This window comes from Cheilinus undulatus, linkage group 7 (assembly GCF_018320785.1).
Source record: "Cheilinus undulatus linkage group 7, ASM1832078v1, whole genome shotgun sequence".
Taxonomy (NCBI): Eukaryota; Metazoa; Chordata; class Actinopteri; order Labriformes; family Labridae; genus Cheilinus; species Cheilinus undulatus.
The window spans coordinates 52,431,008-52,651,383 of NC_054871.1; the positions used below are offsets into that span (position 1 = coordinate 52,431,008).

A 220,376-nucleotide genomic window follows, 5' to 3' on the forward strand; every position below is an offset into this window, starting at 1 on the left:
ATGTTGGAATAAGGTTGTAAACATGAAAACACTGAGAGCTACATGTGACTGAATTCTGGATTTAGACTGTTAGAAAGCTTTTCACCTCTTCCTGGCTGGGTTTAATGTGGGCGGGGCCAATATGAAGGTTCATGATGTCACCAGCCCACAGTGGGGAATGACTCCGCCCTTCTAATGCTACAATCTAAAATCACAGAGCAGTTCATCTTAGTCCAGTCTGTTGTTAGCTGATGTCACTGCCTTTATTGAAAGTTAACAGTCAGTTAAATGCTGTTTTTTTGCTCATTGTGAGATAAATTTACCAAGTCTATCAGCCACAGTGGTCTATGGATCATTGAAAGCATCAGAACAGAGATCTGCGACAGAAAACGGATTTTGTCTCTTCTTCTAAGGTGCTGAAGGTCAAGAGGTTGGATCATGAGTCCTTTCCTCAATATAGATTGTATCATTTTTTAAATCTGAGAGGATCGTATTTCTCCTGAGTGGGCGTGGCTTCAGCTCATTCAACAGACACGCCAACGCCATCCTGGAGCAGGTTTTACCGACTCATTTTTCATGATTCTGAAGCTTAATTTTAAAAACTTAGGCATGTTTTATTTGACTGATTTTTGACCTGTCATACAACAAACCTAAATACAGATTTATTTTTACTTGTGTGAGTTTTTCCTCAGTTTTTTCCTCTTTTTTGCAGTGTCTCTGTCTTTCTGCCAACCACCAACCACTACTCACCATGGTTTGCACTATAACTGCTGTCTAATAAACTTCTTCAACCCCACTACCTCATTCTCTGCTCCTGGGTCCTTGTCATACGTTCATCACAATTGTCTCTTTAATATTAGAACATTAAAGGGGACATATGTTACTCTTTTAAGACAAGTTTATTTTGGTCTCAGATATATCAGCCACATGGAAACGGCGTTCTGGGTGACTGAAAACAATACTTTTTGAAAATGGGTCCCAGAGTGCATAAATCCATAAACGACTACCGTTTCGTCTCCGTGTGGACGGCTACCCGCATCTTTCTTTAAACGATTATGTTACACACAGTGTAGCTCCCTTAAGGCGCCTGCGCAGGTCCGGCCAAAACAATAATAGCGGACTACACGGTTGTGTTCGTGCTGCAGAAGCTACTGAGCTTGTTATAGCTTTTACAGAAAAATCTGATGCTCTTTTACCAACTCTGCGAAACACACACACCATATGTTCTTAAATCCAACGTGGAGAACAATCAGAAAGGCAACTAGAAGAAAGTTTGTGTCAGTTTTCTGTGATGTTCGTCTTCTCTTTTGGTGCATTTCCGTGGCAGCAACACAGCGCCACGTACAGGCTTGGCATATGCACTACAGCGTTTTCAGTTGTTTGCAGTGGTTTCATGCTTACGCAGATATTTCCTGAAATGAGCCCGTCTTTACGGAAAGCTTTAAAACTATGTCGTTTTCATCTCCATGTGGACAGGGCCTTACTCTGTGTGGAGTACAGCTGCTGTAGAGGTGTTTTTTATTTTGTTCATTGTGGAGTACATCATCATCATTTAGAGTTAAACCACCCTGAAAACATTATTCTGCAAGCAGATGAAACTTGACTCCAAATAGACCAAATGTTATATATATATATTTTTTTTTAATTTCATAGCTTTATTGTTGAGGTTTTCAGTTTGTACAACATATATAAACATTAACACACATACATATTAACATACCAAACGCACTGAACTTGTACATACAGTAATCAACATCAAACCTGCCCATTATCCCTCAGTTCCCCCCATTAGACCAAGAGCATACCTTAACACAAAAGTAATAAAAATGATTTGAAAAGAAGAGTAGACTGACAAAAATAAATAAATAAATAATAGTAATAAACATGAAGTAAGATACAGAGATTTGGACATGTAAATTTACAAGTAAAACATAGAAGACATTTAAACTAAAGTGAGACAGTAAGGGATCCATTTCACAGTAATTATCCACTGCAGCAACAGGCCAACCCAATGAACATTAGTTGGCTGACATCAGAGAGTAATTTCTTTTATAAATTTGAGAAAAGGAGACCATACTTTGGTGAACTTATCAGGGCATCCTCTCAGTGTGTACCTTATTTTCTCTAGTTGTAGCAGAGACAGCAACTTATTCACCCATCTTCTAAAGGAAGGAGGTTTATTAGATTTCCAATTCATTAGGATGAGTCTGCGTGCTATAAGGCTACTGAATGCTATTGCTGTTTTTTTGAGCATTTGTGGCATGGATTTCCATAGATACTACTCCAAAAATGGCAGTGAGTAGGTTGGGCCTAAGAGATGTGTCACACAGAGCAGAAAGGCAATCAAATACTGAGGACCAGAAGTTAACTGTGGAGGGGCAAGTCCAGAACATGTGACCAAATGAAACTGGGTTGCTGCATCGAGGGCAGTTAGGGTTAACAGTGGGGTATATTTCAGCTAGTCTATTGTTGGAGTAGTGAGTTCTATGTAACACCTTGAACTGGATTTGTCCATGTCTTATAGAGTAATATATATATAGAGGAAGTATGAATACTTGAGATGCAATTTGCCCAAACTTCTTCAGGGATTAGGATTTCTAAATCCCATTCCCAGGTCTCGTGTAGTTTAGTCATCCCTGGAGGATCAATATTTTGGATGATATTATAAGTTCTTGAAATTAATCCCTTGTTAAAAGGGTTCAGATTTAAGAGTTCATACGTATGGTCTTTGATTGGAGGTTTGGGATAGGTAGGAAAATGTTTAGCAGCAAAGTTGCACGCTTGGAGGTATCTAAAAAAATGTGATTTGGGGATATTGTGTTCTCTACATAGAGATTCGAAGGGCATAAATGATTCTTCATCAAACAGGTCTTGAAAGAAAACCAGCCCATGCCGGTGCCAGCCTGCAAAGCTTAAATTAATCTGTGAAGGTTTAGGATTAGAGGACAGTGGAGAGAAGCTATTTATTTGGTCAAAATTGAAGTGACGATGAAATTGTGTCCAGATTTTAATGGTGTTAGACACTACAGGGTTAGAGAAACACTTAGTTCCGGTGCATGACGATAGTGGAGCAGTGAGTAAAGAAACTGGGGATATTGCTGTATGTGAGTTAAGTTCCATTTTTGCCCAGGTAGGACCATCCTTATCAAAGGAAGTGGTCACCCAGTAGGTCAGCTTGGACATATTTGCTGCCCAATAATATTCAAGAAAAGGAGTTGATTTATTCCATATGAAGGTTGAAGCCAAACAGGGAGTGCTTAAAACAAATATAGAAATCTCAGTAAAATTGTCATTTTGAGGGCGTGAACTCGACCAGCTAATGAGATTGGGAGACTCACCCATCTTTCTAAAACTATTTTTGTCTGCTTCAACAGTGCATTAAAATTTACATCTATGAGGGTTTTAAATAACCTGGTTATGTTTACACCTAAGCACTCGAAGGACTGATTTTCGACTTTAAAAGGAAACTGATCATATGATAGGGTTATACTGGCATTATTTACCGGAAAAAGAAGGCTTTTATCCAAGTTTAATTTATAGCCCAAGAAGCTCCCAAACTTCTGTAATAGATTTAGAAGATGGGGTATGGACTGTACTGGGTCTGCAATATAGGGGAGCAGGTCATCTGCATATAATGAGACTTTATGGATTATGTCTCCCCTCTTAATGCCCTTTATTTTCTCGTCATTTGTAATTGCAATAGCGAGGGGTTCCAAGGCCAGGTCAAAAAGAAATGGCGACAAGCAGCAACCCTGGCGGGTGCCCTTGTATATATTAAAGTAATCTGATATTAAGCCATTTGTTTTGACTGCAGATTTAGGGCTGTCATAGAGAATTTTTATCCATTTACGAAATATTTCCCCAAACCCAATTTTTTTAAGACTTCATGTAAGTACTTCCACTCTATTCTGTCGAATTCCTTTTCGGGGTCTAGAGACAGGATCACCTCAGGCAGTTGTACTGTATCAGTTGAGTGTAGTATATTAAGGAGTCTCCTCACATTCGAAAACGAATGTCGTCCTGGTATGAAACCTGATTGGTGTTGATGTATTATTTTCGGTATGACCTCGTTTAATCTATTTGCAAGGGATTTTGTCAGTATTTTATAATCACAGCATAAAAGACTTAGGGGTCTGTAGGAGGAGCAGTCTTGTGGGTTTTTATCCTTTTTTAGCAATACTGATAAAGTTGCTTGTGAAAGGGCTGTTGGTAGCCTGCCAGTCTCTAGTATCTCATCATACATAGCTTTGAGGATGGGTATTAATTTGAAAGAAAAAACCTTGTAAAACTCCACCGGAAAACCATCCAGTCCAGGTGCACGCCCACTCTGCATGGAGTTAATTGCAATTTGCATCTCACTGGTTGTAAGTAGTTCATCCAGAGAAAACTGGGCTTCTGAACTGAGCGTTGGGGTGTCTGCTGTGTCCAGTAAGGACGGCATTGCACATGCATCAGTTTCCATGTTGGAGAGATATAAGTCTGAATAGTATTTCTTAAATTGACTGTTAATGTGTTTAGGGTCACAAGTAGTAGTATCTGGACCAATGTTTATCTGTTATTTGGTTTATTTGATGTTATTTGATGGGAAAGCATTCTGCCAGCTTTGTCTCCATGTTCATAGAGATCCTGTTTTGTTCTAAGTAAATTCTTCTGTCCTCTAATCTGCTTGATGAGTGGAAAGATTTTTATATTCCATTTGTAGAAGGTGGTGCTCTTTGTAGAGTTCTGGAGTGGGAGATGTGGAGTACGTTTTGTCCAAATCCATTACTAATTTTTCTATTTCTGAAAGATGCCCATTGCGTTGTTTATTCGTGTGAGCTGTATATGATATTATCTGACCTCTGATGTAAGCCTTTAATGTTTCCCAGAATGTGCATTGAGATATGTCTGGACAGTCGTTTATATCAAGAAACAAGTCTATTTGCTGATTGACAAATTAAATGTTGTATTTTAACAGTAAAATTTTATTCAATTTGAGTCAAATTTACTCCAGTAAAGTGATTCACTGTTAACCCAAAAGTTGTTTGTGATCAAATAATTTACGTAAATATTACTTAAAAAAAAAAACTATGTTTATTTGCATTACTTGAATAAATTAGGGGTGTTCTACCTATTATAATGTGATTATAGAGTGTACTTGAGGGCGGCATGGCAGCACAGTGGTTAGAGTTGTTACCTCACAGCAAGAAGGTTGCTGGTTCGCTTCCCAATCAGAGCCTTTCTGTGCAGAGTTTGCATGTCCTCCCCATGCACATGTGCGTTTTCTCCAGGTACTCTGTCTTCCCCCCGCCACCAAAAACATGCCCATTAGGTTAATTGATCACTCTAAATTGCCCTTAGGAGTGAATGTGAACTCTATGTGTTGTATATCTCTGTATGTCTCCTCCTACAAACCCTCTTAAACTTTGGGTTTACTTTTAATTTTGAGTTAGATTTAACTTAAAATATCTTAAAATAACGAGTGCTGCAAGGCATTGAATTCTGATTGGCTGGCTGAATTCAAACTTGTCTTGGCTTGTTTGAGACAAAATTGCACCTTTTCCTTTTTCAAGCATCTAAGACAGCAGCTAAGTAGACTGGTTTCTCTCTCAGTCAGTTCTTAACTTCTTTGAACTTGGTAAGTTATTTTTTAATCCTCATTGATCATCGCTGAAGCATAAATTACATTCAAAGAATTACTGAGTTCATTTTGCTGTTTATTTCATTTGAGAACAGTTATTAGCATCTGTGGTTATCTTAAAGTTTCTTTGTTACTCTTAGCTAGCGCTAATAATAGTAAAATGTTATATCAACACTGATGATTTAAAATATAATCTTTAAGTCTTAAAAATATGAAAATGTAAAGGATAAGATACAAAGCTCAGATATGTGGTGAAAGAAATTCATTTATATTTTAATTTAACATTATCAATTTGGTATCTCCCAAATATAACTTAAACTCACGACTGACTTTTTAGCCCATATTTCAACCTTTAAGACACACAACTTTATATTTTACCTCATATTTTAACCTTAAAAACTCATGATTTTGACTTTCTATCTCATATCTTTACCTTTTATTAACATGAATTTGACTTTAGATTTCATGTTTTGACCTTATGGACTCATAAGTTTGACTTTTGCCTCAGATTTTGAGCCTTTAAATTGATCATTTTGACTTCTTTAATCTCAAAATGATTTATAATCAGTGCTAAGACACACGCTGAACCTTTGAGTGGGCGTCCTCTGCTCTCAGGAAAGTGGAGCCCTTTACACACCTACTTCCACTGCTGCTCCTCCTTCTTCTCCACAACATATGGAAATCCCCACATGTCCTACACATGTCTCCACTGCTGCAGCCACTTCCCTTCTAGCGCCTGTACCCTTCTCTGTCACAGAGACAGGGGTGAGGTTGGCGCTTTGCTCTGGGAAGGCAGCTGGCCCAGATGGTGTGTGTCCAAGGCTGCTTAAAGACTGTGCTTCGCAACTGTGTCAACCTCTCCACAGGATCTTCAACCTGAGTCTACAGCTGGGGCGGGTGCCTGCTCTATGGAAAACATCCTGTATTGTACCGGTACCAAAAATAAAATGTCTGGCTGAACTAAATGACTACAGACCAATTGCCCTTACTTCACACATCATGAAAACTCTGGAGCGGCTGATTCTATGCCTACTGAGGCTTGAGGTCAAAGACAAACTCGATTCCCTGCAGTTTGCATACAAAGAACACATTGGAGTGGATGATGCCATTCTCTTCATGCTTCACTGTGCCCTGTCTCATCTGGAGGAACCTGGCGTTTATGTGAGAATCATGTTCTTTGATTTTTCAAACGCATTCAACTCCATCCAACCTACCATACTCAAAGAGAAGCTCACAGAGATGGGAGTGGATCCTTCCTGTGTTTCTTGGATCACAGATTACCTGACAGGAAGGCCACAGTTTGTCAGGCTGGGAACTGTGTTTCTGGGACATTAATGAGCAGTACAGGAGCTCCACAAGGGACAGTCCTGGCTCCATTCCTGTTCACACTGTATACATCAGACTTCAAATACAGCACTGAGTCCTGCCACATCCAGAAATACTCGGATGACACTGCTATCATGGCATGTATGAGAAATGGACAAGAAGGCGAATACAGAGATCTGATAAGTGCCTTCAGTGACAAAAACTGCCTCCTACTCAACACCTCAGAGACAAAGGAAATGATCATAGATTTCCGCAGATCCAACCAGGGAACACTTGTGGCGTGGACATCAAGGTGGTGACAATGTACAAATATTTAGGTGTGCACCTGGATAATAAGTTGGACTGGTCTAAAAACGTAGACGTCATCTACAAAAAGGGGCAGAGCCACCTCTTTTGCCTGAGAAGACTCCGATCAATAGACATCTGCAGTAAGATGCTGCAGATGTTTTATCAGTCTGTGGTGGCAAGTGTTTTGTTTTATGCTGCAGTCTGCTGGGGAGGCAGTGTAAAACACAAGGATGCAGATTAACTAATTACAGAAAAAAATAACATGATAAAGAAAATAACGCATTTAATCTCAATTTATTTTTGCACTCCAAACAGCACGGAACGTTTTTCATTGCACGAGTTCCCGGTATACCCGTAATACTGATGCACAAGACACAACAGGACAAACACCATGGAAACCGATGAGAAGTTGTTGCTGGGTTTGGTGGGCAGAAAATTTAGTTTTAAAAAACTACCGGATGGACACCTGGATAAAAGCACAGTTGTATGCAAGCTGTGCAAGAAAAAATTTGCCTTCTAGCCTCCGCTGCCACCTCAATGCCACACATGCTGCAGCTAGCACAGACAACGTTCCTAGTCCGAGCAGGCAGCGTCGCCAATCCACACTCAACAAGATGACAGGGTTCAGAGCCAAAATGAGTAAGTCCACGACTGACAAATGAACAAACTCACTGGCAAAATGGATTTAAGTGGACTGTTGACCACTCTCAGTGATAAAAGATAAGGGGCTAGAAGCAGTGCTACAGATAGCGTTGTCCGACCCAAATTAAGAACTGCCATGCAGGAAGAAAATTTCAAACAATGCAATCATAATATTCCTTATTCATATAGCACTTTATGTTAACACTCAGTGATGAAAATCAACATGATTTTGTTATTTAAGCTCATTTATGTCTATTCATTGACTCAGTCATATACCAAAATCCATTTCAATTGAAAAATGTTGCTTCTTGTGTCAAATATTGATATGCAATTAATCTCAATTACAAAACCTCTTATTAACTAGATTAATTTTTTTAATCGAGTCCCATCACTAGAATAAATATATTCACCTTACAGCAAAAAGAATCACTCAACTTGTTCAAAGTTAAATATTTAATTTTGAACAACATTCCATGAACCGTACATTAAAGAATAATTTCTGAATCATGCTTCATCATTGACACACAAATAAAGACCAAAGCTGCCAGAGCTGACAGCTCAGAGGTCCAAAGAAAACTAAAAACATCAGAAACGACAAACTGACAGAGACCGAGAGTCACACAGGCCCAATCCCAATGTCCACACTCACACACTCACTGACTTTGAAGGGCACTCCCATTAAGTCCATGAGGGCTTGGGGCTATCCCACTGTCAAATCATAAAGTGTGTGAGGGATCTCTCGCTGACTTTTTAAGCCCTGCATCCCTCATCCACCCTTTTCGTGAATAGGCATCTCTGCAGACTTACCGGGCATTCACATCAAGAGCGAGAAAATTTGCGCAAATGAATCACATGTAAAGTCAATGTAAAGGCACGAGCTGATGTCAGTTCGCCTCGGGCGGCGCGAATTGCGTGAATACACAGCATGTGACGTGCGCGAGCGAGTTCAAACCTCTGAACTCTGGTGAATTTTCGTGCCGGTTGGAGGAAGCGGAAGGAGAGAGACGAGCGTGGGAGATTTCGAAAATAGTTTGGACGGACTGATAAACTGTATGTGAACTGTATTTTGTTTTTGACACTGAGATTGGATTGTGGATAACTGGACTGGTTGACTTTAGGACGGAGTGTTGTGGGGATACTTGTAAGAGTATTGACCGACGGCCTGTATAGGTCCAGAACAATATTCTTGCGAGTTCCCTGCAATCTCTGACAGGATGACAGGGAAAGAGACGGATTTTGACAGCATGGAGTTCAGTGGAGAGGAAGAAAGGAGAGAAGGCACATGGGAGAGTGTAGAAAGGAGGAAGAAGGGAATTAAGAGAAAGAAAAATGACAAACCTAGCGGTAGAGTGAAACGGAGAGTGAGGGGAGTGAAGAGTGGTTCTGAAAGATAAAAGGTATAATGTTGTCGTGTGTTTTGAGGGAGCGGGGGAGTAAAGGGAGTTGACCCGCTGAAGCTAACGAAGATCATTAGAGCACAGGTTGGGGAGGTGAAGTTTGCAAGGGTTCTGGGTGACGGAAACCTACTGATAGGTTGCAACACAAAACAGCAAGTGGAAAAAACTAAGAAATTGACCAGTTTTGGGAAAATAAATGTAGCCAGAGTGGTTAGAGTTGGGGAACAAAGAACAAAAGTACAGAAGGAGGTGATCAGTGGAGTACCCGTCACAGTCAGCATGACAGAGCTGCTGGAGAACCTGAAAGTGAGACATAGAGAGGTTAAGAATGTTACAAGAATGACGAGAGGTGTGGAGAAAAAAGACACTGAGACAGTAATGATAGAGTTTGAAGCAAAGGAGCTACAACAGGAGATTTACTTTGGATTCATTAAATACAGAGTCAAGGAATTCAAGGAAGCCAAAATGCTGTAACTGTGGAGGAAACCACAGTGTAGCATACTGGGGATGTGAGGCTCTTAGAAGAGAAGTGGAAGTGCAGCAGATAAAGATGAAAGAGAAGGTATCATATGCCCAAGCAGTTAAACTGGCAAGACAAGACAAACAGAAAAAGGAGGGAGAGTGCAGCAAAGAGCAACAGGAGGCAAAAGAGAAGCCAGAAGAAAAGAAGGTATGGGCAGAGAAGAAAAAATTGGTGACTTTTATAGCTGGAGTGATTAATGCAACTCATGAGACCAAGTCTAAGACTGAAAGGATTCAGATTATTGTGAAAGCTGCAGAGCACCATCTGGATATGATAGGGCTGAAATGGGAAGAAGTGAGCGATGAACTCAGGGTACAGTCAAGCCAAGAAGCAACATGTGAGGGTTAATACTACTAATAATGCCTATCCTCCAGTGGAACACAAGAAGTTTGATATCAAATGGACAGGAGTTTAAGCAGTTTATAGCTGACAGAGCAGAGAACCAGATGTTATATGCATCCAAGAGTCCTGGCTAAAACCATCGCTTAATTTTGTGCTATATGGTTATGTGACAGTGAGGAGGGATAGGCCACAAGCAACAGGGGGTGGGTGTTTTACTTTTGTAAAGGAGTGCATCCCGTATAGGATTCTTGACACAGGGAGGGAAGAGGAGTATGTGGTGGTGAAAGTGTGGGCTGAAAGGAGAGAACTGGTAGTTGTAAATTATTACAACCCTTGCAAGAGGTTGGAGCTGAATAAACTGGAAGAGATAAATGGGCAGGGTGAGGGTGCGGTCCTCTGGTGTGGTGATTTTAATGGGCATAGTGCACTATGGGGAGGTGACAGGACAGATCATAATGGCCAGATAACTGAAGAACTGCTTGATGAGAAACATTTGGTGTGTTTAAATGATGGCAGCCACACAAGAATTGATGTAAATTCTGGAAAGGAATCAGCACTAGACTTGACTCTAGTATCAAACAGTATTGCAACAATATGTGATTGGTCAGTGTATCAAAGAGGAACTATAGGGAGTGATCATTATCCAGTGTAGTGCAAAATTAATATTGCTTCCCCACAGGGTGTAGAGAGTGTTAGAGGAAAGTGGATATTTGCAAAAGCAAACTGGGAGGTATTTATGGAAGAAGGAGACAAACTACTAAACCAGGTCACTGAGGAACTGAGTGTGGAAATGCTTGATTGCAAAATAAAACAAAGCATTATAGTAGCTGCAACAAAAGCTATTCCAAAAAGTAACGGAAAGAAAAAGAAGAAGGTAGTGCCATGGTGGGACAGTAAATGTAAGGAGGCAGTGAGAAGCAAAGACAAAGCATTCAGACTAGTGAAAAGAACACATAATTTTCAACATTTGATTCAGTACAAGCAAACTCAGGCAGCAGTGAGAAGGACGATAAGACAGGCCAAGAGAAATCACTGGAGACAGTATTGTGACTCAATAGGAAGCTCAACAAAAGTAGGGGAAGTGTGGGGGATGATTAAGAAAATGGGAGGGGATAGAAGAGAGTGGAGTTATCCTGTTTTGATAGATGGAAGCACCACAGCAGTCAAAAATAAAGAAAAAGCAGAGCTGATGGCAAACACGTTCACTAAGGTGCATAGCACAAATAATTTATCAGAAGAAGGTCAAAGAGGCAGAGAAGGAACAAGAGCAGAAAACAAAGGGGCACTCAGTAGAAAAATGAATTTTGATGGAGTGGAAAATGTTCCTTTTACCATGGATGAGCTGAAGAGGGCGCTTAATAAAACAGGGCAGACTGCACCAGGGAAAGATGAATTATGTTACTGTATGTTCAAGCATCTAAGCGAAAGAAGCTTAGGGAAGTTATTGACACTATATAACAAGGTATGGGAAGAAGGGAGAATGCCAAAGAGCTGGAAGGAAGCAATCATCATTCCAATACGGAAACCTGGGAAAGATGCAAGCAAGCCAGAGAATTACAGACCCATAGCTCTTATGTCACATGTATGCAAATTAATGGAAAGGATGATAAATGAGCAGTTAATCTTCTTATTAGAGAGCAAAAGTATGCTGGCATCCTATCAAAGTGGATTTAGGAAAGGGAGACAAACAGTGGACCCAATGGTGTGCTTGGAGGAGGAAATACGGAAAGCCCAAGTGAATAAAGAGACGGTAGGAGCAGTGTTTTTTGATGTTGAGAAAGCATATGACATGTTATGGAAAGAGGGCCTCCTGATAAAGCTCCACTTAATGGGGGATTGGAGGAAGAATATTTAACTGGGTAATGGACTTCTTAAATGGATGAACTATTCAGGTGAGAATAGGAGCAGAATTATCCAGCCAGTATGAAGTTGAAAATGGTACGCCACAAGGGAGCGTAGTAAGTCCAACATTATTCTCAGTAATGACTAATGATATTTTTGAAAGTGTTCCATGTGGAATGGAGAGATCTTTATTTGCAGATGAAGGTGGCTTGTGGAAAAGGGGGAGGAATTTTGAGCATGTTTTCAAGAAAATACAGGAGGGAATCAACCAAGTCGAGAGGTGGGGAACTAAATGGGGATTCAAGTTCTCAGTGGAAAAATCAAAAGTTGTTTTCTTTACAAGAAAGAAACTAACTCATTGCAGATTAAAAATGTATGGAGAGGACATTGAAAGAGTTGAAAGTTTTCACTTCTCAGGGGTACATTTTGACCAGACATTAACCTGGAGAGATCATATCAGTAAGTTGATCAACAAATGTAAACAAGTGTTAAATGTCATGAGATGCCTTGTAGGACTGCGGTGGGGTGCAGACTTTATGTCATTGAAGCACGTTTATGTGGCCCTAATCAGATCCCGGTTGGACTATGGGAGTATACTTTATGGTTCAGCAGCAAAGTCAGTATTGGCAGGCTTAGATGTTATCCAAGCACAAGCGCTAAGGCTGTGCTTAGGAGCAGTCAGATCTTCTCCTGGTTGAGGCAGAGGAAATGCCATTGTACTTGAGGAGGAAGCAACTGACGGCCCACTACTGGTTTAAATTAAAGGGCAGGGTGCTGAGCACCCTGCAAACAGTGTGCTGCAGGACTGTTGGGAGAAGGAAAGAGCTCAAAAAGAAATTTTTGGATGAATGAAGTAGCTAAAGATATGGGTGTGTTTGAAAAAGAGTTTGCAGAGACTGCACTATGGCCTGAAAGGCCTCTCTGGCTGTATGAGAAGCGAACAATAGACTGAACTTCTGCAAATTAAGCAAGCTAATAAAAACACAGATTTAGTCAATGGATTTTATCATCTTGTAGAAAACAGATATGAGGACTGGGTCCAAGTTTTTACTGACGGGTCAAAGGAGCCTCTCACAGGTGCAACAGGTGCTGCAGTGGCAGTACCTGGTGTTAATTTTGGGTGCAGTAGGAGGACATCCGATCACATTAGCGTTTTTGCTGCTGAGTTGTTTGCTGTGGTTATGGCAAAAGAATGGGCTGAAAAGAGTGGCTGCAAAATAGTTGCCATATGCAGTGATTCTGTGGCAGCCTTGACCAGTATTGGAACAGATGTAGCAAGATCTCATCAAGATTTAATATTTGAAATTTTGATCTCTTTTGAAAGACTGAAAAATATGTGATGTTGTGTTTCTGTGGGTCCCTGCACACATGGGCATTGTTGGGAACGAAAGAGCAGACAAGCTGGCAAAGGAGGCAGTTAGAAGAACAGCTATCGAAGTAAATATTAAATTGTCAAAGTCAGAGGGTAAAAGTATTGTGTGGAGCAAAGTGACTCAGATGTGGCAAAAAAAATGGAACACTGAGACCAAAGGAAGACATTTATATTCAATACAAAACAGCATCAAGAAACAGAGGTCATAAAAGGAAAGAACGAGTAGTAATAACAAGACTAAGGATTGGGCATAATAACTTGAATAGCACACTGCTCATAAGAGGGAAACACCCAACAGGACTGTGTGAGCATTGTCAAGAGCCAGAAACAACAGCACATATACTTGTGTCATGTGATAGATACAGACAAGAAAGACAAATAATGTTGAATAAGTTGGAGAGAATAGGAAGAGCCGAGAATAGTGTGAAAGGTATTCTTGAATGTGCAGAATATGCGCAAGGGAGAGAGGAAGTGTTGACTTTTTTGACTGTGACTGGACTGTTAAACAGAATATAAAATGATCGAGTAACTAGAGTACGAGAAATTGAAGTGGCAGTAATGCAACTTCATGGATGCCAGCTGCCGTTAAAAACCAGCGAAGAAGAAGAAGAATTTTTGCGCCGCGATGGCCAATCAGCACGGAGATCCTCCGGCGATGTCACCGGATGTTTCCGAGGGAGGGCCGGCCCAGGACGCTGATTCAACCCGAAAATGGAGCAGAGACTGGGGCTATTTTCGAATTGGCCTACTGCATACTCCTGCCAAACGCAGTATGCAGTATGTATTATGCACTGCGTACTGCATTCAACCGTAGTATGCAGTATGAATGCCAGTCGGACGTTATTGTGTAGTATGCTTGGGCCGGTTTAGCTGGTTTCCGGTATACAGCAGTACGTCATACCCTGGTCAATATTAAACGACGCACACATTGTTTTCCATCCATTTACGTACAGAAAAATCTGGGAAGCACTTTTATTTGATTTTTTAGGATTTTTATAGCTGTTGTTTTTAGCTTAGCATGTATAGTGCAGTGAAAGGACATACTTCACAGCACCTTTCCAGCCGTTACGAGCCTTAACGGCAAAACAAAAACAATAGTGACCTTATTACAACTTATTTCGCTATAGTACACGTTAAAAAAGTAAAGGTAAAAGGTAATGGCACTTTTTGTAACCGTCAGTCGGTCCAATGAAAGTTCTGCCGCTCTCTGCTATTATGAACTCTGACCCAGCGCTTTGCATTGTGGGTAACAGTAGGCAAAGCAGACTGGTCCGATGCATACTGTAAAAGTTTCCCGTATCAGTATGTCATCTGGGTATTTTTGGCATACTGCAAGTTTCGCATTTGTTCGCATACTGCATTACTACATTTTGGGCAAATCAGTATGCTGTGCTAGTAAAGTAGGCGAATTCGAAAATAGCCTGGGGTTGTCTGTTTCTGTGTGTGCCCCGAGCTCTACCACACAACATGCCTGTTCCACCGGCACGGGAGCTCGCTCGGAGGAAAGTGAGTAAGGAGGTCGGGTTGCTTGGTAAGTTGTACAAACATCTGTCTATCACTCATTTTCTGCCATTACCAAGTTAGCACCATAGTTAGCGCTGCCCAAGTAGGAAATTACCTATAATTCACTGCACTGTGATGCATGACAGGGATTCATGTGGGATGCCCACCGGTAAACCCTGTAAAAGTGAAGTGAAAAGAGCAAAATTGTAAACAAAAAACATGGAAGGTGCAAAAAAAGGGGTGGATGTTGCAAAAAATAAGTAGTTTTCCTGTAAATATATGAAACAGCCTTCATCCATTGAGAAAATAGGTCTGTAGGTGAGGCACGCTTGTTTTTATCTTTGTTTTAAGCTCTGCAAGATGCCAACTGTCAACAAAAAAACAAAGTGCTGTCCCATTCCTGTTTCTACCACTTCGAGCCCTTGCAGCCTCACTCACTCAATCATTTTCCAGGTGCAGTCAGGTAAGTCAGTGAGGGCTCAGGGGTGACCGTGCGTTCACACCAAGCGCGAAAAATTGCTTAATTCGCAAAAATTATTCGCGTGAATAGATGGAGTTTACTCGCTTGATTTATTCGCGCGAATGACGCGGGAATAAACTCGCCCTGTTCACGCGAACTCTCTGCCGAAAAACGCGAGGAGGGAGGGACTTTCTTCTCCACATCCGGCGTCAGTCAGTTGTCAATGGCGGAGCTGGACCACATGCAAGATACAGCTGCTTTCTCTGCAATAGAAAGTCCATAACTGACGGACACTCGTTGTGTCTGGGTGCATCAGATCCCCGGGATACCCACACAGCTTGGTGAAGTCCACCACCACCTTCTTCAGAAGCTTCGTCTGGATGACGGCAGCCGGTGCTATTGTCAGCTAGCCCAGTTAGCCCCTGTTAGCTTGAATTGGTGCCGTGATATTACTCCAGGATACCAACTACAGACAATATCCCAGCTGCAGATACCTGTCCACCTGTCTCCGGTGAGTAATTATGCATGTTTTGTGGATTAGTTCACGTTTTAATGGAAAGTATTTTCCAAAGTGTGACACATGAGAGGGGAGTCATAGCTGTAGAGTAGCCTGTCTGTATGTGTCTGTGGTCATTACAGGACTCCACTGAAAGGTCACTGATTATGTCTATTGTATGAGGACATATTGAAGTTACAGAACTTGTCTTTGATCCATATCTCATCACAGCTCACCACACTATATATATATATATGTATACAGACATGTGTGTGTTGTTGTATGTATGTTTAAAGCACATAAATGCCTTAATGCAGTGATTTATAGATTAAAATCACATGTCAAGGGGTTGACAAGCTACCTTCATACACCTTTCTTTGTTTCATTCACTTTGTAAAGTTAATTTGTATGACATAAAACTCTGAAAACCTCTTGAGCTGCTTTCTGCTATTGTCCAGTCATTCAGGTGGATATGACCATATGTAGTTTCATTAACCACATTAAAGTAAACAGAGGCAGGAAATTATCTCACCCAGATGAATGGAAAAATAAAAGTGACTTGTTGATTTCACACACCACCATTACCAATTTACAGCAGAAGACATGAGGACACTCATGTGCATTCATGTACACAAACTGGAAACCAGCTAAACCGGGCCAAGCATACTACACAATAACGTCCGACTGGCAGTCATACTGCATACTACTGTCGAACGCAGTACGCAATACATACTGCATACTGTGTTTGGCAGGAGTATGAGGTAGGCCAATTCGAAAACAACCTCAGATTCAGCCACAGAGACTAAACAGATTGGTTCTGATTCACACTCCATACCAGTAGGTGGCAGAAATGCACCATTTTGTTGTTTGCCAACCACCAATAAACCTCACTGAAGAAGAAAGCAGAGCATTGATTAGATACAGGTGTGACACCGGTGTACAGGTGAAACTAGGGCGATCAACATTGAGAGAGAAAAACACAAAGACAGACAGACACAAAGACACATTTAGAAACACTTGAACACACAAAGGCAAGGTTTACCTTGAAGACATAAATACGTGCACACTGCAGATGTAATGTCAGCACTTCTGCCACAAATCACAGTTTTCAAATTTAATTTTTGCCACTTCACTACACAGGATTTTACTATTTTACTGATGGAAGATCCTGAGGATGAATGGCCTGCCAGCAGTCCTGACCTTAACCCCAGTGAACTCTTGTGGGATCAGCTTGGGCGTGCTGTTGGTGCCAGAGTGACCAACACAACCACGTTGGCTGACTTGCGATGAATGCTGGTTGAAGAATGGGATGCCATCCCACAGCAGTGTGTGACCAGGCTGGTGACCAGCATGAGGAGGAGGAGCCAGGCTGGTGACCAGCTTGAGGAGGAGGAGCCAGGCTGTTGTGGCTGTGTATGGTTCTTCCACACGCTGCTGAGGCTCCTGTTTGTTAAATGAATAAATTGTGAAATTGTCAGTATGTCTTGTTTCTTCAAACTTCAATCATCCAATCCACCAAACACCAAACAAGAGTCTATAGCAGAATCAGCTGTTTGGCACTGGCAGAGAAGATCTGGCAAATTTTTAATGGGAGCAACCCACATACTCAGCTCTGCTGCTCATCCCACAAATGCATGTTCCTTACAAATGTGGCATCATTTCAAAGGGTAATAAGCAGGCTTTCCAACTGTATAAGATTTATTGCCTAGAAGCATTGTTATAACAAAGAAATAATATGCCAAACACAAATTTCCCTACTTTGTGCTAAGTTTATAAATGTTCAGACTTCTTTATATAACATTTACTAACATTAGAAGTTGTGTCCAGTTTTTGGAGCTTTGTCGCCCTCTATCTGTGAGCAGCTAGAACTGCAAAAACACTGATACCAAAACTTATTTCCCCCTAGTTTTCTGACGCTGCAGGAACTGACATTTGCAATGAGACTGGGTTTCAGTGGAAATTCCAACACAGATAAATCTAACAGATTCTAACCAGTCCAGCTGTTTCTGTAAAAATGCTTTGTTAAAGCTGTTTGTCTGTAAGTGGAGGAAAACATGGACTCCCTTTTACTGGCAGGCTGTAGCACTTGACTCATGTTTGTGCAGCCGGGCAAACATGAGTGTGTAGAGACGTCAGAGCAGTCAGCTGAGAATTTTTGTTCTCCAGGGGAGGAGGAGTTTTGGCAGGCCGAGGAAGGATTTTATCTGTGCATTTTTCTGATTGTTTGTGCTTGCAGCCCTGTGTGTGTGCATGCGTGTGTGTGAGTCTGTGTGTGAAACATTTCCTCACATCAGAACTTTGATCTATAGCCTCCCACCATGATATCCTCGTACACAATAAGCTGCGCTGTTGCTCCACAAACAGTCACATGCAGACAAAAGCTTCAAAAGCTTCAATGTGGCGCTTCAAACATGGACACAACAAATACCACCATAAATATTATACAGATATACATTTATAGATAGAGTTCTCCAGACTGTACAGCAGAATATTATTACAGATCTATGTTTTTGTGTGAGGGGAAATCTGAATGCATGGAGCAGATATCATTTTGGTTATGGATTTAACACCCATAACCAAAATGTTGAACTAAGAATTTGAAAAAAAAAGTGGTCTAATTAAGCCTTCAAAGCCTGTTGTATCATATTTGATAGATCATTTTATGATACCTCTATCTAATCAATATGATCATAAATTACTAAAAAAAAAACCTGAATACAATCTGATAAATGATAAAAATGCCGTCAAGTGGATTATCAGCTACTAAAAACACCTAATGTATAATATGAGACACAAAAAACATAGATGTTAGATTTTATGGAAACAGATTTTTTTTTTATATTAGTAGAAAGTGAAATAAACATTTCAGTTTTTTTTTTCCAAAAAAATAAATAAATAAATAAAATAAAAATAGAATTTTCTGGCTATCATTTGTGTTTTCAGGCTCTAATGGGGTAATTGTTCTCATGAGGCTACCATTTTAATATTCTGAAGACCTTAAACACCAGTTTCACTCATCATGATACCACATTTTTAACTTTTTACATGATTTTTTATAGAGAATCCAACACCAAGGACACCAAGGCATAAAGTCCACGCACTCCATACAAACATCGCAACCAAAATCTTCCCAAAGGGGCAGCTTGCTCTCAGCAGGGGCATAGCTAGGGATTTTATCATCTGTACAAATATTTCTGCACTTAAATTTATTTTTGAACCATAATTTTATGGATTTATGAGCAATATTTTGGTTACATTTACGTGCATTATTTTACAGTGCTGGACTAAACCATTTGGGCATTTTTTAGGGAGGAGCAGGGGCCCCCCAGCATTTTATTTCTCTGTATTTGATACAAGTTTCTGTCTGTTAACCAATTTATTTTGTTGCTTTTAAGTCAATAAAGATACTAATTAATATGTATACATATAAAAAAACCTACTTTTCATTGCAGGCTTCCCAAGGGCCCCTCCCCCCTAGGTAATCAGTACCCTTTTTCCCCCCTGTGCTACACCCCTGGTTCTCAGTGCTCTCCTTCTTCCTGTGGCAGCTTTTGGTTGAAATGGGCTGAAATATCAGGAGCTTTCTCTAAAGTTTTAGAGCTTTTCTTTACTGTCAATCATTTAAATATTCAAGACTGCATCATTTCAAAGTTTGTGGTATCAAAAAGTATGAAAAAATGGACAACCTTAGCGCAGACTAGTAATTAACACTAAATATTGAGTTATATTTCTGGAAGTTTGTGATAATTTTATCTTTTGAAGGGAATTAAATCATTTGAAGATGGGCAGGATGTATCAAAGTGTTCCTAAATTAGTGTATTTCTCGCCTAAAAATGCAGAAAAGCCCTCCTGTCTGCCCAAAGTTTCCTCCCTCGTGGCCTGCTGATGGCTGAGTCTGGCTGTCTTTGCCCCTGCTGCCCACTGGCACAGCAGCTGGAGCAGGAGGACCTGAAGGGGGAGGGCCGATCGAGCCCCCTCTCCTCCCTGCACTCCTCTGAGAGGCGAGCTGTTTGTGAGTGAGCTGCAGAGCCTGAGAGCTGAAACTCTGATGATCGGGTGTCTGAAGCTGAAGACGAGGAAGCAGGACTCTTGTGGCTCTGTGAAGCGTGGAGGTCAGAGAGAGAGAGGGGGGAAGATGGACACGTGCGCCTGCGCTTTGGAGCTGCTGGGGATGCTGGTGTATGTCGGAGCATGGCTGTGCGCGTTAGCCACCACCATCCTTCCACAGTGGCTCACCATGTCGACTGCTCTGCTGCCCGTGGAGAGCTACGAGCTGGGCCTGTGGGAGACCTGTGTGGTGCAGGACGTCGGTGGGATAGAGTGCAGGGCGTATGACAGCCTGCTGGGACTCTCCAGTGACCTTAAACTGGCCCGCATCCTCATGTGTGCCTCCCTGGCAGTTGGCATACTGGGAATGCTGATGGCTGTACCTGGACTCTACCTGGTGAACAGCTGCAGGGAACATGGAGGCGACAGAACCAAGAGGACTTTGACTGCCATTGGAGGAGTGTTAGGGATGGTTTCAGGAGTCCTGTGTCTGATCCCTGTGTCCTACATGGCTCATTTAGCCGTGGTGCATTTCTTTGATGATAAAGTACCGGATGTGGTGCCTCGCTGGGAGTTTGGCGATGCCTTATTCTGTGGCTGGGCTGGAGGGTTTCTGCTCATAGTGGCCGGGCTGCTGCTGGTCTCCTCCTGCTTGTACTCACAAGCAGAAGATCATCTGGTGCTGCAGAGGAGACACCACCTCATTGGGGCAGATGCTCCCTTTAGGAAGAGGCCGGAGTATGTTTAAAGGACGAATCCTGAACCAGTGTGGAAAGACTGACAGCACAACATAATCAACCTGTAGAGCTGCACTTTAGTCTGCTTCAGATGATGATGTCATCAAAAAGGACTTCCTGTTAGAGAGGCGTGCTAAAACAGATCAGATGTTCATCATATGCAGCTATACAATACAATATTACACTTCCTAAGAAGCTGCCGTGACCAGGACCAGCAAAATGTTCACGATGAGAGTGTGAGGGTCATTCATGTAAGAAGAAAAGGAGTTATGCTCTACAGAAAACCATGAAAATGTTTAGAAAAAAGGACAAAAAGTTACACCATTATAAAGTTAAAATGCCATTAGAACTGTGAAGAAAAGAGTAGCAGAGGATAAAAAGTCAAAATGTGGAGAAAATGCTGAGGAAAAACCTGAAATGTGGAAATGTAGAGAAAGACGGTTCAAAGAACTGAAAAGTTAAAATGTTTGGGAAAAATCAAAATGACGAGTGAAAATTTCAATGTTTAGAAAAAAGGTCAAAATGTTAAAAAGGGTTGATATTTAGAAAAAAAAATAGTAGAAAATGAAAATCTCTTAAAGAATTAGAAATGGTGTTTTCTAAAAAAAAAAAAAAAAAGAAAAAGTCAAAATTTGAGTAGAAATATTGGAATGTCCAGAAATATTTTAATTGTTGATTTGAAAAGTGAGGATGTTGAGAATGATGCAAAAAATCTGATATTTAAAGAAGAACTGCCGAATTGTCGAGTTAAAGTTTAAATGTTGACTTTAAACAGAAAATGGAAATGTGGAGAAAAAAATGAACAAATAAAAAGTCAAAAATCATTTAAAAAAATCATAAATGTCATCATGAAGAAAGAAATAAATATTTGGAGTAAAAAAGTCACAGTGTTAACCCTTAGAGGTCCACTGACTATATTTTTTCTTCATTTTGTTAATTTTCATTTGACAGACTAAACCAATCAGAAAATGTGAACCATGCTGATGTTTGGTAGAATCTTTGTCGGCACTACCTCAACTGAAAACATGAAAACTATATTTTTGTTATGTTTAATTTACTGTATTAGATATAAGGCCTCCAAAAATCAACACCCCACAGAAATGGATTTTTTTTAAATTGTTATTTAAAACAATAAACTGTCTTTTTAAAAATGAAATTTCAACATGCTGAAATTATGAAAAAATACCAGTGCAAGTATAGCATGGTCCCCTATGTGTTACATTAATTTTTATATCAAACTAAAATGATAATATTTCCTGTTTTACTCGCCCTTTTGACATCAAACAAAAACTGAAAGAAGGTGTAAAGATCATTCTTTCCAAATGAAATGACTGCAAAGCAAAATGTGGCTTTGTTTTAATGCTGTCATGTGACAAAAGTAAAGGAATCATGCCAGCGTGATCATGAACTCCTAAGAGTTATAGTAGAAATCTGAGCGAAAAAAATGTAGATGTTTTTAGAAATATAAGAAAATGTCAATAAAAAGTTCAAATGTCCAGGAAGAAGTTTAAATGTCTGGAAACAAGTTTACCTGTTAAAAAAAGAGAAATGTTGAGAAAAAGTTAAAAAACAAAACAAAACAAAAAACCCATTATCTCATATTGATACTGTAAGGCTATAATATAATATAAAATAATATAATATATGAAACAATTAATATTAGATAATTAATATTATATAATATCATTTAATAAATAAATGTGCTTAAGTAGTGCCAAGACTCCACAGACTCATTCACATATGTAGCTGATTTTTTACTGATATACTATAAATATCAACAGAGATGTTCATAACTGCTGCTACGGAGATCATGACCATGATATTGTGAATTCTGAATAATAATAATGTTGAGAAAAAAAAAGTTGAAAAATGGAGGATAAAAGGTAAGATGAGATAAGAAGGTCAGTTAGGTCAAATGTTGACATTTTCAGAGTAAAGTCAAACACAATAAATTCGACTCTGAAACAGAAACATTGTCCTCAACATTTCTGATTCTGGTCATTTGGACATTTTCTCAGAGGTCATGATTAAATGAATCTTATTCTTTTTTTCTTTCTGACCCTCAGACTCTCACAGATCTTCATTTTCAGGACCAGAATATTCCTTCATTCCTTTAAATGAGCTTTTTAAAAATGCTGTGATTGTAAGTTATTTTTAACGCTTAAACATAGAGAAAGCACAAAATATTCTGTGGGTCTGTGCTGCAGCACATTCAGATGATTTATATAAACCATTTTATTGAAAGACTGAACATTTTGTGTTTTTCTTCTACAGCTGTTGATGAACATGGTTTATTTATTTATTTTAAATTTTAGCAGACAAACTGAGAGTTTGTGGCAGATATGTTTGTGAAATCTGACTTTGGTTATGTCCTGGCTGCTCTTTTTACCTGAAACACAGACTGTTTTGGTCTGAGTTTGTCCCTGGTGGCTCTGTAAGCAGACCACAAGCTGAGCCGGAGGAGGAGGAGGGTCAGGCAGAGCAGAAAACAGCCGTCTCCGTCCGTCAGGTGTGTGCGGCGGTGGAAACTCAGCTTGAGACTAATTCCATCAGATTTCCTGGTGGCTTGCTGAGCTAAGCTGTGTTTAATGAATGCTCTAATGGGCAGTGTGTACTGTGAGGAATGCTGAGCAGATTGACCTGGGCGGCTCCCGCTTTGACATAATTACACAAATTTGCCAAGGTCAGAGGGCGCCGGTGCTCTCTGGCCTCCGTAACTGTCTATATCATTTACACACAGGCGAGCACGGCGACATGAAGATGTTCTTCTGGAGTCAGCACTTAGAGAATGAGAAAAAATGATGCTGCATGTGTGTCCTGCAGGGGCTCAGGACATGGCAGTGTTGGTTATGAGGGTAAAAAAAAGCATTTATTTCAGAGCCAGAGAGGATAGCGTCGAACACCATGCAGGCTGCAGAAAGGGAGGGCCACCATCTCCCGGTGTAAGAGCAGACATCAGCAGAAGAGGAAGAGAGAGCAGCTGCAGAGATGTTCTTCATGTTCCTACAGTCAGAGTCCTTGTACTCTTTAAAGAACCCACCAACAAAGAATCCATCCTGACGAGAATGTCAGTCAGATCACAAACCTGTAAACATGGCTGCTGCTGCTTACACAGACATTAAGATGAAGATCATCCTATCTTTAGTCTGATATGAAAGAAGGAGCACTGACCCTTTCTCATAACTGATAAACCATCAAGATAATGTTGGTAAGCCCTCTCTTCAGCCATATCCTTTTATCTGTGTCTTATCTGTCAAGGCGAGGGTGGGGAGAGAGGAAGAGACAGTGTAACAGTGTCAAAGAACTCAAGAAGGCTGGTTCATTCCTAAATACTTATCATCAGCAAAATGTTGTGAAAGTTTCAAAGGGAAAATGTTCCTACATCAGAAAACACAGTAACGTTTTTATAAAGATACTGTGAATACTTCAGGAGTGTTTTAGAGGCACAGCTGAATAAGTTTTTACATCAAAGCCAGGTCAGGACTACCCAAACCACAACCTCAGAGAAACTGCATCCTATAATCAACACTGCTGCTGTTGTCAAATCTCCATAGAGCATAAAAAAAGTATTTGAGGTGTGTTGTATTAAAAAAGGCTGAAATTCAGCCCTGAAAAACATCTCTACTTATGTAAAACCAGCCCTAAAGTCATGAAAAACATCTCTACGTATACAAAACCAGCTCTAAAGTCATGAAAAACATCTCTATGTATACAAAACCAGCTCTAAAGTCATGAAAAACATCTCTATACAAAACCAGCTCTAAAGTCATGAAAAACATCTCTATACAAAACCAGCTCTAAAGTCATGAAAAACATCTCTATACAAAACCAGCTCTAAAGTCATGAAAAACATCTCTACGTATACAAAACCAGCTCTAAAGTCATGAAAAACATCTCTATACAAAACCAGCTCTAAAGTCATGAAAAACATCTCTACGTATACAAAACCAGCTCTAAAGTCATGAAAAACATCTCTATGTATACAAAACCAGCTCTAAAGTCATGAAAAACATCTCTACGTATACAAAACAAGCTCTAAAGTCATGAAAAACATCTCTACGTTTACAAAACCAGCTCTAAAGTCATGAAAAACATCTCTACGTATACAAAACCAGCTCTAAAGTCATGAAAAACATCTCTACGTATACAAAACACTACACTGCTGCTGTTGTCAAATCTCCATAGAGCATAAAAAAAGTATTTGAGGTGTGTTGTATTAAAAAAGGCTGAAATTCAGCCCTGAAAAACATCTCTACTTATGTAAAACCAGCCCTAAAGTCATGAAAAACATCTCTACGTATACAAAACCAGCTCTAAAGTCATGAAAAACATCTCTACGTATACAAAACCAGCTCTAAAGTCATGAAAAACATCTCTATACAAAACTAGCTCTAAAGTCATGAAAAACATCTCTACGTATACAAAACCAGCTCTAAAGTCATGAAAAACATCTCTATGTATACAAAACCAGCTCTAAAGTCATGAAAAACATCTCTACGTATACAAAACAAGCTCTAAAGTCATGAAAAACATCTCTACGTTTACAAAACCAGCTCTAAAGTCATGAAAAACATCTCTACGTATACAAAACAAGCTCTAAAGTCATGAAAAACATCTCTACGTTTACAAAACCAGCTCTAAAGTCATGAAAAACATCTCTATGTATACAAAACCAGCTCTAAAGTCATGAAAAACATCTCTACGTATACAAAACCAGCTCTAAAGTCATGAAAAACATCTCTATGTATACAAAACCAGCTCTAAAGTCATGAAAAACATCTCTACGTATACAAAACCAGCTCTAAAGTCATGAAAAACATCTCTACGTTTACAAAACCAGCTCTAAAGTCATGAAAAACATCTCTATGTATACAAAACCAGCTCTTAAGTCATGAAAAACATCTCTATACAAAACCAGCTCTAAAGTCATGAAAAACATCTCTATGTATACAAAACCAGCTCTTAAGTCATGAAAAACATCTCTATACAAAACCAGCTCTTAAGTCATGAAAAACATCTCTATACAAAACCAGCTCTAAAGTCATGAAAAACATCTCTATGTATACAAAACCAGCTCTAAAGTCATGAAAAACATCTCTACGTATACAAAACAAGCTCTAAAGTCATGAAAAACATCTCTACGTATACAAAACAAGCTCTAAAGTCATGAAAAACATCTCTACGTTTACAAAACCAGCTCTAAAGTCATGAAAAACATCTCTATGTATACAAAACAAGCTCTAAAGTCATGAAAAACATCTCTATGTATACAAAACAAGCTCTAAAGTCATGAAAAACATCTCTACGTTTACAAAACCAGCTCTAAAGTCATGAAAAACATCTCTACGTATACAAAACCAGCTCTTAAGTCATGAAAAACATCTCTATACAAAACCAGCTCTAAAGTCATGAAAAACATCTCTACGTATACAAAACAAGCTCTAAAGTCATGAAAAACATCTCTATGTTTACAAAACCAGCTCTAAAGTCATGAAAAACATCTCTACGTTTACAAAACCAGCTCTAAAGTCATGAAAAACATCTCTACGTTTACAAAACCAGCTCTAAAGTCATGAAAAACATCTCTACGTATACAAAACCAGCTCTAAAGTCATGAAAAACATCTCTATGTATACAAAACCAGCTCTAAAGTCATGAAAAACATCTCTATGTATACAAAACCAGCTCTTAAGTCATGAAAAACATCTCTATGTATACAAAACCAGCTCTAAAGTCATGAAAAACATCTCTACGTATACAAAACCAGCTCTAAAGTCATGAAAAACATCTCTTTAGAAACATCTCTACGTATATAAAAGCAGCTCTAAAGTCATGAAAAACACCTTTATGTATACAAAACCAGCTCTAAAGTCATGAAAAACATCTCTACGTATGTAAAACCAGCTCTAAAGTCATGAAAAACATCTCTACATATGTAAAACGAGAGTTACGTATGTAACTACTGTTCTTTGAACTCTGGATGACTGCCAGAGGCAGTTCTGAACACTGAATGACATCTGTCTTGCGCACACGCAGGTCGAGTATACAGTATCAACGAAGTCACAAGGGACCTGAGATGACGCATGACGTAGTCTATATAGCCTGCGGCACATGAGAGTTGTCCCTACAGAATCTTCTCGCCAAGATTCCGAGTGACACAGAACTCTAGCAGTCATCCATAATTCATAGAACTATAGTTACATACGTAACTCTCATTCTATTTCATTCTTCCTGACCGCCAGAGGCAGCTCTTAACACTGGATGACTACTACCAACTAGGGATGTAGCGATAACCAGTATCACTATAAACCGTGGTAAAATTCGAGACGGTTAGTATTACCGTTCCAAATTTTGATTACCGTGTTTGATTACCGCACTTTGAAACCTCATGGGTGATACTGCTCAATTCCATGGATGCCAGCTGCCGTTGAACACCATAGAAGAAGAAGGAGCAGCGCTCCCTGATGCCCTTTCAGACTGGGAGCGTGACGCATGCGTCTCAACTGCGACGCGTGGATTTTCAGTTTGATTGCATGTTAACAAGTCAGGGCTTTCAGACTGCCTGCATGTGCACCGCGTCTCGCTCGGCTGGTACGCCCGGCTCAGGCACGGAGGGTTGAGAGATTCGGAGTCTCGCCTATTTTTTTCCGTGCACCGCATGTGGCCCTGGACCATATTAGACAGGAAAATGATAACTGGAGAGCCATATTTGCATCGTTGTGGCAAATATGCACATAGAATATGTTTACAGTGTGTTTCTTGATAACCCTGAGGAAGACCACAAGCTTAAATATGCCTGTTTCATAAAGTTGTTCTCTGAAGAGCAACTATTAGTGAAACTTTATGTCCCCACACTGGTTGAATATGTCACAGGAAAGATAAACACCTATGAATGCTTTTCTGGTTTGTGCTTTTCAAATTAAAAGCCTGGTTAATATTTCTGTAGAGAAACTCCATTCACTTGTACAGAATGCTTTTATTTTTAATAGTTCCCGACAAACTTCCTCAATACGCTGAATCAATAAGCTTGTGTGGGGGGGGGTCATTCAGGTAAAACTCGTGAAGAAGGACAGGGCTTTGAGAGCAGGAAAATGCGGCTGACACGCAGCAAACTCCCCCTGTATGAAAGCCGCACCGGCAGGAGCCGGAGCTGACAAGCAGTAAAACACACGCCATCTTTAATACACATTTGTATGTTTGATGTTAATATTTTAATGTTCTGCCAACAAAGTACATTGTGTGTGTTATTTTCTTTTATTTAAAAAAAAAACTTGGTTAAATGATTTCAGTGTGTGTATAAGTACTTTTTGAACATTTTGAGCACATTTCAACAGTACCATGATAATAATGATAACCGTGATAATTTTGGTCACAATAACCATTATATGACATTTTCATATCGTTACCAACATAGTCACGAGGAATAACCCACTTACTGTGAACAGCCTGGGGGTTACTGAAAGACAGCTGCTGCCAGTGCTGTGGGAGCAGCCACATTGACCCTGTAGAAACGGGCAAAGGTGCATGGCGTAGCCCAGGTGGCGGCAGAGCAAATCTCACTGAGAGGTACACCCCGCAGTGCTGCCCAGGATGTGGAGACACTCCTGGTGGAGTGCCCCTTGACATAGTGAGGCAACGACAGCCCTTTAGCCTTGTATGCCTCCTCAGTAACCATTACTATCCACCTGGAAAGCCTTTGCTTAGACAGGGCTTGCCCTTTCCTGTGGCCCTGATAGCAGACAAACAGGCAACCAGAGTGGCAAAACCCCTGGAAATAGTGTCTCAAGGCCCTCACCGGGCAGAGGAGCTCTGCTGAATCAGCCTTGCCCTCCGGCAGCAAAGCTGGGTTATAAGCTGGTGGAAACGGAGAGCCTTTTGTCAGCAAAGACTGCAGAAAATGCAGCACCATTGGCAAAGAGGCTCTTTCAGGAGACTCTTAGTGGGCACAGCACCAATCTGAAAAAAATCTTCCACCTATTAGCATAGAGTGCCCATGTGGAGGGTGTTCTTGAGTCAGTGATGGTTTGAACAACTGCTTGGTCACAAGCCCCTTGGAGCGGTTCAGGCCCCTCAGGGGCCACACCCAGAGCTGCAGGCGATCCGGGTTCGGATGCCAAATACTGCCCCCTAGCTGCGAGAGCAGGTCCTTCCTCCTCGGCAGGCACCATGGAACCCCGTCCAAGCAGCCTGTACATCAAAGGAAACCATGGTCTCCCCAGGCCAGCTGGGGGCAACCAGCAGAAGTCTGTGGCTTCCCTGCTGTACTCTGTGCAGTGTTGCAGCTATTAGAGGAAATGTAGGAAAGGCACAAAGTAGCCGCTCTGGCCATGGATGTGCCGACACATCTTGTCTCCCTCAGGGAGAACCAAAGAGGGCACTGGGTCGAGGATCTAGTGGCAAACAGGTCCACATCTGCGTTGCCATATTTGCACCATATCTCCTCTGCTACCTCTGGATGCAGTCTCCATTCGCCTGAGGGAGGTTTCTGGTGAGAGAGAAAGTCTGCCACCACATTCTGTGGCTCTTTAACAAAAATAAAGGCACGCTACAACGAGCGAGAACACTGGTCAGCGAGTGCTCAGTTAGCCACAGTTAGCTTTCACCATAATGCCAGCAAATCTAGACGCCAGAAGCGAACACACTTTCTACAGTGTCGATAACAATCAGAAAGACCCGAAACCTAGGCTCTTCTTAAAAAAACTTATTCTACACATGCAACAATAATCTTACCTTAGCCATCCAGTTACCATTCCAGCCAGAAACAGCTAGTCCACGAAGGTACACGCCGAGCATGGGCGAAACCACCGGTGCTACAGGCAGTAATGCACTGCAGCCAGGAGTGACTTGACGCAGCCCTTGGAGGACGAAACCGTAGCTCCAACCATGTGGTTACAGGGCTCCAGGCGAAAAGTTTCTGGCTCTTCTCAACTCAACCTGCATTCACTAATACCTGTGAGAAGATTGAAGGGATGTCTCTCATGATGACGCAGGCTATATAGACTATGTCATGCGTCATCTCAGGTCACATGTGACTTTGTTGATATTGTATACTCAACCTGCGCGTGCGTGAGACAGATGTCATTCAGTGTTAATGTTAGTGTTAACAACTGCCTCTGGCGGTCAGAAAGAATGAAATAGAACCAGCTCTAAAGTCATGAAAAACATCTCTACATCTTACATCACTCCATTTTTGGATTTTTGTTTTTTTTTTTTTTTTAACTTTGATGATAATAAGGAGCGGAGACTTTCATCATCATGCCACACTCCGGGGCTGAAGTGCATTCTGGGACCACTTCCTGTCTTTTAAAGATCCTCCCTCATTTTGACAAAGAAGAATGAAGCCAAACCTTGTTTTTCAGTTCAGTAAATACTCCTTATGAGGCGTTGTTTTTATTGAACACAGTGCTCAATTTCAAAAGCAGAAGTGGGCGGAGCTAATCTGGACTCATCATATCCTGTATTGGTGGGGGAATTTACCAGACTGTGCATTCCCTATGGCAACAAAAACAAAGCAGGGCCTAAAAAGTATTCACCCCCTCTGATGTTTTACCCTTCCAGTGGTCCATGTGGTTTCACTTTTTTGATCCAAAAATTTACTGAAGATGACTGGAGTAATATTCCAGAGTCCAGATGTTTGAGCTTGATTGAGACCTATCCACATGTATCCAGGAATTGGCCTCACCATATATATATATATATATATATATATATATATATATATATATATATATATATATATATATATATGTATATATATATATACATACATACATACAGTGCTTAACAAATTTATTAGACCACCACCCAAAGTAAGGTTTATGCCACAGCTGCCCTAAATTAACAGCATTGGTAATTACCAAAATCATTTTTGATGTTTCTGCAATGATTAATACACCAATATGTAGAAGCTCTTTAACCCAAATGATATTTTAAATGCTAAAATAGAATTAATATTGTTATTCATGAATTTTCAAATTGACTTATTTACAAAAAAAACTGAAAAAATAGTAAATCACATAATTTTTTCTAGATTAATATGTCAAATTATAATTATTCACTTGCATTCCTGAACAGAAAAATGAGTTTTAGTGGTTGAATGTTATGCTTGATTCATTTCTGACTTCTCAGAGAAGCCCAGTGAGCCAGCTCAAATTCAGGTATAAAATGGTGAATTCATTTTGAAATTCCTCATTCCTGTTCAAAATGGTAAAACATGGAGAGCTGACTGAAAATGAAAGAGTCCGTATTAAAGCACTTGATGATGCTGGATGGTCTTTGAGACAAACAGGTAAAGACATAAAGTGTTCTCACAGTGTGGTCAAGTGCTTTGGAGTCAATTGCCCAGACTGGTACTTACAAAATGTGCCAAAGAAGAAACAGAAAACCAAAGTTAACTGAAGCAGATGTCAGACACCTCAAGATTTTAGTTCTAGAGACAGAAGGAAGAGCACTGCTGATCTTCAGACAGAGATGAATGCTTCTAGATCAGAGTCTGAGAAAGTCTCCAGAATGACCATAAGCAGACGACTGAAGGAACAAGGCTTAAAGGAAGCAATAGCTGCTAAGAAGCCATTATTGAGGCCTGCAAACATCTAGAAACACCTCAGATTTGCCAGGGAGCACAAACACTGGACTGTTGCTGACTGGAAGAAAGTACTGTGGACGGACGGGTCCAAGTTTGAACTCTTGGGTCAGCATGGTCGTGTTTATGCCTGCAGAAAAGCTGGAGGTTTTGATGCCAGATGCGTTGCACCCACAGTGAAACACGGTGGAGATTCCATTATGGTATGGGGGTCCATTTGTGGATACTGCGTGGGCAAATGAGTGAAAATAGACAGTATCATGAACAAGAACGTCTACCACAACATCTTAGTGCATCATGGAATCCCTTCTGGACTGAATCTGATTGGTTGCGGGTTCATATACCAATGAGACAATGACCCAAAGCAGACTTCAAAGCTGTGCAGAGACTATTTGACCAAGAAAAAGGAATCTGGAGTACTGGAACTGATGGACTGGCCAAGTCAAAGTCCAGATTTGAATCCTATTGAACAAATTTGGGATTCAGTAGATTCAAAGATTGATGGAACAAAAGTTCCATCTAAAGCAAGTCTGTGGGAACAGCTAGAAACTATTTAGAACTCGATAACAAAAGAGACTGTGGAAAAGTCCATAAAAACAATGGCAGCAAGAATGCAAGCTGTTATCAAGGCCAAAGGAGGCCATACAAAATAGGAAGTTTTTGATTATTGTGTGTGCAAAAGGACTATTTAGTGGTTTCAGTTTGTTATTTACCAAATAAATAACAATAACAATTTTAGTTTTAAACAACTTTTTTGAAAGATTTCTAAAATATTTATGTTTTCTCATTTTTATGACAGGTGGTCTAATAAATTTGTTAAGCACTGTGTATGTACACTATATTGCCAAAAGTATTCACTCACCCATCCAAATAATGTAAATCAGGTGTTCCAGTCACTTCCATGGCCACAGGTGTATAAAATCACACACCTAGGCATGCAGACTGTTTCTACAAACATTATAGTGAAAGAATGGCTCGCTCTCAGGAGCTCAGTGAATTCCAGCGTGGTACTGTGAGAGGATGCCACCTGTGTAACAAGTCCAGTGTTGAAATTTCCTGGCTCCTAAATATTCCACAGTCAACTGTCAGTGGTATTATAACTAAGTGGAAGCCATTGGGAACGACAGCAACTCAGTCACCAAGTGGTAGGACACGTAAAATGACGGAGCGGGGTCAGCGGATGCTGAGGCGCATGGTGCGCAGAGGTCACCACCTTTCTACAGAGTCAATCTCTACGGACCTCCAAACTTCATGTGGCCTTCAGATTAGCTCAAGAACAGTGGTAGAGAGCTTCATGGAATGGGTTTCCATGGCCGAGCAGCTGCATCCAAGCCAAGTGCAATGCAAAGTGTGGGGTGCAGTGGTGTGAAGCACGCCGCCACTGGACTCTAGAGCAGTGGAGACGCGCTCTCTGGAGTGAGCAATCACGCTTCTCCATCTGGCAATCTGATAGTCAAGTCTGGGTTTGGCGGTTGCCAGGAGAATGGTACTTGTCTGACTGCACTGTGCCAAGTGTAAAGTTTGGTGGAGGGGGGTTATGGTGTGGGCTTGTTTTTCAGGACCTGGGCTCGGCCCCTTAGTTCCAGTGAAAGGAACTCTGAATGCTTCAGCATACCAAGAGGTTTTGGACAATTCCATGCTCCCAACTTTGCGGGAACAGTTTGGGGAAGACCCCTTCCTGTTCCAACATGACTGTGCACCAGTGCACAAAGCAAGGTCCATAAAGACATGGATGAGAGAGTTTGGTGTGGATCAACTTGACTGGCCTGCACAGAATCCTGACTTCAACTCCATAGAACACCTTTGGGATGAATTAGAACGGAGACTGAGAGCCAGGCCTTCTCGTCCAACATCAGTGTGTGACCTCACAAATGTGCTTCTAGAAGAATGGTCAAAAATTCCCATAAACACACTCCTAAACCTTGTGGAAAGTCTTCCCAGAAGAGCTGAAGCTGCTTAAACCCTACCACTCTGTTCAGCTGCTTCAGGACAGTTTTCTTCTTCAGCTGCTCAGATAAATGCTGAAAAGTTCTCCAAAACTCTGAGACAGTCCTGTTTGTTAACAATATTAATCCAGTGTAGAAATCTGCTGTGGAATTGGCAAAATTGACGTTAATTAGCGAACTTACGAGCTGAAGACAAAAAATATGATGTGTCAGTAAATTAGACGACTGTAGTCTATGCTATGATGTGTTCAAATGTCAAATAAAAATGGGAAAATCTAGTTTTTCATGAGAAACTTCAATAAATACAGTGTGAATCTGTGTTTATATTTGAGGGATTACAATAGATGTGACGGACTGAATCATAACTTTGAACTGAGCACTACTCAGCTAAGAACACCTGTAGTTTCAATATTTGCCCTTATTGGTAGTAGTATAGTGGTATGGATAAGGACTCAGATCCAGACTTTCAATGTGCATAGAATTAAAAGAATAAAAATAAAACACTATCAACCTTTAAAAATCTAAACACATAAAAATATACTCAAACTATTAAAAAAATGCTGTGATGAATCATGATTCATCACAGCGTAGTGATGTAATTAACTTGATTAATTTTTTTAATCGACTAACAGCACTTATTTTAAAAGGGCGGGTTACTGGTGTGGCAAATTAGCATTGGCTACAAACACTATGATACTTGCACAAGACGGCTGCTCTCTATCTCTATATTGAAGGTTTGAAATAACGCTGATCTCCCTCCCCGCTTTCCTGTAGCTTTTGTTATCGCTGTTTTGCAGAGCCGATGAAAGAATAGATGACTTTGCATGTCAGATAAGATAAGAGTTAAGCAGCTCAGGGTTTCATGTCAGATTGATCTGTTGGGAGAACAAGACAGGTGGGAGGTAAAGGAATGGACAGAGTTTTAGATACTTTTCCCAAACTTCTTATCTGTATGAATGTTTTTGAATAATATTGGTCATACTTTTTAAATTTTAGGGGTGGTTGTGGAGTTAAAGATTACTGGCAGACATTGGTTAATGATCTTACAGGAGTACTCAGAGCTCCTCTACCTTTCATCCACTTCTGGGACTTGTGTTTTTGACAGCAAGTTGTGTTGGCTGAAGAGGGTCTTTTGTTTCCAGCAGCCAGCCTCCCCCAAGGCAGTGCAGCGGGTCACTGGGCTACAAACTGTGTGTGTCTGTGTGTGAGTGTGTGTGTCTTCCCCAGCAACAATTGCTCTCTACATCCTCACATGCTTGCTCTCGTCAGCCTCCTACCAGAGTCACATGAGCAGGGCCCCAGGTCAACCTGACCCGCCGAGATCCCTGCTTACATGGGGCCCGTTTGAAGCCCACACCTCGACATGCCCTCCCCCAGCAATCATTACACTTCACCTGCACTGTTGGATAACACTGGAGAGATAACGTTTATCACAACAGCAGCTGATAGACCCGTCCCTGGACCTTGACACAATCTCATTTAATAACGTTATATGAGCCACATGGACTTAGACGACTATCTAACATCAAAGTGGACCCATCTTTTTTAATTTAAGTAAAGCTAGACTTGTCACGATATGAATTTTGTGTTAAAATTTGATGTTATACTTAATAACAAAACAATGTTGTAAGCAACAGAAAAAGGAAATCCTGGACACCTTGTATCTGGAAAATTAATGTTTTATTATCCAAAACTGAAGTCAAACTCATACACACTTCTAAACTGCTCAACATTTTGTTGCCAAAAACACATCCTACATAAATGCTACTGTTGCTTCATGGTGGAAAAATGCCCATATCTATTATCCCAGAGAGAATTTAGCAACCAGCTGGTAGCTACAGAAAACATTAAGCAGTGATGCCATATTTTTGAAAGTGAAATGAGTTAAAACAGTTCATGTTTATTAGACAAAAATGTTTTATAAGTACTAATAAAAATGCCCATAGCTAACATCTAAGCATAAGGAAACAGAGAAAGTTAGCAACCAGCTGCTAAATACAACACATTTAGCAGCTAAACACTGTGTTATATTTGTGATATTTGTGAAAGCAAAATGAGCTAGCTTTAAGCAAATCATTCCTTTAAAAAAATCAATAAATGCCAATACGTCCTGATTTGAACAACCCTATCCCAATTTTAGGCAGAGTAGCTGGAAGGTAAAACTTTCTTCAGGTAATGAAGTGATAATTTCCAATACGACCCAACATTCAATGTCATATTAACTAGCAAACACAAACGATTCAGGTATACGGAACAAGCTGGAAATAAAACCAAAGTGAAAACATGTAACATATAAAACATAAAACATGTGACTAAACCACGATTCATGCCAGTACACATTTCATCTCCACAAGAACCCAGCAAACAAGAGCAGTGTGTCCAAACTTCCAACACTGCGGCTCTGCAGGGGTTTGGTAAGAAGGTCTGACTGGATGACTGATGTGACCTAAGAACATTTTACCTGGTAACGATTGGGTGTCATGGAGATCATGCTTGTCATGGTGGCCCTCCCTCCTGGACTTTGGGCTTAACTTTTGGCGTCTGACCTCCAGCCTTCACAGTTTCAACCAGCTGGGAGTTTTCTCCAGAATCTGCAGGAACTTGTGTGTGAGCTCATCCAGCAGCTTGAGGGTGACTTTTGGAAAACAGCAGTGTGTAACTATAAGTCACCCTTGTGTTTGTGATCATGCAGAAGAGTTGTGTCATTTGAGAGTAAACTCTATAAAGGCAATTTTTGTAGGTTTTCTTAGCTGACATGTTTTTAAATGCTATGTGTAGCTGCTCACAGGAAACTGCATGTAACACAGAATTTGTACTTTCTTTTTGACTTGTGCAGGTACATGTATCATAAATAATACAGTGGTTGTTACACTGTAAAATGTATTTAGCATTTGAACAATTCCATTTCTTTTATTTTCTTCATTTCATATTAAAAACATTTTGCTGTAAAAACCTAAGTTGAGCTTCTTAAAAATGCAGTGTTTACCAAGCTCACTGGGAGAAGGGGACTGTAGACCTGCATGTCACAGAGTCTTTGTATTTTCTGTCTGACTTGTTCAGATGCAGTCTGTGGTCCGAGTCCTCCGTCACCCAGCACAACACAACACAAAACAGTGACACTAGATAAAGATCGGTGAGGTTTAGAACCACAGCAGGGCACACGTTCCCCGTTACACTAGTCAACTTTAAGCAGCAAAATGTTAGGCTATATCTGTGAAAGCTAAAATGAGCTATCTTTAAAAAAAACTCATAACCATTAAACAATAACTTTTTTTAGGGGGAAGTGCAAGTCATGTGTCGGCTAGCTGTTGATGTGTTAACGTAGAAATAAAAGTTTATCAATCATCAGTTAAAGAGGAAAGTCAAGCTAATCTAGCTGATCTATCATTAAATGCTAATGCTGTTTTGTATCTCCTGAAGAGGAAACACAATGACCACGCAAGCTAGCAATTAAATCTGCTTTATGAAATATTAGAAGCAACATATTATAGCACAATAAAGAGAACAAGATGCAGTAGGCTGGTAAACTCTATGGTTGACTGTTGCAACACTTAAGCAGCTAAAGAGCTAACATTAGCTCAAAACCCTTTCATTAGAAAAGCTGAAGGCTGAGTGGAGGACACACAACAATAAGCTGACTACAAAGTTAGCCACCAGTTTAGCAGATTTAGCAGCTAAGTGCTAACTGTTAGGACATAAAGTACATTTATGAAAACTTAAAAGGAGTAAGCCCAAAAATACTTAATTGTTAATTTTGATTTCAAGCTGGGGCTTCTGTTTACCAGCATAATCACAAGATTAACCTCTTTAGCCGTCACATTAGCTTAGCTATGAAGCTAAGGTAAAAGAAAACAGCCTAAAGTGGATTGTCAGTAACTTATGATTAGTTAATGCTAATGTTGCTTCAGGAGAAAGACACAAAGCATGCTAGCCAGTACAGCTATGTGGCCTTAAAAGTCATCAACAATGCTGCGTGTTATTGAACTCGGAACTTGGAAAACTCCGGGTCGGAAATCCCGGCTACCGAGGTAAATGCGTTTCATTGCATGAGCTCGGGAAACATGGCCGGCTGCAGTAAGCTGATGTTTGTTTGGATGTTTTTCGAGGATCAAAAATTACTGTTGGGGAAATACATTAGCTACTTGAGGGAAAGAGAGAAAGAGTAACATCATATGCTGTCAGTATGACTTGAACACACCAGCGAGGGGAATCCTGCATGCATCATTGAACTTTTACGGGCATCAAAGCGAGCTGTGCAGAGGCCCAGTAGTAACACAAATGCTAAATTAGACGACACATAAAAGTAAAAGTTGAGGAGAAAGTGACTCTCACGGTGTGCGACACCATTTTGCTACATCATTCCCACTGACTCGGGCTGCTTGGATCCTACCCGAATTCCTGAGCTGGAGTCCCAAGCTCAAGGGGGGGTTCTCTTGCACTTTTCCGATTCGGAGGTCGGATTTGTCAGAGTTCCGAGTACAATCGAACGCAGCATAACCTCTTTAGCCGTCACATTAGCAATGTATGAAATGTATGAAGCTAAGTTTAAGCATAAACAGAACTTCTTCAGTGTTTGAATGAAACAGACACAAAGATAGCTAGCCAGTACAGCTATGTGGCATTAAAAGTTAGCAACAAGCTAAACATGGTCAGCCGTCACATTAGCAATGTATCAAGCTAAGCTAAAAGACAACTGCCTGAAGTGGATTATGATAAGTTAATGCTAATGTTGCTTCAGCTGAAAGACACAAAGCATGCTAGCCAGTGTGGCATTGAATGGTGGCAGCAAGCTAGTGAAAGAGTATGAGTCAGTGGCTAAAGAGACAACTTAGAGCAGTTAGCCTCACACCAGATCATAAATCAAACATTTTTATTGAGAGGACAGAAACACAACAAGTCATTTCCTGGCATCAGAGCCATGTTGGCACGTATAAACATAATCGGCCATGTTGTAATCACTTTTTCTAAAAATTAGCCACATTGCTAATCACTACAAAGCTGACTTGGTATGGTTTCCTGTGCTTCCTGTGTGCTTATGTTTGTCAGTAATGAATGAGACGAGTCTTGTCAAAGGAAATATCACTGCCAGAGCTTCTTCAGTGTTAGAAAAAAACGTCTGTTTGATATAAAAGTTCATGTTGTTCAAGTAATAGACTAGCAGTTCTTATTTCCAGTGCAGTCCCAGGGAAGTCTTAACAGTTATTCTGGAAAATTATAATTATTTATTTCTAATGGATAATTGTTATATTTACATATTTAATGTTAACTATTCAAGTACTGTAGGCCCATATCCTTCCATGAAATTGCCCAAGTCACTTTCCCAAGGATCAGAGAGATGACTGTGAAATAGTAAGTTCCCTGATTTTAGGTTTTCCTTTATGATAATTCCTCGCTGTGAAATGTGGGATTATCTCTGCCCAGGTTGTCTGCATTTGGCAACTCAGACTGCTGTGCCAGGGTGGTTCCTGTCCAGGGGCCATGTAGGGGGTCCACATTTTTCCTGGGGACCTCGGAGCTCAAAGTCTGACAGGCATAGCGATAGAAGAGGAAAAGCAGCCCACTTATGAGCATCATTATGGAGGCCAACATGCCCACTATGATAGCCGAGCCGACCTGCTGTTTCACAGGAGCTACAGGGAGGTAAAACTCAGGAGGAAAGTTTATGGTGCTGTTGTTCAACACAGAGGTCATGTTCCATGTCAGCGGCACCAAACACAGAGTCCCTGTCAGCACATACAGGCTCCCTCCCAACAAAAAGAACAGCCTTATGTTCTTACGGTCCTCCAAAGAGAAATAGGCCATCCTCATCGCCATAGCAGCGATGATGTTTCCCGCCAGGCCACAGATCATCCCCAGCACCATCAGAACCTGAGCCACAGGGATCTCTGTGGGCAGGAATGGGTCCGAGATGCTGATGCTCTGACAGGTTTCCATTCTGGAGAAAGCATGACTAAAGAAACATGCCTTCCAGATTCCCACCCACGCCATGCCAGAGGTGATGACAGACACGTCCTCCACATGCCACAGACGCCACTCATTGATGCCGTTGGTGGTCATGATCAGGATCCAGGCCAGGAAACCACATGTCAGGCCCAGAAACTGCCAGTGTGCTGTGTTAGACAAATAAATCATCCTGGTGGTGCGATGCTAACACTCAGAGAGACTGGACACTGTGACACCCATCACACCTGCTGAAACACAAACAAACACACCTGTGGTTTACATCTCACACACATCTCATTATGGGAACTGTACCTTCAAGTATTACTATCATTACTATTACTATCAACAGATGGAATTTAGCAAATGTCAATTAGCAGACATGTATGAGAGGCTGAAGGCTGAAGGGCTCTCTGCAGACCCTTCTGCCAAAGGTAATACAATATTCACATCTTTGATTACTAGTAATAAACAACATTGATATGATATTTTAATTGTCAAAAACTAAAAGCAAACGCCTGCACAGTGGAGAAATTGCACCAGTGTACTGGCAGCACTGGAGTTTGGTAATTTGGTCATTTTACCATGAATATGGTGATGATGGTTACAGCAATGGTCTTTAAACGCGTTATCGAAAGTACCGGACAGATCAAGAATCAAACATTGTCAAATCTTTACTTTAAACCTAAAACTTCACAAAGTTATAAAGACAAACAGGCATATCTAAAAACCTTAGGATAACAGTAAAAAGTTCATCTGTGATTCTCTGCAAAAAAGTTAAACTTAGAAATTCATTCAAAGTAAGATGCTTCATTGAAGATTGCAGCCTACAGCTCACAAAAACAAAAATCTGTTCCCTCAAAACACCAGAATATTGTGGAAAAGTCCAGTTTGCAGAGATTCCCTGAGCCTTCAGTTCACACACCCACAGTCATGGAGAAGACTGCTGACCTGACAGATGTCCAGAGGACAATCATCGACACCCTCCACGTGGAGGTTTATCCACACAAGGTCACTGCTGGAAGGTCAGGCTGTTTTAGAGCTGGTAAAGAAAGGAGCACAAGCAACAAGGATGAGCTCAGCCTTCAGAGGATTGTCAAAGTAGATTCAAGAACTCAGGGGAGCTTCACAAGGACTGGACTGAAACTGGAGTCAGAGGATCTAGATCCACCACACAGATGGGACCAGGAGATGGACTACACATGTGGTATTCTTAATCCTGAACCACAGATGTTATCAGTGTCTCACCTGGGCTAAGGAGAAAAAGAACTGGACTGACTTTTCTCAATGGTCCAAAGTCCTGTTTTCTGAATGAAAATACATTTTAGGTTTATTTGGAAATCACGGTCTGGAGGAAGATCAGAGAGGCACAGAATCCACGGTGCTGAAGGTCCAGTGTTTCCAGTCTCCTCAGTCAGTAAGGGTTTGGGGTTCATGTCTGCTGCTGTTGGTCCACTGGACTTTATCAAGTCCAGAGTCTACGCTGTCAGCTGTCTAACAGGAGATTTTAGGGACATATGCTTCCATCTGCTAAGAAGCTTTATGGAGATACTGATGTCCTTTTCACCCTGTCCACAGAGAAGCCAGAACTACCAGAAACTGGTATTACTGTGTTTGATTACTGGGCTTCATAACTCCCCAGCAGTGCCACAGACTGATTGGCTCCATGCCATGTCACATAGATGCAGGAATTTGTGCAAAAGGAGCCACGACCAATCACAGTGCAGAATTCAGCAGGTTTATTCAGGTCAGCATTTCTTTATCCTTTTTTTTAGGCTGATGCTTTGTGATACTTTAATATTTAGAGATGCTGTATTTTTGATTTTCATGAGCTGTTATCATCAAGATTAAAACAAAAAAAGCCTGTCCAAAAAGAAAAAAGTCACCATCTAGATCTCACTACAGAAAGGTAAGAGCCATTGGATGAGAATGTTTCAGCTGGCAACAAGTTCTTAACCCTCACTGATGCAGTGAGGAGCTTGGAGGACACTTCCTGTGGCTGTGGAAAAAGATGTTCATCTGTTTCAGAAGGGTCAGATTATCAGCATGAGTCAAAGAAACATCTCAGAAATTGCTGAAGCTACTGAAACTGGGTTAGAGCTGTCCATAGTGTTATTAAAAACTGGAAGCACAGTGGAGAACCGTCATCTTTGAGGAATAAATGTGGTCTGAAAAAAAATCCTAAATGATCGTGATCTGCGATCACTTCAAACGTTTGCTGAAATCAAATGGTAGAAAAACAAGAGAAGAACTCACGGCTATGTTTAATAGGGAACATTTCCAAACGCACAATGCAAAGGTGACCTTCAGAGGGCACCAAAACCACATTTTACTCACTGCTTTAAATAAAGTTCATGCCTCTAAGTTTTATTTTGCTGAGAGGGAAAATAGAGACGTAAATGCCAGCTGTTTTCTGTGATTGTGGGCTATAAAAACTCAGGGTGAAGTCAACCATAATCTCAGTTTATGTGTCAGTTAGGCTGAGGAACTAACGGCATCATATACCAAAGGTTTTAAAACTACAACCATTGGCTGCAGTAACACTGACCTTTGCTCATACAGATGAAACTAAATTTCATAATTAAATAGTCAAATCTTGAACATAAAGCACTTTTAGTCTAAGTGTTACTGAAGTTTACTGACAGATATGACCTCCTGCTGTACCCATAATCAATAATAATCATCTTTTTTCCACATTTGAAGCTTTAGATAAATCTTAAGGAAAAAGGAAGAGTCACTGCTGTGGTCTGATTGGCTGATGTCGTGGTTTTATCCGACACTGTAAAAGTTTATTATATTTATCCTCATGGAGGCTCTCTGACTGTCATACAGGAAAACTTCGAGTCCTCCTGTAAAGGGGAGCTGCATGAGTTAAAAATACCTTCTTAACCTTTCACAGCTGCAGTCTGTGGAACAAACACTCTTTGAACAGGGTTGCTGACATTTCAGCAAGGACAGTGAGGTCAGATGTTCTTCATCATGTCTGTAAACATGAATCAAACATCTGCTGCTGACCTCCAGTCACCGTCTCAACTTATAACTGCAATAAACAAACACCTAGCAGAAGTCGCATTTCTGCTCAAGCGTGTCTCATGAGGGTGTCAGAGGTTCTCAACCGGTGGGTTGGGACCCAAAAGTAGGTCCTAAAGCCGTGTCTACATTTCCCTGGTATCACATGTTTATAATGTCCCGTTTCTTTATTCCATCTAAAGTTTTCACTCCAACATCGTTCATGAAGTAAAGTTTAGAAATATGGAGAAACTTTGGTCACGTAAAGAGGTGGTGGTTAGTTCTGAGGAAGACCTGATGGTGGTCTGTCCCCATAGACTGTAGTCCTCAAACTGAGACCAGGGTTCAGGTCCAGCCTGTGGCCCCTCAACTGCACGCCTTTCCAAACTCTGTCCACCGTCCTGCTGTCTACTGAAGGCATCAAAGGCCCATCTAAAGTCGTATCACTCCTAATACAGACTGCAGCCATCTGACAAGTCCACATGAACATTTAAGACACCAGAATAAAAATAAAGTCTGTGATGCATGTAAACAGTAAAAACTCAAACATCTAATATCAGGACAGTGAGAAAGTCAAAACTGGCTAGTCTCACTGATGGTTTTCGATATCTAAGGCATTACTATATTTTAGCTTCATGTTTATTTGCACTTTTCAGTCTTCTTTGGCTTTCATTAAAGTGCATCAGGAACATTCTGAAACTTAAATGGGAGAGGTACATGGCTAAAACGAGAATATTTTTAATGTGCTTATCATCCAGGAGAAACTAAAATTACAGGACACACTGTACTCTCAGAATACGGAGAATAACTGAAATCATGACGTTGTCTTTTTATTGCATGATTGAGTAATGTGATCCAGACCTCTGTTTCAAACTAATCCGTTTTAGTTGTCCTCTTTTAATTTTGCCATATTTCATCCTCTTCATTCTATAGATGATGTTTGTTAATACAAAGAGAAGAAATCAGCCGTTCCAGGCATGAAAAGAGGAAGAAAATATTTGAAATGCTTTTATTATAATGGCTGATTTATTTAATCAGACAGGCCTGATGAAGACCCTTTTTCTACACATATTACGTTTATTATTGAATAATTTCTCAGGTTTATAATTAAGGCTTAATGAGAGCTACCAATAAGAATTATTAATGGAGAAGGTGTAGGATTACATAATTTATTACTTCTCTCACTACTTTTCAAATACGTCATCCCAAAGAGTCTTTTAATTTTTTTTGAATATATATTTTTTCACATCTCTGTGGTTTTACATTCATTTTGCGTTTTCTTTTGTAAATCTTTAAAATGAAATAAAGTGCTCACTAATGTTTCAAACTGTATTTTTAAATGTGCTATCTTGTATTCCCTGCTCTATGGCAGATATATTTCAGACATGAAAACTTTGAGTCCTCCTGTGAAGGGGCGCTGCATGGGTTAAGAAGAAAGAGCTGTATGAGGTTTGGTAGAATTAAAATGCATTTATTTGACATGGCAAAAGAGACCTGTAGCTGACATGTTGTCTTCATCGCTGATCAGAGGAGTGTGAGGATCATCAGATATAAATCCTGCTGCAGGGAGAAAGTGTGCCGCACTAATCTGGATGTTTATCTCCTCATATGAAAACAGACCCTCAGAATTTCAGGTACATCCAGAAAAAAACAGCTGCTGAAGTCGATTATTCAGGGCCAGGAAGCCTCAGCATACCTGGATCTATGCAAACATTAGAACCTCTCTTATCTGAACTCATGTGACCTTCAGCTCTGCTGCGTGATGATTACATAACTTTAGTTATCTTTAATAGATGTATTTATAGTCAGTTCACTGGTTACTTCATTACAAAAACATTGCTCCTAAAAATGAAATAAAAAGCTGTTAAACTCTCATCCTTATTATGATTTATTATCAGCATCAATATTTGAAGATAAATTAAATGTCTTTAAACAAAGGAGTAGACAGAAAACACCAAAACAAGTAACTTTGGACTGTTTTATGGATGACATTTAACTCTTTTCATGTTTGATATAGGTTTGTTTTGTTTTCTAATGGTTTTGAAGATCATTTCATGACTTTCTATTAATTCTGCCCTTTTACCTTCAGTGTCAAATATTTCCTCTGCTTTGATCCACATTTCACTCATGTTTCTCCCCCATGACTCTGTTTGTATTGTTGTTTCTAGCTGGTAGAAATGGGGTTGTGTGAATAAATTAGGGCTGGGCAAAAATAATGTCCCCCACTATTTAGCTAAAATGTAATCAGTGTTGGGGATAATAGTTACAAAGTAATCGGAGTATTCAGATTACTTTTTTGTTGTAACGAGTAACATAATGTGTTGCATGTAATTCAAGTAATCCGTTGTTACATTTTCATAAAAGTAATCTGTTACTGATGAAAATCCCTGTTTCCCTTCTGTGGCCTCAAAAAGAGAGAGATTGTCGGAGGGTCTGCACTGCTCGTCTCTTCCTTCCTGCATGCACGTCGGTGCAGCGCCGGAAGGTGATCCCTCTGTGCCAGGAAGCAATGCGACAGAGGACAGCATTACTCTGAGGAATTATCCCGTTATTTTTAGATGAAAGAGACAAGAACGGTAAAAGCTCCACTTCTGTTTTCACTGAATCAGCGTGCAGCCGTTCAGATGCAGAGATACAGATTATAGGCTGTAAAATACACCGTACATTGACTTTAGAGTCTGCACATTCAAATTCAGACATGCTGTTATCTGTCGTTTTTACAACTGGAGAGCGAAACGAGTGTCTAAAAGGTTTTAAAAATGCAGTAACAGAAAAGTACTCTCACCCGTTAGTTATATTAGTGTGCCACAAGTAATCTAACGATCTAACAACACTCCCTAACACTGGATAGAAATACCATCTCACTCCATATCTAGTAAAATAAACCTATATATCTCTCCTAACCATTGCCCAGTCCTACAATAAATCCTTATGAAAAATACAGATTTACTTTTGTCCTATTATTTTTTTATTCTATTAAACACTGGGTCTTTTTGTGTCTCATGTTCTATTGAGTTTAAACTGACTTTTGTACACTTTAAAGCTTTAATTCTTTAAAACAAAACAAAAATCTGTCGATAAACTTTGCAGAGGAGCTGAAATTGTACAAGTGAAGCCGAAAATGTCGAGTAAGTTAAATCAGGGAGCAGTAACGCAGAGATAGGAGTAAATCCACCTGCTAACACCTTTACGACGTTCTTTTTATGTCTGTGTTTGGATTTCAGACAGGTATGACCTCTAAATCAGCAGGAAAATTAAACAGTCTAAAATGTTTATATGGCATGGTGTTAAATCTCCTTGTTTCTCAAGTACTGTAGTTAATAATCAGACATCCAAATATCCAAAACAACCCTTTGTTTCCAAGTCAGTCATGATGTTTCACTCACCTTAGTGTGTCTCTATTCAGATGTTTTATTCCCAATCCGAAGCCGTTTTTATCGCTAAGTGGCTGTCCACATGATGCTGCGGCTTTGTGAGACTCACAAAAACCCCTGACTGTCAAAGATATGGTCATGTCAAAGTCATTAGCTGCCACATTATCAGCAGAGACGGGGTGTGGTGAGGTTAATGAATGACAGCAGAGGAGGAAATCAGTCACACACTCCTTTATGGTTCAAGCAGACTCTTTTATTTGATATAAAGGAGCACAGCTGGTAAAGGGTTAAGGAGTCGGCCTGGGACAGTGCATGAAGCGTGTGAAGCGTGTGAAGCTAAATGTGCAGAACAAACATGCTCTAATGAGGCTGATTTTATCCATACAGTCTGGAATTGAACATTTCAGAGACTGAGTCAGGTCAAGGTTTGCAGCCATGGTCCTTCACACATGGCTGCAGAATAAACCTGAAACATTTCAGTGATGAAATTGATCTAAGAGTCAAGTAACAGCGGTGGTAACTATGCAATTAGCATCTGCACCGTGAGTAACAAAACACGGTGAAGTTATAAGACAACATACACAAACACTTGGTCAACTTAAATGTGGTAAAATCATAAATTCAAGGTTGGCAGTGACTCCACAGGCACTTCAGATGTGGATCTCACTGGAGATACAGTCTGATGTGAAGTGCTGCTGTTCTTCTGTTTGGTGAAGTTGAACAAGTGCTCTTTAAAAACGACCAGTTTCTCCTTACAGGTACATTCAACGACTTCTTTATCTTCAGTTCATTTTGGAAGAAAAAGGCGTCTTCAGAGAGGAAAGCAGGGCACACAAATCTTAATAAAAGGCCACTAGTTTAGATATATTTGTGAAGAAAAACACTGGTGTTTATTGAAACATCCGGCCAGGTTCTGATGAAGACAGTATTGTGACATGATAAATACGTCAGGTTCCATGGTGGCTGATATCTGATGAAGATAAAATACTGTCCCCCTTCAGTACGGATTCAAAAGACTACAATAAATTACTATAAAAGGAACAAAAAACCATAAAAAGAAAGCAAAAATGGTGTAACGGACATTAGATACAGTGGTGGGGTGGTGTAAGGAACTTCTTAAGGATGCTTTAAGTCCATGTGTTGTTATGGCAGAGGAAATCAGGACAAAACATGTCAGAAAATGCAGCAGCCTGTTTTTCTTGCAGATTCTCTACCTCCCTCTGCTGGACGCAGCGCTCAATTGAAACTCAGAGCAACAAAAGCTGTCCCTAAACTCAGACTTCAGGCTCTTTAAGTCAAAAACGGTGCTCAAAAGGACAGTCTCTGATCGATGGGCAGGCTGTCTGTCAGACACTTGAGCTGCTCCTCGCCCAGTTTGATTTTGTCCTCCAGCTTGCGCTGCTCGATGATGAGCGCTGACTTCATCTTGACAAAGTGCTCGTAGTCTGCGAGGCTGTCCTCCTGCAGGTAGTTTGCCAGGATGTCGTAAACCACACGCTCCCGACGGTCCAGGTTCTCCTTCAGCTCCTTGGCATCCTCATGCTGTCTGATTAGCAGCTTTCTCTTCTCGAGCAACGTACGCTGGAAGAAGAAGAAACAAGTTGGGATGGGCTGAAAGAAGTCATTTCTCTTTTCTTTTACCTCACATGTGCATCAAACTAAAGCACATCATAACCTACATCCAGGCCCTGGGGTGGGTCAGGTCCCCAAGGTTATTTTCAGTGGCTGACTACTTTTGTTTAAAGATCATCCATACACTTGTTTTCAGTAAAATAATGTCTGTTTTATATTTGTAGGTTCATCAGTCTCATTTATATACCAGTTTGTTTGGTCCCCCTCACACTGATCTCCTCTCCTGTCTGACATGTGCCCCGCGCTCCTCGGCCTCTCAGCGTTGAATTTCTGCACTTGTGGACACGTTCTTGTAAGAACATAACCCATCAAGTGGGACTGAATGTCTCTTTAACTTTAAAACAACAAAAAATAGACTCAGAGAACTCAACAGTGAATTGACAGAGACATCTGAGTTTTACCTCTTTGTTCAAGGACTGTGTGCAATCTTAGCAATGTTGGTGTGCAAGGAAGACAACTGGAGGAGGCATACCAGGACAACTCACGCTAACTTTGACACCACATTGCTGTTTTTCGGGCATGCACAGAATCAGAAAAAGCTAAATCAGCATCACTACTAGTGGCATGGATTTTTCTGCAAAATGAAAAAAAAAATTTACAACAGCAAAGACCATCAAGAAGTGCATGCTTGAATAATGAGGAGGTTGTTACAGATGAGGAGATCCTAAACACTTACATTGTTGATTGATTGAAAAAATAAAAATGTGTATACTGTATGTCATGAAACTTCTCGCAGGCCCTTCATGGATCCTTTTCAGGAATTGGCCTCCATCCAGACTAAATGAACAGCCCTAACCTACAGATGATGATCGAGCAGAAGTACAGCACTGGGAAAATCATCTTCTAGAATATCTCTCAATAAAAATATGCAAAAACTTTAAAAATGAACATAAACTCATCCATCTTACAAATCATAGATCTGATCAGAATCAAGACAAGACAAAAAACTGTCAATCTGACAACAGTTTTCCTATCCTCAACAACATGGAACAAGACCTTCAAATAACCCAAGTGCCGACTTCTGGACCCAAATCTGTAGTAACACCTTCCTTATGCCAACCAACAGTAACGATACTGCGCATGCGCCGGATGTGTGAGGACGCTGGCGTGTTTGTCGCCGCTTCATAATCCTGAGAAAACTGTCTGCTTTCGCTTAACATCGATTATTTCTTGTAGTTCTGCTGTTCCTCTGCTGTTGCTAAACCATCCAGTCGAGCGCTGACTGATATCAGTTAGCTCTGACTTTGTTACAATGAACCTTGTGTTGTCGTCAGCCAAAGTACTCACCGACCCCCAGCTGTTAGCGTCCTCTGGCTAACCTCTAGCCCCCTGTCTTAGAAAGAGTCCCACTGGAGCTCCGAATGTGCTTTTCCCCTTTGAATCTTGAGTATTCTCTCCTGACCACCTGTGGATCTTCCATCAGGTTTTCCCAGCTGGACGCCTGTGAACCGTAATTCCTCTTGGATTAGCTGTTAGCTCGTAGCCGCCGATCAGCTGTTAGCGTCCTCCGGCTAACCTCTAGCCTCCTGGCTTTGCTAGTGATCCACCGGAGCTCTGACTGTGCTTTTCCCCTTCGAATCTTGAGCATTCTCTCTTGACCACCTGTGAATCTTCCATCGGGATTTCCCGGCTAGACTCCGGTTTAGCTGTTAGCTTGTAGCCGCCGATCAGCTGTTAGCCTCTGTGGGCTAGCGGCTAGCTAGCTAGCAGCAGCCTGCTCCCACTGCTTCCTCGCGCAGCTAACATGGTGCTCCTCAAATACTCGCCCCAGCAGCTTCTCAACCTCATCTCTTTCTCCACTACAACCTGTTTTACAGACATTAAATCCCTTGGCCTTCTGCGTCGTCCTCGTTATATCCACAGAGCACAGAAACATAAGTTTGTTTACTCCAGCCATGCCGTCCCCACAGTCCAGTCGGACCGGCGCCCTGCCCACTCTCAACGACGTCATCACAACAAACTACACGTACAGCTCAGTAACCTGAGACCTCTCAGATGCACCAACGTCCCTCCCACTCCCCTCTGCTTATCATCTTCAAACATTTCCATAACATTTATGCTGCAAAATGCCCAGTCCATAAACAATAAAGCCCACCTCATCCATGACATCATCACAGACAGGAAAGTAGACTTCTTATGTCTGACTGAAACCTGGCAAAGCCCAAACGACTACTTCACACTAAATCAAGCAACCCCACCTGGCTATGTGTATATCCAAAAACCTCGCACCACTGGTCGCGGTGGGGGGCTGGCTGTGATATATAGAGAAGATTTCCAGGTTAAGGAGCTACCAGCACCCAGCACCTCAGCTCCCGAGTGTCTAATCATCTCTCTCACTGTATCAGCTCCGCTTCAGATCGTCCTCATCTACCTGCCTCCCAAAGCAACTACCACCTTCCTGTCTGACCTGTCTGAGCTCCTCACCTCTGTCTGCTCCAGGTCTTCTTCCATACTTCTCCTTGGAGACTTCAATATCCACGTTGACTCCACCAGCTGCACACTCACCTCCGAATTTCTATCACTACTGGACTGCTTCAACATCACACAGCATGTCCAAGGACCCACCCACTCCAAAGGTCACACACTGGATCTTGTGTGCTCCACTGGTCTCACCCCATTCAGTCCACAATGCCTGGACCTAGCCATCTCAGATCACCATGCTGTTTTCTTCTCTATCCCCAACCCCCTCCCCAGACAGCTTACGAAACGCAGCATCACTTTCCGTAACCTCAAGTCAATAAGCATCCCAGCCCTCAAGAACATGTTAGCTACCAACCTGACCACTACACACCCTATAACCACAGTTGATGCCCTGGCGAATCACTACAATACAGCACTATCCCTCAGCCTGGATTCTCTCGCCCCTCTGAAGACTCGCTCAGTCTCCTTTACCCACCCAGCCACCTGGTACACTGCTGAACTCCGCTTCATGAAGGCTTCTGGCCGACAGCTGGAGAGACTTTCTAAAAAAATCTGGCCTCACCGTCCATCTGGAGGCGTATAAAGAGCATGTGCACTCCTACAAAGAAGCTCTCTCCAGAGAGTCCAGCTACTACTCATCCCTCATCAGTGACCAGCAAAACCATCCCCGGATGCTCTTCTCCACAATAAATCACCTTCTCCGCCCCATTGACAACCTTCATTCCCCAGCCAACTTCGACCGCTGCACTAGGCACCTGCAGTTTTTCCAGGATAAAGTTGCCTCCATCCAGCAGCAACTTTCATCTGGACCTCCACCTCAGGATTTCACTTCACACCAGGACACCACTCCTCCGCCTTACTGCCGTCCTGCTTCATTCCCGTGGACACTCTCCAAGTGGCTGAATGGGTAAAGAAGGCCAAGGCATCCACCTGCTCTCTCGACCCCATGCCCACACCACTGGTGAAAGCATCTCTGTCTGTTCTGTGCCCCATCATGGTAGACATCATCAACACCTCATTATCATCTGGAATTGTCCCGTCATCCTTCAAAACTGCCTCAGTAACCCCCATCATCAAGAAGCCTGGGTCAGACCTGGAGGACCTCTCCAACTATCGACCGATCTCCAACCTTCCCTTCATCAGCAAAATTCTCGAAAAAGCAGTTGCTGCCCAACTCCAGCAACACATGTCCAACCATGAGCTCCATGAACCTCTTCAATCAGGATTTCGCACTCACCACAGCACTGAGACCGCCCTTATCAAAATAACCAACGACCTCCTCACAGCTGCAGATTCTGGACACATCAGCCTCCTCATTCTCCTTGACCTAACTGCTGCCTTCGACACAATATCCCACACCGTCCTCCTTGACCGCCTGTCTCACCATCTTGGCATCACCGGTACAGCTCTCTCCTGGTTTCACTCATATCTCTCACAAAGAAAACAGTTTGTCACCATCGGCACCTCTCACTCATCCCCCGCCCCAGTTAACCAGGGCGTGCCTCAAGGCTCTGTTCTTGGACCTCTCCTTTTCACCATCTACATGCTTCCCCTTGGACAGATTATTTACAAACACGGTCTCAGCTTTCACTCTTATGCAGATGACACCCAACTCTATCTCAGCACCAAACCATCTACTCCCCTCCCCACTCCCTGGTAAACTGCCTCCACGACATCAAAGCCTGGATGACCTCTAACCAACTCAAACTCAACAGCAATAATACAGAGCTCATGGTGGTGGCCCCCAAAGCGCTGCTGCAGAAGGTTGGAGATCTCATGCTCGATGCGGACGGGACCTCCATCTGTCCGTCCTCCGAGGTCCGAAACCTGGGTGTCATCCTGGACTCCACCCTCTCCCTCCAGTCCCACATAAAGTCTGTCACCAAATCTGCCTTCTATCATCTCAAGAACATCTCCAGACTCCGACCATCACTCCCTGATTCTGTGGCTGAAACACTCATTCATGCTTTCATAACCTCCCGCCTGGACTACTGTAATGGAGTCCTGTCTGGAGTACCCAGGACAGGCTTCAGTACATCCAAAACTCTGCAGCTAGAGTTCTCACCTGCACTAGACCCTGGCAACACATCACTCCGACCCTCATCCTGCATTATGGTTCATTTTTTCTCACTGCAAAGCTTTACTACCATTTTCATGTTGGACCAAACAAGGTTTGTGCTTCCTCACCTTCTCCTCTGCCGTAGCGTCCTCTTCTAAGCTGTTGAGGGCGTTCTCTACTCGGGCCAGACGTCCCGACAGAGACAGCAGCAGGCTGACCACCTTGTCCAGGTCTCCCACAAACATCCTGAACTTGTCCAGCTCATTGGGTTTGCAGACCTGCTGGACTTGAGCCTCCACCTCGTTTCCCAGAGCGTTGTTGTCCAGGACGTCTTCCTGAAGACTCTCCCTTGCCTCCCGCAGGACCTGCAGCTTCTTGGTCAGGCTGTTGATCAGCTCTTGCTGCAGAGGGGGGTAAACAAACACAACTCATATCAAACAGGCTAAATGCTACACCCATTTTACACACAAATTTACCTTTGATCGCCAAAAAATATTCAGAGTGAGTGTAACGCACCTTTTTATTGGCCAGGTCGATGTCCAGCTCATCCTCAGAGCCCTCCTCCTCCTCCTCCTGCATGTCCTTCATCTTGATGAGAAGTTCAGCTTTGGGAGCAGAGGTGCTGTAATATGTGGAGCTGGTTACCATGGCAACAGCTGCAGTCATACTGACCTCCTTTTCCCTGAAACATAAACAAAGTTACATTCTCACATTGTCAAACCAACTAACAGATATTCAAAGGCGATCAGCTCTACACAAGAAGAACCGTGAGTTTAAGGATTTATCTATTAGCCTTTATTTGGAGGGGGCAAGGTGGTGGATAGTGCAGGAAGTCAGGGAGAGAGAGAGGCATATGACATACTGACAGAGGAGCAACGCACCAGATTTACATCTGCAGATACAGGGAGATGAAGATGTTTCCAAAAATGGGCTGCAACCTAACTGTAGTCCATCTGAGCCTCTAAAACTGTTGCTTCACAGAAATAAAGTTCCAGTTTTGACTCCCTGGTTAGACAGGGGGCTCTCTCCGGGCACTTCCTCCCACAGTCCAAACACATGCTGTCCAGGTTATCTGACTAAAACTTAAAGGCATTTTAAATCTCAAAACTAAGACTAAGGCCCAATTCCATTTCTACCCCCTACCTTTTTTTAGCCCTTCCCTTTAGGTTTTTGCATTCAAGTCAGGTGAAGGGGTGTTCCAATTCCCTTTTGATCTGAGGGCTAAGAGCTACATAGCCTTTAAAAGAAAGATTTTTCAGGACCACACTTGAAACCAAGGGGAATGATAAATTTCCCACCATGCACTGCGTTCACTTGTGAAATGGCACAACGGACAACGAAGGAGGCGCATAAATGTGAATATTTTCGGCATTTATAAATGATTATACAAACACAACAGTTGTTTTCTAATATATCTTTAGCTGCTAGGGATGGGGGTTAATCGTATTTTTAGTATGTACATGTGTTAAGTCATTGGATACAAAAAATGTGACAAAAAATATTGAACTTTTTCATGATATTCTAATTTTTTGAGATGTACCTGTACATGTGGGAGCCCAGCCATCAACAAAGGCAGATTACAGGACTGTTCAGCTGTGTTTTATTTACAGCTGTCATAAATTTCATGTAAATATCTGCTGATGTGGATTTTTAACAGTCTGAGCTAAAATCTGCCAATTACTAACTCATGCCAGCAGTATCTTGCATCCCTACTGTCAGGTATGGTTGTTGTTGGTATCGGTCTGTGGAAGAGGTCTTCCCCTGCTGGGCAAGAGGGAAAGTGTGTTTCATTGATCAAACCTGCGTGCACCAGAAATGTGGGTGTACGCTCAATTCCATGCACAGATCACTTATCATCTGTCAATCTGAGCGTGGGCGTACGATACACACCATGTCTGAGCTGGTGGACTCGCTGTGCAGGGGCCGGATTCTGGATTCAGGTCTAACCTGAGGGTCTAACAGGGTCACCTTTTTAACCAGAAACTGTCAACCTCATTTCACCAGTAATAAAATATGAAAAAAAAAACAAAAAAAAAAAACGGGTACGATGATAAATGATTTTGACATTTAAAAAGTTGAAAGGATAAGTTTAAAGGCTCACAATCTGAGAAAGGCAAATTTTTTTAGTTCAAAAAGGTCAAAACATGAAATTGAAATTAAAAAATTATGTTTTTTAATGGCAAATATATTAGAAAGGAAGTCAAAATCATGAGTTAAAAAGGTCAAAATATGAAATGAAGTTTCTAATCATGAAATTAAAAGTCAAAATTTGATTCAAAATTTTAAATTGTGAGACTAAAAGGTCAAACTATGGGATTATGAAGACTGAACAAACTGGTGAAAAAAGCTGGCTCTGTGGTCAGAATCAAGTTGAACTCATTGGAGGAAGAGGTGGACAGATGCACAATGAAGAAGGTGGAGGCCATTCTGGAGAACATGGATCATCCACTTCATATGTCCCTAAATGACCAAGGAAACAACGGTGGTGGACGGCTCCTCTCTCTTCGCTGCAGTACAGAAAGATATAGAAGATCTTTCATACCATCAGCAATAAGACTATAATTCTACCGTAAACAGATGAGACTCCAGACAAATGAATTTCCCCTCAGGGATAAATAAAGTTATTGTATTGTATTGTATTGTATCTCATGCTGAAAAGAATAGCTCTGTGTCATTGGCTGCTATGGGCATAAAAGGAGAGAAACTCATGGTGTGGCCCCATCCTCCCCTGACCTTTAACCCTACTGAGAACCTCTGGAGCATCCTCAAGCTAAAGATCTATGAGGGTGGGAGGCAATTCACATCAAAACGGCAGCTCTGGGAGGATATTCTGACATCCTGCAAAGAAATTCAAGCAGAAACTCTCCAAAAACTCACAAGTTCAATGGATGCAAGAATAGTGAAGGTGATATCAAAGAAGGGCTCCTATGTTAACATGGAACTTGGCCTGTTGAGATGTTTTTGATTGAAATAGCTTTTGATTTCAATAAATATGACCTCCTATTGCTGCACATTCAATGACCATTTTCAGTTCTTTACAACCTATAAAATCTTTTAAAACTCTGTTTTGCATAATGATGTGGAACAGTGCATTTTGAGGTTTTTATAAAAAAAGAAGGTTATCATTATGAAGTTTGTTCAAAAACATCTGAATTAAGCTCTAATGGCTGATGACTTGAAAAATATTCTGTCATTTGCATTAATATTTAGGAAAATAAGAGAAAATTTCATTTGCATAATGATGTGGAAAGCAGTGTAGTTTCCCAGAGCTCCCGATTGGACATCGTTTAATAGCTCCAAGTGTAAGAGAACTGCTCCTGTTTCTTTAGGTTTCACTGACTGTTTTAATGAAGCACTTTGTTGCGTCTTAGTTAGGTGTTTACTTAGCGTCTCCTCTCATGTCAAACATCCCATTTTGACACTTAAACAGGTTCTGTGAGCTGAACAAACACTCTGACTGCTTTAGGGCAGCTTAAAGAACCACTGATGCTGTCAACATGACGTTAAAACATTCACTCTCTGGTGAGACTCTGAATCAGGCAGCCGAATATTCTCATGATCATGAACAGTTAGGTCAGATGGAACATGAGAAGATCAGCAGCTTTGGAGTTTAGATAGAATGATGGGGTTCAGTTCCTTTTACTCAAGTGCTACTAAAATGTAAAAAGACCGAATGAATAAATGACAGATCTAACTAAGGTCAGCAGGTGAGCTCTCCATCCACCCAGATATTGTCTATACCAGGGGTTCTCAACCTTTTCAGCCCGCGACCCTTAAAATAAAGGTGCCAGAGACAGGGGACCCCCACTGTACCTGAAGGTGGCTGAACACAGTCATGCACATTCAAGAATAGTAATGTGGAGACAAGGACGTCCACTGGGGGGTGGGGGGGTGGGGGGCTTTCTGGGCTCCAGCCAAACTGGGGGCCAGAAAAATCATGGTCTACTGTAACGTTAATCTGTAGTATTTTCTATTTAACCTGAATAATAAAAATTCTTATCAAATTTTAATTCATTTGTGCAGTAAGTATCCCTCTTAATGTAAATCCTTTCAATACAAACAGAATTAAAATACAAAAAAAAAAATAGCTATAATGGGTTAATAATGGCAAAATGGTGGGAAATGTGGTGAAATTATATTTTAATAGTAGCAGAAAGGGGTTAGAAATGCCAAAAATGAGATGAAAGTTTTATAAAAAATAAAAATAGAAAGGGGATTCAAAAGCGGCTGAAATCGCGTTACAGTGGCAAAAATAGGTGGAAATTTGGTGAAATAGGATGAAAATTGATATAAACTGGCAAAAAAAGGTTAACAGAGGCAAAAATAGTCAGAAGCTGGCAAAAACGGGCATATCAAATTGTGAAATGTGACTTAAAAAGTGGTAAAAGGGGTTAACAGTGGTAATAATGTGTCAACAGAGCCAATAATAGGCAGAGTTGCAGTATTTGCTTTAGAAGTGACATAACAGGCAGAAAAAGTGGTGGAAAGGGTTAAAAATGGACAAAAAAAGGTTTTAAGTTACAAAAGTGGGTTAAAATTAGGCAAAATTGTTGTAATGTGGCAACAGAGTAATTAAAAAATGTTCTTAGTGTTTTGAAGGCATCTGGAGACCTCCTCTCAGTTTAGACTTGAGAAAAAGAACAGTTGCTCACAAAGCAGGAAAATGATCTATGAAGTTCTGACAGCATTTCCAAGAGACAAGAACTGAAGTAAGAAGCATCAACAAGACATTCAAAGAGAACCACACAGTCCAGAACAAGCCTGGCAGAGGGAGGGGGAGAAAGATTTTAGAGACTCTGGAAAGAAAACTAGTCAGAGATGGGTCTAAAGGGCCCAGAACAACTGCCAAAACTCTAGAGAAGGATTTAGCCATATAAAGAATTGTAGTCTCAGAGAAGACCATCACTACAGCCCTGTACATGAATGGACCAAGAAAAAGTCCACTTCTGCAGAAGAGAAACCTTCAAGCCAGGCTGAGGTCTGCTAAGGACAACCTGGAGAAGGGTTATGAATACTGGAAGCATGTCCTTCGGTCAGATGAAACTAAACTAGAGCTCTTTGGTCATAGAGATGTTGGAGATGTTTGGAGTTGTTTGGAGCTGTTTTCTAGGGGTTTTCTCCTCTTTAGACTAGTTGGTTAAACGAAATGTAAATGAGCGTTTAGCCAAAAAGGGAAATAGACACTTAGGAACATCCTTAGTTTGGAGAAAGAAGGGAGAGGCGTATCACCCAAAAAACACCATCCCCACAGTGAAACATGGTGGTGGGAGGATGCAGTGAGTTGGAACTAGGAATCTGGTAAAGGGATCATGAAAAAGAATGAGATGTGAAGCTTTAGAGGGAAAAAAACCCCAGCAGTCTTTAGCAAAGCTGGGTTGTCTTTTTGTCTTCTAACACAACAACCCAAATCAGACATGGCTCCTGGTGAAGAACTACCTCCAGGAGACCATGGTGAGTGTTATTGAGAAGCCTGCACAAAGCCCTGACTTAAATCCTGTTGAAAATCTGATGGCTGAACTGAAGACCATCAGATCTGGAGGAGCTTGAATGATAGGCCAGAAAAGAGTGCTGGGATTCCTCAGGAGATGGGTCTGAGACTAAAACTACAACAAACGACTGCAGACTGTTACCCAGCAACAAGGAGACATTATTGACTATTATCGCCAGGGGAGCTAATAATTCAGACCCTGGTAGTTTTTGTTTTTTGTGAAATAATGTAAAGTGAAACAAAGTAAGCATCCAAAATCAAACTAAGATTTTTGAGAAAGCTGTGTTGAAAGGTCCTTGTTCTGTTTCTGCACTTGGGAAAAACTTTTAACTAGTATGATTTTCATAGAGGTACTAATGATTTTATCCTGATCTGTGCATCTCCTGCTTTAAAATCTCTAGCAGAGCACAGATTAACATGTAGCAGTTTAATCTTGTTTAAAATAGAAAGATGCGTGCCCAAACTGTTTCTTTACAGGATATAAGAATGAACCCACAGAAATACAAATATCCCTCTACAAAAACACTAGATATAAAATCTCTTACTGTGTTAAAGATTCCAGAGGCTTCTGTCCCATACTAACTAGGATTAAGTCCTATCTCTTAATTTCAGGAAGCACCATGCTGTATTTTCACACATGATGAAAAAGTCTCTTCCTTCTTCTAATGCACTTCCTCCAGGTGGCTGGAAGCATCAGACTTCTGTAGACGAATGCATCGTTAAATATTTGTCAACACATGTGACAGCAGACTCTGCATTTACCTCTATCCTCCACTTTGAGCTTTAGGAAGAGGAACAAGAACAACAGGCAGAGAAGTTTTTAAAAGATAGAAACAGGCTGATGTACAGTGCATTTACAAAGTATTCAGAACCCCGTCACTGTTTCAGTTTTGTTATGTTGCAGCCAGTTGAAAAAATAATTTTAGTTCTGATTAATCTACACTCAGAACCTGATAGTCACTCTGACTGAAATCCTGTGTGGAGATGGGACAAAGTTCTAGAGGGACAACCATCCCTGCAGCCTCCACTGATCTGGGCTTTAAGGAAGAGTGGCGAGACTGAAGCTTCAGTCTCAGTGCAAAACACATGGAGATCCACTCTGAGTAAGCTACAAACTCTCAAAAGCCAAACAGGTTTTCACTGAGAGTTCTGGAGGTCACTGTGTTCTCTCAGTGCAGCAGAAATGTTTCTGTATCCTTCCGCAGATCTGTGCCTGTCAACAATCCTGTCTCTAAGCTTGGTTGACCTCATGGCTTGGTTTCCACTCTGATATCATTGTCAGCTGTGAGGCCTTCTATAGAGAGGTGTGAGCCTCTAGAATCATGTCCAATCAGGCGAATTTAGCACAGGTGGACTCCAGTCAAGGTATAGAAACATCTCAGCAAAGATCAGAGACACGGGGGGAACCTGAGCTACATGTACAGAGTTGCTGCAAAGGGTCTGAATTCACTTAAATGCGATACTATAGATTTGTATCTAAATGCATTTTTAAAAATGTCTAAAATTCTGTTGTGACTTTGTCAAGATGGGGTATCGAGTGTAGAATTATGTGAATAAGCATCAGGTTACAACATACGCAATAATGAAAAACTTTCTGAATAAGCTGGAGAGAAAGAAGGAGGCTTTCCTTGCTGAAAATGTGAGATTATTTAGCAATGATAACATTAGTCATTTATTAACCAAAGCAAAAACTGGAAAAGGTTACCAGCATTTAAATAACTGGCAAACTTAGAGAAAATGAGATATTTTCTAAGATCTGTTGAAGCCACTTTTTCTCAGGATCTAAAATCTGAATTGACCACCAACGTTAGAGTCCTTAATTTCAAACTTTAAAAGCTATTAACTCTTAAAACTTGTTAAAGTGAACTAAGAACAACTGCTTCCACCGGTGAAATATCTCAATTTGCTGATCAGCAGCTGAGACCTAAAGGTGCATTTACTCTTTCACTGGACTCTTGTGTTTCCTTAATGTGCAGTCTCCTCTTTAACAGTGATCATGATTGATCCTTTAACCTTTATTCTAACTACTTCATGAAAAATCTGGGGCACAGATGGCCTAGAGCATGGGTGTCAAACTAAAGGACCAGGGGCCAAATCCAGCCCTTGGTACAGTTACACCAGGCCCGCAAGATCATATCCTGTTCTTATTATAACTGGCCCTAAAATATAAGGTCTGCTGATTTCCTCCAGTATAAAAATGTAAACTTAACCATGATGATATCAACTATCCTAAAGCCATAAAAATGTAAAAAAAAAAAAGAAAGAAATGTGGGAAAAGAAATAAGTTTTTGTTTTCATTTCATATTTTTCATATATCGATTTGGCATTGTATAATTATGACTTCAATCTATTATTTGGACTTTTCTATCATATTTTAACCATTTACATTTATTATTTTGACTTTTTATCTTATATTTTGACTTTGTCAATTTATTATTTTCACTTTTTATGTTGTATTTTGACCTTTTCAATTTATAATTGATTTTTCCTCTAATCGGTTGACCTTTTCAATTTTTTACTTCGAACTTTATCTCATAGTTTGACCTTATAGGAGCACCATTTTAAATTTGAAGTCATATTTTTGCCTTAAAAACACAATTTTGACTTTCTTTTTTATATATTTGCCTTTTAAAAGCATCTAATTTTGTGTTTTGACTTTTTGAACTAATAAGATAATCATTCTATCTCAGATTTTGAGCCTTTTAACTTATCATTTTGACCTTTTCAATCTCAAAATCATTTATCATCAGTGCTACTTTTTTCCATAATTTATTACTGGCGAAAATGAGGTTAACAGTTTGGTTAAATGTCGATCCTATTAGGCCCTCAGGTAAGACCTTAATTCAGAATCTGGCCCCTTTTGTGATTGAGTTGGACACCCCCAACCTAGAGGTCAGGCCTGAGGCTCTTTCAGTGTGTGTTTTCCCACGTTACCATCCGTTTTTCTGACTCTATCTACAGTCCGATCTCTAAAAACCAAAGCTATAAGATCTCAGGTCACAGAAATAAGTGTGATTGTCTGTCTGGATCTTTGGTCTGACCTTTCCTCAGCAGGACGGGGAACTGTTTGCTTGGTCGGCGCCTTCCTGCGTTGATGAGCTCCCTCCAGCAGCTGCTTGTCCTGAGGAAAGAGCCCCTCCATCAGGTCCATGGTGGTCTTCATCTTTCTCTGGTCCAGAATATCAGCCAGTGATTTGTCCTTTCCCATGATGTCTCGGGCCAGCTCCTCCCTCTTCAGGTCCTCGTCAGACGCCCCCGTGGTTTTTGAGGTTGCTCTGTTGCTGCTGGGCTCGTCTGTGGGCTGCAGCAGCTGCTGACTGTCAGAGCCAATGGGATCTCTGACAGCGCTCATGTACATTTCTTTCTGGGGCTGAGGGTCCGTTTGAGCTTTGGGCTCCCTCTGCCGAGTGAAGGCACAGAAAACAGAGCTGTGTCCTGCAGCTCCCAGACCACCGAGCCTCGTCACAACAGGACCATGGGAGTCGATGGCAGGAGGGTCACTGTGCCACAGAAAAGGACTGTTCTCCTTCTCTGAAGTCTCCTCTGAGCGAACGATCCTGATGGGAACATTCCTGGCTGCAGAGGTTTGGTTTTCTATCACATGCTCCATTCTGAAACATCGGACAAAGAAAGAGAGAAAATTACAAACAGAGGATCAGCGTTTCCCTCTCCTCCCTCTGAGGAGCAGAAAAGCTCTAGTCGCATTTATTCCAGCTCCACAATGAATTCAAGTTTCACTGCATGATGCAAACTCAGATGTTTTCCATGCCCAGTCCTCTGAATATCTAGAACTCCTCCCACACTTTGGTTTCTGCTCACTGTTATAATCCTGCAGCAGCCTGAGCATCACCACAGATGATATCCATTAGCTCTGAATCAAACAGCTTCACAATGCCATTTACTCTAAGCTACACTGCAAGAAGTGAAATCTCAGTTAAATTAAGTGTATTTGATCAAGGAGTACTTCCTCCTACAGGCTTTACTTTTATGCTTTTATTTTGGTAGGACAAAGGGCAGAGTAGGAAACTTAGGAGAAAGAGAGAAGGGACTGGGATGCAGAAAAGGATCCGTGGGTAAGATCTGAACCTGGGAGGAGGACTATAACCTCTGTTTACAGATTCTACACATGAAAATAAAATCTGCACGCAGGTCTGGATTCTCCAGTGTTTTGGTTTTTGTTTTTAGATCCTTTGTAGTCCAGGCTGTATTGACCAATTACAAATCAGCATATCCCACTCTGTGGACAACAAAGAGCAGGCAGAACAGTATCCAGGCTTACAACGCACCACTTCCTATTAGCAGTAATGTCGTTTCCTGATCTCTACAAACCCACACTTTGTAAAAGTACGGCTAAAAATCCACTAGAGATATCAAACATTATCACACTTAAATGTTTCGGATCATCAAACCAATTTTAATATCTCACAAAGACAACCCAAGTAAATAGAACAGGCAGTTTCTAAATGATAATTTTATTTATTAAGGGAAAAAAATCCAAACCTATCTGGCCCTGTGAGAAAAAGTAATTGCCCCCCTTGTTAAATCATGAGTTAACTGTGATTAACCAGTTTTTGGAAAGCTGAGTTCAGTTTCACTGGCCACACCCAGGCCTGAATACCACCAGATTTGTTGAATGAAGAAATCCCTTAAAAAGAAGCTGTCAGACAAAGTGAAGTAGGCTACAAGATCTCAGAAAGACACCCATCATGCCACCATCCAAAGAAATGCAAGAACAAATGAGAAACAAAGTGATTGAAATTTATCAGTCTGGAAAAGGTTACAAAGACATTTCCAAGGCTTTGGGACACCAGGGAACCACAGTCAGAGCCATTATCCACAAATGGAGAAAACTGGGAACAGTGGTAAACCTTCCCAGGATAGTCGGCCAGCCAAAATGACTCCAAGAGTGCAACGACAACCCATCCAGGAGGTCACAAAAGAACCCAGAACCACATCCAAAGACCTGCAGGCCTCACTGGCCTCAGTTAAGGTCAGAGTTCATGACTCAACCATAAGAAAGAAACTGGGCAACAATGGCATCATGGGAGAGTTCCAAGACCAAAACCACTGCTGACAAAAACGAACACAAAAGTTTATCTCACATATGCCAAGAAACCTCCTGATGATCCCAAAGACTTTTGGAGAAAAAATTCTGTTGACTGATGAGACAAAGGTTAAATGTTCTGGAAGGTGTGCGGCCCGTTACATCTGGAGTAACAAAACTATGTAAGGTAAACAGTGCAGTTTAACACCAGAGCACATCAGACCAAACTCTTACATTCTGTTGCTTTAAGCTAACTCCAGATTAGTCCACTTTAACCTGTGCACTACAGGGGTATGGCCATGTTTCATTTAGAAATAACACTGCATGTAAAATTTAATCACAACAGTGCATTACTCATGAAAATTATTTCATATCTGACAGATTTACTTGTTTAGAGATTGTTTGCACATGTAGATTTCTGTCATTTTTTAGTTTTTTTCTTAAATTTGCTAAAAAAGTTGCTTGATCAAAGTAGTTATTTTCCTATTTTGTTTTTGCTTGTTTGGACTGTCACTTTGTGCAGTGTTTACACTCCAGAAAATGTTGCCCTGAGGCCCGTGGCTTTCATAGAAATGTGGAGAATCCCACTAATTTACTGCGGCTTGATAGCACTCACATGGTGACTGTACAAAAGCAGAGACGCTCAATAAGCTCCTTTGTATTGGCAGCATAAAGACATGCAGAGGAGAGGAGTTACAGCTCCATAAAACAGCTGCAGCATAACTTCATCTCATACAGAAACAGGAAAACCTTACCTATTTACGTCTTCATGCTGTAGAGAAACCGGAGGTTTGTCGCTGAGTCTCTGTGGGGAAAACTGTGGCGATGGGGAGCGCTGCCCCTCCATGGTGGCTGTCACAGCTCTGCAGGAGGACGCTGGGGGAGGGAAGGCAGCCTGAGGACTGGAGGTTGATAGATGGTGTCCTTTGTCCACCAGCCCTTTTCCCTGCTCTGAATCTAACTTTGCAGAGTTGGCTGGGGCTGAGGCGGGGTTAGGGGCAGCGTTAGGAGGGCAGTGGGTGAAGATTTCGCTCTGGGAACCACTGAGGGACTCATGGGACTTGACCTCTTGGTAACTTGGACGTGAGGGGGGCTTCTTCCAGGGTCCAGATGGCAGCTCGGTGGGGTCACGGTGCTGAGGGTGGGCGGACTCTGTGAGGCTGTGGGTGATAGACAAGGGTCTGAGGTTCACGGGTGCTGGGGCTGCTCTGTGTCTGCAGTCGGGGTTGGCTCCTGTCATGGGCGGAGGGGGTGGCGCTGGGTAGAGTTCAAACTCTGCTGACTTTTCTCTTATTTTACAGTCTCCTGGCCCCCTATCAGAGAATCTGAGGAAGACAACAGAAAGCTTTTAATAACACGTGCCGAGCAGGCAGGCAGCGGGGACCGTCATCTGCAGCTCACTCAAATAACAGAGGAGGCCGCGCTCTGCTCTCCTGCAGCCTCTGATTACTCCAACACGACAACTAAGGCTGGGGCACGTCGACCAAAAGTCAAACATTCAGCTGTCCATACACAACATATATTTATTACATATAAGAAACAACAACTCTCTGGCACAGTGCCAGAATTATAAACTTAGATATTGATTGATACCAGTGCAGTAAAAATAGAATTCCAGACACCAAATAAGGAGCCATTTTAAGGTTGTCCATTTCTTCTCTTTAATACCATGTGTTTGGATGATAAAACTCTCCATTACTGTTAAGATTAGTGATATTAAAAAGTTCAGCAGCGCAGTGATCTTAACAGAGATAATTAGAACACTGGTTCACATACAGGTGCATCTAAAAACAGAATAATGTGAAAAATTTTCATATTTTTTTTCCTGTGACATAATTCAAGAAGCAAAACTTCCATATATTCTAGGTTAATCTCACACAAGTGAAGTATCTAAAGCCTTTCTTTGTTTTAATCTTGATGATTACGAATTACAGCTCATGAAAATCTAAAATCCACTATCACAGAGTCCAAATCAGGATTTATAATACAGAAATGTTGGCCTCCTGGAAATCCTGCTTATTTTTGCTCTTGGTAATTGGTTAGAGCTCCTATTACAAGAAATCACTGCATCTATGTGACACCTTCAGCTGGTCTGGATTGTTGAGTCTGGACTCTCATCTTCTTCTGGTCATTTCTCCAGAGGTTTCTTTACGGCAGGGGCCGTCAAACTCAATCACAGCAGGGGCTGGATTCTGGATTCAGGTCTAACCTGAGGGCCTAACAGGGTCACCTTTTTAACCAAAACCTGTCAACCTCATTTCTCCAGTAATAAAATATGTAATAAAAACTTAGCACTGATGATGAATGATTTTGGAAAGATAAGTTTAAAGACTCACAATGAGAGAAAAGTAAATTTATTAGTTCAAAAAGGTAAAAATGTGAAACTGAAATTGAAAAATAATGTTTTGAAAGGCAAATATATTAGAAAGAAAGTCAAAATCATGAGTTTAAAAGGTCAAAATATGAAATAAAATTTCTAATCACGAAATTAAAAGTCAAAATATGATTCAAAATTTTAAATTGTGAGTCTAAAAGGTCAAACTATGGGATTATGACAATAAAGTTTGGAGTTGAAACTATGAGGTAAAATACAAAATAATTAATTAAAAAGGTTAAAATATCAGTTAAAATTTAGAATTGTGAATCTTGAAGCTCAAAATATTACATAAGAAGTCAAAATTATGAGTTGAAATGCTTAAAGTATGAAATAAAAAGTCAGAATCCAAAGTTTGAGTCCTGATTCGGAGATGCTAAATTGAAAATGAGAAATTAAAACACAAATTAATTTCTTTTCCCACATTCCTGACTTCTTATCTAAATATTTTTCTCCTTACTTTTTCAGATTTTGTGACTTTACAAGGATATCTTAAATCATCAGGATAAGTTCACATTTTTATACTTGAGGAAATCTGCAGACCTCAGACTGATGGGCCAGTTGTAACAGAAATATGAGATCATATTGTGGGCCGGATTTAGCTGTTCCACAGGCCATATTTGGCCCCCGGGCCTTGAGTTTGACACCCCTGCTTTACAGGGTTCAGGTCAGACCAGTTGGCTCGCCGGTCAAACACAGTAGTACCAGAGTCAGCAAACCAGTTTCTGGCAGTTTTGGCAGTGCCAAGTCCTGCTGGATGAGGTAATCAGAATCTCCATGAATCTCCTCAGCAGATGGAAGCATGAGGGCTTGACTAAAGTGGGACTCTGGGCTTGATAAAGACCAGTGACATGGACCCCCACACCAGTACTGACTGTGGAGACTGGAGACACTGGGTTTCAAGCACCTTGGATTCAAAGCCTCTTTAAACTTCCTCCAGACTCTGGGACCTTGATTTACAAATGAAGTTCTAAATGAACTTTCATCTGAAAACAGGACTTTGGACTGCTGAGCGACAGTCCAGCTCTTTTTCTCCCTTACAGTGGCATACAGAGGTTCACTGCTGAGCAGGTCAACCTCAGCTTTATGAAAATCTAACATTGGAGGGAAAAAATTTACTATGGCAATAAACGTTAGCCTATGGCCACTGTTCCCTCTAAGGGGGTTTTCTGCGCAATTGTGCACTGTTCTCAACTTCTCTGCGCAGAAGAAAAAAAACTTGCATGCTCAAATATCCCTGACAGTGCATGAATCCGTAGGCAAGCTGGTACTGTAGCCTTGGGTTTCTACTTCCATGGGTGCCTCATAAGTGAGAGATGTAAAGTGTGACTATCATATAATGCATCAGCTGACACACCGTGGGCAGGGCCTGATATTGACAGCAGCTGAATACGGGTGGATTTCAGCCACAGAGGGTTCCTCAGTGAGGCACTTTGGTGAGTTGAATTTATCACCGTCACAAATCCCACCTCCCTCTAACTATGCTTGACTCCTAGTGCCAGTGTGTGTGTGGGAAATGGGTGGTTGTTTCAATGACTGATTTACACATAGAGGGAAGATTATTTTCCAAAATAACTGCCATGTGGCGAAGTCTATCACTGCGTCTTTCGTGCATCTTTGCGCAGACACTTTTGGCTTCATGCCGTTCACACAGCAATGTTGGTTGAGTAGACCTGAGGGTTCTTTCTGCAGAGGAGAAAAGGATTCAACACAGAAGTGAACTTTACTCCTGCTTTTAAAGCTCCTCTCTGACCATGGCGCATATGTGCGAGACAGTGAGAGACAGAGGCAGACAGGAGCCGGAATAGACAACTTCTACAGGAGTTAAAAGACTTCAGCTGAAGAGAGTAAAGCTGTACATTTCTGTTTTTAATCATTTTATTTACTACAGTAATGAGAGTTAAAACAGCTGATTATATCTTTCCAATGTGTTAATCTATCACATTCAAACAGTCTATTATTTAGATAAACAATTATTAATGACTTTTAACATGAAATGGATGTCTATTTTTATCTAAATATGGTACTTTTAAGAATGAATCTGACTAAAATGATCTACAGTGAGACCAGGAAAGAGCTGATCTCCCATAATGGACTGATAACAAAAGGATTTAAGTCCTGATGTTTCTAACAGTGTGATTTCTCTGAAATGTGCTGTTTAATTTGTGCAGAACTCCTCTAGGAGACCTGACTGTGATTAGGTTGATGAAGCATGAGAACAGAGCATGTGTTTTGTCTCCATTCATCATTAAGCTTTCTGCCTTTCTATATGAAACTACAAAGTTTGTTAATGTCTGCTTTCACCTGAGGACAAATGTGTGCAATTTGAATTACAGTTTACTTTGACATTTCAAAGGATTGTAAATCCTTGAAAGGTAAACCTTGATGATATCAAAAAGGAACTCATTGTTAATTGAATGAATGAATGGTGAAATTCATGACTTGAACAGTGATTATTAATCATTATAATTATAGCCACTTGTAATGTTATTTGGGGTTGGAGAGGTGCTGCCATGGCGCTACCATGTAGATGTAGCCTCCGCGTCAGATGATGTCCACAGTTGATGAAGCAGGCGCTCAGGGGAGTCGAATGTCTGCTAAAGAATTTTAAAAATTAGAGGGAACATTGCCTATGGCGGAGCACCATAGTCTGTAATGCAGGGTTTTTCTTCAGGTTCTTCTCCTATCAGGGCACACCTTTATAGCAGCGAACTCAGTGATGGAGAACATAACAGCCCTGGAGATATTCAGCTAAAATGTCTCAATCGCCCCCTTGTGGCTGGCTATGGTATAGGGACTGATCTTACTTCTAGAGGCTAAAAATGACATACATTTGAAATGAAATAAAATATTTTTAAAGTATATTAATAAGACCAAAATGTCTCTGAATTTAAGTTTATTTGAAAATCCACCAAGGAAAACCTCTGCCCTTGTACAGATATAGTTGATGACCCCTGCTGGAATGTAAAGGGAACTCCTGAGAACACATGGAAATGTAACTTTCTGAAATAAATCGCAGGAAAAACGAACGTTTACATGATATTCTCATTTTGTGACATGCACTTGTACATCAGCAACTCTTTAAATGAGGGTAGAACTGAAGGGGCCCACCCACTTTTACAAATGTTGCAGACGATTTTGTGCTATTTAAACAGTGTGCAGGAATTTCATGCATCTTGATAATTGATAACTCGGATCGCATGACATTAGGTTTTTGCCTACTTAGGCCAATATCTGCATGTCAATTTTAGCAGATACCCACACTGATAAAGAAACATAAAAGTAGCTCAGACTTAAAACTTCAGTCCTGAAAACACTTTAATTTAATGGGATGAGGATGAACAAAGAGAAAGACTTCAGCTGACAGAGTTCCACTGGTCCAGCCTAAAACTCCACTAACGAATGACACATATGCAGCATCAGCTGTCAGTAACAGCAGAAATGGTCAGATCTGCCAATACTGATATGAAACTGATCAGACTGTGCATCCCTATTAAAAAGATAGGGATGCACAACAGTCCCTGCATGATAATGAGAATAATGTGTCCCTGTCTGCCAATGCACCTTGTGCTGGAACGCCAGCATGGCACAGAAGAACTTTAAATGGCACCGTGAGCTGCGCTCACACAAACAGCAGTCTTACTTTATTTCTCGTTTGAAAATACTGAAAACCGATCTTATATCTTTAAAACTTGGTCACGTTCCCAGTCCTGATGACAGCTCCCTCTGTTCTCGGCTGACTGATCAGCTGGCAGCATGAAGAGGAATATTTCTGTTCCCAGGAGTCAGCGTAGAGGAATAAATGATCCTCCAGAGTCAGGGGTGCCAGACAAAATCACTTTTTCCTTCCTGGGTCGTGTTTATACTCTAAACTCTTTGAATGTGAAGTTACTGGTGAAGAGGAGCGGGCCTATGAGGGTGCAACCATAATTAACATGTTTGATAGGAACCTTTGCCGTCTTGTTCTTAAGGTTTTTTTTGTAACAATGTGCAATAATATCTGCTCTGATTTTTTGTCTGCTTTTGCTGAAGATTTTGAGTACATGTACTAGATGTCTTCTTTTGAACGCTCCAGGCTTATAGCCTGAATCATAGATTTTAGGGAAATATGAATTTATGACTGCTCACTTAAGCGAAGGAAAGTTCAAGCTCCTCTTTTGACAACAAACTTTCTGAGGACATGAGTCTGAAGAACAGAAACAATATAAACACATGTGTGAGTTTATGTACAGGGAACTCTTTAAATTCTGTCTTTAACCGATCCAGAGGAGACAGTGACAGGATGAAAAACTACCAAGTACTGTGGTTTCATGCTAACAGATCACATTTCCAAGAATGCAACCATTTAAATCCAATAAAGAAAACTCATTTACATATAAATCAAACTAAACTGACAGTGGAGTCACAAGATACAGGACAGTGACTTCTGGACAGATAGACGCCAGAGCGCTAGAGAAAAGTCTAACCAGCTGCATCAGCCTGAGTGACTGTGACTGCAGCGTAAACCTCTTAGCTGCTGCAGCCTTGGCTCTGAGCACACGGTGAGAAAGTTACCGCTTAGAAACATGACGTATGACTGCAGTACACCGTATGAGGGAGGCTTTTTTCATCTAGTCACTTAAATGTATATAGATATTCATGTAGAAAAGGGATATTTAGGGTTGCAGTTTGGAAAAGGGGGTGTTATCTCCCCAAGATAACATGAAAGTTTCCATGCTGTCTCTGGAAAATGGAGTAAAAGAAGATGTACGCATGCATGTCTGTTACTGCTTTTAAACATGTTTGCTTTGTCTTGTCTCTGTGGTCAATATGTTTTTTTTTCTCTTTTCATTTAGTGTGCAAAATGCTCACTCAACAAATTTGAGTGGTGAAACACTTTAAAAATTTGGGTCACAATTTCTTAAAGTGGTTGTAGGGGGTCCTGGTGCCCGACCAGCTGAGAACTGACCATCAACCAACTAAGAAAGCAGTACCATTATTAAACAGGGCAAAGAGGGAGTCAGTAACCCTAACCCTAACCAGGATGACTGCAGACTATGTACAGCATAGCATCACAATATTTTGAGCGGCGATATATCATATCTTCCACCAAGTATCAATTTTTTTCAAATTAATTGCTAATACACTACATTGCGAAAAGTATTCACTCACCCATCCAAGTAATGGAAATCCGGTGTTCCAATCACTTCCATGACTACAAGTGTATAAAATCTTGACAATTCAGATTTTGGACAATTCCATGCAACAGTCTGGGGATGCCCCCTTCCTGTTCCAACATGACTGTGCACCAGTGCACAAAGCAATGTCCATAAAGACACGGATGAGAGAGTTTGGTGTGGATGAGCTTGACTGGCCTGCACAGAGTCCTGACCTCAACCCCATAGAACACCTTTGGGATAGAGTGGAGACTGAGAGCCAGACCTTCTCGTCCAACATCAGTGTGTGACCTCACAAATTTGCTTCTGGGAAAATAGTCAAAAATTCCCATAAACACACTCCTAAGCCTTCCCAGAAGAGTTGAAGCTGTTATAGCTGCAAAGGGTGGACCCATGTCATATTAAACCCTATGAATTAAGAATGGGATTCCACTTAAGTCCATATGCATGTCAAGGCAGTTGGGTGAATACTTTTGGCAATATAGTGTATATCTAACCATCCCAGCACTCAGGTGCCTATAAACACTGACAGCAGCTCTGACAGTAGGAGGGGGCAGGTGTGTCTGCACACACTGCTCATAGAGACAGTAGGGCCAAGCAGATGAAAGAGGTCTAATCTGCAGTTTACCTGAAAGGGGACATATTATCCAAAAATCCCCTTTTCAGGCTTTTCTAGCAAAAACATGTGCCCCTGGCCTGTCCATAATCCTCTCAAGTACCAGAAAAATCCATTCCATCTCCCCCTCCCCTTCTCCACCTTTCATAAAATGTGTGCTGAAACAAGCTGTTGTCAGATTTTACCCTCATGACCTCATGTGGGGAGTTAGCCCCACCTCCAGGTTTGGTTGGCCCTCCCTGCTTGGAGGAAAGTTTTGCCCTTCACTACTGATCCTCTCAGCTACCAGCTGAGATGCTGGATAGCTCAGTGGGTTATCCTGCTGACTTTGGTCTGGGAGAGTGATGGTTCAAATCCCAGTCAAGTCCTTAACTTTGGATACAAGTGTCTGTAACATTGTAAAATCATGAATGCCACATCCATTTCCTGAGAGGGGCGGAGTCAGACAGATCAATAAAATTTAAAGACACAGAAACAGCTCGTTATGAGCAGGGCTGAAACAGAGGGGTTTTTAGACATGCTAAAATCCAATACTGGAGTGTTTTTTTCAGCAACAAACTTCACAGGCATGTTTTGGGGACCTCTGAGACCGATAAAAACTTGTCTTAAAAGGGTAAAATATGTGACCTTTAACAAAATCACTCTTCTAGGCTAGGCTACATTTATTTACCTGCTCAGTGGTCAGTAAGATGAGAGAGAGTTTACCTGACAGTTCTCACATGTGGCGGTTGTGAGTTTCCCACCCAGCTGTGCAGAAGGGGCTGTCACAGAGACAGACCATTTTATTTAAGAGCAATGCAGATTTAATGTTCAGAGACAGCTGAGCCTTCACTCCGTACTGATCTATCACACTCACTTAACAAACGCAGTGACTTTACTATAAAAACATGGGGAGTGGCTCATCTACTGCCACCTTAACCTACTTGTTATCATTATTTCTATTGTTGTAGGACTACAGGATTAGCTTCAAACCAAGATAACTAAATAATACACAACTTAGTCAATAAGAAGCACAAACAGAAAATGTCAACCCGTATTAAAATGTCAGATTTTTGTTGTTTTTAAAATTACATTCTCTTGTTGGAAAAAGTGCATATATTCAGCATATTAAACATGCTTTTAAATATTCAGGACCTTTCGTCATTCAATCCCCAAAATATTTCAGATAAGATCCCAGCTGATTTAAAATCAAAATTAATATTTCAGACAGTTTTGTTTTTTGTCCGTGTGTAAACTAGAACCCTTTACTATTTACAAAATATGTTTTTAGAGAATTCTGACACCATTATTCCTTTTAATTACAACATGTATGTTGATAAATATAAAGCTGTTATTAAAGCACCAACTCACCCTATATGCCATTTGACTGCAGTCATGTTCACAGACGAAGAGTTTGAGTGTGTGTGCTGTGAGTCCGCTGGCTCTGTGTGACAGAGGCCACCTGTGTGTTTCTCTTTACAACTGTATCCATAACAGTACCTGGGTGGAGCGCTCCTCTTAGCTCATCTCACACACCTTTCAATAACAATCACTTCCTCTACACTGCTGTTGCAATGCAAACGTGAGCGTCGTATAGTGTGGCTTTGACAATAAGATTGCTCAAGATGGGACACTCTACACCCACGGATGAGTTTCATCTGTGGGAGTTTAGACAGTGCATCGAGGTTCCCGAATAACTGGTTACACACATGATTTCATCTTGACCTCATCACTACACATAGTTTCTGAATGATTCAAAGTAGGCCAAATAAAAGAAAGATGATTATTATAAACCTTTAAAAATGGGTATTAGGAAGAACAAAACACCACTGCACAGGCTAAGTGCATGCATTGTGCCACAGATCTCCTTTAATCTCAATACAAAAGAATGAAAACATCTAGCTTTAGGGCCATGTGTCCACACTCATTCATTTTCAACACATGGCCAATGGAGTCCAGAATTTTCACAGCTTAGTGTCCTGAGTGCAAAACAGCTAACCTTACAAAGCCAGCTCCATGTCTGCCATCAGGCAAATCCATCTCCAATCCACAACATCTGTGCCAAACAGACCATCATCTAACCTGACGCGCCAGATGGATTTAGTTCACACATCCATCTGGGAAAGCTTCAATAGGAAACATTTCAGAAAAGGCAGAGGCTTTGAAAAAACTCGGACTTTGATTGGATGAACGGTCTGTCTTTCACATCTCTATGGGCCAATAAGAGCAACAGAACACATGATGTAGCTGCTATTGAGCTCCGCGTGCGCAGCTAGTGAGGAATAACGCGAAACATGGCGACTATAGACATGTAAGTACTTGACTTTTGTCATTTTTGAAAAGAAAACAACTCACTGCTGTTCTTTGTTCATCTTTTCATGAAGACATGTCATCAAGTTCTGATAAAACTGGCGCTTAAGCAGCATCTACACTAAGCTCTTACCAGCTTCTGCTGCTGTTTGTTTACGTCACAACACTGCCGTGCCTGAAAGTACTGCCCCTCGTCGCTGATTGGTCCTGTCACTGTCTAACCGGGCCCAAACGGTTCAGATGGGATCTTAAAGGGATACTTCAAGATTTTGGCAAATTCGTCCATTGCCATAATTCCTGTAGTCTTAGTAACAGGTTCGTTACCTTCAGTTGTTGGTGCAAGCTGTTTTTAGATTGGCCGCTGCCGAGTTCAGACCTGCTGTGCCAACTCAATGTAAGCAGACAGAATTCTGGCTTTCCCTCATCAAACTCATCAAATACACAATCCAACAACTCCAAAACGCTCTCGTGGACAAGTCGTGAACTGTACATTCACCACGCTTTGAAATAATCATGGAACATTATGAGACGGAGATGTTTTAAAGCTAAATGCAAAGCCGGAACTACACTCCAGGCATAGCTGCTGCACTGTGTCACTCCGCCCAGTGGTTTACTCAAGAAATAGTTCAGAGTATTTGCTTCATGCGTCGTAATGTTACATAATTATACGTTATTATTTCATAGCGTGGTGAATGTGCAGGTCACAACTTGTCCACGAGAGCATTTTGGAGTTGCTGGATTTTGTATTTTATTTGATGAGTTTGATGAGGGAAAGCCGGAATACCGTCTGCTTACAGTGAGTTGGCACAGCAGAAAACAGCTAAAAATAGCTTGCACCAACAACTGAAGGTAATGAACCTATTACTAAGACTATAGGGATTATGGCAATGTTGAAGTATCTCTTTAACAAGATGGATTCGCCAGTGAAAAACAAGGAAACAAGCGTATCCATCTGCGTTGCAAGGTTAACCATCATCGTCATTTGAGGAGTTCAAGGCGGTAGCATGGGCGGGGTTTAGTTGTAATAACAATGGCTGCCTCTAGTCGTGGCTAGTTGTACTGTAAGTGGTCATATAGAACGCAGTGTTAACTTTGACAGGCGCTTTTAATTTTTGTCTCAGTCTGAGTCTTTAGATGAAATGTGTTTAAGTTTTAGTCAGAAATTTGTCTTTACTTTTAGTCCAAGCATTTATTTTCTTGCCTAAATCTGGCACCAAATCATGGTAGTGTGTTCTGCACCCTGCTAAATCTGGGGTCCCTGTTTTCTACAGCTAAGAGGCAGAATAGATACACATGTATTGTTTTTGACAGATTTACCCACAGTGGAGAAATATCATGGATTTTGAACGTCTGCTGAAAACTTAATTACATTTTAGTCTAGTTTTATTCATCTTGACAAAAACTTAACTTACTTTTAGTCAGTTTAAGTCATCACAGATCTTTTTTTTTGGTTAGTCTTAGTCTAGTTTGGTCTGGAAAAAAAGGCTGTCAGCAAACATCTTTAATTGTAGTTTTAGTTGACAAAATTCACACTGATACAACAGCTGCTAGAGGAGTGATTACTCAGAAGAAGTTACAGCAGCGGTTTTGTCAAAGCTGGTAATTTCTTTTAGTGTAGTTGTTATTTTGCATCAAAATGAGAAAAAGAGCCACACTGAAAGCTCCTCATGAAAAGCAGAGGTTTTTATTCTGCTTCCGCATGGATTTGCGGAGTCTGCTGGTGAATCCCATCAGTAGCTGCTGCCACAGTAGCTTTAAGCTCAGATGTAGCTGTAGGAAAGTGGCAGTTTGGTAACACTTGGACCACATTTTCCTTTGAAACAAAAACTAAAAGTCACACCAAAAGCTTGTCTTGGCAGAGATGTTGTTTTTTGGACATCTCTGAATCAGCCTTGGCATCAATTTTTTCACCAAAGAGCTCCACTACTCACAACTACGGCAGCAGTAGTGTGTCTGCATAGAACCTTACTTTGTCTTGTCACTCTGATTGGCCCGTCATGAACGTGGCAGACTGAGTGTTGTGACTGGGGTATGCAACAGGTGCTAGTGAAGTGATTAGCTCAGACTTAGCCATGGCAGCAGTTTGGTCAGAACTAGACAACATACATATCCTTATTAAAACAACACCTGAGAGCAACACTGAAATCTTTCAGTGACAGAAAAGATGATTCCGCTCCTCTACGGCTCTGTTTCAGCATGAGTTTGCGATAGTTATGGTTACGGTTTTCCAGTGTATCAAGGGGCCGCTGGTAGCAGCTAGCTTGGATGTAGCTGTAGGAAATCAGCATTTTAATCAGAACTGGACCACATTTCTTTTTAAACAAGCTCATACCCAAAGCTGGTCTTGGCACAGAAGTTGTTTTTGCATGTCTCCTGAGCAGCCTGGCATCAAGTTTACATGAAGCTCCGCCATTCCTGGTCAGCAGTGGCCTGCACAAGAGTAGCTCACCCACACTGCATTATCTGTCACTCTGATTGGTACGTCATGAATGTAGCAGACAGAACTTTCCTCTAATCAATCTTCTCTGTGTTCAAACCTAAATATAGACTGAGTTTTCTCAGAGCTTTACAATAAGTACACAGAAATTCATGTATGTAGTTGGTGGATTATTCCTTTAATACAAGGATAAACTGAGTTAAAATGGGCATGGGATGCTTCCCAACTGCTGGGAAAATAATACAAAAATTCACTATAATATCACTACAGAGATGAACATGTGATGTTAATTTAATATCAAACAGCAATCTCCTAGTGTTTTCATATGACTAGAGTCCATACGGGATCAGCAGAGGATCACATGAGCTCATCGATTACCTGTTAACACCCAGCCCTTAAAACAAACAGCCTCTGAGAAAGTTTAATGCAGTCCAAACTACTTTATACTTCCTCTTACTACTAATGAAGCTGTTAACATGCCATTTCAGACTAACGCACTATTCCAGACATAGTTCGACTTTATTTACACAAAAAAGGTTTTATTATAACACAGAGAGCTGAACGTAGATGAATGGTGCAATAATACAGTATCACAGTAGACAGGTGTAAACTGCAAATTAACTAACAGGACCAACATAATCTGGCATTATTCACAGCAAGCTATTTTTAAAGTTGCACCAAAGACTATATTTGAATTGTGATTTAGTATCATGTAGGGAGAGGCTCCACTGGATGCAGGAAAGACTGACTTAGTTTACAACAGTGCTGTTGAAATAACACGTTTATTTTAAGTAACTAATCACACAAACATAAGACCATAAAAAAATGTTCGTAACGTGGATTACTCACTAATGTCATTTGTCACTACTTTAACATTTGTCCGCTGCAGCATTGTAAACTGGATGAAAAAAAACCCAATACATGTTGTGGTCTTTTACAAATTATCTGTTACACGTATATCTGAACTCAGGGCTGTTGCCTCACAGCAAGAAGGTCCCTGGTTAGCTTCCCGGTCAGGGCCTCTCTAAATTGGCCGTAGGTGTGAAAGTGAGCATGCCTGGTTGTCTGTCTCTATATGTCAGCCCTGTGATTGACTGGCGACCAGTCCAGGGTGTACCCCGCCTCTCACCCAATGACAGCTGGGATAGGCTCCAGCACACCCGCAACCCTTAATGGGATAAGTGGTATAGAAAATGGATGGATGGATATCTGAATGCTAGGTACCATCCAGGACTAGGGGTGTAAAGGTACATGTATTCGTACGGTACAGACGTGTACTGAATGAATACATGTGGAACGAAGCTCATACACAGACAGAAAACCAGAGAACAACTCACTGTCACACTGTCCTGGCAACCACACAACTAGGGATGTCACGATTACCCGTTTTCACAATTAATCGCGATATTAAACTTTACAATTATTTAATCGTAACGTTTCCTAAATACCGTCAATTTCCAGAAAATATTACAATGAGAACCATATTGGTACGTTAGCACAACTCGCCCGATACGAAAACAAAGTTACACAACAACTGCGTGCCTTCGCCTCATGTTGCTTCATGCAGTTGCAGGGGGAGGTGTGTCACAGTCCCAAACAAGGTCCTGTAGCCTTTATTTATGTTTTCTCTGAGAGAAGTACATTGTTAATATGTAGCATTTATTGATTGTTTACACAGCAGATGTGATTTTTGTTTAATTCCAAATGGGATTATTATCATTTTTCTTGTAGTTTTTGGTTACTTTACACTGTTGATATATTTTTTTGTTATGAGAGCATCCAAAGATGGAAATAAATTGATTTCGAGACCTGTAAGGAATTTTCATGTAATTTTACTTATTCATGGTAGTGTGAAATTAATTAACGCAAAAATAATAGTGATAATTGTAAAATTGCAATTATTTCTCTGACAATAATCGTACCAAGAAATTCTGTAATTGTGACATCCCTACACACAACCACAGCAAACGACAGAAACAGCCTGAATACTCCAAGATAAAAATGTCTTGTTTAGGAGCACTTTGTTTCCCAGTAAAATACAACAGTGGACAAAGACATCAACAGTAGCGCTGACATTATTCAGCAGCTGTGTCGCTGACAGCACGTCGTCCAGCGGACCAATCAAAGCATTTTAAAAAGCACCACTTAAACAAGAACTTCACTGTAACGAGGAGGAACAACAAAGTCTCACCAGCCAGTTATAAATTTTCATTTCAGATCGTTTTAATTATAACACTGGTGCTCTGGCTCTGTGAATCAAGTTAATTCTACCCTTATCTGTCAGCCTTAGAGAAGGGGGAGAGGAGACTCCATCATGTCTGCAGCTGCATCATAGGTAAAATTATCCTCAGATTTCACACGGCTTTATTGCCTTTATCTGCCAAGATGGGCTGTGAAAAGTTCTCCCAAACTTTGTAGTAGGTCCCATTGGTTAAAAAAGGTAGAATAGACGTTGATCAGCATTCTTAACAAGCTAACTTATGCTTGTATGTTGATGCATTCAAGTTGGCTGGGAAATTTTAATGTTTAAAGAATGGGTGTAAATATTTCAATATATTAATTTTAAAAACCTAGTAATTCAAAAAATGTATTTATTTATCAATATTTTTAATCACTGAAGAATAGGGACACACCGAAAATTCGGCCACTGAAAATGGGCCAAAAGTGCATTTTCGGTTTTCGGCCGGAACACTTTTATCACTGAAAAAACAAGGCCGAAACACGACTTTGTGATGACGCGAGCAAAAACCGCAGCCAGCACGCGCTTGGATCAGTGGTTCTCAAATAGGGGTACCTGTACGTGAAGGCATTCCAGGGGGTACGCAGGATTTTAAAATACATGCTGGCTATTAAAAAAAACAGCGCCTTTCTTTTCACATCAGGAGTGACACGTTTTTGCTAGTATATTATGTACATTCTAAAGTCACATTCGTGCTGCGAATGTCTGTGGTGTGTTTTCTCTGTCCTCTTATAAACAGTGACATTTTTTGAAGCGGAAGATAAAAGGAGGTTTGTCCCTCTCTGTTCTTCACTCCATGCGTAACGCAGCACTTTTACACACAGCCAGGCTGTCAGTGCCGTTTTTTTCATGGTTTCATTCACTGTGCCAGCCAAGTTTGTAAGAGGAGGGACTGACTTTTCATTCATTCTATGTCAAATACGATCAGTAAGAGTTTTAATATTGCACAGCTGAGGGTCGCAGTGAGAGGAGTTAACTCTCTCCACAGCACACAGACTGCCTCACCTGTTTGTGTTCAAGACTGTCCAGAGGAGTCATTTAGCTGGTTGATTCAGAGCTTTTATAAGTCATATATCTGAGGTCAGAGGAGACTGTGTTGGTAAATATTTCACTAAAGTCCCGTTAGTTTAGAAACAGCTCCAGCTGTGTGAGCTTCACTCCAATGAGTGCACATGGTGGTGGTGGTGCCGATTTTTAAGGTAGACAGGGGAACAAAAACGTCCTCCTCTCCAACACCACCTGATGTTTGATATCTCCTCATATTTGTCTGTAGTCAGTGCTTGTGTTTTTGCCTCCTTTTTTTTAGTCTGGTAGAGAGGGAGACATGCAGCAGGCAGCCTGACATGTCCACATGAGCGCAAATGCGCTACTTAAATATCCGCAGCAATTTTGCGCTGCAAAATGATGTTGCAGGTGAGGAAGCTTGCTTTGACTCGCTACAGGTTCTAAATGTAAATATTTTGTGTAAATAATTTGCATGAAAAAATTGCGTCTAGAGTTTAAGGACCTTAAGTTTATAAACTGGAGTTAATATTTTGTAGGCTCTTAAATTTAATGACCCTACAACCCCCTGAGTCTCCCCCATGGCAGGATGGTTTGACCCACACTGGAACATGCCTGTCAATCACTTTATTCACAATCACTCCACTCATAAAAAGGTTTATGATTTATTTTTTGTGAAGAAATGCTGATCTATAACTAAGTTCATGATTTCAGTTTGAGAAAAGAGAAGTCTTTTTTATAACTTGCTTATTATTTACAGGTTTTTAGTTCTCTCTAGTTCTATGTTTTTATTTCCAAATTGTTCCAGAGAGACCGCTGCAGCTGAGCAGAGTTTTGCACACTTCTGGGTTTAAAGCTTTTCCAGTCACAGTTTTCAATAGCTACATTAATTTGAATTCCCACATTTAGAGATGAGAAGATGTGCCATGACTTTAGTCATGCATTTTTAACATTTAAAATGTATGAAAAAAAAAATCTAATATTTGTAATTTGAAAGTGTTTATCAGTTACAAAGTTTGATAAATCAGACGGCTGTCACAGCACTCTTTAATGTCTTTCTTTTTGGCCAAAAAGCTCTGCACTGTGTACTTGGCTGAAAAAATACTTCACAGGGGGTACATGACTGAAAAAACGTTAAGAACCACTGATTCAATGTATACATGATTGTGGTCAAGTTAAACATTTTATTTTGTATTTTATTTTATTTTGTATTGTGTATTGTTGGAATGAAGTGCTTAATAAATATTTACATAATTTTTTAATTGATTTATTCTTTGAAGCATTAATATTAATTTTTGCAATTGCAATTGATTTTAGTGTGGTTAGTACACAGTCATAGCCATAAATGCAACGGTACTATCCGCACTATCCTCCACCAGAGGGCAGGAACAATGGGGGCCAAAAGAGCAAACAGTATAATTAATGACAAAGGTGTTTGTTTCTCTTTATACATCATCCTATGTTACAACAATCAAATATTTAATCAAAGGAAACCTTAGTGACAATTTCCAGCAAGTCATTATCACACAGTTTGGTGGGAAGTCACCATAACTCTTACATGAAATGTCTAATTTTCTCCAAATATCAAACATATGATCAGGGTCTGTCCCTCTTCAAAGTTAAAATGAAGAAGGAGCCTCTTGCGCTTCAGCCCCTCCACAGGTGGAGGTCACTGCTCTCAGAAAGAACCAGTATATACAAAGAGGTAATGTGACATACGTCTTCATCAGAGTTAAAAATAGTTTTGACTGATGAAGAAGCAGTGTGCGCTGAAAGATTAGTCCAATGCACCTGATTAAATTACATAAAAGTGGCTCCAGTTTCTTCTTTGGATTTGCTTCTGAGAAAGCGAAACATTTTGTACATTTAAAGGTTAATTTGAATGTTTAGCTGTAGGGACACCTTCTGGCAACAGGCAGTGACACAAATTGGCCTTTTCTTTATTCCTATCACTGACTTGAATCAAGCTCAGATATTGAAAGAAAGGCCTCAATAGTTGATCACAACTCTGCCATGTCTTAGAAAAGGAGGCTTTATGCAGGTGGCTATTGTTTTGATATCTTGCCACCTTCTACAGAAGGTTGCTTTCATGCTAAAATCTGATTCTCTTTAAATTTCACATGTATGTCCAAGATATACCCTTTTCCACATTTGAATGTTAATTTCATGGTTTTGCTGTAGCGCCACCTACTGTCAGATGCCAGTAGCACCTCTTACATACCGAGTCCTATCCTCTTTGAATTTGACATGATAAATAGTCCTGACCCACTGTTGAAGGGCGGTACTACCTCATACACCATGGGAGTCCCTTAACAGAGCATGAAGCTTGTGTTAGACTGTATACTATTCCTCATAGTTTCAGCAAAAGGCCGTGCTACCATCCTAATACAGTAAACAAACATTTTGACAAGTTTGTATGCTGTTTTTTAAGGACTAAATTGAGACAACACTATAAATAGGAAACAAAATGGCAACCAAAACAATAAAGATATCTTGATTTATAATGCCCTAATGGATTACAGCAGCAAATAGCAGCACCAATGATGTTCCAGTGATGTACCCAATGGTAGCTAGAAATCTGACTGGCCTCCCCAAAATCTTTAAAATGATTGGCTATTTGCCTTGTCACCCATCAACTAGCAAAGCAAATCCCCAATCCCCAATCACTGAGCATATCTTAACCTACATTTGATTGGTTTTACAAACTTCAATATCAAGGTGAGGTATATGAAAGTGGCCCCCCCATCCTTATATATTTCTGAATGTGGCCCCCAATGGATCAAGTCTGGACAACCCTGTGATACACAAAGTGCAATGTGCTCATTTTTTTTAACTTAATGACACTAATGGGAGGCTCAACATGGCTTCTCTGTCATGAGACATCCCAACATGTGCTAGGGTACCTCATATCACCCAACTTCAAAAATACTGAAATATCCCTTTAATGGAGTATTACTCAACCCTGCACAACCAAAGAGCCAAATTGTTGAAAAAATACCTTTGCAAGAGCCACAATCTCAGTGGTAAAAAGTGGCAAAAAGGGTTAAAATGGCAATAAAAATAGGTTAAATGTGGCAAAAATGGTCAAAAAGTGACAAAAAAGTGGCACAAATGGCTGAAAAGGTGGAAAAATAGGTATAAGATGCCAAAAACTGGGTGAAAATTGGCAAAAAGGGCAGAAAGTGGCAGAAAGGGCAGAAAGTGACAAAAATGGTTGAAAAGTGACAGAAAAAGAATTACAGGTGGCAAAATGGTCCAAAAGCAGCAAATCTGTGGCAAAAAATGAGTCAAAAGTGACAAGAATTGGCAAAGAAGCAGCAAAGAGTGGCAAAAAAATGGGGGGAAAAAATGGGCATTTATTTGCAAACGGCAGCTTAAATGGGTGAAAAGTGGCAAAATAGGGGAAAGAATGCATATAGCAAAAAGCAGGATAAACATGGAAAAATTGGGATAAAAGTTGCAAAAAGAAGTGACAAAAATTGGCTATGAGCTGTAAAAATGGATTTAAAGTGGCAAAAAATGCAAATAAGGGCAATGGAAATTTACAGAAAAAAAAATTAAATTAAAGCCCACTGTATTTGTGTGGGAAACTAACTGATTCATGTGACTTGCAATGGATAATTCTGGGGTCAGAGTTTAGCTTTTTAGGGTTTTTTTCTGGGGAGTAATATTTCAAATCATGACTTAAAAAAGCCGCAAATCCTCCCAAAAGAGCCACATGTGGCTCCAGAGCCATGGGTTGAGTATCGCTATTTTAATGTAACCAAATTTCATCCAGAGTATTACACATGGCAATGTGTCCTGTTTTTTTGCCATATATCCCCCGAAGTCTTGTGTACTAATCTAACGGTGGTTCATTAAAAGACACTGAAGCTAAACAAATTCTTCCTCTGGAACAAAAATAACTACAAACTACTCAGTGGAAACTGATTTAAGCAGAGATGTTTTATAGATGTACAATGCAACCCGGAAAACCCTACCAGCAGCATGACTACAGATCTAATAATACAAAGCAGCATCTCTGACTGAAGATAATTCAATGCCTCAGGCTGGCCCTGTGAACTCGGGTCCCTGCTTCATTCTGACAGATGGCCCGATAAAACACTGTCAGTGTTAGAGTCATGGTCAAATGCCTCGCCTACAGCAATAAGCCACCACTGAACAACACAAAGCACAACCAGAGAGACAGCTTATGTTGTCACAGCTGCACACAGGCACTGCCACTGGTACGTCTTTACAGAAAAGAAAGACCTCACTGTTCCTCTGCCAGCACCCTGACCTCTTTCTATGATTAAACTCAGGAAAAGCTAGTAAAAAACAAAAAGCCACCCTTAACAGGCTGATAAATGATGATGGTGAAGGAGAGAAACAAAGTCCCTCATGTCAGCATGTTGATTCAACTGACAACAAAGCTGACACTGAAAACAAAAGAAGAGATCCATTTACCAAGTCAAGATGAAGAAGCAACCAATAGGGTCAAATCTCAAATGCATAAACACTAACACTTTTGCATTGGTCATAATTTCCTTCTTATAAAGAAGCTGGTGCATGAAAAAGTTAGATGAAATGATCAGTACTCACTCTGTAGTAGCACTGAGCTGTTCAGCAGGTTTACTTTCCGTCTGAGAATATTCTGTCTCAGACCGTCTTGCAGGAACTTGAATTTTCTGCAAATAGAGTTGAACAAACAGTCTGTTATGCAAAACCAAACAAACTACTAAAAAAGGTTTGCAGTCCTGTTGTTTCTTGGATTCTTAGTGTAACCTACACATGTTGAAACTCTTGGCTTTCACACGAACGACAAAGAAGTGAGCAGGTTGATGCCCCTCTCTTTTCCTTAAGCTGAGGGTGCGTCATTATGAACAAACATGGATTAATATTTGACTTGCCTCTTTCCTTTGTTGCTTTCACTTTGGTGAGATGGAACACAGCCACAAACTGCTGCAGCAGGAGTGACAAAAACTCTGAGGATTCCCATTTCTGGACAGTAAAACTAGAATTTTCCTCTCAAATTTTAGTTAGGTTTGGCTGAGTCAAGTCTCGAGTCTTTAGTGATTTCAGTCACAAATAAAGTCTCTTCCTGAACTTTCTGCTTTACACTCTTACACTGAAGCCAACTAGGAGGCTTCCTGTGCATGCACATGAGAAGTCTGCATCTAAAACAGTTCTGTATTGAGGTTCTTTATAAAACTGCACGTGTGAAAATCAGGCTTACACCACGTTTAGAAGGACAATTTAGCCGATATATTCCTGATGTCTTTTCAATACTTCTTGAGGTCTGTAACTAACATAATGTCGGCAGTATATAACAACTGTAAATAAGTAGGTTGAGGAGGGAACAGGAGGGTTGGGGGTTTGACCCCCAGGTCCTACAATCACATGTTGATGTGTCTTTGGGCAAGTCCTGCTGTAGTGGTGTGTGAATGTGTATGGATGCGTATGAATGGGAGTACTTAATAGTGATTGCTTCTTACATTAGATCAAGTCCATTTACCATTTTCACATGTATTTGACCATGAAAGCTGATCAGAGTTTGTCCAACAGGGGACTTCTTATGCTTGGATTAACATCTTATTGGATTCAACAGTTAGGTGAATTAGATGGCAGCATTAAATGTTTGGATAGAACATACAAACAATGACCTCTACACCCTCATTCTGTGTTTCTTTCTTACACAGGTGCATCTCAAGAAATCAGAATACCAAGTAGGGATGGGTACCGAAATTGGTACTTTTATACGTACTGACTGAATTCCATCTGTACTTCCAGGTAGCGATTCATGCAGAATTCAACATACCATGTTTTGGTGCCTGAACACATCCTTGTGACTGGAGGAGAGTGGAAGAGTAGTCAATTTACCATGCCAGACTTGAACGCAGCATTGCACTCACAAGAGTAATAACATCGGTAGCAGCTCACTGAATCAACAAAACAAACATTGCTGATAGGAAGCGGTCAAAGGTTTGGCTCCACTTTTCAAAATACAATGCGAATACGCTGCAATATTTGTGATTCAGATCGGATTCAGATCGGCTCCCGCTGCTTCCTGCTCGCTCACCCCCCTCCCTTTCTCTCTCTCTCGTACTGAATCCTCACTATAAACACCGTAATTTTCCCATTTATCATGTGGATATCAACCATGGAAAAAACATAGTAGATAAAGGCATACGTTTGTTCTCTCAGTCACCTAACAGACACTGGATTAGGATGGATTCAGGTTTTCATGTATGAGTGACTGGTAAAAACATTTGTGATGTTAAATTACAAACTGTGTTTGATGTTTTTTTGATACATTTGATATAATTTTATAGTGTTTTGATAGTGAGAAATAAATATTTAAAATTTAGAAGATTTTATAAAAATCCGGGAGACCGATCGTTCAAAGCCACCGCGCCTCACCTTTGGAACGAACTTCCTTTAGACCTGCGCTCTCTGGACTCAGTGGATGCTTTCAAAAAGCACCTTAAAACATATTTGTTTCGGCAAGCATTCTAGTCCAAACTGACCCAGCATTGTGTTTGGTTGTATTTTATACTATTTATTTGACTGTATGATCGTTTTATATATGTCTACTACTATGAAGCACTTTGTGACTACTGTCTGTGAAAAGCGCTATACAAATAAAGTTTACTTACTTACTTACTTACTTAAATGAAATAACATTTATTATTGCATATTCACACACACAAAAGTACTGAAAAGGGGTACCATTGTGTATTGGTACGGGTTTAAAATGTGAAAGGTACCCATCCATAATACCAAGTAAATTTTCATTTATTATAGTGTTCTCATACATACATACTGAAATATGTCAAGCCTTTTATTGTTTTAATCTTGATGATAACGGCTTAAAGTTCACAAAAAACCACTATCTCACAATATTAGAATATTGTGGGAAAGTCCAGTTTGCAAAGGTTTACAGGGCCATCATTCCCTCACTCTGGTTCAGTTCACACAACCACAATCATGGGGAAGACTGCTGACTGGACTTTCACCCAGAAGACAATCACTGACACCGCCAACAAGGAGGGGAAGCCACAGAAGGTCACTGCTGACAGGGCCAACTGTTCTCTTCTTCTGCTGACACTGAAAACCCTGAGCTGTTCAATCAGGCTCATGAAAAACCTTTGACCTTTGACCTGTTCTCAAGCAGATTCATGGAAAGCTGACTGGAAGGGAAAAGTGTGGTAAGGAAAGGTGCACAACATAAATCCTTTTTTTGGACTGAGTTTTTGAGATATCCTAATATTTGAGATAGTAGATTTTTGTTTTTTTGTAAGCTGTAAATTTAAACCATCTAGATTAAAATAAGAAACATCTTGAAATATTTCTCTTCTCAATTCTTCCATTAAATCAAAATGAACTCTTTCATGATGTTCTTATTTTTTGAGATGCACCTGTAATGTGGTTTAACTTTTATATGCTTCATGTTATGATCACAGTTGCTGGTTTAGAGTTTAGGTTAGACTCTTTATACATATGAAGTTTTGGAACTCATCACACACATTGGCATTTGATACACAGTAACAAATTTAGTTAACAAAACTAGTGTAAAGGTTAATTAATGAATGCTATCTTTACACATGGAAATATTGGCTTTTTATTCCACCTTTCATGGAAGTTTTCCCCTAAATACATTTCCTCTTTAAAGTCAGGCTGAGCCAAAGTCTGAAAACAGCAGGAAATATTCTGGAAAAATGAGCACAAGTGAGGTGAGGGTGATGCCATTAGGAGCCTGTGTCGACGTCTGCAGCTTTAGTGCTGGCAGCGCCCACAACCTCACTTTCAGACAGTGTCTGATGTTACGACAGTTAACCCCTGCTCTCTTGGAACTATCTGGATATTACCACAGCTGGACAAACTGGAAACTTTAAAAACATGCAAGATCAGCATTTCCTTTAACATCGTTGACAAGGCTTGTATCATAAGTCCCATCCTTAATGCTCAACTCAAGCTAAATGTTTTCAAACCCAAAGTCAGAAAAGTGTTAATTTTGTGGACTAAATCTTTGGGTATAAATTTTTGTTGACTCTCTTTTTCCATGAGGAAGATGAGACTCAGACAAGCTAAAAAGAGATCTCTGGTAATAAAAAACTGATGGAAAGTAAGTTTAGTTTTCTTCAAAGAGATTAAACAAGACTTAAATGTTGGACGTTCAAAATCCATGACATTTATTTACTGTGCATAAATGTTTTACATGGTATTCATTTCACAGTTTGGCTTATTCAAACAGTTCACAGAAAATAAATGCTTTGGCTAATAGCAAAGGATAAAATGTAATAGTGAAGGCTTAAATGTAATCTTTAAAGCCAAAATGTAAGGACTTTTCACTGATTATAACTGGACAAAAAGGTTTTTGGATTTTCCATCAACAAAAACTACACTTTAACTATACTGGTTAAAAATGACTAAAATGACTAGACATTGGTAGCATAAGTAACATAAACAGCCATCTGCACCATTTAGAGGCCTTTAGCAGGTATTTTGGTTCTGATGGTCAACTTTTAAACGAACAAACTGGTTAGAAAATTATGTCAAACAAAAATAAATTAAATTGCGCCACTTATGGCGGTGATGACATCATGTTTATAATGAACAAAACATTTAAAAAGGTTGGTACTATCTTGTTCCTACAGGTTTTTACCTAAAAACACAGGGCGATCCACGTCTTCTGAATCAAGATCATAGATTTTTGTTCACTATCATCTCAGCCGTGGAGAAAACCCTCTCCGCCCTGATGGAGGTGACCAGAATGCACAGTTAATGGCATGCCAGCTGGGACAGGAGAGGATACCTGGACCGGAATGTTTTCCACCACAACAGCGGGTTACTGTCGGTGGGCATCACAGTCTTACTCTCATACATCAGCATCTCTTGAGATAGCGAAGCCTCACATCACCAGCATGTGCACCACCTTGGCAATAAACATCCCCAATGGTGGCCATTGCAGTGCGTCTACGTTTTAAATGTGAAAACTTTATTGTTCATCATGTCACGTGACATGTGACAAAACATTTGGTTCCTACACCTACATATGGGTGAAGCAGAGGCCAATGAGTGAGGGGAGAGACTCAAGAACGATTATAAACCGCAAAAATATAAAAAAAAAAAACAAAACGCTTGAATAGTAACTTCAGCTAATATTCAAATTATATTCAAACTAGGGCTGTCACGATATCAGATTTTCACTTCACAATTAGCACGGGCAAAAAATGTCACAATAACGATATTATCACGATATCAATCAAAATTTAAATAATAATTGGACAATCAATCAAATTAATCTTTAACTTTATTTATGTTGTGTTCTCTCTTTTGGCAGATGAATTACTCTCCGAATACCTGTCTAAGGAGGTACTGAGATGATATGAAAACAGTAACTGTACAACTGCATATAAAAAGTGCAATTACACTGGATAGCGAGTTAAAAGGTAACCAGATGAACTGATAAACAGAAAATCTTCAAGGTGCAACATCTGCTATAACTACCATATTAACTGAAACAAAATCATTTGTGGATAGCAGGGGACACAGCATTTGTGTGCAACTGAAGAATGACAACGAATAACTTTGGAATAATCCAATGTCTACTGAAAAATCCCTGGCATAATTTTCTTTTTCTGTTTCCATTCTGTTTCCAAACTGTATTCAAGTGGCACTGGATCATTTACACCATAGGTTCTCAAAGTGCGAGCCAATGGCAGCCCGCAGAAACATTTCTGGCGGCCCGCAATTTTTAAGACAGGAAGCAAGGCACACTGAGACTGATTGATTATTCTAAATAAGTTTTTACATATATTCTGAAATGGACTGCACACAGGGCTGTTATATCTCAAATTTGACTGTAGAGGGCAGAAAACACCAGGGATTTTGTGTGCATTATAATGTTTCTCAAGGTTTTCTCAAGTTTTGCTAGGTTTAGCCTCATTTATTACTTAAAATGTGTTTATTGCACGTTACTGGATGCAGACCAATAAATGTAAACTGTAGAGATGCAACCTGGTCATTAAACTGATTACAAATGGGATTTTTTTTCTGGGGTTGTTTCCTTTTTTTTTTCCTTCGGCGGCCCTCAGTCCAATGTTGGGTTCCTAAATTGGCCCTCAGCTATCAAAACTTTGAGAACCCCTGATTTACACGATACAATCATAAGCACAATATTGAAGTTTTATTTTTTTATATCACTATTATCGTCAATACCGGTATATCGCGACAGCCCTAATTCAAACCCCAGAATCAATTTAAAACAGCCTAACTGGTCTCAGACTCACCTGTCCATAGAAGTCTGCTGAAGGAGATGATCTGGATCTCTCGTGGAAACAGGCTGTTTTGTTTTTCTCGTCTGCTCCATTGTCCAGGATGTTATCAGCTGACTTGTACCGTCCTGTGGCTCTTGACTCTGGGTTTTTCTTCTCTATGTTCCACCTTGCCTCATACTCAGCAAATGTTCCCAGTCTTTGCTGATCAAGGACGGACAGCTTGTGTGCTGAAAGAGGGCCTCCCTGGACCACTTCTGTGTATTCTCTGCTCCTTGTGCCTTTTACTGTCTCATCTGTTTCACTGGTGGAGACTACACCTTGGGTGTTAGTCTCTATGGGGATGTCTGTGTTAGTCTGAGGGGGAGTTGGATTGGAAAATGTTGGCTCTATGAAAAGATTCTGCTGGTCTTGTGAGGAGCCAGCATTCTCATTTTCAGGGAGATATCCCTTCACTCCAACTTGATGGATTTTGTCTGGTTCTGAGAAAGACCTCACTTTTTTCTCTGCAGAAAAACGCTTACGACCACCAATGCGAGTCACTTGACCCCCAGCAGATCCTGATTTATTCAGACCAGCCTCAGAGACAGTTGGCAGAGGAGGGCCCTCTTTATGAGTCAGTGCTGAGGATGAGTAGTTAGGCATGGTCTCACCTGGAGGGTGCTCTAACAACACAGGCTCCAGGTCTTTCCTCCTGAAAGATGTCGCCTTCAGTACCCTTGCCTGTGCTTCCTTTAGATTGTCTTTGTAGGTGTTGGTGAACGGCCTGTCTAAAGGAGTCAAAGTAGTACTTTCTGTCGACTTCCAGACATCCTGATCACCTTCAGTCTCCCCCTCTGAACCAGGAAGTGTTGCTGCACTCATACTTTTCTGCAGCCTGGCTCGTCTCATCTGGATTTCATTCTTTAATGTGGTGGCGAAGCGTTCGCTCCGTCTCACTTGTTTGCCTTCAGGTGACTCGTCAGACTCTGGGATTCTAATTTTGTCTTCATGGCCGGTGACATCCAGAGACAGAGCGTGCAGCATGGGGGTTGCATGAGGGGAGATCTTGTTGCTGTGATGCCTCATGTCTGGTGGTAATTCTCTGTGCTGTTCAGAGTGTCTGCTCAGAGGATAACTCATGAACTGAGCCTCGGTATGATGTACTTTCTGACCTGGCTGGCGTTCCTGATCATCATGGCTGGATTTTGGTGCAGAGGCTTGCTGTGCAGGGGGGACTTGGTGCTTGTTGTATGCATTGTTCTCTTTAGTGTGAGAGGAGTATTGCTGCTGTTGAGCCACTTGATACTTCACTTTGGGGACAGTCTGTTGGCTCAACGAGTTTTGCTCATTAGCAGTCTGTATTATGTCTACAGTCCTGTGCTCTGGTTTTCCCTGCATGGGCTGCATGTTCGGCTGACATGTAGTGACGCAGTAGTATCTGTTTTGCCCGCTGCTCTCTGTGTTTGGGTCAGCGGTTGAGGTGCTTAAGTTCCTTTTCTGGTTCTGACCAAACTGGAGTGAACCATTGGTGGGCAGCTCCTGCAGGCTACTATAGTAGCCACCTATGTTCTGTGGCTTTGGTGCAGATACAGCCCAGGGCTGAGAGTAAAAAGTGCTTTTGTCACTGTGATGCCTCTGGTGGCCTTGCCAAACATCACCGCTGGACAGAGAGAACTGCTTGTTTGAGTTGAACTGATTTGACTTATCTGCTGTGGGGTAAAAACCATCACTGTCATTTTTCAGGGGAAGTTTGTGGCTCATGTGATTTTCAGGAGGAGTCTTAGAGGGGACATAAGGCTCTAGTGTTTCAGGGTGAGCTACAATGAGTCCTCTTTCATGCACTTTAGTTGCAGCAAAGCTATCACTACGAGCAGGTGGAGGTGGAGGTGGAGGAGAGGGGGAAGTAGTCTTCTTTTTCTCAGGAACGTGCCAAACAGGTCCACAGCTGGTTCGACTTGAAGTGGAATGGCGGGATCCAGGTGCTTCCTCAGTCTGCGCACCCTCACTGGCTGTGCCGACTCCAGGTATCTGAAGGTATGCCATCCGATCATCCTGCTTGACTCCCTCCATCTGATTCTGGCTGTTTCTGCTGTTGTGCTTTCCTCCAGAGTCCCACTGACTGACCTTGTAGAGCATGTTCTCTGTGGAGGCAGTACTGCTCTTTGAGAGGGTGTAGTCTGGTGTGCCTGAGCTGGTGGAGAAGGAGCTGTAGGCCGAGTCTCGTTTCCCTCCTCCCAGGTGCTCCATACTGTTGTTGGACTTGGCAGGTGACAGCTGGCCAGCAGGATATGAGTGTGAGACATGTTCTAGGCTGTCCATACTGCCCAGAGAGCTGAACTGGTCGGACACTCTGCGAAGGTTTGTCTGGTTCCAGCTGGAGGAGAGGTCATTGGAAGAAGAGCTGGAGAAAAAGGGGAAAAACACAATCTTAGTGAAACAGAATAGATATTTATCTACAAAGTTCTGTTCTGTTTAGAGCTGTCAGAATTAAGGCATTAATCACAATTAATTAAGGTTCATGTTAAAGCATTCAAAAAGTCTTAACTGTAACAAAAAGTTTTGAATGCAAACAATAGGATTTGATATGCCCTTGGAACGTCCTCAACAAGCTAGCAGTAGCAGCAGTTGCTAACAGTTAGTAGCTGAGGTTAAGAGGATATGCATTCCTCTCTTGGCTTTGTGGATATATTTTGGATATGGAGTATTGCACATCAGGCCTCTACCCCTACTCTGCTGTCTTTGCATGTTTTTCTTTATACAACGACCTTGTGAGAGTGTTAATAGAAAAAAAAACACCCCCCTCCATATGGCTGAAGTAGCACAAGAGGTGTCTGATACAGACTCTATGGACAAACAGAGAGAGAAAAGTCTGCTGCTTCAAGCCTCCTTAGATACGCAGATGGTAGTCTGCTGGTAGACATCAAAATCAAGGCTGTAATAATTGATTGAGGCTGTACTGTGAAAGCTATCTTCTATAGAGAGCAGACTGATTTAGGCTATATTGTGGTGGATATATTCTGTAGAGAGTAGACTGACTGAGGCTATATTGTGGTGGATATATTCTGTAGAGAGTAGACTGATTGAGGTTATATTGTGAAAGCTATATTCTGTAGAGAGTAGACTGATTGAGGTTCAGAGTCTGGAGTACAGACTAATCGAGGCTGTTTCAGGCTTCGAGTTTATAGCTGTGTTGAGTGTTTTTTAATAAATCATATAAACCTCTCTGACCACTATTATATACTCATGATTTAAAGTACAAATCTCACACTAAGTCTCAGGAGAAAAGCTTTAAGTTTCAGCACTTGCCTTGCATCATATCTGGTGTGCCAGATTGCTGTGGGTGGAAACAGAGTTTTTGCTGGCTCTGATTGGTTTTCGTTGAATTTGGTGGAGTGCCAGGAGTGAGGCCTACTTATGGGTTCATTCCGCCTGCAGAGAGGGCATAAAATACAGACTGGATTAGAGACTTAATCCAGTTACAGAGAACAGTATGTGCTGCTTCCACTTTTAACTGGCACTGCAACAAAACAAGTCAAACATTTATTTAGTTTCACTGCATCTATTAATGAGAAAGCAGAACCACTCAAACATTCAAAGGGCAAACAGTGGAAGAAAGTCTTCATCTGCACCTTTTGTTATCCAGAACTTTGCACAGTTGTCAGTTTTTGCACATGAAACATACCCTTTAAAGCGATTCTTTCTGTTTTGCATGTAAGAAAAATAAACACAACATATCAGCATAAAATGACATGTACCATAACAAATACGGTTCTATTTTGACACTAAAAAAACATGTCACAGTCACAGACACTGTACTGTATGTATTGGATTATGATGATTAATGTAATGGCACAAACAACAAAAACATGCCAACCATGGGAGAGGGAGAGCTGCCATGAAGATAATGAAGATGACATTTGTCACAGAATGAAGGATGAGGATGAACATCGGGACCAGGAGGGGAAAGGTGGAGGAGGAGCTACGTTTTATGATGAAGCCACAAAACCGTACCTCATGGAACTTCGCAAAATCTTCGTGAGAAAGCTTCTCGCCACATGAACGTCATTCTCTGAGGGCATTTTCTGAGTTACAATATCCACCATTTTCATATTCCTGGGCAGCAGGGAAAGGAACACACAAATTCTAAGAGCTTGACAACAGTTGACCGGACTCACAGTAGAAGACAAGACACTTCATATTTAGTTTGAGTACATGGTATTACTGCTGGGAACTGGAGCTGGGCGGGACCAGAACACATATTTTAGCATTTTAACTGATTGGTGCTACAGGATTTATGACTTGACATTTTTTCTTAGAAGAAATGACAAATTATTCCCACAATAACAGAATGATAAACTTTAATTTAACTCTAGTTAAAACAGAACTATACTGCAACTTCTTGGATACCGCAAAAACCAAAAATGGAAGTCCAAGACACCTAAAATTGGTCTTTTTGTTTTTAAATAACACAAAAATGCAGAGAATCTCCAACATTCTCTCTAAATTCCAAGAAATCATGTGTAACAGGTCTTTAAATTGGGATTGTCAAAATTTAAATACCTTGTAGGGGTGGACAGGCACCAATACCAGTATATGGTATTGGTGCCGATCCCACGCTTAAGTTCTCATACTTATAAAACACTGCGGGTATTTTTATCATAATCATCATTATTATTATTATTATTATTACTCTGTTTAACACATTATGGTTTTAATAAAAGGGGCTGTTTAACGCTGATAACTGAGGATTCCCAGAGTTTTAACTCAGGAAAGTGCTTATGTTCGGGTCTGGTAGTGCTACGTTTAACGTTAGCATCTTGGCTAAACTTTAGCTCTGCCGTCTCAACAGGTGAGATTTATGAGCTGCTGTAGTTCTTAATCGCTTCTCTCCAAAGCATACAGACATTTCAAAAGTTATCCTTCCTTCATATTAAGTCCACATGAGTTGAGGTGCAGAACTGTAACTGAAAGATGTTTAGGTGATGACTGGCAAAACATCCTGCAACTTAGCGAGCACCTATGGTAAAGGGAAATCTCGCCCAAAGGTAAAAGGTCACCGTCGGTCACGCAAGATTAAAGACGCTGAGCTAAAGCATGGCGGACCGGACTATGCTTACAAGCAGCAGAGCCTCAGTGAACCGATCTCTAACATTAAACCTGGTTCAAAGATTGATTAATGCCTCATTTTTACCGATCCAGGGTTCTGCAGACCGACGCACTCAGACCTTTGACGTTAAGATCAGATTATCTTTACACCACTTATTATAATAATACATGATTATCTGTTATCTGTGTGCACAAAAAAAAATTATTTCCTTCTGCACATAACAGGGCCCAGGCCCCCCCAGTCAAAAGTCTGGATTTAGCCCTGCTCTGAAACTAATGACCACACGTCACATGCCTTAGATTGACAATCAGCTGCAGGACAGAGAGGTCAACAACAGCATCAACGCAGAATAAAAGGGACTAAACTTTGACCCAAGTAAAAACCAGACGACTTTTATTGCTCCTTAACTGATCTGATCCACAGATATGCTGCTGCATGCTTTCATAAAACCTTTCATACTTACGCCAAAAAATCCCAGAGACAAACTTAGGTAGGATGACAGATAAAGCTTAATGTTCCTGCCTTGTCTGATCATTTATATTAAATAAATGGATATGAACAAATAACAATCATCCATCCATATCACCAAAAAGAGGGATTTCTCTAACAGAGCATCAAAATGATCAGCACCACGAGTTCTAATTCTGCTGTAGTGCCCAAATGATTGTTGGAAAAATGAGAATATATTAAACTTAAAACAAACAGCACACACTGAATGGAGGTTAGCCTGAATCACAGAAGGTTATCCCGGGTCAGATGGTCGGGTGGGAGAAGTGGGATCGTTTGTAAGCGATGCCACATTTGACAAGAAAGGGAAACCCACAACAAAAACAGTCTTTCTTAAAAGACCAGACCAGAAAGGTGTTCTTTTGGTGGAAGCAGACTAAAATACTCCATGTTTCAGCAGAAATATCATGCTGAGTGTTAAATAATAGAAATGGTAACTGAAAGATTGAATGATTGCAAGAAGAATCCCACATAAAGGTCAGTGCGAGTCTGTGGAGATGGAAATACAAAAAAATTGTATTTTAAATTTCTGTTAGGAAACTGAGAAAATATTTTTATGTACAGTTAATTATTTGAAGTTTAATTTGCTACAATATTGTTGCCAATGTACAATGCTTTCCTTGTTTTATTATGAAAAATATGGTGCTTCTATTTTGAAGTGCTTAGCACGGACTCTTCCCACCGATGGAAGTTTGTGACAGACTTTACTTCCTCTCATACAGTATGCAGCTATCAGCTAAGTTGTGTCATTTTACATCTGTTTTACATCTGTACAGTTTATTTCACTCACATGTGCAGGTCATTTTTCTGTGTAGTTTCACAGAGGACTTGGAGTTGCTAGGAAGTTTCTACCTGTGTCCGAAAGAATGAAAGAAGTCCATAAAAACAGAACAGTCCTATTAACTCTGATATCCAAATGAGGATAACGCTCCAACAAAGAACACTCACAACTACAGGTGGGAGAAAAATCCATTTTTAAAGGGATATGTCAACATTTTGGCAAATTCGCCCATTTCCATAATTCCTATAGTCTTAGTAATAGGTTAATTTCCTTTAGTTGTTGTTGCAAGCTGTTTCTAGATATGGGGGGACCGATACACCAGCTGCACAGCTAACGCTATGTAAGCAAACGGTATTTTTTGCTTTCCCTCATCAAACTCATCAAACACACAATCCGACCTGCACATTCACCACGCTGTGAAATAATAACGTATAATTATTTAACATTACTACACATGAAGCAAATACTCTGAACTATTTCTTGAGTAAACCACTGGGCGGAGTGACACAGTGCAGCAGCTATGCCTGGAGTGTAGTTCTGGCTTTGCATTTAACTTTAAAACATCTCCGTCTCGTAACGTTCCATGATTATTTCATAGCGTGGTGAATGTGCAGGTCACTACTTGTCCACGAGAGCGTTTTGGAGTTGTTGGATTGTGTGTTTGATGAGTTTGATTAGGGAAAGCAAAAATACTGTCTGTTTACATAGCGTTAGCTGTGCAGCCTGTTTAACGGTCCCCCCAGAGCTAGAAACAGCTTGCACCGACGACTAAAGGAAACGAACCTGTTACTAAGACTATAGGAATTATGGAAATGGGCGAATTTGCCAAAATGTTGAAGTATCCCTTTAAATGCATCGTGATGTGGAGGTGGAAGATTCTGACTGATTTCTAAATGTCCAATAATCACTAATATTTTAAATATTCAATACTGTGGAATAGCAGGAACACAAAGGTAAAACTGATACACAACGCGTAACAGCACCCCGCTGTAGCTCACAGTTAGTCCATGGGCCAGACAAGATATCGGTACCACTCAAAGTGGCAAAGGTTTGTAATAATTCCTGAAAAGGTCCATGTCTTTAGTTTATATTTGGGTGTGATAATCTTTCCTGAGTGGTAGCTGAGTCATAGTTATCAGCTGATGAAGTCATCTACCCCCTACTGAAAATTGCCGTTTTGATGCTGGTGCATAATCTGCTTTAGGCTCATGTTGAGGACATTTGTCAATGTTTTGTGATATTGTGTTTGATATCATTTTAAAGGGGACACTCTAAGCTTTCATTTAAACCCAATTATAATTCTTTCTGACAGATAATGAGGTAACAGCAGCTTTTCAAACAGTCACTGAGAGACATTGTTTCACAATTTTTGCCAAAATTATTTTTTATCTTTTAGGTCTGTGACAACTAGGAACATCGTGGACACAAAACTCAGACACTGGAATATTCACATGGATGTAAGGACTCAGGAAATGCATCATACATCCATATTATTTCATTGTGAGCTGTTATTGTGAGCCATTAGACCAATACCAGGTGGAATTCTCTCAAATATAGGCTCCTGGTCCAGGTAGATGGTGATTGGTATGTGAGACAGCGGAAAGAAATCAGTGTCATTTGTACCAATATACTTTGGCTTGGGTAATTTTGTATTTTAAAAACAGAATATATTTTCCTTGTTTCATAAAAAACTGCCAATAACAAAAAATAAAACAATAAACAGAGAATTATTGTAAGTAAACATAAAGAATAATTGACTGAGGAGAACATTCTGATTCCCTCAGCTGCTACTGCTAGCAGCCAGACACACTTCCCCAACAAAAAACAATCAGAAAATAAATGTTTTAACAGAAAAACTGAGAGGAATGTGTCCTTAGAGGATCACTGTGGGACTTAACAAAGTATACTGGTACAAATGACACTGATTTTTCTCAACTGTCTCACATACCAATCACCATCTACCTGTAATAGGAGCCTATATTTGAGAGAATTCCACCTGGAATTGGTCTAATTTATGGCTCACAATAACAGCTCACAATGAAATAATATGGATGTATGATGCATTTCCTGAGTCCTTACATCCATGTGAATATTCCAGTGTCTGAGTTTTGTGTCCACGATGTTCCTAATTGTCACAGACCTAAAAGATAGAAAACAATTTTGGCAAAAATTGTGAAAAAATGTGTATCAGTGACTGTTTGAAAAGCTGCTGTTACCTCATTATTCGTCAGAAATAATTATAATGGGTTTAAATGAAAGCTTAGAGTGTCCCCTTTAAAATGATACCAAACACAATATCACAAAACATTGACAAATGTCCTTAACATGAGCCTAAAGCAGATTATGCACCAGCGTCAAAATGGCAGTTTTCAGTAGGGGGTAGATGACTTCATCAGCTGATAACTATGACTCAGCTACCACTCAGGAAAGATTATCACACCCAAATATAAACTAAAGACATGGACCTTTTCAAAAAACTATACAAACCTTTGTCACTTTGAGTGGTACCGATATCTAAAATTTTGGGGTCTGGCCCATGGACTAAGTAGAAGAAACACACTGAACATGATGACTGCAGGAAACTGTGTAATGATTCAAAGGCTCATGAAGACATAGCCTCTCTAAAATCTTCACATGATCTTACTTCACAGGAGAGGAAGGTGCAGTCTGCAGGAATTTAAACAGTCTGCTGGTTAATGGCGCTACAGCTCCCTCTTCTGGTCAAACTGAGCATGCTCATAATGGTGAACTGTTATGAGTTTGATAGGAAAAATGTCAGAAAAGCTGTTATAATGACAGTATAACACCAGAGTAAAACAGCTTCTCGTACTCATCTCTCATTGGGCTCATTATTCAAACACTATTGGTGCCTGAGGTTAGCCGGTCTGTTCTCAGACTCACCATATGGTCCCGGTGGGGGGGGGGGCGCAAGCCCAGCATGGAGTGGGGGGTGGGGGGTGTTAACACAATAGAGGATCTCTTACACAATCAGATCAGCCACATCAGGCACACAATCCAAGCTGTCGTCTGCCCTCCAGACAGCCCTTCTATCCTCACTACTTACAGCATCTGACTTGATTGTCCCTCAGCAGGAAACAGGGGAAGAACTAACACCCCTAGTGGTAATGATGAGAACTGCAGGAGGACTTGATTTTAAAACACTACTTGTGCATGGTTCCTACATTAAATCTAACACAGTGACTTAAATTAAATTACAGTCTGAAAAATTAGATCTTTACCTCATTTTTAAAAATGGAATCGTAAAATGCCTTAAATGATCACAAAGACACATCGGATGGAAAACAAAGACGAAAAATGTATTCCTGGTTTAAATGAGTAATAAAACCAGAACATGGAGAAAGAAGCTGAAACAGAGCCAACAGGCTGCTGATAGTATCACTGAAAGAAGGTTTCTAATCTCTTCACTTTTGCTTTTTAGTGAGATAAAATACACGCCAAGCACGCACAAATATCAGGACGTTTGTGTTGCTATGCAAATCAGACACTCAGAACTTTCACATACAGTAAAAAAAGTGAATTACTGTAATAGTCTCACTATGTATGTACTACTGCATCCAAAATAAGAGGATATTATGAAAAATGTCATGTTTTTCCTGTGATCTTGATGATTCCAGCTTTCAGCTAAAAAATATTTGACTTTCTCAAATTATTAGAATGTTGTAGAAAAGCCAATTTGCAAAGGTTTCCTGAGCCTTCATCCTCTCACTCTGGCTGAGGGCAGGCTGTTCTCAGAGGCTGTCAGAGCAGAGTCATGAAAGCTGACTGCAGGGAAACGTGTGGTGAGAAAAGAAGCACAGCCAACAGGGATGAGCTCGGCCTTCAGAGGATTGTCAAACAAAGCAGATTCACGAACTTAGGGGAGCTTCACAAGGTCTGGACTGAGACTGGAGTCAAAATCCACCACTCCAGGAGATGGACTACAAATGTAGTGTTCCAAGAGGGGAGGCAATCCTGTGTCTTAGCTGGACTAAAGATAGAAAGACCTGGACTGTTGCTCAGCCATGAAATATTGAAATATCTATATTTCAGTGCACCGATATTTTGTCCCACCCCTGTGTTTGACTGGAATGTCAACTCATCTCATCTGACCCCCCTAGAGAAGATGAGAGACACCAGACTAAAAAAAACAAACACAATAAAAGAACAGAATTTTCCAGAAGGTCAATATTTCTGTGTTATGAATCCTTTTAATGATCAGTGTTTTGTGATATTCTGATATTTTGAGAATTTTTAGATTTTTGTGAGCTGTAATCATCAAGATTAAAATAAAAAAGTCATTAAATATTTTATTTCAAATAGGAGAAATCTAGAATATATGAAAGTTTCAATTCTTGAATTATAACACAGGAAGAAGGAACTTTTTCATGAGATTCAAATAGTTTAGATGCACTAGAAAAGCAACAGAATACAGATGTACAGAGGTATTTTACTGAAATGTCCTGTTCTGCTCTGAAAACAGAATGAGCTTTTCTAACTTTGCATAGCAGATGGATACGCCTGTTTCTGTGTTTTTCACTGGTGAATCCATCTTGCAAAGTTCCTGTCTGAACAGTTTGGGCCTGGTTAGAAAGTGACAGAACCAAGCAGCAACAAAAGGCCAATGCAATTATGGTAGAAGACATTAGTGTGGATGCTGCTAAAGCGCCAGTTTCATCAGAACTTGATGACATTATTTGTTAAAAGAAGAACAAAGAACAGCAGTGAGTTGTTTTCTCTTCAAAAACAACAAAAGTCGTGTACTGACATGTCTATAGTCCCCATGGTTTGTGTTGAGCAGTTCTCTTTGGAGTTTACTCCTCAGTTGGGGCTACGTCGCGTGTTTTGTTGCTCTGATTGGCCCATAAAGATGTGACAGACAGAAGGTTCATTCAATCACCCTCTGAGTTTTTTTCAAAGGCTCTGCCCTTTCAAAAACAATGTCTATTGGAGGTTTACCAGATGGATGTTTCACACCCTACAACCCAACAATCGCTTCTTATCATCATATTAAGCTCAAGAGGTTAATGTTATCCAGAAGACTTGCACCAGTTCTATGGATCTGATGTACAGTCTGTGTTTGATAATAATAAATAATTTCTGCGGGAAGGTCTGAATTTAAACTCCTCGATCAGACTCAAACCAGACTAGGCATTCAGCATATGCTCCACAGTTTCTGTGTCAAACTCCAACCTAAAGGCCACTGACCTTAAATGCATAGCAGAAGTTACCTTTGAATATCAGTGCAAGCAAGAGGGTAACATGGTTTGAATTAGTGCCAAAAGCGTAGCCGATGTGCCATTCATGAATGAGCCTGTTCTGTGAAACGGCTCTTTAACATGACCTATGGGAGCTGGCTAGGCAGTTATCTTCCCTCTACGTTTTGTTTTTATTTAATCCACATTTTAAAAGCTAAACTGGTACCACACAACCAGGGGGAAATTGTGCTGATCCAACTGCTGGACCGAACACGGTGGTGTCACACCCTGCTCATATATTTTCAGACAGAGGCTGCTGCTGTTTTTACCTTTTTTGCCTGAATGTGTCACATCTTTGGGGACACAAAAATAGCTTAAAATGTTTACAGTTTTGCACTTTGAGCATTTATCACAGTCGTAAAACAGGACTGAAGGATATTGGAAAATAATTGAATTGCAATCTTTTTCTTCAATATTGCAATTATGATTTGATGTGCGATTATTCCTTAACTCTCTTTTATTCCTAAACAAAGGCTGAAAAAATCTTTTTAAAAATGTAATTCTGATGATTTTGTCTTGTATTGCAAACGGGATGTAATTGGTGCATTGAAGGGTTTTGTCATTCTCATATTTAACGAGAAAAAAAGTACAAAAATGAAAGCAGGATTTTTCTATAGACTATTCTAAAAAAATGGTACTTGAATGATTGCATGATAAGCATAACATCTCTGCTGCAAAAAAAGTTTTAAACAGGTATTTTGACAGAAACTTCAGGTTAAAGAAATATTGCACCTTCTGCGATTTGAAAATTGTGGCAGGCCATATTGTGATTTAATCTATTTTCAATTAATTGCCCAGCCCTAGTCGTAAACCGAAAAAAAACATGACACCTGCTTCTCTATGCAGCTCTTGGCCCCCATCTGGGGTTCTCTGCAAAGAAACTATCAAGAGGAGAAATACTAAAACCCAACTACAATGTTATTGTGAGGTACACACTGTTTTATAGAATATCTTATCCTCTTATGTCTTATTAGACACTTTGGTATAAAAATAACATTAAAGCCTGTGTGTTTCTTGGCATTATCTCACTGACTTTTGTTGAGATTTTACACATAAGCTTCTATAAAAGTTTAAAGCCAATAAAGCAGGGGTGTCAAACTCATTTTGGGTTGGGGGCCAGATTTGCTCCAACGACACGCTCTGCGGGCCGGGCTATTTTATGATGTAGGTATAGTATATTAGGGTATATTGGCTACTTTAGTCAGCTTCTTGCAAGTAATCTAAACAGGTCAGGCATAAATATGCTTTCCTTGTATCACATGGCAATTTTCTTTCAGGTTTTTAACATTTTAAGACCCACTGATGCCACATCTACAAGACTGGAATATTCATTATAAATATACATTCAGCATGACTGTTTATGGCTTTAAAACGGGAACCTGTTCACAAAATCTGATCTGATCTCTATTTCACCTGGCCTGGGATCAGTGCACAGGATCCAGAGAGGAGATGAGTGAGAGAAAAGAGGGGAGAGGCGGGAGAGAGAGAGAGAGATAGAGGAGGATCCTGCGGAGATTTATTCAAGACTGCTGTTATTTTACTGCTCAACTGCTACAAACCCTCACCTGCTCAGTGAAAACTTGACTTTTAAGCACATGTCTGAGCCCCAACAGTCTTTCTTCTGCATATCCGTTCTCTCTGAATCCTCCTGACATCTGTACATGCGTTATGAATGGGACCATCTCCGTGCATAAATTTGATGCCTTTCAGCACCACACCAAGACTAAAAATGCCGACCTCTCATGTCATAGGACAGCCTGTTTCCAGATTAGCATTAAATGTTCAGTTATACAAAATCTGTTTTATCGTTATGAGGGGATTTTTATCATTTGACAAGACCTGGAGTTAAATAGCTACGTGAGTTATAACCAATGTCCTGTTTAAATGAAGTGACCAAGACCATAATTGCACTTCTTGGTGATACAAAATTAAATCGTATGTAAGCAAATTTAGTTGATATTAGTCAGGCATTACACATTTTTAAAATGAGGGGTTAAATCAGGCTGGAGATTAAGCTGTGTCACTCACCAGAACAGACACGATGTCTGCGTTTGTGGCTGAAAAGGACGGATATATTTTTGTACCTAAAGGGAGTATATGCAGTTACGCAGGAAAAGTATTTGCTATCCTGAGAGCAGCCTCAATCCCCCACAGGGATTGAAGTTTGGTTTAATAAGGCAAAAACCTCTGGTATTCATTAAGGCTCAAGGAAGGAAACAGGAAAACTGAGGTGCAGACAAGACTGGACTCTATGAGAGAGCAAGGTGCAGCTGTGTACGGTGGTTCATCTTAATCAATAAATAAATAAATAAAAAGACAAAATAAATCCTTCTCCGTCAGTCTCAAAAATCATGCAGTCTGAATCAGCATCTCTTTTGGACAGCGTGTTTGTGGAGCTGAGATGAAGCGGCTGTGCTGCTGTGAGCTCTGCCGTGTGTCTTTTTTTATATTCTTCTCTGCTGTAAAGAGAGTACAACGTACCATATTTACTCATTTATTGTATTGTACTATGATGTTTGGTTTCTATATTATAGTTAGATCATGAAAAATTAGTGAAAATTTGTATTTCAAACACGTTGTCTTAAGATCTTAAGTTTTCTTTTAAGTCCTTTTCCCTAAACGTCTCACATATAACGTATGGCACCTGCAAGCAGGCCGGAAGTGGCCCGCAGGCCATAAGTTTGACACCCCTGCTATAAAGACAGACTCAAATACGTTCTAGTTAGACTACTAACAGAATTAGAGCAGAAGAGACACTTTACACAGGGAGTGGACAGTTAAGGTGTGTATGACTTCTATAATTCTGAGTATTTTACAGAAGAAATGAGGAATCATGAGTGTGACAATGGTCAAGATTTTCTTAAAAAAATGCTTGGCTCACATCAGTCTAAAAACTTGCCCCCACAAAAGCCTCGAGGCCAAGAGGTCAAGCCCCCTCAGTCACCATGTCTAAAGGCCTTCAATGACCTGATGACAAGAGGTCCAAAGAAGAGTTTCTCTTTAGGACTGAAAACAAACCAGTTAACTGAAAACAGAAGCTTGTATTTTTATCCCTAACACTGTTTTATAGATGGGAGAATTTCACATTGAAACAAAGATTTGGTTAAGCTCAATAAAGTGGGTCAATTCTTCAGAAAATTAATAGTGGATTAAAGTTCAGGCCTGTTTGGATGACAAAGAAAAAGCCAACATAGAGCTCAGTCTTCTTCGTCTCCTCACAGTGCGTGTTTTTGGGGCACTAAGAGCTCGCCACACATGGCGCCTGCTATTTGTATGCAAATGAGGCTGGTTTTATTAGGCCTATCGTCAGGGCTACAGCTGGCCTGGCACAGATATGCTGGAGAGTGAATCAGTTGACTGGAATGGGGGGCAGGGGGAGAGGCTGTTTTCTGATGGATTGGTTTAGAGCCCCAAACTACTTCAAATGTATCTGGTACCAAACAGTCTGGTTCAAAAATAATCTCTTCAAATACACACATGGTCAGTTTGCCAGACTTCAGTACAAACTAATCAAATACTCTAAACACTTCCGGAAAAAATCCTTAAAGGTCTACCTTAGAGCCTTTCCCTCACAGATTAATTTGCTTGTGAAATGCTAAGTCTAGCTGATCGTGGCTTAACCTAAATGATGGCTGACCTCGTATTGAATGATAAATCAAAAACAATAACAGAGTATTAGGGTCAAATAGGCCCCAATGTGTCCCCCACTGGTTTACTGACATCACAAAACCAAAACCAGCAAGTATGTTGGACTTTAATGCACAGAACCACATGTTTAAAATGGATGAAAGCAAATCAAAATCTTCCGTTTGACTCACCACACATCGGAATGAAGGGACACCAAAGTACTCCAAAAAATTATACCACCGTATCAGACTGGATCCCAGTTTAGGATTGAAACCAGTTGAGCCGTGTGCTGGTCAGGCTCCACACTCCATGTCAGACACTTCAGAGAAAAACCACCATGAAGGCACAATTAGGACTGATCCACAGCCTGAAAACATAAACCTCCCAACATATCTACAACTCAACATACAAGCAGCCTTAACTTAAACTCGCTTCCCAGGCAGAGTAAGTTACAATAAGGGGAGATTTCCTTCAGGATTACAGAGGTTTTACCCCTCGGGGGGGGGGGGGCACAGGGAAGGAGGAGGGCTATTGTTCCAGCCAGTCCCCTTGGAGTATTCCTGCACCTTGCCTCGTCTCATTGGCTCTAAGGGCCTAATATGCTAATGAAGGTATGAAAATCTGGACTCTTCTCCCCTCTTGTGTGGCAGACCTGCATTTATGCCATTACCATGGCAACAGGTTGCTCTTTAGGGTACCCTGATTCCTGAAAGCCTTGTGCCACGAGCAATGCAGCCGAGCAGCAAACTTCAGATAAAAGTTAACTCTGGAACTCTGGCACATTTTATTGGAATTATTAATAAAGTATAAGCTAACAGGAATAGTTAGGTGTAGCTGAATGATCGTTTAATATCAGGAGTCCATGGAATGTGTTGTCTTTTGAAGTTGACTGGATACTCTGCACATTTTCCAGGCTACGTGGATTAAACTGTTCTATGTGGACTGATCTGTACTCTGTTGCTTGATCTGTTCTGCGTGGATTGATCTGTTCTGTCTTGATTGATCTGTTCTGTGTTGATTGATCTGTTCTGTGTTGACTGATCTGTTCTACGTGGATTGATCTGTTCTATGTTGATTGATCTGTTCTGCGTGGATTGATCTGTTCTGTGTTTATTGATCTGTTCTACGTGGATTGATCTGTTCTGTGTTTATTGATCTGTTCTACGTGGATTGATCTGTTCTGTGTTTATTGATCTGTTCTACGTGGATTGATCTGTTCTGTGTTTATTGATCTGTTCTACGTGGATTGATCTGTTCTGTGTTGATTGATCTGTTCTATGTGGATTGATCTGTTCTACATGGATTGACATATACTGTAGATTTGGACCCTGTTTACATGACAACTTTCTGCTTCGTTTTTTTTTCTTTGTTTTTAAAGTTCTGAAAATGATCTCCATAAACACAGTTTGCAGGAAACACAAAAACGCTGTAGTACAGTCATTTGCTGCACAATAAATGTGTCTCTTCAGCATGGACAGGACTGCACATTCACTGTTTCTGTGTTTTTGTTGTCATGATAATGTGTGACATTTTTATCACACAGGAGTGCATGATGAATTATTCACTCATCAATAAATCCATCTCTTAATCACCATCGCAGCATGGCAGCAAAATTTCACAACACATAGAAACTTAAAAATGCTTTGCTAGATCTGTGTTGTTTTAATGAAGATATCCACTGAGAATTATTCATTTTCCACAGACAAATTTAGCTCCTCCTGCCTTAAATTTCTTCCTCATGAAGCACTGTGCTTCCAGCCTATGAGTGCAACTAGAAAAAGGAGAGCCTTTTCAAAACCAAAGCACACTGGAGAGGGATTCTATGGAGCGGAATTGCAAAGGCTAGAAATGATGCGATTTGCCCTGCAGTGCACTTCGTGAGCACATCACGGCACAGTCAGTGTATGTGGGAAGTGGAAGTAAAGAATAATGTGTTTTATTGTATTAAACATCAATATTAAGTATAAAGTATACCTTTCCTTATAAGCAAATATAAGCTGTAAGCCTTTTCCGGTACAATATAGATAGAGGCTTTCAACAAATAAGGTAGAACAGGAATGGGTGTGTCAGAATACTCTACATTACTTTTCTATATACCTATAACAGGTCAGATTATTTTTCTTGTTTATTTGGATTTATTCCTTTTGTTTACAAATGACTAACCTGCTCAATAAGCTGGACCTCAGATTATTGAACTGTTTCTCACATGACATTTACAATCAGCCCGTCCCGTCCTCAACCTGGTGATGCTAGAGTGGAGCAGAGGAGGAGGTTTAAGACAAATCGACGTTTTCATCATTCTAATTAATGGATAAAATCAGTGTTCACCCTAAAGCTGGTTTCAGACTGGGAGTGTGACGCGTGCGTCTCAACCGCGACACGCATGGATTTTTGGTTTGATTGCAAGTCAACAAGTCAGGGCTTTCAGACTGCCTGCATGTGCGCGGCGTCTCGCGCAGCTGAGATGCCCGGCTCAGCTGCGGAGAGTTGAGAGATTTTAAGTCTTGCCTATTTTTTCCGTGCACCGTGTGTGGCTGTGGACCATATTAGATAGGAAAATGATAAACGGAGAGCCATATTTACATCACTGAGGCAAATATGTACATAGAATATGTTTACAATGTGTTTCTTGACAACCCTGAGGAAGACCACAAGCTTAAATGCACCTGTTTGATAAAGTTGTTTTCTAAAGATCTACTATTTGTGGACTTTGGACACTGGTAGAATATGTCACAGGAAAGATAAACACCGTATGAATGCTTATCTGGTTTGTGCTTTTCAAATTAAAAGCCCGGTTTTGTATTTCTGTAGAGAAACTCCTTTTACTTGTACAGAATGCTTTTATTTTGAATAGTTCCCGACAAACTTCCTCTAAACACTGAATCAGTAAGCTTGTTGGGGGGTTTATTCAGGTAAAACTCGTGAAGAGGGACAGAGCTTTGAGAACAGGAAAATGCGGTTGACACGCAGCAAACTCGCGCCCTGTGTGAAAGCCGCACCAGCAGCAAAACACGCTCCCAGTCTGAAACGGGCGTAAGACTAACTCCTGCCTGCTTTTCTGTAGCAAATATCCTCTTAAGGCCCATTTATACTCCCTTCAGGTACAAAAATATACATGTCCTTTTCAAACGATGTTACCATCACTGCTCACATACTTCCTTGTGTCCTTTACGTTGGCATGGATGTTAACCAATACATTGGGGGGGGGGGGGCAGCCCAGAGTCAAAAATGATGACAACAACAAACTCAAAAACAAACATGGTGACTGTGGAGGAGGTATTGATAATGTACCTCTTGCATAAAAGACAAAAAACTGAGGCAGCATTTCTAACCAACTCGCAAACTTTTCCTCAAAAAGTTTCACCGTTGTTACAGTATTTCTTCTTCGTATCTCACTAGAGCTACGGATCAGGTAGTGACAGCAACACTGCCTCCATGGTGTCCGGTGGTACGGCTCCGTTTGGCCCGTATCCATAAGCTTTATGGAAACGTGCAGAAATACGGACGCGGAGCAATCACAGACCTACATCTCATAACGGACAGGCATGAATACTGCCCAACATGATGCATTCACTGACATTACCAAAAACTCAGTAACCTCCATAACAGAAACTACTGCGTGAAAGAACAGCTCAACAACAACCGAGTCTGGAACACAACACAGTAAAAGGAATCCTTTATATGAAGATGCGCTGACTTTAGTGGACATTAGTGTCTCTTTTATGGATGCTGCACAAAGAAACACTAGTTTCTACATTTTGGTAAGAATTAAAAAAAAGATGCAATGCACAATTGTATGGCTGTATTGGCCTTAGTCCTATGAAATGGCATCCTTAAAACTTAAATAAATTAAACTTTAGTGCAGTTTAAGTAAAGAGAACCAAAAGTGTATTATAGTCTAGTGTAGATAAAGGCGAGTGCAATCAAAAGATATGGAAAGAAGAACAATGACATCACTACCCAGAGTGCATTTAAAAAAAAAGGCAGACTAAATGTGAAACTACTGAAAACATTTTCAAAAATGTAGAAATCTATTTTTCTTTGTATAACATTTGAAAGACTCTAATGCTGACCTTATGTCTTTATCTGTAGGCTGTCTGTAAATATAACATGATAACATCAACTCATTGCTGACCCTGAGGACAAGAGCCCTGCGATGTCTACCTGCTTAGGAATGAATGAATTAGTGAAAATGGCCACTGACGGTGGCTTTTGCTTAAATGAGAGATCCTGCAGGAGTTCACTGCATTATTTAATTCACTAATTCATTCATCAGTCTCATCTGTCACATAAAATATGCATACACATTTTTCTTTTGATCTTAAATAATTCATGCAAATAATACACAATTTGTTTTCTACTCATGTCAGTATATAAACATTCAGAAGCATGTAGGAAATTACACAGGAGCACAAACAGCTTCAGCACCAAATAAAAGGCTTCAAACAATCTGCTGCAACTCGGTTGTTTCCTTTGGAAGACAACATTCCTTAATAAAATCAGGAAAACACTCCTGAGGGAAAGACTGAATGTTTGTCACGGTTCTTGCACTTTAGAGATGAGTGAAATCTGGTGACAGACAAAACCATCTGCAAAGAAAGGCTGAAGACAAAAACATGGCATGAGAACAGACAGCTGGTTTTAATCAAGACTTTACAAAATCTGGTGAAAAGAAAAGCAGTAGTATTTACACTGATGGAAGAAATATGTTGAAGTTGTTGCACCCAGCCTGCACCTCTCAGGTGAGCTGGGGGGCTCCCCAGGGTCCACCAGGGTCTGACAAAGACCCGCTTCAGCAGGATCCACAATCAAACCAGTCATGTTTCAGGTTAGGGAGTTGAACCATGAGCGGCATGTAATGACCAGCACATTCCGGGGCTGAGTGGCATACCAGCTGTCAAGTCAGTATCTGTCTGCACTGACCCTGAGCCCAGAACCACCTGGAGGAACCTTTAGTCTAAGGCCGTGGGTCCCAACATCATATTAACAACGTCCTGCATCCATAGAAACATCAGATATTACAAGGGATTGGAAATCAGGATCCCACACTGCTGGAATAAATCCACCAATAATCTGTCAAATACTCAAGGACTGTCACTGTAGCATGGAACATGATCCTTAAAATATTTGGGGATTTTAATGAAAATTTTCTGAAAAAATACAAACAAATTCAATACATAGCACTTTAGCTTACAGCTGTGAATTACTTGTAATTGCAGCAATGCAATTTGTCTGTAAAAGACTGGCATGATAACAAAAACAATTACTTTTTATCATGCAGTTTCACTTTTGCCACATTAACTGCATTTTGCTTTTTGAATATATTAGTTCCAAATATTGGGTACTGTATCCTGGACAACTAATAATCAGCATCAGCACTGAGAAAAAATTGGTAGGTTTAAAGTGTACCCCACGTACGCGGATGGCCCACGTTCCAATCTGGCCTGTGGCCCTGTCCTGCATGTCTCTCCCCAACTCTTTCATCCTCTCCACTGTCCTCCTCTGTCATTAAAGGCTCAAAAAGCCCAAAATAAATCTTAAAAAAAAAGTCAAATTTGGGTTTGATCAAAGCGTAAACATGCAGAAGTGAATAACTCTCCAACAGCATCATTTAGGTTTGTTAGTCCAGTTTCAAGAAAACAAATAAAGTAGATTTCAGCTGGGCTAACAAGTTTACACGCATCTTAAAAATCCAGTTTTAGACAAACTTCCACAGTCTGGATTTTTCTATCTGCATACAGGCAGTGAGTAAAGCCGGTTGATGTGGCCTCAGATTAATCTCAACATTTATTATTAAATACAGTGCTTAACAAATGTATTAGACCACCTGTCATATTTGTCTCAGAGACCATCCAGCATCATGAAGTGCTTTAATGTGGACTCTTTCATTTTCAGTCAGCTCTCCACGTTTTACCATTTGAACAGGAATGAGGAATTTCAAACTAAATTCACCCAAATTTGAGACGGCTCACTGGGCTTCTCTGAGAAGTCAGAAATGAATCAAGCATAACATTCAACCACTAAAATTTATTTTTTGTTCAGGAATGCAAGTAAATAACTATCATTTAACATATTATTCAAGAAATATTAACGTGCTTTACTATTTTTTCAGGTTTTTTTGTAAATCAGTAAATTTGAAAATTCATAGATAACAATAAGAATTCTATTTTAGCATTAAAAATATCATTTGGGTTAAAGAGCTTCTACATATTGGTGTATTAACCATCGCAGAAACATCAAAAATGATTTTGGTAATTACCAGTGCTGTTAATTTAGGGCAGCTGTGGCATAAACCTTTGTACATTTACATTACATTTGTTAAGCACTGTACATATATATATATATATATATATATATTACAATATTTTGACATATCTTCTAAATTACAGTATGTCTAATTTGAACTTGAGCTTGTAAAGCACTTTTCTTGTCATCCAACTATTCAAAGCACTTTTACACCACAGGACACACCGACCCATTCAGCCTTCATTCACTGATGGCAGAGGTTGCTATGGAGACTTGTCCATCAGTATTAGTTAATCCCATCCATACACTCCCTTAACCATTTACACACTGCTGACACAGCAGTGGGAGCAAACTGGGGTTCCACATGTGACTGCAGGAGCTGGGGATCGAACCCACAAGACGAACAACTCTACCACTGATCCACAGTCGCCAAGACAATGTTTTCTCTGTTATGGTTACTACTGTAAATCCTCAATTAAAGACCGGGATTCAATCTGCCGCTGGGCCCCTTTTAATGACCGGGGTTATGCGCATCATGAGCATTTAAAGGCTGGTATTTAAATTGTGGCCGGATGTTAAAGCAATTGATGCTATCACAATCATGTCAATAATATATACCTGTATGTATACCGTATTTTGATCTAAAACATTAAAAAAGAAAATTGAAGTTCAGTGTACAGACATTATTGCTGTATCTGATGTGAAAAATAGCTTTTTAAACTGTTGACTGCTGCTCCTCTAAGCATGCTGGGAATGGTCTGCCTACCTGGCATCAATATGATTCCGGGAGAGTTAAGCCTCTGGAAAAGATTGGCTTATTTCAATCAATTTGTCAGACCTTTTATTTAGCATACTGTTCAAAGGAATATTTCATTGTTAACCAGAAATAGAGTCTTAGACTTATTTTAAAGGGAATATTCTGCCCTTTTTATTTCTTAACTGTTGTCTAGATAAGTTAAAATTCAAGCATTTCAAGAGAAAACATGCAGAAAATATCAGAACGTAAATAATCTTATACAGGGGCCCTAATATTTTTTAATAAAGTGGAAACAAAAGTGTTTTGATTTGTATGAACAAGACATTGATTAGCAATATATATAGTCTTTAACAGAGCAACGAGTAATGGTTAAAATATATTCATTTGTCCAGCTCCTGAAGTTTCATTATCAGAGTTATTTGCTTTGGATGAAAATATGAGCTGTTAACACAGTCCAGACAGAGAGTTTTAAAAATAAAGGCCTGGCTCTGAATAAAGAGAGTCCTTCTTATAAAGGCCTGGTGCCCTCATCAGTGTTGTAAATAAAGGCCCTGGTCTTTATCTGAGGATTTACGGTATTATTGATTAATATTGTTGATAACTATTATTGATGACTACTACTGTTTAGATTTTCTTCTCCTCTGATTGTTCTTGTTTTAATTGACTTTGGTGTTCTTTTTCTGATTGATATAATGTCTTTTTTTCTTGTTACTTTACTTTATATCTTTAGAATCAGTTTGATATATTTGTTTTATTTTTTTATTGTTATCTGCTCGACACCATTGCAAATCTCACCCCCCACATCAGTAAGAAATAGAGAGAAGCACTCAGACAACATTTTCAGCATGGAACTGGACTTTTGTTTAACTCATCAGAGCTAAAGCAGAGGTGAAGGATAAGACGCCTCAGAGTCTAACAACAGTGATGAGGATTTGCTGTAGTCCCCCATTATCACACATCCTGTTCAGCTATAGATATCACAAAATACTCGGAGGATTAAAAAGGCAATCTGTGAGGTAAGATTATTTACAACAGTTCATACTGAAAATAATGCTGCACAATTAATCTGATCACAGTCCTTACCTCAATGTCAAGCTGTACATTTACATAAGCACATAAAATGCAGCATATTTTTGTATGAAGAGGTATTTGAAAGGACTTACAAAAATGCCTGGACTCTACTACGGTACACCATGGAAGTACCTCCAGCTTAGAAGCACTAAAAAGTTATTTATCTGGAAAATATTAAGTTATTTTGAAAGCAGTATTGTAAAAACTTCAAGGCTGTTATTTTCCATGCTACTTAATAGGAGTGTAACGGTACGGAAAAATTTCGATTTGGTACGTACCTCAGTTTTAAAGTCACGGTTTGGTACGTTTTCGGTACAATAATTGAAGCAAATAAATTAAAGTAATTCATTTATTTTTTAAAATTAAATTGTATTAAAATAAATAGGTTGAATGAATTACATTTAAATTAAAAATAATGCTGCATGCTTCTTCCAAAAGTTCTTCAATCATTAAAAATATTGACAAATAAACACATTTTTGAATTACTAGGTTATTTTCATTGATATATTGACATACTTATACCCATTCTTTTAACACTAAAATTTCCCAGCCAACCTGAACGCATCATCATACAACCATAAGTTAGCTTGTTAAGCATGCTAATTAGCGTCTTTCCAGAGTTCAGCACTGGATTACTTTTTAACCAATGGGACCTACTACAAAGTTTGGGAGAACTTTTCACAGCCCATCTTGGCGGATAAAGGCGTTAAGAGCCGTGTGGAATCTGAGGATGATTTTACCTATGATGGAGCTGCAGACATGATGGAGTCTCCTCTCCCCCTCCTCTAAGGCTGACAGTTGAAGGCAGAATTAATTTGATTCACAGTGCCAGAGCACCAGTGGTGTAATAGAAACTATCTTAAATAATAGGAAATTCATAACCGGCTGGTGAGACTTTTTGTTCCTCCTCCTCATTATAGTGACATTCTTGTTTCAGTGATACCTTTCAAATGCTTTGATTGGTCCGCTGAACGACATGCTGTCAGCAACACAGCTGCTGATAATGTCAGCGCTACTGTTGTTGTCTTTGTCCACTGTTGTATTACTGGGAAACAAAGTGTTCCTAAACAGGACACTTTTATCTTGGAGTATCAAGGCTGTTGCTGGCGTAGTTGTGTGGTTGCCAGGACAGTGTGACAGTGAGTTGTTCTCTGGTTTTCTGTCTGTGTATGAGCTTCATTCCACATATATTCCTTCAGTACATGTCTGTATATTATATTTTTAATCAAATTATTATATCTATAATCAAAATTTGGAAAAACGTGCCTCTGTCTGCTGTAAATATTGGCCAAAGAACAAATGAATCAGTGGAGTTTTAGGCTGGACTGACAGAGTCTCTATCTTTATTTATCACCACCTCTTAGATTTTAAAGTCTTCTTTTTAGGACTAAAATATGTGCATGTGTTCATCCACAAACTTTGAACAGTGTGTTTTAAGGACTGATGTTTTAGGTCTGAGCTACCTTTAAATATTGCTATTGATACTGGCTAAAATTGTTTTGCTGATATCAGAAAATCAGAATAGTGCGTCCATTATCACCAAATCCTGCAGCACTAACTTAGAATGGAGTTTACTCAAAAACATTGAGTGTTTTGAGTTTCAAATATTGGTGTTGAAATGGCATAACAACATATTAAACAATTAGTTAGAAACTCCAGCTAACATTTAATAAAACCTTTTTTTAAAATTTTAATTATACAAAAAACACAAATCATGTTTTACCAAGAAAACTAACTTTCCCCATAAGTTTAACCCCCAGATTCCCTCACATACCTCTTCAAATGTCTGTCAAAAAATAACATTTCTTCAAGTCCAATGCCAAAAAGTGACAGCAGAGATCAGAACAGGCACGTTTTCTTGGCTAGGATGGCAAAAAATGGCACAGATTTGATCAATACCGTCCTCCTGCTAAGCTGTTGATCCACTGCAGTAACTGCCCGTCTGCTAACCTTGGCACTGGAGCAAACCAATGAAACAAGGAGGTGAACTTAAGACAGGACCAGGCAGAAATCTCTAAGCTGTGATTTCCTCAGCTGAGAAGCTGAAAATGTTAAGAAATCTGCTGATTATAAGAATTCAGTCTACAGCATTCTTCACATTCTATCTGTGCTTATAAAGAGAAAGAAAGAGCAGACCAGCACTCTGCTACCCTGCTGGATGATCACGCTGTAAGGAGGCCAGAAAGCTTTTCCAGGTATAATTGGATTGTGCAACAAAACACCACTCCCAACTCATCTTAAACAACCTCATAGACTTCTTATGGTGTTGTTACTAGGGCTGGACAATTCATCGAAAATTAGATTAAACTGCAAATTGCAAAAAGTGCAATATTTCTTTGACCAGAAATTTTTGTAAAAACAGTAGTTTTAAACTTTTTTTTTTTTTTTTTTGCAGTAGAGATGTTATGCATGACATGTCATGCAATCATTTAGGTGCCTTTTTTTTTAAGAATTGTTTACAAAAAAAAAATCCTACCTTCTTCATTTTTGTACTTTTCTTCTTATTAAATATAAGAATGACAAAAACCCTTCAATGCAACAATTCATATCCAATTTACAATACGAGTCAAAATCATCAGAACTGGACACTTTTAAAGACTTGCCCAGCCCTTGTTCAGGAATTAAAGAACGTTAAGGAATAATCGTATATCAAATCGCAATTGCAATATTGGGGAAAAATATCCCCATTAGATTATTTCCAAAATCGTTCAGCCCTAGTTGTTACTAGTATTTTTAACACAATGCGAGACAAACGCAGCGTTCTTCTTTACAGCAGGTGACATCTCTTCTGATTCTTGTAACAAAACCTGTAAAGCAGCAAGTTGGTGTTTGTACTTCTGTAATAATGCCAGAAGGGGGACACAGAAAGCCACAACAAGCTTCAGCTCCTTGCTCTAAAGTTTAATGAATCACTCTGCTGGTTGTGGCGTGGACTAAAAATTCCTCAGGGGAGGGAAAAAGAGGACAGGACTGTGGGGGGTCTGATGAAAAAATATCATTATAACTGCTGGAAGAGAGCTAGATGGTATTAGAAGCATACCTTAGAGTAGAAGAGATTAACTCACAATCACACAAACAGCTTCACGTTATTGGATAGATTTTTATATGTATGATGAACAAATAAACTCGCTAGATATCTGCATTTTGAGCCCGTTTTTGTAAGTATAAGGGCTGACAGCTTCCATCTGGTTGGTCGAAGGTTCGGTCAAAACCACCATTGTTGCTGACTATCGAGTTTTTCTTTGGTTGAGTAAGGCCCGATAAGCATAAGTTTAAATTTGCTCTAAATGTGTCCTGGGTATTTTCACACATACACAAAACTCCTGAAAACAATCCAAAAACACACAGTAACAAAAATAACATCACCATTTTAATGTATCTCAACTAACTAGGGCTGCAGTAATAGATTCTTTTCGTAATACACTGATAAAAAACACTGCATTTTTTTAATCAACAGGGCTCCAGATTGCCCCTAAATGGTCGCATTTTGCCCCTAAAATTTGAGACAGTGCGAGTAAATTTTTCATCTACTTGCACAACATGTGCGGCTGGTAAATTTGCTGATTTTTTAATGATTATTATTAAATATTTTTTGTTGCTGACAAAATTCTGCTCCACACTTCAGCCCAGTTGTTGGTAATAATGCACAAATGAGCTGGTTTGTCAACCCAACTAACTCCAAAAGAACAAGAAAGGAGACGAACACCAAAGAAGAAGAATGTGTGTGAGTGTGGGGGGGTGAATGACCACTGTGATGTGTGCTAATGTGTGAAAAGAAGGGCTGACAGCTTCAATTCGATTCGAATTAATTGATCAAAAAGCTTTAGGTCAACCAAGATCACGCTGGTCGGCGAATCAGACCCTCCCCTGCCCCTCCCCCAGGACGTTGGTCTGGGGGCAAAAGCGTGTGAGCAGGTGATAGAGAGACGTGCTGCTGGGAACAGGAGCAATGCAGATCTAGGAATTACAGGTAGAGAATCACACAAAGCTACCAGAGTGAGATGTTTTCTGATATTTTACAGCACTAACGCTCAGAAACAACACATCAACTCGTCACAAAGATGCAGGCTGTTAATACTGAAGAGTGTCTCTGCTCTGCCCTCCCTCACTGCATCCACTCCAATGGTCAGTTTAATTCACCTGTCGGCAAATAGGCTGCGTAGTATCACCTCCTTTTATAATCTCCTTTAAAGTGTCACGTAAGCGTTAGCTTCTCTAACAGACACACAGAAAGGAGAGGTGATAAAAGGCGATGTCTGGGCGTGCCGGTGGTTAAGGCATGCGCCATGTACGCAGGCGACCGGGGTTCGAAACCGGCCCATGGCACTATTTCCTGCATGTCTCTTTCCGCTCTCTCCCCTGTTTCTGACTCTATGCACTGTCCTCTCTAATAAAGGCATAAAAAAACCCAAGAATAAATCTTTAGAAAAAAAAAAAGGCGATGTCTGCTGGTCATTAAGTCCCGACGAGAGAACTTTTTTCCTCTCACCTCCGTAAATAAACACTGCATGCTGTCTGCTTTATGCTCATAAATGACATGGCGCAGACTGGATCAAGTGATCCTGTTAATAGTTACCATTATAAATGAATGAAAAACAATGATCTGAGGTTATTTTGTAGGCTGTATGAGTTTAAAGAGCTACCGTGCCGGGATCACGGAGCTCAAAGGCAGGTGCACTGATCATATCTCAGTTAATTATTTTAGCTACATAATAAGACGTGATGCGCCGAAAAGATGTATTAATGCTTCCAAAGGCTTGTTATGTTCATTTTAGCATCATCTAGAGTACCAAGAAGGTGCAGTGAGGAGCCTGGATGGACTGAATTAGTCCCCAAAAAGTAAATTTTTTAAAATGAATTAAATTTTTTACCTGAACGACCACTCTATTAATTGGTGCCTGGGTGTGATTTTGGTCGACCAAGTTTTTCTTTGGTTGACTACAGCCCTAGTGAAAAGAAGCAAGTCTTGGGGTTATCACACAAATCTACAGGTTTCACATAAATCTTGTAAACAATGATCAACGGTGCAGAGGACTATCGGTGCTTACTTTCTCCCCACTAAAACTAGTGTGCCAGAGGAGACAAATCCTGATAATGAGTCTGACTTGTTTTGTGAGGAAACGGTCATGGTGTAAAAGGGCAGGAAATTCTGTTTTCGGGATGAGTGGCTGCGCGAGTTCACCTGGCTGAGGTATTTCTGGGAGACAAATTAAATGAACTGCAAATTCTGCTGTCAGTACCCACAACATGCAGGGACAGAGGTCGTGTTAACCGAATATTCTCCGTCACTGACAGAATTTTTTTAAGGATGACGGAGAATTTTGAAGGCTGTTCGTCATTTTGATGGGCTGGAATGATGAGGATGAGCCTGCATTTCAGCGCACACACAGACCTTTTCCATTTTGCACACATGGACTATCAAGGAGGTTATTTAATCTATTAACTAGAATGGCCGTCTGAGTTGGCAGACCCACGCCTAAGCAGTGCCACCGAGGAACTCATGCTCCCATTGCTTACTCTGGTGTTCAAAATTTCGAAGTCCGAGAAAAAACGAACGGGTGCGCGGATCATCACCAAAATCTAATCGATTGTTCCCTGTCACTATCCCAATATTCCCTGAAAGTTTGGTGAAGATCTGACTTTCCGTTCTGGAGTCATCTTGTACACATACAAACAAACAAACAAACAAAGATACGGAACCCTTTACATAACCCCCTACCGATTTCACTGGCGTGGGTAATAAAAATGTTGAGCCACTGGGCTCTCTCATCGACCTTGACATTGTAGATTAATGAAGGCGCGTCGGTCTCCGTGCTGATAGCGCACTGAGAGGCTGCTGCAGGTGTCTGAGTACACAGGTCGGCATGCTGAGTTCCTGCTGCTTCCACCTCACTTGCTCACCACTGAAACCTCACTTTAACCCTTTAAAACCTGAGTTTCTGGACTCTTTTCTTATTTTAACCATAAAAGGCCCAGAAAATGTCCTGTGAGTACGTGCTTTTGCCCATTGTTCCACAATACTTATAACTTTTAATATATGGCAGTTATCTACATTTTACTGCATGTTGGGACTTCCAGTTTGTAGATGAGGCTGTAGACAGCTAAAAAGAGGAGCTCCTGGACGAATAAGTTTAAAAAACTGAGAAAACCCTTATAATCATAACTCAATGATGGAAAAATAATCAACATGGATAAAAACACATTTTACTGCATGTTAAGAGTGTTTCACTTTAAAATGAAAAAACACAAAAACGGGGGAAATTTGGCTGTGAAGCACAGTTTCTCAGCTTTCAGAAACTGTTTGAATTTTTCTGATAACACAAACAGTCATGCAATTATGGTCACGCAAAGTGTGCTTCAACAGTGCGTTGGTAGCGACACGCTAGGTGTAAAAGGGTTAAACACCAAGGTTCTCTCTCTCGATGACGGATCATTTTCGATGTGGCATAATCGATTTGACTCGTTGTATCCCCGTCTACAGCCATTTATCTCCCTCTGCAGAAGACTGTATACCTGTAGACATTACTCAGGGACTGACAGTCATCCAGTGCTACCCTGCCAATCACAGGGCTTGTGGCCTGCATAGTTTCACCATATGGTTATACTTTTGAGAAGGTGCATGTTGGACTATGTGCATCAGCCAGGATCAGTCCACACGGACCAACGGTGTATGCTATAGAGTTCATGAACGCTAAAGTATAAATCAGCCTTGAGTGAGAACTCCAGTGTTAAAACAATTTGTGTAATTGCACAGCTAGAGGAGCGCTAAAAAAAAAAAAACCCTAGAACATTTACCAAAGAAAAGAAAAGCCAACTGGAATGCATGTAACTACAATCTGTTATTATGGTACAATTACAGAGTTGACTATGCCCAGTGGTTAGAGTTGGTAAGAATTAAACAAATTGAGCAGAAGACATGCACTTTAACCAAAGCCAATGCCCTGCTTTGCATTGGGGGCGTTTTTAAATACGAAAACATCTGTAAACTGCAGATTTTCTCATTTGACAGAGCAAAGTTGAAGCACAGAGTGTTCAATAGTTCTGTTGGGGCATGTGCTGTGAGACTGAGATCCTTTCCCACAGATAACCACACCTGCCTGAAATGTGTGTGACAGGCCTCTCCCCTTCTTCCTCTCCCTGTGACATCACACTAACATTCTCCCATGAGTCACTGCATGAAAAATAAATTAGACTCCTCCCTGGTGCTGTCTGTGAAAAGACCACACCTGCAAACAGAAGCAGGTTCTGACAGCTTCCTCATCCTCACTCCAACTATCCAAAATGATCCCTGAGATAAAGGAAAGGTGTTTCACGGCTTACAATGCACAAGGCCGGGCACAGATTGATCTGCAGTCAAACATCAGGCCTTTTTAAGGGTGCAGGCAGTGAACTGGAATGCTACACTGTAAAACACATCCAACACCAGCTTGAAACAAAATCTCCAGGGAGCAGAGGAGCTTGGGCTGAAGCTGTGAGGTTTTGTGATAAACTATTATCACTGTATTCTAAATCGGACACAGACTAGTTATTGTGGCCTCGAAAATGAGTGACTGAAGAGGCTATTTGAGATGCCAGGAAAAACAAAATTCTTCAAAGCAGACAAGCAAAAGGGAGAAAGCATCCCATGGGATTGAAAGACTGGAAACAATGTAACTGGAACAATGAGCCTGGACCATGTAATGAAATGTCCTTCTCCATTCACTCCTACAAATAAACTGAAATGACAATACCCACATCTAGTAGTTATGCATACTGTTCTGTCAAAGGTACCCAGCATAAGCATCAGTCTTCATTATTAAATCAATAGGAAAATACAAGAGATAATGTTAACAAAAGGACACCTATGGGTTTGACATGCTTAGAGCAGCATTTAATGGCGGATTTACCGGTTATGTGTGGATGATTTTTTTTTTTTTGTAAACGATCAGGTGTAGACGAAAGTATTTTTAAAAACGGATGAAGGGGGATATTCATTTTAGAAAATACCCAGCTACCTGTGTACAAGGCCTAAGCGTTGTTTGAAGTTTTAAACATGCATGATAAAACCCTTAGCCTCTACTGTAGATGCATCAGGGGTAAGGCTGGGAAATTAATTGCAAATTAGATAAAATTGCAATGTGGCCTGCTGCAATTTACAAATCGCAGAAGTTGCAATATTTCTTTAACTTGAAATGTGTCAAAAATACCAGTTTAATAAATCTTTTTTTTTTTGCAGCAGAGATTTTATGCACATTATGCAAACATTAAAGTGTGATTTTTTTTTTTTTTAATGGTTTACAAAAATTCTCCTTTTAGTGTTTTACGTATGTTTTTCTTAATTAAAATGAGTGAAACAAAAATGATAATGCCCTTAAACAAAGCAAATGACATCACATTTGCAATATACAAGCAAAAATAGTTAGCTTATTCTATCTAAAACTGATGAAGCCTAGCGTTGCTTCATGAAAGTCATACCCCAGCTGAGATCAGCTGGTAGCCAGCCTCACCTCCTCCACCCCAGCCGCCTCCTTTATAGCGTAAAGCTTGTTTCACCCCCATATTCAGATTCATGCAACTATGGAGTAATTGCTTCTGAAATAATTTCAGTGTTTTCAATACACATGATCTTATCTATGGAATTATCTATTGCTTGAATTTGTTGTAAAATACACAAGATTACCCCAAGAATAGTTGCATATTAAATTGCAACATTTTGGGAAACATTTCTCAATTCGATTATTTTTGCAAATCGTTAAGCCCTAGTCTCCAGCCAATAAAAATGCGCTACATCGTCACAGCCAATCACAATGTGCCACGTCATCAGCAGGTGTAGGCCCCCGGACAGATCTGGTTCCTACACTGGGTGGAAACAGAAAGCTTCACTAATAGTTGAGGTATAGAGAAAAACTTTATTGTGATGTATTTCTACTCATGCAAACATGCTCTACTAGTGAGTATCACTGCTACAACAAGGTAAATATGGCTCCCTGTCATTTTCCTGTCTATTATAGTCGATTAAAAAAACTATAGGTGAGACCTTAGTTGTCTAGATCTGCGTGAGCCGTGCGTATCAGGGGTGTGAGATGCAGCACTCACACAGGCAGTCTGAAAGCCCGAAGTGTCTGCATGCAAACAAACTGAAAATCGAGCTGCACTGTAGCCGATTCATGCGTCTCACACTACCAGTCTCAAACAGCAGTGAGGCAACTGTATTTTTCACATAATTCAATACATCGCTAACTTAGTATGAAATATGAAAAAGACAAAGGTTAAAACTCAAGGTGCAACATTATGATGACGTAGTATGCCCTGATTTAAGTTAGTATTCATGCAAAGCATGCACTGTAGAACAAAGAAAATGTATGCAACTTGAAACTGAGGAATATGGCTTTCTTTTGTGGAAGATGATCCAACTTTAGTAGAAAATTGTTTGTTTTTACTGTTTATTTAGGGCTTATGAGTTGTCCCACAAGAAAGAGACATAGATTGTTGATAGTAAAGCCTCACTGTTTCCAGATCTGTCAGAGACCTGCCTGTGGAGAGTATAAAACAATGAGGGAGCATCACAGCCGTGTCCTTGTGGAGAAATAAATGGTGAGAGGACTTCCTTGTACGGTAGGATTTGTTAAAGGATTACATTATGATATAATACAATACAGAATGAAATGCAGACAGCAAAGAGACAAAAGGAGTAGTGTTACAAACAACACCACCATTTATTCAGAGGCCTGCAGCTCTCAAGTTGATGAATCAGTCATCAGTTAAACAAGACACACATACTTAACAGAACCTCAGAGTCAATCCATCGCACAGAGAGGCTTCTGAGAGAAATGTGGATTATGGCCTGTTTATGAACAGTCTGCTCTGTGGTAAGAAGAAACAGACATGGATTAATCACTGCAAAGACAAACTATGAAAGCCCCATCACTGCTGACTTTCTAAAATAAATCCCTGTGCATCTGAAAACCTTCCTCTTGTCCGTCTCTCTCCATGCTCACAGAGTCTGTGATGCTACCTTCAGCCGCTACCTTCTTTCAGCTTCAGCATGAAAAACTGTGTCACAAACCCTGAACTCTGAAATGCAACCTGGCAAAACAGGACTATCTGGCTACCGAGAGCTCCACAGTTCTGACTAGACAGAGATCCCAGAAAGAGCAGGCAAGTCTTCAGGCATAAGATACAGACTAACAGCTGCAGGGACCAGAGGGATTGTCTGACTCCACTCCACTGTCGTCTTGGTTTTGTTGGAAGTGTTACTATGGTGACTAGATGCACTTGTGACAGCAGCAGATGCAGGAAGAGAGGGCCCAGGAGGGGACTGGGGATTGGTTACTTACCTTTTCACCACCAGACTTAGGGTCTTGTGGGAGCCTTTCACCAGGCAGATCGCCTCCTGTCTGTAACCACTCAAGGGAATCTCGTTGATGTTGACAAGCTCGTCTCCTACCTGGAGGCTCACAGCTGCTGCTTTACTGCCCTCCTCCACCTGAAACAGAAATACAGCTAATGGAAAACTGGGGATTGAACACATGATGCTAAACTAGGGAGACCACATTTCCAAACCTTCTAAATTTTGATTTTGACATTGAATCAACTGGATTTTCCAAATGGTGCACCTTTCAAAACCATAAAAAGAGCCTCAGCAGATAAAAAAATTGTATTTCCCTTAATGCACCCAAACTTAACTCATGTAATCTTCTAGGTTGTTTGCAATCACGTATTCCAAATGTCTGTAGGAGGTCATCAGGAGGACAGCCATTAGGAATGAATGGGGACATCTTTTCATGTAAGGTATTTGCACTTTGTTTATTGCTGTTTATTTTTTTCAAATTTTTAAAATCTTTAATCCTATCTATTATTATTGATATACAGTTGAAACCAGAAGTTTACACTATATAAAAAGGCACATAAACTTTTTTTTCTCACCGTCTAACATTAAATCAGATTAAACTTTTCCTGTTTTTAGTCAATTAGGATTACCAAAATTATTTCTATTTGCTAAATGCCAGAATAATGAGAGAGATCATTTTTTAGACCATTTTTTATTATTTCCTTGAGAGTCAGAAGTTTACATACATGTCATTAGTATTTGGTAGCATTGCCTTTAAACTGTATGACTTGGGTCAAATGTTTTGGATATGCTTCCACAAGCTTCTCACAATAGTTTGCAGGAATTTTGGCCCATTCCTCCTGGCAGAACTGGTGTAACTGAGCCAAGTTTGTAGGCCGCCTTGCTCGCACATGCCTTTTCAGCTCTGCCCATAAATGTTCAACGGGATTGAGATCAGGGCTTTGTGATGGCCACTCCAAAACATTGACTTTGTTATCCTTAAGCCACTTTGTAACCAGTTTGGCAGTATGCTGAGGGTCATTGTCCATTTGGAAAACCCATTTGCGCCCAAGCTTTAACTTCCTGGCTGATGTCTTGAGATGTTGCTTCAGTATTTCCACATAATGTTCTTTCCTAATGATGCCATCTATTTTGTGAAGTGCACCTGTCCCTCCTGCAGCAAAACAACCCCACAACATGATGCTGCCACCCCCATGTTTCACAGTTGGGATGGTGTTCTTAGGCTTGCAAGCTTCCCCCTTTTTTCTCCAAATGTAACAATGGTCATTATGGCCAAAAAGTTCAATTTTAGTTTGGTCAGACCACAGAACATGTCTCCAAAAATTAAGGTCTTTGTCCCTGTGTGCATTTGCAAACTGTAATCTGGCTTTTTTATATTTCTTTTGGAGTAATGGCTTCTTCCTGGGAGAGTGGCCTTTCAGCCCATGTCAGTACAGGACTCGTTTGACTGTTGATAATGACACACTCTTACCAGCTTCAGCTAGCATCTTCACTAGGTCTTTTGCTTTTGTTCTTGGGTTGAGATGCACTTTTCAGACCAAAGCACGTTCATCTCTGGGACACAGAACCCGTCTCCTTCCTGAGCGGTATGATGGCTGGACATTCCCATGGTGTTTATACTTGCGTATAATTGTTTGAGCAGATGAACGTGGCACCTTCAGGCATCTGGAAATTGCACCCAAGGATGAACCAGACTTGTGCAAGTCCACAATTCTCTTCCTGATGTCTTGGCTGATTTCTTTTGATTTTCCCATGATGTTACACAAAGAAGCAGTGTGTTTCAGGTGTGCCTTAAAATACATCCACAGGTGTGCCTCTAATTAACTCAAATGTTGTCAATAAACCTATCAGAGGCTTCCAAAGACATGACATCATCATCTGGGCTTTCCCAAATTGTTTAAAGGCATAGTAATTTTAGTGTATGTAAACTTCTGACTTTAAAGAACATAATAAAAATTGTCTAACAAAATCCTTTTCTCATTATTCTGGCCTTTAGCAAATAGAAATAATTTTGGTAATCCTAACTGACCAAAAACAGGAAAAGTTTAATCTGATTTAATGTCAGACGGTGAGAAAAAAAAGTTAATGTGCCTTTTTATATTGTGTATGTAAGCTTCTGGTTTCAACTGTACATATATTTTTTGTCCGTTTTTAATTTAATTGTTAATTTTATTTATTATTAATTTTATTATTATTATTACGATCATTATTATATTACTATTATTTTATTATTATCATTATTATCACTACCATCATCATCATTATTTTTATTAATCTTACCATTATAAATTATTATTTTTCTCTGCATATAACTCCCTATACTGACATAACGCTCTAATGTTCATTTTTATTATTATATCCTAATATTATGAATATATATTAACAGATAAACATTTTTATTATTATTGTTATATTATTTTTATGTTATCTATTTTCCTTTTTTTTCTTTTCCTCCCCCTCTTCATCTCTCACTGTCCCTCATGTACCACTTGAATAAAAAAAAAGGAATGAATGGGAACAGAGGAAAGTTAGAACTTAACTGTTCTAAATGGATCTCTGTGCTGCCGTTATCATCAGAAAATTTCTATATACCTTGAGAACAATCCCTACTCTTAAGCAAAAAGTGATTTTTGTGGCAGTTTAACAGAATAACCTGGCATGGCAAGCCTTGTTTTGTCACAAACATGCTTTTAATTGAAACTGTGATATACTATCAACTGAATAAACCTTGTGACAGAGAAATGATAAGCCATTCATGAACAAGCCTGTTCTAAGAAACAGCTCTTTTATGTTAGCTGTGGGAGCTAGATTCCATTGAGTTAAATTATCCTTTCCTCTGTCCTTTGTGGTTATTTAATCCACATTTAAAAAGTCAAACAGCTACCAAATGAAGAGCTGAAGTGGACCAAAACATTTCATCAAAGTTGTCAGAATGGGTACTGTTAAAAATTCATCTATAGCATCTATAGTCTGCTATTAATGTTTTAATCAATGGAATTCCATGCCTCATCACGTTTGTTGCTTCATTGACTTTTTTTTAAATCAAAACACTTCAGTTAAAATAAATAAATAAAATAAAAATATTAGTTAACATTTACTTCAGGACACTGGTGCAAATGATGTTTCTCTCTTTTTCCTCTCCACACAGACGTACCCTTTTTCCTCTCTCTTACCTCCTCTCAGCTCCTTCTAGAGCTGAAATGAGACATAATAACCTATTATCATATAGGATATGGGAATGTTCAGTAATGTTCAGTGTGCTTTTAAACAGATAAAGATTGGCCTGTGATATTATTTCTTCGTAGTGCAACAATGCTGACTTCCGTCCTGCTGCAAGTTCACTTTATATGAAGCTTATGAAACGTTAGGGACTACTTCAGTGCTAAAATAACCAATCAGCACCAATAAACTTCATTAATTTAACATAAAAAGTAGTAAAAATAAGTTTGAATGTTTTTAAAACCATCCAATGGTTTTATTTTTGTCTGGCATTGCTGCTGCAGCAGGATGCAGCGCTGTAATAGACTTCATGATTTTTATCACTAAACTACGCTCACAAAGAAGGAGTTAAATATTTCTAAATTCACGTTGTTGCGGATCACAGTACAGACCTGCGGTGCCATGCAGAGCTGTGCCAGCGCTTGTGCCTGGCCATGGCACATGAGTTTCTATGCACCGGTATGTTTGCGCGCTTGTTGTTTGCCAAATTGGCTCGACAACATTAACCGAAATTCTGTCATAGGTTGGCTGTCTCCAGCTACAGGGGGCTGGCGAGGTAGAGCTGAGAACAGGGGCGGAGCTAGGTGTGGCCAACATTAGGGGCTTAGCCCAAGACAAGGGGGGTCCGGGGGACATTCTCCCTGAGAGATTTTCCCTGCTTTACAGACGCCATTCTCATTGATTTTAAGCGATTTATATTCATGGAAAGCACGTTTATTTGGGAGAACTTTATGTGCCTATTAAAAACAATGTTAATGATTTAAAGTGTTGAGTATATACCTGTAACCTAATTACAACAAGGAGTTTTGTATTTATGATTATGATATTACCATTAAGAGAGCAAGTTTTATATATATCTTAGTAAGGGTGGGGGTGGGTACCAAATTCGGGACTTTTATAGGTACCGACCGAATTCCGTCGGTAGTCCCGATTACCATGTTTCGGAACCCAAATGCATCCTTGTGACTGCAAGAGAGTGGAAGAGTAGTCAATTTTCCATGCCAGACACGAACGCAGCATTGCACACATGAGAGTGATGACATTGGTAGCAGCTCACTGAATCAAGAAAAAAAGCTTGGCTGAGAGGAAGTGGTCAAAGGTCGCGCTCCACTTTTAAAATACGTTGCAGATTATGCTGCAATATTTGAGACATAAAGTTCAAGGTTTACCATGGCAAAACTTCTTATCTGAGGAAGTAGTGTGATGATTGATGATTTAAATCGACTCCCGCTGTTTCCTGCTCTCCCCCTCTGTACCGAATCCTCACTTTGAATGCCGTGATTTGCCCTTTTATCATGTGAATATCAACTATGGAAATATACTAGATAAAGGGACAGGTTTGTTCGCTCAGTCACCTAACAGACTCTGGATTAATATACAGCATGGACTGCCTAGTGTGAGTGCTTCCTAAAAGTTGCTCTCCATCTCTCCAACTTGGCACAGCTGGTGCCGTATGAAGTGCTCTGTAAGGATTTAAGGATCCAGAGTGATTTTGAAGGAGTGACAGAGCCACAGGCTCGTCCTCACTGCTTATTTTCATCGCAGAATGAAACAATGTCACTTTCTATACATTTTTTGCAGTAAATACTAATAGAACATAATGGACTCAGTGTGCACTGTTGGATGTGTGACGGTTTTTTCGTATTAATGCTCGGTTCTGCTTCTGCATGGACAGTCACATGACTGATTGATGAGTGAGGAGCAGACTCTGCTCTTACCAGGGAAAGATGGCATCTGAGTTTTGCTGGATAAAGAACTGCATGAGGAAAGAAGATGATAGAGGGAGTAGTTTGTCTAATTTCATTTGTAATACTTTAGTTGGTAAAATTTTATACCTTTATTTATTTAGTCAGTTATTTTGACTCCATACTTGTTCACTTGTTTTAGACTTATTCTCCCTCCATAGACCCCAAAGTGCATTTTTCCAAGAGGTGAAATTAGAGGAATACGGGGCGGTGGGGCTGGGTTTAAATTTGTGCAATATAAAGAAAAAACACTGGATAGTTTAGGTTTTCTATGCTGGAGTAATTTGTAAAAACACTTGTGATGTTACATTACAAACAGTATTTGATATTGTTTTGATATATTTGATAGTGTTTTGATATTGAGAAATAAACATCTAAAATTCAGAAGATTTAAGGTTATATAACATTTATTACTGCATATTATTATCACACACAAAAGTACCGAAAATGGGTACCGTTTTGTACCGTAACCAGTTCACAGGTACCAAGAATCGGTACCTTACCAGTTCAAATGTGAAAGGTACCCATACCTATATCCCAGTCACATCAGCTCCTGTCTCCTCTGCTATCTTTCCTGTAACACAGCTCTGTTAGCTGATCAACAGTTTCTTCTTCTGTCTTTGTCGTCACCTGATTTTAAAACCACTACTCACTTCGCTTCCTGTTCTCTCCTTCCTCTTTCTTTCTCTTTTTACTTTTTCTTTAACTTCATGTTTCATGATTCCTCAAATCTGAATTCAACCTCAGCCTCTGTAATAGTTCTCCTCTTCTCCTCTCATCACACACTGATGTGGGTCCTCCTCCAGGAATCTTTGAGCTTTAAAAGCTTTTTATTTCTTATACGGCGGGAGGTTTGGCTTAGTTTTCACTAAAAATGAAGTGGCTAAATTAGCTGTGAGTTTAGGGAGAAGTATCAGGTTAACTGTTTCTGCATGATTGGAGTCAATAAGGTCAGACTAAAGGCTCAGTTATGCTTTCCTCATCAGACAAAAACTGATGAGGAATCATGATGCAGAAACATCTGGTGCATTTATACCTAGCGCCGGCTTCCTCTTCGCCACAAACTGATATTCTCCCAAAAGCTGAGGGGCAGTGTCTTCAAGAATCATGTCTGTAACGTGTTTAATGCAAGTCATGGAGGGAGATTTGTTGTTTACATCATGCAGAACCATGAAGAGGAGCTGCTGTGTTTACTGTTGTTACAGCATAAAAGAGAGAGTGGGAGTATCGATACTAAAGTATCGATATATCGATATTAACCAAGTACTCTTTTGGTATCGATCTCTTTAGCAAAGTATTGATACCAAATGAGTACTATAAAATATGTCTCACCACTGCTTCTCCACCAAGTGCCTCCCTGCCTCTCTCTCTTCCAGACTGTTTTGGCTTTACTGCCAGTCCATGTCGTGTGAATTTGGAGACCAATCAAACATGCTTTACCTGCTCATCCGTGTGACATGGTTTTAAGGAACAATCGGACATGCTGATCCTGCCGTCCTGCCATCATTAATGAGTAACAGATTTCAGCAACTCCACTCGCTCGCATATGAATTCATTTTTTACTCTGTGATGTGAACATGGCAGTTTTCCTCACTCAGTGTGGTCCCTAAGTAAATTTCAAAATTGTAAGAAAACAAAAAATACTGAGACCACATGCCAATACCATAAAATGTATAAAGACCAAATTGTAGAAACATAACAAGATAAATATTTCTATAAAAACCTTTGATGACTTGTATTTCTTACATTTTTGTTTCAAGTTGGTGGGTATAGATGGCCAATATAGCCCTTCTATCTGAATTTAAAAAAGGAAAAGAAATTGGTTATGTTGTGGATATTTTAATTCTATATACAAGTTTGTGCTATGATTATAGTTTATTTATTTTATTCTTTTTACCTGCTTCAATATTTTAATTTGATTGAATTTTCGCCCTAAATTAATTTCTGAATGACCTGCATGCACCTTTTTAACTGCCTGAAATGTGTAACTATGAAAGTTTGCCAGTTCAATATTTTATTCTTTCTTCAAAAGTACCGGTATCAGTATCGGTCTCAATAAAATTACTTAAAAAGTATCGGTATCGTGTCAAATTAAAAAACATTGGTATCGCCCATCTCTAACAGCCACTCCTCCAAGAGAGGAAGGACGAGGGGGAGTAAAATATTCTTGTACAGCCAATGTGAGAGATAGACAAGGAAGTACATTTCTGGTACTTCTGTATGTCTTCCCACAGGTTTGATGACCTGCTGCACCACATTTGGCTTTTTATAAACCATTCATCTACTCATTCTTGCCCTGTAACATTGTCAGACACTTGCTGTGACTCTTCGCGTTCTAGAAAGAAGAATCATACAGGTGTTCATATTTTCAGACTTCTGTCACCAAAAGCTCCTCAAAATTGGCCATTTTGACGTCTTCCACATCCGCATCTGTAAAAATTTCAGGGATGTGCGCTGCTAGAGGAAAATTGGCCATGCGGGACCCCCGCAAAGAGGTGTGTCGTAATATTCGACGCATGGACACTCACAACCTCGCAGATGCATCAAGCATAAAACAGGCTTGAAGCATCCTAAAACAAAAACAAAGCATCTTCTAAAGTCTAAAAGCCACATCATATTTTAGGAACCCTTATAAGTTAGAAACAAAATCCCGAGAGACGTTCATAATTGTCAATATTTGAAAGAGTGAATAAGGTATTGTTTTCTATCTGAAAAGAGTTGAAGAGATGATAAAATACTCCAGTCTACAGTCAGCTGCACATCAGCAGAAACACAGAAAAGAGTTGACAAAGGCTGCATCACTGAAGTTATCTCCTCTCTTTTAGATCATCTTTTATTCTACATGATTCATGTCTGACTAGAGTGTTTTAAACACAGCCATAACCAGAGGTTAAAGTAAATGCTTAAGAGTTTGTTCAAAATGACAAATGAGTTCATTAACAAAGGCATCATAAAAACTAAGTGAGCTAAAGAGGCGAGAGAAAGAACCTACGTCTGCCTCTCACTGAGTATTTTCCAGGTTAATATAGGGTATTATAGGGTATAACAGAGACAGCTCCAACAAAGTTAACAGCAGGTGGGCTGGTTTATAAAGATGAGGATCAAAGGCGATCTAAATACCTCAGAGAGTTGGTCTGTGCAGTGGCACGATGTAAAAACAGCTGGTACCGTGTTTGTGTAAGGTCAGACACCTGGAATAATACAGTCAAAGGAAAGTACAGAGCATGAGGCTCAGTGGACTTCAGTCTGGTATTACAGAGGCCACCATACCAGAACTTTCATCTCTCATATAAAACTAGTGTAAATTAAATGACGATGATGCTTCTTTGGTTACTACGGTAACAAACTGATTCAGTTTGTTACTTCTGATTTCCAACCTGCACATTAGAAAGAGTCATTAAATAGGATCAGAAATATTGTTTGTCTAATGAAATGTAAAATAAATCAGACTTTCCTTAAAAGAATGTATTTACAAAATTGTTTTTGTGAACCATCATCATTGATTCAGTGGAAGTGTATGCAGCGACTCTGGATGCAGGTGCAGCTTGCTGTCTAAAGTCTGCAGGGCGTAAAGAAAAACTTATTCCGCTCTCTGACTGTGACAGACACAAATGTTAATGAGTGGATCTGTAGGGTATGCTGAGGGACTTCATAAAGCTTAATAAAGGTCATTCACTGACCAGTAAATAAAAACACTAACAGCACTGTTTCTGTGACGGAGTGCCTGCTGTATGACACGCAGAGTGCAGAAAGCAGCACCACTCCAGAAGTGATTAAACAAAATGCTGCTGCTTTCTGTGCGTTTGTGTGAAGTGCTGATGTGGTTCTATGTTTTTAGAGTGTACTTTCTCAGTTTCACTGTTCAGTCAACAACAGCTCTACCTGATCTCAATGTTGATCATTCACCACTGTGCAGTGTGTGCTCTCTCTCTACTCACAGCATCTTTGGGTTGAAATTATGACCATTAAAGACCCTGTAAAGCAGCGATCCCCAAATGGCACCCGCGGGCCACTTCTGGCCCGCCAGCAGGTGTCATCTGGACTGCAAGACATTTGGAAAAAATATGGAAATAAAAAATATATATATATTAATTTTTAATTTTTACCCTCTTAGGTGTTTATAATACAAATTTTCACTCATTTATCATGATCTTTCTATAATTACAGCTAGGAAAGGTCATAATACTATGCAATAAATGAGTTATGGTACTTTGAACTCTCTTTAGAGCAGGGAAGAACATTGTAGAAATACACGCAGCAGGCTGCTTCATCACTTCACCTCTGCAAACATGCTGCCCAAAAAGAGGCTGATACAGACTGTATAATTTTTAAGACTGAAGGAGAAGTATTTATCGTCTAATTTAATATTGATTCTTTAGTTGAAGATAAAGAATTTAACCCCCATGTGCAGCTGCATGGATGATAGAGTCCAGCCCTTCCCGCACCTCTGACTAGTTTTCTGTAGCTCAGGCCTTAACGACCTTAAAGCCTTGTCAAACCAAACTTCTTTCCCTGTGGGGGATTAAAACAGCTGCTCTCAGGATAGCAAACACTTTCCCTGCATAACAGTCTGTCAGCCACAAACGCAGACATCATATCTCGCTTTGGTGATTCAGTACAATGTCAGCCTGATTTAATCCCTCATTATAAAGAATCTGTAATGCCAAACTAATACCAACTACATTTATTTACATACAATTCAATTTTATGTCAACAAGACGTGCAATTATGGTCTTGATCACTAACGTTTGAACGGGACATAGTTTATAAATCGTATGTGTATTTAACTCAGTCAAAAAAAGGTAAAAATTACTCTCACAATGATAAAACAAATTGTTTATAACTGAAAATGTATTCCTAACCTGGACACAGGCTGTCCTATGACATGAGAGATCGCCATTTTTTTTGTCTTGGTGCAGAGGTCACAGACATAATTACGCACGGAGATGTGCCACTTTATGACTCGCACAGAGATGTCAGGAGGACTCAGAGAGAACGGACATGCAGAAGAATGACTGCTGTGGCTCAGGCATGGGCTTATAAGTCAAGTTTTCACTCAGTAGGTGAGGGTTTATAGCTCTTTGAGAAGTAATTGTGCAGCAGTCAGGGAAACATCTCAGCAGGATCCTACTCTCACTCTCTTTGTAGCATCCCTCCTGAGTGAATGACGGTTGACTCTCATACTGATGATTTTTGTGGTTTATTCTAACTGGACAAAGTCAAACAAACTGTAGTTGCAGAAGTCCCAAAAGCATAAAAAATCACCGTTAGAGCTTAATGCCCGCACAGGGAGTGCTAGGTTTTCACTTTCTACCGTAGCTCTTTTTGTTTACGTTGCTCCACTAACTTTTCTCACCATAGTCAAGTTACCTTGTGTTACTTCAGTCACTTCCTTTCTGGCGCTTTCAAAGTAAAAGTCTGCTACTAATAAACAGGAAGTAAAGTTACCTCAGCTTAAATCAATACAAAACTTACAAAATAAACCATTACAAAAGGCTATATCTGTAGAAACTCTTAAGGCTCAACAATTTACACTAAATTTGGTTACGTACACTCTTTCTGGACTATGCACTGATCCCAGGTTGGCTGAAATAATCTCAGGGTCTGATCAGATATTGTGGACAACAGGATGCCATTTTAAAGCCATAAAAAGTCATGCTGAATGAATGTTTATAATGAATTGTCCAGACTTGTAGCATCAGTGGGTCCTAACAACGTTAAAAATGTGTTAAAATTGCCACCTGAGCATATTTATGACTGACCTGTTTAGATTTCTTGCAAAGAAATCCTCTGTCTAAAGTGTAGCTGATTAAGCCATACTCTGTGTGTGTGTGTGTGTGTGTGTGTTTGTGTATATATATATATATATATATATATATATATATATATATATATATATATATATATATATAGTGTGTGTGGGTGTGTGTGTGTGTATGTGTGTGAACATTCAAGAAATCATGTCTGGCACCCAGCTTTCTGTCCTTGAAAAATTTTGGCCCCCAGGAAAAACTAATTGGGGAACACTGCATTAAATTGAAAATAAATCTGTAGTTAGGTTTGTTGTATGACAGCTCACTGTGTTATGAACCCCCAGGTCAAATTTCAGTCAAATATAACATCTCTAAGTCTATAAAATTAAGCTTCAAAATAAAAAAAAATGAGGCAGTAAAATCTGCTCCAGGATGGTGTGGGTGTGTCTGTTGAATGAGCTGAAGCCACGCCCACTCAGGAGAAATACGATCCTAAAAATGCTTCAATCTGACTCGAGGAAAGCTCTCATGCCTTTATCCTGCCTCTTGACCTTACGTTGACCTTAGAAGAAGAGACAAAGTCCGTTTTCTGTCGCAGATCTCTGTTCTGATGCTTTCAATGATCCATAGACCACTGTGGCTGATAGATTTGGTAAATTTACCTCACAATGAACAAAAAAACAGCATTTAACTGAATTTTAACTTTCAATAAAGGCAGTGACATCAGCTAACAACAGACTGGACTGAGATGAACTGCTCTGTGATTTTAGATTGGAGTGTTAGAGGGGTGGGGTCATTCCCCACTGTGGGCTGGTGACATCATGAGTCCACATATTGGCCCACCCACATTAAACCCAGCCAGTAAAAGGGTGAAAAACTTTCTAAAAGTCTAAATCCAGAATTAAGTCTCATGCAGATCTCAGTGTTTTCACACGTTTACAGCAACCAGACTCCAACATTTCTAGTGTTAGGACAGACACTTTGGATTTCACTTTACAGGATCTTTAAATGCCTCCATGGCGGCGATAGCTGAGACATGTTTTCAGATTGTCCATCTCTACATACATCCATAAGTCTGGGCAATTCTTGTGACCAGGATATACTTTAAGAAGACTTTTATAGATTTTCATCAAACTTTGCACAGATGTTAACCAAAAGATGAACTGACAAGATTTTGGAGATCAGAGGTCAAAGGTCATGGTCACTGGTCCCCTCATTCATCCCTGGCTTTCCAAGTCATTCTTAACATAACACATCTAGAACTCTTTAAACAAATTTTCATCAAACTTTGCACAAGCGCTCTGACTGAAGGATGAACTGATTACAATTTATAAGTCATAGGTCAAAGGTCAGGTCATGTGGCTCATGTGTATCCTGTTATTGTGAACGCAGTATTTCGATAATTTTAGGGATTTTCTTCAAACTGCACATATAGTCTCTCTGACTAGTGAGAATAAAACACTGCTTTTCTTCTAGATGCACCACTGTACTTTCACTGTCACTGTTCAGCAGCTGGAAATGTCACAGGGCATAACCACCAGCAGCTCTTGCTCTTTATAGCTCAGAACTTTTTGGTACTATCAGGGTATGAACTTTTTTTGCTCACCAGCTACTGTGGTTTTGCAAAGTTATTAGCCACTCAGAGTTTCTGCTGTTGGAAGACGTTAAAAGCCATATCAGGTATGTCTGCTTTCAGATTAAACGTATGCTCTATATTCTCTCGTCACCATAATCAATATAAGCTCTCCTCATAATAAAGCTCTTCTCCCTGTTCATATGAAACAGCACACTACAGAGACATGTGTCATACTGAGACATTGGAGATAAAAATGCCCTCAATTGTCAGATATCAGCAGCACATCTACGGATTTTTCCTGGTCTGACCTGCTGATATCAGTCTTTTTTTAATTACGAGACTGGATAAAAACAACTGCGCTGGACTGTCAGGCGTTCATGTAATCCATGATATTTGCCTCACTTTGTGTTCTAAATGTTCACTAAAACAGGAGAGAGGAGGAAAAGCTCGAGCTGCAGTCATATGGCTGTTGGGTGTGTGTGTCTGTGTATGTGTGAAAGAGAGAGTTTAGCCGTGTTTCCATCAGGGGTCCGGTTTGATTCAGTTCGGTTTGGTATGGTATGGTTTGGTACACTAAACCCCCAAATAGTTTGTGTTTCCACAGACACCCGTGCTCTCACTTGGGTGGGCGGGGCTGTAAAAGCATGCATGTAAAGTCACAGACAGCGCGAGTCAGCTGTTTCAGCTGTGGAGTTATACAAAGGATGAGTAACAGAAATCAGTCGAGAATAAGCAGTAAACGGCTTTATTTTAGCTGAAAGTGCTTTAAAAAAAATAACTACATCTTCATTATGTTAACCGCTGTCAGTAAAGATCCTCAGCTGATGGAATACCTGTACAGAGAAGTTTAGAGTCATAACACTACATTAATATGTGAATATATCTAGTCTAGAACAGTTTATATGACAAAACATAAACGTTTAGAGCTGTACTGTGAGAACTCGCTGCATTAAAAATTAAGTAAAAGTTCAGCTGGTGTTAAAATCAAGCTAGTTTAAGTCAGAAGTCCGGGGTGCGCTAATCTCGTTTAAAATAGTCTGCAGCCTGAAGTTTTACGAGCCAGTTCAACAACCACAGAGCGATGTTTTCACAGGTTATCTAACATAAGAAGTTGATTAATAACTAGTTACAGATGAGAATGAACTGTTCTAAGGCTTCGTATTCACAAAACTTAAGCATTAATTTAGTTTTTCATCCATCACGGATGGATCAGGCTGATGTGAGCCTTTGGGCTCTGCTTTGTGTTCTTAAAATCATCCAGATAAACGTCAGGAAACTTGATTTATGGCCAGATACCAATATCCATAGACTAGGAAATAGTCTGGATCTCCGTCGAGTCCAAATATTTTCCATTTAGGCAGATATTGGTCCATTTTTCTCCCGTTTCCACCCGCTTCTCACAGCGCAGACTTCCTTGTTTGAAGCCCAGAGGCGATCAGCTGAGTCGTGCACTGACGTGACATCAGTGCAGCCCCTATTGTTGTGTGTGTAGCTCCACCTTTTTGGTACGGTTAGGTAAGATTGGCAACCCTACGGAAGGGTGCCGAAAAGTGGGATGGTACGGGTCGGTTTTTTGGGACCCTTTCTCTATGGAAACGCCTAAAAAAGCATGCCGTACCGCACCGAACTGAGCCGGACCGCTCGGTGGTAACGACCTATTTGTGTGACTGTCCGTGAGTGCGGGTCGGTTTGACAACAAGCATCAACGAACTAACGTTAGCTTGTTTAATATGTGAATGATAAATGTTTATATGTTATCATAATATCAATAACTTTAAGAGGCGAAGGCTGACCTGTGGCTTCTCTGGGATAAAGTAATTAGAAGAGGACGTAATGTTGCAGCTACCAAGGTGCACAAAACAAGCGCACCTCTCCAGTGACGCCGTCTTTCCCACGGCAGTCATGAATGAACTGATTACCTGGGGGGTGGGGTTAATACCTTTACTATGTTTGTAAATATTCATTCAGTCTTGTGAATAAACACACGAAAAGCATGGAAAAGCTTCTGTCTTCTTTAAACTTAAGATGTAGTGAAAAATGTAATAAAAGCAGAATCCCACTGTGAGAGTCTGTCATTCAAATCATATCCTCAGGAAAAGGTATTTAAAAAGGTATATAAAAGGTCATTAGTATGATCTTAAAGTGTTTATGTATGTTTGTAAGGAGGGAGGCAAAGTAATAACATACAAAATATCATTTTAATTTTTAAATGTATTAATCAATTTATTATTAATTTATTATATATTTATCATATATTTATATTTATTATATTTTTTGTCTTTATTCTGTGGAACATTCAAGTTATTTAATTGAACAGAACTCAAAAAATGTTTTGAGTTTTTAGATTAAGACATTTAAACTCTAACATTATTTTTGACAGCTTTGGAATATCCATGTTAAATTTTTAAATAAGGGACCCCGCCCCCCCCGGGAAACATCTGATTAATTGATTTATCAAGAAAATAAGCAGCCGATTCATCGATGATTGAAATCGTCATTTGTTGCAGCCCTATCTGTGATATTTGTCCACTGTGGGTAAATCTGTCAAAATGCAATGCATCTGTATCTCTTCTGTCTCTCAGCTATAGACAGCAGGGACCCCAGGTTTGGCAGGGTGCAGAGAACACACAACCATGATGTGGTACCAAATTTAGGCATGAGAACAAATGCTTGAACTACAAGTAAAGACTAAAATTTGAGGACTTTTTATAGACTAAAACTAGACTAAAATGTTTTAAGTTTTCGTCAACTAAAACTAGACTAAAACTAAAAAGAGTAGAAATGACTAAAATGGGACTAAAACTACCATGCATTTCTTTTAAAGACTAAAACTAAGACTAAAAGTTAAAGTGGCTGCCAAAATTAACACTGCTGAAGAGTCAGGCTGAGCTGGTGTGAAGGTCAGTGCTGTCTTGGATATGATTGGTCCAGGACAGAGCGGTTCAGTGTGCAGAAAAAAGCAGCAAGAACTTGCTTGGCATTTGGCACATTTACACACAAAAAGCTCGGCTCTGCAGCTGATTACCAGCCCTCAACCTGTGAGGAGGGCTGCATGACTTAAGCCTGGAGGTATGTGTGCATTTACAGACCATTACGTGTTATATGGCCTTTATCCTCCAGAGCCCAGATAGCTCCAATCAAAGCCCCTTTTCATTTTTCTATAATAATGATTTTAAGGCAGAGCCAGGCAGGGCGGACTGAGGATTTTTATGACAGCTGGCTGCACTCCTGAAATGGTCCTGATATGGTAGTAAAAGAGAATCACTGAACGATGCCTTTGGAGAGAGTTACTATGTCTAAACACTGAAAAATCATCCTCTTCATACAGCTTGTTTATGCTTAGATAACATATAGGCTAAGAAAGTTTTAAAACAGATGTAGTTTTTCTTCAGGGAGGTAAAAAATTCACAATAAAGTGTATTAACAAATCTGCTGAAGTTCAGTTTTCTCTGTGAATACTTTCACGCTCTAATCGTAATGCTCAACACCGTCACTGTTTAGGTCCATCTGAAGACGAAATGTAGAAAGAATTAACACTGCAGTATCTGCTTCCAGCTCCCAGAGCTCTGACGTCATGAAAGTCTGTATTTTCTGACAAGCATTACAGCAGACGGATGACATTTTTAACTGAAATCATGGTATTATGCCAATACAGCGGCAACGGTCTCAGGAGTTGCTGCCAAAACTGCCGAAGAAGAAGAAGAAGAAAAGAAACGCGAGATTCTTCAAATTTTCTTCCCGACAGTGGAATGCATCAGATGAACAGCGTGAACACTGCGCCAGATAGGCTACTCATACACTGAAGAGAGCGCAAATGAACGCTGCACCCTGTGTGTTTGTGAGTGAGCTAAAGACACAAACTAGAGGAGATAAACACAGGGCTTCATCATCTCTGCATTTCTCCCTCCACTTAATGCTGTAGGATAGGTGTATGACAGCATGCTATACACTGCCTGGCCAAAAAAAAAGTTGCCACCAAAAAAAGGTCACACACTCTAATATTTCGTTGGACCACCTTTAGCTTTGATAACAGCACGCATTCGCTGTAGCATTGTTTCGATAAGCTTCTGCAATGTCACAAGATTTATTTCCATCCAGCGTTGCATTAATTTTAATATTGATGATGGGAGAGTCTGACCACTGCACAAAGCCTTCTCCAGCACATCCCAAAGATTCTCAATGGGGTTAAGGTCTGAACTCTGTGGTGGCCAATCCATGTGTGAAAATGATGTCTCATGCTCCCTGAACCACTCTTTCACAATTTGAGCCCGATGAATCCTGGCATTGTCATCTTGGAATATGCCGGTGCCATTAGGGAAGAAAAAAATCCATTGTTTAAGAAATTAGAGGTTACTCATTGCATTGGGTTAAATAACTTGTTGCCAGCTGAAAGATAATCGCCAATGCAGAAATTATCCAATAGGAGGCTTGTGCCTATTTGCTTAGTTAAATCCAAGTGGCGCCTTTTTTTTTGGCCAGGCAGTGTATATGCATACGCCTTCACCGTTTCTGTCACGCGCACGGGCTGGTTAGAATACGTTTAGATATTGGTAATGTCGTTTAAATGATTAAATCCCAGTGTGTCATTACTAAGACTGAAATATGGATCAGTATTGATAATTTGCGGATTTAAAACATGATCAAAACTTGTCTAAAAGACAGAAAGAAGGAGAGAGGCAGTCAGGTAAAGGATGTGAAGCAACAGCTGAACTAAACAGTCACTGATTGTCTGTATTTGTTAGAGAATTCATATTTCCTCCAGGCAGAAGCTGCGACTGCAGTAAACTTCCCAGTTCCATTTATTTATCAAAATATAAGCAAAGAGGAATAAACAGAATGTTGATCCTTGTAGAACGTGAACATAACCCAGAAATTACATCACATTTTACTTACATTATTCACATATTATTATAGATCGTTTATTATAATAGATAGTTAATAAATATTATAATAACAAACTTAAACACAATCCCAGCATAGATAAGAGAATAAGGGTAAAATGAAATGAAGGGTGTTACACTTTTCTGGTGGAATTTAGTGTCAGTTAAAATCAGAGATGGTCAAACATGTCACATGACCTCTTTAAGTGGACAATGAGTCAGTCAGTGTTTTATTATTGACATAAAATTGAACATCCATTAAAGAGAGACTAAAAAAAGCTTTTTGATGTCAATAACAGCTTTTTTATGCACAAAACTTGTATCAAAACCTTTATCAGGTCACACCAGGAAACCGTTCAAAGTTAAAACACAAATTTATAAAGAGAAAAACAATTTAAATAGATTGAGCCTCTTTATTTCACTCTCAAAGTGTACTAAATTGACGTAATTACTTTTAAAAAATACAAAATTTTCTCACGGAGGAGCATGCCCCTGGACCCCCTAGAAATGTTGGAATATGCATGATCAGAATGGTACCACCTCTGCCTCAAATTGAGCCAGAAAAAACTCTGTTAATTTGAAAGTCCACTACTTTGGCCCCCTGCATCGGTGTCTCCCCTTCACTACTTGATTGGCTAAGACGTCAGACAAGTTCTAGCCAATCAACACTGCAGCCTGACATGTAGGAAATTAGAACAGCTTGAAGAGCTCATTCTCCAGTGTGTCCTCATGTAAATGAGTCATTCGACAAAGCTAAAAAGTACAGCAGCGACCACCCGAAGGTAAGGAACTGAACAGGAAAATCGTTGAATTTATAGCTCTTGATAATCAGCCTTTTAGCATGGCAGAATACAAGAAATAAAGTGTTAGCACCCAAAATTTCCTGAGAGTGGACCACTGAAACCCAAAATATGGCATAACCTAATGTAATTTAACTTCCTTTCCTTGTAACTTAAAGAACTGTCATCAAACTTCATTGCACTTTGTAAAATATATTTTCTTTAGAGAATCTGTTAATACCAATTTTTAATATTGAAGTAGTTCATTTAAAGGACCCAGCTTCTTGTCTCATGTGTCTAGTACTACTTCTCTTGAAAAAAAAAAAAAAAAAGCAAAAGCGACTGATTAAAAAAGCAATGTTTTTTATTAGAGTACTTGATTAACCACCAGAAGAATCAAAGAATACTCCATTACAAAAAAAAAAATCAATTACTGTAGCCCTATCTCTCATTAGTTTGGTTTGCTAAATAAATGACATAAAAGAACAAACTATTCAGAGAGGAACGATGAACAAATAGTGAAAGCCAACTAAAGAAGAAAACAACTGATTTCAGAAAACCACAACAAACTTTACATAAATGACATGTGTGCAGACCTAAAAAGATGGTTCTCTACAGATCGTTTTAGAAAGTGTACATAAAAACAGATGCAGCTCAACAGGACATCTGTGTTACAGCCTGAGGCTAAACAATAGACCTGTTTATATTTTGAGAATCATCCCACTACAACAGTATTTTAAGAATGTAAATAAAATAACAAATGGTGTCAGGATAAAGGCAGGAGATTTAAGCTGCTTTCACAAACATGTCACCTCAGCAGCACAATCAGCATGGACCATTGCACAGCCATTGTTTACCATCTTCCTCCAGGCTATAATCAGGATGACTCCAGCCATCCTGGATGTCTGAGGGTCCTCAAAATTAGCCTCTTGTCTCTGTGAGGGACATGATGGGAAGGATGTGGTGGTGTGGATAAGGAATGTGTCTGTTCTGCTGACAAACGTCCCGTGGTCTAAGCTGCTGGGCGCTGAACTCTGGCTTCTTTCTGGTTTTAGTAAAGCCTGGCACTTACAACTGCGATCACACTGTTTATTGTTGTTTGTCTGTTGTTGCAGACATAAATATAAACAATTTTTCATTTAAGGAAAAGATGGGAACGTTAAACCATGGGACAGCAACAAATCCTAAAAGCAATTAATCTCAGTGACTGGAGTGATCCTGGTGTTTCAGCCAGGTTTGTTTGTTGTATAATAAAAATATATATAGCCTGTCACTGTTTCCTCTGCTATCGACTGTCCAATCCTCTCCAAAATAAAATTAAAAAGCTCCAAAATGAAACAAAATCTAAAACCTCAATTCCCAAAAAGTTGGGGCACTGTGTTTAATGTTACTAAAAACGGGATTCACTGTACTAGATTGCTACACACTCAGGAGTCTAGTTCATACTGTGCAACATAAAAAACAAACATTAATATGTTTCAATATAATTTATACATATTTTTTATACAGTATTTTATATTTTTGCCCCATTTTTTATGATGTACATTTGCAGCTGTTTTTTTGGCTTTGCCGGACTAACCTTTTTTTACTAAGAGCACAGTGGCCCTTAACTTAAAATTTTAGGGGCACAAGCAGACAATTTAAGGGCGCACACTGTAAATCAACTTGCAAAGTAAATATTCACATTTCCTCTCATTTTCACTGTATTACTGTAGAGTTGCACTTTCATTAGACGGGTCACGGCACATTTTATGTTTCAGACTGGCATTGTCTTTGCTCAGTGCCATGTTTGAATTGTGTAGTGCCAGTATTATCAGTAAATTTCATGTTCCCTGCACAGAGGTTGCGCTGGACATTTTTGTTGTCCATCATTTTGATGGACAGGGTTGTAAAAATTCCGTCATGCCATTTTACCAGCCGTCATTATAATTTTCTCTTTAATATCTGTAATATGATATAATTCAATATGATTTTATTAGTAGTGTTAAATCAATGAAGCACCATTTCTAAACTTATATTCAAAAAACAATCTTTGAGGTTCTGCATTTCAATGGCATTGAGAGAAAAATGAACACAGCAGCACAGCATTAACTCCTCGTCATTTTTACGCAGTGACCGTGGAGCAACAATCCCTGTCTTTGAACAAGCAACTATGAACTGCGCGATTTAAAGAGGGGGTAATATACTTTTCCAATTTTTAAAACACAAATATAAAGTCACAATGTTGGGTGTCCATTAGGAATGGGCGATATCCCATCGTTTCTGATATACCGTGAAAAAAACGTTCCACTATGAGAAAATGGCATTCAACGATAATAACAATAAACTATAGTTGACGACGTATCTGTCTGCAATCGTCGCGCACACATACGTCATCAACTGCACTCATAACTCGTGTGCAGAAACATAACAAACATGGCCAAAGGCAGAGTTGAAACAAAGGATGAGTTTGTTGTTAAACGAGGAGCTACCTCCATTATCTGGAAATGGTTTGGTTAGAGGAACTTGGTATCATTTGCACAGTGTGCTTTATTTTAAGATCCCCTATTCCTCCGTTTTACAGCCGTGGACATTACACACGACCCCACTGTTTATAGGAGGAAATAATGGAGCGCTTAGTCAAATATTTAGAAAGATATGAGTAATAAACTCGCATCTCATGTAGATTTTCTATAAGGTTAGCATAATATAACATTTACAACATAGAATCTACATAATATGATAGATAACATGATGCATGTTTATTTTTATCAGCGCTGTGGGTTCTGGCTTTTAGGTGCATAGGTGTCTATAGTACACACCTCACAGACAGCAGACAGAACTGTATGGTGGAGGGACAGATAAACATTAAAGCACCACACTGTATGTACTATATCTGAAAATGTGACTATTACTAATACTACCACATTATAAGCTTCAGTGCAATTATACATCATGGAGTTAATCAAACTTAGTTAAAAATAATGTAAAATTTACTTATTTTTATTTTCTATTAATTTAGCAACAAGAGTTTCAACTTGGACTTGCAGTAAGTTACTTATCTCTGTAAAAACAAACATGGTGGAGCCTGGCAGCTCTGCTCCACTGAAGGAACCTCCAGACATAAAGGAGGATATCAGACTGTATTTTGGATTTAAACAGTACAAAAACAGAGGCAAACTGGACATATCCAGGATGGGCAACATGAGGTAAAATAGTAATGTAAATACTTATAGTTTAGGGTCAACTTTTAATGCTAACACTGAAATTTTTAATAATGTGCCAAGTTGGAACATTCTTTGTACTATTTCCAACTAAATTCCTCTTTGAATCTCTTAAATGTAGAAGCAACATAGTGTTTTTTACTAAAATAAAGAGACAGCAGCAAAAAATAAGGTGTCAGATGGAGATTAAAATAAGGGTTTTTCAGGACGCCAGTGTGAGAAACATGAGGAGTTTTTGGAGCTGTAAACCATGTGAAGCTACTACGTGGGTATCAGAGAGATGGTGTAAAGCCTTGAAAAAAGGCATAATACCCCTTCTTTAAGATATCACGCACAGTCTGGAGGATGTTTTTAATATCAATATGTTGTAGCTTGACGACCATAGCTAATAACAAGTTGTTAAAAGGCAGCACTGTGGAGCTGTGCGCATTTGTCAGCTCCACAGGAGTCGTAATCCGAAAAAACGTCACGCACTTGGACCTTGCACGCTGAGTCCATTGCATTTGTATTTGCCTTGACTGCCAAAATTTGTAGAATGTGGCAAATTGTTTTGTACTGTGAGCCTGTGGCTCTGTCACTCCTTCAAAATCCCGCTGGATCCATCCTAACAAAGAGCTTCATACAGCACACGCTCATGCATCATAGCACTGAGACAAGTTGGAGAGATGGAGAACAACTTTTTAAATCTGTCTGTTATGACCTGTGAGTAGGCTACAAACATATGCCTTGATCTGTTATATTTCCACGACTGATATCCACATAATACACGGGAAAATACAGTGGATAAAGGGAGGTTTCAGAGAGAGAGCGAGCTAGAAAGGGGGGAAGGTCGGGCAGTGGTGAGTGAGCAAGAGAGAATAAAGCAACAGGTGCTGATCTGAATCATCATTCACCCATCTCTTTGTTATATTTCCATGGTTGATATCCACATGATAAATGAGAAAACTTTGGTGTTTAAAGTGAGGTTTCAGTGGTGAGTAAGAGAGGTGGAAGCAGCGGGAACTCAGCATGCCGACCTGTGTACTGAGACACCTGCAGCAGCCTCTCAGTGCGCTGCCAGCACGGAGACCGACGCGCTTTCATTAATCTACGATGTTGAGAGAGCCCACTGGGTACAACATTTTAATAGATTAAATAACCTCCTTGATAGTCCATGTGTGCAAAATGGAAAAGGTTTATGCATCTGTGTATGTGTGCTGAAATGCAGGCTCATCCTCATCATTCCAGCCTTCAAAATTCTCCGTCATCCTTAAAAAAAATCTGTCAGTGACGGAGAATATTTGGTTAATGCGACCTCTGTCCCTGCATGTTGTGGGTACTGACAGCAGAATTTGCAGTTCAATTAATTCGTCTCCCAGTAATACCTCAGCTAGGTTAACTCGCGCAGCCACTCATCCCGAAAACAGAATTTCCTGCCCTTTTTCGCCATGACCTTTTCCTCACAAAATGAGTCAGACTCATTATCAGGATTTGTCTCCTCTGGCACACTAGTTTTAGTGGGGAAAAATTAAAGCAGCACTACAGAACTTTCACTTTTTTTGTAGTGAAGAGGTAATGTATTTATTTTTTGGCTAAATGACGATGACAAAAATCACTTAGTTCAACTTGGTTTTATTACCGTGAAGTTGCCCCCGGCCCCCGTCCTGTTTCAGCGAGATAGTGAATAAACTGATGACGAGATGGCCCTTAGTAGGGCTGTCACCTTTTATAAAAAAACAACTTCGAACAAATTTAGAATATGACAACGTGATGTTCGAATATATTCTAATCCCCCCACCCCGCATCGCGACCCAACTCACGTACACAGTAAAATCCAAAATACTTCCACACAGCGCTTCTAAGATGTTTTGGTGTTGTAATTGTCCGTTTGTTGCTTCGCTTGCAAAGGCCTTCCATTGTAAAATAGCACAGCAAATAGCAAAAAGAATCTTAACGGAGGTCAAGAGGGCATAAAACAGACAAGTTTCTCTGAGGGCACCCTCTGCTGGGTCGAATGGCAAACTACTTCAGACTGCATGATGCACTGATAGAGGGTGTATTTTGACTTCGAACGTCTCATTTCAGTTCGGATATGAACTTTTACTCTCAGGTTCGAATGAATATTCGAATTTTGAATAAAAAGTGACAGCCCTAGCCCTTAGTGATACGAAAAGACACATTATAAACTCAAGAGTACTGTATATAGATGGTAAGCAATCAACATATACTGACAAGTCCAACAATAACAGGGCCAAATCAGCATCGGTCGGACATCCCTCCTCGTCGTTCAGCTCATGCCAGTGAGTGAACACCGGGCCAATATTTATTCTTGTCTGGGCATTTATCTTGTTACTCTCCCGCTTTCTTTTTCTGTCTCCTCTGATAAAATTTTTCTTTTCTTTGGGTTTTTCGCTGCTTCCGCCATGATAACAACTCTACGTTTAGCTTTCGCCTCGACTTCCGTCTTTTCAAAGAATCGGGAAGGAGGGGGAAGTGACATATGCCGTAAAGCAGTCAAAGCAGTAGAAATTTGTAATTTTTTAGTGTGGAAGGGTTCCTACCATCCACCTCGAAGTTACATTGTGCTAGTGAAGGCGATACAGACCCCCCCCAGACCATGACAGAGGTGCCATTCAACCTGTTGTAAGGTGATGTACCATCACAATGACTTTAGAATTATTATATTAAGGTGGAAAAACTACATAGTGCTGCTTTAAGCACCAATAGTCCTCTTCGCCATTGATCGTTGTTTACAAGATTTATGTGAAACCTGTAGATTCATGCGATAACCCCAAGACTCGCTTCTTTTCAAACATTAGCACATATCACAGAGGTCATTCACCCACCCCACCACCCCCACATGCATTCTTCTTCTTTGGTGTTCGTCTCCTTTCTTCTTCTTTTGGAGTTAGTTCGGTTGACAAACCAGCTCATTTGTGCATTATCACCAACAACTGGGCTGAAGTGTGGAGCAGAAGTTTGTCAGCAACAAAAAATAATTAATAATAATAATAATAAATCGGCAAATTTACCGGTCGCACATGCACAAGTATATGAAAAATTTACTTGCACTGTCTCAAATATTAGTGGCAAAATGCAACCATTTAGGGGCAGTCTGGAGCCCTGTTTGCACTATCTGGAGCCAAAGCAACAGGATTTGGTTCTGATATGCACTGTTTGGTGTGTAATCTAAATGACAAATAAAGTCTAAGTCTAATGAAATAATTCGCATATCCCATAACCTCAATAGAACATAAACAACATATCAGGTGTTAAAACTGAGACATCTGACCTTTTCATGACAAAATATTACACTGGCGACCAGTCCAGGGTGCACCCTACCTCTCACCCAGGGACAGCGGGGATAGGCTCCATCCCTCTGCAACCTCTATCATGGGTAGATAATGGATGGATGAAAAATAATAGCTCATTTTGAATTTGATGGCAGCGACACATTTCAAAAAAGTAGAGACAGGGCCTTGTTTACCATTGTGTAGCATCCCCTCTTCCACATACATCATCCATCACAATGTGGTATGTGGTTCAGCATCGTCTTGCTGAAATAGTCAAGGCCTTCCCTGACAGACACGTTGTCTGGATGGGAGCATATGTTGCTCTAAAACCTCTCTCTACTTTTCAGCATTGATAGTTCCTTTCCAGATGTGTAAGTTGCCCACACCATAGGCACTAATAGAACCCCATACCATCAGAGATGCAGGCTTTAGAACTCTGCGCTGATAGTGAGCTGGATGGTTCCTCTCCTCTTTAGTCCACAGAGCACGACGTCTATGGCTTCAGTTTGCATTCATGGATGGCACAGCTAACTGTGTTTGCAAACGATTTATGATAGCGTTCCATTAACAGGGAGGCCCAGGCAGTGATTTCCGGTACAGAATCATGCCTGTTCTTAATGCAGTGACTCCTGAGGGATCATAGATCCCAAGCATCCAATACTAACCACTGGCCTTGTTCCCTGAAAACTGAGATTTCTCCAGATTCTCCAAATCTCTTGGTACTATGGACTGTAGATGGGACATTTAAAGGTTACATATTTTACCCCTTGAAGACAAGTTTATACTGGTCTCAGAGGTCCCCAAAACATGCCTGTGAAGTTTGTTGCTGAAAAACACTCCAGTATTGGATCTTAGCATTTCTAAAAAAACCCCTCTGTGTCAGCCTGCTCAGAATAACCTGTTTCTGTGTCTGTGGCTTTAAATGTTACTGAGCTGTCTGACTCTGCCCCTCTCAGGAAATGGATATGGCTTAATGGATGTGGCTCTCCTGATCCTCCTATCAGCTGCCGGATCAGGAGGAGGGCAGAACTTTCTTTCAAGCGCGGAGGGCCAACCAAACCTGGGGGCAGGGCTAACTCCCCACAAGACATCATGAGGAGAAAATCTGGGAACGGATGTTTCAGCTAACATTTTCTGAAAGGTGAAGGGGGGTGGAACCTAGGGGGATTGTGGTAAGCCAGGGGCAGGGGTAGAAAAGCCTTAAAAAGTGATTTTTGCATAATATGTCCCCTTTAAACCTGTTGCAATTTTATGTTGAGGAACATTTTTCCACAATTTTAGATGCAGTGAACCTGAAGTGAACCTCTGCCCATCTTTACTTCTGAGAGATTCTGCTGCTCTAAAATGCTCCTTGTATACCCAGCCATGTTACTGTCCTGTTAACTATTAACCTAATAAGTTGCAAAATGCTCCTTCAGCTTTTTTTGTTAGTACCAGTTACTTTTCCAGCCTTTTGTTGCCCTGTCCCTACTTTTTGGAGATGTGTTACTGCCATTGAATTGAAAAGGAGCTGATATTTTTCACGAAATGGTAAAATATCTCAGTTTGAACTAAGGCTGTTGGAACAAATTTCAGGGTTTGAATATAATTTGAATATTTAAAAAGTCATTAATATTCAAAAGCTGAAGTTACTATGTGGTTTTAAAACATTTTTGCGGTTTACAACCGTTCTTGAGTCTCTCCCCTCACTCACTGGCCTCTACTTCACCCATATGTAGGTGTAGGAACCAAATGTTTCTTCACGTCATGTGACATGATGAACAATAAAGTTTTCACACCAAAACAAAGAGGCGCCAATGGCTGCCATTGAGGATGTTTGGGGATGTTTATCGCCAAGGTGGTGCACACGCTGGCAGTGATTTGGCAAGTGAGGCTTTGCAACATCAAGAGATGCTGATGTACGAGAGTGAAACCGCACTGCCCATCGACAGTAACCTGCTGTTGTGGTGGGAAACGTTCCAGTCCAGGGATCTTCTCTTGTCCAAGCTGGCACACCGTTATCTGTGCATCCCAGACACTTCGGTCAGGGCATAGAGGGTGTCCTCCACGGTTGGGACGAAAGTGAACAAACAACGCTCTGCTTTTAATTCAGAAAACGTGGATTGCCTCATGTTTTTAGGTAAAAACATGTAGTGACAAGATAGTACTGACATATTTTAAATGTTTTGTTCATTATAAACATGATGTCATCACCGCCGTAAGTGGCGCAATTTAATTTATATGGTGGCCAGTAAGGCCAAACGGTCTGCAAAAGCCAGACACACTCTAAATGAATAAAAACGGCTTCAATAAGAGAAACGCCTCAACTTTAGAGATACAATCAAAAGTGAAAATGAACTTCAAAAGGGGAAGCAACTGACAAAACGCTCTCCAAGAATCAAAAACAAATTCATGAACGACAAACGCGCTTCTAATACAGAAACAATTCCACGCTAGGGCTGATCCAAAACGCTCTTCAAAACCAGGAACGACAAAAAGCACCAGGCCTCCAGGGGGCGCTCTAGTAGGAGGAGCGAGAGGGAGAGACAGACAGATGGAAGAGAGAATGAGCCGAGGACAGACTTATAATTGTGTTTTAAAAGTCATTACGCAGTAGTAATTGTCGTTACCAGTTATGTAGTTACATCAGGGAGAGAATATTTCCTCCCTTCTGGCTCTGATTCCCAATCTGATCAAACATTTTCATCTCCAGGGAGTATACATTTTATCCCTGCCTCTGCTCAAACTGAATGCATCCCACTCTGGTCCTCTGTTCTCAGCATTCACTATATGATTGAATCTTTCATGACACATGATCAAAATTAAAGATTCATGTTCTGATATGTTCTCACACTGGCGAGTGAAACTTTGTCTGAGCCTAATTACATCAGCAACACCACCGCCCAGTTACAGGACTAAAAAAGCATCAGGTGAGGCTTGAGAGAGCCCAGCGTATGCTAGTTTATAGATTAAAGGCCAGGAAAATGTCCCCACTCTGGTTTTTCACCAACATCATTATAAATCAGACACCGTCTGATTTAATATATATTACAGCAGCTATTTTCATAAACTAGGCTTCATGACAAAACCTGAAAGCTTATTATATAAAAAAGTACGCCCACATGTTAAAAAAATGTAAACATTTATTGATATAGAAAAACGCTACGCCATTTGCGAAAATCGGACCCCAGTGTAAGAACATAAATCTTTAATTTTGATCATGTGTCATGAAAGATTCAATCATATAGTGAATGCTGAGAACAGAGGACCAGAGTGGGATGCATTCAGTTTGAGCAGAGGCAGGGATAAAACATATAGCCTATCCCCAGAAAAGAAAATGTATCATACATATTAATAAATCATGTGCATGAAAATTTGAATATTATTCAAAATCTGTAAAAAATAAATGAAATTTGAATAGGATTGTAGATATTGGCAACCCTAGTTTGAACAGCTGTAGTTTGTGTTTTACTCTAAATAAAATATAGGTTTATCAGATTTGCAAATTATTTCTTTCTGTTTTTAGTTACATTTTTATACAGCAACCCAAAGTTACTGAGCCCACAAAGTTTTCATCCAAAGGATTCAATAATGAATAAAACCTGTTCACTGGGGGAGGATTTATCACAGCATGTAGGAGCACAGATGCTTTAGCAGTGTGTCTGTTCCTGTTTCTTCCAAATCAAACGTGACCCTGGCTGAGGAAACATATGTACGAGGTGCTGTACGCCCAGCTGGGTTGTGTAAAAAAGGATTATATAAGTTTATTAAGACTAAGGACTTTTAAGTCCGTGAAGACCTCGAGCATTACCTGAGCTATGGCAGGAATGCTGAGAATTTTAATTAGATCCAGGATTTCTCCAGGATTTTAGCCAGTACTCTAAACTGCACATCAAACTGTAAGCCCTTTTGTTATCTTTCATTTTAGGTATGGGGGGGGGGGGCACATGGACGAAGATAACAGCCAAGAAAATAATTAGTGTATTTTTCAGGAATTAAAATGCACAAACACTGGAAAAACCCTATGCTAAAAGGAAGGCAAGACTTTGACAAAACATCTTTCATATGATTAAACAGCAGTTTTGTATGTCCCTGCAGGTCAGGGGTGTCCAAATGTTCTACACTGAGGGCCATATACAGAAATATATTACGATGGTGAGGCCACTTAAATATCTGTGAGGTGAGGCATGCGAATGTCTGTAAAACCAATGCACTGTAGTTTAAGATGCGCTTAGTAAGTGAGTATGCCAAAAAGGCTAGTTCAGTAAGGACCACATTGCCAAGACATTCCCAGGATTTGCAGCTATATAGATTTCTTTATTAGCAGGTATTAATTAGTACCTAATGCTGTTATTTCTATTTGGCTGTGTGGCTGTTCTGGGATCTTCCCTTCCCTTCCACAACTACGAAGAAAACATCAAGCAGGATCAGCACATGCTCCTGTTCGTCCTATTAGGGATGTTCCGATACCATGTGTTCCTTCCCGATATAATACTGATACCAAGGTGCTGGGTATCAGCCGATACCGAGTACTGATCCGTTACCAGCATGAACTTTCAGGACTGGACTAGCAAATTGTTTTAGACCTATATTTGACTCAACAAACAGAATCATAATGTACAGCATCTCTGTGACCCTAAAGTTTTTTCCTGCTGCTTATTGAGTTTTAATCCTAAATATTAAAATAATAACACAGGGGGCATTACAGGCTCTCTATATCTCCCTCTTATGCTCTACTCAGGCACCATGACTTGATAAAGGGACAGCCTGCGACTGACTGACGGACCCAAACAAATATGGTGGTTAGCATTCAAGTTAGCATTCGGACTAGTGGTAATAAATTATCAGAATTCGATTAAAATGGATAGAAAGACGTTCAATATTGGGTCTACTAGTGTGGATTTAATCATTAAAGTCCCCAAAAGTCACAAGAGATCCAGGCTTGCTGAAAATGCTGCCACAAGGGATTCAAAGACATCAATAGCATCAATGAGACAGCACAACAGCTAGCTTCAAGAGGAAAAACAAGTAAGAGGCAGCGATGTATGGTTCTAAAGTTATTTCACTTTTGTCATGTATGACAGTGCCAGTCTGGAAGGTGTTTTAACAATCAAATTCAGAGAAAAACTGTCACTCAGCCACTAATCTTTTCTGCCGCAGTGTCTGCTGGTTCGTCTATGCCTCACTGAAAACGGTAACCTGTGCATGACGTGCTTTCTGGCAGTGAAGAAGAATTGATTTCTGGTTTATAGCGCTAACATTTAGCATAGCTAAACGAAGCAAAAGAAAAAGCTAAACCAAACAGTATCGGATCGGTGCATAAACTCGTGTACTCGGTGATACCGATACCTGCATTTAAGCAGTATCAGACGTATTTCTGATACTGGTATCAGAATTGGTACAAACCTACTTCCTATTCCAATAAGGAAAGCCTAAAGCCTGTTGTAGACTGGGAGCATGTTTTGCTGCTTGCATGTGCTCTGGTGTCTGCTCGGGCTCTTGCCGGTGTGGCTTTCACACAGGTTTGCTGCATGTCAGCAGCATCTCCCTGCTTTCAAAGCCCTGTACTTCTTCATAAGTTTTACACACGTGGACAAAATTGTTGGTACCCCTCTGTTAATGAAAGAAAAACCCACAATGGTCATAGAAATAACTTGAATCTGACAAAAGTAATAGTAAATAAAAATTCTATAAAAATTAACCAATGAAAATCAGACATTGCTTTTGAACTGTGGTTCAACAGAAGCATTTTAAAAAACAAACTCATGAAACAGGCCTGGACAAAATGATGGTACCCCTAGAAAAGATTGAAAATAATGTGAACATGTGACCTAATTAGCATCACAGGTGTCTACAAACTTGTAATCAGTCAGTCGGCCTATTTAAAGGGTGACAAGGAGTCACTGTTCTGTTACCTGAATAAACCCCCCTACAAGTGACTTGATTCAGTGTATAGTGGAATTGTGTGGGGAACTATTCAAAATAAAAGCATTCTGATGTAGTTAAAGGAGTTTCCCTATAGACAAGCTGATGGGGGGGCAGAGGAGGATGTCCAACAGACCTTTGTTGCATGTCATTATTTGGGTGTCCTTAAAAGGATACTTCAACATTTTGGCAAATTCGCCCATTGCCATAATCCCTATAGTCTTAGTAATAGGTTCGTTACCTTTAGTTGTCGGTGCAAGCTATTTTTTGATCAGCGGGACAGAGAAACTAGTTGCTCTGCCAACTCTATGAAGTCTTAAGGTAATTCTGGTAAATCTGTATTTAGGTTTGTTGTATGACAGGTCACTGTGTTATGAACCCCCAGGTCAAACTCCAATAAAATAAAACCTCTCTAAGTTTATAAAATTAAATTTCAAAATCATTAAAAAAATGAGGCAGTAAAATCTGCTCCAGGATGGTGTGAGTGTGCCTGTTGAATGACCCGAAGCCACGCCCACTCAGGAGAAATATGATCCTCTCAAAAATAAATAAATAAATAAAAAAGCTACAATCTGAATTGAGGAAAGCACTCACACCATTAGCCTGCCTCTTGACCTATTTTGACCTTAGAGGAAGAGACAAAATCCTTATTCTGGCTCAGAGCTCTGTTATGATACTTTGAATGATCCATAGACCACTGTGGCTGATAGATTTGGTAAATTTATCTCACAATGAACAAAGAGACAGCATTTAACTGACTGTTAACTTTCAATAAAGGCAGTGACATCAGCTAACAACAGACTGGACTGAGATGAACTGCTCTGTGATTTTAGATTGGAGTGTTAGAGGGGTGGGGTCATCCCCACTGTAGGCCCGTGACATCATGAGCCCACATATTGGCCCCACCCACATTAAACCCAGGCAGGAAAGACGTGAACAACTTTCTAACGGTCTAAATTCAGTCACAAGTAGATCTCAGTGTTTTTCACATGTTTATAGTAACCATATTCTAACATATCTAGGGTGTTAAGACAAAAATTTTTGATTTCACTTTACAGGGTCTTTAAAGTGTAAGTGAAGCCCCAGCTCAGAGCTAACTCCGCCCACTTCAGGAGTTAAAAAAATGCACAGAAAGTGGGCAGTTTGGTACTGAGAGGAGGGAGGAGAAAAGAAAATTTTTTTGTTTGTTTTTCAAAGAACGGGGTTTTCCATATGAAATGACAGTGACATCCCCTTGCCAGAAGTGACAGAGTCCCGCAGCACTGCTGCCTCAGAGAGATCTATTAAAGTGGAGGATGTTCCCCCTGCAGAGTCCTCTGAAGCAGGTTGTGGAGTGGTGGTGGACCGTGGTGATCCTGAACACTACCTGTTTGGGCCGTTCGCTCCAGCACCGGCGATTCTAAAGCTGGGGCAATAAGAGCTGTGGCAGTGCAGGAGAGGAGGGACTGGTCTCTGAATGGATGGGAGTGGTCACAAATTGGATCAGAGCGGTCTCTGAATGGTTGTGAGCAGTCTTTAAATGGATGGGAGTGGTCTCTAAATAGATGGGAGTGGTTTCTGAATGGTTGTGAGTGGTCTCTGAATGGATGGAAGTGGTCTCTAAATAGATGGGAGTGGTTTCTGAATGGTTGTGAGTGGTCTCTGAATGGATGGAAGTGGTCTCTAAATAGATGGGAGTGGTCTCTGAATGGTTGTGAGTGGTTTCTGAATGGATGGAAGTGGTCTCTAAATAGATCGGAGTGGTTTCTGATTGGTTGTGAGTGGTCTCTGAATGGATGGAAGTGGTCTCTAAATAGATGGGAGTGGTTTCTGAATGGTTGTGAGTGGTCTCTGAATGGATGGGAGTGATTTCTGAGTGGTTGTGAGTGGTCTCTGAATGGATGGGAGTGGTTTCTGAATGGATGGGAGTGGTCTCTAATTGGATGGGAGTGGTCTCTGAATGGATGAGAGTGGTCTCTAAATGGATGGGATTGGTTTCTGAATGGATGGGGGTGGTCTCTAATTGGATGGGAGTGGTCTCTGAATGGATGGGAGTGGTCTCTAAATAGATGGGAGTGGTCTCTGAATGGTTATGAGTGGTCTCTGAATGGATGGGATTAGTTTCTGAATGGATGGGAGTGGTGTCTAATTGGATGGGAGTGGTCTCTGAATGGATGGGAGTAATCGCTGAATGGATGGGAGTGGTCTCTAATTGGATGGGAGTGGTCTCTTAAGGATGGGATTTGTCTCTGAATGGTAAATTTGGTTAGAGGCAGTAATGTTTAATTTAAAGTTTGTGAGGTAGAAACCTACCGATGGTAGGATTTTATGTCATATAAGCCCCGCCTCTTCAGCAAAAGATTTTTCAAAGCAGATGTCTGTTTGAGCTAATTAAAAGCCATAAAAGCCTTTTGGTTAAACAGTTTTAAGGACAAAAACAGGTACCATCCAAAATCTGTATCAGGAAGTCAGACCAGGAAGCTGTTCAAACTAGAACTGAATCCAATTGGAATTGGTGCTTCTTTGGTTTAAGTACAAGAGCACAAACTGTACGAAGAGGAAAACCATTTTTAAGTATCTTAATTTTGCTCTGAAAAAGCAGTAGATTGACGCTATTAACTTGAAATTATATCCATTTTTCTCCTGGGGGAGCCAGGGAGGATGTCCCCGGACCAACCTACAAAGTTCAGGTGCGCGTGATCAGAATGGTAGAAACATATGCCTTCATTTGAGTTAGGGGGAAATCCTGGTATTCTGTAGAGCTGTGAAAAAATATTGATACGGCAATATATCATGATACTTTGACATCTGATACAGTATCGATACTTCAACTCTTAATATCAATTTTTTTGAAAAAAAAAAAAAAAAAAAAAAAAATCATATTTCAGCCGAGTTGTTAGTAAAATACGACTTCCACACCTCCACTGTAGTAGATAGCGCCGAAGAGCTACTCTGCTGTATGTTGCCGCGGCTTTTCCTGTAGAAGCAGTCAGAGTGCATAGGTGAAAGGAGCAAACATAGCTGACAAAATAACAACACCTGCACAATTCCAAGCAGACGTTTGGAAGCATTTTGGCTTCAAAGTTAAAACGGGGAGCACAAACAGCAAGTTAGTGAAAGGAAATGCCGTTTGCAAGCTCTGTCTTCCTACCGTGAAATATAGCAGGAACTCCACCAACGTATTGTGTGCTTTACATATACATCATCTCTATATTTTTCTTAGTTAACTGTGTAGAATATCGCAATATATCACAATATCATGATATCCTGATATATTGTGATAATATCGTATCGTGACCCAAGTATCGTGATGCATATCGTATCGTATCGTGAGGTTCTTGCCAATACTCACCCCCTAGTATTCTGACCCTCTTCACTTTTTTTTTAGAATTTTGTCATGTTGCAGCCTTGATGCTCCAATTAAAAAAAAAAAAAAAAAATTCCAATTAATCGACACTCAGTACCCCATAATGACAAAGTGGAAACTGAATCATAGAGTTTTGGGCATGTTTATAACAAACAAATAAGAAATCAAATGAAATATCATGTGACACATCCATCCCTAAATTAACACATACAGTGTTTTGTTTAAAAGTGTAACCTTCATTGTACAGCAGTTCAGGCTAAGCTTCTGCATTACTGTAATCCTACATGCTCAGACAGGTCAGATATGTGATGTTTGAACAGCACCCATAGAAAACAGGACAGAGGTCAAATACAGGTGAAGAACAGCCTTCAATACATTCAAACAAAGCCTCTTAGAATTTGCAGATGTGGATAAATTGCATCAGGTAGTGCGTAACGGATTTACTGTGTCTGCAATGTGCTCATATATCTGAGTTATAGACCCACACAGGCTGGGAAAATTCAATTTAAACTGCTTTTTTGTATTTTGAGATGAGGAAACCTCAGCGCAAGCGTGTGATTACGAGGACTGAGTGTCAGATGGATCAGTTTAAAGAATACAGATCAATATTGGTAATTAGCAGATTTAAAACATGATCACAAGTCATAGCTGTATCTAAAAACATTAGGGATGCACGATAATTATCGGTACCGATAAATTATCAGCCGATATTGCATGTATTTTATATATTATAATTATTCCGATAGTAAAATATTAACCGATAAAATCCACAGACAATAAAGGCATTTGTTTTCTTTCTCATGACACTACACATTCCCAAACAGTAGGTGGCGATGCAGTACGAGACCCATTGTTAAGGACCAGAGAAGAAGAGGAAGCAGTCTTAGTGCTAAGAGGCTATCAGTGGTTAGCAACCTGGCAGTAATCGCTGAGTAATTCAGTATTTACTGGGAGGGTTACACTGCAGAATTTACCCTGCAAAGATCTGGAAGAGTGGAAAACAGTCTTAGAGTTTTAACACAACGGATCTTATTTTCTCACTTAGAAGTCGTTATCCTAACGACGTTAAAACGAAGCGGCAGTAGCTGCTAGTAACTGCTGGCATTAGGACCTAGACAACGGCTAATACCAGGCAGAGTGCTGATTGAGCAGGCACTGGAAACTGCAGAAAGTTCGTCAGAGCCAAAGGCAGCACTAATAATGACAAAATCATTCTGACTGTCTCCTGATCCACCGCTGCTTCCATAGACGTATCCCTGCCTGCTCTGTTTGATGTGGTTTCATTCAGTCTGATCGACATTGGGAACAGAAGTTTAGCCACAGACCACGGTGAACTTAACATTTTTAAACGAATTCTGATATGACTTATGTCAGTTCATATTTTTAATCTTTATGTAAAACATCAGCTCTCTTTAATTCTGACTAATGCAGCAAAAACAAAAAAGAGACCCCCAAACATCTGCATCTGTTAAGCATGATAGCCTGTTACTGTTTGGTTTTATGTCTGATTTGACATAAGTCGGCTGAAACCTTGTTTAGTTTATTGAAATGTCAGATTTGACCACTTGTCAAGATACTTAAATGTATTTTAAGGAAAAAGAGGAAAAATGTATGTCAGTTGTTTGTGTATGTTGTACTTTGGTACACAAATGTTCAACTAAAAAAATAACATCTTTAAAGTCAGCATTGTTTTTTGATGTAAACATGAGTGACATTAGTTAGAATTAGTTATAAATATCTTTGCTCACTACATAATAACCCCCTTTTACCCCCAGATGTGCATAAACACATCCAATAAACTTATTTTTTTTAAATCAACAATTGAAAAAATGATCAGTTCTTATCGGTTATCGGCCATCAGGAGTAGGAAATTATCGGTTATCAGTATCAGTTCAAAAAAATACTTACCGTGCATCACTAAAAAACATTACATGTATCACACACACTCTTGAGCAACAATATAGGGTTATTATTCTGATAATCTAGTTAACACAAATAATTCAACACCTTTGTAAATCAGTGGCTTTAATCTGCGAAGGAAGTGCTCCAAAAGAGTACAAATCACTAATCCTGACTGCTCTTATCCCATCGTGCCATTCCAGCAGGCTTTAGGCTGTCACAGATAATTCACTACATTTAGAAAGTCAAACAAAGATCCAACATTCCTCTCCTGCTCCTGGTACCACAGAGTCTACTGTGAAATTATACCCAGCACAAAAATATGAGATTGTAGGAGAGGATCTAATAACACACACTTCAGTAAAAGCAAACACAACTGAGACACATGTGTTTAGTCTATTCTGTGACTAATTTACTTCATTAGTTTACTGCTATATCTCTTGAACATTTTCAGCCAGAAACACCCTTCCAAAACTAGTCAAACATTTAGAGAGTTGAGACTAAATGGTTAAAAAGTTCTGAGGACTTAACAGCTCACCAGCAGACCCAAACAGATCCACTTTTGTTGGTCCTTGTGGCATTCAGGAACAACACATTAACGCTGAAATACAGGAGAGCGGTCCAACTGGGCAATGGTTCACCCCACACTGGTTAGTGATGTGACCATTGCTTTTAATCTTCCAGCTTAAAGACTTAAAGTGGTCAGAATTCTTCTCATTTGACCTGTGTGCTTGTAAAACCTGTGTTAACTTGGGTGAAGGTTCTCCTACCTGATTCTATGCTGGTATGGGGCCAGAGATTCTGAATTTCAGCCACCAGAGTTGAACTTTGGACTGAGCTTCGCCAAAATGGAGCGGAGACACAGCTCCTGACAAACAGGTGCTGGTATGTCAAAGTAACTTGCAAGGTCTTTATGGTAAATCATTACACAGTCAGCAGAGAAGTGAGCTCCTATGGTTATCACTCAGCTAAGATAACAGTGGATGTCAGAACTAATTGGAAGGTTAAAGAGTTCTTCCTCTTAAAGGCGCTTCTTTGCATGTTTTAGCTCTTACTCCACAAAGTCGTGAAAAAGCAGATTTGACTCTTTCTGTTTATTTGCTTTGCATGTTCTTTTCCCCTTTTTTTGGTGCAACTAGGAATGTTCTTAAACATCACAGTTGGATGCTGTTGAATGAAAATTTAAAACTGTTTCGTTGACTAGCGTAAAATTGATAAAACAGTTAGAAAACTAAGCACTAATAATCCAGCACAGGACAGCAGCATCTGCAGGTTAATACTGTGAGGGTAGGGATGCTCCTATCAGCATTTTCAGCCTCCAATCCAGATCTGATTTTTTGACATTTCACATCTACCATTTCAGAGTCATGACCCAGTACTCATATCTGCCTAGATAAGCTTTTGGGTGATTTTTTATTGAACCAGATAACCTCAGTTCAACTTAAAAGTGGTGAAAATAGCTTCAATAGTCACATTAACAAATAAATGCAATACATTAATTTGAAATAATACAATCCTACTTACAAGTGGTATGATTATCTTGACTATATTAGTCACAACAAAAACTGAACAAAAAAATCTAACCTTCCAGGGAAGGTTCTTCTTTTAACGAAGAAATGTCGTCAAGTTCTGATAAAACTGGCGCTTTAGCAGCATCCACGCTAATGTCTTCCGCCATAATTGCATCGGGCCCTTGTTGCTGCTTGTTTACATCACGACTCCTCCGCTCCAGAAAGTACTGCCCCTCATTGCTGATTGGTCCTGTCACTTTCTAACTGGGCTTAAACGGTTCAAGCGGGAGCTTTGCAAGATGGATTCAGCAGTGAGAAGCACAGAAACTGGCATATCCATCTGCTTTGCAAGGTTAATGTACAATAGTTGCATGGCTAAAACACCAGTGACCAGTGCCTCAACTTCCAGTAAGCAAAGTACCAGCCGACAGGGATCACTGACCGAACTCTTTGAAAGTATTACTCCTGATGAACATAACTCGATACGGCACGTGGAAATAACTCAGGCAATAACAGAGTTCATAGCGAAAGATGTGATGTCCATTGTATAGTGACCAAGCCTGGGTTTACAGCTTTGATAAGCGGTACAGAATACCCTCCTGCAAACATTTTAGCCAGGTTGCCATACCTGAGCAAAATAAAAAATGCAGACAGAGAGTGGCAGCGGATCTAGAAACAGTGGAGTTTTTTGCAACAACAACTGATCTGTGGTCAAGCCGTACATTGGAACCATACTGGAGTCTTATGGTGCATTACATTAAAGAAGACTTTAACCTCAAAGATCGCTGCCTTCGAGCATCCTACTTCCCGGACGACTACATGGGGAAAAACACTGCAGACAACCTAAGAGGGGGGCTTGCCAGCTGAGATCTACAGGAAGAAAACCACAACTGCATAACGATGGACGCAGCATCGAATATGGTGATGGCAGCACAGCTAAATGAATGGATCAGACTCCAGCGTTTTGGGCACCGATTACATCTTTCCATCAGTACGTAAGTTAGTATCATGACCTACACGTTAGTATGTGCATGTGTGTGCCTGATTGTGTGTGAGCAGAGAGAGACAGTGAGTGTGTGTGAGAATGTAAGAGTTGGAGGGAGGCAGGGATGGACAAAAAGTGAATGTCTGTGTCTATTCCAAAGTTGATAACTTTGTATCACACAAGTCAAGTTGTATAAATTACACTGTTCTTATATTATACTAATTTTGTATTACAGGACATACACTCAAAGATGACAGTGTCATTAGCAATAGGGCTGTGCAAGAAGGTGGTGGGGCACGTCTCCCACAGTTGGAAGAAGGCAGCAATGACTGAAGCACAAATGGAGCTCAAACTTCCTGAGCACAGCCTCATCACTGAATGCCCAACAAGATGGGGATCCAAAGAAATGATGATGCTAGAAGAGCTCAAAGCCATACCTCAGGTAAAGACCTGTGTGGATTTCCTACTGAAACATGGCGTATGCTCAAATCCAGAAAACGTCGTACGCATAAAAATATCCAGATGTATGAATCTGTGTGCACGCATGAATCCTAGCACATTTCCTTTGTACATCTCAATCAACGTGGAATTTAGCGCACATGTTGGAGTACCCCACTCCCCCTGTCCACGCCCCCATTTAATCACACAAATCATATTTAAATGAGCCCTGCACCTGAGATCCCCCTCTCTGCATGATCAGAAAATTAAAACAAAAGAATGAGTAAGACGGGAAAAAAGAAGAACTTCACAGAAAGCAAATTGGAGACGCTTCTAACTTAAGAGGAGGCGCGCAAATATGTCCTCTTTGGCACACTGTCGGCATAAACTGTAAACGCAAGAGGAGTGAGGGAGAATGTGTGTGAGCCTGTCAATGCTGTGGGGTCAGAAAAGTGCACACATGCTGAATTGAAGAAGAAGTGGTCCAACATCAAGGTGGATGTGAAGTGGAGAACAGCAGCCCACCACCAAAGTGTGGCCAAAACAGGTGGGGGGACAGGAGAAGGGGGGCTCACCCCGTTTGAACAGAGAGTCGCTGCAAAGCAGACAAAGTGAACTTGATTTACAGTTTCCAATTGTTAATTTTATACACTACTTACATGGATCCCACACTATTGTTGCAAATTAATGCAGAAGTGCGCCAGAGAAAAAGTGAGGCTGATTAAGACATTTCACACTTTACGCACGGGGTTATTAACAAGAGTATTTTGCACACAGAGACAACCAGGGGCTTGTTGGAAAGGTCTGAAGCTGTACTTTAACCAGCAAAAAAACATCAAGTCACTAACTTTAACCACTGACAAGTAATGGTGCTGTGAAGACGGGATAGTATTTAGGGGCGCACATGTTCAATGCCCATCAGGGGGATTAATATTAGGACAATTAAACAAATAAATTTACTCACCAAGAAGCCACCCATCGTGCACAGTGCCAGCTTGTAGTCTGTTCCCAACCATGCTGTCACTCAGAATGTATGAATCGTGCTTTGAACCAGGCCACCTCACTACAATGTTGGTTAATTGCATTTGCGCATCACATATGATCTGTACATTGAACGAATGAAAATTTTTCCTGTTGACATATACTAAGTTATCATGTGATGGCGCTTTTATAGCAATGTGTGTGCAGTTGATAGCTCCAATTACATTAGGAAAACCGTCTCTCGCTGCAAATTGCGCTTTAATGTTGACCTGTTCAGCTGCATTGTATGGGAATTTGATATAGGCTACCTGGTGGACATGCAGATAATTCTGTCCCACACGGCTGGCATGGCTCGGTTCAGGGTCAACTGGCAGAGTCCCGATCGGTTGGCAAGCTCCCTCTGGAATGCCCCGGTTGCTAAGGACCCCAGTGTGGTCAGCACCTGTATGGTTACAGGCAGCACATGGCTCCTGTCGCGCTCCAAAGCCAGATGCAGCTCTGCGCACAGTTCCAGGACGATTGCCCAAAAACAGTTTTAAAGAGTCCAGGGCATCTTTGTGATCTATTATAACGTCCAGTTTGGTATTTTTTTTTTTGTAAGGACAGCTGCTGCTCCTACTGTCTGCGCAATATTGATCTCGCGAGATCTCATGGCGCGAGATCTCGTCACACCCCTAGAGGCTACACCAGAAGATGCAAAAAATTAGCAAGAAGAACAGGAACACTAGGCTGGAATTTGCCAAAAAGTACAGAGATCACCCTCAAACCTTTTGAGATAAAGTTTCATGAACTGATGGGACAAAGATGAACCTTTACCAAAGTGATGGAAAGACCAAAGTCTGGACAAAGAAAAGATCTGCTCATGATCCCAAACATACAAGCTAATCTGTAAAACACAGTGGAGGTATTGTCATGGCTTGGGCTTGTGTGGCTTCTTCTGTGATGGGCTCATTAATCTTCACCGATGATGTAACACATGATGGCAGCAGCAAAATGAACTCAGAAGTTTACAAAAACATTTTGTCTGCCAGTTTAAACCAAACTGACTGGGAGACCCTTCATCATGCAGCCAGATAACGACCCAAAACACACTGGCAAAACAAGAAAGGAGTTCATCAGGGGCCAGAAGAGGAAGGTTTTAGACTGGCCAAGTCAATCTCCAGACTTAAACCCTACAGAGCATTTTAGCAGCTAAAGAGACGACTGAAGGGAGTAAGACCCCAAAACTAACAACTGAAAGAGGGTACAGTGAAAGTCTGCATTAAGCATCCCAGAAGAAGAATGCTAAAGTTTGGTGATGTCAGTGGGTCACGGGCTTGATGCAGTTTACTGCAAGCAAAGGATTTGCAGCCAAATATTTAGTCTTAGTCACTTTAATCCATTTTAAGTCCATCTGTTCCAATAGTTTTGCTCACCTAAAAATCTGGTGTTCCATTACAAATAATGCTATCCCTTAAGTTCTGTATCAGATCCAGATGTAAATACCTGGAAATAAAAGCTGAAATGTTGATCTCATATCTCATTTCAGATCTCATATTCATCTTTTTGTGTCAAACCCAAATGTTTTTAGTCTAAAGCAAAAATAAAGGAACTGGCCTCACTGGTCCAATACTTTTGAGGGGAGTGTATGGACCTGTGCATTACAGGAACAATAAGGTGGTGTCAATACCATAGTTTTATACTAAAGCAGCTACTGGTAAGTCTATCTTGGAAGGTTATGATGATATGGTTAATAATAAAATCCACTATCTGGAGAAAATAAACAGTATTTGTACTTCTAAAACCACACTGCTGAGCTTCATTTGACAATCAAACCATGAAGGATTTAGTTGTCTCTTCATGGGAAATATTTCCCATATATTTAATGTAAGAAAATTATAAACTGAACTCTATTTAGAGACTGAAACTGATATTTTTAAAGAATTTTGGGGGCTTTTGAGATCTACCATGTCAGGACTGATTTTAAAAAGACAGAAGAAGGTGGGAGGAAATGCCCCAAACAGCATCAACATGAGGAGTTGAACCCATGAACCAGTGTTAATCTTGTCAACTAAAACTCTGACTAAAAATGTTCGACAACCTTTTTTTCAATGACAAAAACTAGACTAAAACTAACAAAAACAGATCTTTGATGACTAAAACTGACAAAAACTGAGTTTCGTTTTTGTCAAGATGACTAAAACTAGACTAAAATGAAATGTAGTTTTTGTCAGACATTCAAAATCTGTGATATTTCTCCTCCGTGGGTAAATCTGTCAAAAAACAATGCAGCTGTATCAATTTTGCCTCTCAGCTGTAGAAAGCAGGGACCCCAGGTTTGGCAGGGTGCAGAGAACACACTACCATGATTTGGTACCAGATTTAGGCAAGAAAGTAAGTGCTTGGACAAAAAGTAAAGACTAAAATGTAAGGACTTTGATGGACTAAAACTACACTAAAATGTTTTGAGTTTTCGTTGACCAAAACTAGACTAAAACTGGAAAGGATAGAAATGACTAAAATGTGACTAAAACTAAAATGCATTCCATTTAAAGACTAAAAAAAGGACTAAAATTAAAAAATAGCTGCCAAAATTAACACTGCCATAAGCAATGTGATGAGGATTGTAGCCTCTGAACTGAGCTAAACCAGCAGGAATAATAAAAAAAAAACATCTTTTTTATGTTGTGAAAATAATTCTTAATGGTTTTTCCTCTCCAGTCAGCAAAACTACACAGTATTTGCATCTCAGCTGCCTTCGATGTAACTGTAGTCCTTTAGAATATTTACCTTGGTGATGAGCAGAGGTTCTCGATGTTCCAGCCCCCCTCTGAGCGTGAATCCCCACGGTGCTCCTCCTGAAAGAAAAGCTTCCACCAGGATGAAGCCCTCCCCATCTCTGCTCCTTAGATCCAGATCTTCTGATTTTTGCCTCACATGCCAAAGCCTCTCTGGTTCTGCGTAGTGTTGATCATCTTTATAACCCTCAGTATCCATAGTGCTGTAGAAAAGTGAAGAAACAAAAAAAGATATTAAGAGTGCATCTTCATAAATTAGAACATCATCAAAAAGTTCTTTTATTTCAGTTATTCAATTCAAAAAGTGAAACTCATATTTTAAATAGATTCATTTTACACAGACTGATATATTTCACATTTCTTTTTATTTTGATGATTATGCAGCTAATCAACACCCAAAACTCACTATCTCAGAAAATTAAAATATTGTGAAAAAGTTCAATATTGGAGACTCATGGTGTCACACTCTAATCAGCTGATTAACTCCATACATGTGCAAATATTTCCTGAGCCTTTACATGGTCTCTCAGTCTGGGTCAGAGGGTACACAATCATGGGGAAGACTGCTGACTTGACAGATGTCCAGAAGACAGTCACTGACACCCTGCACAAGGAGGGTAAGCCACAGAAGGTCCTTGCTAAAGAAGCTGGTTGTTCACAAAGTGCTGTATCCAAAATATGTTTAAAAAAGAAAAAAATGTGCACAGGAAACAGGGATAACAGCAGCCTTAAGAGGAACGTGAAACGAAGGAGTGGACTGCTGTTGGGGGTCAGTGCTTCAAGAGCCACCACACAGGGCCGCGGGTGCAGACCTGGCCCTATGCATGGGCCACAGATGTGGCACTCCTTGTGTCAAGCCACTCCTGAAGCAGAGACAACGTCAGAAGGGTCTTACCTGGGCTGTGGAGAAAAAGAACTGAACTGTTGCTCAGTGCTCCAAAGTCCTCTTTTCAGATGAAAGTACATTTTGCATGTCCTTTGGAAATCAAGGTCCCAGAGTCTGGAGGAAGAGTGGAGAGGCACAGAATCCACGTTGCTTGAAGTCCAGTGTGAAGTTTCCACGGTGATGATTTGGGCTGCCATGGCATCTGCTGGTGTTGGTCCACTGTGTTTTCTGAAGTCCACAGTCAACGCAGCCATCTACTAGGACATTTTAGAGACCTTCAAGCTTTCTTCTGCTAACAAGCTTTATGGAGATGCTGATTTCAATTTCCAGCAGGACTTGGCACCTGCCCACAGTGCCAAAGGTACCAAAAGCTGCTTCAATGACCATGGTGAATCTGAGCTAAATGTACAATGTTTCTGCAAAGGGTCTGAATACTCATACAAGTGATTTTTAAAAAATAAATAAAGCCGATAGACATGTCACTCAATCAGCACTTCCAGCCTCATCCAACCCCCGCCTCCCTCCTCAACTGTTATGAGCCAATGACAGCCCAGTTTACTGACACACACCGGTAGTTTGTTTACAAAGTTAGCTGATATAGCAGCATGTCCAAACGTCCAAAACTATCTGGAAGCTAGCATTAAAAAGAACAACTTCAAAGGAGGAAGGACTTCTGAAACAAAGAGAGAAGTTTTTAGGTTTATTTTCATGAATGTAAGTTGGAATCCTGATGGCTCAAACCCAGCAGCAAGTTTAGCTAAACACCAAACAGGTCATGATAACAGACTGACAGAACATCACTGGCCACTCAAACTCAGCGAGAAGCTACGTTACCAGGGGCCTCATTTATAAAGCTTGCTTAGACACAAAACGGGGCTTGAAAGTGGCATACGCCACTTTCCACGCAAAGGTTGTGTTTATAAAAATAAACTTGGCGGGAGAATGTGTGCACCAGTACTTCAACTTTGATCCTTGCGCACAAACATTTTGGAGACGGGGAAACTTGCGGCACAGATGGTGAGGTGGTGAACTGAAGCCAGTTTCATCTTATACATTTAATGTCATCACATATCAGACTTATAGACCCGTGTGATCATAAACACCCAAGTCTGCAGTATTATAGATGTGTTTCTTTAGTGAGCCATTACACCTACTCCTGTATGCACAATGTTCATATATCATACTTTCATCTTCAAATGATACAGAATGGTGGATAGCACTCATTGATTAGTATTAATTGTGACAAGGTGTGTAACAATCAGTCTAATTGCTGAGTTAGTATATAAATAGTGCGGTGACACTCATGCACAATGCTGCACAATGGATGTGCTGGCACTGCTGGAAGATCCCGCAAATGGTTGGATCAGGATGTAGACAGACTTTAGGAACCACGAAGATTTCCTGGCTCATGCTGATGACTGACTAATAAGCCGATTAAGATTCCCTAGAGCAGTGCTCTTGGATCTATGTGCTGAACTGGGCCCAGTATCAGAACCACCTGCCGGAACTGCGCCATCCCGGTGCATAGACAGGTGCTGACCACAATGGGGTTTCTGGCAACCGGCTCCTTCCAGCGGGAATTAGCCAACAGGTATGTGTTTGATATGATTAACAATGTGTAATTTTACATTTTCTGTCTAAAGCCCCTTTGGGTATGATATAATACAGTTAAATTCTGTCCTTTGGTCTGAGATATCGCAGTCGTCCCTCAGCACAATAATGCCAGCTGTTTTGGATGGCATTATAAACATGACCAGTCGATACATCGGGTTTCCTTACACTGTGGGTGAACAGGCCAACATTAAAAGGCAATTGCAGCAAAGTCCGCTTTCCCAAATGTAATCAGCGCAACTGACTGAACTCACATTGCTTTAAGGGCTCTGAGTGAAAATGAATTTGTCTTTGTGAACCGAAAAAATGTGCATACAATAAATATACAAATCATTTGTACCCCAAACGTGGTTTTGACAAATTTAGTGGCACGATGGCGTGGGTCAACACATGACTCAATCATCCTGATGCACAGCAGTGTAGGGAACAGACTGCAGATCGCTCTGTGGCACTCGCACTATTTACAGCGGTGATGACGTGCTGCCACTTACTTGTTATTCTTTTATTAGTGATGCCACTGTGACCACCAAATAAAATCATTTTCCTGGCCTCCACCTCACCCACAAGCACCTCTATTTCGGCTTCCGTGAAATTCTTTTTCCTTGTCGTCTCTGCCGTGATTGAGTGTAAAATGCCATCGATCAGCAGGCTTATTTATATGCAAAAACATTCATGAGGTACTTGGCATTGACCATTCATGGTAAAATGTGGGTGTGTAGAGGGCGGGATGTGAGATGAATCCACCTGCGCAATCTTCCAGGTGGACTGTGATTTATAAAGGGAAAAGTGTTTGCAGGTGTGCGTACGTACGGTTTTATAAATCAGATTATTTTTTGGCACATGCCATTTTCAGCTTTTTGGCACATGTACACTTTTACTATGGATCCTACACAATGTTTTATAAATGAAGCCCCAGATCATGATCTAACCTATCTTCAAAACCACCATCAAGTCCAGTAAAGTCTGAGCTCAAAAATGAAACACTGCATGAAAAACCTGATTTTCGACCCGTGAACGGCTGCTGCAACATCATGCCCATTTCTGTAGAGCACAGTTTTCCATCTTTCAAACTGATTCAGAGACCACCATCTCAGCAGTTTAATGGAACTGATGAGACTTCGAAAACAGAAAATAATCTTTGTGAGGGTGCATAAGCTTGCTGAGTAAACGTCTAAAGGTAGGCTTCATTTCACCTGTGATCATCTGTGATAACATCAGAATTATATTCTGTAATCGTGCTTGTTTGGGAGTATAGAGGTGATCGTATGGCACAGAGATGCTGTCTGTGTTGCCCCATACCTGCTGTTTTAGTTTAAATGAGGTTATCAGTTATTGTGCAGTTATTCAGCTGTTGTTTTTTTGTGTTATCAGTACATGCAGTTGCAACAGGCCTGTTGTAACTGCAACTTGCCATTGTCTGAGGACTTAAGAAGCAAAATTGTGGAAAAATATGCACAATCTCAAGGTTACTAGACCATCTCCAGTAGGGATGCAACGGTACTCGGTAAAATATTGAACCGTTCGGTCTGCTCTGCACGGGAAAATACGCCCCTATGGACCGGGGATTTTCGGATTTTTAATTCATTTTGCACAGATGCTTTACAGGCCATTGTGTGTGTTTGTGTCTGTGTGTATGGGCATCTGTCCAGGCAGGAGAAGAGCCCTCCCAATGAGTTAATGTCCAATCACTGTTGTTGCTCCACCCACACAGTCCCCCTCACACTGTTGTAATTGGAGCTGGATTCGCACGCAGCGCACACACGTAAACGGAAAAAAAGGAAAACAAAGAGGCATGGCCAGCACAAGCAGAGGAGTTGAGAGACAACAGTCTGAAGAAGCACCGGCTTCATTTAAATCAGCGGTGTGAGTTAGTTTCGGGTTTGCCTTCGAATACAACAACGAGGGAGTGAAAACTGTAGACAGAAGTTTTACTGTTTGCAAATGTTGCTTGAAACGTGTCCCAAACTTAAAAGGAAACACGAGCAATATGACCAAGCACCTCCAGCTGATATAACACTTCCAGAACATAGGACAGTGGAGCAACCCGAAAAGGTAACACCAGCGGACAACAGCTGTCTATTCAAGATGCTTTTGAATGGACCTACCGTGCCACTTCAGACAAACACAAGAAAATAACCCGTGCAGTGGAAGCACTTATTGCAAAAGATTTGCAGCCCTTTTCTGTGGTCGAAGACGTGGGGTTTTATCACTTATTGAAAACGCTTGACCCACGTTATGTTGTGTCCTGCCGTACACATTTCAGCGACATTCCTAACATCTATGATAAAGTGCACAAAACCATTGAAAATGGTTTGGCTAAAGCACAAAGCCTTGCTCTGACCACGGATAGTTGGACCTCCTGGGCAATGGAGAGTTACTTGACTGTTACAGTACACTATATGTTCGAATGGCAGATAAAGAGCGCAGTACTGCAGACTCAGCCCCTGTATGAAAGTCACACAAGTGCGCACTTGGCAGAAGAACTGAGAAATGTAGTGACTGAGTGGAAGTTGGAACGGCCAAGTATGACCATACCAGGTGGTTAGTGGCTTTGCAAACTTACTAGCCACTCAGTAGTTCCACTAGCCATTTTGGTGTTTGGAAACCATGAGTTATATGCCAAATTTGGTACAAAGGGTATGATATGACACACATGCTCTACTTTCCCTCTTCAATATGATCACTGTCAGCTCTCTTCTTAATTCACTTTGCCTGTTAAGATGTTTTTGATTGAAATAGCTTTGATTTCAGTAAATCTGACCTCCTTATGCTGCAAATTCAATGAATGACCATTTTCAGTTCATTACAACCTATAAAATCTCTTAAAATTCTGTTCTGCATAATAATGTGGAACAGTGCATTTAAGGCTTTTATTTTAAAAAAGAGAAAAAAAAAACAATGGTTATTATGAAGTTTGTTCAAAAACATTTGAATTATGCTCTAACGGATGATGACTTGAAAAATATTCTGTCATTTGCATGAATATTTAGGAAAATAAGAGGAAAATATCGTTTGCATAATAATGTGGAAAGCGGTGGAAAGCACCTCTCCCTGTACACCATACACTACAGAGATATGTCAGACTTCACTGTTAGAGACAGTCATTTTTTTATTTTCTTCAATGGATATTAAGTTTATGCTAATATTAAAATACTGTTAATTGGCTGTTTATTAGGAACAAACTACAGCAGATAACAAGAACATCTCTAATTTTCACTCTGACAAATCTCCACCAGAGAATGACGACTGTCAAACTCTCCTGTCCTCTGCTCTATTCTCCTTTAAACTGTATGGTGGAAATGTCTTCATATGTGTCTAACATTAATTAAAACATCTGTTTAAATAAAAGACGACTTACATTTGGTGCATAAAGCTCACATTTGGACAACATTAAACTGGACTGTCAAAAAAAAAATCCCTGTTTAGTTTAATTATCTTTGAATCCTAAGTGATAAGTTACAGACTTTTATCCTTCTGCCTCTGTTTCTCACTGCCTCAGTGAACTTTTTTAATGTTTCAGAGTTCCTCTCATCTTTTATATACGTTAATTATCAATATATGGCAAATCATTATACAGATCTATCAAAGGTTTTAATAATGTTTAAATTATGTGCATATTTGCGGAGGTTTTATCAGTTAGATTGCCCTTAACAAAAAAAGATTATAGATGGAGTATTAATCAAACGATGTTCAGACACACTACACACCCTGGTTCACACAAGCGAGAGACACACAGCTGGAGCACACACACAAAAAAATGGCGCTGACGCACTGATCCTCCATGGACAGAGAAAAGCTTTAAAGCAGAAGGAGAAAGTTCAGGTCTGAGTTTGTCCTCCAACATTCTGAAACATTTTCCCTAAACAGAAAGAAGCCTTCAGTGTACATTACCACCACGTCAGTGTGAGTGTGTATCAGTGTGTGTGTGGGTGTGAACCGCAGGTATTATTTGATGATCATTAGAGATGCACCGAAAAAATTCGGCCACCGAAAATTTTCGGCCGAAAATGGCCCAAAAGTGCATTTTTGGTTTTTGGCCAAAAGACTTTTATCACCGAAATAACAAGGCCAAAACACATTGTTGTGACGATGCAAGCAAAAACCGCGGCCAGCAAGCGTTAGATCAGTGGTTCACAAATAGGGGTAAACGTACGTGAAGGAACTCCAGGAGGTACGCGAGATTTTAAAATACATGCCGGCTATTTAAAAAACAGCGCCTTTCTTTGCACGTCAGGAGAGACACTTTTTTGCAAGTATATTACGTACATTCTAAAATCAAATTCGCGCTGCGAACGTCTGCGGTGTGTTTTCTCTGTCCTCTGATAAACAGTGATATTTATTGGAGCAGAGGATAAAAGGAGGTTTGTCTCTCTCTGTCCTTCACTTCATGCATAATGCAGCACTTTTACGCACAACCAGGCCTGTCAGTGCCGTTTTGTTTCACCATTTCATTCACTGTGCCAGCCAAGTTTGTAAGAGGAGGGACTGACTTTTCATTAATTCTATGTCAAATATGATCAATAAGAGTAGGGTGCAGCTGGGGCTCATGGTGAGAGGAGTAAACTCTCTCCACAGCGCACAGACTGGCTCACCTGTTTGTGTTCCAAGCTGGTCAGAGGAGTCATTTAGCTGGTTGATCCGGAGTATTTATTGGTTGTAAGTCTGACATCAGAGGAGACTGTGTTGGTAAATAGTTCACTAAAGTCCCAATAGTTTAGAAACAGCTCCAGCTGTGTGAGTTTCGCTCTGACGAGCCCACGTGGTGGTGGTGGTGCCAATTTTTAAGGCAGAGGAACAAAAACGTCCTCCTCTTCAGCACCACCTGATGTTTGACATCTCCTCTTATCTGTCTGTATCAGTACTCATGTTTTTGCCTCTTTTTTTTCAGCCTGGTAGAGAGGGAGACAGCCCGACATGTCTGTGTGAACGTAAATGCGCTACTTAAATATCCGCAGCAATGTCGCGCTGCGAAATGACGTTGCAGGTGTGGAAGCTTGCATTGATTTGCTACAGGTTCGATAAGTATTTGTGTGAATAATTCGCACAAAAAAATTCATCTGGAGTGTAAGGACCTTAAGATTATGAAGTGGAGTTCTTATTGTGTATGTTATTAAATTTAATCACCCTAAAACCCCCTGAGTCTCCCCCATGGCAGAATGGTTTGACCCACACTGGCACGTCTGTCAATCACTGTATTCACAATCACTCCACTCATAAAAAGGTTCGTGATTTATTTTTTGTGAATAAATGCTGATCTTTAACTAAGTTCATAATTTCAGTTTGAGAAGAGATTTTTATTCGGATCCCAAAAAGGGGCACTAAGCTGTCTTTTTTAAAATTAGTTAATTATTTACAGGTTTTTTTAGTTCTCTCTAGTTCTATGTTTTTATTTCCAAATTGTTCCAGAGAGACCGCTGCAGCCGAGCAGAGTTTTGCCCACTTCTGGGTTTAAAGCTTTTCCAGTCACTGTTTTCAATAGCTACATTAATTTGAATTCCCACATTTAGAGATGAGAAGATGTGCCATGACTTTAGTCATGCATTTTCAACATTTAAAATGTATGAAAAAAAAATCTAATATTTGTAATTTGAAAGTGTTTATCAGTTACAAAGTTTGATAAATCAGACGGCTGTCACAGCACTCTTTAATGTCTTTCTTTTTGGCCAAAAAGCTTTGCGCTGTTTAGGGGGTAGTTGGCTGAAAAATACTTCACAGGGGGTACATGACTGAATAAAGGTTGAGAACCACTGATTTAATGTATACATGAGTGGGGTCAAGTTAAACATTTTATTTTGTATTTTATTTTATTTTATATTGTGCATTGTTGGAATGTCAGTGCTTAATAAATATTTACATAATTATTTACATAATTTTGTAATTGACTTATTCTTTGAAGTGTTAATATTAATTTATGCAATTGCAATTGATTTTAGTGAGCTTAGTTCACAGTCATAGCCATAAACGCAATGGTACTAATAATTGGCATAATAATTTCTTTCGGCGTTTTGTTTTCGGTTTTCAGCCTTAGTTTCCTCATTTTCGGTTTCGGTCAAGAATTTTCATTTCTGTGCATCCCTAATTATCATGTTTTGTGTAATTTTATGGTTGCATATTTAATTATTATTTTTATTGTCAAAACTGCATATGAATTATTTACATGACATACTTGTACATATAAATGCCAAAATGATTAAAAAAAGAAATTAAAACAGGAGAGCTTATCTCCATTGTGATAATTAAAATTGAGTTCAGAGAAGCAGAGTAGACATTTATGGCTTTTATTATAAGCAAACATTGTTCTTGCAGAGTCAAGCACAGACAAGGCCATTCACAGAGGGACAAGAGCCACCCCACCCCCCTCCAAAGAAGAAGACAGCCATGGCCGAACTATTTGGAGAGGTTTTCAAAACACAGGTACAGGTCAGGCCCCTTTCCCAGATAGTTGAGGATGAAGTCACTTCATACAGGTCAGCAGACTCCACTGATGTTGATGCTGATCCTTTCATGTGGTGGAAGATAAATGAGAGCAAGTTTTCCCACGTCGCAAAAGTTAGACAACGCCACCTATGTGTCCCAGGAACTTCTGTTGCAAGTGAGAGAATATTCTCCACTGCAGGGGACACTCAGTGCAAACCCCTCTCGCCTCGCTGCAGACAATGTTGACAGGCTTATCTTCTTACGAAAAAATCTCACAATAGCGGAGGAATAAACAACTGATTCCCATACTGGCTAACTGATATTTAACTTTACATCCTGAATATATACTAAAGTATTCTTATGTTCAAATTGTCAAAGATAAAAGTGCACTTTTCTTTTGAAACTGTTTACCTCTCTTGTAACACTACTGTATAGTGTGTATACCAGTAGTCAAGGCTAAGAGGCACTTTAACATTTGAAAGGGTCTTTTGTTTACATTTTTGTAATTTAAAAAAAATTTTTTTTATGCATATCTTATACTGCTGTATAGTGGATACAAGCAGTCAAAGAATTGGAGGCAGTTTTTGATTTGAAAGAGTTGTGTTTATTAACTGCTGACTTTAAAGAAAAGTGTTATATTATTCAGTACACCAGTGATACTGGAATTTGTTTACTGTGAAATGCAGTTTTTGCTGACAAGCAAAATAAAGAGATACTTTTGGGAGGAAAAAAAAATTGTTCTCTTTACGCACAAAACACGTACTGAAACCGTGGCCATACCGTGGGCTACCTGTACCGTTGCACCCCTAATCTCCAGATATCTTGAAATTCCTTTGTCCACTGTGCGTGATATAATCAAGAAGTTTATAACCCATGGAACTGTGGCTAACCTCCCTGGACATTTTTGTAGGGAAAAACTGACGAAAGAATGCAACGCAGGATAGATGGAATGGTGGATATACATCCTCAGTCAACTTCCACACAAATTCAGGCTGTCCTGCAACTCGGGGTGTAAAATTGTCAGCTTGGACCATACGTGGCCATCTGAATGAGATGAAGTGCTATGGGAGGAGACCGAGGAGAACCCCACTGCTGACAAGGAGACATAAAAGAGCCAGACTTGAGTTTGCAAAAATGTACCTGAGTAAGCCTCAATCCTTCTGGGAGAACATTTTGTGGACAGATGAGACTAAGGTAGATCTTTTTGGAAAAGCACTTCATTCTACTGTTTACAGAAAACAGAATGAGGCCTCAAAGAAAAGAACACAGTACCTATAGTCAAATATGTTGGAGGTTCAAATATGTTTTGGGCTTGTTTTGCTGCCTCTGGCACTGAGTACCTTGACTGTATGCAAGGAATCATGAAATCTGGAGACTATCAAAAGATTTTGGGCCACAATGTAGGGCCTAGTGTCAGAAAGCTGGGTCTGTGACAGAGGTCATGGGTGTTCCAGCAGGACAATGACCCCAAACATACCTCAGAAATCACCAAGAAATGGTTGGAGGCAAAGTTCTGGAGAGTTCTGAAGTGGCCAGCAATGAGTCCGGATCTAAATCCCATTGAAAACCTATGGAAAGATCTCTAAATTGCTGTTGCAAGAAGGAACCCTTCAGATCTGAGACACCTGGAGCAGTTTGCAAAAGAAGAGTGGTCCAAAATTCCAGTTGAGAGGTGTAAGAAGCTTGTTGATGGTTATAGGAACCCATTGGTTTCAGTTATTTTTCCAAAGGGCGTGCAACCAAATATAAAGTTGAGGGTGTCAACAATTTTGTCTGGCCCATTTATTGAGTTTTGTGTAAAATTATGTCAATTTTGTAATTTTTTGTTTTTGGTTTTGTGTTCCAATGCACATAAAGGAAATAAATGTGTATGCCAAAAACATTTGTAATTGCAACAATTTTAGGGAGGAGTGGTGGGAGGAATTCTGGAAAAATTCCAGGGGTGCCAATACTTTCGTCCACGACTGTGTGTGTGTGTGTATATATATATATATATATATATATATATATTTATAGATATATACCTATATATATAAGAAGAAGGGGAGAGAGAGACAGAGATCAAGAGAGAGCCTACTGCATCTGGGTGAAGTCTATGCAATTGATGCTGTGCAGCTCTAAGGCCCTGTTTACGCAAGGTTTTTTGGTGAAAATGCAAAACTTTTGTAGTGCTTTGGCTGTCTGTTTACATGAGAACAGTGTTTGGGTGCCTGAAAACAACAACTGGAAAACAGGCTCCAGAGTGAAAGTTTTTCAAAATACCCCCTTCTCCATCTAAACAGAGAAAACGGCAGTTTCTGAAAACACACATGTGCACTATGGCTGCAGTCAGCTGTCAAACATGAGTGTTGCAGCTCTCTGAACCGAGACATGGCAACTCAACCTGTCTGATGTAGTTTACTGTGATTCAGCTTGTCAAGTCACAGACAGCTGGATTTAGAAAAGGGACACATTATTCTCGTTTGGGGGACTGTCAGTGCTAACCTTGCAAAGCAGATGGATACGCCCGTTTCCTTATTTTTCACCGGTGAATCCATCTTGCAAACCTCCCATCTGAACCGCTTGGGCCCGGTTAGAAAGTGACAGGACCAATTAATGACGAGGGTCAGTACTTTCAGGCGGAGCAGAGTTGTGACATAAAAGAGCTGGTGCAGTTATGGAGGAAGAGATTAGTGTGGATGCTGCTAAAGCACCAGTTTTAGCAACACTTGACTACATGTCTCCATTAAAAGAAGAACAAAGAACAGTAGTGAGTTGTTTTCTTTTAAAAACGACAAAAGTCAAGTACCTACATGTCTATAGTCACCATGTTTCGCATTATTCCTCCGTAGCTGCGCATGCGCAGCTTGATAGCACCTACGTCACATTTTGTTTCTCTTATTGGCCCGTAGAGATGCGACAGACAGAACGTTCATCCAGTCACACTCCGAGTTTTTTCAAAGCCTCTGCCTTTTCTCAAACGTTTCCTATTGAAGCTTTCCCGGATGGAAGTGTGAAACATATCCATCAGGTTATGTCAATGCCACTTTCTTTAGAAAAATTCATGCTGTTATTTTGGAAATGATTAGCCTACTTTTACCTTTTTTTTTAAATCGATCATCATGATTATCACTGCAATCACCATCGTAGTGTGACAGAAATATTACGGTTCATGTTGACACAGAAAAATGCTTTGCAAGTCTGTCTTGTTATAATGTAGATATCCGCTGAGAATAGTTAAGTTCCCACGGACAAATTCAGCTCCTACAGCCTTTAATTTATCATGAATTTTCTCATAAGGTGCTATTTCTATTCTATATCTGCTCCTTAGAAATGATTTAGACTTGATCTTTTTCTTTAAGTTTTTATTTGGGTGTCAGCCCGTAGACTCTCTTCCATCAGCTGCATATCAGTGCTAAGCTGATGGAAGAGACAGGAATGATGCTCCCATGTTAAGGTTAAAAAAGATAGTTATTCACTTCCAAGAAGCAGATAAAATTGAGAAAGGGGAAAGAAATATTCTTCTGAAAAGGCTATCATTTTATTGCTAAAAGCAGGAAGTGCTGCACTTTCTGAGAAAATCCAAGAGAAATTAAAGTCTGTAGGAGAAAAATTTGTCCCTGAAAAATCAAACACTTTCAAAGGATATCTTTCTTCTAACAAGACTGGTCCAGCAAAGCATTTTTGTGTTTATGTGCCCTGAAATTTTGCTGCCGCGCAACGATGGTGGAGGATTTAGTGATGAATAACTCTCATGCACCCGTGTGACAAAAATGTAACATGTTATCAAAAACGTGGAAAAGCAGTGAATGTGCTGTACTGTCCTTGTTGTACAGACAGATTTATTGCAGTAAATCACTTTATCAGAGCATTCTTGTGTTTTCTGTGTTTTTGTGTATGCTGCAGCACACAGCCCTGATCAGTGGGAAGAGATCATACGAGAACTGCAAGTTCATGCAGGAATAGTATGTCAACAGTGGACGATTTCACCTTTTGAGGTTCATTTATCATCCTTTCTGGTCCAAGTCCATGATATTATTGCTTCTGCCACTGGGTGAGTACATTAAGAAGTTAAAAGGTTAGGCCTAATGTTTGCTTAAAGAATCTGTGGTTTTATGTAAAATTCTTTGGCTAAATGTCCTCAAAAGTTAACTTTTCCTCATCAGTGGCATTGTTGTAACTCTGTGACCCTTTGCTCTCGCTGCAGGATGAGACGTAATGTTGACATAGTGATGATTTACGATCGGGAGTCCGTGCATTGTGTTGTATTTTGAAAGAACCGGATATTCTAGAAAACTAAACTGACTTTACATCAGTTTGAGTCATCATATTTATTTTTTAGCAGGTCTCATGCCCTATTGTACAGGACTAGGACAAGGTAAGGAGCTGAACAGGAAAATCATTGAATTTATAGCTCTTGATAATCAGCCTTTCAACGTGGTGGAATATACAGGCCAATGGTGCATTTAAAGCCCTGCTACGTTATACCTAGCAGGCACTTATAGCCTTACCTGAACTGCAAAACTAAGTTTCCAGTCACGTAGAGAAGCTCCTTGTTAAAGCTAAACATATTAGCTTCACCACGGATATATGGACATCAAGTGACGAAACATAGCAAAACGGACCTCTGTATGCCGTCTCCCGTGCACACTCGAAGGTATCTCCAGCATTGGAGATGTGGGTGTCACTGTGTTGTTACAGAGCTGTTTATAGTGAAATACCCATTAAACTTGGTCGCTTAGTTAGTTTGTGCTGTTTAGGCAGGATCAGGAGAACTACTTTAGTTGAAGTTTTATTTCTGTTCATCTTGAGTCTCAGAAATTTAGAATTAAGCTCTGAACTATAGCTAGATTTTTTTGCATTGAAGAATCTTTTGTTGTTATTTAAAGCCCTGTCAGGAGTATCTCAGGGAGCCATCCTGCAAACTGGCTGAGTAATAAGGAGAATCAGTCTAAATGTATAAGCTATTTCTTTTTTGCACTGTGGAGATCAGTGTCAGCAGGTTATTTTGCTGCTGCTTAGTGCCCTTAAAAATGCAGATGACTTAGGCTGCACTGTTAAAAATACATGTAAGCATGTAATGCACATGTAACCCAAAGACATTACTGTAAGTTTGTCATTAGTGTATGGCTGTATTTGAAAAAACAAACAAACAATATATCCTTCAGTTCTGATAAAAATCAAATGTTTGTCAGTTTGTACAAAAATAGACTACCAATATTTAAAAAAAAAAAAAAATTGTAGTCCATGATAGAATTGGTGTTTTTAACAGTGGAAAACATGTCATTAAATATCGGTATGGGCCAAAATTTGTTTCAAAATATCGGCATATCGGATATCGGCAAAAATCCAATATCTTGCATCCCTACTTTTCACCCCAGGGACGAAAACATCTGAGCAGGAGCACTACGGGAGGAAGCTGTGGTCAAACTTAGTCATATGATTAAATTGCGTTATTATTTTTTAATGCATTAAGCTTTCCAGATTAATCACGAGTGTTAACGTATTTATATTAACAATAACTAAATATAAAGAGAGAGGGGAAAAAAAAACCCTTTTTGATGTCTATTATGAACTAGGGCTGAAACGATTCCTCAAATAATCCGAGTGATTCAATTCAAAAAATTCCTCAAGGCAAATTATCTGCCTGAAGGCTTCGCTTAACCCTTTAACACCTACAGGAGCGCCGGCGCTCACAGTTGCATTTCTATTTTTAACCGCAGGTAGAACTGTAACGAAAAAAGATGGAGCAATAATTCTTTTGCACATCAAACCAGAGGAGTGGCACTAACACATCACAGATTCAGTAAGTCCCAGAGTTCTGTTTCCTTCTAGAAATATCCTTCCTTCTTTTACAGAAATGTAGTATAAAGCGCATACATCAAAAACAATTTAATATAATCCAGGCTTTAATTGTGTTTTTTCTTGCACTTGTGATTGTTTCAGCATGGTCTTCTGCAAACACATGCATGCTCTAATGTATCTGCACACTCAGAGATTAGTTTGCAATAGTTTATTTTTATAAAGATGCTGTCTTTTTGAAAATTGAGCACAATTTCATTTTAGTTTTGTTTCTTCCACAGTTTATAAAGATAAGTTTATTTACAAAATGAAATTATGATCATAGTCAAAATACATTTTTGGTGGTTTAAAATGATTTTGTGCAGCTTTTTCACAGCAACGGTTTTGAGGGATACAGCTATCACATCTCTGTACTCAAGAAAATGTGTAAAAAAAAAACCACTCAATTTTTCTTGTGTTTTTTTTGGCACTTTTGAGCAATATAATCTCTTACTATGGACGTATCACATACATCTCATAAAAATTTGGGTTCTAAGGGTTGAACTCATGCATAGACAAGTCAAATACTTAAAAAAATGTCACTACAGTGTGTTAAACTGTAAAGATATGCTCTGGTGGACTTGTTCTATGGTTGGTCATAAAGGGTTAAATCAGTCATGTATCCATATAAGTTCATGCTGTAATCTTGGTCATCGCATCATGAGTTGCACGGCGTGTTGTTTTATATGGACGATTATTTGTGTGGCACAGTGCACTTGTTATAGCTGTTACTATTCTTTCTACAGTCTATGAACGTACCATGCATGATGTGAGGCATGAAAATCACAAGGGACGAGAAGTTGATGCAGTGATGTTTACAGGCATACTTCCTGTGTTACACAGCCACTGGCCGTGGCGTCATGACAGATATGGCACTATGCCTGCACCGGTGAACCTACGCAGATCTCCGAGTTCACGCACTTGCCTGCATGACTCGCTGCTTTTAGACAGCACTCAGTTTGTGACTGCAGACTTCATAAACTTCTCTGACTGACCCGACGGTTTCACAGAAGACAGTCAGGCATCATGATCCAAGTGCTTTTTTGGTGCTTTCCCTCTCTCTCTCTCTCTCTCTCTCTTCCGCTTTTGCATGTTATACATTTAATTATACATCATTTAAATTCAGCACACTGACATCTTGATTACTAACCAGACACGCCAGATGAATGTGTTTCACACATCCATCTGGGAAAGCTTCAATAGGAAATGTTTGAGAAAAGGGAGAGGCTTTGAAAAAAACTCGGGAGTGTGACTGGGTGAACGTTCTGTCTGTCACATCTCTACGGGCCAATTAGACCAACAAAACACGTGACGTAGCCACTATCGAGCTTCGCATGTGCAGCTAAGGGGAATTACACGAAGCATGGCCACTGTAGACATGTAAGTACTCGACTTTTGTCGTTTTTGAAAAGAAAACTCATTGCTGTTCTTTGTTCTTCTTTTAACGAACAAATGTCGTCAAGCTCTGATAAAACTGGTGCTTTAGCGGCATCCACGCTAATCTCTACCTCCATAACTGCACTAGCTCTTGCTGCTGCTTTTTTACTTCACGGCTCCGCTGTGCCTGAAAGTACTGACCCTCGTCGCTGATTGGTCCTGTCACTTTCTAACCGGGTCCAAACGGTTCAGATGGGAGCTTTGCAAGATGGATTCGCTAAAGAAAAACAAGAAAACGGGCGTATCCATCTGCTGTGCAAGGTTACTTGATTACAGCATATTTTCAAAATGTTTCAGCATCCCGAATGATTTGATAAGACTTATATTGACACTGAATTGGCACCAATTAAATAGAAACACGCTATTTAGGGAGCAAGTGACCTAGTGGTTAAAGGCGCTCCCCATGTACGCGGGCAGCCAGGGTTCGAATCCGGCCTGAGGCTCTTTACCACATGTCTCTCCCCACTCTTGACCCTGTTTCTGACTCTATCCACTGTCCTCCTCTATCTAATAAAGGCACAAAAATACCAGGGCTGTAGTCAACCAAAGAAAAACTTGGTCGACCAAAATCGCACCCAGGCACCAATTAATCGATTGGTTATTCAGGTAAAAAAAAAAAAAAAAAAAATTTAATTCAATAAAAAAAATTAACTTGTTGGGGACTAATTCAATCCATCCAGGCTCCTCACTGCACCTGCTTGGTACTCTAAATGATCCTAAAATGACCTTTACAAGCCTTTTGAAGCATTAATATATCTTTTTGGCTTATCACATCTTACTATATAAAATAATTAATTGAGAGACGATCAGCGCGCACCTGCCTTTGATCTCCGTGATCCTGGCGTGGTAACTCTTTAAGCTCATACAGCCTACAAAATAACATCAGCTCATTGTTTTTCATTCATTTATAATGGTAACTATTAACAGGATCACTTGATCCAGCCCGCACCATGTCATTTATGAACATAAAGCAGACAGAATGCAGCGTTTATTTACGGAGGTGAGAGGAAAAAAAGTTCGCTTGTTCTAAAACCCCAAATATGTGACCAAAGCTGGTAAAAAGTCCTGCAAGTCGTCCGAGGTCATTTTTGAGTTTTTTTTTTTTACATATTATGAAAGCGTAGATTCCAAGCTTTCAAATGGTGTATCATACACCTTAATCTGATCATATTTTACAAAGATATGCTCATTTGAATGTTAACTTCTAGTTCCTGTTTGTTCTGAGAAACACAGGCTCAAAGTTTCAGGACTTCTCCTACCTTCAGGCAGGCCAGGTAATGGGCGTGAACAATAGGGCCACATTTACATAAAGTCCACCCAAACCAAGCTTCTGAATCGGACTGGTGACGCTCATCAAAATATTCCCACAGGAAAATCCGCCTTCATCAAACTTGCCCTGTCGAGTGATCTTGAAGTTGTCCAAAGTCTGTTGATAGTTCTTGCTGCTTCTTCATCGTCTATTCTACTTTTCTTCGCTGCAGGGTGCATCTTGAGGCTTGTTGTTAAAGGTGATAACTAGAAACAGCTGTAGTTACGTGCCGAGGGGGGTGGCGTTTTAGCCATGCGGTTTTTATTATTTTCTATCTCAATGGGTGAAACTGGGAACAATGGCAGACTGAGCGGCCAATTATCACCCTGCAGTTTCGCTTTCCCCTTCCCTCAATATCCTTGCAGCAACTGCGAGAATAGGGCATTTTAAAACACAAAATTAACACTTTTAAATATCACATTTGTGTTACTTTTTTTATCGAATGAGTAGTTTAAATGTCAGACTTGCATAAAATGAGAAAAAACGAAAAATGATCATTTTGAAGAAAACGACTTTGTATCCATTTTTCTCAACCACCGGAATGCTGACTTGCAGGAACTTTATCTGGCTTCGGTCACATATGTCATAATCTAATGTCATTATATAACTTCCTTTCCCTGTAACTTTAAGAAATGTAAACTGTCATCAGAACATCATTGCACTTTGTAAAATATATTTTCTTTAAAGGACTTGTTAATACCAATTTTTAATGTAGAAGTAGTTCATTTAAGGGACCCAGCTTCTTTTCTCATGTGTCTAGTGCTACTTCTCTTGAAAAAGCAAAAGTGACTGATTAAAAAAAATGCAATATTTCTTATTAGAATACTCGATTAATCGTCAAAAGAATCAATAGAGTATTCAACTACAAAAAGAATCCATTACTGAAGCCCTATTATAAACTTTGGTCAACAGAGTTGTATGGGATACATGAAGAAAATGTCTCCTGCAAAGTGTGATGTACACAACACAAATCTTTTGTATGAACTTTAAATAATAAATAAAAATCCACTCTGTATTTTCACTGCTGCATCAATGCAGCAACTTTATGTTTTCCTTCAGAAATGTGTGTAAATCAGAGTACATCACAGACTTCAGTTATCCTGTGTGAATGGGCCGCATCAAACACTGACGTCTGGAATATTCACAAATTTCAGAGCATTTATAGTCATGGTTTTAGTTCATTAAGTTAACAATGATATGGTCCCAAATGTGTGATTCTGGAGCCTCTCCACTCTTTGCTAATTATCAGTAACTGCTAGCTTCATGGAGCTATTTAGCTGACTAGAAAGACTAAATAAATGCAACACTTAAAGCCTAGCCTTTGATATAGTAAACCTTACTACTTACCAATAAGGAAAGAGTCGTGCAGCATAGCAATAACTTCACTGACTAGGTAGAGTTTCTGTCTCTTTGAAACAGTTGCCCTCTTGTAAAGCCTATAAAACAGCCTAAGTCACACTCTTGACTTATACAAAACACGTAGGATCACACGATCCATCCAGTGGAGAATGTTGGTGATTTTACCAGAGGTGGCCAGCATCATAAAAAGCTGATTGAAGCAAAAAAAAAAAAAAAAAAACATTCTTGTCAAAAAATAACTTAGGCCAATTTTTAGGAAGGTGATGATATGAAACAATGAACCTTCAGCATAACAGTTTGGCATTTTAATAAAAAAGTAAAAACAACAATGTAGAGCTTGTGTTTAAATATAGTTTCTACCATACTGCAGTCTGGTTCAGCCTGACGTTTTCGCTTGTTTCAAGAAGATTTTTCTAGCTCCTGGTACTTTGCCAAACGTTGATGATGTTTGCTCATAATGGATTAATGATGAACCTTTGTTAAAAAATAAATAAATAAAGAAGACAGCGGTACGGACCAGCTTATGTAGAAATAGCACAAGTTCTAATGTACAGGTACATCTCAAAAAATTAGAGTGTCATGAAAAAGTTCAATATTTTTTGGCACTCATTTCAGAAAGTGAAACCAATATATTACATAGACTCATTACACATAGTGTGAAATATTTAAAGCCTTTATTTCTTGAAATGTTGATAATTATGGCTTACAGATAATGAAAACCCAAAATTCAGTGTCTCCAAAAATTATAATAGTACATAAGATGAATAAAACGGGATATTTTAAACAGAAATGTCAGGCTTCTGAAAAGTATGTTCATTTCTATGCACTCAATACTTGGTTGGGTCTCCTTTTGCATTAATTACTGCATCAATACGGCATGACATGGAGGCAATCAGCCTGTGGCACTGCTCAGGCGTAATGGAAGCCCAGGTTGCTTTGATAGCGGCCTTCAGGTCATCTGCATTGTTGTGCCTGGTGTTCCTCATCTTCCTCTTGACAATCCCCCGTAGATTCTCTATAGGTTCAGATCAGATGAGTTTGCTGGCCAATCAAGCACAGTAACACCATGGTCATTGAACAAGCTTTTAGTACCTTTGGCACTGTGGGCAGGTGCCAAGTCCTGCTGGAAAATGAAATCAGCATCTCCATAAAGCTTGTTAGCAGAAGGAAGCATGAAGGTCTCTAAAATGTCCTGGTAGATGGCTGCGTTGACTGTGGACTTCAGAAAACAGTGGACCAACACCAGCAGATGCCATGGCAGCCCAAATCATCACTGACTGTGGAAACTTCACACTTGACTTCAAGCAACGTGGATTCTGTGCCTCTCCACTCTTCCTCCAGACTCTGGGACCTTGATTTCCAAATGACATGCAAAATGCATGGCTGATAGTGAAAAAAAAAATCCTGAGCCTGCACTTTTTCCCGGGTGGGGGACGTATACATAGGAAGGCCAATAGTAACAAAAGTACTGGATCTGACTGCAATATAGTAAAAGTTAATGGTCACTAAATGGCGTAACCGCCTAATTTGCATAATCAGCAGGATGCATTTAATTGTAATGGACGCTGCAGGAGAGAGGAAAAACGTCATGAGAGAAAAAAGTGAGTTAAAAGAACTTTAATATGTGTAGAACTACAAATGAACGTGCTTCTGTTGATTTTTGTTTGTATAACGTCACAATTCCAACCCTACTCTTTTATCTGGGCTTGGGACAGGCAAAAATGACCATAGAGATACTTTGGCAGAGTTACTTTAATTTTTATTTTTAGTTTATTATTCTATTTACTGTTCTAATTTTCCTTTAAAGTTAGTTGTCTTATGTTTGGTTTAGTTTAAAACTTTATGGTCCACTTAAAAGCCTACACCAAATCCCAGTGAAACATTAACATTTTTGACCATACCACTTACAATATGTTTATATACACACATGGACAAAATTGTTGGTACCCCTCTGTTAATGCAAGAAAAACCCACAATGGTCACAGAAATAACTTGAATCTGACAAAAGTGATAAATAAAAATTCAATGAAAATTAACCAATGAAAATCTGACATGGCTTTTGAACTGTGGTTCAACAGAATTATTTTAAAAAGCAAACTCATGAAACAGGCCTGGACAAAAGAGATGGTACCCTTTATTTAATATTTTGTTGCACAAGTTTTTGAGGCAATCACTGCAATCAAACGATTTCTGTAACTTTCAATGAGACTTCTGCACCTCTCAGCAGGTGTTTTGGCCCACTCCTCATGAGCAAACTACTCCAGTTGTCTCAGGTTTGAAGGGTGCCTTCTCCAGACGCCATGTTTCAGCTCCTTCCACAGATGTTCAAGAGGATTTAGATCAGGACTCATAGAAGGCCACTTCAGAATAGTCCAATGTTTTGCTCTTAGCCATTCTTGGGTGTTTTTAGCTGTGTGTTTTGGGTCAGTATCCTGTTGCAAGACCCATGACCTGCGACTGAGCCCAAGCTTTCTGACACTGGGCAGCACATTTCTCTCTAGAATACCTTGATAGTCTTGAGATTTCATTGTACCCTGCACAGATTTAAGACACCCTGTGCCAGATGCAGCAAAGCAGCCCCAGAACATAACAGAGCCTCCTCCATGTTTCACAGTAGGGACGGTGTTCTTTTCTTGGTATGCTTCATTTTTGCGTGAACATAGAGCTGATGTGCCTTGCCAAAAAGTTCCAGTTTTGTCTCGTCTGTCCATAGAACATTCTCCCAGAAGCTTTGTGGCTGGTCAACATGCAGTTTGGCAAATTCCAGTCTAGCTTTTTTATGATTTGTTTTCAACAGTGGTGTCCTCCTTGGTCGTCTCCCATGAAGTCCACTTTGGCTCAAACAACGACGGATGGTGCGATCTGACACTGATGTACCTTGACCTTGGAGTTCACCTTTAATGTCTTTGGAGGTTGTTCTGGGCTCTTTTGTTACCATTCGTATTATCCGTCTCTTTGATTTGTCATTAATTTTCCTCCTGTGGCCACGTCCAGGGAGGTTGGCTACAGTCCCATGGATCTTAAATTTCTGAATAATATGTGTAACTGTAGTCAGGAACATCAAGCTGCTTGGAGATGGTCTTATAGCCTTTACCTTTAACATGCTTGTCTATAATTTTCTTTTTAATCTCCTGAGACAACTCTCTCCTTCGCTCCCTCTGGTCCATGTGTAGTGTGGTACACACCATATCACCAAACAGCACAGTGACTACTTGTTACCCTTTAAATAGGCCGACTGACTGATTACAAGTTTGTAGGCACCTGTGATGCTAATTAGAGGACACACCTTGGTTATACATGTTTCTATGGTCACATTATTGTCAATCTTTTCTAGGGGTACCATCATTTTTGTCCAGGCCTGTTTCATGAGTTTGTTTTTTAAAATAATTCTGTTGAACCACAGTTCAAAAGCAATGTCTGATTTTCATTGGTTAATTTTCATAGAATTTTTTTTTTTTTTATTTATTATTACTTTTGTCAGATTCAAGTTATTTCTATGACCATTGTGGGTTTTTCTTTCATTAACAGAGGGATACCATCAATTATGTCCATGTGTGTATATATTCATATATAAAGTCTTCATTAACAATTTTAAATTGACCAAAAAGAGACAACAAAGAAAACAGTCATGGTTCCTTCACAGCACGGTTAATTTGCAGTCTGGACATGGAGGCATGAGCATCTCCTGCTACGACTGCAGCTGAGGGGGACACTGCGTGAGGATTGGGCTGCCTGTGAGTGCTGTTGGACGGGGAGGGGCCGCACGGCAGCACCCGCGGAGCAACAACGATGTGTACTTTCACGTCAGAGTCTCCAAAAGTCTCCAGTAACACCAGAAAAAGTCACTAGATTTGTCGCTAGTTGCTTTTTTGAAAAAGAGTCACTGGAGGGGTCTGAAAACTCGCTAAATATAGCGACAAAGTCACTAAGTTGGCAACACCAGCAGGAATTCATCAGTGGTGGATTCACTGAACGGCAGAGCAGGAAATTAACCTAAGCTTTGTCTTCTGCAAGACCCGCCTCCGCTGTACTTCTGATTGGCTAGTAAGCCTAGTGTGACCCCCGCTCTACTTCTGATTCACTAGTAGGCCTTGTGTGGTTGATGGACAGTGTCAGTTATCTTTATTGACTCGGGACTTGACGTCAGGCTGTCCCGCATAAACAAGCTCACAAAAGTTTTTTTTTTTTTTTTCAGTGCCGCCACACCGGAAATCTGGCACAGTGCTGGAATACTATCACCCCTGAAAATTTACTTTCATCTGAAAAGAGGACTTTGGAGCACTGAGCAACAGTCCAGTTCTTTTTCTCCACAGCCCAGGTAAGACACTTCTGACGTTGTCTCTGGTTCAGGAGTGGCTTGACACAAGGAATGCCACATTTGTAGCCCATGTCTAGAATTGGTCTGTGCGTAGTGGCTCTTGATTCGCTGACTCCAGCCTCAGTCCACTCCTTGTGAAGCTCACCCAAATTCTTGAAGGGATTTTGTTTGACAGTCCTCTCAAGGCTGTTGTTCTCCCTTATGCTGGTGCACCTTTTCCTACCACACTTTTTCCTTCCACTCAACTTTCTTATGAATATGCTTGGATACAGCACTCTGTGAACAACCAGCATTTTAGCAATGGCCTTTTGTGGTTTACCCTCCTTGTGGAGGGTGTCAATGACTGTCTTCTGGATGTCTGTCAAGTCTGCAGTCTTCCCCATGATTGTGTAGCCTACTGACCCAGACTGAGAGACCATTTAAAGGCTCAGGAAGCCTTTGCAGGTGTTTGGAGTTCATTAGCTGATGAGGGTGTGACACCATGACTTTACAATATTGAACTTATTCACAATATTATAATTTTCTGAGACACTGAATTTTGGGTTTTTATTATCTGTAAGCCATAATCTTCAAACATTTCAAGAAATAAAGGCTTGAAATATTTGTGTAATGAGTCTAGATAATATATGGGTTTCACTTTCTGAAATGAGTGACAAAAAATATTGAACTTTTTCATGATATTCTCATTTTTGAGATGTACCTGTACACTATACAAATATAGATGACTGGCTGCCTCACACCAATAATGAAAGAATCAGAACTAACAAAGGTTAGAGAACAAAGAGACACAGATTGTGCTTGGTAGGACAATGACTTCATCTTCACACATTGGCAGTAAAATTACAGTAAACAAACACTGAAACTACAGCATATCATAGAATATAAAGTCACAGGAAAATTCTATTAAAGAAACAGACACAAGAGCATATCATAGAATATATGGAAGCGCTGTGGGGCATTAAAATTTTACTTTATTCTGGCAGAATTCTAAATATCATTGTGATGACATTGTGCTGGGATACAGTAATATGTTAATGAGTACTTGGGCATATGTACAAATAGTAGGCTAAATTCTCTACAATATTTTACCTGTATGCAGTCATTCCACTTTGTGTGTCCATTACACGGGGTTTTATCAAATGTAGCTGTTCAAACCCTCCTTGAAATGATGACTTGAACATTTTGGCCTAAAATTAAATAAGCAATAGAAATTTAAAAGGGGCTCCTCTAAGCAAATAGGATGCCTGCGTGGATGAAGAAAATTCCATCTCTGCTTAATATTAAACACTGATGTCTGGACAAAATAAAATCCAGTTTTTATGATATATCAGTATGCCTTCACAAGAGATGTGGGATTAGATTGTATAATTTTGACTTTATGGTTAATGTTGGGTTAAGGAAAACATGTTTCTTCCAACCTAATCTCGCCAAGGAAACAACAAGATGCCTGGCCAAACACTTACAGTAATATGCTGACTGACCACAAGATGATCGATTTTAAATATTAAGGGTGTAATGAGGACATATCAGTTTGTTTATTTATTTTGTCTTTTCCTTCAATTTGTGTGTGTGTGTGTGTGTGTATATATATATATATATATATATATATATATATATATATATATATGTATTTGTGGAAACAGGTTGTTGATTTTTTAAAAAGTCAATGTTCATGTACATGTTGACATTGTGCTGCAGTACATGTGTGGCTTGCTCTGTCTGTAGTACATGGACAAAGATTAAATAAAAGTGACCCCACTGTCCAAAAAAGACTACTTCTTACAGACATTCTTAACTGTATGTGGCCAGTCCACTTTATTCGTAGGTAATATTAATATAAAGTTGTGTTATTTCAATGATGCAGCTATTCAACAGATTTTTTTTTAAATCTAACTTTAACTGAAATAATGAATAGAGTATTTTGGCATAGGCTACGGGTTTCTTGTTTAGAACCTTAAAAACACATAAAATGTTCATATGGATGAGAATGAAACCTATTCTGTCAGAATGACATAAAATACCGACTTTAAATGCTTCTTTAACACCTACTGTCACACTACAGACATGCTGACTAAAACTTAATGCTCTTATGGAAGAGAGAATGTCGACAAGCACAATGGAAACCATCTCCGCCTGTAACAACACATTTAGTTACAGAGTCCTGATCTTCGAAGAGGTGACCGACACTCCGTGGGAAACAAGCACTTGTACAATGAAAACATCCACTCTACTACGTGTTTCCCTCGGGGTTAACAGTAAGCAAAGCTAAACACAAGAGTAAAAGGCTGACCTTACCTGAGAATTGAACTTCTTGCTAAACCGGTGAACACGAAAGCTCCCTCGAGGTGGCACGCAGCTACATGTATATCCCCGGATAACGTAACGCATACCCAATCTTTTACCCGTTTTATCCTCAGATAAATCACTCTATGATGGTTCACCAGCCAGTTTTGCAGGCGGAAAAAAGTTTTTGGGTGTAAAAACCAGCGACTTCCCTCTGTTTCAGACGCAGAAGCACTTCAGTCAGTATCCTGCTTCATAGTCGGACTGAGAACGGCACACTGACACAGTCATGAGAGGTAGACTCAGCTAAGCTAACCTAGCTCCATCCATGGACAATAGGGGGAACAAGTGGAGCCAAACAAGGTACACGCGCGCCACCTGCCGCCCTTGTGGTAGGAGAATAAAAACAACACGCACGCAAACTCATGTATATCTATCTATCTATCTATCTATCTATCTATCTATATATATATATATATATATATATATATATATATAGTGCTTAACGAATTTATTAGACCACCCTGACCCTAACCAACCAAAGTAAGGTTTATGCCGCAGGTGCCCAGAGAAGCCCAGTGAGCCAGCTCAAATTTGGGTGATTTCAGTTTGAAATCCCTCATTCCTGTTCAAAATGGTAAAACATAGAGAGCTCACTGAAAATGAAAGAGTCCACACTTCATGATGCTGGATGGTCTTTGAGCAAAATATGACAGGTGGTCTAATAAATTTGTTAAGCAATAAAAAAAAAAAAAAAATATATATATATATATATATATATATATATATATATGTCATTATTCATGATATATATATGTATATCATTATTCATGATATATATATATATACACACACACACACACACACATATATATATCATTATTCATGAGATATATATATATATATATATATATATATATATATATATCATCATTGGTCAACCCTGCTTGACTGAGGAGCCAAACTGTTGAAAAATACCTTGGCAAGAGCCACTAATTGGTGAAAAGTGGCAAAAACGGCTTGAAGTATCAAAAAAAACTTAGTTAAAGGTGGCAAAAATGGTCCAAAAGGGGCAAAAACGTGGCAAAAAATGAGAGAAATGTGACTAAAACAGTCAAAAAGCAGTCGAGACAGGCATAATAGGGCAGAAAAATGGGAAACAAGTGGTATTTGGTGGCAAGAGGTAGCTTAAACGGGCGAAAAACGGTGAAAAGGGGTAACAATGGGATAAAAGTGGCAAAAGAAGTTGCAAAAATGGGCAAAAAAGAGGAAACAAGTGGTTTTTAATGGCAAAAGGTAGCTTAAATGGCGGAAAGTGGTGAAAAATTGATTAAAAAAAACAGTAAAAATGGTCCAAAGGTGGCAAACATGAGAGAAAATGCGACTTAAATGGATACTAATCAGTCAAATTGGCAAAATAGGGCAAAAAAGAGAAAACAAGGGGTACTCTATGGCTAAAGGTAGTTTATACTGGAGAAAAGTGGCAAAAAAAAGGTTAAAAAAGGACAAAAATGAGGACAAGAGTCAAAAAGAAGTTGCAAAAATGGAAAAAAGTAGGGAAAAAAGTGGTATTTAATGGTTAAGGTAGCTTCATTGGGTGAAAAGTGGCAAAAAATGGTGAAAATGGGCAAAAATGGGATTAATGGGGCAAATATGAGATTAATGGGAAAATTAAGTTCGACGAAGTCAGAAGTCTGGGAAACAGACTGATTAATGTGATTAATTCTGAGGTCAAAGTTTCCCTTTTCTATGGTTTTCCGGGAGGAATAATATTTCAAATGAAGGCATGAAAAGGCCACAAATCATCACAAAGAGCCAGGCATTGAGTATCACTGATTTACTTATTTATTAACGAATAGAAGGTGTCACATTTATTTATTCTGTTCAGTTAATAAACCGTATTTTCAGTGATTTAAGACAAATGAAATGTATTTATAACACTGGCATTGTCATTTCTCTTTACCATCATGATAAACGAAGTGATCGAAATGACTGTTGTGAAAATAATAGTTTATAACTTAACAAAAAATCTCATGATAGATTAGCATGTTCAGAAACGCAAATATTGCTTTTCAAGTCCCACAAGAGGAAATTGAAAGGATATCCACATGATAATAAATGTTATTTTCTCATTATTATTTATACATTTAAAGTAAGTATGAGCTGTTTTCCTCTGGAACAGAACATTTTAAACTTAAAATGTGTAATAACAAAAACAATTTCATATTTTGTTATAGGCAAGTAATAGATCAGTACAAGGAACAAGACTCTGATAGATAGGTGGACATGTGTGGATGAAGATGTTTATGTTTGTAGGTATGTTTAATAAATTTGGAATTTCCCCTGCGGGACTAATAAAGGAATATCTTACATCTTATCTTAAATATATGTATATATTGTTTTATATATATATGTCAGGTATTAAAATCTCTTAAAATGAACTAATATGGAAGGTAGGGGCAGGACCAGATATGCGTTCAAGCTTCCTTCTGCCCCTTCTCGAACATTGTTGGAGTTCCCTTTTCTTTTTGTTTTTATGGCAAGATGATATGATTTCATTGAGAAAAAATGTTGTATTTTATCTATTTATTTTTATGTTTAAGATAAATAAAAAATCAAATCAAATGAAGACCATTTAACATACTTTCTATTTTAAATCTAACTAACCTTGATGTTTTTCTTACTTCAGTTCCTTCCATGCAGCTAATTCTGCTCTCCAGCCATGTCCTCCCTGTCCCAGGATTTCTGCTGTGACTGCAAATACACACATCCTATTAAAACCCGTCCCTAAAGTTACATTTGTGGTGTGTGGTAGAAGTGACAGTGAACCGAAGTGACACGTGTTCTTTTTCTGAAAAAAGACAACAACTACATATGTACCTTAAAAAACATGATACATTTGTAATATTAATATTAGATATAAATTCTGAGGAATCCCTCTTAATATTTGAAATGTATCGTGGTTCGTTGAATGGCTGCATCATTCAAACTGCCCAATTAAAGGACTTGGTTACCCAGTTGCGAGCTGAGAATCGACAGATGCGTCGAGAACTTGAAGCTGATCTTCCAGGCGCCAGCCTCAACCAGCTCCTCTGCTCCTGGACGCCCTTTGGTCAACAGTCTGGTAACTGACAGACTGGTTTATCTCCCAAGGGAGAGAAAATATCCAGTGTTTAGAGGGAGGACTGGTTTTAATATTGTGTGGGTTGAAAAGGTCCAAGCTTGTATCCAGCAGTCACCAACTGAAAAAGCCCTTTTCATTTTTGACCACTTAGAGGGAGAAGTTGGGGAAGAGATTAAGTACCAACCCCAGGAGGAGAGAGAAGATCCAGACAGAATTCTAGCTATATTACAAGAACTGTATGGGTGTATCAGATCATATGTGTCTCCGCAGGAAGATTTATTTTCAAGAAAGCAACAAAAAGGGGAGGCTTTACAAGAATTTTCTCATGCTTTATTGTGTCTTATGGAGAAAGTTGTCAAAAAGACTCCTAATGGTCTGCCTAACAAAGATGTGTTGCTGGGAGATCAATTTGTTGAACATGTTTCTGATTGTGCTCTATGTAGAGAACTAAAATGTTTGAAACCACCCTACTTCCACCTGATAGATGTCTGCAGTGAGGCCATTAGGTGGGAGGGGTAGAAGTCACTCAGTCCCCTCTGTAACATCTTTCCAACACACCATTCAGCGGAGTCAGCCAAGCCCCAGCCATGCTAGTAATCGTTTCAGTTCTGAGTTAGGTGAACTAAAAGAAATTCTGAGGAATCAGCAAGTGCAGTTGAACCAGCTTACCCTTAGTCTGGCCACCCTTAGCAATGCCCTGCACCCAACGCAAGAAAACAGTCATTTGTAGGAGGTGTCAAAGGCCAGGCCACTTTGATAGGAAGTGTGAGGAAGCATTTGTAGCCCCCCAACCACAGTCAGGCTCTGCAGCAGTGCACTCTAACTCTAATACTAGACAGAGCCCCCAGAACCAGGGAAACTTTCGCCCCCTGGACTGGTGAGCCAAGGTTCAGGTGGGGTCCCCTTAGGTTCAAATTCTACTGTAGATTACCCTGAGAATTTGGTGTCAGTTTGCCTGAACATAGCTGTAATCATGGGGGGCCTGGCTGATACAGGGTCAATGGTATCAACTGTGACTGAGAGCTTCTTTGCAAAGCAGTATGAACCATAGGGCCCTGACAAACTCCTGCAATCAATCAGCTTATCTTATAAAAGGCACCTGGAGCTCAGACTAGGCCTCTTGAAAAGGAAAAATAGAGCATTTAAAGAATTTAAAAAGACAGTTGAATTTAATATGTTTATAGAATACAAAAGAAAGCAGGCAGTTGTAAGGAAAACAATTAGAGAAGCAAAGAAGAATTACTGGAGGAACTATTGTAAAACTCTAGGGAGAAATACATCTAATGAAGTCTGGGGAGTAGTCAAAAAGATGAATGGCATACGGAAAGACTGGAATTATCCAGTTCTTAAAAATAATGACATGTTAGCTATAAATGATCAAGATAAGACTAACATGGTGGTGAATGTGTTCATAGTGATGGAAACCTTACAGCACAGGTGTCAAACTCATGCTTTATTGTGTCTTCTGGAGAAAGTTGTCAAAAAGACTCCTAATGGTCTGCCTAACAAAGATGTGTTGCTGAGAGATCAATTTGTTGAACATGTTTCTGATTGTGCTCTATGTAGAGAACTAAAACTGATTAAATTGTTCCATGGGCCAGATTTGGCCCCCTGAGCCAAATCCTACAGTGGCCCTGAGAGCTCACAGCACTGCAACTTAAGAAAACACATGCAAAAAGACAAACACAAGCAAATTAAGAAAACATCTTCATCAATTTGACAACACATGCGCAGCATTTAGAAAACGCGCTGCAAAGACCACAACACATTAGAAAAACGCGCTGCAAATAGATCGCAACACAACACATTAGAAAAACGCGCTGCAAATAGACCGCAACACAACGGAAGTGTTTCCAGAGGACACTTAAAAGTGATGCACACGTCCGGACACGCTTGTTGATGTTGTTGACCATAGATATGGATACGTAGATGTCATGTCCACAGTTATTAAACGTAGCTGCTCTGCATCTGCCGGTCCGCCATCTTGGAACTGGCGGGATTAGTGAAAGCTCAATATAAACAAGCCCACTTCGCCTGTAAAATCCACCCTACCTTGCTTAATCCTGAACCAATCTACATGAAATTGGTTTTGTTATAAAGCTGAAAGCTTGAACATCACACTGATTACTTACTGGAGTTAAATCGAGGTACTTATTGTGGGTCTGATCAACTTTAAATTAAAAATCCTATTATGTCTATGATGTGTACAGGGAACATTGTGTAATTGAATATTTAGAATCTATAATTAGTTTTTGTTTCCCCAAATAGATTTATATAGATAATTTCTCTCCCTCTCATCTTGCAACTGGCCTTTAATCTAGGCTACATGCAGGCATACACTGGGAGTCGTCACGCCCTTTCTCACCTGATGATTTTTGAGTTTGCAGTGCATATTAGCCAAGTGAGGACACAACGGCCGATCTCGGCTTAATTACTCATGCAGGGGATGGATTTCTGACTTAAACACCCGCAGAGCTAGCAGATTCCAGTAAAATTTTCTGAGTGGAACATCAGATGGGAGGCAGAGAGAGAGAGAGCTACATGAGGAAAACTAAAGTCTCAACAGGTAAAAGTCCCGACGAGTCACGTGATTTCTAATTTCTCATGATTATCTTCTTTATGGTACAACAAAAAGTGGCAAAACAAAGAAGGAAAGAGCAAAGTTAAAGCTGAATGTTCCTGGCTTCTTTGATCATCTTTATGTTGTCTAAAAAACCTAAATCAAACTGATACTCACACTGTCTGTCCAGCATGGTGCACACTGACTCTCTCTCTCTGCGGTGCATATAATAATGCTTATCGTTAAAAAATTTTCTATCACCTAGTTGTATATTTTAAGTATTGTATTTAATGACATTATTAAAATAACACTGAGTAAAAAAATAAATACTTAAAGCCAGGAGGTGCTTTCTGCCAGCGACATTAAAATGACCAGTCTGGCTTTTAACAATCAGATGACGGTCAGTATTACACATAGTGAAAGATTCCACATTTCCTTCCAAAACAGCGAGTCCATTGTACTTTAAATAAGGTAACCACTTTTAATAAACAACCCGGTCGGAAGTCCTGTACATATTTAAAGCCAGACCACTAACATCAGAGGGAGAAACCCATCGTATCTGTGGGCGTCAGCACAGGAAGTTGGCTTTTTCAATGCTGTCTGCCCATATAACTCTGTTGCACTCTCACTCTTTTGCCCTTGCCAAGACGGCGGCCCCACAGACGTACCGTCAGATAGCGAATGCGTCATCTACGTCGTGACATCTATGTTGTTGACGTGGATTTTGAGTTACAGTGGTGTTGGAAAATGAGATACAAAGTAAGTGTTTTTGATTAATTTTAACATTGTGTCTATGGTTTCACAGCGAATTAACCGTATGTATTATTTCATCAGGTTATGTGAATTGGCAGGGTAATTACAAGCAAAAGGCAAATGACAATTTAACAGCAGATCACTGCAATAGGCTAATATCTGAATCATGCGATCACAATGTTAAAATTAATCAAAAAGGCTTACTTTTTATCTCATTTTCCAACACCACTGTGACTCAAAATCAGCGTCAATAACATCAACAAGCGTGTCCGGACGTGTGCATCACTTTTAAGTGTCCTCTGGAAACACTTCCGTTGTGTTGCGGTCTATTTGCAGCGCATTTTTCTAATGTGTTGTGTTCTTTGCAGCGCGTTTTTCTAATGTGTTGGTCTTTGCAGCGCGTTTTCTAAATGCTGTGTATGTGTTGTCAAATTGATGAAGATGTGTGTGTGCATCACTTGTAAGTGTCCTCTGGAAACACTTCCGTTGTGTTGCGGTCTATTTGCAGCGTGTTTTTCTAATGTGTTGTGTTGCGGTCTATTTGCAGCACGTTTTTCTAATGTGTTGTGTTGCGGTCTATTTGCATCGCATTTTTCTAATGTGTTGTGGTGAAGGCCAGTCAAGTTCATCCACACCAAACTCTCTCATCCATGTCTTTATGGACCTTGCTTTGTGCACTGGTGCACAGTCATGTTGGAACCGGAAGGGGCCATCCCCAAACTGTTCCCACAAAGTTGGTAGCATGGAATTGTCCAAAATCTCTTGGTATGCTGAAGCATTCAGAGTTCCTTTCACTGGAACTAAGGGGCCAAGCCCAGCTCCTGAAAAACAAGCCCATGCCATAATCCCACCAAACTTTACTTTTTGTTAGGGAAATCCTAACATGAAAAGTTGACTCTGTTTCATAGTCCTTAAAGTAACTTTAAGTCTATCTATTTTGCTCCATGCACAGCAGAAGTTTGCTAAGCAAATTACCTTTTTTTCTGGTTTATGGTTCCTGCTGCACCCTCCAGGCCTCCAGGGGAGGCTCGCCTCACGCTGTGAAAACCGCTGATGTAGAGGAAGCTTTTGACATGTTGTGGAACGAGGGTATATTGATTAAAAAAAAGTTGGGGATGACAGGTAATATGGATAAAAGATTTTCTTAAGGACAGAGGATAAATACAAGGTTTTTTTCTGATTGTATGAAAGTAGAGAATGAGTGTAGCAAGTCCAATCTTATTTTCCATTATGATAAATGACTTTTACACATCAGTGATATCGGCAGATCATTATTTGTTGATGATGGGGTGATGTGGATACGTGGAAGAAATGTAAAACATTTAGTGAAGAATCTACAAAAAGCAGTAGTAACATCATGGTCCATCAAATAGGGATTCAGATTCTCTGTGGGAAAAGCAAAAACAACATTTTTCACACAAAGGAAAATAAAAGACGAAATGAGGTTTAAACTCTATGGTTAAATACTAGAAAGAGTGAATGAAATAACATTTTTAGGAATGTGGTTTGATTCAAAACTCACCTGGCAGGTGTAGCTAGGGGAGATAGTAGATAAGTGTCAAAAAGCAATGAATATAATGAGATGCATTAGAGGAAAAGACTGGGGAGCCAACTGTAAGGTAATGAAAACATCGTTGGGCTGATTTGATCAGTTATTCATTATGGATGTGTAGCATATGTGTCAGCATCAAAGACACCTTTGGATTAAATTAGACATAATCCAAATCACGGCTTAAGGATTTGTTGTGGAGCAATGAAAACAACATCCATCCCTGCATTACAGGTGGAAATGGGAGAGATGCCACTAGATTTCAGAAGACTTCAAACAGCTTTAACTTCCTGGATAAATCTACAAGGACAGAAACTAAGCCACCCAACAAGAATGGCATTAGAGACCTTCATAGGAACAAGGACGAAGTAAACGTAAAAGTTTTAGGTGGAACCTGGGGGACAAGGCAGAAAAGACTGATATTACCAATAAAAACTTCAGTTCAGTTGATGTGATTTCATTGTGGTTATTCCCTAGTGTTGATATTTCCTTAAAAGAGAAACTTAGAAAACAGAATGAGGGAAAAAGTTTAATAGCGACATTGCACATAGATAAATATTACGGTCACACACAAATATTTACAGATGGATCAAAGAATCCAGAGACAGGTCGCCTGTCAGCAGCATGTCGTACCTGAACTACACTGTAAGCCAGGATGAGTTGAGTTTACTGACACCCTCTGTAAGGAGGGTAAACCACAAAAGGTCCTTGCTGAAGAAGCTGGTTGTTCACAGAGTGCTGTATCCAATCATATTCAGCAAAATCCCTTCAAGAATTTGGGTGAGCTTCACAAGGAGTGGACTGAGGCTGGAGTCAGCGCATCAAGAGCCACTACGCACAGACCAATCCTAGACATGGGCTACGAATGTGGCATTCCTCCACTCCTGAACCAGAGACAACGTCAGAAGTGTCTTACCTGGGCTGTGGAGAAAAAGAACTGGACTGTTGCTCAGTGCTCCAAAGTCCTCTTTTCAGATGAAAGTACATTTTGCATGTCATTTGGAAATCAAGGTCCCAGAGTCTGGAGGAAGAGTGGAGAGGCACAGAATCCACGTTGCTTGAAGTCCAGTGTGAAGTTTCCACAGTCAGTGATGATTTGTGCTGCCATGGCATCTGCTAGTGTTTGTCCACTGTGTTTTCTGAAGTCCACAGTCAACGCAGCCATCTACCAGGACATTTTAGAGACCTTCATGCTTCCTTCTGCTGACAAGCTTTATGGAGATCCTGTTTTTATTTTCTAGCAGGACTTGACACCTGCCCACACTGACAAAGGTACCAAAAGCTGGTTCAATGACCATGGTGTTACTGAGCTTGACTGGCCAGCAAACTCATCTGATCTGAACCCCATAGAGAATCTATGGAAGATGAGAGACACCAGACCCAACAATGCAGATGACCTGAAGGCCGCTATCAAAGCAACCTGGGCTTCCATTACACCTGATCAGTGCCACAGGCTGATCGCCTCCATGCCACGCCACATTGATACAGTAATTCATGTAAAAGGAGGCCCAACCAAGTATTGAAGACATAGAAATAAACATACTTTTCAGAAGCCTGACATTAATTAATTGATCTTACGTAATATTCTAATTTTTTGAAACACTGAATTTTGGGTTTTCTTATCTGTAAGCCATAATTATCAACATTTCAAGAAATAAAGGCTTTAAATATTTCACTCTGCGTGTAATGAGTCTATATAATATATTGGTTTCACTTTCTGAAATGAGTACCAAAAAATATGGAAACTTTTTCATGATATTCTAATTTTTTGAGTATAAGGGCACCTTCTCTATTGTGCTCCTTGCATTAGTGGATGCAGATTACCGCTTTTGTGATGTGGGGAGCTATGGTGGAAACAGTGACGGGGGCATCTTTGCTGATTCTGCACTGGGACGGGCTCTCCAGCGTGGCGCAAACAATATGCCACATCCAGTGGAGCCCCCTTCTGCACCTGAGTTGGGGAAAGTGTATCATGTCATCGAGGCAGATGAGGCTTTCCCCCTGAAGCCATATCTTCTCCGCCCCTACCCTGGAAAGCGCCTTGAGGAGGAAAAGCACGTTTTTAACCTGCGCCTCTCGAGAGCACGTCGCATATCAGAAAATGCCTTTGACATCCTCACACAGCACTTCAAGGTTTTTAAAAGGCCCATGGAGGTAAGCCCTGACGTTGTAGACAGCGTTGTGAAGGCGACATGCGTGCTGTGCAATTATCTGCGCCAGAATGTAGTGGGACAGGCCGGTGAAGAGGAAAACTTTGAGGAGGCTGACAGCGGTGCGTGCCTGCAGGACATCCCAAGGCCAAGGGGGAACAGGGCTTGTGCGGAGGCTATGCACATCCAAGACACATTTAAAGAGTACTTTGTCTCACCTGCTGGTCAGCTGCCGTGGCAGTATGACTGTATGCACCACGCACGCCAGGTGATGGAGGCTTAGATGTTTGGACATGCCGGCTTGGGGTGTTTAACCTCCTTAGATCCTGTATGCACATGTGAGGACATTACATTCTGGCTTTTATACATACAGTTCCACCAGATAATTGTCCAGAATTCCCATTGAAATGTAATTAATTTGCATGAAATGCTGGGAGGATTTGCCGTTCAGATGTCTCAGGGAATTTGTTACAAAGTTCTTAAGTATTTTGGGTCATTTTTAAATGTTGTTTTTACATTGCAAGAACGTTATACTAATTTGCTGTTGTATGCCTATTTTGGAAAAATAATTAAATGTCCCTATAGTTTTTGATATATATTATAAATAGTCATCACATTCATTTCCAGATCGTTTCGGCTTGAAGCCAATTAGACCCATAAACCTGTTCTGTTCCTTGAAGCCATAGTAAGAATACCATTAAATGAAAGTGTTTTGTCTCGTCATATCTAAAAAAATAATACTGCATATGGCCAGATGTCTTTGATTACTCATTTTTTTCACATGTAGGCTTTTCTTTGTAATATCATCCTTAACCAGTTACTGAGATGTTTATAAAAGAGTAAAACAAAAGACCAGTGATCGTTTTCTGTTTATTTTCTGTAGAGTATAATACAAATGAACCAGCCAGTCTGACTTGCAGTAAAAATGAACCAAACCTGAATTCTGTGTCATGTTTACACTTCTATAACAATTTACAATCAAAGGTTGTGATAGGAAAAGTCCTGGTTGAGCGGCTGGCAGTACACCCCTCCGAAGGTAGCCTGGTGGATGAGCTCCTGCATCTTAATTTTGACATAAGAGAGTTTTTCTGGAGGAAGTCTTCTCAGGGATGGAGCAAGGCTAGAAAGGAAAGTGGAAACTTCGTCTGTCTGCTGCTCCCTCATCTCCAGGCGCTCCCTCTCGTTTTTTCCTTTCTCGTCCCTTGCCTCTCTTCACTTGAGATACCTTTCAAAACGATCAACATTTTCTTTCCTTGGTTTGGCACAGTGGCTTGCACTTTCCCCTTTCTCTGCACTGTCACTCTCGCTTACATTCTGTGTATCCTCATCTTTAGTTTCCTCTGTGGGAACTTAGCTGTAACTTCTAAAAAGGATGACCGGACATCGCTCTTGTCTTTTTCTTTACTTTACTTCTGAACAATGAAGCATTACAGCAGCACTGCGTGGCGAATTTTTCTTGTTGTTCCTCATTCATTTCTGTTACATTCTCAGAGATATTTACGTCACCTTTCGACACTGCTTTACGGCAGATAGAACTGTAGTTTCAAAAGATTAACAGATGCGTACCGCCACCTAGTGGTCAGTAGAAGTAACTGTCCAATAGTTGAAACAGATTAACTTACATGCTTTTAACTGAGAAAACCCATTTTAACCTTTTAACTAAAAGTAAACAACATAAATCACTGTATCAATGAATTAAAGATACAACATCCTCCTCATCATCCCCCCCCCCCCCCGCGCTCTTCTTCCTTCTCCTCCTCCTCCTCAAGCTGAATATTGCTATCTGACCTGAAGACAGGATGCTATTTGATTTCAGGTGTAATGCGAACAATACATTAAGCAACATTCATTCAAATTGTAGTCTGACTTATGCTACTATCCAAGAAGGACATCACCTCCATATAACGCCATTTCTTTTTCTTTACTGCTCCCTGGCCACTCCTTCCCTGACCCTCTCTTTTGCAGCAGACGTACGTGTTCCGCATGTTCCTTCATAACTTCTTTACTGCTTCAACTATACATAACAAAACAACAAGTCAGCTATTGTTAGCTTCCCTGGGCACAGTTGCTACTTTTTCACATAACACATAACCCGTTATCTACCCACTAACACAAATACCAATCTGATCCACTGCAATCAAGCGCCACAGCTGATCCTTTAATTCGGCATCTTTGTATTCTTTGCTGCGTTTGTCATAAAGCAGTTTGTTTTGGGCGACGAGGTGAATAAGTTTCTCCAATGACATTTTGAATGATGACTTCTGCGTGCAGCTACGGCAGCTCTGAATAGTCAAAAACCCCCTGAGTGACTTTCATGGATGCGAAAATTCCTGGAAAATCAAACCTGTTCCGGAAAAAAAAAAATAACAGACGAAAATTTCGGACTCAGTGTGCAAAGGCCTTTAGAGTTCAGGATAGTTCATTTAAAAAATACATACTAACAATTCCCCCTTTATTGTGTTGAACTATTTTTTTTTTTCAAAGTAAACACAGCAATATATATATCAATCAGGGATACCCAAGTATAAAAGTACAAGTCAAATAAGTAAAACTCAACCAAAAATATTATGATAACTATACATATAAGAAGAAGACCATTTGTTCTCCCCCACATTCTGTGTGCCATTTAGAGACACCTAGTGGTGTAAAAATGTACAGCAGTTGAATTCTTGTTGCTTGCCACAGGCAGATCAGTTACGTTTCATTTTCTGTTGAGAGCACATGCACATGAAGCACATGCAGCAGTTGCCTACCTCCTTTTTGACCTTTTCTGGTGTGAAGATCAAAGTCTGTAAGTATTTTTGTGTACATTATGTAACTTCACTGCTTTGTAGATTTTGTAAAGGTTAATCTTTGTTTTGAGTTCTTTACGTACATTTGTTATAACTGCATTGACCATTTAAAAAAACTGCGCTAAGATTAGCTTAGATGCTAACTAGGTCTGTATGCCTGTTAGTTAAGGTTGTTAATTTTCTTATGTGATAGCTACTTGCTATATTGAGTTATTTTATCATTTAAATGTCCATGAAAAATTTGTAATATCATTATGTCATGTTTTTCACAGTTTTACAAATTAATAATTAATTAGTAAGCAGTTAATAATTAATAAGCGGTATTTTTTTTGTACGAAGAAGCTCCTATAAGAAGACATATCTTGAATAAGAAAAATGTATTGTTTTATTTTTTTTATTATTTTTGCACAACTTAAAAAGTAGTTGGTCGAAATAACATATACTGTGTAGAATGATATCATATATATATTTTTTTTATTAAAGAACTGTTATAATTTAGTACGAAGCATTGGAATCAATTAAGATTTCACTTCTTCCCATTCCTTTCCTATACATGTAATCTTGGTCAGTAAGTTTTCTTGTAATGATTTTGTTTTACCCTCTCTTCACAGCTTGTATGTCCTCTAAGGGTACAACAATTTTTCATATTTTTATGCTTTTTTCAAAGGAATAACTTCTCTATGAAATTATCAGGGTTTATTGACAAATAAATTTTTATTTTTATTTTATTTTATTTTTGTTGAAAACAATAGAAGTAGATAAATGTGTCTGTAGTTAGAGAAGTAATGTAGATCTCGGTTTCTGCAAATCAGTTTGACTTAAACCATTTTCATTTGATTTGGGAATATGCCTGTTATTAGCAACACCCCCCCCCCCCACACACACACACACACACACACACACTCACACACTTTTTTTGCCATATTTTTCCTGCTTTCTGTACATTTTTCTCACGTTTGCCCATTTTGGTCACTTGTACACTTATTTTTTGCTGTTTTTGCCTGCTTTTTGGCCATTTTTCTCACATTTTTGCCCATTTAAGTTACTTTTACACTAATTTTTTGCTGTTTTTCGTGCTTTTTTACCTTTTTTTCTCTTATTGTTGCCCATTTTGGTTACTTTTACACTTATTTTTGCCATGTTTTTGCTGCTTTTTGACCATTTTTCTCACATTTTTGCCCATTTAAGTTACCTTGACACTTATTTTTTTGCAGTTTTTCCTGCTGTTGGACCTGCTTATCACATTTTTTTTGCCCATTTTAGTCACTTTTACACTCATTTTTTTTGCCATGTTTATCCTGCTTTTGACCATTTTTCATACATTTTTGAGAGCTTTTAATGATCATATTCCTCGTTGCAATAATAAAGATAATATATTTAATGTCTATCTGACTTTTTCCAAGACTTATTTTCATCAAACATTAATTCCACATTTTTTTTTAGCTCTGTTTTATTGGGGTTTTCCCCTCAGAATTAAACTAGCATAAACCAGTGATCTTGCCCGCCTCATATACACCCCTGCACCCTTCCCCTTCCCTAACACAGCAGCTCATCCGTTTTGCTTCTGTATCACCCTCACTATGTTTCTGTTTCCGTGTCAGTATCAGTAGGCTTTATTTTATTGTATCACCTTAAAATATACGTTGTCTTTATTTGTTTTCACCCACGATCTGGTTTTAAAACAGCTGATCAGTGCGAGGAAGTTCTACAATGTCAATTAGAACCAGTGCGAGAGCTTTACGGAGTTTTACCATAAGGATCTACTATAGCTTCTACTATAGCAAAAGCTGACATTTGACAAGAGAGGTTGCAGAATAACAGGTGGATATACAGGCCACACGTGCAGTGGTGTGCACAAAGAGGGGGCGGGGGGAGCCAAACGCGTGCTAAATGGCCCTCTTTGGAGCCAAAACACTTGCTAGAGTGCCCTCTTGGGAGCTAAATCACGTGCTTAAGTGCCCTTGAGAGCCAAAACGCATGCTAAAGTGCCCTCTTGGGTGAAGAAAACACACTAAAATCCAGAAGACCATTAAGACCAAGAAATACTATGAAACATTACTGTTGCAATGACTTTTATGTTGGGCCCTTTTTTGATCTATATTGAGCCAGAACTATATTTCACAGAACCAGTTTGGATTATCTGGTGCTAGATTGGTGTTAAAATGCACTAGAATACAGGAAATGGCACCTACTTAATTGAAAATGTTCTGGGGAAGACCCTCAGACCCCCTAGCGATTTATTGATTTATTTCTGTGTGTTCTTCACAGTCCAACATTGAATCTATACAGTTCTTGTGGATGCTGATCCTAACTACAAACTAACTTGAGTAGTCTGTCTAGTTAGTCTGTTTTAAGTCTATATAATGTGCCATTTGTATAACATATAAACATGTCTAAAGTGCCCTCGAAAACATGCCAAACCTAGTGCCCTCTTCAGTGGTGAGAACGTGCTGTATGTGCCCTTTCTTTCTTTTCGCCCCTGCCCTTGAAAAAGTCTGTGCAAGCCACTGCACACGTGGTTAGAGTTGATGTGCTGCTCAGGAGAGAGAGAGAGAGAGAGAGAGAGAGAGAGAGAGAGAGAGAGAGAGAGAGCGCACTGGGTGTGAACCTCATTAATCACAGATGGCTCTGATTTCCAAAAATAGATAGCATGAGGGTTGATTTACTAACAGAACAACCAGGTAAAGTTTTTGTTTGGTCAACATTGTATATACATTACCTCAATTATATTTATCACACAGCTACTGCGCGCCACGGCCAAAATCCACCCGCATTGGGCTAGATGGCGGGTGTAAATGTCAAGCCCTGTGTGCAAAGCCCCCTAAATGTTGAAATGGTGGTAATATATCCAGTGTTAAAATAGTAGTAATATTTCTACATTCATTGATAAAAATGGTCAAAGAGATGGAAATGGGGGATGACCATTTAAGAAGGGGATGATTTTGACCAGGGAAGCCATCCCCCCTCAACCCCCCTCAACTCGAGGCCCTTGTTACTGTGCCAGAAATATTGTTTGGGTCTTCAACTACCACTGTAAGGTGGAAAGAGTGTGTGGCAACAGGGTTTTGTGTAATATTGCATGTTCAAGATGCGATATTTGTTTCCTCATGATTTCATTTTAAAGTTGGGCAGTTGAGTTGTTACTGTAGCATATTTCAGAAGGCTGTTATTTTGGAATCTTCCATAAGATTGCCTTGTTACTGTGCCAGATAAACTGTGAGGGTCTCCAACTATCACTGTGAGGTGGAATGAGTGTGTGGAAACAGAGAGTTTCTTAAAAATTTCATTTTCAAAATGGGCAAGCTTTTCTCAATTCAATTTGAAGTTAGGCAGTTGAGTTGTTACTGTAGCATATTAGAGAAGGCTTTTATTTTGAAATCTTACATCACATTGCCTTGGTACTGAGCCAGAAATGCTGCTTGGGTCTTCTACTGCCACTGTAAAGTGTTAAGAGTGTGTGGAAACAGGGGGTTTCTTAAATATTTCAATTTAAAGTTGGGCATTTTTTCCTTAGTATTTCATTTGAAAGTTAGGCAGTTGAGTTTTTACTGTAGCATATTTCAGAAGGCTTTTATTTTCAAATCTTCCATCAGGTTGCCTTGGGACTGTGCCAGAAATATTGTTTGGGTCTTCAACTACCACTGTGAGGTGGAATGAGTGTGTGGAAACAGGGGGTTTCTGAAATATTTCAATTAAAGTTGGGCAAATTTGTTCCTTAGCATTTCATTTCAAAGGTAGGCAGTTGAGTTGTTACCGGAGCAATTTTCTGAAAGCTTTCATTTTCAAATCTTCAATCAGATTGCCTTGGGACTGTGACAGAAATATTGTTTGGGTCATCAACTACCGCTGTGAGGTGGAATGAGTGTGTGGAAACAGGGGGTTTCTGAAATTGTTCAATTCAAAGTTGGGCAAATTTGTTCCTTAGCATGTCATTTGAAAGTTAGGCAGTTGAGTTGTTACTGTAGCATATTTCTGAAGGCTTTAATTTTCAAATCTTCCATCAGATTGCGTTGGGACTAAGCCCGAAAAATTGTTTGGGTCTTCAACTACCACTGTGAGGTGGAATGAGTGTGTGGAAACAGGGGGTTTCTGAAATATTTCAATTAAAGTTGGGCAAATTTGTTCCTTAGCATTTCATTTCAAAGTTAGGCAATTGAGTTTTTACTGTAGCATATTTCAGAAGGCTTTTATTTTCAAATCTTCCATCAGATTGCATTGGGACTGTGCCAGAAATATTTTTTGGGTCTTCAACTACAACTTTCAGGTGGAATGAGTGTGTGGAAACAGGGGGTTTCTGAAATATTTCATTTCAAAGTTGGGCAAATTTGTTCCTTAGTATTTTATTTCAAAGTTTGGCAGTTGAGTTGTTCCTGTAGCATATTTCAGATGGCTTTAATTTTCAAATCTTCCATCAGATTGCCTTGGGACTGTGCCAGAAATATTGTTTGGGTCTTCAACTACCACTGTGAGGTGGACTGAGTGTGTGGAAACAGGGGGTTTCTGAAATATTTCAACTCAAAGTTCGGCAAAGTTGTTCCTTAGAGTATTTCATTTGAAAGTTAGGCAGTTGAGTTTTTACTGTGGCATATTTATGAAGGCTTTTATTATCAAATCTTCCATCAGATTGCCTTGGGACTGTGCTAGAAATATTGTTTGGGTCTTCAACTACCACTGTGAGGTGGAATGAGTGTGTGGAAACAGGGGGTTTCTGAAATATTTCAATTTAAAGTTGAGCAAATTTGTTCCTAAGAATATTGCATTTGAATGTTAGGCAGTTGAGGTTTTACTGTGGCATTTTTATGAAAGCTTTTAGTTTCAAATCTTCCATCAGATTGCATTGGGACTTTGCCAGAAGTATTGTTTGAGTCTTCAACTACTACTGTGAGGTGGTATAAGTGTGTGGAAACAGGGGGTTTCTGAAATATTTCATTTCAAAGTTGGGCAAATTTGTTCCTTAGTATTTTATTTCAAAGTTTGGCAGTTGAGTTGTTCCTGTAGCATATTTCAGATGGCTTTAATTTTCAAATCTTCCATCAGATTGCCTTGGGACTGTGCCAGAAATATTGTTTGGGTCTTCAACTACCACTGTGAGGTGGACTGAGTGTGTGGAAACAGGGGGTTTCTGAAATATTTCAACTCAAAGTTCGGCAAAGTTGTTCCTTAGAGTATTTCATTTGAAAGTTAGGCAGTTGAGTTTTTACTGTGGCATATTTATGAAGGCTTTTATTATCAAATCTTCCATCAGATTGCCTTGGGACTGTGCTAGAAATATTGTTTGGGTCTTCAACTACCACTGTGAGGTGGAATGAGTGTGTGGAAACAGGGGGTTTCTGAAATATTTCAATATAAAGTTGGGCAAATTTTTTCTTTAGCATTTCATTTGAAAGTTAGGCAGTTGAGTTTTTACTGTAGCATATTTCTGAAGGCTTTCACTTTCAAATCTTCCATCAGATTGCCTTGGGACTGAGTCAGAAATATTGTTTGGGTCTTCAACTACAACTTTCAGGTGGAATGAGTGTGTGGAAACAGGGGGTTTCTGAAATATTTTATTATAAAGTTGTGCAAATTTGTTCTTTAGTATTTCATTTCAACGGTGGGTAGTTGAGATCTTACTGTAGCATATTTCAGATGGCTTTCAGTTTCAAATCTTCCATCAGATTGCCTTGGGACTGTGCCAGAAATATTGTTTGGGTCTTCAACTACAACTTTCAGGTTGACTGAGTGTGTGGAAACAGGGGGTTTCTGAAATATTTCAATTCAAAGTTGAGCAAATTTGTTCCTTAGCATTTCATTTGAATTTTAGGCAGTTGAGTTGTTACTGTAGCATATTTATGAAGGCTTTAATTATCAAATCTTCCATCAGATTGCCTTGGGACTGTGCTAGAAATATTGTTTGGGTCTTCAACTACCACTGTGAGGTGGAATGAGTGTGTGGAAACAGGGGGTTTCTGAAATATTTCAATTTAAAGTTGAGCAAATTTGTTCCTTAGAATATTGCATTTGAATGTTAGGCAGTTGAGGTTTTACTGTGGCATTTTTATGAAAGCTTTTAGTTTCAAATCTTCCATCAGATTGCATTGGGACTGTGCCAGAAGTATTGTTTGAGTCTTCAACTACTACTGTGAGGTGGTATAAGTGTGTGGAAACAGGGGGTTTCTGAAATATTTCATTTCAAAGTTGGGCAAATTTGTTCCTTAGTATTTTATTTCAAAGTTTGGCAGTTGAGTTGTTCCTGTAGCATATTTCAGATGGCTTTAATTTTCAAATCTTCCATCAGATTGCCTTGGGACTGTGCCAGAAATATTGTTTGGGTCTTCAACTACCACTGTGAGGTGGAATGAGTGTGTGGAAACAGGGGGTTTCCGAAATATTTCAATATAAAGTTGGGCAAATTTGTTCCTTTTGAGTATGTGATTTGAAAGTTAGGAAGTTGAGATCTTACTGTAGCATATTTCAGAAGGCTTTCATTTTCATATCTTCCATCAGATTGCCTTGGGACTGTGCCAGAAATATTGTTTGGGTCTTCAACCACCACTGTGAGGTGGACTGAGTGTGTGGAAACAGGGGGTTTCTGAAATATTTCAATTCAAAGTTGGGCAAATTTGTTCCTTAGCATTTCATTTGAATTTTAGGCAGTTGAGTTGTTACTGTATCATATTTCTGAAGGCTTTCATTTTCAAATCTTCCATCAGATTGCCTTGGGACTGTGCCAGAAATATTGTTTGGGTCTTCAACTACAACTTTCAGGTGGACTGAGTGTGTGGAAACAGGGGGTTTCTGAAATATTTTATTATAAAGTTGGGCAAATTTGTTCTTTAGTATTTCAATTCAACGGTGGGCAGTTGAGATCTTACTGTAGCATATTTCAGAAGGCTTTCATTTTCATATCTTCCATCAGATTGCATTGGGACTGTGCCAGAAGTATTGTTTGGGTCTTCAACTACCACTGTGAGATGGAGTGAGTGTTTGGAAACAGGGGGTTTCTGAAATATTTCAATTCAAAGTTGGGCAAATTTGTTCCTTAGCATTTCATTTGAATTTTAGGCAGTTGAGTTGTTACTGTAGCATATTTCAGAAGGCTTTCATTTTCAAATCTTCCATCAGATTGCATTGGGACTGTGCCAGAAATATTTTTTGCGTCTTCAACTACAACTGTGAGGTGGTATAACTGTGTGGAAACAGGGGGTTTCTGAAATATTTCATTTCAAAGTTGGGCAAATTTGTTCCTTACCATTTCATTTCAAACTTTGGCAGCTGAGTTGTTCCTGTAGCATATTTCAGATGGCTTTCATTTTCAAATCTTCCATCAGATTGCCTTGGGACTGTGCCAGAAATATTGTTTGGGTCTTCAACTACCACTGTGAGGTGGAATGAGTGTTTGGAAACTGGGGGTTTCTGAAATATTTCAATTCAAAGTTGGGCAAATTTGTTCCTTAGCATTTCATTTGAATTTTAGGCAGTTGAGTTGTTACTGTAGCATATTTCTGAAGGCTTTCATTTTCAAATCTTCCATCAGATTGCCTTGGGACTGTGCCAGAAATATTGTTTGGGTCTTCAACTACCACTGTGAGGTGGAATGAGTGTTTGGAAACAGGGGGTTTCTGAAATATTTCAATTCAAAGTTGGGCAAATTTGTTCCTTAGCATTTCATTTGAATTTTAGGCAGTTGAGTTGTTACTGTAGCATATTTGAGAAGGCTTTTATTTTGCAATCTTCCATCAGATTGCCTTGGGACTGGGCCAGAAATATAGTTTGGGTCTTCAACTTCCACTGTGAGGGGGAATGAGTGTGTGGAAACAGGGGATTTCTGAAATATTTCAGTTCAAAGTTGGGCATTTTTTACCTTAGTATTTCAAGTAAGGCAGTTGAGTTATCACTGTAGCATATTTGAGAAGGCTTTTATTTTGCAATCTTCCATCAGATTGCCTTGGGACTGTGCCAGAAATATTGTTTGGGTCTTCAACTACCACTGTGAGGTGGAATGAGTGTTTGGAAACAGGGGGTTTCTTAAATATTTCAATTTAAAGTTGGGCAAATTTGTTCCTTAGTATTTCATTGTAATTGTAGGCAGTTGAGTTGTTACTGTAGCATATTTGAGAAGGCATTTATTTTGAAATCTTCCATCAGATCTCCTTGGGACTGTGCCAGAAATATTGTTTGGGTCTTCAACTACCACTGTGAGGTGGAATGAGTGTTTGGAAACAGGGGGTTTCTTAAATATTTCAATTTAAAGTTGGGCAAATTTGTTCCTTAGTATTTTATTTCAAAGTTTGGCAGTTGAGTTGTTCCTGTAGCATATTTCAGATGGCTTTAATTTTCAAATCTTCCATCAGATTGCCTTGGGACTGTGCCAGAAATATTGTTTGGGTCTTCAACTACCACTGTGAGGTGGAATGAGTGTGTGGAAACAGGGGGTTTCTGAAATATTTCAAATTTAATATGGGCAAATTTCTTCCTTTATATTTCATTTGTTAATTAGGCAGTTGAGTTGTTACTGTAGCATATTTCAGAAGGTTTATATTTGAAATCTTCCATCAGATTGCCTTGGGACTGTGCCAGAAATTTTCTTTAGGTCTGCAACTACCACTGTGAGGTGGAATGAGTGTGTGGAAACAGGGGGTTTCAGAAATATTCCAATCTGAAGTTTAGCATTTTTGTTTTTATCATTTCATTTTAAAGTTAGGCAGTTGAGTTGTTACTGTAACATATTTGAGACATCGTTCAATTTGAAATCTTCCATCAGATTGCCTTGGGACTGTGCCAGAAATATAGTTTGGGTCTTCAACTACCACTGTGAGGTGGAATGAGTGTGTGGAAACAGGGGGTTTCTGAAATATTTCAATTTAAAATTGGGCAAATTAGTTCCTTGGAATTTCATTTTAAAGTAAGGCAGTTGAGTTGTTACCGTAACATATTAGAGAAGGCTTTTATTTCGAAATCTTCCATCAGATTGCCTTGGGACTGTGCCAGAAATATTGTTTGGGTCTTCAACTACCACTGTGAGGTGGAATGAGTGTGTGGAAACAGGGGGTTTCTGAAATATTTCAATTCAAAGTTGGGCAAATTTTTTTCCTTAGCATTTCATTTCAAACTTTGGCTGTTGAGTTGTTACTGTAGCATATTTATGAAGGCTTTCATTTTCAAATCTTCCATCAGATTGCCTTGGGAGTGTGCCAGAAATATTGTTTGGGTCTTCAACTACAACTTTCAGGTGGAATGAGTGTGTGGAAACAGGGGGTTTGTTAAATATTTCAATTCAAAGTTGGGCAAATTTGTTCCTTAGTATTGGAATTTAAAGTTAGGTAGCTGAGTTGTTACTGTAGCATATTTGAGAAGGCTTTTATTTTTCAAATCTTCCATCAGATTGCCTTGGGACTGTGCCAGAAATATTGTTTGGGTCTTCAACTACCAGTGTGAGGTGGAATGAGTGTGTGGAAACAGGGGGTTTCTGAAATATTTCTATGTAGAGTTGGGCAAATTTGTTCCTTAGCATTTCATTTGAATTTTAGGCAGTTGAGTTGTTACTGTAGCATATTTCTGAAGGCTTTCATTTTCAAATCTTCCATCAGATTGCCTTGGGACTGTGCCAGAAATATTGTTTGGGTCTTCAACTACCACTGTGAGGTGGAATGAGTGTGTGGAAACAGGGGGTTTGTGAAATGTTTCAATTCAAAGTGGGCAAATATGTTCCTTAGTATTGCATTTTAAAGTTAGGCAGTTGTTACTGTAGCATATTTGAGAAGGCTTTTATTTTGAAATCTTCCATCAGATTGCCTTGGGACTGTGCCAGAAATATTGTTTGGGTCTTCAACTACCACTGTGAGGTGGAATGAGTGTGTGGAAACAGGGGGTTTGTTAAATATTTCAATTCAAAGTTGGGCAAATTTGTTCCTTAGTATTGCATTTTAAAGTTAGGTAGCTGAGTTGTTACTGTAGCATATTTGAGAAGGCTTTTATTTTGAAATCTTCCATCAGATTGCCTTGGGACTGTGCCAGAAATATTGTTTGGGTCTTCAACTACCAGTGTGAGGTGGAATGAGTGTGTGGAAACAGGGGGTTTGTGAAATGTTTCAATTCAAAGTTGGGCAAATTTGTTCCTTAGCATTTCATTTGAATTTTAGGCAGTTGAGTTGTTACTGTAGCATATTTCTGAAGGCTTTCATTTTCAAATCTTCCATCAGATTGCCTTGGGACTGTGCCAGAAATATTGTTTGGGTCTTCAACTACCACTGTGAGGTGGAATGAGTGTGTGGAAACAGGGGGTTTCTGAAATATTTCAATTTAAAGTTGGGCAAATTTGTTCCTTAGCATTTCATTTGAATTTTAGGCAGTTGAGTTGTTACTGTAGCATATTTCTGAAGGCTTTCATTTTCAAATCTTCCATCAGATTGCCTTGGGACTGTGCCAGAAATATTGTTTGGGTCTTCAACTACCACTGTGAGGTGGAATGAGTGTGTGGAAACAGGGGGTTTGTTAAATATTTCAATTCAAAGTTGGGCAAATTTGTTCCTTAGTATTGCATTTTGAAGTTAGGCAGTTGTTACTGTAGCATATTTGAGAAGGCTTTTATTTTGAAATCTTCCATCAGATTGCCTTGGGACTGTGCCAGAAATATTGTTTGGGTCTTCAACTACCACTGTGAGGTGGAATGAGTGTGTGGAAACAGGGGGTTTCTGAAATATTTCAATTTAAAGTTGGGCAAATTTGTTCCTTAGAGTATGTCATTTGAAAGTTAGGCAGCTGAGTTGTTACTGTAGCATATTTCAGAAGGCTTTCATTTTCAAATCTTCCATCAGATTGCCTTGGGACTGTGCCAGAAATATTGTTTGGGTCTTCAACTACCACTGTGAGGTGGAATGAGTGTGTGGAAACAGGGGGTTTCTGAAATATTTCAATTTAAAGTTGGGCAAATTTGTTCCTTAGTATTTCATTTCAAAGTTAGGCAGTTGAGTTGTTACTGTAGCATATTTGAGAAGGCTTTCATTTTCAAATCTTCCACCAGATTGCCTTGGGACTGTGCCAGAAATATTCTTTGGGTCTTCAACTACCACTGTGAGGTGGAATGAGTGTGTAGAAACAGGGGGTAACTTAAAGATTTCAATTCAAAGGTGGGCAATTTTGTTCCTTCAGATTTAGTTTCAAAGTTAGGCAGTTGAGTTGTTACTGTAGCACATTTGAGAAGGCTTTTATTTTCAAATCTTCCATCAGATTGCCTTGGGACTGTGCCAGAAATATTGTTTGGGTCTTCAACTACCACTGTGAGGTGGAATGAGTGTGTGGAAACAGGGGGTTTCTGAAATATTTCAATTTAAAGTTGGGCAAATTTGTTCCTTAGAGTATGTCATTTGAAAGTTAGGCAGTTGAGATCTTACTGTAGCATATTTCTGAAGGCTTTTATTTTCAAATCTTCCATCAGATTGCCTTGGGACTGTGCCAGAAATATTGTTTGGGTCTTCAACTACCACTGTGAGGTGGAATGAGTGTGTGGAAACAGGGGGTTTCTGAAATATTTCAATTTAAAGTTGGGCAAATTTGTACATTAGTATTTCATTTTAAAGGTAGGCAGTTGAGTTGTTACTGTAGCATATTTGAGAAGGCTTTTATTTTGAAATCTTCCATCAGATTGCCTTGGGACTGTGCCAGAAATATTGTTTGGGTCTTCAACTACCAATGTGAGGAGGAATAAGTGTGTGGAAACAGGGGGTTTGTTAAATATTTCAATTCAAAGTTGGGCAAATTTGTTCCTTAGTATTGGAATTTAAAGTTAGGTAGCTGAGTTGTTACTGTAGCATATTTGAGAAGGCTTTTATTTTGAAATCTTCCATCAGATTGCCTTGGGACTGTGCCAGAAATATTGTTTGGGTCTTCAACTACCACTGTGAGGTGGAATGAGTGTGTGGAAACAGGGGGTTTCTGAAATATTTCAATTCAAAGTTGGGCAAATTTGTTCCTTAGCATTTCATTTCAAACTTTGGCAGCTGAGTTGTTACTGTAGCATATTTATGAAGGCTTTCATTTTCAAATCTTCCATCAGATTGCCTTGGGACTGTGCCAGAAATATTGTTTGGGTCTTCAACTACCACTGTGAGGTGGAATGAGTGTGTGGAAACAGGGGGTTTCTGAAATATTTCAATATAAAGTTGGGCAAATTTGTTCTTTAGCATTTCATTTCAAAGGTAGGCAGTTGAGTTGTTACTGTAGCATATTTATGAAGGCTTTCATTTTCAAATCTTCCATCAGATTGCCTTGGAACTGTGCCAGAAATATTCTTTGGGTCTTCAACTACCACTGTGAGGTGGAATGAGTGTGTGGAAACAGGGGGTTTCTGAAATATTTCAATGTAAAGTTGGGATATTTTTTTCCTTAGTATTTCAGTGTCAAGTTAGGCAGTTGAGTTGTTACTGTAGCATATTTCAGAAGGCTTTCATTTTAATATCTTCCATCAGATTGCCTTGGGACTGTGCCAGAAATATTCTTTGGGTCTTCAACTACCACTGTGAGGTGGAATGAGTGTGTGGAAACAGGGGGTTTCTGAAATTTTTCAATTCAAAGTTGGGAAATTTTGTTCCTTAGTATTTCATTTGAAAGGTAGACAGTTGAGTTGTTACTGTAGCATATTTATGAAGTCTTTAATTTTCAAATCTTCCATCAGATTGCCTTGGGACTGTGCCAGAAATATAGTTTGGGTCTTCAACTACCACTGTGAGGTGGAATGAGTGTGTGGAAACAGGGGGTTTCTGAAATATTTCAATTTAAAGTTGGGCAAATTTGTTCCTTAGTATTGCATTTTAAAGTTAGGCAGTTGTTACTGTAGCATATTTGAGAAGGCTTTTATTTTTCAAATCTTCCATCAGATTGCCTTGGGACTGTGCCAGAAATATTGTTTGGGTCTTCAACTACCACTGTGAGGTGGAATGAGTGTGTGGAAACAGGGGGTTTGTTAAATATTTCAATTCAAAGTTGGGCAAATTTGTTCCTTAGTATTGGAATTTAAAGTTAGGTAGCTGAGTTGTTACTGTAGCATATTTGAGAAGGCTTTTATTTTGAAATCTTCCATCAGATTGCCTTGGGACTGTGCCAGAAATATTGTTTGGGTCTTCAACTACCACTGTGAGGTGGAATGAGTGTGTGGAAACAGGGGGTTTCTTAAATATTTCAATTTAAAGTTGGGCAAATTTGTTCCTTAGTATTTCATTTTAAAGTTAGGCAGTTGAGTTGTTACTGTAGCATATTTGAGAAGGCTTTTATTTTGAAATCTTCCATCAGATTGCCTTGGGACTGTGCCAGAAATATTGTTTGGGTCTTCAACTACCACTGTGAGGTGGAATGAGTGTGTGGAAACAGGGGGTTTGTTAAATATTTCAATTCAAAGTTGGGCAAATTTGTTCCTTAGTATTGGAATTTAAAGTTAGGTAGCTGAGTTGTTACTGTAGCATATTTGAGAAGGCTTTTATTTTTCAAATCTTCCATCAGATTGCCTTGGGACTGTGCCAGAAATATTGTTTGGGTCTTCAACTACAACTTTCAGGTGGAATGAGTGTGGGGAAACAGGGGGTTTCTGAAATATTTCAATATAAAGTTGGACAAATTTGTTCTTTAGTATTTCATTTCAACGGTGGGCAGTTGAGTTGTTACTGTAGCATATTTGAGACGGCAATCATTTTGAAATCTTCCATCAGATCTCCTTGGGACTGTGCCAGAAATATTGTTTGGGTCTTCAACTACCACTGTGAGGTGGAATGAGTGTTTGGAAACAGGGGGTTTCTTAAATATTTCAATTTAAAGTTGGGCAAATTTGTTCCTTAGTATTTCATTGTAATTGTAGGCAGTTGAGTTGTTACTGTAGCATATTTGAGAAGGCTTTTATTTTGAAATCTTCCATCAGATTGCCTTGGGACTGTGCCAGAAATATTCTTTGGGTCTTCAACTACCACTGTGAGGTGGAATGAGTGTGTGGAAACAGGGGGTTTCTTAAATATTTCAATTTAAAGTTGGGCAAATTTGTTCCTTAGTATTTCATTGTAATTGTAGGCAGTTGAGTTGTTACTGGAGCATATTTGAGAAGGCTTTCATTTTGAAATCTTCCATCAGATCTCCTTGGGACTGTGCCAGAAATATTGTTTGGGTCTTCAACTACCACTGTGAGGTGGAATGAGTGTTTGGAAACAGGGGGTTTCTTAAATATTTCAATTTAAAGTTGGGCAAATTTGTTCCTTAGTATTTCATTGTAATTGTAGGCAGTTGAGTTGTTACTGTAGCATATTTGAGAAGGCTTTCATTTTGAAATCTTCCATCAGATCTCCTTGGGACTGTGCCAGAAATATTGTTTGGGTCTTCAACTACCACTGTGAGGTGGAATGAGTTTGTGGAAACAGGGGGTTTCTTAAATATTTCAATGGAAAGTTGGGCATTTTTTCCTTATCATTTCATTTGAAATTTAGGCAGTTGAGTTGTTACTGTAGCATATTTGAGAAGGCTTTCATTTTGAAATCTTCCATCAGATTGCCTTGGGACTGTGCCAGAAATATTGTTTGGGTCTTCAACTACCACTGTGAGGTGGAATGAGTGTGTGGAAACAGGGGGTTTCTTAAATATTTCAATTTAAAGTTGGGCAAATTTGTTCCTTTGTATTTCAAGTTAGGCAGTTGAGTTATTACTGTAGCATATTTGAGAAGGCTTTTGACATCTTCCATCAGATTACCTCGGGACTGTGCCAGAAATATTGTTTGGGTCATGAACTACCACTGTGAGGTGTAATGAGTGTGTGGAAACAGGGGGTTTCTGAAATATTTCAATTCAAAGTTGGGCAAATTTGTTCCTTAGCATTTCATTTGAATTTTAGGCAGTTGAGTTGTTACTGTAGCATATTTATGAAGGCTTTCATTTTGAAATCTTCCATCAGATTGCATTGGGACTGTGCCAGAAGTATTGTTTGGGTCTTCAACTACCACTGTGAGGTGGAATGAGTGTTTGGAAACAGGGGGTTTCTGAAATATTTCAATTTAAAGTTGGGCAAATTTGTTCCTTAGTATTGCATTTAAAGTTAGGCAGTTGAGTTGTTACTGTAGCATCTTTGAGAAGGCTTTTATTTTGACATCTTCCATCAGATTACCTTGGGACTGTGCCAGAAATATTGTTTGGGTCTTCAACTACCACTGTGAGGTGGAATGAGTGTGTGGAAACAGGGGGTTTCTGAAATATTTCAATTTAAAGTTGGGCAAATTTGTTCCTTAGTATTGCATTTTAAAGTTAGGCAGTTGTTACTGTAGCATATTTGAGAAGGCTTTTATTTTGAAATCTTCCATCAGATTGCCTTGGGACTGTGCCAGAAATATTGTTTGGGTCTTCAACTACCACTGTGAGGTGGAATGAGTGTGTGGAAACAGGGGGTTTCTGAAATATTTCAATTTAAAGTTGGGCAAATTTGTTCCTTAGTATTGCATTTAAAGTTAGGCAGTTGAGTTGTTACTGTAGCATATTTGAGAAGGCTTTTATTTTGAAATCTTCCATCAGATTGCCTTGGGACTGTGCCAGAAATATTGTTTGGGTCTTCAACTACCACTGTGAGGTGGAATGAGTGTGTGGAAACAGGGGGTTTGTTAAATATTTCAATTTAAAGTTGGGCAAATTTGTTCCTTAGTATTTTATTGTAAAATTAGGCAGTTGAGTTGTTACCCTAGCATATTTGAGAAGGCTTTCATTTTGAAATCTTTCATCAGATTGTCTTGGGACTGTGCCAGAAATATTGTTCGGGTCTTCAACTACCACTGTGAGGTGGAATGAGTGTGTGGAAACAGGGGGTTTGTGAAATGTTTCAATTCAAAGTTGGGCAAATTTGTTCCTTAGTATTGCATTTTAAAGTTAGGCAGTTGAGTTGTTACTGTAGCATATTTGAGAAGGCTTTTATTTTGAAATCTTCCATCAGATTGCCTTGGGACTGTGCCAGAAATATTGTTTGGGTCTTCAACTACCACTGTGAGGTGGAATGAGTGTGTGGAAACAGGGGGTTTCTGAAATATTTCAATTTAAAGTTGGGCAAATTTGTTCCTTAGTATTTCATTGTCAAGTTAGGCAGTTGAGTTGTTACTGTAGCATATTTCAGAAGGCTTTTTTCTTTGACAAATTCCATCAGATTGGCTTGGGACAGTGCCAGAAATATTCTTTGGGTTTTCAACTACCACTGTGAGGTGGAATGAGTGTTTGGAAACAGGGGGTTTCTGAAATATTTCAATATAAAGTTGGGCAAATTTGTTCTTTCGCATTTCATTTGAAAGGTAGGCAGTTGGGTTGTTACTGTGGCATATTTCTGAAGGCTTTCATTTTCAAATCTTCCATCAGATTGCCTTGGAACTGTGCCAGAAATATTCTTTGGGTCTTCAACTACAACTTTCAGGTGGACTGAGTGTGTGGAAACAGGGAATTTCTGAAATATTTCAATTCAAAGTTGGGCAAATTTTTTTCCTTAGCATTTCATTTCAAACTTTGGCAGTTGAGTTTTCACTGTAGCATATTTGAGAAGGCTTTAATTTTCAGATCTTCCATCAGATTGCCTTGGGACTGTGCCAGAAATATAGTTTGGGTCTTCAACTACCACTGTGAGGTGGAATGAGTGTGTGGAAACAGGGGGTTTCTGAAATATTTCAATTTAAAGTTGGGCAAATTTGTTCCTTAGCATTTCATTTGAATTTTAGGCAGTTGAGTTGTTACTGTAGCATATTTCTGAAGGCTTTCATTTTCAAATCTTCCATCAGATTGCCTTGGGACTGTGCCAGAAGTATTGTTTGGGTCTTCAACTACCACTGTGAGGTGGAATGAGTGTGTGGAAACAGGGTGTTTCTGAAATATTTCATTTCCAAGTTGGGCAAATTTGTTCCTTAGCATTTCATTTCAAACTTTGGCAGTTGAGTTGTTCCTGTAGCATATTTGAGAAGGCTTTTACTTTGAAAGGTTCCATCAGATTGGCTTGGGACAGTGCCAGAAATATTCTTTGGGTCTTCAACTACCACTGTGAGGTGGAATGAGTGTTTGGAAACAGGGGGTTTCTGAAATATTTCAATATAAAGTTGGGCAAATTTGTTCTTTAGTATTTCATTTCAACGGTGGGCAGTTGAGATCTTACTGTAGCATATTTCAGAAGGCTTTCATTTTCATATCTTCCATCAGATTGCCTTGGGACTGTGCCAGAAATATTCTTTGGGTCTTCAACTACCACTGTGAGGTGGAATGAGTGTTTGGAAACAGGGGGTTTCTGAAATATTTCAATTCAAAGTTGGGCAAATCTGTTCCTTAGCATTTCATTTGAATTTTAGGCAGTTGAGTTGTTACTGTAGCATATTTATGAAGGCTTTCATTTTCAAATCTTCCATCAGATTGCCTTGGGAGTGTGCCAGAAATATTCTTTGGGTCTTCAACTACAACTTTCAGGTGGACTGAGTGTGTGTAAACAGGGGGTTTCTGAAATATTTTATTATAAAGTTGGCCGAATTTGTTCTTTAGTATTTCATTTCAACGGTGGGCAGTTGAGATCTTACTGTAGCATATTTCAGAAGGCTTTCATTTTCATATCTTCCATCAGATTGCCTTGGGACAGTGCCAGAAATATTCTTTGGGTCTTCAACTACCACTGTGAGGTGGAATGA

The 220,376-nt window shown here is 39.8% G+C and overlaps 4 protein-coding genes across 6 annotated transcripts in view; 1 reads left to right on the forward strand and 3 right to left on the reverse strand.

Moving 5' to 3' along the window:
* Positions 1-19,925: 19,925 nt before the first annotated feature.
* On the forward strand, positions 19,926-20,585 carry LOC121512812 (putative claudin-24). Its single transcript, XM_041792277.1, has one exon. It carries the CDS (start codon positions 19,926-19,928, stop codon positions 20,583-20,585), a length of 660 nt encoding a protein of 219 aa, XP_041648211.1.
* Positions 20,586-38,056: 17,471 nt separating this feature from the next.
* cldn34a (claudin 34a) lies at positions 38,057-45,540 on the reverse strand. 2 transcript variants are annotated; one of them, XM_041792135.1, is made up of 2 exons: positions 45,438-45,540; positions 38,057-39,290 (listed from the first exon to the last, which is right to left on the reverse strand). In XM_041792135.1, the coding sequence occupies exon 2, from the start codon at positions 39,232-39,234 to the stop codon at positions 38,479-38,481; it is 756 nt and encodes a 251-aa protein (XP_041648069.1). In that variant the 5' UTR covers positions 39,235-39,290; positions 45,438-45,540; the 3' UTR covers positions 38,057-38,478. The 2 variants fall into 2 exon arrangements, with proteins under 2 accessions (XP_041648069.1, XP_041648068.1); XM_041792134.1 differs by having other exon boundaries at positions 38,057-39,293; positions 45,438-45,514.
* A 90-nt stretch (positions 45,541-45,630) lies between these two features.
* On the reverse strand, positions 45,631-190,110 carry shroom2a (shroom family member 2a). Of its 2 annotated transcripts, XM_041791220.1 has the most exons (11): positions 189,822-190,109; positions 164,362-164,572; positions 122,088-122,236; positions 91,727-91,849; positions 88,454-90,821; positions 82,764-82,849; positions 62,825-63,394; positions 60,067-60,636; positions 52,054-52,219; positions 51,666-51,938; positions 45,632-47,006 (listed from the first exon to the last, which is right to left on the reverse strand). In XM_041791220.1, exons 2-11 carry the CDS (start codon positions 164,566-164,568, stop codon positions 46,734-46,736), a joined length of 4,785 nt encoding a protein of 1,594 aa, XP_041647154.1. In that variant the 5' UTR covers positions 164,569-164,572; positions 189,822-190,109; the 3' UTR covers positions 45,632-46,733. The 2 variants fall into 2 exon arrangements, with proteins under 2 accessions (XP_041647155.1, XP_041647154.1); XM_041791221.1 differs by lacking the exon at positions 122,088-122,236 and having other exon boundaries at positions 45,631-47,006; positions 189,822-190,110.
* A 10,813-nt stretch (positions 190,111-200,923) lies between these two features.
* lnp1 (leukemia NUP98 fusion partner 1) overlaps positions 200,924-220,376 on the reverse strand; it is a 44,409-nt gene continuing 24,956 nt past the window's right edge. Inside the window, exon 3 of the mRNA XM_041790498.1 lies at positions 200,924-201,007. Coding sequence (XP_041646432.1) covers positions 200,924-201,007 — 84 coding nt within the window. The remainder of the gene's footprint in view (positions 201,008-220,376) is intronic.

Excerpts from the sequence above, each read along its gene's own strand:
- cldn34a (XM_041792135.1), bottom strand. The coding sequence starts at position 39,234 with ATGATTTATTTGTCTAACACAGCACACTGGCAGTTTCTGGGCCTGACA.
- LOC121512812 (XM_041792277.1), top strand. The coding sequence starts at position 19,926 with ATGGACACGTGCGCCTGCGCTTTGGAGCTGCTGGGGATGCTGGTGTAT.
- shroom2a (XM_041791220.1), bottom strand. The coding sequence starts at position 164,568 with ATGGATACTGAGGGTTATAAAGATGATCAACACTACGCAGAACCAGAG. Across the intron at positions 122,237-164,361 it reads AACCTCTGCTCATCACCAAG|GTGGAGGAGGGCAGTAAAGC; the intron begins GTAAATATTCTA and ends TTTCTGTTTCAG. Across the intron at positions 51,939-52,053 it reads TCGACCTGGCCAATAAAAAG|CAAGAGCTGATCAACAGCCT; the intron begins GTGCGTTACACT and ends CCCCCTCTGCAG.